The sequence below is a fragment of the Pomacea canaliculata genome, linkage group LG3 (genome assembly GCF_003073045.1).
Source record: "Pomacea canaliculata isolate SZHN2017 linkage group LG3, ASM307304v1, whole genome shotgun sequence".
Taxonomy (NCBI): domain Eukaryota; kingdom Metazoa; phylum Mollusca; class Gastropoda; order Architaenioglossa; family Ampullariidae; genus Pomacea; species Pomacea canaliculata.
In genome coordinates, this window is record NC_037592.1 from 5,173,699 (window position 1) to 5,414,908 (window position 241,210).

The 241,210-nt window shown below is 40.7% G+C and overlaps 8 protein-coding genes across 25 annotated transcripts; 4 read left to right on the forward strand and 4 right to left on the reverse strand.

The window, feature by feature from the left end:
• The first annotated feature begins 8,724 nt into the window (after nt 1-8,724).
• On the forward strand, nt 8,725-32,747 carry LOC112560636 (sodium- and chloride-dependent glycine transporter 1-like). Of its 2 annotated transcripts, XM_025232592.1 has the most exons (16): nt 8,725-8,856; nt 12,216-12,311; nt 16,659-16,863; nt 18,599-18,733; nt 19,240-19,383; nt 19,738-19,897; nt 20,214-20,346; nt 20,752-20,886; nt 21,282-21,385; nt 21,902-22,026; nt 22,176-22,288; nt 22,506-22,634; nt 23,126-23,225; nt 23,740-23,849; nt 24,735-24,908; nt 25,156-32,747. In XM_025232592.1, the coding sequence occupies exons 1-16, from the start codon at nt 8,749-8,751 to the stop codon at nt 25,300-25,302; spliced, it is 2,118 nt and encodes a 705-aa protein (XP_025088377.1). In that variant the 5' UTR covers nt 8,725-8,748; the 3' UTR covers nt 25,303-32,747. The 2 variants fall into 2 exon arrangements, with proteins under 2 accessions (XP_025088377.1, XP_025088378.1); XM_025232593.1 differs by lacking the exon at nt 12,216-12,311.
• Nucleotides 32,748-37,481: 4,734 nt separating this feature from the next.
• Nucleotides 37,482-104,528, reverse strand: LOC112560634 (liprin-beta-1-like). Of its 8 annotated transcripts, none has more exons than XM_025232586.1 (22): nt 104,066-104,528; nt 91,319-91,509; nt 60,507-60,638; nt 59,856-59,964; nt 56,617-56,679; nt 53,876-53,937; nt 52,973-53,057; nt 52,464-52,561; nt 51,952-52,012; nt 51,261-51,397; nt 50,653-50,875; nt 47,130-47,241; nt 46,874-46,996; nt 46,484-46,637; nt 46,031-46,142; nt 45,597-45,685; nt 44,998-45,123; nt 44,661-44,798; nt 44,221-44,409; nt 43,824-43,940; nt 43,631-43,690; nt 37,482-43,115 (listed from the first exon to the last, which is right to left on the reverse strand). In XM_025232586.1, exons 2-22 carry the CDS (start codon nt 91,343-91,345, stop codon nt 43,062-43,064), a joined length of 2,271 nt encoding a protein of 756 aa, XP_025088371.1. In that variant the 5' UTR covers nt 91,346-91,509; nt 104,066-104,528; the 3' UTR covers nt 37,482-43,061. The 8 variants fall into 8 exon arrangements, with proteins under 8 accessions (XP_025088371.1, XP_025088372.1, XP_025088370.1 ...); XM_025232587.1 differs by lacking the exon at nt 104,066-104,528 and adding an exon at nt 92,757-93,087; XM_025232585.1 differs by lacking the exons at nt 91,319-91,509; nt 104,066-104,528 and adding exons at nt 87,121-87,364; nt 91,015-91,083.
• A 4,659-nt stretch (nt 104,529-109,187) lies between these two features.
• On the reverse strand, nt 109,188-117,442 carry LOC112560637. Its single transcript, XM_025232594.1, has 4 exons — nt 116,927-117,442; nt 113,417-113,770; nt 112,891-113,120; nt 109,188-109,239 (listed from the first exon to the last, which is right to left on the reverse strand). The coding sequence occupies exons 1-4, from the start codon at nt 116,937-116,939 to the stop codon at nt 109,201-109,203; spliced, it is 636 nt and encodes a 211-aa protein (XP_025088379.1). The 5' UTR covers nt 116,940-117,442; the 3' UTR covers nt 109,188-109,200.
• Nucleotides 117,443-119,593: 2,151 nt separating this feature from the next.
• On the reverse strand, nt 119,594-178,170 carry LOC112558837 (oxysterol-binding protein-related protein 8-like). 6 transcript variants are annotated; one of them, XM_025229531.1, is made up of 24 exons: nt 178,016-178,170; nt 175,976-176,073; nt 159,289-159,341; nt 157,813-157,881; nt 156,982-157,170; nt 154,443-154,565; nt 153,186-153,270; nt 152,753-152,877; nt 152,413-152,587; nt 148,666-148,965; nt 143,672-143,737; nt 142,393-142,532; nt 140,416-140,487; nt 138,943-139,055; nt 137,217-137,298; nt 136,722-136,820; nt 136,040-136,136; nt 135,839-135,937; nt 135,035-135,132; nt 134,712-134,837; nt 133,542-133,642; nt 130,404-130,592; nt 129,736-129,956; nt 119,594-127,653 (listed from the first exon to the last, which is right to left on the reverse strand). In XM_025229531.1, the coding sequence occupies exons 2-24, from the start codon at nt 176,043-176,045 to the stop codon at nt 127,403-127,405; spliced, it is 2,943 nt and encodes a 980-aa protein (XP_025085316.1). In that variant the 5' UTR covers nt 176,046-176,073; nt 178,016-178,170; the 3' UTR covers nt 119,594-127,402. The 6 variants fall into 6 exon arrangements, with proteins under 6 accessions (XP_025085316.1, XP_025085318.1, XP_025085319.1 ...); XM_025229533.1 differs by lacking the exon at nt 178,016-178,170 and adding an exon at nt 177,823-178,003; XM_025229534.1 differs by lacking the exon at nt 178,016-178,170 and adding an exon at nt 176,729-176,747.
• Nucleotides 178,171-183,473: 5,303 nt separating this feature from the next.
• Nucleotides 183,474-198,897, forward strand: LOC112559856. The gene is made up of 20 exons (XM_025231313.1): nt 183,474-183,643; nt 188,586-188,726; nt 188,944-189,117; nt 189,263-189,418; nt 189,902-190,075; nt 190,449-190,503; nt 190,906-191,024; nt 191,261-191,339; nt 192,180-192,301; nt 192,623-192,704; nt 193,336-193,460; nt 193,812-193,917; nt 194,056-194,168; nt 194,270-194,354; nt 194,544-194,668; nt 194,997-195,105; nt 195,443-195,564; nt 196,111-196,201; nt 196,324-196,436; nt 197,738-198,897. Exons 1-20 carry the CDS (start codon nt 183,589-183,591, stop codon nt 197,836-197,838), a joined length of 2,247 nt encoding a protein of 748 aa, XP_025087098.1. The 5' UTR covers nt 183,474-183,588; the 3' UTR covers nt 197,839-198,897.
• Nucleotides 198,898-199,527: 630 nt separating this feature from the next.
• Nucleotides 199,528-201,464, reverse strand: LOC112559857. Of its 2 annotated transcripts, none has more exons than XM_025231314.1 (3): nt 201,094-201,464; nt 200,625-200,799; nt 199,528-199,959 (listed from the first exon to the last, which is right to left on the reverse strand). In XM_025231314.1, exons 1-3 carry the CDS (start codon nt 201,107-201,109, stop codon nt 199,656-199,658), a joined length of 495 nt encoding a protein of 164 aa, XP_025087099.1. In that variant the 5' UTR covers nt 201,110-201,464; the 3' UTR covers nt 199,528-199,655. The 2 variants fall into 2 exon arrangements, with proteins under 2 accessions (XP_025087099.1, XP_025087100.1); XM_025231315.1 differs by having other exon boundaries at nt 199,528-199,929; nt 201,094-201,459.
• Nucleotides 201,465-201,514: 50 nt separating this feature from the next.
• On the forward strand, nt 201,515-217,984 carry LOC112559854. 2 transcript variants are annotated; one of them, XM_025231308.1, is made up of 29 exons: nt 201,515-201,924; nt 202,072-202,329; nt 202,942-203,063; nt 203,303-203,444; nt 203,992-204,093; nt 204,735-204,882; nt 205,108-205,221; nt 205,659-205,838; nt 206,629-206,702; nt 207,221-207,256; nt 207,921-207,990; nt 209,246-209,323; nt 209,609-209,672; nt 209,975-210,110; nt 210,666-210,862; nt 211,177-211,317; nt 211,690-211,918; nt 212,213-212,362; nt 212,664-212,819; nt 213,002-213,185; nt 213,279-213,541; nt 214,073-214,294; nt 214,668-214,871; nt 214,978-215,148; nt 215,357-215,668; nt 216,244-216,502; nt 216,951-217,110; nt 217,303-217,415; nt 217,899-217,984. In XM_025231308.1, the coding sequence occupies exons 1-26, from the start codon at nt 201,736-201,738 to the stop codon at nt 216,409-216,411; spliced, it is 4,110 nt and encodes a 1,369-aa protein (XP_025087093.1). In that variant the 5' UTR covers nt 201,515-201,735; the 3' UTR covers nt 216,412-216,502; nt 216,951-217,110; nt 217,303-217,415; nt 217,899-217,984. The 2 variants fall into 2 exon arrangements, with proteins under 2 accessions (XP_025087093.1, XP_025087094.1); XM_025231309.1 differs by lacking the exon at nt 207,221-207,256.
• A 479-nt stretch (nt 217,985-218,463) lies between these two features.
• Nucleotides 218,464-227,812, forward strand: LOC112559855. Of its 3 annotated transcripts, none has more exons than XM_025231310.1 (13): nt 218,464-219,700; nt 219,884-220,157; nt 220,766-220,891; nt 221,501-221,806; nt 222,046-222,204; nt 222,445-222,567; nt 222,857-223,045; nt 223,232-223,309; nt 223,849-223,956; nt 224,387-224,582; nt 224,868-225,084; nt 225,557-226,768; nt 227,527-227,812. In XM_025231310.1, exons 1-12 carry the CDS (start codon nt 219,020-219,022, stop codon nt 226,751-226,753), a joined length of 3,654 nt encoding a protein of 1,217 aa, XP_025087095.1. In that variant the 5' UTR covers nt 218,464-219,019; the 3' UTR covers nt 226,754-226,768; nt 227,527-227,812. The 3 variants fall into 3 exon arrangements, with proteins under 3 accessions (XP_025087095.1, XP_025087096.1, XP_025087097.1); XM_025231311.1 differs by having other exon boundaries at nt 223,247-223,309; XM_025231312.1 differs by having other exon boundaries at nt 221,501-221,599.
• Nucleotides 227,813-241,210: the final 13,398 nt, after the last annotated feature.

The following is a 241,210-nucleotide window of genomic DNA, read 5'->3' on the forward strand; positions in this document are numbered from 1 at the left end:
ACTACTCTCATGAAACTCCTTTTTACCGTTTTTTTTTTTAAAATTGGGCGATGATGTTTAAATGATAGGCGGTGGACTGGAAGAGCAGTCACCTGACGATGATAATATCGAGACGCCGATAGCATTGCACCTGCTCAGGGTCGGTTGCTATGAATCGGTTGCTATGCCTGCAACGGATAGTTACGTTAAATCATTATCCACGGTGCCAGGTAATTACCTGCAAAACTCGAAAACCAATGTGAACAGGTGTTGTAGGAAAAAAAAAAAACTAACGTGGCTAAAACTAAAAACGTTCCTAAGCATGAGGTAAAAGATCCTCCTTCTTTCTTTCTCCCCTCGACGTTCCCTGACTCTTGCTTACATAACCTTTCTGGTGAATAGTTTCGGGTGGCATGGTGAGTCAGGAGGGTAGCTAAATTGGGAGTCTTGTTGAAGCTATGAATGGATTTAGAGGCGAAAATAGAATCCCATTTATAAGTGAATTACATTTACCCACTTCTTACGTTTCTCTCTCTAGACAAGAGGAAGAGAGGAGGGTGGGGTGGGAGTCAGACCGACAGATAGATGATAGATTCTCTCTCTTCCGATAGCACGCTCTGCTTTGGTCTTATTCTGGAGTGAATTACATAGACAGTGGTATCTTCTCTTCCGCTCAACAAAGGAAGAGCGAAGAGGCTGTTTGAAAACAAAGTGTTTTTTACACGGATGGGATAAGACAGGACCATTGTCATGCAAAGTTTTAAAAAAAGGTCAATCCCTAACCTTTTGGTCTTCAAAATGTGAGGTGTTATAGATCATGCTTTTCTTGCACATTGTAAGGGTGCCACCCGTCTCTATGATCTCTATCTGTTACTGTCTACCATGTCTTCTCCATCCTTTTAGAGTCAGGTATTTATTCAACAGGTGGCCATTGTGTGCTGACCACTCGGTTATCCATTTCTAAGACCTGCACATGGCCTCTAAACTTCAAAAGCAGCTAGTGTTCCTTGTGAGGCACAAACATCCACGCCCACATCCAGAAAACGAGAGGGGAAGTGGGAAATTTCCGCTGGACGTCCATGGTCCTGAAAAGAAGCGTCTTCAGCCAGCTACTGGCGTCATCAAGTGTGGCGGTTGTCGTGACCGTAGTGCTACTTCCGGCTTCGCTCCCCATGCAGTCTTCGCTGATAGCAAACAAGATGGCGGTGAGGAAGTGAAATCTTTCCGCGTGTGACGTGCATACCACTCACCGACTCGCGAGTTTGTTGAGCTCAGCCAACCGCTAAAAGCTGCGCGCTCTCCGTGATGATAAGTTGGCGATGTCAGTACCTGGCGCAAGACACAACTGCTGTCTCTGGATTTTGACTCCCTGACCTTTGACTTCCTTTTCACTCTCTGCTGAAAAGAAAATTACTTCTACAGAGAGGTCTGTATAAGATGCAGACACATTCATCAACAAATAAAAAAGACAACAACCCCAAAACAAGCTAAACCCGACAATCAATAATATAAAAAAAATCAATATTAATGAGATTGATCAGGAACACAACTATTTTTACTGGTTTGATTATTGACACAAAAATAACAACTTGGGGTTTTTTTTTTCTTTTTTGAGTGAATGAATGAAAGTTTTCTGCGTCCAGATTGGACAGTTCTCAGATTTCGAGTGGCGACCTCTGAATGGGCCATCTGTTTCCTGAGAAGTTTATAAATATCTTAAATGGAAAAGAAATGGAAATACTAAGTTGGGCTTAAACGATAGATGCTGGCGTTCTGAATTAACGATATCTGATCAAAATGTCGGGTAGCAAATGAATCGTTTCCTTACAATCGCGAGTAAAACACAGCTCCGGACTGGTTCACAAGGACCGCCATGTCTGCGTCTTCTTTGATTGGAAAAAAAGGACGTTCACGTGAGATGTACGTGGACCAATTAGACAAGAAAAGTGTCGAGAGATGCTGCGATACTCTACCGTGCTGCCTACTGGCCAATGGTACATCTATTTATAGCTTGCAATCTGCCAGAAAACGGTAATGGTGCAATCTGCGAGAAGACATAACTTACAAGGATAATGTAAACAGACTTGTCTTGGCTGGAATTTAGCATTGCGCTTAGTTCTTCTGACCTTTTTTTTCTTTGGAAACTTTGGTGGCAAAAATAGCACAAACACGATTTTTTTTTGGTAATTCATAATTTCCGTTCTTTGGTAGACTAGCTGGCTCTCCAGTCAGCATTTATCAAACAATAAACTGAAATAAAAATTATAAAAATGACAGGAAAAACGTGGACTGCTAAAACTCTGCAGTGGACCGCCATGACAATCTTAGTAACCATCTCCCATCGCCTGCTGCGAAAATTTACATGTCACAGAATTTTCGTTTGTTATTTTTAAGAAATTCACGACAAGCAATGTTAGGAGCTGGAAAATGAAACTAAATGTTGTTTGCTAATAATGTTTCGACAATTTTCTTTCGTTATAAGCACAGAGGTTGAACATATAGGATGAGCCGACAAGAAGACCGGAAGAGGTCAATCCGACAACTGGGGTTAAGGTCACATTCAACATTCATGTATACTGCTTTTATGCCGCCATCCAGCTTGTGTCTAGGGAATGTGGTCTGTACCCGACCCTCTACCCTCTCCCCACCACCTTGCCTCCCCAGTGCCCGCCTCTCGATTACTGAGGGCGGCAGATGGCGCACCACGTTACAACATATACATTCTTCATATTAATCTCAATGATGCCCACGCACGCACCAGCCATCTCTCGTCCATTCACGCAAGCACGTGTGTTCACCCCACTTCCGCCAGAGGTCGCCATCAGCATCAGCCCATGACGTCATTCCACTCTGGGAGCGGCGTTCAGCGGTGAAAACATCAACAAACGAAGAAGTGTGTATATGGGTCAGACAACAGGAACCTGGCTAAAGTCTGGACGCCTCTCTTGCGGTTTTAAATCTTTGTTCCAATATCTCAGGCCAACGTCAAAGTTTTTTTTCCCTTCTTAAGCAGGTGCGGCATTCCATACCTGGCTGCAGCCCCTTCCCCCTCCTTGCACCTTTCGCTAAAGGACGTGGCGGCTACAAGTGATTAAATGCTACACATGCAGCTGCTTTGCTGGTAGCTAGCTTTTCTACTTTTTTCCCTGCTGTGTTCTACTTTTCCTGTAAACATCTGTCCTTTCTGTTTCTTACGGTTGTTTGCTGGAGCGAGTGGCATCATTTCTTTGAATTTATCTGTTGTTTGCTGTGTCTTGAATATCCTTGCTGTACCATGCCTTGTGTCTATACATCTTAACCTCAAATGGGAATTAGTTGAACGACAAAAAGAAAAAAAAAAAGAAAAAAAAAAGAAGCATGATCCTGTTTCCAGTTGATGCTGATGGATGCTTGTTTAGGATGCATTTTTAAGCAAATTTAGGAGGAGGAGTTGTGTTTTCGTTCACTTGTGTTAAATATTATTTGTTTTGTCGCTGCTTGAGTTCCGTGTCAAGCACCAACAGAAGTCCCACGGATATGAACAAGCGAGCAAATGGTTGGAAGTGACCTCTGACCCGCGGCACCAGTGTCTGCCATGGCTCTGCAAACAGCGAGAGATGTCGCCCTCATCTTCGCACTTTCGTAACGTCCGCCAAAATGGAGGCAGTCACTTCTGCAGTCTTGACTCGATAAAAACCCAAATGTTAGATATAGTTAGTGATGGCTGATCCATCCACTCGAGCAGCCCGTCAACCAGGTCCACTTTTACAACCTGCTGAATTCGACACAAAATAACAGTTAGAGTTTTTACAAGTAAAAGACACTTGAAGAACTAGTAAATACAATCCAGACATGATCAAATGAGTGTTAACACCTTGCAACATGTACACTCCCAGTTTGCCTGGGAGTGACTGTCAACGCAATACAGACAGGTGGACCGCGAGCACCCGACGAGCAGCATACCTGTCTGTCCCGTTGTGTTCTGTCTACCCGGTAATGGACGTTCTTTGTTTGTTTGCCCCTCAAAGTTTTATTATGATTTGCTTAATAAAAATGTATAATTGTTGCTATGAAAAATAGCTCCTAGATTTATTGAAGTTCGAGTTCCGCCGGAGGTTGCCTTGGCCTGACCAAATGATTTGGCGGGCTGGACGCTCCCCACCCATGGCCGAACCCTAAATCTGACATATAAACATGTCAACGCATAAATAAAGTTTAACGGTTAATGAATAAACAACATCCCTAGATCCTGCCAACGTGCTAATTGTTGTTCTTGTTGTTGTTGTTTTTAATAGGGCGGGTTGGCGTTTTTACAGCTCCGTGTGTACGCAGCGCGTGACAACCCGAGAAATATCGATAGTTGCTTGTCCGCCGCATCTGCTGCATCTGCAGCTGCTCCATTGTTTGTCTGGCCGGCCACCGGATCCCGCTATCTGTGACGTAACACCTCGCGCCTGTACGATTACGTTAGCGCCGTTAGACCACGCGGGGGATGACGCATGTCGGGTGGTGCATGCGCCGACCACGTGGTGACAGCGTGCATTTGTTTACTGCCTGTATCAGACACGATCTTACATGTTGCAACGACCAGACTATCGGCAACATTTGCTGGGAATTCCTGAAGTAAATATAAAAAATGTTACTTTATATCCACGAGTGCAAATCGAATTTTTGTAACTCGAGTCAAAATAAAGTATGTGTACTGTTTTTTTAAACAGGCAGATAAGGAAAATATTTTATTTTAAGGGAACTGTCCAGGACAGATGTCTGGCCTCCCTCACTTGTCAGGGCAAAGGCACATTAACTCCGTCTCTATGTCTTCTTGTACGACTCGGTGGCTTGAGTGTTAGGGAAACACGTAGACAGAGAAAAAGAGTAAATATACTCGACCCACGCACTAAACCCTGGCCCTCAAGCCGGTAAAAATTTCTCCCCTCTTTGAAAAGTATGGGGCTTATAATCAGCCTTTCTTTACACTGTAGATGGGTGTGTATTAGTGTGTGCATGTGCGTGCGTGCGTGGGTGTTTCTGGGGGTACAAACCAGTGGAAGAAGGAGCCTAGACTGGGCCAATCACTCTCAGAGGTCTTTGCTGCTCTCCCGGTATCTGCCACCTGACCGAGATCTTTTAGAAAGTTGAAAGGTTGATTGTCTAGTCATGCTTGACTCATGTTGTACAGGTTGTTCGCAGATCGCTGAGTTGTTCTCAACCTACTCAAGCAACAGAATTGGGGTTAGTTATCTCTATGTCTGTCTGGGATTTTGAGGTGGGGCGGGTGGGCGATGACAGCGAAACAAACCGGTATTAGTTTTAATCTTTCTCTATCACTCATAGACTCTAAAGAGGCGACGAAAGCTGATAAAGGTCGAGGTGAACCCCACATCACATGTTCCACGCATGCTCTGTCAGTGCGACATTTCATTGACCAACGTATGGACAGGTCATTTCTTGAACTTACGACCTTTAACCCTCTCCCCACAGCACCATGCTTTTCCCCCCCCCTGACAAGTTAATGTCACGACTGCGAACCTCATCCACCTACACGTGAGGGCGCGAAACATGTGCAAGTCACGGGCACATCCTCCTTCCACACCAGCGCCCTCCCCCGCCAAACAATATTGCATCAGCCGAGCACGGCGAGTCGGGAGTCTAATCCGGGTCACTAGGCGTTTGTTTTGTCGCGATAAGCATCTCGCCCTCGTCTGGGGTCGGTTTGTTGTGGGAGTGTGTAACAGGGACCTTTGTGATGTAAACTTTGAGAACCGACGGTCTTTAGAAAATGCTAATTCCCACCTTTCAAGATTCCCGTACGTACATTGGATACTCTTGCCTCGCAGTCGGCCATAAATCTTGCACGTGATGTCTGCATCTCACGAACGTCAGTGTTGGATCAATGGCGACTCTTTCTCGCGAGATTTCGAGGCAGGAAAAGGTCTGCGTAGCGGTCTCGGCTGGGTAGGAAGGGTTGGCATGTAGAACCATGCAGGCCTAACGAGAGGCGGGATAGTGGTGAAGAATGTAAATTTGTTACATACGTGATGCAAAGTGTGATGAATGGAGAGAGCTCAATGGATTTTTTTTTATGAATAGGCCGTTAATTGATATGTGGATTGTTTGTGTGGGAGGGAAGGGAGGAGAAGGTAGGGCAATATCTACGCTCGGTAAGAATGCTCAACCCACCAAGAAAGACTAGCTCGCCGACACACCTTTTACATAAAAGCCATTGCTAGTACACTGCCTACACACGTCCTTTTGTCAAAGTCTTGAGTCTTTAGAGATAACTTCGAGTCGTTAACATACCCTTGTTATTTCTGATGTTTTAACGACCATTTTAATGACTTCTAGAAGAATTTATCTTTTTGATGTCGCTGGAATGAAACATATTTCTCTCCTGACGTGAAATGAATAATTTTGACCTGACCTTATCACCATACATTTTTGAGCGACAACCTTTTTTTTTCTATGAATGAAGACTCGGTCGCGAACTTTAACCTTGTCGTGCGTCGCGAGAATGCGTGAATGAGTAGCAACGCAGGCGAGACTATCAAGCAACCAGCCACGTCTACAGTGTAGAGCGACAAGCACTGCGCAGGTGTGACACGTACTCCCCTGACGTCACTGTACCTGTGAGGGCGTGCACACTGCCACTACCTATTTCATTCTACGTTACTAACGCTCATCACGGTTACAAACGTCACCGGTGTTACGCAATGCGTTGACATAGAGTTCTTAGAAGGCTTAAACCTAGATGATGCAATTTATAGTATAATCCACAATTGTTATCTTTGTATCTGCGTATATATCTCGATCTTGTCTATATATCTCTCATTGACTTACCCAGCGAACATATACAGTGTATATATATATACGTACACGTGTTTTAATAATTATATTCTATTCGCTTGTTATTTGCTGTCACAGACACTGGCTGTTGATAACCCGATAAGAGATTCATCGAGAATTAATTACTAATTAGTTGGCGTTACTGTACGCTTGCGTCATCAACACGGTCATCACTCGCGTACGTGCTTATCATTACTCTCTCAGGTAAAGGGTCAGTCGTTACACAATACCTATATAGTCTATAGATTCAAAATCGGTGCAAACATGAGAGTAGAACTCACAACTCGACAACTGTGTGTGACAGTTTAAGCTATTTGCACATTTGTCTGTTATTTGTGAAAGGGATGAATCACCGTGAATGTATCTGCAACAGAGAAATCTGGCATCATGACCGTTTAATTCTGACTTCCTGAGAGCTAAAAAGCGACACGTTTAAAAATGCAAGGCTTTCTCATGTTTCAAAGCGAGCGAATCAAATAGGCAGCCTCACCAGGAATGTTTTCACACCCATGACGAGCTCGATCATGATCCTGTTTGGGTAGCTATAGCGCACCTCAAGTAAATACCATCAGTGGAAGCAAGAATATATAAAATTGTCACTCTTTGGCATTAATTGTGATTTCTGGTGTCAGATATGAGAATATCTTGGAGAGAGGGAAGAACTTTCAACAGAGAGTTAATGAATTAATTAAGGGCATTATGTATAAGGAGAAATCGACGACCATATGGTGAAAAAAGAGTGACGCGCATCGGCAAGTTGCCGGTGCAAGTGGGCATACTGCAAAAAAAAAACAAAAACAAAAAAAAACAAAACTATAATAACGGAACTGAGAGTATAAATTTGGGTCAATCCACCTGTGCTTTAGTATAATAAGCAAAAGTTCAAAAACTCAGTATATATTTGTAACAAACGTATTAACACTTGTAGCGTCCCCAATAGCTATAACAGCTTTGAGTATATTTCATGTTTAACGGTAAATCTTGAGCATTTTATAATTACTTTTAAATTTTTTTTAGTCTCTAGGTCTAGATTAACATATCAAGTTAAATAATAAAAAAATTCGTCAATCGTGACGATTGCAAAACATACCGAAAAATGTAATATTGTACCGTATCTACAATATAGTATCAATTTGCATAATTGTAAATTAATACAGTTTGCAGTGACCGAAAAAAGTGTGACTGCATGGTACATAGAAGCATTTCATATAAACAGTCACAACATGTCCACTTATACTACATTTACAATTAATGCACAAATTAAATCGATCTGTGCTTATATAATCGTAACTGCTGATCTGGGTTTAATATTTTTTTAGTTGCTTAAAATTCTCATATCTTAAGATATCAAGATGACTTAAATGCTAAGAATACACTGTAAGATTATGGCAGGAAGTTAAACTTACAGCATGCGAAACGCATTTTCCTTGTCTGAGACAAACATATATATATACAGTATATATACTTTTTTTTCATCAAAGACCATGCAATAATTAAATTACTTTTTTAAAATATGGAAAATGATAAGTAGAAGCAAATGCAATGAAAATGACAGCGGAAAATTTATAAAGGTTTTAAAATTTAGAAACTCTCTAAAAGAAACAAAGTAATGCTGTTTAGCTGCATTGAAAGTATAATGATTATAGAAGCAAAGTGAGCGCCATATTGCCTTGCACCATAACAGACAACAAAGCGTTGTCAATGGCTGGGCAAGGCACGTGATGAAGCTCGAAAGGAGAAACATTACAATAGCAAAACCTTCAAGCCTGTATAATATTGGAAATAAAATTTTGTATTTAAGAATATTAAGTTAAGGTAATTTTTTCTTTTGTACAGGAATAGTAAAGGCTACCAGAAACAAGACTGTAGGAAAGTAGGTCGTAATTCTCCTTACGAGCCCCCTCGCCTTTACTCCTGCTTCATTTCAGCGTGAGACCAGCCTGTGCTATGGCGGCATCCGGAACCAGGTCGAACTTATACCCAGTTGTTGTGAGGAACGGCCAAGATGTACATCATACTAGTGTTTCTCATAACGAAGCTCAAATAGATCTTTTGGTATGTATTCGTACGGAAGCAACTATTTAAATTATTTGTCCTGGGATACTGCAAACATACCGCATGGTAACGTTGACTCTGTCGTAAGTGTGATGATGAAATCTCGGTAAAGCATGCTCATGTTTGACAACAATCTAGCTTGTAACGATCTGTATCGATGTCGACAGCGCTGTCATATTTGGGAAATTTCCATCTTTATGTCAGATGTTCATTGGAATAATGTGCGATACTTGTTGCCCGAATAAAATTTGACAACCTAGTTACGAGCAGACGACAAACGAATTAGACACGCGAGCCACTCGTAGCGCGGGAGAAAATATCGTGTAGTCTGGAAATGTTATTCTCTACATTTATGTTGTTAAAAAACATTAATATATTGATTATTTTTTAAATTGTTTGGGATAATAGCATAAAGGACAACGTGTTGTACATTTGAGAATGTTTTAGTAGGATTTGCCATCGCAACCTCGCAACTCCAAAACTGTTTATATGGCGAGGTCGCGAACGCCCCAACACGGCAAAAGGCTCGTAGTCTGACGAGCACGTGCACGTGGCGTGCTAGAAATTTTTTCGTCGCCGTTCTGTTTACCGAGTATACATATCTGGACAGTTTATTTCAACACGTCATCATTTGGTCACCAATTTGCTTGTTAGTCGCGCTGTAGAATTTACTAAGAATCGAAGTGACCTTAGTAACTGAAAGTTTTTTTTTTGTTTTTTTTTAATCGTTTTATAAATTACATGAAGTAGGTGACAGTATGGGAAAGTTAGTTCTAGAAGAACAGGCATAGTGCTGAAGTAAACAGTTATTCAGTGATTGGTAACTGAAGAAGAACAACAATAACAACAACAAAAACCAAAACAAAACGACATCCCGTCGATTCTTTTAAATTTTGATGATTTTTAGACTATGTGCTAGTGCGCACCTTGAATGATTTTTTTAAAAAAAGGAACAAATCGCTGTGTATATAAGAGAGAAAAGAAGTATGGAGAAAAACATTTTTCACATCCTTTATACATTTTACACTCCAGACTTGTGATTCATGTATAAAATTTGCAACATTCGCTGATGCAAATAACAGCCAAAAGATGCATTGCAACCCAAAAAAGGACATCAGAATTAACCAGAATACAATTTAACACTTCTCTGTGTCCATGAAAAGAAGACGTGAGAGAACAAGTGGTTAGAGCTTCGTGGATTTGCAGAAAGATCAGCTAGAGCAGTTGCTGTAAAGGGTTTTACTTATCCATTCAGTAAACAGTCTGCTGTTTCCTTACCTGGTGACTTTTCTTTAAGCAGTATTGCAGACAAACAATATTTAAAATAAAAAAAATCTGGTAACACTTAAGACTACATTATTGCTGAACGTTTAGCAGCTTTAACTAATTACAGCTTGCTGTTAACAGTATAATAATGTCTTTATGAAGAGCTAAGGAACTACTGGATTTATCTTTTTTTATGTGTTCGAACTATTTCATAAAATGGTTTTCACAGAATATTTTGCAAGCTAGGCTTTAGCAATATGTTCAAAATATGACAAGCATAGGTAAGTTCCCTGGATAATGAATTGTAACATGCCTTCTCAGAGCCCAAAAAAGTGGATATATTGATGTGGCCTCATCCTATTCAAGTGACATAGATGAGTTACAGGTAAAACTGTTGCTTGTTGGTACTGACCATTATTAGGCCAACAATTTTCAAAGGTCTGCTGTGAACACAGTAAAGAGGTCACAAAGTTGCATGAACAGGTTTGTCTTCAGCAGTCATGATGAAAATAAACAAGTCATATTGGACTTTGCAGTCGGGATCTGATCATTCTGTAAACATTACTGGAAGTGTTTTTGTATTCCAGTTGTTTACTACATATTGCAGGTTTTTTTTGGCTGTTGGAAATAACAGCTCAATTAGATATTTATAAATATCATTAGGTTATTTAAAGAGCTAATACAAGTGCATGTTGCCATACATATTTCACAAATGTCATCAGCTGTGCTTAAAACAATTTTATTTAAATTGGTATTCCAGCATGGAATTACATTTACATTTTTATATTTCATCATAAATTTAAAGTTTCTTTTTTTTGGATGTAATTAGAGTAATAATGAAGTTCACTCAGATTTGCTATAACACGACTGCTGTGCTGTGGTCACAACCAATTTACATGAAACATTTTTCTCAAGATTGCATAAAACCACTGTCAGTATATTAAGAACATCAGAATTTAGATTTTAGAACATAACTTTTTCTTTCTTTATTCTTACAACATCTAACTTTATTGCTTTGGTTTTTTTTTTTTTGTAAATTGTCTTGAGCCTGTCCATTCACTGTATTATTATTATTTAGTATTGTGTAGTAATAATGTTCTCGGGGAGAAAAAATTTGTACTTACTAAATACATGCGATACATAGCAATAAAAAGATTAGATGACACCACTCTACTCTGCAAATACTACTGACATTCTAAATGTATGTAAAAGTCTGACTAAGCATGTTCTTGTAGATTCTTGAATTAATGAAGATCTTATTTTTAAAAAGGCATATTGACCTGAATGTTAAGTTCACTAGGACACTCGTAACAAAATTTAATGTTATGGTAGGTAGGAAACATGTTCTAGGCCTGTAAATAGTACTTAATGAAGTGTCTGCATCATATAAGTGGATAGAATTTTTTTTATCAACTTTCTGGGCAAAAAATGACTTACAATGCTAGATGATATTGACAGAAAATGGTGTATAAGCAGCTTACCAGAACTTGAGGAATAATGTTTTGCAAGGGATTATAATCCATCTTTTTTCACATCTAGTTCCAAATGTCCTAGCTTTCATTATGTGCTGATACAAATCTAAAGGCATGGGCAGATGAAGAAGCATGTTTTTTGCACCAAGAACTAGAGATGTGCATGTGCAGGCATGAAAGGAGAATTCAGGACACCTGACTGCTAGAATCTGAGTAAACTTTTGTGGCCAAAACAAACAACAGCAACAACAAAAAATGGATACTTATTAAGGGAAACAACCACAAAAGACATTGTTGGACAATTTTGTTTAGTACAATAGTTCAAAAATAGTGTAAGTAGTTATGTATTTTTAGTTCACTGTGTAGTGTTTCCAATATAGCTTGTTTCTGAAGCCAGCCTGCTTATGAAGTTTTTTGCTGCTTTCAGTTGCAGTTCTAGGTTTTATACAAAGTTTTTACTAAAGTGTGTGATGTTTATAATGTTTTTGTGGTTTGTGGTGTTTAGCATGTTACGCTGTGGACATCCTGTCATGCATGGTGGCTTCATCAGCCTGGGTGTGATTTCTAGAGTTGCTCGTATTCAGGCTTTGGTCCTGGAATGCTGCCTGTTTTCCATTTCAGAGAGGAACTGAAAAATATGGCACTGCACAGCCTAGCCGGGGGCAGTCGGGCGTGGCTTGGTACAAACAAGATCATGCTGAAGCCACATTGGAAGATGTAAATAGTAGTTTTTGGCTTATATGCTCCTGCTCTCAGCATTTCTATTTTTTTTTTAATCTGTGGGGGAATAGTACATGGCCACTGGTGTTAAATGGCTTGAGAAATTCAAAAGCTATTCACTGAACCCTGGAGGCATGCGTTGCTGGTGCATAGTGGTAGATCTAGTCATATTGCTTGCATGCTGTAATATTGCATCAGACAAATGCTGATCGTGTACTGCTTTATAGACATACTAACAAAAACTGTTTTAGCATTTCTTTATCTTTATGCTTATGTAACTTGGCAAAATAATTTTCTGGGAGGAAACTGTAAGATATTCATCATTAGTTGTTCATTTTTTTTGGTATGCATATAATAAGTTATATTTACTAGCTGAGTGGAAATAATGTCATAGTTAAATTGGTGTACGTAAAACATGTGGGGTGAGTACAAGATACATGATAGAGACATTGTTAACTATATCAAAAAGAGGAAATTGAAATTGATTATTGTTCAGGTATGCTGACTACGGTATAAAAGCACACATGGTTGACAAAGGTATTAGATACAAGGTCTTTGCTACAAAGCTATGGTAAACACAGGTGTGGTGATTACAAGGTTAGGTTAAGGAACAGTGGAAATCTTGTTCTTCATTTCAGACAGCAAGAAGTAAAAAAAAAAGAGAGAGACATTTGTTTTATGTAAGAAGGATAGAAGAGGAGGCAGCTTATTAATGCAGAACAGCAGGACTGACTGGTGGCTTTTGATGCTAGTAAATGTCCAATTAATATTAGGCAGAAGCTGCTGATGATGATAAGTGTACTGTGAAAGTGGGAAGCTGCTGTCACTGTGGAAGTAGGTATTAAAGTAAGCTCCAGCTCAGTCAGTCATTCGTCCCATGGCTAGTACATGTCGTTCGGGGGAGCACATGGATAGATAGATGTGGCCTGCCACTCCCACTTATTTGGGGCAATAGCAGGTCCTGCACAGGAGGACCAGTCCAGTCTTTGACATTCATAATCCAGTTTTTCCTGGCATCAACTACTCTTCAAGGCACTTTGAAGGATAGCCTTTGACAAGGTTTCATGCCGGGTCATATGGCCAATGAAGAAAAACTTTTGTGACTAGATCGTTGCAAGTAGGTGTTGGTTCAGCTGTGAATATAGGAACCATAAGCGGAAGGTGAGGCAGCCTTATCAATACAATACAACTTTATTAATCCACAAGGGCATTTCCAGATAGTGTTCGTACTAGTAATATATGGAGATAATACATATACATGTCGAAATAATTTCTCTTTCTCACACATGCATATGCATTGCTAGCAACAGTAGATACAGTTGGTGACCTTAGGTTACCTCAGTCTTGTACAAGATCATGACCGGTAGAGTTGATCAAATGAATGGCACATGGAATGAATTGGTTTTGCATAACAGGCATTGCGTACCTACAGCCAGACCACAAGAATGAGAACTCACATGCCAACACATGATCAGAAATATAGAGGATGCCCTATGCCTTCCTAAGGATTTGCTGATGACAAAAGGCTGCCAAGTCCCTCTTTCTGATTCATGTGAAACCATGAAGTAGAAGGACTGGCATATTTGTTTTTTTACATATATGTATGCAGAAATACCTTGAAATGTGAATTGCAAACTGAGTAGCTCATTGAAGAAAGGTCTAATATTCCTTTATCTCTGAGTATACTATCCTGCATTTTATACTGTACAAGATCATATTATGAACATTTTCACCCTGCTAGGCATTAGGTGGAGTCTTTAAGTGTAATTCAGTGTTGGGCAGACTGAACGTGTAGCTGTTGGTGTATTATTTGATTAAGTAGCTTGGAGGTCTGAAGGGTCATGAGAAATGTCAATCATGTACCTGTAGAATTCTCTATCCATTGTTTTTACTTTGCATCTTTTGTCAAAGAGTCAAGTATGACAAAAGTTCCAAAAATGGGGTGCACCCAGAAGCTGTTTTACTTCTTGAAACAGTAGTTTTCTGTTCTGAATTATGCACACTAACCACACTGTACAACCTTTTAGGACTTGATATGTAAGATGGTTGATTACAGAGTAAGAAAATCATCTGACAACAAAATATATATAGACACTAAGTCATCTGTATTAGGATATATTGTTTACAAGAGACTTGATCACATGATAAGAGATCTCTTGTGCATATCTGACTACTGTCATCTACTTTTGCATTAGTTTATTGACTGTAGCAACCAGATTTGTATGTTTCTTACCTGTTTCAGTTTAAAAAAGAAAGTTTTCACAGGATAAAATTTGAATGGATGTTTGAGTTGTTAATTTGTAGTCACCCACAAAATATATATTAGGGAGAAAGTGTAGCTGAAGCGCATAGAGAATTTGTTTAAAACATTTTAGTTGTTCCAGCATTAACTGGAAATTAAATTTGGCTATATATCTGGATGTCCTTTCTTGCAGATGCCATAGTAATCGACATCCGGTCGGATAAACAGCTTGTGCTTTGCTGGCATGATCTGCATTAAATTTGTAACTTTATTTGTTCACAAAGCTTGCATGTTTTGCTTGAAGTCAGTTTATTTTTTGCTTTATGTGAAGCCTTTTTTGTACATAAACATTTTAAATCCCCCAAACACCCTCATATGAAAAGTGCTAAAGTGTGACTAAAGTTTTAAAAGTGTCACAAATTTTGTCTGCATTTTCCATACCATTGATTCCTTAATTAAGATGGTGTTTTGTGCTACAAACATTAGTACACAGAATACCTACCTTCTTGCTGATGTCAAATTTAAAGCTCTTAAGTGTATACAGCATCTTGTTACGTAGTGTCTTGTAGGGTTAATGTCATATTCTCATAGTTAAAATGAGAATACACGAAAGACAATATTTATTGCCTTGGTTAATTAAAAGGCTTATGTTAAAATCAGCGTGCAAAAGATGGTCAAATTTTGAAATAAGAACAGAACAGAAAATGTCTGCATATTCTCAGCTACAGGGATGGTTTGGGCACTGTACAAAATGTTGCGAAGACAGTCCTGTGTTTGGCAGGAGAATCTGTGATAGACAAAGATAATCATTGGAATTTTCATCTGTAGCATGGTATTTCAGTTGGCTTTTTCCAGTTCGAAGCTACATATATTCATATACATAAAGAAATCTGAGAATGATTTTTAACAGCTCTCCATTATATTCTTTTATGGGATCTTGTTGATGGCATATTATGGCATACAAAGAATACATTGTAATATTTAACAGACTGACACCTTTTCATGTCCATTTGTGTGTATGTGCTTAATTAGTAGCTTCTAGCTAGAACCAGGTACAATGTATATAATATATAGAAATAATAATGGAGGAATAATAATGGATTGGAAGACACAGGAAAGTGACAATTTTGCACAATCCATCATCTCGATGATGTTTGCCCTCATATTTCTTTCAGCAAGAGTAAGAACACAGAAGCAAATCTCAGGCAGTTTCAATTATCAAATGATTGTGTTTTTGGGGGGAAGGGTTGTAAATAACCACTGGTACCAAAGCAGACTGACAAATTAAAAATGGAAGGGAAAACTTCTTGTTATTTAGTGTTGTAGTCTGGGAAATTTTTAAAGGAAAGGTAAAATTAGATTTTGATGAATGCCATCCATACCCCTTTTTTGTTTTTATTTCTACTTCATTTCTGTTTTTTTTTTTTTTGGCATGTCTGCACCAGCATGCATAGTTGAAAGCAGTGTCATCTAGCTGTTGTTTTTCCATAGTGAGCATGCTTTAAACAAACCCCATTTTGAAGTGTACAAAGTGTTTTAGTATGGAATCTACATACAGTGTAAAGCAGAGAAGAGGGTTGTGATGGGAAATTTCTACAGTTCATTTCAGTCATTTTCTTTATGGTCAAATGGAATCATGCATATATATTTGATAGATGATAGAGACTATAAAATTTATTTGGATGTAGAGATAAAATATATGGAGTAAATTATATCGGTCTTAGTGGTTGTTTGTGATAATCCTTTTGTTCTAAAGTCAGGCCCAAAAGATACGAGCTCAACTGGATGCTAGAGTTAATTTTTTTACACATTCATTTTCATTCTTAGCTTTTAGGTTTCTGAAATTGAAGTCAGAGAAAACTTATTAATGTTCAAAAGCTGGTCTTATTGTTAGTAAGCAGTATCCTATAGATTGTTGGTCAAGGTTGGCAATTATTTTTGCTGCACTGTTAAGTACCTGTGGTTTGTGTATGTTTTCAGTTAAAGTGTTGATTTTCTTTCCTTATATTACGAATGGCTTACTTTTCAATGTGTTGTTTCTTTAGTTAAATGGTGTGACCTATTTTAGGTGTTCTCAGTTACTATTTTTGCTTTATTAACAGGGTCCTTCAGATACATTGGCACAAGATGTCTCAAGTACAGCCGTCCTCACACCACTGGATGATGATCTGGTGGGAAATCCACAAGAACCGGATAACCGTGGCAGCTGGTCAGGGCGATTCGACTTTCTCATGTCTCTTTTGGGTTACTCAGTTGGCCTTGGCAATGTGTGGCGCTTTCCTTACCTGTGTTACAGCAATGGGGGTGGTGAGTTTTTATTTTTACATTAATTTTTTTTTTTTTTTCAAACAGATATTGACAATGAAACAGATTTTTGAAGTCTGTGCAGAAGAATTTGATGATTACTTAAGGCTGGTTGAAGTAAAAGAAAAGTATGGGGGTGTGTGTGGGGGGGAAGTGGGGGGTGAGAATAAGGAAGTTCCTGAACATGTCCATTGTATTAGACAGCCATTGATGAATACCACTCTGTTAGTGCCTGCTACAACTCTTTTTATCCTTGACTCATTCGCAGTGCAGGGATGAGATGGAGCTAGTTACCCTGGAATGCTCTTTAAAAAAAAAAAGAGGTAGGACAAAAGAGAATGCTAAGAAAAATTCAGTGGAACTTTTTATTTAAAACCATCCCCAAAGTTCACTTTTTTCCATAAATCCCAAAGAAATATGTCTAGTGAGGTTTTGAAAAGAAATCTATGTAAAGTTTTACATACAGTGTAAAGCAGAGAAGAAGGTTGTGATGGCAAATTTCTAAACTTCCTTTCAGTCATTTCTCGAGTATTGTGGCCTACTGCAAAATATTGCCATGACATAGACTATAAAAAGTAAACTGTGAAGGACAGAAAATTAGTAAGCCATAGATGCATAAATTATATAATTTGTTTTATTACTATAAATATGTACATAAATTTATGATACAAAATTAAAGTAACTTAATTAAAATATTCAAAACATTCAGTTTAAATATACATGGTACACTGTATATTTTTTTTTTGTGTTTGTGTAATATGGTCAACAGATATTTTATCCAATGTTTTTAAAATATAATTCAAAGATAAAACTAGTTTTCCTGTATTTAATTAATGCATCAATTCTTGTATGTGACCTACAGATATTCAAGGAACAAGAATTTGAAGAGAAAGAAAAATTATTTTGTTCCAATAATGGAATGTGAGTCATAAATGGGATAAATCTTTCTAGTTAAAAATAGTTTTCATGAAACCTAAATACGGCACAATAAAGTTTTGGGATTTTCTAACTTAAGTCATTTAAAATAAAACTGTTAAAGTCAAACTTCCACAACATGCTATGATACAAACTTTTCGTACAGAGTAGAAGCAGAAGTACTGATTGTTTATTCATTGGATTTATGATTAGCATAACAACCAAAGTTGAATGCATGGCCAACATGGGAAGCTCAGTGAGTATGGTGGGATATAAATGCAGAGTGTAAAAAGGTTGCAATACAACTTGTCAGGCCACCTTGACCACTACCAAAAGACAACCACTATATGAGATGACTCAGCCACTTCTTAGATAGAAATTCTTTTTGCAAAAATGCCTCAGTAATGTTCACAAGTACATCATGTGTTAAAATATAGTCTGCAAATAAAAAAAAAATAACAAAACTGTCATTATATACTTTTTTCGGTATTCATTATGATCTAAAGGATTCTAGTGATATTGGTTGAAACCCAAACTGCTGAAACAATATATTTTATTTTTATTATAGGTCCTGCCTATAAACACCAGGTTTTTACCCAGAGTGATTTTTATTCATCAGTTGCCTCTTAGAAGATAAAACCCATTTGAAAATGCTGCAGAAATATTGTGCAACACATCAGTATGATTTAGGAGCGATTCCATATGAACATTTTTTTCTTTAGAGCAGTGCATTTTTAGAAACATTTTGTGCAACTGGCGTCCGACAACAGAATAAAAAAGCTGTTTTTGATAACCTATACATACAGATGTAATGTTTTGACAGGTGCTTTCTTATTTCCCTTCATCTTGATGCTGATTTTGCTTGGCTTCCCCCTCATGTTCATGGAGCTGGCTTTTGGGCAGTTTGCAGCTCTTGGTCCAGCCGCCATCTTTGACAGAATATGTCCTCTCTTCTATGGTAAGCTTAGAGTAGACAGACATCAGTGATATACTGTTTTGTTGAAGCAGGGTGCATGTAGTTTCAGGAAAAGTGAAGTAAAATCCTCCTAATATATTTGTAAATTTCTTTCATGTTACATTAGATTTTACTGTAGTGATTTAAATTATAAGAGCAATCTTATTTGCAAAAACATAGAAAAGGTTTCCTGAGAATGTGTTAATATGGTTCTTAGGAGCTTACTAGCTCTTGCAATCACCTGCATTTACATTGCCCTGAGATTAGTAAAATAATAGAAGACCTATGGCATGGCCTTTGGATAACTATTAACACATTGCCTAGATGGCTACTAGTCAAGCTACCTTTGGTCAGTACTGATCATTGTCCAGTGAATTAAACAGTAAAACAACAAACATATATTTTCTAATTAGCACCAGATTGAGAAAACTTTCTTGAAGGTTCTTTGGTCACTGAATGGCAATGCTATTTTCTGAAGTGTTAGTGTTTCATTTATATTGTTTGGGCAGGTATTGGTTATGGCATGACTGCTGTGACTTTAATGGTTGCATTGTACTACACTGTCATTATTGGCTGGGCCTTTTTATACCTGTTCCGTTCCTTTACTTCGGAGTTGCCTTGGGAGCGATGCCACAAGGAGTGGGCTACAGAAAGTAAGAAAACAATAATAAAAGTAATACAAAAAACAAACATTGAATAAATAATGATTAAATAGTAAATAATTAAAGTAGTAAATGTTCACTTGTAAATTCACTTTCATCTATGCCATGTTGTGCAATTTTTTTAATGAAAAATGGTGATTGTTCATATTTGTCAGAAACTACAAGTAGAATAGAAAGATATACTTTGTAAATTTTTTTCCTTACTGGGAATTATTTGGAATGAAAATCAGCAGGAGAGTTTATTTTTTATGTGTATGTACTTCTATCGATTAGTGTATAGCACCTTAGTTTATAGCTAGAGTAGTTTTAGGACACTATTGTATAATTAGATTTTGCAATTTGCAGAGTGCTATTCACACAGAGATGCACAAGAGTGCACCAGTATCAATGGATCTGTGTACTACAAGAATACTTGTTACAATGCTACTGAAGTTCTTGAGCTTAATATCACAGATCTTGCACACAATAAGAGTGCTCGATCCCCGCCAGCTCAAGATTTCTTTGAGTGAGTTTTATTTCTTGCTTATATCATTATTTCATAGGCAGAGTCTGCATGCAGAGAGAATGCCATTATGGATCTTTTAATATTTTAAAATCTTTTAATAAACACTATTTCTTTTATTGCAGGAAAAAAAGGTAGTGGTAGTTAAATTCTGGTATATTTTCAATTCGTTACAGAGTTATTAAGCATAAATGTGATCTCTGTTGTGGTAGAACTGTACATTCATCTTGCTTTAGTATGGAGCTAGATAATCAAACTGTACTCATGGCCTCTTGTACTGTATCCTGTGCTGCATTTTCAAAAGGAAATATACTTGCAGGGTGGAGATTCTCAAAATTAGCAATGGAATTGATGAGATTGGGGCTGTACGCTGGCAGATAGCATTGTGCTTGCTACTTGCCTGGACACTTACTTTTCTAGCGCTTAGCAAAGGGGTCAAGTCTGTTGGAAAGGTAACTTGCTGCATGTATTTTGTCAAGAAAGATATATATGACTTGCATTTGTTTTTTGGTTTTTTTTTAAGTTAAAGATGAGTAATGATACTGAAATTCTTTCTGTGAAAACTTGTGACATGTTCAGTTCATATTGGTCTAATCAAGTTATAGTTTGTGTGCCTGTTGCAATATAAATGTTACAGTAACTGCTGGAAACATTTGTTCCTTGTGGCTTTGCTGCATGCACTGTCCTACTAGACCAGACTATGCCTTTTGCCCTATGTTCAGGCTAAATGATAGCCTTTTATGTGCTGTTTGTAGGAATAGAAAGCTAGTTCGTATTTTCTGGTATAATATTAATGAAATATTATATTTATCAATAAACATTTTAAAATTAAAGGATCTATGTTTACTTGTGTGCAGGTTGTGTACTTTACAGCTTTGTTCCCTTATGTTGTCCTGACCATACTCTTCTTTCGTGGCATTACTCTTGATGGTGCCAAAGAGGGCATTGCGTTCTACCTCACTCCTAACTTTAGTCAGCTCTTTATTGCAAAGGTGTGTCTTGGTAACTTTTCCAAATTTGAAATTTATTGGATAGGTGGTGCTTTGGTTGGTTCTGTGATGTGTAAGTGTGAATATGCTTTATGTTGGGCAATAACACAGAAATGCATGTGTTTAATTAAATTTCTTATAAATTGTGTTTGAAACTATGTCATTGAGTATTTTCCACTTTTCAGTTTGATCATGGTTGTTCTGTATAATGTCATCCTCAAAGAAAATATGAATACTTTCCAGTAGGGTCGGCTTGTGTGGACAGTTTTTTAATTTTTTATTTTTGCAATGGGTAATAAAGGTACTTCATATTTATATTCAGCTTAAAAATGTGGTAGTTTGTTCTTATAAGGTTATGCAGAAGTGCCAGCAGTCATGTACCTTTTTTTTTATTTCAGACATGGGTAGATGCTGCAGTCCAAATCTTTTTTGCTCTCAGTCCTGCATGGGGTGGGCTTATCACTCTATCCAGCTACAACAAGTTCCACAACAACTGTTTTAAGTGAGTGCTCGGTCCCATCGTTTTAAGTAGAACTTCATACAGGGTAGGTAGAGTTGGGTTTGTTGAGATCTTAGTAATGTTGGTGCGTAGGAAAATGTTAAATGCAGGTCTCTAAGAATTGAGGATTATCATAAAATACAATTTCCTTTTCACCAGACTTTTCCAGTCATTCCTTTAAGCATAGGTTAACTTGCAAGAATTATTCTCTTTGTTAAATTGTAAGATGCCTGTGGGAAATTTCATCTGGTATTTGAATACACTACTAGGAAATCATTTAGGTAATAAAATGGATAAAACTTTTAGTTTTATTGGCCCTCTACAGAAAAATATCTTCAGAGCCATTATATAACCTAATTATAGCTGGATTACATCTATATTTATGAGTATGAATATGCAAAGATTTCTTAGTAGTGAACTTAAGTATAGTACTATTATACGTAGAATTTATTGATTTTAGGTCATGTGTGCGTGAATTCACCTGTGAAGTAAATTTGGATTTTGTATGATGTGCCGCAGGGATGCATTGATAGTTGGGGTTGGAAATGTGGCCACAAGTATATTTGCTGGATTTGTCATCTTTGGTATTGTTGGTTACTTGGCCAAAGAATTGGATATGCCTGTTGACCAGGTGGTTGATCAAGGTAAGTTTTAAATGTTGCATCTCACTAGTGCACTTTCTTTTGAATGAAATGTAAAACAGCATATTATTAGAACACATCTACTTGATTTGGCAGTTTTACATCTAGATATTAGAAAGGTGCTTAAATGTAATGACTCACCTTTGTTCCAGGCCCTGGACTGGCGTTTATTGTATTCCCTGATGTGGTGACACGTCTTCCAGTCTCACCATTGTGGTCCATTCTGTTCTTTGTCATGTTGATAACTCTTGGCATGGGTAGTGAGGTGAGCAGTGCTGGCTGAGGTGCTTGTTTGTTTTGTCAGTACTTTATGTGGAAAAGGGATTATGAAGAAATAGTATGCAAATCAAACATTTTTAAGGGCCAAGCAAATTTGATAATTGTGCCAATAAGTGTGTTGTAGGAGTAGGCTGAGTTCTCAGTCTCATGCTTATAGAGTTCTTCACAAATAAAAATGGAATCCATCTGTCATTTGTGTGCAGTTTGCCTTGTTGGAAACTGTGATGACAGCAGTACAAGATACATTCCCACATCTTCGTGAGAAGAAGACTTGGGTTGTACTAACTGTCTGCATCACGGGGTTTTTAGGTGGCCTTGTCATCTGCACTGAGGTGAGGATAGTTGTTATTCTGATCTTATTATTTTTTATTTAATGAAACAGCATGGTGAGAAGGGAATATGATGGTAACAAACACGTGTGAAAATTAAGAAAAGTCTGGTAACCATTTTAATACGTAAAATGCAAGCATGTTGTGGGTGGTAATTTGAATAAAATATTTGTCTGAAGTTTACATAGATGATTACTTCATATAACTCATTGCTGATGCAATAAAGGTTTGTAACTAGAGAATTATTTCCACTTTTAAATGCAGTAGTTTCTTGTTGAGAACAATAGATAATTTTTGTTTAGGAAATTTTTAAGATAATTACAAACCCAGCAGTTTAATCTGTCAGGATTGAGTTAAACAGTCACTGAGAAGATGATTGTTAGCAGAAATAAAGGAAATGGAATATCGTCTAATAGTACCAATATAGTCAGAAACTAAACTTAGCATGGTACTGGTGCTGCTTTGTGCTTTACTGATTTAAATGGTGTGTGCAGGGAGGCATGTACATATTGCAGCTGATGGACACCTATGCTGCCAGTTGGTCCGTGTTCTTGATGGCTATCATAGAGTGCGTCATCCTTGCCTGGATTTATGGTAAAGAAAATTTAAAGAAATGATTTCTGGAAAGACAATTGGCACTTCTGCCTATAGATACATAGCATGGTCTTAAAAAACATAGACTTTTGTAGAACTTATAAACAGGCCTAGGGTGTAGTCTCTAGGTATTGAGAGAAGAAAGCACTTTAACTCGATCATGATGTCATTCAAGAAGTAAATTTCAAGATTTGTAACTGTATGATATTTATTCTACTTCTAAATGCAGCAGATTTTCTCTGAAATAAACAGTTTTTGGATAGGTAATTGCTAAAACATTTGCAAGTCCAGCAAAGACTCAACTGCTATAGCATTTCATTATGTTTTTATAGACTTCCTCAAAACCCCTGTGATGCAGTTGTATGCATAGTAAGCATTTATTGGAAAAAAAATTGAATCGACCTTTAAAATGGTATGATTGCTATCCCTTCAGATTTATGTATGCATTAAGAAATCGATTTTTGTTTTCAGTCATCATGCTGGGTGCTAGTCCACATTTCTTTTTGATGTACAGGTGCTGATAATTTCATACAGGACATAGAGATGATGATAGGGCATAGGAATATCCATTGGCACAGATTCTTCAAACTTTTTTGGAAGTTTCTAACTCCAGCTACTCTTCTGGTGAGAAAATTCTTGTAATTTATTTCTTTAAGTCCCAAAATTGAGCTCTATGTTATGAATATTTAATTTTTTTTATTTTACAGTAATAAAATACCATTTAAATAGTATGTGACACTAGTTTAAGTAACTACAATAAAAAAAATGAACTTTAATCAATGTTTTCATTCAAAAATGTACAACTGACTGCATATTTTCTATTATAAAATACCTGATTTGTTGACTTTAAAAAAAAAATCTCCCTAAGGGAAGTAATTTATAGTAAAAAAATTCCTAAAGGTGCCAGCAGTTTTGTTCCTGATTCATTTATGCACAGCATGATGTATTTTGTGACTTTACCCTGTTTGCATTACAATGTGCAAAACAGGCACTGGTTGTGAAATTTCAGGTCTGCAGATGTGAAATTCTAGGAAAGAATGAACCCTTTGTACACTCCTTTAAATATAGTCTTTCCCATCTTGTTTAGAACAGCATATAACATGTTCTGTTTGGGTCTAACGTGGACTAGTCTGTCGCATGTAGTATGATGACGTAAAATTTTAATAATGCAGTCACCCTGTTAAAAAAAAAGGGGGGGGGGTTTATTGCAATGTGTTCTGGATGTAGTAGCTGTAACACTGTCATTGGTATGATAAATGTGGTTGTGATATGCCTTAAACCTCATTTTAAATTTACATCAGCTCTGTTTGAATATTTACATTTATATATGTTTTGGTGGACTTTTTTGGTTTCATGTCCCTTGCATTTTTTTTTTTTTCTGGAGAGGGGTGTACATATATATGGAAATGCACTCTAATATTTGTGAAAGGTTGCATTGCACAAGAAGTATGCATAGAAATGGAGTGACTCACTGGCAGCCTTAATAAAAAGACTTTATTTTCTGTTTAGTTTCTACTATTCTTCAACTGGATTCAGTACTCAAGGATGAAATATGCTGGAAAACAGTATCCACTGTGGGCTGATATGATTGGCTGGTTTATGGCTTTTATTCCCATCATTGCTATCCTTTCCATGAGTGTCTTCAAGTTTATACGAACCCCAGCTGAAAAATCTTTTGTATCAGTGAGTATATAGATGTTTATAAAGGTGTCTTCTTGTAGATGTAGTTGTGAACTGCTTCAAGAACAGCTTGTTCAAAAAATAGTTTAAACATAATTTTTGTTGTGATTTGTGGATTGGACTGTGTTGCTTCTCTATTTACAGTGCTGTATTGGTTTGCTGGCAGGACCACACTTCTTTATATTTTAGGTAATACAGAAAGTGAAATATCTAATTAACATAATGATGAATGTATTTTTCTGTTTTTCAGAAATTGCGAGTTTTAATGAAAGCCACTCCAAAATGGGGTCCTGCCCACAAAGTGCCACGGTGTGAAGATGAGGAAAATTCTGGAAAAATTGTCACCAACCCTGGCTTCACAATCTCTTCCCAAAATCCCTTTGAAACCAAAATGTGAATATAGTCATGCAGGAGCATATTACATGCCAGATATTTTAAATTGTCATAAAATGGGAGAGGCCTCATGATCTTTCTGCCCTCGGTGGCACACACAGCAGGTCTCTCCTATCATCATGAAAAAAATTGAGGATTTTACACCCATAGGTACTGTGTTGGGGTGTTACTACATCCTTGGAAAGAACCCTGCTGGCATTTGCAGCTAATTGTTTTGAAGTTTCCTATGACAGCAGTACTTGGGATAATTAGAACACCTTTTGACAACATCAACACAGTGCATGGCTACAACTGCCACAACAATTGAAGAATATTGCAGATTCTTGCTTGGATCTTCACAGGGTTTTGCAGAGCAGTTTTTGCACAGGTGCATTATCTTTAATTTTCCAAACTGGGCACGAACATATCCTGGATCAACAGTGCCATGACCCAGGATTATTTCTTTCTGCTGTTCTGCAAAGCGTGCAGTTTATTTGGGATGGTTGAAATGGCAAATTCATAACCTAGCAAGAAAGTAGAGTATTATTCATAGTCCTCTAGCCTGAGAACATCAATCATGTCCACAGGATAAATATGGCCTGGGATAATGTGGAACTTTTTCAAACGTGCTTGTGATTTGCGCAGCATATCAATTTGAGATCTCATAGCAGCATTCACTGCTTACTGAAGCTCTTCAGCCAGCTCCATGGAGCGTGACCTGCTACATTGAGCATAACCTGCTACAGGTCATTGTACCTCAGAATCAAGTGCGCCGCTACATTTTTTTTTTCTCCACGTGGACTGGAAATGTGGTACAGGTTACCTGCAAAGAAATGACAGCTTCCTCATGATAAACAACCACTGCTTCCTGTGGAAAGTTGTGGCAGTAGGAGCATATGACTGATTTCTCATTGTTAAACTTGAATGTAGATTGCAGTAGCAGATGTATCATTAAAGTTTCCTGTGAAGAGACCCTCACATCCCTCCATTTTTTTTTTTAATAGGTGTAGTTAGATTTAGGTGGGCTGATGGGTTATTTCCCCTCCTCCATTGTAATAGTTATGCATCGCAACAGATGCAGGAAGTGGAGCACAGCTTGGTTTAGAAGTGAGCATGCATAAGGTTGACAACAGCTTTATACATTTGCTAATAGTATTGAGTTGATGTGCCTTAAGAATGGGTCATGGGCTCGTCGTGTGTGGGTGGGAAAAGACTTATGCCTTTACAATGCACAATGAATTGTATATTTGGTTTGGGGTTTTACTGTGATGGCATTTTATCAACTTGATCACATTTTAGCAGGTATAAGAGAATGATTGCTGTCATGCTGTGTTAGATGTATGGAACTCCTTGTATTAGTCTAGTTGTCAGTTGGATGTTTGTGATATGTACTTAATGATTGCTTTCGCTACTGCTTTTCTCAGTAATGCTGGGTAGATGGAAAGCTTTTTCTAAGTGCATTCAAAAGTGACAAAGTTGTGGGCCAGATTTTATACCCCCCTTACTTCAGCTTTCCCCATGGGAAAAAAGTTCTAGATCTAACAAATTGGCATAATCTTAAAATCTCATAGACATTTTCAGTATAATTGCATTTAAATGCTTAGAACATTTCTGAAGGCTTTATTATCTCTTCCCTTTACCCCTCTGGTATGAACGGAAGTGATTACTTCTGAGCTGGGTTTTAATTTTCAGAGCACCAGTCATTTTTAGCTACCCTATGTCTTCAGCAAAGAGAAACTAGTAGTTAATTGGCAGCTGAGGGTTTTGGTATGGGAAAAGGCTTTTAAAATTGAAATCTGAGAAGTAGTTTAATGGGCACTTATTTACTTTTGCATTGTTAGAAATTTCAAACAGTACACTTTTCCCAACTGGACTGTGTAAAATTAGATTTAAGGCTTGTCTGTGATGACTTTTCCCTCTTTCTTACTCTCACCAAAAAGCAGAGAAAATTAAAAGTGTGTTCAGATTCTTGCATTTTTCTACCCTATTTAATGCTCCTAAATCAAAACAGGTCACGATAAAATGCTGCCAGTTAACATAGATCTCTCTTCTAATGCAGTTAATGCATTTCATGATTTCTGTTTTTTCCCCCTTTAAAATATGATCATGGTTAGAATCTTAAAGTTTTTCCTGCTAATAATGTTGTATGTCACTTTCACCATTGGTCTTTTCCCACATCCTGTTATTGCATTTCTTTGGGTTAGGTTTTGCTGTGAATTTCAAGTTTGTACAGCTCGAAGATTGAAAGTTCCTTCAAATAGAATATTGTACAGCTAGTCATGGCAGTTCTGTTTTACACATGCAGGGTATTCAGTATTATTGTGAGAATTATGATTTTCATCTGCTTCTCAAAGGCCACATTGAGAATGTTAGCTTCTGCACACTTACATCCAGTCACCATCCCCTCGCCTCCCAACTCCCCATTAAGGTTGGGAGAATGCATCAAATATTTTAATGTTTTGAATATTTCTAAGGGTTTTTAAAAACCATAGAGGGATAAAATAATGTACAAATAGTTCTTACAATGAGAATTATGATTTGATCATTATTTTGAAACTTGCAAGCGTTTTAAATAACAAACTTGCACAGTATAATAGTTCATGTACCAAAATCCTTGGGGTATTTGTAGAGAGCAATCTAGAGGATAATGTAAGAACTTTTTGATGTACCCCTGTGAACTCTTCAACTTTACAGAAACATCTTTTTCTTTTAAAATATTATCTTCACCCAAATTAATATATCAGAATATCCTTTCGTCGTCATTATATAAATAAAAGTGCAAGATTTTAATGTTGTAGCAGAAGCCTATCTTGAGATTTTTGTTTTGCAATCATTTGACTGGTGGTCATAAACGGCAATTGGAGAAATTGGTAGTATTTATAAGCTACACTGATCATCATTTCATGTAATTTAAACCAAATCTTATATGCCAGTGTCATAGATTTCACTCCCACAGTTTTCTTGCTTGGGAACCATTAGCATTTTCGTCTTCTTTTCTTTTTCTGCTTCTTGGCTTCAGGTATAGCATCTTGATCTGCTTGCCTTCATTCAATTAATCACTGTTTCACTTAGATTTCATGCAAGCTTATTTATCTTGAGGATTTGTTCTTAATCATCACAATTTTCTCATTCTTTCACTATCAAAATAAGCCAATAACCATGAACAAAAAGGTGACCAAGGAATTTTGAAACTTCTTATAGTTTAGGCCTTTTGCTCATTGCAGGGCTTATGGGAGAATGCCAATTTTTAACTGATTCGACTTCTTGTGATGATGAAAGTTAAGGTAACTTGATTTTAGAGAAATCTAAGTATTGGGTGATAGTGACTGGGGGGTGGCCTTACAGCAATTTGATAATGTTGTGATGGTTAAAAACATTTGCTTACAAACCCCTTTTAAGGATTAACACCAACTTATTCAATATGGGTGTATTGACACTATTGAGCTTTAATTTATAAAGGCATTCATGAGTGTAAACTGTAATAATAGGAGTTTAAAAAATCTGAACTCGCTAAGAAGCATTCAGATGTGTTTTATTATCTTCTAGTTTCCAAATGTGTGCTGCATAAATTTTCAGGAGTTTCTAAATGGATAAAACATGCTTTCATGCAGGTGCACAGAGCAGTACAGGCTTAAGTAGAGAATAACTATAGCTGAAATATTGTCTATTCCATAAATGTATAATGTGCACATTGATAGGAATGAATAAACCTCCAAACAGAAGTATTTAAAAAAAAGTGGCTATTTTATCCATGATAAACATTTACATGATTTTCCTACATCAAAACTAGAACACATTGAAAGCCATTTGTTAGTTATTTAACAAATAGGATTCCTTGTCACTGTTCTGTTTTTTTTTTTTCATTCCTTGTTGAAGATTCCATGGCTCAGTTATATGTACTATGGATTAGCTATGTTGATACAGTTTATTATGCTGTGTTCTGTATGAATAGTGCCATAGGTTTATTCAATAGTTTTCCATGGAAGAAGCAAGTGAAAATCTTGTTACTTGTGACCATTTACATAAGTTCCTGTAAACCTTTTAGCAAGATTGAAAGTGAAACATTTCATCTTATATGGTATCTTATCTCGTATTTACACACTAGTTGAAATTGAATCTATGCAAATGGGGCATTCATAGCAATGCATAACTTTAAAAAAAAGAGAGAATTTCTGCTCTTATATTGTGTCTTATATCTGGTTGAGTTTTGTTTTTTTTAACTGGAACACTACTTTTTTGGGGTGGATGGGAGGTGTTTGGTTGAGATCTCTGACTGAAAAAGATGCAAAGTTGATGCGCTTAATCTGCGTCAGACTTGTGCATTTGGTGTGGTTATTTACAGCACAGGGTGCAGATGTATTTATGGAAGAATGCAGTGAGAGAAAAATGACAGTTTTATGGTCAGTTGATTTCAAGGCTGAAGGCTGAAAAAAAAAACAAACAAAAAAACTAGTGGTTTCTTTGAATTTTTCCATTATGGGTAGCCTAGTTAAAGTGGCTTGGATTTTGTTTGGGATTTAGTTCTTGAGAATTGTTAAATAATTTTTATTTAGGAATAGCAAATGATTGTTTTAAAAGTAAAGGAGACATGTTGAAATGTGCCTTTTTTTCTCTTTGAAAACAAAAATTATTGCATAAATGTGATGCAAAAACAGTCCTGTGGAAACAAAAATTCAGATTTTATGTGCTAGTGTTTATTGCTTGTATGACTATCATGCACAGAACAAATGTTTGTTGAATGCATACCTGGTTGTGTTAAGGTTGAGGTTCTGTGATGATCACCATAAGCTGTTGCTGCAGTAAAGGCGATTTTGTCTCATTGGAGATTGAGGTGTACTCAGTTCTTGAAGTCTGGTCTTGTGCAGCCTTAATTATGGAGTCCTTCTGCAGGTGGGACACAACCACAACCTGTTTGTACATCCATTCACCTGGTCACCTGGCTGTGACACTGGCTTGTGTAGCTCAAAACTGATTTGAGCCCATAAACACTGGAAAACCTGGTTGGATTTAACAGTAGCAAAGATTTTTTAAGATTTTTATCTGCAATGATGTCTAACAATAGATATGCCCTGGGTTTTTACTTTTCATTCAGAATTGTATATTTCTTTTAATTAGGTCAAGTTAAATGTATTTATTCACTGCAAATTCTGCTTTAGCTACTATTGTTGTTTGTTCTTTTGTGGTTATCGTGATGTTAGGATTTTCAAAGAATTTTGACAGTCTGATAGTATTTTTTTTGCTTCATATTTCATCATTGATGTCACTTGAAGCTTGCTTTTGTGTGACATTCACATCCACTCTTTTATTTTATCTAAAGAGCAGAGTATGTACAGAAGTTAAATTACAATTGTAAGCTGTTTGTACAGTATTTGTGCATTGGTAGATCATGTAAATATTTGCATTCTCACGAATGGGGTCATGGTTTTGTATGCTAACAAAAAAATGCCCTATGTGCTTGTTTGAGTGTTGGATACATTTTTTGGCTGGGTATGTTCCCAGGCAACCGGGAAAAACTATCAATGATCTGAAGTTAAAATGTCAGTCACTGTTTGCCAGTTGTCATCAAAGTCCTAGAGATGTTCTATCACAAAAAGTTGAACTCCTGTAAGTGATATTAGAACTGTTTTGTTTCCACAATTACTTTTGCCCTGGATTTTGGTGCCATTTTACCTGATGTCCATATTTGTATTACAGAAGAGGCTCAGGTAATAGATCTACTTACAGCTTTCTCTAAAAACAAAATTATTCCTTCCTCCATCCTCAATTTTAAAACAGCTTTCTTGACAAATCATACTTTTGTTGTTTTTGGTATTTTTTTTTTAATAGTCCACTTTTTGGGTTCTGAGGCTAAGTGCAGTTGATATAACATGGCAGCTTTTGACTCACATTTATGTGCTGATACTGTTCCCTTCTTCCCTCCTTTCAAGACATCTTTATACAAACATGTTGTAAAGAATTGTTGAAAACTGTTTTAACCATCTGTATAACAGTGGAGTCTCACATTAATGTTACTGCCTGCAGATCAAAGTGTAGATTGTTCTATTTCTTGGGGTGGATGAGTAGGGGGCCCCTGAATGAGAAGGGTGCAGTAGAAGGTTTACTAAAGAATTTGCTTTTGTAGATTAGCTGTGAGGTGACAGGCTTGGTTGAACTGGTTCACAGCACAGATATGAGATGGAGCTAGCTACCCTGGAATAATTAAAAAACTGATAAAAGGATAAACTCGAATGTTTTAAAAACCCAACAGAAATCAACTGTTTCTACCTCAGTACTGTGTTGTAAATCCAAATTGAATAAGGTATGTCAATGGAATTTTGAAAAAGCTTTTTCACACCATTAACCATTTTTGATGAATGTTTAATTTTCATCCATTAAATTTTCTGAAAAAGACTCCTTAATGCTGCTGTCATTTTCCCTTTCAGTTTCATTGGACAAATCTCATGTCTGTGTTAAAGAGGTCATAAGCTTTTTTTAGCACTTAGCATGGAGCATGGTATGATCCTGTTCAACACCACCTTTTGCGGTGAAAGATCTATTTCATAGTTGTCTGTAACTTAAAAAAAAAATTGTTTAAAGAATTTCTTCTTTCAATTTTACTGACGGAGGTCATGGCTTATATTTCTAGAGATCATTTATGCACACACAAGGTTGCTCTCTTGATGCTGTGACTCAATTTTGTCACTGAAGCTCTCCCCCTTCTCCCCATGATTGGATGATTGGTTGGCTTTGCTGTCCAGAGTGTCTGATATTGCCTTGAGAAATGTTCGTGTTTGCGTAGCCTGATAATTACAGTCCATTGTCTCATTATTGTATATAAATAGGTTGGGTAAGTGAACTAGTAAGAGTTACGGTGAATAAAAAAACTCATTACTGCCTCTGTTGTCCATCATTTAATAAACATTGCATTGTGTCCACCATCTTTTAACTTGGTCAACTTTGCTATATAAATTGTATGTTAGATGTTTTTATGGAAGTGGTTATAATTTTAGTTTAACGATCTTCTATTTTAAATTATTATGCTGCTGAAAAAAAATGTTGATTTCATTGTTATGTATACAATGCTGCATTTACTGGTTTTACAGACTTATTAGTTTCAATCAAGAAAATGTATTGCAACACTTAGTGGGGAAAGGGTGCTACTTTGCATGTTCTGCGTGTCAAATTATTCCGAGATATATTGACGTCATGAAATAAAACTGACCAAACTGATTTGTAAATATATGCACATTGCAGCACTCCTGAATGTCATCATAAATATTGATTTAACCAGTTTGAATCTCGAGTTAAAAGTTTCAGGTACAGAAAATATCCACAAAGAGGGAAAAAATCTACTTTGAACTGCTTCCTTTATCAGCTACATTTACAAATTAGATGTGTGGTTTTTGGAACTGTATAGTTTGCTTTCCCTTTCAAATTGTAGGTTGTTCAGGTTTGTAAGAATATCAGGAATAAAGGGCTACATTTGTCTTAGAGCCGTCTATGTTTTATATGAATGATGTGTAAGATTATACTGTAAAGAAATCGACCAGAATAGTACGGTTATATGGAGATGAAATCAGGTACACCATTCAAGGAAAAAGCAGAGGAGTTTAAATGAATCACAATGACAATATGATCTGCCATAACTTCTAATGATAAAACCAGGGTTCCCAGGTCCTTGCAAGGTCCTTTTAAGTCCTTTTATATTGAATTTTCGCCAAAAGGCCTTTTAAGTCCTTTTATTTGCCATGCGGTCCTTTCAAATTCTCACACAGGTCCTTACATTTTCTCTGTGACCCTTTTAAGTCCTTTTATCGATAAAATATTACAACAAATTTATTTCCGGAGTAGACTTTGGCGCAAAATACCGACGATTTTTCGCTGCATTGCTATTTTAATCACATGACTACCCAGTCTCGCTCGCGGCGGGAACGTCCGTTTCGGCCTTTCGCGAGTTCACTCTCGTCGTGTCGACCACATTTCTTTGTCTGCTTAACAATTTGAAAGATGCCGGGGAAGTGCTCTTTTCAGGAGAAGTGGCTAAAGGAAGACAAGTATAAAGATTGGTTAATAAAAGACTCGAGCAATAAACATTTGGCACGATGTGCTGCCTGCAAAATATCTCTGAATCTTTCATCAATGGGCGAAAGTGTTCTGAAACAGCACATGGTTACCGAAAGACACCAAAGGCAAATAAAAGTATTTCTGAAAGATGCGCGCTTTTGTGTAACTGATTACTTTCGTCATCGAGAACATCCACAGCCCGCTCAAAATCAGACGGCACCGACCAGCTCTGCAAGTGTGTCCAGTAAGTTGACAATTATTTATCTTTAGCGATTCATTTAGTTAACGATGTGGGTACTTAGAAAAACACATTAAATTAAAGCGTGCATAACATTTTGCGGTTTTTTCCACTCTTTATTAAGCCTATCGTCTAATTTACGGTGAAGCCAATAGCTTAAAGATCAGTAAATAGCAAAGAATTATTTAAATTAAAAAGTTGAGATTTTCATTTTCTCATGATTCGAACTACAAATAGAGTTTTATACAATCACGAATCTTACTACAGCTTTGCTGCAGAAAATTGATCTGAATTTTTGGCATCTGATCAGGAAAGATTAAAAAGAAAGTATAATTAATAATGTATGCTTATTATCCTATTTTACCAGCAAATACATTATTTTTTGGATTTTTAAAATCAAACAATTTAACATTAAAGCTAAATCAGTTAGCTGAAAATAACTTTCATTTTCAACTATGCTGCCATCTTTATACTTTAACTTAGTTTAGTATTATTTATATTATCATGTCATTAATTATTGCTTTTTGAAACCTGTCTTTTATTCAGACAGAACATAATGTTTACAGACATAATGGTAACTTAAATGTTTTCTTTGAATAGGTTTCGTGATGAGCAATGAACGATTGAAGGCAGAGATCCTGTGGACTCTCAAGATTGTGGAATCACACTACAGTTTCAGATCTGCTGAAAAGTCTGCTGAACTGTTTCGACTTATGTTCCCAGACAGCCAAGTAGCTGCAGAATTTAAGTGGCGGTCAAACAAAAGCCAGTTATCTAACTTCATTTGGGCTTGCTCCTCACTTTTTCGAAATTGCTTCTGGACTGTGTAAATTCGTCGCCTGAGTATGTTCTTTTGTTTGATGAATCTTCTAACCATAAGACTCAAACTAAACAGCTGGATTTCCATGTTCGTTACTGGAGTGACAATGCTGTAAGGACTCATTACCTGACCTCGGAATTTTTGGGTCATTCCGCGGCCATAGACCTTCAACAAAAGTTCAGTAAGGTAATTAGCGAATCAAACTTCAAGCAAGCTAATTTACTTCAAATTTCTATGGATGGACCTTCTGTAAACCTAAACCTTCTTGAGAAAATTAATAACGACATGATTACCAATCACAATGTTGTTTGTTAAATGTGGGCAGCTGTGGACTCCATGTTATGCACAATGCATTTAGGCGTGGGTGCGAGGCTTCTCAATGGGAGCTTGAGTCATTTCTTACATCTGCTTATATCTTGTTCAGAGACAGCCCAGCCAGAAGAGAAGATTATATAAAAGTAACTGGTTCCACATCTTTTCCAGCCAAGTTCTGTGCTCACCGATGGCTTGAAAACAATTCTGTTGCTGAAAAAGCAATTGTTATGCTTCCATACTTGGAAAAATTTGTCAAAGCTGCAATGGAGAAAAAAATAACATTGCCAAAGAACAAATCTTTTGATATTGTAAAAGCTGGAGTCTTATCTACCCCTTTGCTTTCATGTCATCTGGCTTTCTTTAGTTTAATTGCCAGTATACTTGAACCTTTTTTGAGAAAATACCAAGCTGATCAGCCTCTTCTTCCTTTCCTTTGTTTAGACTTACATGACATTATGAAAAATCTGATGCACAAATTTATCAAGTCAAATGTACTTAATAAATGTGAAACTGCCCTCCAACTTGTGCAGGTTGATATATGCAACAGTTCTAACCATGTCAATCTGAGCATGATCGAACTTGGCTTCAGGGTTGATAGACTACTGGCTGTAGCTAAGAAACAGTCATCAGTAAACGATGGAACTCTCATGGCCTTCAGAGCTGAATGCAGAGATTTTTTGAAAGCAGTTGTTCTAAAATTGCAGGATAAATCTCCACTGAAGTACACCCTAGTGAGAAACATAACTTTCTTAAACCCAAAGACCATGGGGGAAAAAGACAAATCAATACAAAAAATGAAAAAGGTTTGTTGTATTGCCAAGGTGTGAAAAGGTTTGATGATGTGACTTGTGACAAGGTATTGTCAGAGTTCCGTAATTTTCTTGACAGTTCTGCAGGTGAGTGTGGTAGTAAGGCTTTTGACCCTATGACACAAAGACTGGATAGTTGGTTTTATGATGCCCTTGCTGGAAAAGCAGAGTTTCAGGTGTTGTGGTCTGTTGTCAGACAGTTACTCCTACTCTCTCATGGTCAAGCTACAGTGGAAAGAGGATTTTCATTCAACAAAGAAACAGTAGCTGACAATCTTAGTCAGACTGCACTAAAAGCACGCAGAGTAATTCTTGATCATATTCACAGTGTGGGAGGGGTGGAAAATGTTGAGATCTCCAAACCACTGATGATATCCGCTTCTAGTGCCTATGGCAGGTATGAACGTTACCTCTCTGAGCAGAAGCAGCAGAAGGAAACAGAAGAAAAGCAGGTCCACAGAAAGAGATTAGGAGATGAGCTGGTAATACTCACAAAAAGGCTAAAGACCACCAGTGCCGAAGAACGACACCTGCTGGAACTGGCTGACAGACATAGTTTCCAGGCTGAAGAGCAAAAAAGTTTTCACTTATTGAAAGATCTAACAACATGCGTTTGTTAGCCAAAGACAAGAAGAAGGAGATAACAAAGATTCAGTCAGACATTGATAGATTACAGGAAGAAATTAAAAGGTGTTGAATTGTGACATTCAGAATTAATGTTTATTTCAGTTTAAATAAGCCTGCACAATTCTGTACATGTATGCTATGGAACATGTTAAAAAACCAGAACTATTTAGAGGAAATTAGGTTGTGTAAAGAAATTGTATTGTTTAGTATTGGTAAAGCTGTAGGGGTGACAAAGAATTGAATTTCATCAATGAAACTTTTGCTTATAGTAGATGGATTGCTTTGTCATTTTGTAATCTTAATCTTATGTGTATTAGTATATCATGCTGTTTATGTATATGTTTGCATGTGTTACATGTATGTGTAATAAGAATGCTTAAATAATATCTCAAGGTTAAAAATAAATGGGCTGTAATGCTTGACAGTTTCGACTCATTCCATCTTTGGTTTAGCATTAGGATCACACTCTTTTCATTCCTCATCTGATCCTCCAATCCTTGGCATTCCTTGTAGTCACAAGAAAATGTTTGGTCTACACATCTGTACAACACTAGTTGCCCTTCCGTATTCGCAAAAAACGCTCTTTTTTTTCAAAAGTTCTTTAGAAACTTACTCTTTCTTGAACTTTGATCTTCTAGTACTACTGTGCATAGCTCTATTTCTATCTCTCTCTTCCCATTAGAGTGTGTGTGCGAGAGAGAGACACGTGAACTGACTTTTGTATTACACCAAAGAATGGCTTTCAGGTTTGCAATTATTATTACTTAGATTTCTAGAAAACTTGGAACATTAACGGTGTATGTTATCAGCGCGCTAAGGACACTTTTTAAGTTATCTAATCTAAATATGGCAGACAGGCATCAAAATTAACTCTTTGATTATTTATTACTAGAAATACATGTATTTGAGAACATAGAGAAGACCACAGATTCATAAATAATACATCTTTCCGACCACACAAGAGAAAAACTTAAGCATTGATGACTGTCACTTAGGTCCTTTCGAATGCATGAAAGGTCCTTTTAAGGTCCTTTTTTGGCACCATCCCTGATCCCTGGGAACCCTGTAAAACAAGCATCAAGTTTGAATCCATCAAAAGAAGAGAAACTTTCATCACTATCATGAGTATATGCTATTAACAAATGACTTTAATAAAAGGAAATCAATTGAGAAATCCAGCATTTGCATAATCTTCCTTCACATCTTTTCATCATCAAACAGCCAAATGTGAATACAGGTCTAGCGCAGTAAATTAAACACTAGCCACTTTCACCACCAGCCACTGACGGGTTCACCAAAGCTTATTTAATCACCATCAGCACTTTCACATAAAAAAGATTTAAAAAAAAAAATTCATTTCAGCACCAAGAAGGTGTTCTTTATTGGTCTGTTAAAGTAACTGGCTGAATTATGAACTACACACACATACAGTGTAAACATGACAAAAAACAATAAATCATTGGTTACATTTTGCAATCCTAGTATTTTTCATCCCTCATTTTATTTAAAGTATAAAAAAGCCACGAGATTAAGTTTTTACCAGTTTAAACTCTAAACATTTAAACCCGTAAAATGCTTAAGTGTGAACACTTAAATCATTAAAGGGAGGGGGATGGGGCGATATCTGACAGAACTAAACAGAATGGTTTGTACACAAGTTAGCACCCACTTTACCAGTAGAAACATGCAGACCTCATTGTTAAATGAGTTAAAACAAAATTAAAGCCTACAAAAACACCAAAAGAAGTTGAATTTTCTAATGTTAATTTCTAACTGTTTTGAATTGGCATGCTCAGTCTAGCTGCATTTAATTCTTTCAATTTAATTGATTTCTCAGATGCAAACAGCTGATCTTCATTAAGATGCTATGCTACAACAAAATTAAATTCTTTTGGGGCATAAGCATATTATGACTGAAACAATTTTGCAAAAGGTGTGCACAAGACAACAAAATAGTGGTGACAATGCAGCAACTGCAGCTTTTTAACATAATGAGGTGAGGTGAAAAAAAGACCCATGGTACAATCAATAATACAACCTACTAACTAAGTACAATACTCGGGAGGCGTGGAAAGCAAGTGTGAATTGTGCATCACAAATTTAGGCCACAATTGGCAGCGGTCGACAACTGCAAGCATTACTTTTTTTTTTTTTAAAGAATCTGTACTAAAACAAAAAAAATTATCTGTGAAGATAAATTTTGATCAGGTCTCAGAAATAATCTTCACACCAACAGCTACAGCCTAGTATTCTTCATAAAGTTTTGTATTCTGTGAAATGTCTTAAAAAGTTGACATCAGTTTTTCATGTCCAAATTCCTCTGCACACCTTCTGCATTTGATAAAACTCTTTATCAAAATCTTTCCCAATTTCTAAATCTTGAATGAAAAATTACACTAAAACTTAGAAAATGATGCTACGTGTATAATCTATTTAATAATTAACTCTTTTAGGACCATAAGGACTGTAGGCGAATAATTGTAGATTTCATGGCATTTTAGTGAAAAAATTACATAGGGATTAATCTTTAAAGTGCTGTTCTGCATAGTTCTTGAGATATACCACAGGGGGTATCCCATGCTGTAACATCAAAATTATCAAGGAAATATGCTAACAAAAATTTTAGTACATTACATTAGGGACATCCAAGAGCAAGACCATCAACAATCTGTCCTGTTGACACATCGTAGGATTTATATAAAAAAATTTCTGTATGGTTTTCAAATGGAAAATTTCCATTAATCTGATAAATGATTTTACAGATATTTTTTAATGTTACTGTTCTATCAAGGGGTTTCTGGGAATAAAAATACACTTTGTGAACATCAGGAGATTTAAGAACTCCATATACAGCTGTAGTGAAAATGTCTGTAGACCAAAATAAATGTAGATAACTTATGTAGATAAAGCTACATTTTCGATGCTGCTGTCACCAAAATTTTCATTTTTTTCAAGCTCAAAAAGTTGATTACCTTAGCCACCAGTTTAGAAAGTAGGGGTATAGGTGACTGAGAGCAAGGTTAAAGAGACTGGAAGCCAAGGATGGGTGGGGTGGAAGCATGCCAAGGCACAATAGGGTTAAAATAAAATAGGAAGCTATGAAGAACACAAAAACACTTGACCTCACCCCATCCATGTCCATACCAATTACCACAGCTTCTTTTCACATAATAAGAGAGCAGCATTACTTTAAGGGAAACACACCCTAAAAGTTAACCAAAAAACTGACACTTCACGCAACCTTGTCCCAAAGATTTTACTTAGTAAGGCTCACACAAGTCACTAACCTTTGAATGGTACATTGTTTTATGTAGCTCAGTTTGCAGCTACCAACTTCCTGACATCAACATAATGATGGCAGCAGAAGGTGGTAAAATGACTACAATGCAGAGATGTAGAGAGTGATGACTGAAATGATGATGGGGTCGCTAATAATAGCAATAATAATAGTTATGATCAAGGGATTAAAGAGTTAAGAGAGTAATAAACTGAATCTGGGCCATTGTACTCCCGCTTTAGCTCCAGCTGTCCACACTGATACAGACAGACAACTTGAAGGTTTGGCATGCTAGCTTCATCTGAGTGGCACATGAACGCTGCTTACTGGTTGAGAACGTCAGAAGCAAGGCACAAGTGGCAAATAACACAACGACCAGGTCAATCACATATACCAGTGACCATGACAAATATTGAAGCACAAAAATACAAATTGCTCCACAATGAGCAACAGTTGTTTCATCCAATATTCAGTTATATATGGTAGACAAGGTTACAAAAATAAATTTTTGCAAGTCTGGTTGACAGCTTCATCTGCCTACCTACACATCCATCGTCAGTATTTACAACTTGTCCCAAACATGCAAACAAAATTTAAATACTTAAAAAATATGCACAAACTGCAACTCTTACAATATAAAATGATGAACTGCCAATATCTTTATAAGTCAAAACTTTGCTGATCCCAACACCAAGTGCCAACATCTATAAATGCCACGATAAAATTTACATTATGCCAGTGTTGAGGCAGCAGGTTTTCTTGACTGCCTGTCTTCAGGTGTTGATCTCTTTACTTGGGTCCTTACCCTAACCCCTACCCTCCCCTGAAGTCTTGGCAATTTTTCTTAAACTTTTCTTTCAGCAGTTTCAGATCGCCATGAGGCTTTACCAGGCCAACATCAAGTTGGTCACCATGACCAGCAAGTCAATTCTGCTGAAAAATTCCTGCAACACCAAGTGACCTAAGAAATCTGCAGTCTCTTGGTAGCAAGCTAGGAAGATTGTCCCAATCCCTGAAAGCATATAGTAGGCTTGCCTAACCAGGTTTTTAATATTTGTCAGAATAAAATCCTAATTATGCAGAAACTTTTTTGCAAAATTTGAAAACCATTTGGCCAACCCAAGTGCAACCTTTACAAAGGAGTTGGCAGCAGCAACACAAGTATACCATATGTAATAGGATTTTATCAAGAGTAGATGATCAGGATAGATCATATGGTCTGGAAAACAGTGCAGGTAAGATTGAGGAAGACATCAACGGTTTTGGTGATACCAGACCAGATATTTTTGTGAACAGTTATTATTTAAAAAGTCAGCAGTTTTAGGTGCATGTCAGTCACTTCGCAATAGGTAGGGGTTGGGGGAGATAGTACTTTATGCTTGAAGCCAGCAACTACAGTTCTGTCATGGCTAAGCCGATGCCAGCTGCAGAGAAAGAACAGTGTGACCAAGATAAAACCCAGGGCACGACACAGAGTATCCTCATGAAGCAGCCTGCTAATGCATTCACAAGAAAGAAAATCTTTGGACTGTGAGGTTCCTATACCATGTGTCATTGTCCATCTTGGCATCTTTGAGTTCCTGCTTGAGCAAAGGGAGGAGGAAAACTTCAACAATAATCACTTCACCAAGGCAAGAATGGGCTCAGATATAAATGTTTTGTTGTTTCAGCAAGCTCAGAGGGTAAATCTGCTAATGGCTCCACACTTCTTGGGGTAGCAGCATCAGAACAGGCATGTTAGAACACGCAAAAGAGAACTTTTGAGAACAAGTGCCTGAGAAAGCTTTGATCAAAAATGTCATATGAAAAGTAATAAAATGTTTAAAAAAAAAGAAAGATTAAAAAAGACTTTGTTTGGATGTATCACGAATTATGATAACCAGGTCATTATTTATCAGGGTTAGTTGTAGTGTGATGGTACCCTGAAAATAGTGGGCGCAAAACTGTGGCAATTGTGAATGATTATTATGCTAGGACTGGCACTCTTTTGAGATAAAAAATATTTTAGCTGGCAAAGTTATCCCTGCAATAGCCATAGTGGTCGTGGGAATGGCATGGAACGCTAGGAATAATCATAATGCAGGTTGTCTCTTTAAGTATTATGCACACGTGCATGTACATACACAAGATGCATGAGCACACGCATGCTTTTAACCACTTCAAATTTTACAGCTGTAACTACAAGACAGTGAGTTGATGATGATTTTTGAAAGCTCCTATAAAAAAACTTTATCTTCGTAAAACACTAAACAGGAAATCCAAATGGGTTTATGAAGGTATTATCTCCCTTAAATTGTGGAACACTAATCCTCTTCCACCCCTTTATACTCCATCCAAAGCATGCTTTGGAGCTGAGGATAAAGTACCCAGAATTTACCTGTCTAAGCCACAGCATCTTCAATGATGATCACACTTCAAATAAAGAAAAAGTTATTGGTGTAAATTTTGCAGTTCACTTGCAGACTACTACTCTTTCCCTCACGCAGTAAGCCGCCTGTAAATGTGGATGCTACACAGCTGTTCTCTTCTGTATCCTGATGCTGTACAACCTGGGCCCACTATCTCTGGTCATGGTAGCTACTGCTGCAGATGCACATTTTAGCACCCTGCACACAGGGGCATTTATTGTATTCAGACCAGGCAGTGAAAAAAAATCACACAAGAATCAAAGTCCACAGCCAGAGTCAGCGAGTTTAAACACTTCTTTCAGCACCATTCCTTATGGCACTAAATGGTGTGATGGTATACAATACACGAATCCTTTCTAACTTTGGATTCCAGAGATTTTAGGATTTTTCACAAATCTTTCAGACAAAGTGAGGTTGAAGTCCACATTTCCAGAAAGACATCAGTGTTGACAGAAAATAATTCCTTTCTAACATGGTGTCGGATGTTGTTTCCAGTGTCACGAGTCATTTTCTTTCACGAAGTCTTTATTTCAGTATTTATGCACAACCACATACTGTCTGAAATTTTTATACATTGTCATCCATCTCCGTACAGATGAAGAACCGATCTTCAACATCACACTATGCACTCTGAATTCTCAATTAACACAAACTTCAACTGTCTTCAGATTACTTTATCTCCACAGATAAGAAATACCAGTAAGAAAACATAGCCATTGCGAACATCTTCATCACAACATGATAAGTCATCCATGAATTAAGGCCAGCCTTTTCTTGGATGCTCAGCCAGATCCAGTTCTGACCAAAATGATCATGACCACAAATTGATTTTTGGTCATGCTCTTTGAAAGTCAGTGTTTAGTTTAAAAAAATGGTAGACAGACAACACAACCTGTCTTGCATATTTTCTTTTTGTTCTTTTTGTCTAAAGTCTCTTGATAAGATCCTGGTTTTAGCAAACTGTCAACGGCAGCAGTATGATTCTTCTCAAACAAGTTTGCTCTTTCACACATTTATGACAAGTTTTCAGTAAGTAATGTGATGAGGATAATCAAACTCCTCTGAAGGCATGTGCTCCATCCACTCTTCCAGCTGTCGGAAAGCAGTTACTGTTTCCAGTAAATGAATGCTTCAATCATCTTGAAAAGTTATCCACCCTGATGCCATAGCCAAGAGACAAGAGAAAAGTAAGGTTCCATTTCTGCAAACAGCGGAAACTTGGAGGGAGGAGCAGCCACTTCCTTGCATCAGACGTTCGATGTTTTGGCCGAGTCAAGAAACCTCTCCTGAGACAGCATGGTCTAGTTAAAAAAAAAAAAAAAACCACATCAGTTATCAAAAATAAACTATAAAACTTAGCATAGTCATGATTCTAGATGAAAACAATTTGAAAATGGTACCAGCAAGCAATGTGATGTGATGTTATTGCAACATTTCACTGGCATATTTGTGATTTATATATCACCTTCTCACAGAATCATGTCAAATAAGGCAAAATCTGTAATAGCTCTTGTATTTATGTTTTTCCTTTATAAAGTGTAAAGAAGCTAATTCATTTAAGTAACACTTCATTAGCTGAGTGTGGCAGCTGCTCCTATCAACTATTACCAAGGGTCACAGTTCATTTACTCAGGATGAATTATGCTTTCCTATCAACCATGGCTTTGAGTTTAAGGCTGATGAGCAAAGGGAGTTAGCATTAAAAACACTATTGTTACAGAAAGCAAGATTAGTTCTAAACAAGAGTGCTCACTGTAAGGCTGATAATGACCAACATAGTTACAGTCAAAAACTGTTTTACAGAAAGACTGCTTACTGTAAGGGAGTTTATTTCTTTCGACATAGCACCAATCTCCTGGGCTGCCCTGGCATCACCCTGCAATACAATAGCATCGGTCGTGTGAAAGATAGATACTGACATGATTGTAATAACAGAAAATGTTAAAAGGAAGAATAGAAGTATTCAAGTATATGTCAGAGAAAAAGAGCAGATTATTTGTTGTACTAACCTGAGTTCCATTTTTCAGCGTGCCTTGTGAGTTTTGACCATCCATTGGGCAAATAAATCCATCAGCCTCTGTCTCTGACTTGCTACGTTTGTGGCCAAAAAGACCAAACTTTCCTTTCTGTACCAAAAACAGAAACATTTTTCTCTGCACACTTTTAAGATTTCTTGCCACTGTAGCTTTATTCAAAACATTCATATTCAACGGCAGTGATGCTAAACTTCCATTTTCAAATAAGTTAAAACCCAACATGGCAGCTGACTTGCCAAAGCTTTCCTAAAATATTTCAAAACTCTTTTAGTTAACAACAACAACAACAACAACAAAATGTTCAGCATCCTGCAGAGTAGAATATTTATTTCACTTGAGCTTTAAAATATGCATTATGTGAAATGCTGACCTTAACTTTTGCGTTTACAAGAAGAGGCTGGTAGCCAGGCAACGACTCAAACTCTCGCTTGCGTGTCTGGGTCTCGGGGCCAATGATACCCACAAAGTGGGTAGATAAGTGTCGCCTCAGCAGTGTCTTGTTGGTAGGAATGGATAACAACTGGGCAAATAACTCCGCATTGAATCTTGGTTCCAGCACCTATGCGAAATCAACACACTAAAAATTCTGACATCGACACAAGAGAAAAAAAAACAAAACAAAAAGATTAAAAAAACTGCAGTTAATTTGTGTCAAATGTAGCTTTCCTCGATTTTTAACCAATAAAATTATTAAGCCCATGAAAATCTCAGACTACAGATTGTTTCTAAGGGATTTCATTATTTATTTAATATTTAAAAAAATTAAAACGACGAAGGCATCACACAACAGATCATATACTACAGACTAACCATCAATGCCCCATGAACACCGCTTCCACGTAGGTTTGGTGCATACTCAGACAAATCGATTGTACGTAGCCACTCCATAACTCTGTGATTGGTCCACAGCATAACCTCCCCTGGCTGATTTTGAATCGGCTGATTGAGCTGAAATGAGGACAAAAATTAGACAGTCTAGTTAGCAACCATATAAACATGAACAGGTAGACTTATGTATGCAGTGGATGCCACTTGTTGTCTTGTAGTTCGAGAGTGATTGATATCCTTGTTTCTCAAAGACAGAACTAAATGCACTAATACTACTGACATTGATACACAAAACATTTAAGTTTTAACAGTTCACTACCTCCTCTGGGAATGGCCGCCGCCGAAGGCAGGATGGATTAAAGGCATTGAGACGCAATATTTGGATGCCTCGCTTGATGCTGATATGATGGAGTTCATTAGTGACCTTGAGTGCCAAAAGATCATCCTGGGAACAAGACAACCCCACAGCAGTTAATCTTTGAGATATTTTTTTTTTTTTAGAGTATTAATCATGTCTTGATGGATGCTGACAGAGAGAGAATGTACTCTAAAGCAGCTTGGAAATGTATTCATTAAGTTCATGAATGTTCTGTAACTAACACTGCATTAAACTAAAATGTTAATGCGTTGCTGTTTTACATTAGTTCATTACGAGAGATGCAGGAGATATACTGTATTAATCATTTTGTTATATATGGTGAAGTATTAATATGTTAACATTATGATGATATTAAGCAGTTCAATATGTCAATGTCAAGAATGGATGCTTACCAATCTAAGCATGTCTACTTTCAGTATTTCAATTTTGTTTCTGTTTTTCTTTTACAACCGAGCAATTTCTACTGCAGTCAAATGCTTTATTAGTTTAAATAGGTGAAAGGAAAAGATTTGTATATACAATAGGCATTACAGACTTACCACAGTCAAGTAGTGAAGCATACGGCCATCAACACGCGCATCATAGAACAAGTCCTTGTACTGGGGCAAACCAATATCATCCAACCAGCCTGACAAAAGTACAAAAGTCAATATCATCTAGCCAGCCTGTGACAAATATGTATTACAGTCATCTATGGTGCTCACCTATCTTTAGGGTAATGAGTTTAAGAAACACTTTGGTTTCTTTATGCTTAAAAAAAACCAACCCAACAAACACTTATGTTGCAACTTTTAAGTTTTGAAGGCTCTTGCATTTTCAGTCACAAGACAGATCATGTGAACACACAAACTCTCTCTGCCTGAATCACTGTAACACAGAGAAACTCACTGAAGAATGGCTGAATGACTCTACAACTGATTCCCAAAGAGTTGTGATCACAGACACATGTGAAAGACACAACACAACTACTCACGAGCAATAAAATTGTGGTCTAAAAGGCTGAGATGGTCTCCCTTTTCTGATCCAATAGCTTGCAGGGCCAGCTGCAGCTTTTTCCGATGCAGGGGATTTTTCATTCCCAGGTCCTGGAGAAAGCGATATGCATGCATTTCATTATTTTCTTTGTTCATTTAGTGTTTACTTGAATGTGTCCACATTTTTATACACATAGCTCTAGTATGTGCAATAAAAAGTGGACACACTAGGGAAAGAAAAAAAGGGACTGCAGAAGACTGATCCTACAATGAGCTTATGATGTCTAGATGGTCTTCCTTAAATGAAATCTTTAAATTAGCAGGAATGGAAATCCCTCATCTGAGCAGTAGATGGGGTCCTAGTAAGGGTTCATGGTGATCCTTTGTCACAAACCAGGACGAACAGTGCAGTAAAGCAGTCTCAAGAATACAAGACTGGTGCAGCCACCTACCTTCTCTAAGTCGTGTGCAGATGCCCTCAGCAACTGTTCCCCATTGCGTACCCAGCGCTTGCACTCGCCCAGGTACATATTCAGGCCAATTTCATTCAACCATGCCATCACACGGTCCCCGTCCCAGCGTGCAAATGGTGTATCCGTGTCAAACCTGCGCGACAGACAACGAAAACTGCTGTGTGGGTCAGTTGCAGGAAACCATACAGACCCATGTTCAAGTCAAGCAGAAGACAGACTGCCAGAACCGGCAACCCGAAAAGACTTGTATAATGAATCAAACCAGGGTAATGACAGGAAAAGTGTGTGTGTAAGATAGAGTAGATGGCAAGCTAACACTTTACTTTCATTCTTGTACAAATGATGTCACAGCAGATAAACACTACTCACAATTTACTTCGCTGGGACCAGCCCAGACGTGCTGTGGCTGTGGCACGCACCCCTCCTCGTCTGAACTCCCCATCATGGCGATCTCTTCCTCCTTCAAAGTCTTGTGAACTGCTGCGCTTCAATCTGCCAGACATTTGTTTACCACAGATAGATTCTATGCACAAGATTAGTGGCAGAGCTTACACTGCAGTGTGCATCAATTTGAGGAAATAAGGAAAAATTCAATGAAAATAATGATAATGAAAAAACATCTCACCTGCCAAACAAACGCCTCAGCCCTCTCCTCTTCTTGTGGTCAACGCCAATTGGTCCTGCTACTCCCATGTGCTGCAGCCCATCCTCGTCATCTGTCACAACTTCTGTGTGAGCTACACAGCAACACACATGCATGCATGCACACATAAGAACTAATGAGCAAATCATGCTTATGAATATTCAAGAACACACAAAATGATAACCAACAACAGAACAATCAGGTACAAAATTCCTAAATGGAATAAAAATGAAGCAGACTTCTCAGAAAAAAATCTAAGCAGAAGAAATGAGTCTACAGATGCATCAACTGCTGACAAAGACTGATGTCAGATTAATTTTTAAAGCCAAGCTAGTAAGGATATGGTGTCTCATGTGTTTTAGCCATTCTCGGCGAAGGACTCTTTGACATACTTTGTAGACTTCTAAGCTTACCTTCCATTTTTTAATTGTCACTAATTCAATCCCACTGAAGACACTACACTGATATCAAACTCAGCATTAATTCCCGACTTCTGAAGTGCTTGTAGAGTTTCACCACCTTTCATCTAGAGCATTGCTAGCATGTTCAACCTTGACTACTCATCAAATGAAAGCTACAGAGATTTAGATGCAATGAGAAATAGGGCTACAGGAAGTCATTACTCATTGCACTAGGAGCCGCCACACAAAGAACAGACTGATGCCTTCATTACTGCACATTCCTGTTCGGCTTATTCACAGACACAAATATGTCAAACTGCTGTCCTTCCCAGGTCAGTCAAGTACAGCATTTCTTACAGATTCATGTCCTATTTGATCACCTCAGAATAAAGAAATTTTAATGAATTAAATGGAAGAAGTGGGAATGAAATATAAAGAAGGAAGTACATGCTGTCATCTATCTCTCACACACCTCCCACATACAGAGCTAAACTTGTTGCCCTTGTTTTATTACTAAACAACAGACGGTTGGCAAGTGAATTGAGGTGTTGATGTTTCATGTCCGTTACTGCAGAGGTTGTGTAAAGTACTACAGGGAAATAATAACCCTTTCCCAGTCTGGACCTTGAAGATTGACATGGGTGGGGGTAGGGGAAGGGTGGACAGAGTGATAAAGGATAAGAAGGCCAGGATATGCCTGTCATCACAAAACAGTCGCCACTTAGTGACTTGTTGTTGCTTGTTTAACTGCTTACACAAACACAATTTTTCCCTGCTCAGTAACAATAAGGGAAATGGCCTAGGAAATGAATGTGATACAAAGGAAATCATATATATAGTTGCACCCTTACAATGGCAGCTTAAAAAAAAATTACAATGATCAGAGTCCATCAAGATGTTTTAAAAAATATGAGACAAATGAGAAAAACAGGAAAGTTATCGACTTAACTGTGCTGTCAAAAGATATTTAATATTCTTTGAAGGGTACTGTAGCTTTATGCAGTAAGCAGAGATCTTCTATGCTAAATGTTCTTGCTCTTTAGAGCTGAGACTAATGGTAACATTCAAAAAGTTTAAATGACAATGCTTTATCCATGTAAGTCACTTAACACAAACAAAACAAAACAAAACAAAAATGCAAAAAACATTCTGTTAGATATAGATATACATGTTAAAATAGTCAGCAAAATGTGAATGGGATAAAAAAACAAAAAAACTGTATTATCCAAAGCAACACTGTTTCCTGTGGGGAACACAAAATTCAAGTATTGTTTATTTTTTGGAGCAGCACTTTTGCAATACATGTCCAGGGGGAGTAATTGCAGAAAGGAAGGAAAAGTAAAACATGGAGAGCATGTGAAAAATAAGTGTTACAGGCTTTGTCAACTACTATCAAAACCTCAACAAGCCTGGCTATCAAAGACAAAAGGTTTCAAGCTCTGCCAGAGGTCTTGCCATCTAATGCTTCAATTATTTACAATTTCCAAGGGATTAATATGCTAAAAACGAAAAATGATAAGGAAAAACAAACTGCAGCGCTACCAAAATAGTTCTGATTAAAAGATCCTCTGCTGCAGTTAGCCATCTTGCTTGCTGTCATGATGCTCACCAGAACTTTAGACAGGTAGCTGGCAAGCAGCAGCTCAAGACTACACTGAATCATGCTCGGCTGGTCGATCTCAAGCTAACATACTCCAACGCATCTTTCTCCATCTAGTTTTTTTCCTCCCCATTTGACTTTCTATACATAATGCATGCAAGTTTTCTGATCAAGCTGTTAAGTACAATCCATGCACATGCTGTTGCTGTCCCATAAAACTTTCTACAACAAACGCTCAGGTATATTTAGCATGCTGAAAGCAAGATACAATATGAGGTTAAAAATAACATTCGTGAGTAAATGGATAGCAAAACAAAAGATGTACATCTGAATATATTCCAGTCTATGTCCAGACTGACTTTAGATACCTGATAATAAAGTCATCATGAGGGAAAACTTGGGTGGCAAATGTGGTGTCGAAGATAATTACTGAATCAAAAATGAAAGACCCAAACCTTATCATCTAATCCACATTAATGCAAACTAGCTCTGGACCAGAGACAGGAAATTGATTTGCCTGTTATTATTTATCCGTTTAGGATCTGCCTTGGACCAAAGAATCCCTTCACCTCCACAGCACTGATCAATGCTGTATTACACCACCAGGTGACCAAAAATAATTTTAGAATAATAATAATGTAATATTTTTGGATCAGTTTTTTTTTCACAAGATCTCCGACTTGTACACTACAGAAGTTGAGTCCACAACTAGTAGACATCATACAACAAAGTGGCCTGCGTTTGTTCCAACCAATTTGGTTTCTAGTACTTTTAGTGGAAATTCATATTCAATGGACTTATGAAACATGAAGTAAACCCCGAACACATGGAACATCACTGAATGAGAGATGAAAGAAACATGTGAAATGTGGCCCAACCTCTCCGTACTCATCCTCACCTCATGACAAGAAAAAATGTTAGCGAAAAGAAGAAAGAGAAAAAAAAAAAATTTAAAGATATCAAAGTACTCACATGAAATTGTGTATTCTTGCACATGTCATTATTGAAGAACAAAGAAAGTGCAAAGTGAGCGGGAATAAAATAAATGGGAGAAAACTAGTGGTGTAGGAAGATGCTCGTCTTCTGGAATGGGGGACTTCATGCTGACAGAGAACATTCACATTCTTGCCTTCTATTTATTTTGAAGGGCGGCTGCCCACCCGCACATTCCTATGCCACTGAAAACCCTGAGACAGCACACAGTCCTTTATGAGGGAAAACTGCATACTTTAGATATTCACATGTCTGGTATTTTTTACTGACAGAAAGTTAGGAGATGCAAACACATGGCTAGTGTTTAATTACTCAATAGCCTACACTGGCAGTTCATCCAGCCAATCAATAAATTCATGCAAGGTCACATGACTTGTCTGCTGCTATTGGTCCAAGCTGCAGGAAAGAGTAAATGCAAGCAGTGACTGGCAAGGGATTAGTCTGGTTTACAGAAGACTCAAGGCAGCTTGCATGATGGACTCGGCATGCAAATGAGGAGGCGTGGCTTCACCTAAGTTGGGTGCTGACGAGCTCCGCTTGCCTGACCTTATGCGCAACAGCGTTTTACTCAGGGTGGGGAAGCCGCGATTGCGCTTAGCTGACCCGGAAATGTCCCGCTCAATAGAAGCACCTTCCCTATTGCTGGCACCGTAACTGCTACTGTGCTTGGGCAACGTACCGTAACTACCCCCGATTCCAGAGTTACTCTCCTTCTTTTTGCCTTCTTGTGGTCCCTGGAAAGAAATACCAGTAAACATCAGTTACATTTGCACACACTTAAAACATATCTTTTAGCCTTAAATTTTATTACACCATCTGATGGAAATTAGATAATGAATTATTCTTTTCTTCTCACGTTATTCTTTGTCGAAAGAAATATATTGCTATCAGTGGCAATTTACTTAAAACATTTGAGATCTTAGCATAGAAAATGACTGCTATGGAAGCCAGACCACAGCATTCACAAACAAACAAGTTAAGATTTAAAAAAGGTGGTTTCAATGTTGAAACATTAGAAAAACAAAATACAACAACAAAGTAGCTCTGAATATGAAGGTAGACCAGTTAAATACTGAATGAAAGGAAAAAAGTTATGAGAGAGTAAGCAGCAGCAAAGACCTTGTCTCCAGAAGCCGCAATGTTCTCACAACTGTTGGAGCGAGTCATGCCCAGGGCTTGTCTGGCACTGGCTGGCAGGGAGTGGACTGGCACTACACTGGCATTTCCATTGAAGCGACTGGCATCCGTATTGTGAACTGAAAAGAGAGGACAAGAAAACAACTGAAAGATCTAAAAGGTATTACAACAAACAATGGATGAAAATAGAAAGACAGCAAACTTAATTTTTACTCTTCCTACTTTGTATTCTAAGCACGAACAAAACACTGTTTAAAGTACACATTAAAAAAAAAAAATCCAGTGGAAGATGATGAAGGTGATGATGATACGACTATTTATCCCAGAGGGCAATTGTAGACAACTCTATATGGACAAACACCACCACCACGACATATTCATATCCGCTGCACCAAACAGACTCTCAAACAATCATGGTTCAGGCTCACATATGATCTACATTCATTTGCACATACAGCAACGTTCAGAAGTCGCACAGCCAATGATGTGTGCGCAGGCATGCATGCAGTGTCTGTCTACTCCCCAGTGGGAGTTTTCATGACACTCCTCTTCTATAAATACACCACTTCTGAAACATTATTTCCATCAGAGCCAATCAAAGTTAATACAGCAATGCTCCTCTGTATTCTTGAGAATTATCTCCCTTTTCCACCACCCGATGAGGTGTACGTACCTGGAGTACTGGTGGCACTTGGGGATGACATTCCATGTCTGTTTTCTCTGTACTCATCGTTCTGCACACACACACACACACAGAACGTGCTAAGCTGCAATGCCAAGTTTAGTTTATGTCCCTAAGGAGTTAATTTTTTATTTTCTTTTTCAAAGTTTTTAGTTGGTTTGTCCCAAGTCTATTGTCCAGATATAAACAAATCACCTCATTTCCTTCTTTACTCTCCTAGGTTGTGACCACATTCATCAAATACAAATTCAGGGAAAATTCTCTTATCTGTAAGATCTCTGTACACATCCACCCCCCAAAAAAGGCTGGGCATCTGAAATTTCTCATTGTAGTGTCTGCTCCAAGACTATGTGTGTTTTATATATATATTTAAAAATGGTAAATGACATGCGCATACACAAGTGTGCAATATTTCCACCCTAAGCTTGTTTGCATAGATATACACACAAACTCACACACATGTAGCCTGCCACTGACATGACAAACATGCTTGCACTACTCACCATGCCGCTGTCCCTCAAAGAGGTGTCATGGATGGACGGTGTGGTGGAGGAGTTGGAGCTAGTGTCATCCTCAATATTCTGCAGGAGCTCCTCTACAGCTAGATACAGCAACGGCAAAATGATTTTAAAGGCGAATTGTCACTAATCTCCCCAGTGCTAACTCCGAACATTATTTTGTAATATTATGTAAAAATTATTCACCCTTAATATTACACAGGGTAACACAAGATCTTATACAGCTCACCACTTCCTTCTCTTGCATGTAAACATTAGCTTTCTAAAATAAACCATGAAATGTCGGAAGTTTCTGCCTGAATCTTTCTAAGACAAACTGGGTTGGTAAAGTGTGTGGGGTCTTCTTTTTTATTATGTTTTAAATTTATTTATTATTTTTTTTTTACTTGATAATTTTACAAGCAGATGATGTCATCTGACCTGGAAATTCTCACAATGAGGCTATGGTTAATTCTTTGATCTCTCCTGTGTACCAAATAGTGTAGCCAACATACCTTTCCTCCCCTGTGCTTGGACAAGAATCTCTTCTACTCGTCTGTAGCGCTTCAGCAGTCGCCTCATGTCGTCCAGTCTCCGATCCTGAAATAAAATCCATCAAGAAATTCTTTCTTAAAAACCCCTGCCTCTGGTGTGCAGGTAATTATTTTTTAGGGATACCTCTTGGGTGCAAGTATTTATATCTGAGGGATGCAGATGAATGAAAAGTCTAAAGTTCATCACATACTGCAGTTGGAAAAAATTATAACGTTTTATTTACATTAATAACAATATTTATCTTATTAAGGTTTCTTTGATGTCAATATTGTCTAATTGTTGTCAGTGGAACTGAATGCTGTATCACGGCTTCAAGATTTGGTCCTAATGTCTACAGCATTTTTCAGATGAGTAATTGTCATGATCACCTTGTAAGATCTGTGAAAGAAAATGTGGGAGAAAAATGAATCCTGAACAATGACAAGATGTCTAAACAGCTGTCACGACACAGCCAATTAAACCTTAATTATCTGCAAGCCACAAACACCTAAAAAAAAAAAAGTGAAAGAAGTTTTGTGCTTAGAAGAGATGGTGAAGAGCTCTCTGCTAAACTGCTTGTTCAAGTTTGTGCATCCATCTCTTCTAAGCACAAACAGGACTAACAAAAAATAAACACTAGAGTTCAGCAACAGAAAAAAAAAGCAAGTGGAGGGGGAAGGAAGAGAAATATGAGCTAGAGGGAAGAGTTATGAGGGATAGAAAGGCTGAAGCTGTTTCTTGCGTTATTTCACATCATTTGCTTTGCGCTGGAAGATGGGTTAGCAGAAAAAGAAGAAACAAGGATGATTTTATGAGTGATCATAATGTGCTTTGGACCAACATCTATCACAGCCTTCAGATTAGAATTCATTTATCATTACTACCTTGTCTTCATTGGACAGCATCAGTGCATCTACTGCTTTCTTTAGCTTTTCCACCTCCGTCTCTGAAAAGAAAAAGCAACTCATAAAAAAAGAGATATTTTTGTATGAATTCTTTTTATTAATTCAACACTGATGCAAAGTCATCTCTGGTTTTATATATTTATTAAATATGCTGCTGTCAAGCAAAATGTAAAATCCAACCTTGATTCTGTAATGAGTGTAAATCATATTCAACATCACAAAATATCTTACTTAGCAGTACATCTGCATCTTGTACTACAATATACACTTAGAGGTTAATTAAACCCTTACTGACCACACTGTTTTTGCAGTCTTCATTGTAAACGTTAACGTCTATTTGAAGAAAAGAAGAATGTGAAGATGTGTTGCTATTTTCACACTACAAAATTTGCTAGCGTGAACAGGATAAATGTATGATGGAAAAAATGGTTTATATAAGGTCAAAACTGTAGTGGTTGGCGGTGTTGCTGGGTGGAAGGAGATTACAAATTGCTCAAGCTTGCCAGAAAAGGGAGGCCACCCATCACCACAGAACCATAAAGAAGTGCATCACACTACCATCAACCAGTCAAGCGACTTACCGGTGGAGGCAGTTGTTTACTATGTAAACACTTCTAGACTAGTATGGTTGATGCCAGGGTCTCTGACAGACCATGGTTTCCCAGGCGCACTACAAGCTGTGCATTTTCGTTTAGTGCCCCATCAGGAATCAAAATTAAACTCAAGCACTTACAAGGCGACTACTGCTGGTAAACGTGTATGTGCAGAGTAATCACACGGCGCATACTAAAGCACTCAGTTTTGAAACAGATGCAAGATGTAATAATAATGTATACCATGCCCAATGTCACACAACACTTAAAGACCTTGGGTGACCACATCCTCTGCTTTATTCTTAGAGAGAGACACACACACAAGATCATGTGTCTAAATACATGATCAACATGCTTTTCTGATGTAGCAATCCAGCCAATATCCAACTGGTATTAAAGCACAGTTTGTTGAGAACTAAGCAAATTCAAAACAAGACTCAACAAGCATGATTTTCACAGACCAAGGGTAAACAGAGTCCTCACTGCTCTCTGTTCATTGGTAGAAATGTCATAACCAGAATTATAGAGATTAGGCATAAATATACAGGAATGTAGAAAACTATTCTGAACATTTTATTGTCATACTAAAAGACAACAGGTGTGATAATTATTTCCTTGTCTATCAATGGCAATGTGGTAGGTGTATTCTGTGTGAGGAGAGAAACAGAATTGGTGTTTTAAGACAAGCCAGCAACTAAGGCCACATCACCACAAAGCAGCCAGGCCTGTAAACAGATACCACAGTGTGCTTAAGATGAGAGCTGAACCCAGGACAGCCAACCCACACTGTATCAGTGACAGGCGCTAGCCATTGCACCCCTTGACTGCCCCATGGGGAGAAAGCAAGTGTGTGTGCCTGTACATGCATATGTATGTACAAAAATGACTATTTTATCTGTGATAATGATACAAAAGCAGAATATTTATACTCAGTATGCTTCTATCAAAAGAGTACTATTGCTGTCAGATCATTGTCCCAATAACTCGTGTGTGTGTGTGTGCTCCCCTCTAACCTCCCCTCCCATCCAGTGAGAGAAAAGAGAATGTGAAAACACTAGTTAGAAGTAGCCAGAGAAGCAACTGAGTTGATGAGGATCACTAGATGACACTTCTGTGTCACAATCAGTCAACTCAGTAATTTCTTAAAATTTTCTCAGTGTAAATAAACTGCACTGGTAAACACACAACAAAAATTATAAATGTAAACCGAGTGCCAATTAAAACAAAATTACTCCCCTCCAAAAGGATAAAACCCTTTGAGTATTTTATTTTCAATTATGAAACAAGAAAGTGCAATCAAGTTCATTAAAACAATTCTGCAACTCTGCTAGTCACAAGGATTAAGCATCATACAATTTGCTCTTAAAAATCAGAAAATAGAAGTTCCTTCCACCTACACACAAGATTCATCCCTCCACCCAAACAAATGTTCCATTAACTCAAAAACTGAACGTCAACACCAGAAACAAAAACTGAAGACTTTCCTGACAACTGGGGGAATTCATAAAATCAATGATTACACACACAAGCATAAATTTCTTCACAAAAAAGCTGCGGGAAAAACAAAACAAAAAGCAGAAAACAGAAGCAGAAGCATCTACCATGCCAGGAAGGAAAACTGGAAGCTAAAATCATCGCAGAACATATTCCCAGACACTTGCACCAGCATGTTAATGGTCTTTTGCCTACTTTGAGCTGTTAGTTCCTGCCTTTTGTGATCTCATGTTCCTCTATGCTAGTAATTGTACATCTATATACATTTCACTTTTCTCTTCAAATTCACTTTTTATCATACAAAATTACATTAAAATTTCCAGTTGTTTACTTTTTCTGGTTTCCTCCCCCCCACACCTGCCTCATACTTAACAATGGTCACTATTTAATTATTACCAAGCCCCTTTTTTTTCCAAAGTACATGTATTCTGTTAAGTAGCTCGTCAAAACTAGACTTAAACTACGAGACGATGCCTGGGAAGCAAATTCTGTTAAAATTATCTCTACCACAAACGCATTTAGTACATGAGTAGGGAAGAAAGAAAGGGAAGGGCAAAACCAAACTCAGAAATATCCCCAACTAAAAATTAGTAAGACTTCTGTCGCTACTGTGAACCAAAATTGTAAGCTTACGTTTCCGCTTAAGCCTATCTAAAGTTTTCTCGCGTTCTAAAGTGCGGTCACATGAAGCCTCTCCTGAAACAAAATCAGACTTGGGACATTGGCATACAGAAATGAAACATGGCATTTGTGTATCTAAGCAACAGAAGTGACTGAATAGCAAAGCAAGCATCTAGTAACAAAAATTATTCTTAGTAATTCTTTAATATATGCTTTTAAACAGTAATAAGCAAAAACCACAGCTTCACCACAGTCACAAGGACATGATGCCAGAAAATGTTTTGAGAATATTTTGGTTATTCGGGAAAAAAAAACCCCAGCTAGCTTGAACACGTTTAAATAATGCAATGATACAACACAGGTTAAAAATATCCAGGCTTTAATAGAAAATAGATGTTGCTAAGCACCCTTGGTCAGTAGATGAAGTCAGGCCTAAATCCACATCTCACCTCCACACTAGACTCGTAAAACTTGGCATCACACTCAATTCCACTGGGTCCCATTATACATTTCTTTTCAACATAAAGTATATTTTAAACACCTTAATTTGACTTTGGATTAAAATGATCTCCTGTGTTGTATGCATCTGTAGGTTTGTACTGCTACACGTACAAAAACTGATCAAACAAAAGGATGACAGAGGAAGTACCAAAAGAGAACCAAAAATCTCATGCAACTGTTAAGGACTGCAGTTGTTAACTGTGTTAGTGCTAAAAATAATCTCACCATACTGTCCCAAAGTCTGTTAGCCTAGATTCTTAAATATTACCCAAGCAACACCTGAACAAAAGTTTCAGGAAAACCTATTTTCCCAGTAAAATTAAATGTCATCAAGGAATGACTCTGTAGTATAGTCTCATCCACCTGTATAGGTACAAGGAACAAAGATAATAATACTCTGACATCATGCAGCAAATTTACATCTGTCTATATGGCTTGAAACTCTACCATATACCTTTCTCTTTTATTCCCATTTAAGACTTTATTCATTCTCTTCTGACTCAACAGCAGCTGAGGCAGAATCCCAAGTGGCAAACTGCCATCACAGCAAAAAGCACTCAAGCAGAACCACTTTCCTGCATGTGGATTTCCACAGGACTTGCTGACATGACAGCATTTGCATGTAAACCTTTCAGGACGAGTGAGATAAATCTTGTTCATGGAGAGGTTCATGAGCTTGCACTGTGGTACCATGAAGTGGAAACACCAGTTCCCTACCTTATTATAGGAACCAGTTGTTCCCATTTGTTATAAAGGACCAAGCCAATCAGACAGCAAGATACTTAGAACAGGGGTGGGCAAAGTTTTGTTTTTGCGGGCCGGTCTTAAAACTTTAAGTTATGCCAGGTGACTACACAACAAACCTAGTGATTATGGAATGGACAGCAAATGAGACCGTACTTTGCCCACCCCTGATGTAGAAGGTACTACAGCCATGCAAAAATATACTGAGCTGAAAGAAGGGAATACAGAGCTAGAGAACTGATGGGGTGGGATGAGGAGGTAACCATATCTACAGCAGGAAACTTGAGAGTATGCTTACAGAAAGATAAGTGCTACCATAAAGACATCAACAAGCAAATAACATACGTGCAGCCATGCATGCCAACAAATATATAGGTACAGTCAGCATTTGTGGGTTTAACGTCCATGGTTTGATTATTCATGAGTTTACCACAAATAATTAAAAAATGCAAGTTTTTTGGAGCTGTTTGGTCTACTGTGGAAAATCACAGCTAAGGCTTTGTAGACTAGAAAATGCGAACTAAAATGAGTTACAAGATTGAAAATGCATAAATGCATGCAACACCCCTGTTGCTACAAGGGGTTAATTTTTGTTGCCAGATCATTTTTTGTTTTTCTTTATGTTGCAGTCAGTAAGGCACAAGATGTGGGCAGCTTGTTTTGTCTCCTTTCTCTTTTTTCTTTTGTATTGCTGCTGAGGAAGGACCACGTTTGAATGACCCTGAATCTCCTACCCTCCACGCCCCCGTTGTCCCCTTGGTGGCCCAATTTTAATTTTGGGTTCTCCTAAGTCAGGCAGGTAACGGGCAAAGGGGACGGGCATGCTTGCATACACACACTGGAATGAAAGGTGCCCCCAATGAAATATCTCTTTTTCTCTGCACATGTGTGCAACATTTGTTTCACCTATCATTGAAGTTGTTTTGATTGTTGCTAATGGCCAGTCAATTATCAGGCAGTGACAAACAGGGCATGGTCGGTCACCGACAGCACCTGACGGGTGAGGAATTTCAAAACAATACCATCTGGTGCCAGAAAAATAGAGCCATACAGAAAAGCTTCTGACCCAAAATAAAAATAAAACAATCAAAGAATAATGTCCACTCCATAAAACCAGCTCCCAAAACCACCGCTTACCATTCATCCTGCTGCTCTCACGCAGTCAATACAATAGAGGAGTTCCAAAATAGTATGCAATTACAGCTATGTTACAAGTCTGCACAAAGGTTATACAGGAAACACTGGCTGACCAAGAGTAAATAGTCCTAAAGTTCATTGTGGCCATTCCTTTTCTTCTGCTGCCATCATTAAACCAACCAAGTACCAGCTGTACCCGATGTCTTAGTTCGTTCTCTGTGGCAATGGCTCAAGGGACAGCACTCCTTTACGAGTCACTTTCATAGCCTACAGAAATTCCCAAGAGATGCTGCTGTGAATACATCCACCCCGGTGCTAAGGCAATAGCTCAGGAAGGAAACGGCAATAATCCTGTCAGATCTGGTTTTATATGCACACCATCCTCTCTTCAGAGCAGAAGATTTTTTTTTTTGAGCTGACAGGTAAGATGCTAAAGCTGCAGTGATACTAAAATAATACATTATATTGTCGCAATAACAATGCCAAGGTGAAGTGTAAAGAGAATGCACTATTTTAATTAAATATTTCTCTCAATCATCAAATCACTTTATGCATAAAATGGATCATCCCAGGATGCTGTTTTGTAGAACAAAAAGGGCTGCAGATGACGGAAAAACTTCTTTCCTCGATGACCCCCCCAAAAAAAATCCCCGTTCTTGCCGATGCTGATGATTCTACTGCCTGTCATGTTTTTTTTCCTTGTTCTACACAATCTGTATTTTAATACATTAATGATGAGCATAAAACAACTGCTCAGACTAGAAGCTCCTGCCAGAATTATGATGAGAGATGAGAAAGTCATAAGACTCACATGCATTCAAGGAGCCAATACAGTTAAAGGTCAGCACATGCACAAAGTTGGTACTTGCCTCCAGGTTCAGGAAGAAGCAAGGTCCCATTGCGTATGAGTCTCTGTCGCAGTTCGGCCATTTCAGCATCCTTTATTAGTAGCTTGGCTTCTAGTTCTGTTATTTGTCTCTGCCAAAACAGAATAATTTTGTGAATGACATGGTAGACATGGTGATTTTTATGAGTATGAGACAAGTGCTGTATAATCATGTAAGTTAAAGGTTTGAGAAAAAAAAATTCCTTAAGTTTTTTATCTGTTTTTTTATCCTTGCAAAAGTAAATAAGTGATTAATTCAAGTTTTCTGAACTAAACTAAGTGAATCCATCAGAATAGTGTCAAGGATTATATTTGTTACGACGAAGAAAAAAAAATCTTAACACATAAAACTATCATCATCAAAACTATCCTCCACTCTACTACTGGCATACTATCAATCATCATCATCAGAACTATCCCTCCCACCCACTCTACCACTTACTCCACTGCACTCCCCTCCCCTACCTGCATCTCTCTGTCACAAAAAGGGAATACCAAAAACAAGAAGCACACAAGTATATTGTAAGAAGTAGACTGTAACCTGCTGCCATGCAGCCTGACGACTGCCAGAGGAAATATACAAGTACACTCTTCTTCTCTAATCACCAACATTACATCAGTTATCACAAATTACCTGTGCCATACGACATCTTTCGTCCAATTCTCGTCTGTCTTTCTCTGATGATGCAAGTCGTAGTTTAAGATTGGAGATTTCGGCCATCAGATCCAGTTTGTGTGTCTCGAGTGTTGTGTGGGTCAACAGCTCCTGCAACATAACGACTCAAGGGTCAGTCCTGCTTGCTAAGCTACTCTGTCCTCTCAGGCAAAGACAAGATATATATATATCTTAAAAATTAATATTGTGTTCTAAGAAATCATGGTCGGTTTTCAACATTTATTCAAAATGCTTAGCTTTGTAAGTTTCCAAGACACAGCTCTAAGATCCAGCTGTTTGTAACAAACACAGCAACCTGTGGATTCCCAATGCTCACTTTGAAGGGTGGCCTGGATCCAGGCAGACCCAGTCAGTGTTGTTGTGGAAGTAATCAATAACTTAAGTTCTCATCTTTGCTACCTAAGACTACTTTGATCAATGACACAGCCAGCCTGAAAACATCTGAAGCTGACAAGACTGGACAAAAGCAGCAAAGTAGACAACAGTGTTTTATGTCCGCCCTATAATAAACGACCAACGATCCATTCAAGAAGCAATACCATTAGTGAAACAAACCCAACAATATTACTGTTCTGGCATTTGAGAACTGAAACAAACCCTGGCTACTCAACTGTTGAACTGTACATCAAACAACCCTGTTCACCCATCTTGGCTATCAATCACTGCTTCATGATTGGGCTGTCACACAAAGTCATCAGACCTACAGCCCCCTACTCTCAGGCTGTCCTCTTAACTACTTCCCAGAAGGTATTGATTGCTTCACTATTCCCTATTTTCTGAGGTGTTTTGTCTTCCTGACCCAGACTGGTTGATTCTGTCCTATACCATCCCAATCAATCATCTTATTCTGTACACACTCATCAGACTTCTCACTAGGTGTGCCTACCCTTCTTTCAGACTCTCTCATTGTTTCCTGAAAGCAGCCAAGATTTTGTAAAGCATTCCGAATGATAAGCACTTTGCTGGTGGGCTATTAATATATTAACTTGTACGCTACATCTGAAAGTACTGTGCTGTGGTTGACATGGTGTGCACCATTTAAATGACTAACGATCTCTACATTTGCACGGTAAAAAATGGACCTTTCTCCTCTATCCCGCTAAGCAAAAGTGGAGTCAGAAACGCCACACTAAAGATCCATGAGACTGGGTTTTCTTTGTTGCTGTGACAGCCTCCTGCATGTCTGGAAAGAGTGGGATGGGGGGAAAAAATGGATGAACACAGCTGGAGTTGTTGGCTACCTGAATGCATAATAAAAAAGTCAATACTGCAGTATCATGTCCATTCTAAGGTGTGCTTATTATGCAAAGACTTGGGAAATGCATCCTAAACTATATCGATCAGCTGTGTTGCCTGACGATCTTTTTCTGCTGGCACCTGTCTTTTGTCTCAGGCCACCTTATTTGACCCTCTAATGGGTTTCACAACTTGTTGCTACCTTCACACAGCCCTGAAGCTGAACAACCTGTGAATCTGCAGCACACCTCTTACATCTATTTCTGGCAGAATGAAAATGAAGCTTGTGCAACACATCATCGCCAGTCTACCTCAAACTGGAACCAGTCACCCACGAACACCTCCTGCCCGACACACACACACCTCCCCTCAACCATCAGCACTACCCGGGTGGTATCTTCCACAAACAGCTTAACCACACTCTCAGTTCAGTACCTACCCCTCTGTCACGGTTTCTGAGCACTGGCAATCCAAAGCACTGATCCAGAGAATTACACTGGCTCCGACAGGTGCTAGACGCCAGTACCAACCACCCCTCCCCTTGGCCGGAGACTTGTTTTTCAGAGAACGCCGAGCGTCGACATGTAAGTCTCAAAAGCCATTAATAATCCACTTTTAACGCCTCAGCCTCGATTATCCTCCAGCCTGAAGTTGGCGCTGATGACGCAGAGAGATAATCCAGTTTAACACCAGAACACTGACTGCAAATCGACAAGACCTTGGGCGTGGGAGATAATATTCACAAGTCAGGCGATGAAGACAAGGTGGTGGTGCGGATGGGATCGCGGGGTGAGGGTGGTGGCGGTGCTGATGGTGGCAGGTGAAGGCAAACAACTTGGTTCTTCGCCATCAACAACCTGCTGGAAACCCCATCCCCGCTCCCAACCCCGACCGGTAACCGCCAAAGGTCGAACTCTTTTCCTTGCCCTTCCCTCCCCCACCCTGCCACCCTCGCCAGTCACCTCAAAACCTTTTCAGCTGGCAGCACCTACCTGCTGCCATGGAGATGCATCTTGGCTAGGCGAGGGGCTGTCTCAAACTGCAAGTCTCGCCACTGCCATCCTCCAAAACCACGGGGTCAGCGGTCACCGCTGCAGCTTTTGTAACCGCACAAAATAATGGAGGAGTTTATCTAAAGGCAGATACACAAGTCCCGACTCTATGGTGAGGAAGAAAACCATGAGGTCATATAAAACGACTAGAATAACCCCAAAGCACTGCAGAAAAGTGCAAGTTGCAGATTGAAACCTGCCGCACCTCTCCTTTGTTACATCGCAACCTGCGAGAGAGAGAGAAAGAGTGATTTCTCATTTTACAAGGAAATAAAGATCACGTTGACATTTCTGATTTCCAGTCTTCTAAAAGAAAGGCACTTTCGATCCCTGCTAGATTTTTATATCTAATTTCCCAGCCGACAGCGGGCACCGATGTAGTTTTCACAAGTTCTGTTTCAGAACAAAAAGTCTCTCGCAGAATCTGATCATTTTGGGTAATTTCTGTTTTTTTTTTTTTTTTTTAAATATAAAATGGGGGACATAGGGGAAGGTGTGTGTGAGAGAGAGACAGGAACGCGAGAAAAAAGGCGAAACATGGAAAGAGAGAGGTGGGAAAGCAGGAAAAAAAAAAGATTACCACACATACAGAAAAGAAGAAAATGGAGGGGCGGGGGAGTTGGTGCTTTATGTCCAGCCAGCAACTAAGTTTATATCACGGCAAGGTAGTCAGCCATGTAAACAGATGCCACATGCAGAGAAAGAACAGCGTGCCCGAGACGAGAACTGAACACAGGGCAGCCAACCTTCACTGTACTACTGACAGGCGCTCTCGGTGAAGGGTGGTCGGTTACCAAATCTTTAGTTTTGTTTGATTCTCATAATATTCACGTACTATTGGCACAGGAAGCTGGGTGGGTGAGTACTTTTACTGTACTTTTTTCAAACAAAAGGCTGCGGCAAACAAGATCTGGTCATCTGGTCACCCAGCAAGTTTACAGCTCTTGCTTGTGAGACCATCCCTTAGAGGTACACAGGTAGACAGCTGCACCTGCTCGATCCAGGGAGATGCGGACTGATAAGCACAAGCATCAAGTACACCCTGCATGTCTCCCCCTTCCCCCCCCGTACAGGACCCACAACTGCTCCCACCCCGCCCCAATGTTATCAAGAGTGATGCAACCTTCAACACTCTCTCCCCACTCGCTCGGTAAAACTGGAGCCTGCTGCTAGGCTCTGGAAAAGTGATAGTAAAATTGTAGGTGAGGCTCTGTGAATGATGACTAGTCCCAGACACATCCTGTAACACGAACCCTCCCCTACCACCACATCGCCTTTTACCCCAACTCACAATCAGCACCAGTTGAAAAAAAAAAGTTTCCCTTCTCCTTCACCCAGAAGGCTTCAAAAGTTTCAGATAAATGTTGCCACGCACGAGCAGTTGTTCTGCTGAGACTGCCAGCCACGTGACTGATGAAGCTGCCTCACGGCCAACATTTTAACCAGACACAACATGGCCGAGACATTTCAGATCATGTCCAGTGCGGCCCTCTGGCGAGAAGAGGTTGGACATCCCTGCTGTAGTCTATACACAAGTTACTGACTCCAGGGAGGCCGTGGTTGTGAAGCGAGAAGTCGTTCCCCATGGCAACATGGAAAACTCAATGAGAAGAATATTGTTTCGAAATCATCAAGCAGCATCCAGACCTCACAAACACTACTTCAAGTTTCTGTACCCCAAGACACCTTTGCCATCTTTATAGCTAGGACTCCAGGAGTACAACAACACCCTGGACACCACCTCGTTATTTCGGAAACAAGATGCTTTTCCTCCAGTTCCCCACCTTGTTCCAGAGCAAAGACCTCCCTCACATGATAACTACACCCCTAGGGGTCTCTCCTTGGGGGCAACCCTGCAGGCGACTATGTGCCGCCAGTTCAAAGTTCTGGAAGGTTCCAGAAACATGAATTACGTCTGAGCAAGCGAACCAAATCCGGCAACCGGCCATGCTCGTGAAGTAGATTCCCGGGAAGCCAAACATCAATCATTTCATGGGACTGACGGTATAGCACGGCCAACCATCTATTAAACAACGAAAGAAATGGAGAAAGAAGAAGGAAGGACGAAATTCTCACTGACTGAAAAGCAACTGTTGGGCAAATGTTGATGGCGTCGTTTGCTGGCAGCGTAAAGACCCATCTGCTAACACGAGGGGCAATAATTTACCTCGGTGGCACGTTCACCTGAGAACTCCTAGCGAGTCGTGCGCACTGAGGCCAGGTGCACAGCAAGCCACCAAGTGCTAGCTGCTTACTCAGGTTTAGCTGACTGCTTCCCCGTTAGCTGTTAGCCAGGTCCTAGTGGAGTGCCGTGAGTCCGGCCCCTCGTCACCAACCTCCCCATCGCTCCACGTGACGGCATCGAACCTCGTACAAGGCTCCACTTGAAAGCTTTTAACGATCGAAGACACACACACACACAAAAAAGCAGCTGCTAAAGAACCCATAAATTCATTTAATCTAACCCTGACAGCTGCAGGGTCTCTACACAAAGATTCTAATTGTGTATTACAGACCATCGCCATGGTCTGTGCTCCACACACTCTCTTTCTTCCCTTCCGGCTGCTCTACCTCATAGCCCACCCACGACCCACTACCTCCTCCCTCCAATGGAATAGGTGTGTTGTTAAAAATACTGTTAATGTTTACCAGAGAGATAAATGTCTAGCGACAGTTTGTTTTTTCCTGCTCTCTCTCTCCTTCCCCACACACCGTTGCCAGCACTGACTACTACTCAGCCAGGCATCCCTTTCAGCACGAGACTGTCTACACCACTTTAGAACATTCGCACTTCTCACAAACCATTCATTTCTTTTTTTTCTTCTTTTTTTTCTTCCACTATCCAATACCGTTTTTTTTTAAAATTTTGCCCGGCATTGTTTAGAGAAGATGTTTCCTGGGGAGAAATAAAAAATAGGAAGACATTAAGTCCGTACAAAAGGGAAGAAGCCAAGCAGCACCCGAGGTAGAAACATTAGCTGCTGATGGGTGTCTCTCACTGTTACAGTGTTAAAGGACCAATTGTAGAAGATGTTTAGTCACAACTATGTCTTCTGGGAAACAGAAATTATCTGCAGCAGACACTGGTGTAATGGTGGAATACAGAGTGGAAATTGTCACTTCCACGCACACGACATCCTGCTGCTTCTCAGAGACTATCCTCAGCAGCTCAAGGATGGGGTGGGCGGGTGTTTTGGGGAACAACCTATGAGTGGCGAGGGTTTCTTGCAGAGACAAGTCATCTGTTCTAATGATGCACTCCACTACTCCCAGGCTGACCTCTGACCACCACTCCCCTGGTTAGCGGGATGCTCAGTCTGCACGCAGCTGGAAACTTCTTTCAGGTTTTCTCACGACGGCCACAACTTGTTTACATTTGGCGGAATCCAGAAACCTTCATTTTCGTGGCGGACTCTCTCACACACACCAGCAAGACCGAGGTCACACCATGTCATGTCCCAGGGTCACTACATCCGACACAAGAAAGACACAGACTTCCACAAAGGCAGACACATCCAATGATCGTCAGAAAAAAAAAAAGAAGAAAGAAATGAACGAAGGAAAGATCGAATAAGCGGAAGACATGGTTTCCGTTCCTTTGATGTTACAATCGTCGATGGCTTTCGTTGGAACCGAATTTCTGGGGAATTAATTCTTTCTCTAAGGGGTGGGCGTGTGGATGTGTGTGTGTGTGCGCACGCGCGCGTTTTTAATACTTCTCGCCACGTGGGAATGCTTCTTATCTCTTACAGCTATAAACCTACTATTTTCTTTCACTTCCAGTAGCAGGGGTGGAGGTGGGTGGGTGGACATGAAAAGAAAACTGCGCCGTTACAATCTGCTCAGGTGAACCAGCATTTTTTCTTTATTTAATCAGTCCAGATGCGCAGCGGTGTGCAAGATAAAGCACACAAGACCCCAGGTTCCGGCGAAGGTAATCATGGGAAGATAAAGTACACAGGACCCCAGGTTCCGGAAAAAGTAATCACGAGAAAAAGTTCCACGGACAAGAAAGTGCCGAGCCCCACCGGCCCGCCGCTTGACTTTTCAACAGGTATGGCAGCACTTAAACATCAACGACGTTCTTGTCATGACGAGGGGGAGGCGGGGATGTGTGGGGAAAGGGGGATTTTCCTGCACCCTTCAAACACTCGTCATGAAGCTGGTGCTGGGAGATGCTAGTGTTAGCAATCTTTTTACATCGGGCGCCACATCGCTCATCCTTTTATCAGCCCATCATTCGCTCGTGTGTTTGATTTGCGCGTGCGTGCACCCGGTAACAAAACACCCGCACACCTGTACTCTGTTCCGCCTCGTCTACTTTCTCTCTCTCTCAGTCCTTCCCTCAAGTCTCACACAAAAATAAATAAAAACTAGAAGCTCCTTGCGTGAAACTCGCGCTCTACCGGCCCTAAGTTTGTACCCGTGCAACTGTTACATCTTCGTCAGTTGTGCTGCTGTGGGTAATGAAGCCTGCATCCCCCATTACTGTTCTACAAGATCCTCAGCCCCGACATTATTAATACCTGTTACGAGGATGAAGCCATGAGGCTTGGCTCCCTTTCGATAAACCGCTGGAACAATGGCGACACACTCCCTTCAAAAATTTATCGTCTTCTGTTAATAGGTTTGATTACACCCGTACACACCATACACCAGTATCATCCACAACATGGGGGGAAACAGAAAAAAGAGAAATTGAATGTGATAAAAAAAAAATAGAGAAATTGAATGTGATAAAAAAATAGAACTTCAATACAGAAAGACACGCATGTTGTGGTTAAATGTCCTTTAAAAAAACAATTAAATGACTAAAAAAAAATTCCACTCTTTTAAGTTTGTGGGGAACTTGATAAACCCACATTTCTCGTCTGCCACTGAGATTTTGAAGTCAGATCGTGGGACAGTTCATCTGATACGGCGAACGTATTTTCTGCTGAGAATACCCACATGTGCCTACAGGGAGGGATGGGAAGGAAGGTGAGGGAGAGAGAGAGACAGACTCATTTTCCCTCCCTTCGTCTCCCAGCTCAGCGGCAAGAGTACATTTTGTTGATGACCGATCGTCCTAGTTCTCCGTGCTAAACAGGTCAGCCCAGTGTGTCGGCCATGCCCACTCCTTACATCCCACTTTCACGGGTGAACAAACATCGACATCAACACCCGATAAAAGCATTTTCTGCACGCAGAATATTTTCATCAGAAGCCTGGAAGCTCAAAGTTGACTCCAGGCTCGCAGACTCTGGGAGGAAGGAAAGAGCGCAGATTGCTTGGTGGTGCGGTGTCTTATTACTGTCATGTGATCGCAGCTACAGTGTGGCAGATGACTCGTCAATCAACGCAGGACTGAAATAGCTACGACCCAAAAACAAAAACAAAAAGGTTTTAAACCTCAAAAGGAAAAAGCTGCACGTGTGAAAACACTAAAAGAAAGAGTGCAGTGTGTCAACACAGTAAACCCTGTAAACATGCAGGATGAATCACTAAACACAAGGATGCGAGTACACCCGGCTAACCCGCTCCCTCTGGCCACAGGCTATTTGCTTACCCACCTGTGTTCCACCTGAAACGGTAGCGACACTAATGAGTCAGCCTGGCTAGTTAGGTGACATGCGAGCCACTCTCTGACCCTCAACCTTTAACCCCGATACTAACCCCTCCCCAGGTTACTTGCACAAAACGCCGTACATACTCGCGAACAACAAACCGATCTTACTAATACATATATAGGCTTCTGAACAACAAACCTACCCTACTAGTGCATCCAGGTATCTGTACAAAAACCTACCCTACTAGTGTACAACAAACGTTTTTACAAACCTGACGAAAATCTGTTTTCCTACCATTCCTAAACACTAAACACAATAATCATGTCTTAGGAGTGTTTCCCATTCATAATCTTCTCAGGGGAAAAAGAAAAAGAAAACAACGATGTCTGGATGCTTTGTAAACAACGAAAGACTGTCGAGGAAACATAAGCTGCGGTAGAGTGCGAGACAACATCAAAGGTGACATCACGTGACGGTCACTAACGGCTGTCAATACACACGCACTATTCGCTGTACACTTGACCGCAGTGTTTCTCGAGCGCGAAGGCGGGGTCACGAGGTCATGTCACTCGTGAACACAAGACATCAGCTATTAATTGTTATTAATTCCCAGCAAAAGACAACAGATGCCGCAATAACAATTCTCGCTAGACATTGCAATGCTTTCATCGAGAAGAAGAAAGAAAAAATAAAGAAGGCGAAGAAGGAATTTTTTGTTCAAACTGGAGCGAACCCCAAAACAATGTTGAATGAAACCATTCTCTCTCTTCCTCACATAAGAGAGAGGGACTGGAAAAGTCGTTAGAACATTCCACGCGTAACGATGTGGCCGAGGAGTGGGGCGTGGTGGGAGTAGAGAAGTGAGAGCAGTGGCGACAGACGGAGGGACAGACAGTGAGCGGTGCTCACGCTCTTACCAGCAGCTCCTGCACCTTGGACTCCCACAGAGACAGGTAGAGGCCCGTGCTGGCGGGCCGGCACCCTCCGTTCAAGCGAGACATGGCGACGGTCACACAGCTTACTGTTGTCAACGGAACACTTCCCCTCAGTTCCTCGTGTTCAAGTCAGAATGAGCAGCATCCAGTCATCGTTCACACGTCGCATCCAATGTTCACAGCTGGCAGACGACATCCCATGTTAGTCTTCACATGAAGACTAGGCAGTACACCAATCAAACCACTTGTTTATTTTAAAGGCTGATTGTCGCGGTACGTGGAGTTTTCCTCCTGTCGCCGTCTCCTGTAACGACACCTGACGTTACGTCACAGCTGTGCGAGTAGCCGCCACGCGATGTCGCTGTCTCCTAGATGACCACTCTGTCTCTCCCCCACCTCGTGCAACACGCTGACCCCCCTCTCGTCAATACGCTCCTTGACGAGGATGTCAAGTGCTTAAACAGGTGAGAGAGTCCTTGAGATTGGCCACAAAACAAAAATCGAAAAAAAAATAATCCCCAACGTCCATTCTGCTGCTTAGTTCACACATTCCTTCCTTCCTGTGGATGCTGAAACAAGTTTTGGGTTCACACGATGTGAGGTTCCGTTCGGTCACACACTGTGCTCACTGCGGCGAACCACGAAGACTTAGAGACGCCGTACGCACGCGCACGCACACACAACTCTCTTCACGTAAACGTCTGCACGAGACTGTACTTGAATAAAGAAAACCCTCGTGAGGCGCCGCTGGCACTCGTCCCTCGTGCTGCAGTCCGCTGTACGCAGCAGCGCTTGAATGCTGCAACGCCGCAGCTGCCGGAAGATGGGGAGAGCTCACGCTTTCGATAACCACGATGCAGCAAGTCGGCACAGCAGCAGCAGCAGCAGCAGCACCTCTCGAGATCACGGGGTGCGTGAGATGGTCGCTGGTTGCCAGACTCCCGCCCCTCCGAGCGGTACCAAGGGCGCTGCGTGAATGAAGGCAACGCTCGCTATCGCAGAGAAAAGCCAACACTTGAGAGAGAGTGAGAGATAAAAAAAAATGCGCTGGGGAAGACGACTGGAGGGTGAATAAGAGGAGGAGGAGTTCCGGGTGAAAAGTAGGATGATGGTGGTGTTGATGGTGTGTATGGGGGAGGAGTTTTGAGCAGGTTCTATTGACATGCTTCCCCTTTATACAGAGAGAGAGAGACAGCGATACCCACTGTTATCCCCCCACAACTCCCCCACACTCTCCAACTACGTCTTCAATTCTACTACAATGTCTACAATTCTTCATTTCAGTTTCCCACGACTTGCCCGCCGTCAAACAGCAACACTTCATATTTTGTTGCAGAAACCGACAAAAACGTCTAAACATGCCCTCCACGTGTGTTTTGTTTTAATACTTTCTTTTTTCTGGAACTATTTTTAGTATGATCGCGCATCCTACTTTCCCCGTGACGACACCGACTTGTCGAGCTCCAGCGAGGGATGCGCTCTTGTAGACAAGACACGTGACAAGACAGGTGACATGGCCGCTGGATGCTTGTCCACCGCCTTCTCCGTGTTGACGACGATCACAGCTCCCGCATCGCTGGAATGTCGGAGCACCTGACAACAAACATGAAGCTTCTACACCTGCCAGGCCGGCCGTTAGTTTACCCCTGCCCCCAGCTCGCCAACCCCTCCACCATCCCAAGTCTCAGAGAGAGGTGTCGAGAAGAACGTGACCTGTGTGACCCTCACCTTTACACAGGTGACAAGCTCTGATCTTCAAGTGCATCGCTCACTTCAAAGAAAGTTTAATTTCCTACAAAGCGAAGTCCGAGCTCCCGAAAAAAGAAATATCTGTCCCCCAGTGACCAAATGCCTTCATCTTATGATGAACTTTTGACCTTTCATGAAAGTAGCTAATTCATCTGCAAAGTAGTGTGGTGCACTCGGGGGTTTGGCTGCTTGACATGGAGCGTCCTTTTCTCTTTCTTTTTTACTTTTTTTGGTTAAGCTCCTGAAGATCGAAACCAAATTCGAACGACCCTCGACTTCTGGCAAGTCTGTCAAGTCTGGCAGGCAGATCCGCTCTCCCCTACATCCGCCGTCTGACCTGCGACCTTTTCATGGGTTTATCAGATGAAAATGCTGTTGTTAAAGTATTTAGGAAATGACACGAAATGTGAGGTCGTCAACTCTGACTTTGCACAATATTGTAACCTTCAGTAAAATGTCACCCTATTTTTTATTTCAGTTGCGCAAGAACGTGTGTTTAGGAGGCACTCGTCTACCAAGTGATGCTCAGCACGGAGGGCCGGGGCTCCTCAGCTGTTTCCTACTTTGACAAGAATGGGAAAGTAAGGGGGGCGGGAAGCAAAAACAATAACATCGAAGTCTGTATAAAGAACTCTCAGAAAGAGGCAGTAGCAGTAGCAGCAGCAGCCACACTTAAATCTATGCATCACTAGCGAGTGTTCTTACACGAGGGAGCCTGGCACGAGGGGCTGTGGCACGTGACGTGAAAATCTAACATTGAACAGTCACTCGCTGACGTCACTGAAACGCTGAAAATAACTTAAATAACCGCCGCACGACTGAATAAACAGTCGGGAGACTTCTTTCAGACAAAAGTGGGTGTCGGTCAAAGGTGTACCTTGTCATATGTTCTGTTCAACATGTTTTTGGAGATCATGGCCAAAAAAAAAAAAACTTTCACTTTCATCGGCAAAGCACACAGACAGATGGCGGGCCGGTGGTCTGGACATGCCACCGAGGTGTTCATTGTCACGAGTTCTCTACACCACACGCTCTCTCTCTCTTTAACCCTCTTCCTCCCACGCCTCAGCACTAAAGTGGGAGGCACTGGAAGATAAAACTGCACCCTCCATATTTTAACCTCCCCCTACCTAGAAGCACTTACAAAGCAAACGCATTATTATGCCAAGAAAACCATCAAGAGGCTTAATCTGAAAGATTAGATATGCGACAGAAAGTGTGTGCCCATCTCTGACCCGAGAACCCTGGTCATTAGATTAACATTCCTTGCACGCAGCTCTTCATTACTTTGTTCTGATGGGAAACAGTCCTGGTGCCAATGAGGGCTTTAGGTCACCACCACCACCCTTCTCCATCTTCTAATATTAGCACTTTGGGTAGACAGCTTTCTACTGTTTGTACCAGTTCTTGCACGAATCATGACCGCGAATAGTGACCCTCTGTAGGTGTGTATCAGTCTTACTCCTGTCACACATAAGTGATGAACATTGTTGCTGGAAGATGGAGGCCGACAAACGACTCGGGTGTTCAGGTGTTCAGGACCACGAATGGCAGTTAACCAGGATGGCAGATCATCAAGGTGCGGACAAGGACGGTCTTTCAAGACCACTGGACAAAGAGGTTCCTTGAGTGGCATCAGGTCGTACAGAGGAAACTGTATAGCGCCTGTCTTTGTCAGCAGACATCACACCTTTACCTGGATTGTGGATATGTGGATTCAGGATCCACACTCCAGCCAGTCGCCGCACTTTTATTTCTAGCCCTATCGTAAAGAACTGAGTTGATAAAGCTAACTGTTATTTTATTAAAATATTATAATCTGTAAACATATGTGTATAATATGGTGATGGGAAGAAGAAGAAAAAAAAAGGACGACAAAAGCAGACAAACACATTTGTATCTTGAGATACGTGAGGCGTACATTTTCTTCTCTTCTCTTTGAAGCTGATGGGCCCGTTAGTTCTGGTCAATACCCTGGGGGGTTGGCCTTATCCGCACCCTTTGACCTATGGCTGTAGCGCACGTCGCGCTCTGATAACGACAGCATGGCGGCAGCAAGTTTACACTTCGCCTAAGTGTTTAGTCTCGCTCGCATGGATACACACGTGTGGAGGTCAAGCTGCGAGGTCGGACGAACAAATGAGAAAAAGCTCGGGTGGGGGTGGGAAAGGGTAGAGCAGGGTGGGCACCACAGCCGCTGCACCGACGCAGGCAGCACATGAAAGCACCTCTCGTGTTCTAATAGAAAAATGACGGGAAAAGCAGTTACAGGATAAAAAATGGCGTCCTAGATTGGGGGGAAAAAAAAGGTCATCTGTCAATCTCCTCCTCTCCCCAAACTCCTGGTCAAAAGTACGATCGCCAAAAAACCCACACTTGATTTTCCCCATGATTTTCTTTAAGAAACTATGTCCCGAAAGCGTGAAATGTTCCGAATATTAAGACGAAGGAAAGAGAGAGAGAAAAAAAACAAAGTCTAAAAAAGTTGAAGACCTTCTTTACACAGCCCAAAGAAAACAGGAGATGGATAGAACTGGGAGTGGCGGAGAGTAAAAGAAATGGAAAGGGGTGGGTAGGTCTGTAAAAGACGAAGAGGACGTTAGCAGGAGGCGGGGATGAGATGAAGACTCGAGAGGAACTGCAACCTCCCGCTGCTGACATCCCCGATATAAGATGCTCTGCAGTCGCCCTTGACCTCAAGCCAAGACCAGGGTTTGAACTACTGGAACTCTGACAGCCCGCGACAGAGTTCATTGACGCATAACCTTTGTTTCTCTTGTTAAGCCCTCTTCACAAGCCTTATCAGCAGGACTTGTTATTGATGCGAGGCTGTAAGTTGTACAAATGAATGTCTCCCTGACATACAACGGGCCACAAAATCTGGTTTTAAGAGAAATTTATGTAAAACAAACTTAACTCAAAGAAAAGATCAGTATTTATTGCTACCATTCGACCAACGCTGCATTACAGCAGCACCCACCCCAACCCGCAATCAGTCACAGCGCATGCGCCGGGACTTGCTGAATCACGTGATTTGAGTCAGCAGTCCACTAGAAAAAAAAGTATGAGGTATGAAGACCGTTGGATTAGTATCTTTGGTGTCTAGGATAAGCCTAGGAAATGAATAACAACGCATTACTGCGGAGAAGAGAGCTCAGACTCTACTTGTGTTACATCCAGTCAAGCGCACGGATTGTCGGGACCAACCCTCAGACATGTAGCGGATTGATGCGGATTGCTGGGCTCAATCACACGGGGATCCCAGCGAACTGGAATGTCCCAGCAGCCTGGACATGTGTCACAACAACCACAAGCCGTGTGCTCTACAGACGGCAGAAGCTTTTCTAAAGGAAGATTACTAGAGAGCCCACCAACGAAGTAGTGCTGCTCGCTACCCGCACAAAGACCATCTCCCTTTACGGCGGAGGGTGGGTCCAGGGAGGGTAGGGTAGGGGCGCCAGAAGGCAGCGAAGATATCACCGCATGATAACACGCCACCCGTTCAGCATCTCTTGATTCCGGTGGGTGCACGTGCCGTGTAAACCTAATTCTACTCCACTCCCCGCCTTCACCTCCCTCCACAAATTAAGATGGCGGCCAAGGTGACTAGCAATTCGCGAGATTGTATCAACCATCAGGTTCATCACGAGGCGAGGCGAATGGAACCTAACCATTTCTGGGGTGTGTACGCTACATGAAATGCTGGGAAAAAAAAACAACAACAAAAAACCCACCAGCGCAGGCGCGCGCGCGCACACACACAAATTCACGAGCCATTACATGATGTTGATCCATTAGCGTAAAGAAAAGCAAGCAGCTCTCATTATACACAACAGTTTGACGTGGGTGTTGACGGCCGGCCTGAGGTCTTGCCTCTCGCATCCTGCTGTCCGCACGAGATCCTCCCCCGCGCGCACCTTCTCACCTGTGCGCACCCCTCAGTCTCATCACGCGCCAGCAAACTGCTCGTCCGATGCTAGCATCCCATTGTTAACTGTCCTTGTAAACGCAGCCTAACCTTTAAAAAAATAATATAAAAACTCAACGTTGGCGGCATCTCCTTATTTGGACCTGCTGCTGATGAACCCTGGGCCGGAACTGAGCGACTTTGTTCTTGGTGATAGACCACACTATATCTCCTTTTCTCCCTCTCTCTCTCACCAGCGAGGATCATCATCGTCCCACATGGCGGTCCGGTAGCGCAACGGCTAGTGCCTGTCACTGATACAGTGAAGGCTGGATGTCCTGGGTTCAGTTCTCGTCTCGGGCACGCTGTGGCATGTGTTTACAGGGCTGGGTGCCTTGCCATCATACGCCCTTAGTTGCTGCTCGGTGTAAAACATCAAATGCCCACCCCACCCCCTCACCTCTCTCTCACAAACACTCACGACTAGGCTGTCAGCCCCTTTCCTGTTGCTAAGGTCCTATACAATGGAGATCTGCAAGTTACACCATCCTACATTCACTACATTATTTTCTCGTTAGCATTTACCGTTCGACGTTTAAAAAAGTAACAGATTTATTTTTATTTCGGGGAAAAAGTGTAGATGATGTTCTTACTAGGTGAAACACATATAACATCCATAAAATCCGCACTCCCGTGTCATTTCGTCGTTAAACAGTCAGAGGTGACGACGACGACTTGATAACGATGCGCACCTGCTCATCGTCGTCACAAAGCTGACACCAGATTGACGATAGGCAGCGACGCCATCAGCGTCCCCCGCAACCCTTGCGTAAAGCCGTCACTCCTCACACTGATAACACCAACCAGCACCTGCACCAGCACCAGCAGCACCACCACCACTACCACGCATGCAAGACTAAACACATGCGGCAACAAGTAAACTCTCGGCCGCTGAAACTCTTACCATGAGCCCGATATGCACAGAGGTGGAAGGTCAGGGGTCGTAGATACGGCAAACCCTGGGACAGATGACCAGAGCTGGGGGAAAGGAAGGGGCTATCACCTTCAAAGAGGAGGAAGCGACGGGAGAACACACAAGGCAAACAAAAGCCACGTGGGAGCCTCCACAGCACGAACCACGATGGCAGGAACATGACCGACGCCGCTTGAGGTTTTTTTTTTCACGGTACATCTCTGCAAAGCTCATTGTGGTAGGAAGAAGGAAGAATTTTTATCAACAGAATAAAAGAGGGGATGAAAGAGCAGTTAAAACACACACAGAGAGAAAGAAACCAAACTCCCGGTACGTGTTTGTTTGATGTGCACAGTGAGTGGGTGAAAAATGGAGGGGAATGGAAGGAAGAGAAGGCGAGACTGAGACAACTGATTAATCAAGGGAGTTGTCTTCTCTCAGTGGGTGTGCACTCCAGCGGGTGGGCGGGTGCCTACTCTTGCTGCGCACGCATGCAAACCCCGGGTAACTCGCTTTGTTTCCTTTCAGCCTCGCGTGCCTGACACGATCTGGAAGACAAGCGGCTCCACCTGAACCGGAAGAGACCCGGTCTTTGCGGACACTCACCTGTGGAAAGCGTTTACTACAAACAAGATGTCAAGGTCCTTCGGCGACTTGTTTACCTGCACTTCAATGGTCCACTCACTGATACTTAACGGGAAAAAACTTTGTCATCATTCTACTTTCCTCCACTCACCACCCCACCGACCCCTTCCTAGACTCCTCTGGCATGGTCTTCGTCCATTTCATTAAACCTTCTGCTGTATAGTCTCCCCTCCCCCAAAACCAAGAAGCAATGAGCTTTTCACTCGATGCAAAACTTGTGAAACCCCCGAAGTAACGAACAGTACACGGGTGGACGCCCCACCCCACACCATCGATGAGAAAGAGGTCGATGAAATCGATGGCCTGGGCCTGTTTGCTAAAGGGTTCTAGTTGAGTGAACAGGACAATGAATGCACACTTCTCCCGCCTCAGGCCGAGGTGACTGCCAAAGTCCACAGCCACCAAATCACACTTGAAAGCCAAAACGCGAAACGAGTTTACACGTGTCTTGCATTTGGACTTCAAAGCTCGGCCAGAGCTCGTGCTGAAAGTTTTGTCTTATCATCTGAATAATATTTTAATAGTTTTCATGATGCACAGACTAGAGCTCCCTCAACAACGAATTTATTTTATTTTATTTATTCGGCCACTGAATGCCAGTAGTCCAGTTCACCATCGCTTCATCCTCAACTTCAAGGCAAAACTGAGTGAAGCTGCTTGATGCAGCACCACAGTGGCCGGCATGTCAAGAGTGTGGTTGTTGCCAGATCCGGCATTAAGTCCGAGAGTGAGAGACGGGCGGGTGAAGGTTGAGTGAGAATTCTCGCCGGCTCTCGCGATGCCCCTCCCCTGATCCAGTCCCCTCCACTCCCAGATCCTGGTGCACGTGCCCGCATGTAGGAAAAATGTAAAACGTCATACACGAACAGGTGATGCGCTTCACCTTCAGATGTTTGACGGGTACTATTGCAAAAGTATTAAAAGCCAACAATATACGCTTCATCGGAAACAAGAGAAAACAAGCCACTGGATATCTTGACTCCCACACGTCCTCCTACTTTTACCAGTTTTCTGGATTGTAAGGAACTACCCCTCCTCCTCCCCTACCCCCACACCACAAAAATCTTCATGATGACACGGTATTTGGTCAGAACCCAGAGAGTGGACAATGCTGATCACGTGACAAAGATGCCGCCACCCTTCTCCCTAGACACCCTGTACAGCCCTGCCTCTCAGCAGCCTGGCCGCCATCACGAGCTGGCCACCAATGGCGCCTGATGAGGTCAGCACAGACGCCCAAAGCTGGATTAGTCTCCACCTCTCACAACCACCGATCCCTCTCAAGACCCCAAAGCCTGAGGGATCAGCCAATGGCCAAATGTGTGTTTAGGGGGCAGCCACTTTCTCCTTCTCTCCTTCCCACAGTCTCCTAACTCCTGGCAAGAAGATTGGTGTGCTGGGGGACTTGCTAGCAAAGTGGCGGCATCAGCGAAAACGGAAGTCGATTATTCTTCAGCTTGGAAGTCTTTTTTTTTCTTGTCGAAAACACTGGGGTCCCTTTGCGCCTTTAAACAGGGTGGGTGTGGGACCCAGTCAGGAAAAGGAAAATTTTACGATGTTTATCCAGAAGAGACAAGCGTGTACGCACTACTAATAAATGGAGTTCTTAGAAAGAACACAGCGGACCTTGTCACCGGGGATACATTTCTGGGAGAAGCAACTCACCAGATGTCACGTGGGACGGGCGGGTGACAAATGTACACATGTACTGGCTATCATCGTCTTTGTTGTTTGCTGCCGTCAGAAGGAAGAAGGGAACCATCACACATATCGTCTCTGTAACTCGCTAACATTTCGTGAATTTCATCCACTTTCTAAAGCCACCGGAACTCGACTTTCTAAACGATGTGTGTCATGGATCGGCAATGGAGATCATGTTCCTCAAATCATTTTCTTCACTTCAATTGTGTCGATGCCACTGGCGTGACAGAGAAGTGTGCGCCGAAAATGGACAATTATATATACATAGATGTTGTTGCTCCCGCCACTAGTATTACCACTGATACTACCACAACTACTAATCACAAATGCAAATCAAAACACTGTTGTAGAAGAAGAGAAGGTGAACTGTGAATACAATGAACTATTTGTTTCGAGACCATGCGTTTATTTTATTTTGATTTTTGTTTTGTAAAGCGATTTTGAAATGTAGTTCGGTTTTGACAGCAAAGAACACCGAGACAGTACAAGAGCATTTCATCAACAACATGCAATGTGTTTGCAGTGCGGACCCCTCTAGGTCGTGACTACCATCAGCTTGTGGATCCCCAGCTGCTAACGACATGCGAGCACGTCAACGACAGACACAGCGAGGACTTGACACATCTTTGAAGCCGTTAAAGGTCACATGCCTGCCCTTTCACCTCGCCCCTCGTTGTTTGTATTGTTTCTCGTCTCAGCAACTTCGTCGTTTGTATTTAGCGGTAGCGAGGTTAGGCCCTCCCTCAACAAACCCACCTTGTCGGAACCACAGCAGAAAGATGGTCGCACGGGCAATTCCAACACAAAGCTGAAAAACAGTCTCCATGACAACACCTTATGGTCGAAATCTGCATGTTTGAAACGAAACACAATTGTTAACCTCTGCCTTGCTTCTTTGTTTTATTCTTAATGGGACGAGAGGACGGGAAGACAGAGGAAGGTAGTAGAGGGGGAAAGGGGGAGAGAGGTAAGGGCAGATTCCACCATCACAGGACAAAGAGGAAGAAACACCAGAGACTGACAAAGGACGTGTCTGCAAGATGCAAACAAGACAACAAATAGTTTAACTTCCCTGGTACCAAGGGACAACAGTTCGACACTTATCTCCTGTCGGATGCTGCACGGTACCTGTCGACAACTTCTAGCAGAACAACGGCAGCAGACCTACCACGACATGCCTCAGACCAATGTCACAGAGTGCAGGAGGCAGGAATCAAACGCACGTGCAGCCTGACGCATGCGCCTCGGCCAGCCCACAGCATGCACGCACGGCATGTCGGGTAACCCGCTTCAGGTGGTCGCACTGGAAACGGGTACGACAGGAAAATCTCATTCTGCCTTCTGACAACCCAAACAATTCGGAGGATGCTCTGCGCTTCATTTCCTCTTGTTCTCTGTGGAGGCTGGGACTTGGTGGAGGGTTTGGAGCTAATCTCAGCCATTGTTTGCTGGGAGAGGCGATGGCGTGTCTAGTCGGGTGCCAACAAGCCACAAACATTCCTGGTGGTTAACAAGTGGCAGTGAATCGCAATTCCTACAAACAGGTTATTATCCCATCGTCTTCACATTTCTCTTCTCCAAATAACTGTTAGCAATTTCACGATCTCTGCACTGCGAGCCCCCATTAGGCAACCCTGGTGAACTCTTTTTTTCTTCTCTCTCTCTGAAACACAATCTGTCTATCGCTACATGCACTTTGTTGACATGATCGCCTGTTTCACACACTAATAGCGGTCGTTAATCTACCCCCGCCTGTGACAAACTGTGATGTCGAGAGACTTTGCACCTAATGTCAAATGAATTGTTTGACTCTCGTAGTTCGATGCCGAGCAAGCAACGATGTGCAGCACTCATCAACACAACCACCTCACCACCACCACGCCCCGACCACCAGCGGCATTAAAAACAGCGACTGATACTTTAGAAAACAACTATCGGCAATCCGTGCCAAAAAAAAAAAAAAAAGAAATCCCTAACTACTATCAGCTCTCAAATGGCCATAACGCCGGCGTTGCCGTCTGGACGTTCATTAAAGCATCATTAGCGACCCTCCAACGGTCCCCCGCGACGAACTCTCTACTTGACATCAACGTCTACCACGCGGCTGCCACCTCGCTCATAATTTAATCAAGATTTACAACAATGAGAGCTTTTTTAAATAGAATTTTGTAAGTGGGCTCGCCGTCGACTTCTCCGATAAACATGTCTTGCTGCTGACTGGCGGCTGTGAAGTGGTTCCAGACACGCTCCTTGACTCTGTGACTTGGTCTTTATCTTGGCACTGGAGATAGACGGGGTAGACTGGAGGACTGGAGGGTAGGGGGAAACCTTTAATAATGGGTCGTTAGTCCGCTTCACCCCAACCCTACCCCCGGATTCAACCCTGCCCTCGCCCCGACTGCACATCATCGTCTCCTTTCTTGGCTGCTTGCTTGACTGACTCGATAAAAGAGTTTTCACCTTGAGCTGATTTCGCATCGTGAAAGAGGGAATGAAAACCGAAGTATCTGGTGAGCCCGTACCCACACCATTCACTCACCCCTCATCCTCAGGGTATCTGGAGACTCCACCTACCAACCCAGGGGGAGTTGGGAGAGAAGACCAGGGTACAGGTGTAACAAAGCTTCCCCGAGGTGAGATCTGAACTAGAGACCTTTGGATTCTCACTATATTAGTAAGAAGCAAATGTTTTTCCCAGTGGACTTTCTGGTTCTTGTTTCACCACACTCTCCCATTGCAGCCAAGCCTCTATGTCGCATCAGCCTCCCCCCACGCCTTCTTGGGGGAATAGGCGAAAAGATGAGAGGAAGGGGGTTCAAAGTAACAAACGCGCGAAAAGGGAGGAGACAAAAGTTTTAAAATCCCTCCGTGGCTCTCTTCCAGACAACAAAAATAAAGAAAAAAACCTTCTAAAAATGAAGAGATTGCCACATCAGAAAACATGCAACATTTCCACCTTTTGTCTCGCGCCGCATGCGTCATGCTGTGCACGTGCTGGCACACCTGTGGCCAGTTATGTTTGTGATCTTGATGAGGAACTGGAGGGGCTGGGAGGAAGATTGGTTAGATAACTGGGCACGAAAAAAAAAAACAACAACCCACGCATCTTCGGGGCCACCGTGTTTTACAATCTTGCTTGTTAGTGGCGCAACAAATGAGTTTAATAAATGATTAATTAAAGTTTGTTTCAGTTTTTTTTTTCTCTCTCTCTCTCACCCGCATGACTTCTACAATGCAACGTGAGTGGTACAGAATGACCGCCAGATTGTCATCCTTTGGAAATGCTCCCGTACTACCTACCATCCTATGTAACTCATTCAGAAGGACCGTCACGCAATATCAAAACAGCCATCCGCGAAATAAGAAAACTCAATGGTCTGTAACTGATGTATTTCCGCGGTTACTGATCGTCAAAAACTCACACATCAACTATTAATGCTGGGAAAAACCTATTTGACAATCAAACAAATACTAAATCTTGATTGCTATTTTCATGATAAAAAAACCAACACTACCGCGGGTGTCGGAGGCGTCCAACCGCTCTAATGTTCACCCAGACAATCAAGTGGTGCGGCGAACATCGTGCTCCCTTATCGCCAGCCCCGACCACGGTTCACTGACCTCCCTGGCAAGGTGCGCTAACGACTTCGCAAGTCAGTGATTAGGGACTCGGGTGGTGGGGGCCACCAGGTGAGGACAGCGGTTGTCTGCGAGTTACAAAGATGCAGGAGGCAGCGCGAGAGATGCACGAGACCTGATCCATAAAACACGCGCGCGCACGTGTTGAGTGACGTGTCCCTCTCGCGCGATCATCAAGGGGCGTCCCCCTTCATCCCAAACACTTTCGATAACATCGTCATGCTCCTCGCTGGCTTTCATCTCCTGCCTGCTGGGCCGTGGTGAGCAGTTTACACGGACGTTAGGCCTCGTGATCGCTTCTCGCGGCACATGACAAGCGCGATAAAGTTGACGATGATGGAGATGACGAGCAGGAAGACGAATAATACATCTGGCTTCGCTCCGCTTTAAACTCTTATTTCAACTTTAAAAATAGAGGACCACTATTCCTCCTTCGCATTCCTTCCTTTCGCCCCCTTCACGCACAAAAAAAAAAGCTTCGGTATGAGTGGGACCTGTCGACAGCTACACCATACCCGCAATCATTGGAAGCATTTATTTTGATGACACGTGACATACCCGATACTATCTACAAAAAATGCCAGACATCGCAAGAGGGGAAAGTAGAAAGCATCTGCATAATGAAGATTTGAAGCTTCCCGTCAAAGGTAGGACTGATCAATGTGGGGTATGAACTGACATAAGAAATTTTATCCGATAGACAGAGGAAAGAGGCTGGTGTACATATTTTCTTCCTCTTCCTCACACAACGGATAGTCGATGTGTAAATGCGACCTCGTGACCTACCACGAGTTGCCGATAATGTGCAATTATACGGTTTAACTGTCGTATTTTCCGTGATATCAGTGTAGTACAAGCGATTCACGCGTATTAGAGATTTCTTTCTTGTTTTCTTTGTTCTGTACATTTGTTTTATTTTGACAAGTTTATATATATATAAGCTCATTAGATCATGAAAAGTGCCTGTAAGATAAGTGCGAAAGAGAGTTTAGGGCAAGAACAAGGCGTGAGTAGTGGTTAGTTGAGGAGGTTTGACTGAGGCTGATCACACACAATACATGATGACATGTCAACGAGTCGCCCACCTCAGCAGGAACATTCAAGCCTCCCAGGTGTGTGAGCCATGTGACTGACACGTGACTGTGGCTGCGGCGCATGAGCTGAACTCATCGGTCATCGTCACATCTTGTTTTCTGGGAATGTGTAACACGTCAGCACAAAGCGACCTCTTTCAGACAGCCGGATGTTTACACAGAGTTCTCTCCCGCCACTCTACTTATTAGCGCATGTATCCCGAGATACAGTCTGTACTTTGGTCAGTCTTACGAATAAGACCGCGTGAACTGTGTTGTAACTTCCGATACGCTCGTCAGACGACAGTAACTTTAATCATCCCCCTCCACCTCAGGACCATCTTTAGTTACAAGCGGCTTCGTTCCTCGTGCGGTTCAGTTTCAGGGGCAAGCACGGGGTGGATTACCCATGCGATAACCGTTAACCCTGCCTCCTGGCGTCTGGTCCTCAAACGCAGAGCTGTCAGACTCAATTCTACATCGGCGGCAGCCAAGCACACATCCTGAAATTAAACAAAGACAGACAGAAAGAGAGGCACCTACCTACCTACCTTTTACCTCGTGAGTCATTCGTTCATGAGTCAGTGGATCTGCCGCTGCACGTTATCTTCAACACGCGCACGCGCTCTCGATCCCTTGGCCCCGGCGGAAGCAGGGGAGGGGTGGGATGAGAAGGGGGGGAGGCAAGATCGCAAAAAGCCAGGTGAGAGAGCGTAGTGGGAAGGGGAGAAAGAAGGGAGGGGGAGAAGTCATAACGCGTGCGACTACCCGAAGTTCGCCCTTTCTAAACACGCCTGTCCCGCTAGACCAAGACTGGCACTGGCACCTACCCGAGGTCAAAACATGAAGATGTCAGCTTTTATACATCCAGGTAGAGAGAAAGAGCGAGGTTGCGAGAGGTGGAGACAGGGTGAGTTCGTGTTAGGGGTGGGGGCCGTCAGCTCCATGCGAAATTCAAGAAGACACTAAAAGCAATTTACTTGGAGACCGGCAATTCTACATCGACGATGTCTTGCGCAGATGTATGAATGATGAGAACTACCTAACATTGGACAGTCTCTCGTCTATCCTCCTCCTTCCCCTTTACATCGCAGGGGGTGCCATAGTCATAGGAGTGCCAAACACATCTCTAAAGGATATCCGGAAAGTCTGGAACCAATGCCGTTTTTCTCAGATAAAAACGCCGTAAATCATACCATGATCTCCTTTGATCGGTACAGAGACGTGGGGCGTGTATTGTAAACAAGAATAAGTAACGGTATCAAATAGTGTACAAGTGGGTATGAAGTGTAGCTTAAGGCACCATGAATATCAACCACAAACACCGCCAAGTTGCCGTAGTCGCCAGTCCCAGCCACGGGAGTGGATCCACCGGAGGAGGCCGGTGATGCGGAAGACTCGGCGAGCCGTGACAGAACATCCAGTGCTCTAACTCAACACGCCTACCTGAACAGGTGAAGATGGCAGACGGCGTGTGTGTGTAAGAGAAAGTCGGGGCTGGGCAAGACGGGAGGGTAGAGTGGGAAGGAGTTGAGGAAGCAACAGTCCAAGCAACAGTGGTGAAAAGAGAAGACTTGTGGATGTCTGCAATCTTCCTGCTGCGTCGGCTGAAGGAGAGAGGGGTGGTGGGGAGGGGCTCGGGCCCGTTTTCCAAGTTCTTTGCAGCAGGTATCGCAGCATCTGCTACGCCTACACCTTGCAAATGTTAACTCCCTGGGCGCCCTGGTGGGTGATGGGAAAACGGTACGACCCCCTAGCAGTTCGTGCAAAGTCCGATCACACACTGAGCACGCCGATGGGGAGACTTCAATAGTATTCACAGTAACTTTCAACTGTTCATAGGAGACAGGTGTGATAGTCGGGTGTGCACAAAGACAAGCACATAATAAAGAACAAGGTAGCGGCGCCACGCGGCAAATGTAAGCGCATCACCTGTGGGAGGACAGCAGCATGAGGCGACAAACGCTGCAGCGGCCACCCGCCACAAATCCAAACTCCCGGGTGCTGCACTTCTTCGTGCCACTAGAAGTGCAAGTGATGATCGTGGGGTAATGTTTATTCTAGCACTTCGCAAAAACTGTATGTGCCATCTGTCACCGACCATGTCCATCGCATCAACCTCTGACCCCACTCCGACCTTTACTCCTCTACTCTGTCCTTTTATCGGCGATTACGAAAATAGGGGTTGAGGGGAAGGGGGTAACTAACCCCTGGATGCGTAGAAGGCAGGGATTCATTATATATCTTGCCATTCCTATGCTCTCCTCTGACCACGAGTTTAGCCTCGCTGATAAGTCCCCATTGTTTAGCTGCCTACAGTGACACTAGCTATAGAACAGGGAGGAACACACCTCCAGCCACGCTTAGCATAGTGTCTTCTAGGTCAGACACGGAGAAACTGAAGGAACAAAATTAAACAATGCATCCGCTCATTATACACTTGAACCTGAACAAAATAGCTCACTTAGAACAATTAACAGTTATTTATATAGACCAGGCTGATCCGTACCGGGGGTTCAATACAGAACAGTCCGGTGACTTCAAAAGGGAGGATTACGGTCAACCTTACAGCCACGAAAGGAAACTATCTGACACTGAAAATACATCGAATGTGTTAAAAATACAGTATCGTGTCACTGAATCCAGCAACACCTGGTGAATGACAGCGGTAACCAAAGATGGAAGCTGGGGGAGTGAAGCGAAAGACTTGAGGGGTAAAGCGGGTGGAGGGGGCGCAATCTCGCGAACACGTGCTCCGGCAGTCTTTACTCAGGTTATTTATTTTCCTCCGCAGCTTCACTTCAGAACACGTGATTTGACTGAAAAAGAAATAATACCGGTTCCTCAGGCTAGATACGAAATGCAGCCCGGGGGGGAAAGAGGTAAACAGGCCCCACGAAGCTGGCAAAAACAGCAGACAGGTACACGGATCCCAGGTAATCTGTCTGCCAGAAATAACATCACCTGTGACCTACGGAGATTTTCTTCTTAACGGGGAAAGTAAAAATCGTAACCAGCGACTGCAGGTCTCCAAAATAATCTGCATCGACGATGTTATCGCGTCATTTCCCACACATCCCCTCCCCATCTCTGGAGGTGGAAGGAGGGGAAGGTGTGAGTGTGGGGTAACGGGTACGTGCGATAAGACTGCTGTTTACCACTGGCGTAGGAAACTTCTCGACTCTGGGGTTGTGAAGAGGGGGGGGGGGTCAAACTTCATGCTGACAGTGAACGACTTTAACATTCTCGCCCTCAACATCTCTTCTGAGGGGGCGACAGCTCCCCGTTGCATCCCGGGTTCCGCTGTTTACAAGCAATACAGCATCGTGTGACTGCAACCCTTTCTCCAGATATACTGGAATCAACATTTTATTCATCGTGCTTTACATTAAGCTGACAGATCATTTAAACGATCTTCAAATGACCGTCTGCTGTCTCACCTTTCATACACTCGCCACGAAAACGTCGACCAGGGGACTTGTTACCTGCGCAATAAAACTTAGCGACTTTTTACTGTAACGGGGGCACAAAAGAGCAAATGACATGCTCAAGAGTTCTGGAGAAGCTGGAGGGCGTAAACTGTTCAATTAGTTGATATTTTAATTTCGATGTGCCGGTCGAGCGAGCGCGTGCAAGAGGGAAAGAGAAACACTACTGGAGAAAGGGAGATAAACCCTTACAATATCTATTTCGAAGCTGCTTTCGGATTCAACATTTCCTGCTGTGAAATACGCTCGTACTTATAAAGACGCACATTCAAATGCAAACACGTTCAGTTCGTAATCTTCAGAACCAACCACCATTCTTTACAAACCAGTTAAAAACACGTCATTCTTCGTCTTCACATGGTCACATGACTGATGTGCAGGGTTAGGCAGGGGTAGGTCATGAATGATCGCGGAACTCAGTCATTGTCAGCCCCCAATCCCTCTGCCCGAGCACAATGGTCGTCCTACAGGTAAACATCAAGCACACGTCTGTCCTACAGAGATCAACAAGTCGGCGGTCTTACAGACATCACGTAAACATCGGCCCAACACGTGGTTTGGGTAAATAAACATTATGTATCAACCGTCTGCTCAGAACTTAACCAAGTTCAAACGTACATCTCACCTGGGAATGTTTGAAGGTTTTCCCCTCAGTAGGTACATCCAAAGCTCCTGCACTTTTTGCCTCCATCGTGAAATCCAGTGAGACCACGTGTATGAAATGTCGAATCCCTCCAAGCCACCACGGTCAACTTGCAAAACGAAACCGCCTTCCGCCGGTTTATCGCCACTGTCGTCGGTAACGTCGGCTACCCGCCAGGTGGTTCTCTACCGCATGGCCTGCACGTCACTGTTCGTCACACAGGCGTCTTTGTTAACAGAAACCACACACGGTGAGGAAAAATCCTGTCATTACACACGCATGAGTCAGTATTATTCAGAACTCTTTTTAAATAAATTGACCAAGCCTTATCATCTGGGGCGAGAATTGTTCGGTTCCTGCTTGGTTTCCCGTGCGACCCGCCGTCTCTATCTTCCGGCTGCCGCCTACCTCAACAGGACGTGACATTTAAACTTCTCCCCACTACCACCACTACCACCACCACCACACACAAAAAAGCGTGACCGCCAACCACTGTCGTTGGCCAGGCTGCCGATGTGATGACACAGTCACCATCCCACCTACCCGGGTTATTCATAGACCAACATATAGGAAGGGCGACGCAACACGGGGAGTAACATCGGTCATATGTGAAACCGTAAAACAATACTTTGCCAGCAGTTCGAAACTAAACGCGGAACCACTGCCCTGTCACTCTTCAGCCTTTTCACTGATGTTGGAAGGATTTCCACTGTCGGCATTTGAGCAACACAGAAGGCCAATGGGAGATTAGTCTTCTGCGTCCCCAGGGACACGCAGTCCCGCTTAGTGTCACCTGCGCACGACCCCGTGACGTCTGCCCCAGGTGGGAGGCTGCTAAAGGGCAGCAAGCTGTACGCACGCACGCAAGTTCTCCGAAGCGCGTACATGTGTCGTCATCGCGGCGCCAAAACGGGTTGAATGCTGAAATAGGTCGGTATGTCACTCCTAACCGTATTGACCGCCAGACGAACGATGCTGTACGTGTATCGTGTTGACAAAAGACTGACTCCCCCCGCCCCTTGATGACTCGCCGAGCAGGTACCGAGAGAAGAGGGGTGAGGGGAGAAAACAATGGGGCAGAAATTTCGCACGTATGAATGAGCACAGTACTTTTCCAACAAACAATAGTCGCCGTGAACCGTTTCCCTCCTGCGTCCATATATTGGGCTAGAAAATTAACAGTTAATTAAAATAAGCCGCCATCTAGTTGCCTGCTCTGATTCATTCATTCAAATCAGTGAAGTGGGTCGTCAGCAGGTGGTTGGGCTCATGACAATCGATCTTGTTCTCTCGACCAGCAAAACCTCTAAAAGTTTCAGTCTATTTTGACATTCCATCGCCGCGCCCTATCATTTCCAGCAACTGTTTCATTTCTAGCCACAACTGAAAGTCTACATTGCAAATGTAGTTCTATCTCATTAAGTGTGCCTTGCTGACAGAAGTGGCTATATCCCCGACCTGCTGACGCCCCTACTAATCATACTGTACAAATATTGTTTGGTCATGTGATGTAAACCTGCTCTCGACTACAGAACTCAACACTATCACGATGGCATTCTGTTAGTTCAGCAAGCAGCAAAGCTCAGGGGGCATAACCACTATTATCCATTTCTGGTTCGTAGCTAAGAGTTTCTCCCCTTTATTTCTCCTGCCATTCAGTCAGATCGCATAGGTTTCTAAAATGTAAAAGGCGACTTTAAATTATTACATTAGCTATTCATGCAATGAAGATAACTGAAAACTGTGACATAAAAGTAACTTGATAAACTCACAAACGAAGAAATTAATAAACGTTTAGGAGCCATAGCTGGGTCGTTGCATGGGCAGTGGATTGTCACTGTCTACTACAAAGCATTCAGAAGGCAGAGGCTGATCATATCAGGTGGTACCTGCTGCTAGGTGGGCAGGGGACAGGGGTGTTCAGTCAAACACCTGACCAAGTATCTTGCCCCATTCACCTTCTGTTCTAAGTTGTGTACAATAGACAGCTAGGAAGTTTTCCATGACAAAATGTCAGCAGCTTATTTTCCAGCATAATGATCTGGCTTTTTCCAAGATTCTTGCATTAACTATGTATGTTCTTGCAGAGTGCATAAGACTTAATTTTACAACAGGAACATGGACAAAAGTAGAGCAGTATTAAAGCAGATAGCATTGGCCACAACAAATACTCTTGATGATATGCACCATTAAAACGTATTTACAAGGTTAAGAAAATGACTTAAAACCAAGGCAGCCCTGTGTTGCACTCTTCTTCCCACTGCAAAAATAGCTTTCACATGCTGAAAGACTGAGTTTGAAGTTTACTTATTACTTTTGCCAATCACATCCTAATTTATTTTTCCATCTTTGTACAGAATTAAAGCCCCAGTGTATGACCACAATATGACACTTAAAATCATTTGCTTCCCTATTTTGAAGACCTGTATTAATACAAAGACCTGGAGTCCCAACTGTACTTAACATTTATGTGTTGCAGACACGTTAGATTTATAAAGTAATGACATAAAGACTAGAAAATTATCACCATACCTCATAAGATAAAGCTATTTTTAAATGATATTTCTTTAAATCTTTAGTAACAAGTAATCTGGAGTTGGTACTGGAAGCCTCAGTGTAAACTCCCACTATGAGAAACTGAGTGGTTTTGATATCCTACCCCACTACTGGAATCAATAGGTCTTGCTATAACAAAATAGGTCCAAAAAATAGATCTGAAAAATCAAAATCAGAGGTGTCAAATCTAAAAACACTAAAACCCAGCCTAAGTTCTGGAAAATAGTTTGACTTGACTAAACAAGAGCAGAACATTTTCTTGAATAACCTAAATTTTTATTTCAGTGTCTAATTATAAAATAACTGCTAATTATATATTTTATATTATGCTGACCTATTTCAGATATATATATTTTGGAGTTATAAAAATGTGAATGATGATTAGGTAGGCAGGATTCAGGTGTTCCAAAACAAGATAGGAATTATTCAATAAGAATGATGGAAATGGCTCCCATCATGGAAATGATTTTGTGATGATATGCATTCAAATACTGAGTTACTTTGAGTGTACTTCTAATAGTTACCATCTCTTAAATATACACCAAGAAACTCTTACTCACATATAACATATTACTTTTGTTTTTCTTCTACTATTACAGCAACAATAAATTACTCTTATTTTTCTATTATTCTAGCAACATGCAATACAGCAGTTTAAAAATGAGAAACACTACAAAAAATAAGAAAAAAGCAGCAAAGATATGCATAGTTGGTAAATTAGCACACGATAAATGCTTCCGGAAGGTTTAATTCACATATGATGTGATCTGAAGTACAATATTTTGCCAAAGGCAAAATTCGAGACGAGAGAGAAGGGAATAGCTCTACTAATATTATTAGTAAGAATGTTCTTTACCACCGATTCCTCACTGAACCTTTCAGTGTTAAATTCTAATTGAAAATAATGATAATGGAAACACGTGGATTGATTTTATTTCATGTTGTGCAAAGGTTGTCGAGAAACTTTTGCAATTTGTTTTCACTTCAGAATGGTAAAGTAAACTTTTTTAAAAAATGCTCTTTCGACATCTAAAAACAGAAAAAGCAAAATTCAAACATGTTTGTGAAAAATTTTCCTCTGACGCTTTTTCTTTTGGGCATGAAATAGTAAAACAAACACAACCTCAGAGGTGCTTTAAAAGAAAAAAAAAAGTGTAGCGGGAGAGAAGCTGTCTGATCCGACGCAAGCAGTGCAGACTGTCCAACAAATCGCGCGGATTATGGCTTAAAAAGTCGCTCGTGTTATCGAAAATTGCACATTTATCACTTACCGTAAAAGAAACGAGTTCCTAAATTCAAAACTGATGAAAGTCAACTTACAATTTGAGAAGCACGAAGTTAAATAACGTCGACAATAAGTTTTGGAAGACTTGGCAAGTTTTCCTGTATTAGAGTGCTCGCACGGAGGTCAAGGTCGGATAGCAGGGGAGATAACGCTTAAAGCCTCAGTAAGATTGTTATAATGGTAGTTTCCCCTGTGTATATATATATATTTCGTCGAATGGTTATAGCATTTAATAATTAAATAAATGAGTTAAAAAAAATTAAATAGAACATCTACAGTAGATCTGAAATCAAGCACATCACAGAAAAGGAGAGTACCAACATCTTTACATGTACTTACATTTTGTATCGTGTCTTGCGCCTCCATAAGACGCTGGTCTCTGTCATCTATTTGGAATTCCAGCTCCGCAATTTTCTCACTTTGGGCTTCTACCTGCTCTGAGAGCACGCTCACCTGCAGGCCCAGGGATTGTTTCTCCCCTCCAACCGCCGCAACCGCTCTTCCACACTGTCAGGAAGGTACCCACTTGCCTGAATGGAAAATATCGTAGTACCCTTGTTAATTTGTGAGAGTTTTGAAAATTATGTTGTTAAAATGTGACTGAGCAGTATACATTTGAAAATACCGATGGGATGGGATTTGTTCCCATAAAAATAACTTACATTTATGCACCTATGCTTTCGCTGATTGACACAATAATATAGGTATGCAGGTGTTTTATTAAAATATGATAATATTTCCCTTATTATATAGGTTAAAAGCCAAAAGATATTAAATCCAATTATTGCTAAGGGAATTAGACAAGAAAATTACTAAGGCTTGTGGATACATGGCCTTTAAAATTAAGAATACGAGATAAATGCACTATAAAAATTGGATTCAATTGTCTGTTGTTTGTTTCCTATTTTCATTGCTTGTTTGTTTTCTTGCTTCGTTCTCGTTTCTCGATTTTCTGAAAATATCTCTCTCTCCCTCACACACACACACACGCGCGCGCGCTCAAATGCTGCTATACATGCACGTGCACCGAACGAGCTGCCAACGTTGGGTCCATCTTTCTCCACAACGGAATATAAGAAGAAAAGAAACCTTGATAGTGATCGGCATTTAATGACTATGACTTCTCTATTCCCCTCTTACCTTCCCAGGCCTCCCAATAAAAATTGAACGGTTCGGGAACGAGCAGCTCAACATCAGTAGCGCAACGGTCATCTTTGGTATTGACCTCAGCCCGACCCTTACCAAGCCCCAGTCCGAGGCATACCGATCACACGAGTTATAAAAATCTGAGGTGAATGCAACAACAACAACAACAACAACAACAACAACAACAACAACAACAACAACAACACACTTTTTTTTCAAAGCACTTTCTTGCTGAATAAAATTCTCCCCGCACTTTGAAAGAGTTCATCTTTAAGATTTTTCTAATGTGTGCTCGGTTTCAGTCACGTTACCTAGAGCCTACTTTTGAACCAGTTGCCATGGTTAAGCAATTCGATCGCAGGGTCAGAAACCAGATTACTGCTAACATCCCCATCCCGTCCTCTTCTACGTCTGGAGGTGTTATTGACAGTACAGTCTTCCTCGTCTAGAATTACAAGTAACGAGTTGAGCGGTCCATCATCGGAAGCAACGCACACAGACGCCAATGAACTGGCTGCAAAAGCTTCTCCGCCTACATCACCGCTGATTTTTCAAGATACTGTCAGTCTTGTTCGGAGACCTGCACTTGTAAAGTTTAATCGCATTAAAAGCTACTCTCATAAAAAATTACCTGTCGGTGCAGGCACCTGCCTGGCTGGACAGGTGCGACCGAAGCAGCTCTCGTTTCCATATCCATCTGCACGCTGTACACAAAGGTGAGCGACACCTCACCTGCCCACACCTGTCGGTTCATTACTGCACGCAGTTCGCCTTCTGCTCTACCTGTTGATGTCCCTGGCGGCCTGTCTAGCTGCTGGCTGGCATTGATCAAGACTTTATTTTCGCTGCGTGCATTTCTTGCCAGTAGTAGAGATTTCAGCTAAATGGCCCATTTTGATTTTTATTTTTCGTTTGGCATTTCTCTATCTCACGTGATCAAAGGGTTGTAAACAGCAGGAAGACTTTTTTCACATTTGTCGAGCTTTTACAGTCCATTCTAGCTCATTCAATCTTTTTCAAATCGTAATGGAAGTGGATGTAAAATTTTTTACCATGTAGGATCATTCATAGAACTTTTCTTGTTTGACTGGTCCGAGCTTTCTTTTAAGTCTTGAATTGAGGATTAAACATTAAACTTTTACGACTAGGAATAATTACACGTTTTATTTGTTGGTAAAGAAAGCTTATGACGGGATGTTCAAGGTTTCTCTGTAGTCACAGTGTTTATTGACTGAGATAATGTTGACAGTGCCAAGCCCTCTGTCTCTGCAAATGTTTATAGTTTTATGTCTTCACTTAGGTCCAGGTAACAAACATTGGTGCAGATATTGTAATGAGGTCTGACCTTTCTGTCAAGTCACTATGGGGATAGTAACTTGCACAAGACCTATAACTTGTCTACCATGCCACAATGATCACAGATGCTGCATGGTTTCCATGACAAGCCTTGTATGAATTCTTTGTTTCACTGAACAGCAAACAATCCAGTTCTAAGATTATGAACGGCAGTTACTTTGAACTGTAAGAATTGGAGGTTTAGCTTGATTGTCGTGTGTAAGCTCGCCTATAGTGTACACACCACGTACACGAGGTTAGAAAGAGTTGGGAGGTGGGAGAGAAAACCTAAAGTGCTTCTTGCCAGCAAGCAAAGTTATTCAATCAAGCATTAGCACTATCACAGAGGCCCCATGCCAGTGATGGAGAGAGGAATTAGGACGTAGTCTGATCACGTGACGGCGTAGTGTCGATTTGTAACCTAATCGCAGAACAAAGTGCAGAAGACAAGTCTATCAGTTTCAGTGCTTTCCGTTCTTGAAATGCCAGCCTCAATGGTCCTGTAAATAGCGCCACCACGCCAATGACATCCACGAAAAGGAACAAGGGGAGGCAATCAGACAGGAAGTGCAACAAATCCGAGTTAAGCCACGCAAGAACCGCGCAGCATCCCACACTTGGAATTCTCGTGAGAAAAAAAAAAAAAAAAAAAAAGCCGCAAAGAAGCTAGTGAACTTGAGCGTGAAAGACAAAAACCTTGTGCCTCTTCCTGCTCCACCAAGAGTCCCTGACACGTCAGGCAGCCGTCATCCTTTGATGAATGTCGAAACGAGGCCACGAGTTGTTCACCCCGAACGACTGAAAGTGTTCACAGTTTGCTTACAATCTGTTTCGATCACGCTGTGCACAATCCATTGTGTCAGGCCCGTTCAGTCGTTATGAACAGGCTTGAACAGTTCAATGTTCGCATTCTGTTCAAAAATTTGGGTCACACCACAAACATCGCACAGTTCACTTGTCGGCTCGGGTGTACACAGTTCACACAGCTGACCACAGTCGGAGTGAAAGTGTAGAATTAGTCTACAAACGACAGACAAGGGTAGACTGCACCACCGAGACAACACCACCACAACCACCCCTACAGTGCACAGTTCACTCCCAAACTCCTGAAATCCTGTCTGCTGAACGACCTGCAGCATCAGCGCTCGCGCGTCAGCTGGTTACGCGAGACGACCCCGGATGAGGAGGGTGCAGCAACACCCGCTTCACGCAGCTGTCCATTGAGCCCCTCTCCTCCCACACACCCCCGGCACCCACGACGAACACCATGCACTTCACACACCCTTGTACTGGCACCGCACGGCAGACGGCGTCTTGAAACCATTCCAAAGTCAGCCGCACCGTGTCGCCACCAGACACACACTCACGTGCACGGTGCCAGGCACAGCGGCACCAGACGAGCAGAACAGAAACCAACGGGAGGGTGTGTTGTCATTTTGTTCCTGCCTCTTCTTTCATTTGTTGTTGTCGTCGTCGAAGTATTTTTCCCAAACGCCGAATACGTTGTCTGTGATGTGTGTGTGAGAGTCGTTTGATGTCACTGGAAACGGTTTCTCAACACCGTCTGCACGTGCAGGCGCTGGCTGGCGCAATAGGCATGCACGCGCACATCACCCTCCGATGCCTCCCCTAGGACCATCTGCTTGTCTCGAGAGATGCACGTGCAGGGGACTTCTTATCAAGGTTAGGACAAAGGATGGGGTGAAGGAAGTAGCACTAAAGTGATGCTAAACCAGCACAAAATTTATGCTGAAACCGTGCTAAAACAATGCTAAGCAAGAACTAAAGCAGCGCTAAAATACTTAGTGCTAAAGTAGTGCTAATCCGCATTATTTGAATAAATACTGACGATAAGAAAAGTCAAAATTACTGTGAAATCACTGGACCTTTCATCAAAAAACTTATCTACAGTCGCGACCATCGCTTTACCTTTAACCTTAAGGTCATATGTGAGTCGGCAAGTTATATTTAACTTTCCACTCATGTCACGGTGTCTCTTTGTTCTTTGTCTTTCTTAAGAAACACCTTCACGTTTGTTTGTTTTTTTGTTTTTTCTTTCCCCAAAAAGCCTTGCACTGCTTCTTTGTCAATCAAAGATCATGAAAAGACAAGGAAAGATAAACATTTTTAAGTGCTTTCAACAAGAACTCGCTAATGCTGTGTACAACAACAATAATAAACATGGCAAAATGCTTTAAATGCGAAGCAAAAGCACTCTGTCGGCAGATGGGAATTAAAAGGAAGTAAAAATCCATCCGGTGTAGACTAGAGCAACATAGGGTTCTTCTTGTCTCTTTTACTATGCTCCCCACCTCTTATCGTCTTGAACTTCCTGCTGTCGTTCTCCTCCTCTCAATAATCTTTATTATGCGATACACCACTGACTGCAACCGTCCGGGCGGCGATCCGACTCGCGTCTGTTCGATAGGTTAGAGCCAAGAATTTCCTCCTCTACTATCACACTCTCTCTATCTCTCTCGTCAGCAAAAACATCAGAACATTTCCACCAGGGCGATCTAAAGATATTATATTTTAATTTCACGAGTTTACGATAAATGTTCGCTAGAAAACGTGTAAACATTTTTGAATCATGCAACTGACTGCACAAACTCAACATGGCGGTGGTAATTAGTGTAAAAAGTAAGAACAAAATATGAAGCGTATAATTTCTCAATAATTAACTTAAAATGATTGATTAAAGACTCGTTCGAATAAATCGTGTAAAAAATTAAAGATAAAGTAATAAAGAATGAAAGAAAGATAGAGAAATATATAGAAATCTAGTAATGCACATTGCTACAATTACACACATGCAAAGATGCATCACATGCTCGCACGCACGCGCACACACAAGTATAACAGTGAGGGTGAGGAAGATGAACTTTCGTATACACGAAGCCGGGTATTTTGGTGATTCGCCCTATCATCTGGTTCTTGTCACCTTCGCCTATATACAGCACACCCCGCTAAAGCTCCCCCACCCATGGCAGTTAGCTGGTGCCAGGAGATTTCTGACACTGGGTGCTTGGTAGGAGCAAGAACACACCCTGACATGTACAGTAAGCTTGTACAAGATGCACACACTCATACACAGCCCCCACCTCACGCACACCCACCCGTTGTACTTTGATGAAAGGACAGAGGATTGGTCTGAGGTACCGGACACAGTTTGTGACTGTACAATGGTGGACAGTGCACTGTCACAGTCACCCGAGTAGTAGAGGTCTGATGACAATGGTGCACTGATGGTGCACGAGCGTACGGGTGCGCGTGCACTTGGAGACTGAGCGAGGAGGGTGTGCACTGTGTGCCTCGCGGCATCGCGACATCGCGCTGTGAACACCATTCACAGTACTGGAGGTCACCGCTCCACTGTTCATATCTACATTGCCTGATGGCTGGGCGATGTGAGCGTCCACAATGCACTCTGTAGGCAAGGAAACGTTCACAAGATCTCCTTGCTCTCTGACATTAAGGACGGGACACAGGAGATCTCATGCAAGCCGCCCCCAGTGTCCTCAGGATGGACAGAAATAGTTATCCGTCGACTCTGTGTCCTAAGCATGGGGGAGAAGGAATCGTTGAAACCTGGGATAAAACAGAAATTACCGCAGACAATAAGCGTGGGTGGGGTGAGGAGGGAACATTGGTTCGATGAAGTATGTTAGTTGATTGACAAAAACTCTCTCCATGGGGCTTGAGTGCTTACACCTGGTTACTCTTACCTCACGGAGGGCAACGAAATGACCTGAGGGTACACCTACACTCTGACGATTTCAAAAATGCCACCTTAGACATTTAAGAAAAGCATACTTCGGCGTTTTACTTATACTGAGGTATTTATTTTAGGGATAAAGATAACAGAAGATTCTCCGAAAGTATACAAACATGACTAATTCGATGATAAACATAAGTGGTTTTTAGTGAATTAATGATTTATACAAAGTAGGCGTGCAGCTTATTTTTTCTAATGCAAAATTCAAATGTAAAGGATCAGCAGACAAGCTAAATCATGTCGCGGAAAGATGAATAAAGCGGTGTGTGTGTGTGTGAAAGAAAATAAATCAAGACCAAAGGAAAGAAAATTTAATTCATAATTTTGTAGGCATCACATGAGGCTGTTGGCAAGAAGCAGACGCAGTCATTTAACAACAAACAAAATGAATTTAGAGATCGTCCACCAAGGGACGCAACGCTACGTGAGAAAGAGAGAAGGGGAGGGGGGAGAAAAATACAGAGAAAGGAAAGAATCCGAGAGATGGAGAGAAAGCGAGAGATGTAAATGAATATATACTAAAAGAGAAAAGAAAAAAGTGAAAGATATAAAGAAGAGAGAGAGATAATAAAAGAGAGAAAGTGTGTGTGTGTGTGTGTGTAAAAAGTATAAATGAGAGAGAGAATTGTGAAGTGTTTTTTTTTTATTAAGTTAGATTTAGTCAGAACTGATTTTTTAAAAAAAAGCCCTGTCGTCCCTAATCCCCCCTCCCCACCATCACCACGGTTATCATGATCGTCGTCATCATCATCTGTTGAAAGGTCAGCACAAAGACAACATCTGGATTGTCAGTCAGTCCAGGAGGAGTTCAGGAGGTCATGGTGTACACGTTCTCTTCACTGTCGGAACCAAAGCCCAATCAGCGCGTGCAGTTCACGTTCCCAGACAAGATTTGGCAACGAGTCAGCTGTCTGCAGACTCACTTAAAAAAATTGTTGACTTCGGGCGAAAAAAATCATCATGAACAACGACCACTCAGCTGCTGAGAGAGTGTATATATATTATCTAGAGACAAATATCCGGAAGTGACGTCAATTGTATCGTAGCATAAAGCTCTTCTCTGTATGTGTGGCTCCATTAACCCATTCTTCAACATTTCTTTCCCTCCAGCAAAACTATGTTCATTCTTTTTTTTCTGTCTACGCTCTGTATTTGGCATGTCCATAGCTGAGATCTGGTGCCGGCGAAAATGTCTGTGTGACAGCGCATGCGTACATGTGTGCGGATGTGTAACGAGTGTAGCCTGTGTGTGAAAGCATTTCTGTGCAATGTGCAAAGGTACATGCTTTGGTATATGTGTGTCTGTAGATCCATGATTCCATGCTTTTGTCTGTAAATACATGCGACGGAGAAGCGGTTAGCCGAGTGGTGTCCGAACTGAGAGGCGAACAGTTCGATACCCGCGTAGCACAGCTCACCTCCCCAAGTCGACCTGGGTGGTGGAGATGGGTACCTGACTCCACAGAGGGTTGGGAAGGCAAGGCTGCGCGAGAAAAGTTCAGTCTCTAACATCTCCTCTCTCCTCCCAACAAAAGGTTAAAGGACAAACTTCACCTTTTTGCACCTAACACATGTCTGCAAGTAAACCGCCCAGCACAATGTGACTGTAGGTACATGTGTACGGTCACATGTTTGTGTAGGTACATTGCTGCGTACACGTGTGTCTGTGTACAAACACACAAGTGCCTACATGTCTATATTAACAGCCTGACTGGCAGAAGCGGCGTTGCTTACAAGTTTCAAGATGCTCGGGCCAATTTAAATGTATACATGTACCTTCCAAACCACAAGACATGTGGAGAAAGCACAGCTGGGCTTATTGACGACCTGCCAACATGAAGAGAGTCATGGCCACCTCACTCACATGGTCCTCTCATTAACAGATAGACCCTGGCTGGCTCTGCGTGAAGCCAACTAACCGCCATATTGCTACCCCGCCAGATGACACTGCATGCCTCAACCCTGCCATTGTATTTTCATATTTGTCAAGTACCAATGTTGCATGCTTGGTTTTTTTTTTTAATTTTCAAAAACTGGTTCTTAATTTTTCGCATGATTTCAAAACTAATGATGTAGGTTTGACTTCATCTTTTGAAATTTAAATTTAATTTTTTAAAGTCGGTCCAGCAGTAAAAAAAGGTCAGCGGAAAACTGAGGTTGAAGGTAGTTTGCTACATGTGTTTCGACGGCAGTTTATTTCATAGTAAGCAAAGGAGTTGTTGTTCAGATACAGCACACCAAAACCAGAAGAGGTCAAACTCATAATGTCGGGTGGAAGGTCACATGAATACATAATTCTTCGAACGCTCCCAGACGCAATAGCAAAAGCACTACAATCGTATCAAAAATAGAGAAATCTGAAACCAAGTTTGACATTCTTGACATAAATTTTAAAAATGTCTCCCCCCACAACAAAATGAATTAAAGAAGGTCAAATGGAATCGCTAGGAATAAAAGCAGACGAGTGCGTCAGAGACGGGTGGAAATGGTAATTGCTTTTTGGTGTCTGTATATACACCACCTGGGTGTACCGGCTTACCTCAGCAGGTTAGACCGACAGGCAGATAAAGCCAGACACTCGGCCAGACAGTTTGTTTCACACAGTTCTGGTTTTGCCTTCATGGTGTAAGTCTGCGCCATTGAGGATAAAGGTAAAATAAATTGGCAGCGAGGAGGCTGTTAACTCGGGAAGCATCATGTGTGTCTGATGATTGAGCGCAGAGAGAGAGAGCGTGAGAAAAAGGTATACACAGGAATGGACAGAAATGCTCTGTAGACTCGTGATGATTTCAATAGAAAACTGAAGCGACAAAAAAAAAAAAAAATAAATTGTGTGTGTGTGAATAAATGAGTATCAGTCTGCGAGTACATGGGTGTGTGAGGGTGCGCGTACGTGCACTATACCCGCATAATGATTACACTTGTCAAGACTCATCAAGTCCATTAGTTTGCTGATCTGTTTGTCCTACACTTGTCCATTACACTCCCTCCCCAACTCTTTCTGTCCTTTTACTCCTCACTTCTCTATTTTCTTCCGCGCATGCACATCCACGCGTGCGAAATGCCGCCCTACATCTGAGATATATAGGTCAGTGTGTAAGTACAAACATTACAAGACAGGCGCGTGAGCTTGCGTGTGTATCTGTGTGTGTGTGTAGGAGTGGGAGGAGCGAGGGAACATGACAGGTTACGAAACAACACACAGGTATAACCTCAGCGTAAAGAGGTAAGTCGGTAAGTATAGTTCTTATGCTCGCCGCCAGACAATGTATTACAGGAAAGAACGGCGAGATGTTTGTGTAATAATACACACGAAGCTATTTTGATTGTTGTTTACTGCTGGCAAAGTAAGAAGAGCGAGGTATGAACTCTGACCCCGAGACACAGCAGTTAGTTCAGAGAACAGCATCTCGAAGCCACTAGTAGAAAAGGAAGAGAGCTTTTTTTTCCTTTAATAACTGGGTATTTGTGTGTATGTTTATGTGTACGTGTAAAATAATCCGCCGGTTACATTTCTTGTCGACAGATGTCGCTCTCATCACTTCTTTTCCGCCCGACTTGTGCAGACATTTTGTTACCACAGCAACGGCACAAGAGACTCACCCAACCAAACAACAACGTTTGGCTTCCCGGCGATTCCTTGAGGGCCAGGTGGTTAAAATCATTGGTACACCATGATACAGAATCTCTGTAGCTGCGGAGAGGTGCACACCCCCTCCCGCACACAATTTCCCTCTCAATTAGTTTTCTAATTCTGTCGGTAAGTGAAACCTGTACGAAAGCCAAAGCAATGTGGTGATGGAAACCCCGGGCCTTGCACGGTGTTGGTAGTTGACCCCATCCACTCCTGTAGCAAAGCCCATGGTTCATAACCTCCCGACATGGTCAAGACATTCTCCTTCCCACCTACGTTCTGTCGAGCTGGAGATGGAAGGAAGGAGAAATGAAAAGAAAGAAAGAGACAGGCGGTGAAAAAGACGGAAAGGTTAACAGACTTTGAGTCGCCTCCAGCCAGACCCTGTGGTGAAGACTCCCATATGTCTCTCGTCTAACTCCGGAGTGGCCTCACCTTGCTCCCGTTTCGGATTCTTGACCGAATGACCAATGCTGAATGCGCTAATATTTCAGTTTATATCATAGGCGACTAATTTTCCTCATAACCTTAATGAGCAGAGTAATGAAGCAGCCGTGAACTCTCCCCATCGCCCAGTCCTGCAGGGTCTGACGGCACCAATGTGAAAATGGTCAACGAGAGATCTGGAAACACGTCATCTTCCTCCAGCTTCGCCAAACGACAATCGTTTTCCTAGGTGAACGAAGGTGTACCGATTTCTGCATGACTGACAGGCAGCATGTGTAAATCAGGCATGTCAAACACGCAGCCCGCGGGCCGCATCCGGGCCTTTGCAAGCATACCTGCGGCCCCATACGAGGATATTATACGTGACGCGGAACATTACAGACAGGCGTAACGTTAAGAGCAGGTGAAAAAGTAAAGTCTTTACTGTCATCTCCAGAGATGAATAAAATATGAATAAAATATAAATGAGATAAATGAATAAAATAACAAGCTACCACCTCTTTCCTACTACAGCAAGCTGGAAATACATTTCATAGTGCTTTAGCTTACCCACTGTTGTAGTTCTTTCTTTGCGAGTTTTCCAAAGTCAGGGCATGCTTTCATCGGAAGCAATCCTTCGCAAAAGAAGATCAAAGCTTTCACAGAATACACATGCTTTGCAAGGCCCGGAAAACTGCTTTCCGAGTAGCGCCCTCACTTCTTGGTTTGATGCTTCCTCGCCAAACAGTATTGCAAGGACCATTCTCCACAGCACGGAGGGAGGAAGCTGGCATAAAAGGTTGGTTGGGGGAGGGGATAGGAAACGAAAACAAAATTGGTCGGAAAACATCAAAGAGTGGACTCATGTATGCTCCAAGAGGTCCATCTACAATCTAGATGCTCCAGCCTCTGTCAAATGTTTGACCTCTCGTGTCGACTCCTGATGACTACCTCGGTACACACAGACACACACGTGTACATACACATCTACAAAGATATGATAACTACAGGAGAATATGCATGAGATGAACTAGTTAATGGGAAAGGTTGATTAAAGAAACAAAAACAAGAACAAGGACAACAATAAACAAGTGGAAACTCCCCAAGAAGTTGTAAATCACACACAGGGTTGCATTTTTTTGGTTTTCTAAATTTTGTTACAAGATTTTCTAAAAATAGAACTTGATCTTCATCCTGAGTCCATTTCAAGCCTCCTGTAGCCTGTCGTGCAGGATGTAAACAAATGTCACGCCATCTACACCTGAATCGTGCCGGGGAGGGCATCAACAAGCAGACCTGCATACCTCAGTCAAGGGGGCCAAAGGCCTGAAAAACTCGTTCTGCGACAGAGGGAGGGACGAACCTGTTTAGTGTTGTTATATTGGCTTGCCCTGATTTCTACCTTCTTTAAAGACGAAGGCACTAAACATGATTCCCCATTCCACGCCCTCCCCAGTCTCCCAGACCCCTTCACTGGCGAGCATACATCTATCACTACTCACTTATAAGATTTAAAAAAAACCTTACTTTTGTATCACGTTTTATGACGATTTGTAAAAAAGAGTTTTTTTAAGGTCTAGATGTTTCTGAGTTTATGTCATGACGAGTTAGTCCATACTGTACAATAAGGACATACCTTCCAGTAAGCCCATACTTCGTGTGAAATATTTCCTATATATATATTATCTATCATGGCCACACTTTATGTGTAGTAAGCATGTACTACCTGTAGTGTAAGGCTCTGCTTGTGATGATGAGTTGGGGTTATGGAGTCGAGAGTACACTGGGTAGACCAAATACCCGGCATCCAACGCTCTGTGACGCCGGTAATGGCAACTTCAAAGGACCGCATGAACCCTCCTTGCAACCCCCACGCCTCTCGTTAACGTTCACTCAACAACCTGAGCAACCAGCCGCGCACGTGCGACATGATCTACGTGTATCCGCGGGCACGACGATGACACCACCAGTGGCATCACAACGACCGGAAGTTCTGTCTTCGCAGTCTTGGCTGTTGGATATTTGGTTACCTCAGTCTCTCTCTATCGCACACGCACAGGAGGAGAGAAGAGGAAAGAAACAGATGGAGACAAGCAAGTAGACAGGCAGAATTACACACACACAAACACAAACACACCCGCATCCACACTTGCCAGGCGGTACCCAGGCCCACAAGACTTGGCGGGTGTCTGTCGGAAAATTGCTGACTCATCAAGCTAATGAATCTTGAGAGTAAGCATGTCTGGCGCATCCTTTAGCTTTACAGGTGGACAAACGGAGACATCCTGCAAGCGAGTCTACAACAAAAGCTCGCCTGGAAATAAACTCGAATGTTTAGACATCGGAGGTAAAGAAAGCAAACGATTGATGAAGTGAAGAAACAACCAAACGACTGGCAAGGAGTTTACAAAGGGAGCTGGGAAAAAAAGAAACCGAAAGAGGGAAACAGGATCAGAGGAATAAAAAAAGAGTGTGTACATCAAGAAAGAAGATGTGCAATAAAACAACGGTAGAATCTTGCACTACCATCAGGGTCGGATGTACATTCCTGGGACGAATTGCCAGTCACGCCCACTGGCGGACTCTTGTGGAAAGAAGGAGAGAAGAAGAAAAGTCTACACACAGTCTGAGACTGACTCGTCCTTGACAACAGCATCGTGGCTGCAGTGGGAGAAACACAAAAGTTACACACAGCCACACTCTCATCTTTCGACGTGTACACCGCCAGACACACACACAGACAGACGCAGGTACGCACACCTGTACTTACCCTAGTTCGCGGTAAGGTCTGGTAGTAGAAGAAGCGATAATCCTCGAAACTTCGGAAATTCATGACTTGGCCTCCGTCAACCACAAACCTCTTCTGAATGCACTTCACAAGACGATGCCACTTCCGCGTTTGGCAGGCTGAACCACTCGTCCACACACACAAATGCACGCGCGCGTGCACGAACTAACACTTGTGCAGGCTTCCCACATCGGCGAGGCGCGTGCAAAAGGCCGGAGGGCAGGCGGAGGGAAGTGGAATTTTCAACGTTTGAAAAAATATATCACAGGCTTGCGAGGAAGTCTTGAGCGTTATGGGCACATGGCAAGCGAGCCAGATATACAGCAGACGAGGGCTGGCAGCAGGGAGGAGGGGAACACAGAACCTCTGTGTGCCTCGTGAAATCTGTCATCTCCCCCATCGCTAGTTTCACGGCAAGCCTTCTCCTGGGAGGGAGGAAGAGAGGGAGGGAGTTGGGAGGGTGGGAGAGGAGGAGTCACCCTCTGCCTTCCAGCTGGTGGGTGTAGCACGTGCACCGTTTAGGTGCAGAGATGTTTTACGGCGAAAGGTAGCGTCGAGTGTTAGCTAACTCGTGATGATGGCAGCAATGGTGTCGTCGATGAGAGTGGCTGGCGGGAAGTGTAAGGTGGGTTGATGAAAGGAAAACAAACCGACCTACTGACACCAGGCAGTTTTTGAACTTAGCAAGCAGTCGTTGTAACACAACCTGACGGATAACCAACCTCGTCATGTCTCTCATCTGACGTCACATGTAAAGGTTAATTACCGAGACTGCTGGAGCGCAATCAACGCTAATTAACCTCCGTTGGTCACTAGGGATGACGGATTGAAAACAAAAAACTGGTTTAGTCGGAGGAAGTCACAAACTCGCGTACTGCAGTTGAGGACTAATAATTATGTCACCAGCATCTCGGTGTTAGGTGGCAACAGTCTCTGATGTCATGGTATGTCAGGGAGGTCACAGGTCACACGACTGTACGATAGACTGTACTGTGTGGTGTAAGTCGTGGAACCACCAGCTGCCAGCCCAGGGATGACGCCGTGACGATTACAGCTGTGTGTGAGTGGAACACCACAAACTGTCGCGAACTTTGAACTTCACGTAGTCGCTACAGCTCCTTACATCATTCGTGACATCACTTTGCGCATGTCAGGTTCAGAAGTTTCACAGAAAGTCGCCGAATAAGTTGTTGGTTACATCAGAATCATCCAGTCTTGCGAGCATCTCCCCCCCACTTCACTCCCCACCCCAACCTGTTTCCCTCGCAGTTTTATCTCGGGTAGCCAATATTATCTATCTAGGTGCACTCACCGTCCCATCTCCCCTCGACCTTGCATGTTTTTGTGATATACACCCACGGTAACAGACACAAAAAAGCAAGCAGGCTCTCAACAATGTCCACGATAAATAACCACGAGTTTAGTCTCAAGTCTTGGAAGTTAAGAAACATATACCAAAAATTCCCTTGAAGACAAGAGATCAGAAAATGAAAACATCTACAAGGAATGGCAACTGAATTACACGCGAAATATTTTGCTCAACACATCAGCTGTGAATGCAGCGGCACTACAAAATAATTACCTTTAGTGTAATTAACTAATAGTCTGATCCAGAACTCTTTGATTCTCAAAGTGTGGTTTAAATACACGCAGTTGAACAGGAGAATCAGGCAACCTGCCGGTCCCCAGGAGAAAGTCGACACAGGGATCCGCTAAAGAGACAGCAAATGGCATAATGTCAACAAATGGATTCATTACAGAGAGCCGATGACAACGTCGACAAAGGAATCCATAAAAGGGAGCAGATGACAAGTCGACACAGGGATCCACTAAACAGAAAGCCAGTCACAATGTAAGCCGCATACACTCAGGTCATATAGGTCAATGATAAGAATCCTGAATGAGCATTAATAAATATTACTTATTACCTTAAGCTTCCAAATCTGACCCTACCTGTAATCCCAGCGTGCAAGGGCTTTGGGCATTTGAACGGCCCCGATAGGGAAGTGAGACTTTGGGATGGGAAGCGTGTAATTCGATCCTAAACGGACGCGTCCATCGCGCTTTTTTTCTTCAGCCGCTCTCGATTTGGTAGCCACGTGATCGTGTCGCATCCTTCCACCCGCTGTTTTCCAAACCCCTCGCCGCGTGTACGGGTCATAGGAAGGTCACATCGTCCGGTTTTACTTTGACCTGCACGCGGACATTTGAACTGTACGTCCATCTTCAAGTGAAACACCGCCGATTTCTGAAGTAAGTCTTAATAAAGTTAAGTGAAAGATGCCATTAAAACAAATATACTTTATAACAGTGGATAGTCATGAATAATTTATGATCATATATAAGTATTGTAGTGCTTTTTGTGAAATGTTTCACGTGTTGTACCCGGCAGGTCTCACACATACATCCACTGGCAACTCGCTTTTACATGACGCTGTCTTCTATATGTGCTGTAAATAATTTAAATGGTTTAACCATATCCTTCTTGTTGTAAATAATCAAATTGTTTAATCGTATCTCTTGCCTACTAATTGCACGTATTTACTAATTACAGAAATGAAATGTTGAGCGCGAATACGATTGGCGGAAGCAAGATGACAGTGCATGATGGGTTCAAATCAACTAGTCAAGAGGTAAAGCACACTACACACACACAATCTCTCGTATCATTGATGATTAACTTCGAAGTTGAAATCTATGACATGAACTCATTGAGTCATGCTTGAAATTCGTCGTCTGCTTTCTCAATAACAGTGGTGCTGCGATTACCAAACGTCTTGGTGCATTCTAGGGGAAAGCAACAAGACAATCACATTGCTTTCTGAACAACTAAAATTTTGGAAAATTATTGCAAAGCAAAAGAAAGAATTTTATTTTTGTACTTATACACTTTGAAATTAAAACAAAATGTATGAAATCCAAAGCTATGCAATGAACTTTGTCAAAGTCTGTCATTTTTCTAACAATCACTTATCTGATCACATATATTTTCTATTCTCTTAAAATGCTGCATGCCATTTTTTCATTTTATTTTACATGATTTACAAAAGAAACTAATTATAACAATCTTTAATTGCAGATCACACTGACTGTAGGTCTGGCTCAGTGAATTTTACCAGTAAGTTTATTTTGTCTCCCTCTATGATTTCATGAGGATCACTATACAAGCACAGGTTTTGTGTTTTTAGTGGTCTACATGCACATCCTTATTATATCCATCTAAACATTTTCTGTTAATTAAAAAAATTGTCAATAGACCTGCATCCATAGTTTTGCTTTGTCATTACTTTTAAGACTAAAAGTAATATTTTGATTTCAAATACATTTTTGAACAGAGTTCTCAGCAAAGTTGATGAGCAGAGCAAAACACTACAGAATGTAGTTCACAAACTGAATCAGGTCACCCTGCTTCTTCAAATATGGGGAAAGAGGAGCTGATGAAGAAAGGAATTAGAACAAAAGTGGTATGTCATTTAAGTATAATGTGTTAGTACTAGACACCTTTTTTAAATGTTACCTTTAACTTTAGCTAATATATCAGTTAATATGTATGTTATGCTTTACAGTCTTGATAAACCATTTAACAAACAGGCAGGCATAGCATCGGCTTACAGGTTAACTCTCCTGACAAGAATGTGTGGTCAGTGTAATATTTGTATTAACAAATAATACACATTTTATGAAAGTACAAATAATGTAGTATTTTATATGCATAGATTTTATTTATAAAATAATTCTGTCACTTGCTTTTCATGGTGTCAAAATGAGCAGTCTGTGTGTCTATTAACTATGACCACTAAAATTGTTTTACTTTCATAAAGATAGCTTTGATTAAACTCTTAATTAACTTGGTGATTTGAGTCACTTAATGCCATTATTTTCTCTGAAGTCCCACTAGGGTTTATTTAAGAGACTGGGTCTGGTTTGTAGCTATATTCATCATGCAACCATTGATCCTCATCAGTGGAGTAGGGTTCAGCATTATATCTTAACTTACCCAATCAGTGAATTAATTTATTTTGCATTTGTATTGTAGTATTTACATGGTGGAAACAACTACAGATTTTTTTAACAGGTTCAGCACCTCTCGTGCACGGAGAATTTTAAAAACGGCTGCTTTCTTCAGAGTTGGCTCAGTGGAACCAAAGGGGAAAAAGTTTCCAGTCATTTCAGCTGAGAAGTATATTAATTGGTGCGTAGTTTTTGTTTGGTTTTGATTTCTTTGAGGTGTACGTCAATATGAACTTAAAAGGACAAAGTTTCCGAACAATTTTAAAAAATAGTGAATCTAAGTATTATTTTCTCTACATTTACAAATTTATTATTGTGTACAATAGCATTTAAGTCTACCTTACAATTTCTATTTGTGCACAGCTGCAGTCCAAGAGACATGGATTGAGGAATGATTCGAAGGGTGATGCCATCTAATGGTGAGTGGAATTACAAAATGAGTTTGTCAAGTTAAAATTATTAATGTGAGCTTGTTTTATTCTTCGTGGATTTATTCAGTAGGCCTATTTACTTTACTTTTTGTACTAAAGATTAATTGGTTACTTTCAGATATTATCCAAAACTTCTTATACACACAAATGGCCATCAAGACATTACCGTTTAAAAATCTTTTTATTCCACTCTTGTTCAAGTTCTTGTAATCTCACTAGTAATTAGTAGATTTATGAAAGCTTTAACTCTTTCTTTACACAAGGCTAAAGGCGGTCAAACCCCCCTGTACGCATGAATTTACCCTTTTTCAAAAAAATTATTAAAAAATAACTAAACAAGATAGAACAGCAATTTAAATTGATTATGACAGATCAAAATGTGTAGAAGTGGAACAATTTTACCGTAATCTTGCTTGTGAACTCACTTTTATGATAATCCAACCAAAATTAGGTATATTATGTGAAGTTTGGAAAATGTTTTTTTTTTACACATTTCAAACAAAAAATTCGGGAGCAGATGAAAACCATTTTTGCACCATTCGTGGCCAAATTCTCCTTCATCTGAAAGCAGGAATATCCTCTGGGATGTTCTTTCTTTTGTTATTCGACGTTTCAGATGCATGATGTTCACAATGTGTACCATCGAAAAGGACAGGTAGTGTAGAAGGTTCCCAGTCACTTAATCCCCAGACACTTCATCCTCAACGCTTCATCCTTAAATGAAATTTTAACTATAAAAATTATGAAGCCGGCGAAAAATTTAATTGAAATTCAAATAATTATCTTCATATAAACATCACAATAAGTTTTACAATTAAAATAAATATTGAAATACATTAATAATATTTAAATCATGCTATTAACTTCAACGTCATTTGAACATCTACAACATTAGTTAAAGTATTTTAATTGTAAAACTTGTTGTGATGTTTATATGAAAATAATTATTTGAATTGCAATTAAATTTTTCGCTGGCTTCATAATTTTTATAGTTAAAATTTCATTTTAAGGTTGAAGCGTTGGGGATTAAGTGTCTGGGGATTAAGTGTCTGGACACCAGTATAGAATATCGGCGAGACTTTCGTTCAAACATACGTCCTTCATCATGTAAGGGAGATAATTGTATTCATAAAGGCCTAAACTATCTTATTTATTAAGTTTTTCTTTTAAACCACGAGCTGTATAGGCCTAAACAAAATTACAACAATGCATCAGCCCAATGTGAATACTGCATAACAAGTGAGCGGCCACCTGTGTTGAGTGCATAAAGAAAGAGTTAAGCTTTCATCTATGTGAGAGGTTAGTTCTACTTACACAGCAAAAATCAAAATGTGTAAATACATTGTAACTTTTTTCTTTTCTTCTACAGGGATTCCACCACTCATGGATCGATTTTTGGTGTCATATTTTTCTATCTTTTATGTAAATTGTTTGACTTTATGTTATAAATAATTATTTCAAAAATAACTTTCATGGGGTAAAAAATTATTGACTGTAATTTTTATGTAAATAATTGGATGAATGCTTATGTTCAAAAACAATTTTAATGCTTTAAATAATGTAAACTGTTAAAATAGTTTTTTGTTGTAAATAATAAATTGTTTAATGATATCTCTTGCCTACTATTTATGGGTTGTGAGGAAACGAGATTTTGAAAAGCTGTTGAATGTTTTCTTCATGGTGTGCAAGCCTGTGTACCAGTGTAAGTAAAAGTGAGAAAGGGTGAGGGATGCAGCAAGAGGGGAGTGGGAGTTGGAGTTTGATGGGAAAACACGACTTCTCATGGGTGATCGGTGGGAAGGTGGTGGGTCTTTCGTGGGAAAACATGGGAACCCGTGGGAATTCCCTAAGAGGTCCCCTTAGGGTCCCGCCTCCAAAACCCGAGAGGGACCCAACTTTCTTCCCGAAGAGGTCCCATGAGGGACCCAAGAGTTCTTGCAGGCTGGGATGATCTAAAAATAGACGGTTACCTAACCTAAGGATTTAAGGAAGAAGAAAGAAGGAAAAGACGATCAGACAAAACACTCATCGAAGGGACAGAGCAATATCCTGCCTCGGTTGGTAAACTGATAGATTGGTTATGACTGCTAAATTGCCAGCATTAGTTTAATTTGTAGTTCCTGTCGACACGTGCAGGCTAGTGTTTCCGGTTGCTATGGACACCGTGCTCCACGTCATCGTCAGGCAGGTGCGCTGTAGAGACAAGATGGCGCGGGGCTGACATGATACTCACTCACACAACTCGTGACCATTGCCAGACTTGAGATCGTAGAGAGAATTCATTTCTCTACGACTGTGGTGGAGGCTCGCAGGCTGTCGACATGTTGCTGTGCCGCTGATGGCTGGCTGGTGCCAGAAATAGAACCACTGCGACGAAAATAGAAGTGTACTTGGCATCTACAAGTACACGAAATGCAAACTGGAAAGACGACACCTTTCCCTTTCCTCCCCGTACCTCCTTCCCCTCCTTACCTCCTTTTATCTCTTTCCCCATATTTTGTAGGTTTTAACCCCTACTATACCGCCTTCCCTTACAGCCTTGAGTTGCAAACACTTCTTGCACACAACAACAACAAGCGCGTTAAAACAAACAAGCCTCGCTCCCACTTTAACAGCTCTCTCCACCGACCTAGGTGGAACAAGAACAACCAGCACACCTGATCCTCCAAGGTGTGTCTCCCTTAGTGCCTGGGGGCAGTTAAACTGCTTCATCTGAGCTGGTAATGAATTTTGAGAGCTGCCTGAAGGTACATATTGAGCAGTATCGCCACACACGTGACAAAGAAACTTGTTTACACTTATTCACTCCCCCCTCCATCTACGTCACGAGACCGTTCTTGGCACGTGGGTGGGAGGGACGGTGTGAACAATGCAAGCTCCTGTTTCTCACTTCGATACATGCAGGTATAGGGTTCCAGAGCTGATCACTCACCAGTAAGGTGATAACAGGCAGACAACAGGCAATGTGTAGGTACACAACAGGTGCAAACCAGGTAGATAGCAAGTCTGGAACAGGTAGACTACACTAGTGTGTTGACAAGACATGGAAAGGGCAGACAGCAGACGAGAAACTAGTTAGTACACAAAAAGTAAAACAGGTCGTCAGCAAGGCCTTAAAAGGTAGGTATAAGGTTAGGAATAAGCAATTAAATGCTTCAGACATATTCTGGTCTTTCTGGTCGTTGGCAACTCCCACCAGATAGTGCCCACTTCTTTCTGAGTAACATCAAATGTAATCAGGGGAGGTGGTAGAGGGTCTCATTTCCTCAGTTGTTAATTTTTTTATCGATTCACAATTAGCTTCATCAAAGAAGATCTAATTGAAATGACTGGGCCACCCATCCTGAAGGTGAGAAGTTCAAAGACACCCCCTCCCCTAGAAGAAACACGCAGAGAGGAGGTCCCCCACCATGCACCTTCACACAACAAGGATGTCTGGCTGCTGCAGGAGGCAGCTACATTGTCTTGTCACCTTTAGTCGCACTCCCTCCCTGGTCACAGTAAACATCATCGTAGGATCGGATTGCATGAAGGTCTAAAAAAAAAAAAAAATAAAATAAATCTTCACTTCCTGGTCTCCAGTTTGCTGACTTTGGTGGCATGAATGGTGGACTTGCCACCTGAGACTGCAGGCGACTTCAAACTGATGTCCACGACCTCAGCAGGGCCCAGAAACTTAAACGTTTGAAATATGATGATTGTTTCGGGTAATATAGAAAATTCTTCCCTTTTTCTTTCTAGCACAGTCACTTCGGTTCTCTTGTACTTTCAGTTTTCTCTCTCTCACACACACACCTCCCCATCTCACTCACAATTCTCACATACTCAATCTCTTGCTCTTTTCTGTTGTCTCTTTCTCTGTGTATGTACGAGCGTGTGTGAGAGAGAAAGAGGGAACAGATTGAATGAGGACTTCAATGGCTGTTGTGATGTTCACTTAGGTTCAAGTTTCATTACTTGACCTCCGGGGCAAGAAGGGTTGCAGGAAATGGTGCATTAGCAACAAGAAACGATAGTAATGATTTGTTGTCGAGGAACAACCGGCTCCGTAATAAAAACACACACAGACGCGCGGGTCTCGAGCTGTCATTAAGCTGTCACGTGACCACGTACACCCGAACCTTACACAAAGTTCACTTCTTTTCCAGGGTGGTTGCTTGGCTCCACCTCTTCCCCTCACATGCTTTTTAGGCGCGTTTATTGTTTCCAGACAAGTGTAGGGTATCAGAGACCACCACAGTTTGACTCTAACACACACAGACACGTATTCTGTTGTGTTTTAAACTGTTCACCTGCGCGCGCTTCTGTGTTTGTGTGTGTGTCGGCGTGAGTGTTTGTGCGTGTGTACGTGCGTGTCTAACTCACCAACAGATAGTAGTCCTCAGCAAACAGCCAGTCCCGGAGAAAGTCCAGCTGGTCCCTGGGCAGTAGATGCCGCAACCTGTCCTTGTCGCTGACCCTGTCCACCGCCACCTGCAGGTCAGCCAGCAAGCGCGCGACGGGGGCGGTGCCAGACATGCTGCATGTGCTGCCTGAGCGAGACCTCCAGCCACTCGTGTAGTCGCTAGGGTCCACGTGCAGGTCCAGCTGCGAATCTGGGCGGAAAATGTCAATTAATTAAAGATCGTACAGACTTGACCCCGCGTGTTATCTCTGTACAGTATATGTATGTGTGTGTGCTAGCCTCGGTTAGGGCAAAAAACGAGATGGAAAAAAAAGAAAAAAAAATTGTGAGAGAGAGAGTGAATGAGAACGAGGATGAGGAGACGGAAGGACCAAGTAGGTGGGGGAGAGAGAAAGTATAGAAAGGGGTAAATGAGGAAGAAAAAAAAAAAAGGAGAGAGAGAGAGGAAGGGATGCTCCCTGGACGCAGACGACACGCTGCACTCACTGGCCATCAGTCCATCCACCTCCTGCAAGGCGACTGCCAGGGCATCACTGGCCCCGAGCATGGATCCAGTGCTGGACATCCGGATCCTCCGGAGGCTCTTGCCTTCGCCACTGACCTCGGCGCTGACCTGACCCGGCGCGTCGCGCCACTGGCGGAGGTCACGGCCGTCTCCGCGGCGGAGGCTGCCGGTCTGCGGCACCTGATGCAGCACCTTGCGGTCGTCGCGTCGTAGCGAGCTGCTGTCGGAGTACAGCCATTGGCGGAAGCCTCGGTCCTTCGCCTCCTTGCGGCTGAGGCTGTTCTCGGCGTTCTCCCACTGCTGGATGCGAGCCTTCACCCCCGGGCTGTCCCACCCTAGTACAGATTAAAATACTGGGTTTTTTTTTTCTCTCTCTGATCATTCGTAATTGGTGACGTGGCATTAAGTACAACGTTATGTAATTATATATCAAACAAATACCGCAGCAAAAACTGTTGTCAGTGTGCAGAACCCTATGGTAAAGTGATTGTCACCAAGACAGGGTTGTGGGTTCAGATCTTGCTTCCGGCAGATACTATTATTTATTGAGTTTGTTAGTGGATGTGGTATGTTCGCAGGGCTGGACTAGCATGTCGTGATGTAGTCTCAACTAGACTGTAAGGAAAAGACTGTTGCCGGTGACATTCCATCGAACATTCTGTAATTGTTGTGGGAACATTTGGGCAAGAAGACAATTTTTTTTACAGATGATAAAAAGAACTGGTTTTATTGCAGCAGTCGGCCTCTGTCGAATTTTAGTAAAAAAAAAAAATAAATAAAAATAGAATAAAGATACTTTGAGACCGTCTAGATGTCGCTAGTCGGTGTGAAAGCTTTGGCTTCTCTTTGGTGTCACTCCTGTAGAGAAAGGTCGTGCCTTAGAAGTCACTCGATGAGGCGAAAGAGTCTGTTAGCTCTCATTAAGCACCTCTTAAACAAGATTTAAAAAAAAAACAGCTGAGCATCTAGTGACCCCGCTGTGATCTACGAGACAGCAAGAAACGTGTGTCTTTTTCTTGGGGGTAAAGTGTATGTAGGTAGCTATATAGCTGCCAGGACCTCGGCACCTTAGCCACGCCTTCAAGTGTCGGCTAGTTTCAGACTGTTTCCAGCTGTCGTCGAATTCGCGTTTCCGTGACCTGAGAGTAGTGAATGTGTTCTGACCCACAGCAGCGACACAAGGGCGAGAAGTCCTAGCGAGGTCTTAAAGGTACAGTACAGGCTGTGACGGCGGTGATAAGGCTGTGACGTGCTGTGTGACGTCAGCGAGGGACAGGAAGTGTCGGTCATTGTTAGGATTTGAACTCAAGTCATCGGTGGTGTGTCGTTAGTTGGATTAGTGATAGCAATCAAGATGGCTGTGAGCAATGTCCAATTATACCATGTCATCAGCTGACACTGGGGTCGAGTTGACGTCATCGGAGGACGAGAGAGACGAAAGAGTCTGGTGTAATTTTTCTTATTGAACACAACATCCTATAAAACATTCAACTTCTTCCACATGAACAGACACGAAAATAAACGAGATTCAAACTGACCCTACTCTTTACGAGATTCTAAGCAGTTTTATTTTGCCTTTACAATCCCTTTAAGTCTCAGCGACATCAGTCCCCCAGTCCCCCTCCCACACAGCGACTTGCAGGAACTAGGGCACGTGTCGTCCAATGCCTTTCGTCTGTTGATTCGGCGAGAAGGGAAGTACCAGAAAGAGGGGATGAAAGTTCTTGGGGCATTTCTTCAAGCTCCCTCCACCACCTCCGAATATTCTGTGGGAGGTAAAGGGATCGGGGTGCGGGTGTCTCGATACGGTTAGCGCGCATTTACGCCGTAATTGAGAATAGAAGCGAAGTCTGGTCAGTCATGGTGTGCTGTCCGAGCTGACTTTTCGCGTTTTGAGTGGGAAGGGGTTCTCTGTGTTGCTGAGGACAAGCACATAATATTATTAATGCTTCTGGTAATACTCAATCTAGCGAGCGAACGTTAACGAGTGCTAATAATTGCCTAGAACGCTCATGGTAATGCGAAATCTTAGGTAAAGGACAATGCCTAGAATGCTAATGATAACGTCAGCACAGATGGTGCTAATAGCAATGACAACATGCGAAGCCTAATGATCATCTAGCAACAGTGTTCTGAATGCGTGTAAAAAATAAATAAATAAATAAAAGATATGACGCGAAGTCTCAACAGGAAAAGAGAAGGACTTTATAGTTTGATTTAAAAAAAAAAACTAAAAAAAAACCCCAAAAGCAAGAGACTTTAAAGAATTCACAAAAGAAATATTGAAGTAACAGATAACAAGAAAGTTAAAGGTTTACACAATCTCGATCCTTGTCAGTAAGTGAATGAGTGTCAGCCCACGTGTACCTACTTGCCTGCTTACAAGCATTGTATAATGTATGTAGGTGCCTGTGAGAAAGGTCAAAGCGGGTCATGTTGTTGCTGCAAGTTTGACTACCCCAAGAACAATAAGAATTGGCCCAGGGTCACCTAAGTACTGCAGTCCAGGAAAGGTTGCTGCCTGTCCGACATGTCTGTGCTCTGTCGGAATGGCACAGAAGGTCGCAGTTGTGAACATAGAGAGGTTCTGCTCTCTCTCTCTCTCTCAAACCAAGATTACTGAAATATTTAATCTAAACCTAAACTGACGTTCTAGTGCCTCTTATCAACTATTCACGAAGATAGCATTTAACTTTCTTAAGAAATAAATGTTTGGTAGCTGATGGTTCAACGTACATGGCTTCCAATAAATCGGCCCAAAGAATGATACCGTTGTACAATTATTTTACTTCTTTTTTTATGGTTTGCCTTTTCATCATTTTAGTAGTCTGGTAGGTTAGCATAAATTCCTGTTTTGCTTATTTTGACACTCGTCACACACAAACACGGAGGGTCAGCACGTGCGTGCATGTTTTTGATGAACATTTTGGGTGCAGTCCTGTCGCTTTTAGTAGCTTTAAATAAGATGAAAGCTCGCATTACTTTTCTCTGGCCTCTCAGGACAGTGTAAGTTCACCTTTCATCCAGCAGTCTCATCCCAGCACACTGAAACTTCATCTTGCGGTGAAATGTTCTCTCAAGCCTCCAAGCAGGTGGCGGGGGGCATAATTAACTGCAAGCAGTGGGCGGCAAGGAAGATGGAGGGAAATCCCCATCCTTCTCATCCAGAAACTTTCCCGAAATCGTGAAACATCAAGAATCTATTCAAAAATCTTTGTCATTTGCAACATTAACGCAGAGACTAATGTTTCCGGTGTACACCTTATAACCAAGATGCAGGTAGACAAACAAAAGGTACATGACGTAGGCTTCCGCAAGGGAGGCAGCTCGTCATTAGTTACACTTGTTTATTGTTGCACACAAAACAACTCAAAAAATCAAAATATTTTTGTAGTCTCAAGAATCACTACTCTAGCTATGCGGATGTGATTCTTGGGTGTTATGAGAAAAACTAAGCGAACAAAAAAAGGGATAAAAATCGTTCCTCTTACCTCTTGGGTCCATTCTTAGATTAGTTTCTCCAGCAGAGCTTTAAAAAATTTTTTTTTCAAATGTTGTAGCCGTAGATCGCCTGCCAGGTTGGATGTGCCTGCGCCGAGCAAGACCCACAATCAAAATAGTGCCAACCGCTGTAGACGCCAGCACTGCACGTGGTAGTCGGTCTCAGCATCGTGGCTGGCCGAGGAAGAGAGTTTCCTCAAATTACGGAAACGAATTCTTACCAGAAATCTTGAAGTCTTCCGGCACGAGGACGGGGTAAGGGGAGTGGAGAAGGGTGGGGAACACTCTCCTTATTAAAATAAGCATCGAGTCGCCCTTCAAGCCATCTGAACAGCTCGTGCTTGCTTTTTTTTTTCTTTCTGGGCCACAGATGGAAAGTAGGCAACTCATTGACAAGTACTAAGCATGCTCGTGGGCGCACTGGCAATGCTACTGTTGTTAAATGGAAGTCAGTTCTGTTTACTGCCAGTGTGAGTTCAAAGAAGCCGGAAGTGGGGAATGGGGGAGGGGAACGACTTTGTGAGGGATGTGAGTGAGCACGGCTTACGGTTACTGAACGTCGGATTCCAAGAATGCATCATCATCATCAATCATCGTCATACATAAAGAGAGAGAGAGAGAAAAAAAGAATGTCGGTATGTTGCACTGTTGACGACTATACTTTTTTTCTTACTTTTAAAAGAAGGAAAAAAAATCCTACACAAGACCGATGTCGCCTTCAGCGACACGAGTGCACCATTAGTGCACAAGACAAGAGGAGTGCAGATGCCGACGGAGACAAACGCAGTAGTAGTGATCATTGAACCGCCTCGTTACCCCACCCCTACCTCCGAGTGGCACGCGCGAGCATGAGAGAAAGATACATCAAAGGCTGAATAATATGTACGTCCGCCTTTCTGAAGAATTCCTCTGCCAACCATTTCTCATCTAAGGTCGTTACTCCACGGGGCTTCCGCGTTTTTTTCGTGCTATGATCCACGATATATGAGTTCACCAGGTCATGGCTACTACTAAAGTCTTCCTCTTCCCGGTCCACGTCATCGGAACGTGCGGATAATTACTCTGTTGTATGCAAGTCCAAACAGTCCTCTAGCCAGTATATTGTAACATCCGCACTGGTGCATGGAACTCCACGTAGCATTGTACCTCTACTACATCTTGTCATCGCCCTCACCTCTAAGTAATAAGATAATCATTTTACTGAATGTAGCTCAGAGTTGCTGTGGGACTTGCTGCAGGTCCCCTGACAGAACATCAAGTCCCGCGCATGACTTTACAAATGTTTTCATTCACGACTTGTGGCGAACAAGATGATGGCACAACCGCTGCTTCTGAACACCTTGGGCGAGGGAAACAAAAGTTTGAGTGGCCGGGAGAGGTTTTCTGTCCAAAATTCGCATCGGATGGCACATCCTCCAACTCCACCGTAACTCACTCCACGAAGGTAAGCCATCTCCTCCACTCCCCTCTAACTGGTTTAGTGACAAGATGACAGCCTTTGCAGCTATGGGAAGAAAATAAGGCGGAACACAATGCAAAACAACAAAATACAAGTAAATGCCGAATGTATGTGAAAGCTAAGGCACACAAACTGTTCTGAAAGACAAACCCAGCTCTGGTTAGGGCCACGTGACCCGGCACCACACCTTGTGGAAGACTTGGAGGGTGCATGGTCGACGACCGTCAAAGTCTGGACTATCGTCCTAAACAGGTGTAAGTGGCGGGCTCCGCGTCTTCCCCTCCTCCCCCAACGACATGTACCGGTCAAGTGAACGATGTCATAGAATTTCATGTCTGAAATCTTCTCACAAGAAAACGCGTATTACAATAACGACCGATTGCAAAGTCGAGCACAACCGACACAACTGTTTGTGTGGGAGTTTTCACTATTTTATACATTCCCACCAGAAAGTGAACCACGAAGTTTGTGTGGTAGCGGCTTACTGTCCACTAAGGCACTTGCTAGACACGACGACCATCTAGGACTTCTTGAACGACATCCTACACTTGTCCTGACTGCCACAGCGCCGGTCGTGCGATACCATCGCCGTCAACCGCTAGGGAAATCACTTCGCAGGAACTGATGTTTAAAAACAAGTTCTCTCGCCTCTCCACCATTTCTCGTCCAAAAATAAAAAAGTCAGGCGTTCACAAAAATGTGTTACAACTTAATAAAAGTAAAAGGAACTAACAGTTCAGGTCAACACCATGATTTCAGCAGCGGTAGAAGAAGCGGTATAAAAGAGTCCTACCAAAACATAAAAACCAACCAGCCAAAGAACAACAAACAGAATTGGTTTGTGAGAGTAAGCACATATAGTGTAGCACAACAAACAACACCGAGATTAAAGTAACACAACAAACAGTACTACATGAGGTCTGTGACCTGACTGATGTGTAAGTAAACATCAACAACGAGATATGTGACCTGACTGACCTGTGAGTAAACATATATAGGGTGTAACACAACTAACAACATGGAGGTATGTGACCTGACTCATATATGAGAACATATACATTAGAGGGGAAAGCAAGGGTAGCAAAAGAGTGGCATTGTGTGTGTGCATGCGCTTGCATGCATGTGACTGTAAGATGAGAAAGCAGTGGGACTGGAGGAGTGAAACAGTAATTTCTGACAAATACACAATGAAGCTCAGTTCTTGAACCAAAGCATCTCTTTATTAGATATAATTGATTCATGCTTCAAAACAGTCTCTGGTGTCAAGTTGTGATCATCAGATCACCACTATCATATCAGGTTATAAATTGCACCCAGAGAAGCCCATTACACCAATATGCGCACAAATTCTCTCTCACATACAGAGGCAGAACCAAGAGCACAAGGGTAGAAATACATAAACAAAGAACATTTGCTTTAATTACTCTTGAAAACCCCTGCACCTAGAAGAGAAGGAAGCACTATAGGTCGACAACAGCAATGAAATCAACTTAATGCTGTGTACACAAACAACAGGTCTCTCACCTCTGACGTGACCAGCTATCAAAGCATGATACGCCAACAACAGATACATAAACTGTAACTATTTCACTTCATGAGTAATGAGTTAGTGCTATATAAAATATATTACATTACAAAATGTACAGAGCAAATGTCCCCACATATTCTAAATTTAAAATCACAAACATAAATGTACAGAAAAAAATAGACCTCCCCCCCACCCCCCAAAAAAAATAGGTTGAGTGAAGAAATATAATACCATTGCACTGACCTTCAGCACCGCTGGAAGTACCATATTAAGGAGAGTTCAAATGCACATGAAACTTGAAAATGGCATGAATGCACATTAATTCACATTATGTAAGGCAGAGACAGGTGTGAACAGTGGCAGTCACCTACTGTGCTTCATCTACTGCCTATGCATTTTCTGCTGATATGTACACAATGTACACAATTCTTTACTGTCTGCTTGTACTTTCTGTTTATTCTCACATAACCTTCACGACACTGCTGTTCAGATTACATATGACAGTATCCTTCATAATTTCAATTAGCAAGCATGCAATGTGATATATAACAAATACTTCTACAAAGCACAAGGCATCTCCAGATTTTCACACCTGATTCCACATTTTCACAACTACAAAATTTCTCAAGGCCTGATGTGACATGCTTATAGCAAAGGCAAAGAAAAACAAACAAACAAAAAAAAAAAACAACAAAACTTGTCATTTAGATTCTGACATCTCACAGAACATGAATTAAGAAATCTACAAATTTCATTCAGAACTAGTGACCCAGATATATACTGAAAGACAGGTAATATATCCAAGATCAAACAAAAAAATGATCTTTCAAACTGCAATATAATTCAGCTCTGCTGTAGTCCTGATTGTTCAGCAAAATAATATAAAATGTTACAGGCAAAAATCAAACTTAACAATGTTAGACTAGAATGTTACTTTAAGATTTCTCTGAAGAATCTTCAGAATGAAAGGTGTTGAAGGCACTTAACTATTAGTTGGAGAACAGTTAAAATTAAAAAAAGAGAAGTTACACAATGATTAAAAAATCTTTTCTCCTATATTGAATGTGCAACAAATTAATGTTAAAGGTTTAAATAATCAAAACAAAAGGTTTGAAAAATATATACTGTGACCATCTTTCTACCAGAAAAGCAAAATGAATTCTGCCATACAAAAGAATTACATCCTTTTCAACACGTTCATATTCTTCTTATGGCAACAACCATCTTTGTCATTTCTGACTGTGCGTTTAGTCATGCTGCATCAAGGAAATTACAAGTGAAACCTATCAGACAAGAATGTTTTGAACAATGAGAACCTAAAAGATAGTTTGTGCATTGCACATCTGCTGCAGAAGAAGTGGCAAGAAATATGTCATGGCCCAAGATCAAGTCCACTCAGAAATCGCCCAGCCAAATAAATAGAATTGGATGGTTTGTTTGAATGTCTTACCTGCTCTTCATAGCATTAAGTTCTTATAGGCATAATGTATATTAGACTTAATTCAGCACTAGTCACCCATATCTGATACAGAGACAATAAACCTAAGGTTAAAGCACTTTTAAGGCTGCTTCTAAACTGGCCTTAGGCCTGGCCAGATCTTCTGTGTCAAGCACTGTTGGTTTAGTAAAGCACAATGAACATGCAGCACAGCACCACAAACTGACTGGTGCTTCAAAACACTAATTGGTCCATCATGACAAACTCAGCCCATAAACTTCAGCTAATGAAGCTAACATTTGCCTAAACTGGTTATCAAATATGATAGGAAAGCCAAAACAGGTAAATTACCGAAGTTACTTTTAAAAAAAAAAATGTTCTTTTTAGGGAAAATACCTTTGCATTCACAACTAGTCCACCAAAAGCAAACCCACCTAGTTTAAACTTCTGAACCTAGAAGGCTCGTTTTGATACATTAAAAAGTTTTTTAAATACCATATTCTGCTTTCTTTTTAGTTCCTCAAATTAGATATAAATTTCTAGAATAGTCAAAATTTTTCAGAAATTGGTTTATGGTCATGATAAGCATGCAAGCCAAACTTCAAAATGTTAATAATAGTTTTTATATAGATTTAAGGCTATCGCAAGAGTTTTGTATGACACCTTCGACCTTTGACTATTTTTGCAACTCATTTGTATTCAAAGCATGCTCCTCACAGTTAAGTCAGAATAAAAAATGCTGAAAATTTTATGTACAACACTACCAAACTTCTGCAGGTCAGAAATGATGACCAAAAAGTAGCACTGATCAAAATATAATCAGAATACAATAGAGAATTTTAAATATTACTCTCGAACAAGCACCTTTATGCATATGCTACACCTTGAAATATTGCACTCACAGAGCTGAAGAATTTCTGGAGACTAGAGTACTATGGTAAGATCTAAGGTCTAATATTTTTGTCCTTTCTTAAACAGGTTAATGCACCATTTCTCTGAACACATCTAACATGCACCATGGATTACCACTTGGTAAGGTGGGAGGGGAGAGGAGGGGGACATTGGTGCAATGTCATGGCAAGGCAGATGCCACACGCAGAGAAAGAACAGCCAGCCTGAGACAAGAGCTGAACCCAGGACAGCCAACCCTCACTGTATTGGTGACAGGCGCTCACCCTTGCACCACCTAAGAAGGGAGAGAAGATGCTAAGAAGCATGTCATATCTATGTTGCCATTGTAAAAAAATCCACTGCTTGACAATCCGATAAATAAACAAGTAAAAATGAATAATACCTGCCATGAACAGAAAGAAAACCAACAACCAGCTGTGATATGTATCACATATTGTAGCACTGTGTTAAATAAGGTCTCTGTCGTGTGTAATCATCTCTATGAAACATCAGAAATTAGTCTGCATTCAACATATGCACAAACTGTGCAGGACCAAACAGTCTTATGAGACAATGACGACGACCAAAAACTGATCCTTCAAAATAATGGGGTATGGTTCTACACTGCCCAAGTTGTCTTGCACTTTGCTTTATTTTCCTTCACACTGACATTGCACAGTCTTAGAGCTCTTCAATCTCTGCACTGATGAACACAACTGGCTCATCTCTTTCTACTGGCACATTTGTAACATGTAATAGATACTCAGCAAAGGGAAAACAAGAAACAGGACTAGGGTTTGTCAACTATCCCCTGAAATTCTAATACTAAAGACATATTCCATTAATGTGTGCACACCACTCAACTACATCCATGTCAATGCAGATAATCTATACATTTCAATATTGTTAACTGTATTTTTCTAGGCAGCCTGTTACATTTTCCAAAACACAGTGCTTAAATAGTTTTAGTATAAATCCCTCACAACAAATAACATTGGGTTGAAGGGGATTTTTGAGTAATGGGGTGCACCGAACCAAGACAATAAAGAAGATGGAAAAAAGCTGGCATTATATTTTGTCAGTAGCATCCATTAACACATCTGGACTCTAAATACATGAGAATCAGAAGTTTTGTTGAAGGGTCAGCAGTGACAAGCAACACAAAAATTGTGGAGCTTTCACATCAACAGGTAATTAAAACCAAAAACTGCAGTCTCATCAAATACAATAGACAAACAGAAAATGTAAGAAGCAACTCCTGACCCTCCTATTAAAACAAAAGAGCATGTGCTGCCACTGAGCTTAACAGAAAATTGTTCAAATGTTAAACAAATGATTCAAAAACAAAAGCTATGAATTTTCTTTTCAATGAGGTCACACCAGCTAAAACAACAGTGCAATTTAATAAAAGAGGACAAGGTGGTCTGGCCTCATATTGGTACTCAACTTTAGATCATTTGCAGGTATATCAATGTATCAAGCTTGCAATGGTCCCATATATTGTGGAAGAAAACAAGTCACAAATGAATTTATGTTACAAAGGTTACAGTTGCACCATCTTCACTTGTCTGCATAACAGTGACACATATTTAGCAACTGATCTTTGAAGAAGAAACTCTTACACATTTAAAAAATGTTGTCTTCTGCATGATTGTAAAGAAGAAAAGATGCATCTACATGTGTCAGTTTGAAGAATTCAACAGCCTTCACTAAATAAAGTTTTTACAATCTTATCCTCATAATGATAAAAAAAAAACTACATCTTAGACTATTAGAACACTTGTAAATGATGCCAAAAATACTCTTTATAATAAAAGAAACATAATTTGATTTTAAAAAATGAAGTGGGATTTGAGTAAGTTTACACAAGTTTTATGTGAAGAACTAAGCAAGATTTCTGTTGAAAAAAATAATGTACATAATGAGGAATTAAATCAATGCATAAGTCCAACAGAAGAGTTAAAGGTTGACAGGAGTGTTTTTGATTCTCCTGATTCTAAGATTTCTTTGGAAATTCATGACACACAACAATTTCAAATATCACAAAAACTATATAATGTGGAAGACATGCAAAGAAGCAAACTGGTTATTGAAAACCTGCAATGACCAGCTTCATTCCATGCAATTGCAATAAGCATTTTTAATGCACCCCACATGTTAGGCAATAATCTTATTATTATGAATAATGGCATGAAAACATTCACTATCGACATTTAAACAATCTTCAGGAAAATGTCGGTAACATTTTCCAATTTCTCTATGCATGATTAAACTGTTTAAGTTATTTGCATAATGGCCTTTCTCACCTCGGTCGACACTAGGGCTAAGATTCAAAATGACATACAAACTAAACTGTAATGAAAATAAAGCAAAATACAATAAAAGAAAAGAAAAAAAAAGTCAACAAAACTTACAACTCAATGCACCTGGATTAGCAGAACAGACATACTCAAAGCAAAGCGTATGCCTGGAAGCAAAGTATTCTAGTATTATATGCTTGCTTCATCTGTCAATTATTCTATTCCTATAAGGTGACCAGCACTTTCTGCATAAAGACTACATCATTCTTGCTGTTGAGACAGAAAATATTAGTGATCAAAACTAAGTTGATTCTAAGCATATGTAAACTCTGCCCAAAAGCATAATTACTTTTAAATGAAGTTTAAACGACTTTTTGGAAAAATGACATACCACAGTTGGCGCTAAACTCAGATGAATCCTGTCCATACACATAACGAATTTTAAACAGTCTCAAATATCCAGTCCTGTCTATAACTAGAATACATATGAGTAAGACAGAAATTCAAATTACACTTGGTGCTAATTAGATTCTGTTGACATACAGTGTACAGCCATTAAGTTTTGGTGACTGGGGCCCAATAATGCATAAATTACAATAAATAATGAAACAATAAATGTTTTTTATCATAATCCTTTATCTTAACTTTGTAGCATTGTAAGGTGTGAATCAGTTACAATGGCAGCCTCCATAAAGCTAACACTCAGCGTGGATAAAACAGATTAATATTTGAATTTCATTGTAAGTTATTTTACTGTTTATTGATAAATAAAAGACTAATCTTCTATAAGTACCTCTTTGACAAAACATAAGCCAGCATTCAAATATTTAATCCGAGATAGTGCATAGCATGTCAATCACGGACATTCGAAATGGCAAAATGTCACCTGTCAACACCTGTCTCAAGTGGTTGAGAGGCCATGTCCAGGTCCCTATGATCCCTAGTGTGAAAAAATTGGGATCCATTTTGCGTAGCTTAAGCAAATTCACGGATTACTGGACCGTAGCTTAATGGCTCTACACAGTATTATTGTGCACACAGTGCATTTGTGCAGCCTTTATATAGTTTTATGTCCAATGTGCTCAGGCAAAATACCATGCTCTCATGAAAAGTGTGTTGGACTATGCAGATCCAATGCTGCACATTTCCCTCTGTCGACGGATGCAGGGAAATTTAACAAGCCATCAAGTTTGAGGAATTAGCCATTTAATGCTGAGAGATGTGAAAAATATACAACTATATACAGTCACCTGTATGTAGTCTTATTCTTAGAAATTAACAGCTAAAAGATGCTACTGGTGGGGCATGATACATCTGATAGGAACTTTCTTACATGATTTGTTATTCATTGTGTATTTATAGTCATTGATAATGAGAGAATTAAACAAAATTTGTGTGACCTCCTTTTGTCTTAATGCTCCCCAAACTTTCGAATCAGTTCTCTTAACCACTTATAAATAGATTAATGACATTATAACAAAGTAACCCCTTCATGCACATAGAAATGTGTTACAATGGAACAAATTACTCTTTCAAACTAGGGTACACTCTGTATGTCTCATTATAATTACCCAGATCTTAGGTTTTGAAAACACAATTCCCCCCTCCCCAAAAGAAAAAGGCAAGGAATGCATCTAGCTATGATCAACAGTATGGGGAGAAAATTAGAAGTTCCACTGAGATAAAAAGTATTGCCTTTTGCCATCAAAATTATGCTTATACCCATAATATTGCAAAAATCTATAATCGCATTGGTTTTTTTCCTCATTCTGCTGTCAATACCAGCTCAACATTTCGAGGAGAGCATCATCATCCTCTTTCATTAGCACCTTGCTTTCATCACAGAGTTAGATCCAAACACTCTAATTAAGACGAAAATGCATATTACATACTTTTGAAAAACTTGAAGAGCGCTGTATGCTCAATAAACTGAAATGCATCATTGCACGTGACACCCAAGTAAATAATTTCAAGCATAGGCGAGAAAGTCATGAAATTTTGCACTGCTTTTGTACACACCTTTTTTTTTTAAAATTGTGCAGTCCATGCAAGTAGCCTTATCCACACTTAAATAACTGCATTTCTATTTCTAAAACAACTTAAAAACACTCCACATAATTTTCATCATTTTGAGAGGACATAATTTATGAGAGGAATATTTATACTTCCCCTTACGTCACTTTCTCCTTCTGGGCCACAAAATCTGTACTAATCACACATTTGCAGTCATTCTTCACAATTTAAAAACAAAAATAACATTTTAAAACTGAGAGAGTTAAAAAAAAAGTTCTGGGTAGGGGAGGGAGATTAAAACAGGATCAGTCAGTTTACCATCAAAAAGTGTTTAAGTATTTTTTAAAAGTCTAATTAGTCTCTTCCCGAATTCCATCAAAACCTTAGGAGTCTACCATGTCTATTTTATAATAACCACACATAATTATCACATTAGTTCACCTATTTTAAATTTCTGATGCAGATTATCAGACACAAAAAAGTTAGTCTTTTTCTTTCAGTGACTAAAATTAGAACATTCTTTTCCAGAAAAATACTGGCCATTGCCTCTAGGTTCTAGGGATTTTAAACCATGACAATGACCATGACAATGACAACCCAGTGACCATGACAAAGTAACCAGAGCCTCTGTTCATCCTAGAACAGACTCTAATTAACGGCTACCTTAAAACAATCTCTTAAAAAAAACAAAAAACAAAAAAACCCAACAAAACAGCAAAAAAAGACATTTCCTCCAATCTCAGATTTGTCTGACAGACTTATCCATCAAATCATCTGCACCAAAAGTATTTAGCATTCCCCTTCTCTCAGGGAAGACACCACAGATCTACATTGCTGTCAACGAAAGATCCACTGCAGGATGATCTGGAAAATAAAAATGATGGCCAAGGTGACCCACTCCTTACCCACTCCCATACCTCCATTGCCACCCACTTGCTGGGCTTGCAGTCTTGTTATCTGCTGCTGAAGATTGCGCAAGGCAACAGCATTCTCTTTTTGCATTTGAAGCAGGGGATCCAGGAGATTTTTGAGGGCTTGGTCAGACACCTTTCCTTTTCCAACAGTTATGTTGCTACGTGATGCTGGTGCTGCACATAAAAAATGTCACATGTGTACATCAGCAGCTAAGAAAAAATCCCCCATATTCAAGTTTCTTAATAAATCTTTGTATCAAGGATGCATTTAAAAATAAAACCAGTTGCCTCACTAACAAGCTAAGAGTCTTATCAAAGATTATGTTTTGCTTTTATAATTATTTCTTTTTTCTCGTTTATTTCATTTTACTGGTCCGGGTATGAATTCGGTAAGATGTAGATAATGTCCCCTTGTGGCCTATGGAAATGAATCAAGATTGATAGATTGGCAACTAGAAGATCAGGTTTAAAAAAAATTTCGCTTTATACTTTCTCTTTTCCTAAGCTAATAGTTTAGAATTACATTCATAAACTACTCACATATAAGAAACATGAAACACTTTATAATTTTAAATGTAATGGTCATAATCAATACATTATCTTGATATACTGTTCTTTTCTGTATTTTCATTCATATTTCACTATTTTGCACAATTAACCTCTATGCCCACAAAATGCCTAATTCTGCTTACTAATGGAAAGAAAAAATATAGTCAAGAATTAACATATAAGCAACTAAACATTTTAGTTTTAAGAAGTACAATGAAATATGTGAAAACATAGTCATAAATAAAAATCACAATGCAGACCTTGAAATAGGAAAATAAGAAAAACGAAGTCTAAATTTAAGCAAATACAAATGACATGAACCAATAACTGAATATAAACTTTTTACAAAGGTCAGTCAAACATAAAAAGTAAGGAGATAAAAGCTTGTGTAACCACAGCTGTCTGACAGCATGCCAGAAATAACATGTATCTGTCACCCAAAGTTCACACTATAAACTGTCAAAACAATTTACAAATAGGCTTGGGGCCCAGAGAGGGAGTGCTGAAGGACTGTACCAGCTGCATTAGTAACAATGAAACAGCTTCTGGTCTTCCTCTTTTCTCCCCTCAAATATTCAATGCTTCAAATTGAAAATTGTAACCCACCTCAGGAGGATCATTCCTGACCCTCTTTATTGCAATCTTTCAGGCCTGCTTAAAAGCAATGCATCACTCATTTATTGACAGCCTTTATGAAATTCCTCCATCACCCATTTCTTCATGGCCTTAATGAAGAAATCTATCCACTGATTACAAATGAAAATTCTCCTTATGGTCTAAAGGTGATCTTTCATCATCTATTTACTCTTATATTGTTATATGGTGTGGCTGGCTTTACCCCCAGACAAGCATGTCTGACTGCTTGCTGTTTATCAAAAGTTAGAGAAAAAAAAAAGAAAGACAGATGAAGTGAGAAAAAGGGTGGCAAGAAGGGAAAAAAAGACAGTAGTAATGAAAACAGCCTTCAACTCTTTGCCCTTAAATACTTCGTCACATTAAATAATCATCTTGCAATTTTTCACACGCCTTTTTAATATGTTCACCAAATGCAAAAGTATAAAAACATCATGCCAGATTGTTTTAATTAAAAAGCTGGAAATGTGCATGGGGCATATTATGATCTACATAGGTTTGCAAGATTAATAATGCAGTAAATTATTGTTTAAAAATACTTTTTTCATTCATCTGAAAATGCACCATAAGTAAACATCTCTAAGGAATTGTTACTAAGGTAACTAAAAATCCTATTTATTTTATAAATGTCACACTATTGCAACAAAGATCTTAGGCTGAAAATTGCTATTTGTACGAGTTCCACATATGATCAGAACAGTGGAATTGATGACTAACACCAGTGCTCAATTATTGTGAAATAAATGTCATTTTCCCCATGTTATCATTAGCTCATATAATTGGAACAGCAATGTCTTATTACCATGAACTCTGTAGATGATCTTAGCAGAGGATCTGATGATTAATACTAATGTTTGGATTCAACAGAAAACTTCACAGCTACTGAGTCCGGTGGGCACGAACACTTTCGAGGCTTTGTGAAGTCTGATGGTAGTGGCTCAAAGCGCCCTACATAGAAGTTGTGGAGGCGAAGGAGATAGAGATAATCAAGATAAAGCTTGGTGCCTTTTCTGGAAGGATGTAGAGGGCAGCACATGCAGTGCACAGTATCTTTCATTGGTTGTCTAAACTTACCCTTGTAGTCTGAAGAATCACTCTCCCTGCGCCTCCCCTGGCATGAGCTATCACTCTCTTCCACTGTGCATGGGATTAACAGTTTTTTCTTCTCTGCATTTTTGTTGAGACTGCTTAGACTGTTGACTCGCAGCTTTGGTGTCTTGTGCCTTTTCTGTGTGTGGATCACATACTCGTGCTCAAACTGGTATACATCATTGACTGGGTCCCAGGGGCGGTCACTGCACAAATCAAGAGTTATCAATAAGAAATCGCTTATTTTCAAACTTAAAGATCCAAGATATGCAAAGTAAGGTAGTAGAATGCAGAAAAATCACAGGTCATAAAGTCTGCAGCACCACACTCTTATTTGAGTGCACTCACAACTGTTAATATACAGTTTTTATAGTGAAAGTAATGAGATTTACACAAAATTCCCAAATAATGTAAATATTTGGCACAAACATTTATGATCTCACATAAGCAGCAAAAATCTACCATAATACCAAAATTTTAAGGAAAAAAAATAGCAAACATAGACATCCAGTTATCAATGAGGTAAAATGTTCTAACTCCATATCCCCTTGCACACAACATTCAATGAGGCAGTCACACACACACACAACTTCCCTCAACAGTTTCTCTCAAGCTTAAAAAGTTAAAACTCATTCCTGTATAAAATAACTTACTCAGCATGTCTGTAGATCCAGTCTCCACCAGTGATGTAATCTCTCTCAAAGAAGCGGGGTACCCACTCTTCATTTTTCTGTTTGCGTTCTCTTGCTTCCAGTCGCTGCTCTTCCTCTATTCTGTATTTCTCAGCAGTGGCTGTCTGCATATCTGCTGCAAGAATTGCCTTGCTGACTGGTTCCCACAGCCTGCAGGACAATATTTAAAATTCTTTACTATCTCTTTTTCAATCTACTTCTGGATAGTGATAGCTACCACTTATGCTGAGAGTTTCAGATTAGAGGGCAACAACTGATGAGACAACTGGCCGGATATTCCACTAGACTTGGGGGTCTGCTTTCAAAAAGCTCATTTTTAAGTACAATCATTGTACAACAGAAAGGGAATATTTGTGCAGAGTTACAAAATTGGCTTGAACAATCTTTCACTTAAGATGGCAGATTTGTGTTTCAATGGCTCTGTAACAAAGCTTTCACATTTTTTTATGATCGCTAGACAGTAACAACACTATTTTCCCTGATTTCACTTTTTGCTATGTGCCGCAAAAGTGCTAGTGGGGTCTGGACACCATCTTATCACAAGATGACATGTTTGTTCTAGATTGGCCCAATTTGCCATGGAGCAACATCATACCCTCACTTTTTAAAATGAGTGTCAACAGAACATCAGGACTGCCAGCTGTCTTTATGGAAACTCCAAGGACTACATGACCAGAACTTTGACTATCTGTGAGAAGCAGAAATCTGATCCCAAGACCAGCAAGGAAAGTCACTGTTCTGGGACAACAGGATTTAAGCATATTCACCTGTGCTCCAGAGCATCAGAGTTTGGAGGATTACATCACATCAGGGTGGTGTTATATTGTTGTTCAGCTGCGTTACATCCTGGTGTGTGCTGTTGTGCACTGTATAACATTGTAGTTGGGAGTGGAAGATGTCATTGGAGAAGCCATGTGCCATCTCTGGACTGAGATGTTGCTCAGTACCCCTGTTGCTGGGAAAACAGCCAATACTCTATGAGGTGGTTGGGGTCCAAGCAGGGAACTGACAACAGACAGCTGGGCGGGACACTTTAAGAAGTATCATCGACATGCCACAACTGTCAACTTCAGACCTGCTACTCACCTCATCACAAACATGGACTGGCAACATGAAGAGACTGACAGGTAGAAAGAAACTGACAAGTAGGCAGAGTTTGCAGCAGGAAAACAGCAGTAAATACCTATGTGAGATTGGATGGTGGTTTTAATAGGAGTTAACAGCATTGCAGCACTGAAGTACGAATAGAGGAAAAAGAATTGGGATCCTTTCGAAATTATTCTATGTATTTCACACAATTTCTATGCTAATAAATCCGTTTTTGTTATACTGTGATTCACTCATGATTAAGTCTTTAGGGAGCACAGAAGTTGGGCGGGGGGGGGGGGGGAGGAGGATCCTGAGCCATGTGATAAGATTTTAAGTGATTGACATGTGAACATTCCCCTGTAGGATTATGTTAATGTGAGTGGCAAGAATTTCATCGTGCCACCCACATGCCTAGTTCCCTAGGGCCAATGTTCAGGTTTTGACAACAAAATGCAGGAACATTGTAACAGCCCTTATTTACTGTCATTAGCTTTTTTCTATATACCTCTTTATTGTCTACTTCTGTCAACAACAGATAAATTTTCCTTTGTTGGAAGCTCTCATAAGTAATAAATATTTGGTTCCTCTTTGTGTTTCCTGTATTTGATTTCATTCTTTGTTTAGAATGGTTATTTATTCTTTTATAGCTCATATGTTATTTGTTTGTTTTACTGTCCCTTGTATGCTGCCCATGTTTCATTCTTGTTCTTAAGCACTAAGAGCATGCTCCTTAGGAGTGTGAGTATGTGCTTTACAAATATTTGATTGATTATTATTAATCAACTACAACAAAATAAGGTCACTCTCAAACATCCACATAGTCACACACACTCAAAGACCCCGTGACAATTGTCAAGGTCACACTATAATTAGTGTTACGTGCTACTGATAAGAAAACTGGGGTTCATTTGCAGGCCATGGTCAAGACTGCTATCACACTTTGTAGATGAACTTGACAAAAAAAAAATTCATCTTGGCAACCAGTTGTTTCTATCCTCTGCAGCCAGAGGGCAACGATTGGAAATGGCAATGTAGCAGGCAAGAGAGGTCTCTGATAATGCTGACAGCTTTTAGCCTCAGAGTCCTGATCACTTAATGGTCTTTATGAAAAGCCAATGACTTTGCTAGAAGTCTTGACCACCCTCATTAAACTTTATCCTTGAGAGAACACTGAACCAAACTGATTGAATGTTAAAGGCTAACCCAAAAACAAAATGTTTTCCTTACAATTGGGTCGTTCATTTTAAATTAATAAATCCCAAAATATGAGCAATTAATTATGCTTAATTTTCAGGATATAAAGATCTGCATTCTCACATGCCACTAAAGAAAGCAGATGAAAATTACTCTCCTACACTGGTGAACTCTGTTGCGAGTATATAACATGTTTTCGCAACAGCAAATGCCATAATTACGCTTTTCTGAAATCTGTAATGAAAAAAGTATTTCAAATATTGATTGCTTTAGCTGCAGCCATTTACATTGCATTTCTACATGACTTAACATCTGTCACATCAATGAAGACACCAGTCCTAACAGTAATCATTTGGTCATAAAAATATTATTGAAATATTAATAATATTGAAATACTATTTTCCCTCCACCTACATACCTCTTACCATGTACTCAAGTCTTCTTAAGTTTTACAAGAATGCATTTATGCCATAGCAACTAATCCCTGCAGTATTCTACCTGAGAACTTCCAGTCCCCTAATCCTCAGAAAGTGTTGGTACATAACAAGAAATTCAATGACTAGACGATTATTATGTATGGAGAGTATGGAGTGTTTGATTACATGAGCAAGTGTATAGATAGATATAATTACCAAAAAAGCCTAAAGACTGAACCTTCAGTTCCTTTCTATATGACTGCACTGTATACAGTCATGTATCAGGCATTTAGTTTCTTAAGATTGTAGCTGCATGAAGCGCCTATTGTGAAATAAATTCTATAAATGAATTATCTGGATTAATATTATTATTCAGAAAAATGAAAAAAAAATGGTATACCTTTCAGACTCAAACTCGTACTGCTCTGGAACAGGCACAGTAAACCGCTTCAGTCTGGTAGCTCTCACTTCTTGAGTAGGGTTCCAAAATACATCTCGTCTCTACAACATAAGGAGATGTGAATCAGATCGCAGCAGCAACAAAGTCTCAACATTTATGGTGGAGGCCCAAAGAGAAAATAATAATTCATTTCTTTAATTGGAGAGACAGAAGATGTCTAGCTTGAAGTCTTATTTTTTAATTATAATTATTTTACTTCATAGTACTCAAAATGTAGACTGGGAAACATATAAATTAAGATGAACAGTCTGTGCAACAAGTCTCCAATTAGTTAAGAAAGACAGGATATTTACTTCTATCTGAATATGGTTCAATAACTTAGAATTATGAATAAGTCCTTTCTCATAAAAAAAGAAAAATCTGGAACTGCTGGCTTAGGACAGATGAACTAACCCTTTGTAATAGCTGTAACTTTCTTTTTGCAGTTTTGTTGCTGTATTCTGGACTATCACTTTGTCTAGAAATTCTCTTCATGTTTAGTTCTATCTAGAAATTATTGAACGCTACAAACTTCAAATGCAAAATGCAGCTGCAATAATGTAAAATAATGATCATGAGAATATCCTTTTTTTGTTGAGATGTTAATGTTACAAGTATGGCATGTGCTGATGAATGGAAACACACTGCAGCTAAATTGGTCATCACGTTTTGTGAACAGTATATTCGCACTTCAAACTCTGATCATCAAAGCAGCTAGACATTTGTACTGTGTGTAAAAGAGGATATTATTTTAATAAACCTTGCCCAGACAAGATAATTTTTCATTTACTTTGTGTCTATTTTTATGTTCCGATCTGTTTTGATTACTTAATGCTGTAAGCACTTTTGTATGTTTTTCTATACTTTAGTAAAGTAAAACGTTAAGGTAATGCCTAAGTTTATGTTTATGTTCATCTCACTATCGAAGACAGAATCCTGGGACCTTTGACCTCCCTTGTTCATGGATAAGATCTAGACACTTGGCTGCAAAAAACTTTTGTTTGACTAGTAAAAAAGATCCAGATCTCTCAGTAACAGTAAGCTTGAAAGAATTGAGATTTAGAGACTGTCTATAGCACTGAGTGTTAGTGACACTTACCCATTCCCTAATAACTCATTGTCCCTACTTACCCTCACAGTACGATCCTTGATGTAAATCTCTTGGTCCCAGTGACCATCTAAAAGGGCCAGTGTATCTGCACCCATAGTTATTTTCCCATGAATCTTGTTAGATGCCTGGCCGCTGCCTAGAAAAGGCTGCAACATAATATAGTTGTAGAGTTGTAGCTGTAGAAAGCAGCAACTAGTGGGGTGAACGATAAACTACTGTACTTTAAACCTTTTTTAATCTAGAATTTAACTGTACCTAAAACATGCAGATCCATACAACTGAAGTCTATTTTAGACTCCTCACACTTGATAAAACAGCATAAAGTGTTCAATTGTGACTTTACCTTTAGTTTGAACTCAAGTTCACACTTGTAGCCACTCTTGGGACAGTCTATGGTCACCTTTCCTCCAAGCTCCATTGTCAGCGTGCCAATCAAGATACCTGCAAGTCAAATTCAGTCTCACTTGTAAGATGCTTACAGGAACTTAAAACTGGTGATAACAACACAATCATCGCTAACCAAAGTGGCATAAGAGAAGTTCAAAACTGAAAAACATATTTTTTGCTGTTGACATGTGCCCAAACAATCAAAGAGGAATGTTTATAAATTTATAAAGAAATGAAATAGCTGGCCACAAGAAAAACAGCATATAAATTATAAATAATAATAATGTGTGATTTATATAGCGCATGATCATGCTCATGAAGGAGCATGATCACAGTGCTTGAGACAAGAATGAGACATGGAAAGTATAAGAAGGCTAAACAACCATGTAGACAAATAATAAAGACAAACATAGAAGATGCAAAGAGCAATTGGGGAATAACAGTAAAGATCAAGAACCTGGAAAATATTAAGAGAAAGTCCAATAGGTGGACTAGTCAATAGACACAAAAAAATAAAAGAAAGGGTTAGAAGGTGGATTAATAGTATATGGATTGTTACTAAGAATAATGCTCAAGGAACACATGTTTTCAGAGCAAATTTAAAGGATTCGATGGTCGGTAGGTAGCAGATATAGAAGGGGAGAGTTTTATCATTTAGCTCATGAGCAGAATTTATCTGGTGTTCAAGCTTGCTGCTTGTCATAACTAGGGTGAGACAAAAAGATCCAGAATGTCCAAAGATCAAAGCCAGGACACCAACCTTTACAGTGGGCAAAGGGCATGGTAATGAAATAATCCTCCCCTCTTTCAAGAAACGTCAGTGTTGCTACTCCATCCAATATAGCTGACAAGGAGTTTCCTGTAAAGAATATGTTTGGTGAGCCAATTAGTGGACCTTTTCTAGAGATGCAAACGCTTGACAATCCGTTGCCTATTCATGTAAAAAGAATTTCAGACATACCATAAAATTTCGACCGCGCTAGAATGCTGCCGCTGATATTGAAGCCATCTCTGCGGTTAGTAACATGAAATACAGAGATTGGTGGATGATGTGATACCTGCAACATAAATAGCTGTATCATGAGGGAAGCCTGTAAAAAAAATTTTTCAAATGTCAAAGAAGGATCTGAAATTACCTTGTAGCAAGAAGTGTTAAAAATTGGACCAGTTGTGCATGTGGTCCCAGACTTTTTAGTAAAATTAATTGGATCAAAATTTTCAATGAATAGTATTAATAAAATAATTATATAAAGAGAAGATCCACTTGCTATTATGCCACTGCATCTACAAATAGTGATGTGTAATGATGAACACATAATTTACTTAAAAGATTAAAAAATAAAAAGATAAAGGTAAGGTGTTCCACACTCTACGTGCAGTGAATGTAAGTGATCTACACTGACTAGGACATGACACATGGAACTAATGCAGAACCCAACTCTCTCCTTTCACCACCTTCCCCATATCCAATACATTCAGCAACCCATTTACTCTATAGGTGGGCAGGAGGAGTTTTTCAGCCACATATCTTAACAGGTCTTAAACCAGCACGTTACTGCTTCACAGATGAATGCACTAACCAACAGGCTGTGAAGCCTCTCCAATTTATTTAAAACCATTTTGAAAAGTAAAAATGTATTCACCTGTTCTGCAATATAAAATGTGCGACTTCCAGTCTGAGGATGGTACCAATAGCACCGAAAACATTCACCTATCACTGGGTTGTAAGGCTTTTTCAAACCCTGAAGATTGAAGGAGCATGAATAAATAAGTATCTGAATTACAGTGAGGTACAGGAAAAAAAACAATTAGACGATACCACCACGCAGTATATCTCCAACTATTTGTGACTGTAATGTTAAAGGAGTAGATAAATAAATTATAAAGCAATTACTTCATAGAAACATTTCAAATGACACTTTCTAAATTATAATTAGTTCCTTCCTTTCATCTCATTAGACTTCAGAAACGCTGCATTTATCTAACAGGTAAATGGTTATGCATCAATCCCACTTGTGAAGAAAGATTTCCACATTTGAGTGTTAAACTACATATTATTCAACGGATAGGTTCTTACTTCATATACTTCAAAACAAAGCTTCCATTTAATAGCTACCTTCTGTGCAGTATCAACTCACTTTTGGTTTTTTGTAGAATCCAGATAAGTACCATCGGATGACATACTTCATGCGCATGTAGGGACTTTCCTGTAAAACTGCTCTACAACAATTGAAAGGGGAGTTTTAACCTATGTTGCAGACTGTGAAGCTAAAATAATGGTAAAAATTCTGAAGCATGTTCATTAACATTCTTTGCAACAGTTATACGATAAATGCTGCAAACGCATTGCAAATACACAAACATAGGTAAGGGTTTTTAATGTGGAGTTATTTTCAAACATTACATATGAACATATGCCTTAGAGCAGGGATGGCGAACCTATGGCATGCGTGCCCAAGGTGGCACGCAAAACGATTTTGTGCGGCACACGACGACGCTGATGGATTTTTTAAAATTTCAAATTATCATAAGTAATAGCCTTCAATTTTTTCAGAAAACTGTAAATAATATTAAAGAAGTGATGTTGGATCATATTCCACATAATTTTTTCATATTACTTTTATTAACTTCGGTATCATATGACATAGCGTCATAGCGCATAATAAATTTTGAACAAGACAAATCATTATTTTATAATTTATAATTTTATACTAAGCAGCTTTATTTTTTCCGCGCAGCAAACTTACTGGTTACTGGCTGTAGCACTTCGTTTCTATAGCGGCATCATTAAGTAGACCGACTTGGCACGCAGCAATTTTTATTGCTTTGAAACTGAAATAATTGGCACTCGGACTGAAAAAGGTTCGCCATCCCTGCCTTAGAGTATAATAGCAGAAACACAATATTTAATTTGATGTAGCTGGGTCAACTTGTCACAGGTTTTTCTTTTGATCCAACAAAAGTTAATATGATTGTTAGAGAACAACATGGTTAGTCACTGGTTAGCCATATGTCCTTGTTTGTGAGAGGGATAATGGCTAGTCATAGATCCTTGTTTTTATAAGTAGGTAAAGACACCTACAAACTAAAGAATACTCAAAATGCATTCTGGTCAGAAAATTAAACTTTTTTATCACAAAAAAGATTTAGATATCATCAGACTATATAGATCAATTACCAGCAAGGCTTGTGGTGGAGGTTTCTGGTTTTGCATAAAAAAAAATTACAGTAATATGGCGATTTTTGTTTAGAAGGGATGTGTACTCAAAATCTTGAACTGCTCATGACTTCTCTACGCCCATTTTATCTACCCAGAAACTCGGGTACTTTTCCCACTTGTATCTATTCATCCCAGGGCAAATGCTACCATGGCAAATATAACCCAGAACTTGACTCAGTTTGCCTTATTTTAGATTGGTAACCTGAGATCAATTCTTAAGACCTATGGCCAATATGTCACGTCATACTACTAAGAGTAAGACCTCACTTGACCTCTTCTATATCATATCATCTGAGTGTATATCTTGTACCACTTTTAAAACTCTCAAACCATCTCTTCGAGGGTTAGGAGATTTTCTCAGGGCTTAGTTTAGAATTAGAGATCATTAATAAGTAATAATAATATATTTTAGATAGTAGTAAGGATTAATTAATGTTTGTTTATTATGGAATTATTAAAAAATTTTTTTAATATATTTTTGTTAGTTTAAATCATTAAATATATACAGGCCTACAAAAGAGGTTGAGTTGTTTTGAGTAGAAAAGAACCCGCAAATGTCCAGGCGTTTGTGGGAGCACGAGTGACTGTGACAATCCTATCTCACAGAGTTCTTGAACATACACTTGTAACATATGCTGACTTACTCTGACAGAATGTCTGCATGGTAGTAATAATCAGAAAGTTTGTCCAAGAAAGATCGAGGTTCCAGAATAAATGTTGGAAGAACAACTTTGGACAGATCCATTCCTGGACGCACCTGGAAACAGCGTAACAGTTTATATTAATGTCTTTATTTCTTAAAATAAATAGTTCCCAAAATTTTTAATTACTAATTTGTTTTAAGTATTTGGAGTAAGTACCATGAGGGAGGGATAGCAGAATTGGTGTTTTACGCCAAGCCATCAGTAAAGGGTATATCACAGCAAGGCAACTAGCCCTGTAAACAAATGCCACATGGAGAGAAAGAATAGTGTGCCCAAGATGAGAGCTGAACCCAGGACAGCCAACCCTCACTGTATTGGCGACAGGTGCTAACCATTGTGCCACTGGACCATCCGGGGTATCATGAAGACAATAAGAAAAAGCAAATCATAATCTATGTATAATTGGGAAGAAACAACTGAAGATCCATACATATGACAAAGAAAGTGGAAGTGCAAAAAAAAAATTAAAAAAAAAAAAATCCCTAGAGAATTTGGTTACAGAACTAAGATTTGAAAGCAGTTTGAAAAAAATATTTAAAGGACAACATGAGCGCTCAGCAAAAATCGCTGGAAATAGAGCATAAAGTAACATAAAAACATATTCCGGTGGTATTTTATGACAAAGAGGCACAAGAAATATTTTGCTAATGTTTTTCTCTTAATCACAACTGGAATTGTGGAGAAAATAGGAAGTGATAAAAGGGTAGTATTTCTAAAATAGCATCGTCTGCATGAGCTGAATTTGAAGAGAAAAGATGCAATCCTCGGTAAAAGAAAACAGACAAGGACACAATGTGCTGTTGCTGAATGTTCTCTTCTACACTCAGATGGAGTTTGTACTCGTTTACTAAAGATAATTGGAACAAAAGCCAGTGGATTAACTTTGTTCAGAGGACTGTATTGATCAAAGGTACTATGTGAACTTCATCCCCACACTGTACTCAAGAATTTGCTCAAAAATTTCAGGATTGCTATCAAGTCACTTATACAGTAAAAGCACGTCTTTGACTTTCTGTAAAGGGAGGGATCTTTCCACAGCAGTGCCAATTTTACAAAAGCACGAGCTGCTAAAACCAATAATTGCTAGTTCAAAGCTTCAACAAAAATCAAGCACCAGATATGCAACATCGACACTTTTTACACCGTTCTGGTCTACAAGTAACACTCACTTTCACAAATACTACTTGCTTACAACAGAACTCTCCAGCATAAGAGTAACTTTCATCTGCTTTCCTAGTGGCAGGTGAGAATGTAATGTTTAAAGGCTTGTATCTAGAAAATTAAGCATAATTATATGCTCATACTTTGGGAATTATTACTTTAAAACAAAATAACCGGATCATAAAGAAAAAAAATCTTTCACTTGTGTTGTCCTTTAAAGAAAAATATAAATATGTGAAAAAGACTTCAAACCTGCTTGACAAGTGTCCATATTAAACTTTTGTTCTCATCAGCTACTTCTTCAGTTTGGGTTGTATCCCCACTCTGTAAAACACGAACAAAGCATTATTTACTGCAAGATATAATAAATAACATAAAATTTTTTTAAATCAGTTTAAATCTTGTTTAATTCACTGGTCCCAGATGGCAGCTACAGTAAGCATTTTGTAGCCTTCGGTTGCTGTGTGTTAAAGCAATAGCAATAAGAAATAAGAAGTAAATAGCTTGGGTAAGTGAGTTAACGAATAATAAAATGCTGCATAAATCACTGTTGCACAACTTTCTGAGAAAAAATCTGTTGCAAAAAGCTAAATGAAAACACTACAAAATTAACACATATCAAAACTGAAAAGAATTTTCAAAAGGAATTTCAGACAAACATTATCGCTAAGCAATGCCTTCTAATAAGAGAAAACACTATACATGATGACAGTATTTTGTCACTAAACCAATAACAAACTAACGCAGAGGGAAATATTTACTTTAGTAAAATAGGAAATGCTAATAGGAAAATAAAAACACTACCCACAATTAAAACAAAAGAAAATCAACAGAAGCTAGCATGTACTGTTGAGAGCCTAATTGGCTTGAAGGTGACACCTCTCCCCTCAGTTTTCATATCTGTCAGTTGATCTGCATGAAGTTTTGTGTCTAATGTTCCTCAGTACATCTGTTATGATATTTGCTACGTTCCTGAATGGATTCTGTCTCTGTGCTACTTTTGACCTTTTCCTGTGCCGCTTTATTTTTACTGTCACATCCGTGTGCGGACGTTTTGCCGACGGACGTTTCTCCGCCGGACGTTTCGGAGCCGGACGTTTTGTCGACTGGACGTTTCGCCGCTGGACGTTTCGGAGTCGGACGTTTTGCCGACTGGCTTTTCGCCGCCGGACGTTTCGCCGCATTATGTCAGAGAGAGAGAGAGAGAGAGCTTACTTACTTCTCAAAGAATGAAAGTAACTACTAGATAACACAATAATTCTTTATTTCAAACAAATTTTACACACACTTCACAGACAGTTCACTTTGATTGTCACAGATTATGCGCAACAGCTTTGAGAAAAAACATTGATACAATGGCGAGAGAAATGTGTGAGCTAACGGTTCACATGAGGAGGGATAGTGAGAGAGAGTTCACTGATACATTGATACAATGGCGAGAGAAATGTGTGAGCTAAGGGGCGTCCCACACTTGACTTCGGCTAAAGGTCCCGCGTGAAATGCCGAAATGAAGTGCCCCGCGCCGAAACGTCCGGCGGCGAAAAGCCAGTCGGCAAAACGTCCGACTCCGAAACGTCCAGCGGCGAAACGTCCAGTCGACAAAACGTCCGGCTCCGAAACGTCCGGCGGCGAAACGTCCTTCGGCGAAAAGTCCGTGTACCGTCACATCTGCGCCATCTTGTCATTACTTAGATTTGAGATCTGTGTACGGGCAGTGTCAAGTTCCAACTCTGATTACCTTCCTCCAGCTGCTTCACAATGTCAAACTATCACAGTAAGCATGGAGTACAGACCAGTCTGCAATAATCAACATCATGTATCTCCAGGAAACTCAGTGCAATATGCCACTCAGACTAATCTGACTGATGCTGATGCTGAAAAAGGCCAACTTGTTTTTGAGGCCTTTGAGCTGGCTACTGTACTTACTTCTTTGCTAAAACTAGTAGCTGGTAAAATTCATAGATTCAAGAGACACAAGAGACTAAAGAGAGACAAAAGTTATGTCAGACAAATCATTAACAAAGCATTGTGCTTGCTCCAAATTTCAGCTGATTCTCCACCAGCAAGTCAGCCTTATGACATCACCTTCCCACCATTGGCAGAAAACAAGCACTTTAAGCCTATTTTTAATGGGGTGAAAAAGCACTATACAAATAAACACATTATTATAATCTGTCAGCATGCAGGATGACTGAATACTACACAGGTAGCTCATGCACACATACTAACCGCTCCTAGCTCTTCTGTGCGATTCTCCTCATAGTGTGTTTCAACTGGTGGGTTTAAGTTGTGATTTGGAAGCGGCTCGACATCAAACTCTGACTGTGTGGTATCACTGTCATCTCTCTCAGACTTATCTTCTTCAAGACCTGTGCACAAGTTAAAAAAATACATCACAAACAGGGTCACTAGGTCTGCTTCTTATACCTATGTGTTCATTATTAGTGTGCTTGTAACACTAACAACCATTGTTCTGTAATAAGGCTCAGTTTAAAACTATTTAAAAAATATTCCAAAATAAGCGAGTTTCAGTCTTAACATTAATGTTTACACTGATGATGTGAATAAAATGCACAGAACAAAGTATGTCATTTGACACCATGTAATGCAGAAAGCTAATAGTTTTAATCTCTTATACACTATCTGTCATACTGCATGTAATATTTGAAGCATGAAATCTACACAAGACAAGAGCATATGTCGTAATCCAAAGAAATCAAGCAACATGTTTGTTTTATCATTTTCATGAGATATAACTTTTACCATCTCTACTGCAAGGATTTCACTTCATTTACCCCACTCACATTGTAGTGTGTGCATACAATATTCTCTGTTAGGCTGAACATTTTAAGCATCAGAACCAAATGTTTCTTCCCAATGCTGACACAAATAAAATGTCAAAATGCATATTTTGTATTTGGAAAAAAATAAAAAATCACCTCCAATCCTCAAACAATAAAACAAGTGAAAATCTGAACAGGAACAATAAACAAAAAAGTTTGGTAATTTCCAAATAGTTGATTTATCCATTCATCAGACTAGCTATTTATTTTGTGAGAAATTTTAAATAAAAATAAGAACACAAAACCATATTTAATATCACATATTTAAACATGCTGTTGATTTAAGTGAAACCATTACTATGAGTTGTCAATGGTTCACACAGGAATGAAGGTGTACTCGTTCACAGTTCTATGACCTAAGATTATTACACATCAGTATTTTTATTTATACATGTCTTACTTGTAAGTAATATTTGAAATTTGTCATGCAAGTCCTTTTTACTTTAATGTGAAATCTCTGGTGGCAACTTTATTGACCCTTCATGCTAAGGGAAACTAGCAAATGCATAAAAATTTCAGTATAAACAGCAGTTTTGTCTCGTAAGAAAAACTGCAACCTTTCATGCATTGTGAATTGTTATTAAAAAAAGTTCGAAATAAGTATTTTTGACTGGCTGCATGAAGAATAATGCACATAAACTGAGAATTCATGCTGAATCAATTACCATTGTTGTTGTAACCCAGACAGCTATTTGCATTGGTCCCAAGTAGTTCTGATATCCAGTAAAAGGCTGAAAACAATGGTACATACTCCTGCACCTCATGCTAGCCTGTCAGCAATGCTAACATCAACAATTGCCAGTGCAATCCTTAGCACATTCTTTTCTAACTCTATTGCTACTATGAGCGATTTTGATCATGCTCTAACATGAATGCATTAAGATTTTATTCATTGTGATCAATGCATGAAAGTGGCTTACAACTGTAATCAGCATTTAGGAGTCAAGAGGTATGTACATATACTGTATGTAATAAACACGTGATTTGTATAGAACATACATGTACTCACACTCATAAGGAGCATACTTGTAATACTTAAGAACAAGAACAAGCACTACAAACAAGGGACAGAAGAACAAACAACATATCAATGACAGAAGGACAAACAACAGAACTGATGATGAATAAAACACATAATGAAAACACAATAAGGAACCAAGTAACAAGGACTGAGAGTAACATGATTTTGCAAAAGGAAGACAAGCAGGGAAGTAGCAACAGGCAGAAAAAGGGAGAAAGGTGTGAAAAAGGACTACCAAATATGTGGACTGTTAGGAGTAATGCTTAAAGAGGTGTGTTTTCAATGCCCATTTGAAGGATTCAACTGTATGTAGGTGGCAGATATAGAAAGGGAGAGAGTTCCATTGTTTTGCTGCACAGTAACTAAAAATCCTGTGACCATTGTTGTTCTGGTGACAGGAACAAGGAGAACTTCACATGCATAGACTTGCCTTTTCAGAAACAAGATCCCAGTGATAACAAGAAATGGAAGACTTCTGAACACACACGAACAATAAAGATGCTCTTCTAACCTATTTAGAGCATGAAAACTTCAATTTGAATCCAACTTTATAAACTCATGTATGACTATAAAATTCACATCTGAATCAAGAGCAAAATCTTAACAATATTCTTATTCTTAACAATATTTAACCTTTAACAAGCCCAGAACACAAAAAACTACATGACAGATTAAAGGAAAAACCTAGCTGGTTAAAACCAAAGATCCCTTAAAGAGAAAAATTTGAAATTTATCAAAAATTACATAAATGGCACACTTTCTGACTTAAAACAAAATGTTTTTCCTTTTTAACAATGGTTATTAATTAGGACAGCTTATCATCATGACTAGGTGAAAGGCACATAAAACAAAGACCCTGCAAAATATTAAACTGTATACAAACCTACAAGGATACTGCTTGTAATCAACTGAATCGGAATACTTTCAATCTGAATACTTAGTACTAAGTTTCAGCATGAACACACAAGTAAAAAGCATAAAACAGAAACCAGCATGGAAAAAGATAGCTATAATCATAATGAGACAGCAACTAAAAAGACTACATGAAGCAGTATTTATTCCCATTAACTGGAGCAGTCAATGGGCTCTTGAGTGCCATGATAACGATTATACATGATTCTGTCCAAAGCTCTCTCTGAGTGATATGTTTCCACTGACAAGCAAATGTTCTGGTATATGGACTAAAAGCTCCAGCTATGCAATCTACGCCCACATGGTCATCGAGGCAGCAAGCCCAAAACAGCAGTGAGGGAAGAGCAAGCTAAGTTGCATGAACCACAGCTTTATGATGCTTATCTGACTGATTCTTCCATCTGATCACATCTCACTTTCTCCTGCTCTACTCCACCAATGATCAATTCTGACAGGCATTTTATTGCACTTTCCACATTGTTTTACAGGCCTCAATCAGTTATTTACAGCTAATAAACTGAATATCACTTCCTTAATGCATTACTAATTCTAATTATGGAGGAAAATCTCTTACTTCATAAGAAGAGTCTTTGTATGGTTTCATACTATTTCATATTAGCAAGAATTACAGCTAGTTTACTAAAAGTGAAATCTGGAATTATTGCAACTTCCCTCCATTATCAGTTTAATATGCTCCAAGTCATTCTTACATGGATGTGAAACTTGGACCCTGACAATGGACTGGAAAATGAGAACAGAGACCTTAAAGATAAAATGTTAGGAGAAGACCAATGATGAATTGCATAACAGACAAATCACTGGGTCCTAACCAAAAATCTCTAGCCATACTGAAATTATTGAAATGTCAGTGGCAAACAGTTACTTAACTTTGATCCTTTACCCTACGTAACACCTCATGTGTTTCTACACGTCTTCCTCAGTTTTCAGATTTTATTCTTCAATTATTTTTTTTGCTTGCCTTAAAGCAATATCACTTCCAGTTTCACTTCTCTTTGTCAGGGCTTTCTACTGAGGTTCTTAATCCCTGAGATGCTTTATCTGCCACAGTTTGGCAAGCAGGTGGTGAAGGATTCTCAGTTTATTTCTTGCTCCTACACTGCCTTGAGACTTTTTGTTTTCTTGCACAGCATTGTCTGAAGATGCTGCTTTGGCCTCTTGCTCTCAGCTTTCTGTATGGTTGTGTGTCTAACGACTTCTCTGTCTTGAATCAGTGAGAAGCAGCATCACAGCAAAAGAAAAGTGAGGAGGGAGAGCAGATAATGCAACATTTTATACTGATGAAGTATCAAAGCTCAAGCATCTTTGCCTGTTGTTTTTTTCCCATGGAGCCATGGTTCTAAGGAACTCAAGATCAACAACTTTTGTCAGGCAAAAAAAGAAATTAGAAAAAAATTGCACATATACTGTCTGGATTAAAAAAAAATTAAGCATAGTTCCAAATATTGGTCAAACAAGCCTACAACTTCACAAAAGGTTAAGCCTTGGTCTTGGCAAACCACCAGCAGTTCAGAAATATGTATATCTGTAGTACATGTATGACGAAACCTGCTGATGATAGTAAACTTAAAATTAAACTAAAAAACTAGTGAAAAGGTAAAGAGTTCCATGGCCTAATTGATATTAGAAAGGGGAATGCAAGTAGTTTACGGTGTTCAGGGTATGGCATATGGAAGATAGAGCCCAATTCTCTTTCCACTACCTTTGACCTTCCCTGATAAATCAGATATTATTTTTTGACTGACAGCTGTGGGAGGATGGGGTATCTTCCAGCACCAGCCCAGGCAGTAAGTGAAATCCCTATCCAGCAAGCAACAGAACCTCCTAAATAAGAGTGCTTAAAACAATAATTTACTTACTCATTAAAATGATAGCAATATTTTGACAAAGGTGTGTGCATTCATCTTCATTTCTGGGACTTGGACAAAACAAATGATCTGTATGCATTCTCATTCTCCATCTCTCTCTTCTTTCATAGTCTCTCATGTATGCGTACACATGCAAACTAAAGTACAAACACATACACAAATGTATGTATGCACGTCCACACACACAAATAAAACATGAACAATCATTATTGTTTACAAAAATCAGTATTAATATTTCTACAGTTTTAAAGTATTCCAAACGAAATGCCTATCTCAGACACTCAAAGTTTAAGATTCTGTCAACTGTATTCTCACAGGCTTTTAACATAACAATCAGCTACAGTCCAGTTCAAAGGTGTTTAAATATATTCTTTCTTTTTCATTTACAGAATTTTTTGTTCTGGTCATGCAGCCTGCTTGCTTGCCTTGACATAGAAGATGAAGTTTTAACTGCCGAGAGTATTCGATGCCCTGGTTCTCCTCAGTCCTGTGATGCATTACTAATATTTGTATACCACACGTGCCGCAGGTTCCACGCTTTCACCTTGTTTTGCAAGCTCATTCTGCAGCCGTTCAATTTCCAGCTCAAATTTTAATGTTTCAGTCCGAACATTTTTTATTTTTAATGTCAAGAGTGCATAGTATAGTTCGTCAGATGTGGGCCTCTGGAAGAAAGGATCTGACTTATTTTTCCCTCTCAATCCATCTGAAATGGCCTCCCAGATAGAAGCCCTCTTAGAAGATAGGTGAGGCTCTTGCTGATCAGATCCGTCTACAATGCAAAAGCACAGACATGATGGTCTGAGATACTTAAGCATCAACAACCAGCAACATGTGAGCAGAGAAATATGGAGATAAATTGAGCATATTAATTCCCTCCAGATTTCGGGTGCATATTATGCTGCTTACTGGATGGAGAAGACCTAGTAGTCAGGAGCTAAAATGCTTACAGCTCTTTCTATACAGTTTGCACCCACAAATCCAAACGTCTTCACAGCTACAGCTCAATTGCATCAATACATCCCTAATGAATGAGTTAAAAAGTTACCAACTGAACCGACTACTAGGTTTTAGCCATCCAGCTACCAGTGGTGTACTGTACACACTTTCCCTGGTCCTTAAGGTTAATCTTATTTGAAACAATCCAGAATTAGAAAATGTACAAATGTCAACATTTTATAAAAGCACAACAAAAATACAAATGTTAGCCCATGTTTGAAGTTGTGTAAATTAGGACAGTGCACTCAGACTCTAATATCCATCATAGCAATGAAAATTATTTGACTAAAGTACAGTCATGTAAGACAAAGGCAGCTAAAAATCTCATTTTATGTAAATACAACTTAATGTTGGACTCAGCTTAATGTTGCATTTCACTGACTGAATTTTGCAGTGATTTAGTTAAGAATGTAAAGAAAGCCAGTAATTAAAAAAAAAAAATCAGAGAAGGGCAATGCAATGAAGCAGAAAGAAAGCAAAAAGTATGCCTCAGAAATTATGATGTGGTCTGCCCTTGATGAACTGCTCAGTCTACAGATATCCTCTGAAATCTCAGCATAGGTACAAGCATACAAAATGGAGAAAAATCTTTCACTGTGACTGCCTACATACAAGTGGCTTGTAGATATTCCTTCATCCAACATAGGGAATCTATTGAAAGCATTCAGTTACAAATAACAGATGTAGGTTAGCTTTTCAATGGCAGTGGGCTTATAAAACTTTATTAAAACTGGTAGCCCAAGTGTTTGTCCTATGGAAGGATATTCATGCTGTCATATGATAATGAATTCCAAACAAGCAACAGAAAAGGAAAAGAGCATCTTTATGCAGATGTACATACTGCTGTCACCAAAGTCCTTTGAAATGGCAGCACCAAAATCCTGCTCTTCCTCCTTTGCTTGTTTTAAAACCGTCGTGTTGTTATTGTTACGTTTATTTGTGTCTGACACACTTGAAGTCACCACTGAGGGGGTTACGCACAAGGAAGCCCTGTGTTTGCGCACCTGAATTGTGGGCTCTTTGGGAGGACTCACAACTCGGTAAAGGCTTTCTGATGCAGACCTCTGTGCATGAGAAGCATTAGTTGCTTGTATAAGAGATGCCTTCTGCTGAGGAGGAGGTGTGTCCTTCAGAGATGCTCCTGGAAACAACATCCTGTACTGGTTGGGCCTAACAGCTACTTGTTAGAAACTCATTATACCCAACTTTCAAACTTTTTAATGCTGTATGATTCCTTTAAAGAACTATCAGCTCTAAGTCAACCTGGTACAAAAATAATTTAATATTTTAAAGTACCAACACTAATTGATGTTTGCATGTAAGTACATGCAAACATAAGCTGCAATAAAACACAAATCTTGTTTTATGTCAAATACATGAACACATACATTTGTAGAGTTTAAAAATAACATATCTTTTTGTTAAAGTGTCCCTTGGGAAAGCTACATGACTGCCTTTATTTTTCTCTTTTTTCTTTGTTCAGTTTAAGAGTGCCATAGAGATTATGTGTACCTGTGTTTGTTATAAAGGCATACACTGAATTTCAACACATATTTCATATTTGCATGTTTCTTTCTAACTATGAATATATGTAATTTCCTTATTCTCATATTGTGTTACTAGATTTTAGCGACCAGGCTTTATTCACCACTTGGAAAAACACAGCATCTCTGTTGGCCTATAAACAAGCCATATCTTCACCTGCCACCGCACTCCAGCCTGGTTACCAATGAAAGTCTATGTTCAGTACCATGCAGTGACAGTTATGAAATAAGCAACCACATTTAGCAATATGGTAATTTTAACTTCATATACTTCAGGTTGTGAATAAGATGTTTCAAGTATTTTTTCACCAAATGTATCATAAAAAGCATTTTAGTTAATTAATTGTCTTTATTTCTTTTATTACTTTTAAGCCTGGTAGTTGGCAACCCATTTCAAGGACTAAACCATGACAGTTTTCAGAGAATTTCCTGTCAGTTATATCAAAGATTGAGGCCTTATGTGCAAACTGATGCATGAAGAGAAATAGATAGATATCAAAGATTAAAAACTGTGGTACAGATCAATTAATGTGTCTAGTATGAGCAAAAGCAGGTTCATTAAAAAAAAAAGTTTTAAATATTCACAACCTAGTACACTGAAATGGTATGACTGTTGAGATCATCAGAACTTATTTCCACAACTCAATAATATTACTGTGGATATCATGGGAACTATACCAATCTGTGCATATTTATGAGCACATGGAACTCACTGAACACAAAAACATATTTATAATTTTAAAAATGTATAGCACCGACAACAACCCTACAGTAAACTATTATTATGGTATGAACATTCTATTCATCCATTCAACTGTGTTTTTTCTTGCTCTCTCTCACAGAATGTATTGCAGTTGAATCATTAAATGTGAGGGGTTTTCTGAGGTTCAAAGTATCCCAATGCATTAAATGTTTTATTTCAAATCTGCAAAAAACTATAGCATGTGACTGTACGCTTAACTCTTACTAATATGGTGCTTAGAGTGTTCTGCTACTTTATTCTAGGATGTGTTACAAAAAACTCGCTCTGCAAATGTATTGCAAAAATAAACTTGTATTCCAAACCAAAAGAAAATGAATAGACATTTACGATACTATAAAAGTAAAAAAAAAAAAGAAAAAAAATCACTGAAATTGAAATATCTTTGACTTAATTATGAATAATAATTTATAATGTGGTCTTTTTTATATTATAAAATATAAATATCTCTACAAGGAAAAATTGTTACGCCTTTAAAAAATACATTTTAAGAGAAAAAGGATTAAGTGCATTCAATTGTCTATAGAATACCAACAGTTTTTTTTCATTCAATTCCTGTTTATTAAAAATATTGTCATCTAAAGATGCTATGTGGGTTTATCGTTTTTGCTACTTTGATTTGGGTATAACAACAATTTGTGAATGAAAAGTGATGATAAATATAGTCTTGCTGATAGCAAACTAAAGTGTCTAAACTTTCAACCATTGAAAAGTTTAAAAAAAAGACAGAAAATGAAAGATGGAGGACTGAATTTTTATTAATATGCTTTGGTAGATTTGGTATAATTACCAAAGTATATTATCAATGGATAAAACAATTCTAATATTTGAAATAATATTTAATTTTTACAGGATATTGAAAGTTTGCTCCTTTACTGATTCAAACAAAAATGTACCATGTGTGATACTACATTAAGAAATACTTTAAAAAAATTCTGATGAGGCACTAAGCATTTGAAATTTGATAAGAATTCGATAAAATGCAACCACAAAGCAGATTAGAGTGTATTCTTTGTATAATTTCTTTTTAAATACTCTGAAATGTTATAATAACTAGCGAACATAAGAAATAAACAAAACTTCAGCTTATATTTCAAGTGGTCACATGGCTTAGACAAATAATTTTATTATTTTATCTTCCTTGTTATTATTTTTATCCACAATGACAAAGGACTTATCCTATGAATAGAAACTTTTAGTTTCAGACTCAAAATCATGCAGATACTGTTTAATTTAATAGTGAAAACACACAGCCACTCACAGCTCATAGTGACAGCATAGTGACAGCAAAACAAAAAAAACCATGTGATCATTTGTCTTTTCTTTCTCTTTGTTTTACTCAAATATTTTGAAAACCTTTTGTACTTGAGTATAATTATATAAACTTTTGATCCCTTTAAAGCAATAAAATAAATTTTATTTTCAAAATAATCTGAGTGGCATTTTCTAGTAAGCAAAGTCTGAGGTTATAATTTTTGAAATTTAGTGGGCCGTATTGTAAGAGTTGATATCATAGCAATAATAATGCAAACATCTATAACTTACACTGCACACATCTTCCTATGGAAGCTAAAGTACGAGTATTATGGTGCATGCAGTATTAGATCTTTGGAATTTAGATGGCAACCCTACATGCTGATCAAAACATGCAAGCTCTCATTACCATTGAAAGCGTCACCACAAACTCATCTGTCTTAAAATGACATGCAATTATTAGACTAGGAAATGAATAGGTAGGCGATTCAAGGGCAGGTATCTGATGTCAGAGGTGTGCACAATAGCCCTGATTTGCATATTTACAACCCAGCTCCTAAATGGATACCTGATCCCTTGAAAAAGAAAAGAGTTGGGGAGGAAAAGGCAGCAAGGGAGATTAGACAGCAACTGTCCTCACAAAAAATGGTCCTGCAATAACTGTAGTTTCTAAAATCTCATTCCTCAACAACTGAAAAGTCACTGGATGATCTTTTTCTTTTTTCAATAGCTAGGCAGAATTAACTCATGTCTTACGAGTGTATGATGCAATGGAGCTATAGAATAGCTTGTTCATCGCAATTAAGCTCTATAGCTATGAAGACGTTTGCATTCCTTGGTGGGAATTGTAGAAGAAGTGTTAATTTTATGTTGTCTCCAGCTACCTCAAATACACAATGCAATAATGCTTAAGTTCTTGAAAACTTATTGACATGCGAGCTATATATTTCAATTCAGTAGGCCAGCTACTAAATGTTTTAACTGCATGCAGGCACCAATGAAACAAAAAGAAAAAAATCATTTTGCCTACCTTGGTTGGCAAAATGCCTCTCTAAGTCACTCTCATTCATCTGGTTTTCTTGCTGGTGCAAAGAATCGTACTGATGGCCTGTCTGCTCTGTGTCAACGTCATCATTTCCATTGGCACCAACATTATAGTCATCACTTCCAGCTGCTGCTGCACTCTTGCTTTCATGATATTCTATCTGTCAAGGAAACATAAAGTGGTTGCAAGCAGGTAATCTATGCAGCAGCACCTTGCACATATTTGCCCTTAATAAAACAAGCAGTCTTAATCAATTTTTGTAAGCTTTAACAAAGTCTTTTATACGGGAAGTATCAAGCGATTATTTAAAATTTTAAAAAAGTACCTGTTTTCTGGTAAGCTCTGTGTCCATGTCAGGTACTTCTGTACTAGTATCAAGGCGAGTCATAGAACGCTTCAGAAGACTAGTACACTTTAATGCCAGTTCTAGTGCATCCATCCAGCATTTGCCTGCAAAGAGGGAATAAATCATTTCTAAAGGCCATTTACATTTATAAAGCTTAACAGAATTTATCATCAGAGATTATATGCAATAGCACCTGACTAGGTGACATTAAAAATGCCTTGTTTGATCACCAAAAACAAACCTGTTTTGTTTTCATCTAATCTTTAAATATTTTAGTAATGTTTTTCATGACTTTTTCTCAAGAGTGGAGAAAGCTTATGTTTAACATCAAAAACAGTTGAAAACTATACAGAAACTTATTTGGTCACCTAGTACTTTATAACATAATGTTTAATTGAAAATTCCAATATACCAGCTGCTTCTGATGGAGCTCTGAAGATGCAGTAAGAATAAGGCAGTGGTTGCACAAATGCACCAATCGTCTCCCCTTTTGGTCCCTGAAAGCAGATATTGAATAACTTTTAAAATCTATTTATATTTATATGACTTTACCTACTACCATTAAACGTCAACTCAAAGTGCATTAACAACCCCCACTCCCCACACACAAAAGTGATGACCACACACATTAAGCAGACATCAAATGTACCTTACAAACAAACATTCACACTGCTGCGCACACACACACAACAGAGGTGGAGAAAAACTGAGTGCCTGAAAAAAAAAAAACACCTATCATCGGCCCTGCAAACAGGTGGCGCATCCAGAGAGAAAAGTTCTGGAGCCATGATCCAAACCCACAATACTCAATTGTCACTGTTGTGATGGCAAGTTCTTTGAGCCACCAATTCACCAATGTTAAACATTATTTATCAAAACTTTTGGTAGACCCTACATGCACATTGTAATAGAATAGCCACACAGCTACTTTCTTACTCATATAAAACATATCAACATATATGCATCATATTAAAACAAAGAAACAAACAACTTGATACCTACCTCTAGTCTATCATCTAAATAATAATAATAAAGTGAATTTCTACAGCGCTTTATCCCACCATCAAATGCTAGCTCAAAGGGCTTTACAGAGAAAAAATGTAAACACAAAGACATAAAAATACTAATAATCTCAAAGAGTTCATTGCGCTTTCAAGGTGAATGCCATCAGCATAGATGCAGTCACTATAGCTCAATTATACTACTAGTTGCAGCTGTGATTTGTAGTTGTAGTATGAGTGGAATAGTGGAGGTGGTGGCACCAATAACATAAAGTTATTCATTGTTGGTGCACATATGACGGTCATAGAGGTCACATCAACACAGTGGCAGTGAAGAAAATAGATGAAGCAGGAGACAAGATTGTTGCCAAGAGATCACAGAATCAAATCTGTGCTTGTTGACTCATGTACATCCACAATCTAAAAGCAGCAGGAAGAATGTTACGAAGAAAATGGATCGTACAGCAGAAAACGTTGAAAACCTGATGTGCTGTGATGATTTAAATCAGCAAACAAAAATCCAGGAGTTGAGATGGTGTAGATATGGTATGAGACAATTTGGCAATGAAGAGGACAATATATTTTTTTTTAACAACACGTTAGAATATCTTCTAATACAGAACTCTTCTAAGCATGCTCACCTTTCATAAACAAACTTCACTGCATACCTTTGTAGCCCAGATAGACTGATCCAGAGGATGGAAAAGTTTGAAGCAGAAGCCATCTTTTTTGGAGGGCCTTTCAAGTAGCTCACAGGTGTTTAGGAGTATGGTGCCCACCCACTGGCTCTTCTAAGATAGGGAAATATTAAAACTTTTATATTATATTTATATTATATATTATATTTTCTGCAAAAATGACATTTAAAAAAACACATTTTGAAAGAGACTGATTGTTCCATGGGTCACCTGTCATTTCGACCCGAATCATATAGTCATGGCTACTGTATCATCCCAACACCATAACTTGAATCAATTCTGGCCTGACAGACAAGTTCATCGCCGATGACAGGAGTAGATACTAATGTCAAATATTATAAAATCTACCAAGCATTCTTTGGACAAGTGCACCCACCATTTAGTTTGACTCAACAAAAATGACTGCTTGACAAAACACATTCAAAAAATAAATCACAATGCCGCATAATATAATTTTCTTAAAATTATTATTATTCTTTAGTTTGGTGATTCATATTAAGTGTATCTGAAGATCTTCAGTTAAAATCTCACAATGAATTTTTTTTTAAAAAAACCTTTATCATTATTCTTTTTGTTATTAAATGCATATGCAGTTGTTCTGTTAATATGAAACATGTTATTTCTTGGGAATTCCTTTAGCCTGGACCCGGTAAATTCAACTTTTGGTTTGGGACAATGTTGTCTTATGTAGAATGTGTGGTCATGGTGGGGTGGATTAAAATCAGGCAACAGGTCAATATAGCCAGTGCGATATGGTTTTTGGTTGAAATGACTGACCACATTCTTGTTGTCTCTTTACTAGTGCTCATCGATCGATTGTGCTTTATTAACAACCTTTTGCAGACGTCATAAAAATAAAACTGTTGTAACTGGCTGTACTTTATTGAACTTTTTTTAAAAGATCATGTTCAAAAATATAAATAGTGTATTTTAAGAGAGGGTCTTGGTCTACAATGGTTCATGTGTATTGATTGACTGCTCTTACCTGGAGTTAGTTCCCCAATAAATCTTTAGTCAAGCGTAACAATGCATACTAAGCATGACCAAGTGACAGTGAAAACAACACCCCAACAAAGGCATTATGATATGATTTTTAATAGCTTTATTTCAACATTTAAATAAATGAATTTGAATTTATAGGTGTTCAAAGTTTGGTTTAATGGAAGGAAAGCAGATTGGTTGATCTTCATACTATGGCCCCTCTCACTTATGGTAGATTTTGGAAGATTTTAGAGAGTCTTAACAGGCAGGTTTTACTGTATAACACTGTAGTTACTTTGATCTAAAAAGTCTGCATTTGACAACACTGAAAGCTGACCTTCCTATACCATTCTTTGAAATATCTTACAGCTCTCCAACTCCAAGAAAAGTACAAATTATAACAATTATTAAATGGCTTAATTTTCACACAGATTTGTGAACATCATGCTTGACTAGCTTGGTTTTGTTTGTTGTGATTAAACTTTGAAGTCATTATAGGGGTGTGATGCCTGGTGTCTATAATGGGTATTTGACACCCTCCAGCACATGACCTGCAGGTATCCACTGCCTCCTTGCTGCTTTGACCCATTCCATCTAGACCTTTTCAGTGTGTGAGCATGTGGCTGATGTAAGCCTTGCTACCAGAAAGTTCAGGAGAGAGAGAGAGTGCACATACATCCCTAGTAGATACTAGATGTTCTTTGTACATTGTATATAAAAACCCTGAGAGTGTGTGAGATGTTCATCTTTTGAACATCAACTGGTACAGTGGGCTTTGTGTCTAACCCTCCCTCCCCTGTCAAGAGCAACAACAAAACCTCCCTAAAGACTTTTCTGCTCATGTACCAAGCAATATAGTGACTTCTTAAACAGAAAAACATGACCGCTGCTAATTTTCATTTAGCAAAATTTTATGACACTCTACTTTATAGCATGATGAATTTTTGGTCTTAGTCACAACATCTAGGTTGCACTCTAAAATGTATAGTCATAAATGTTTGCAATTAAAAAAAAGCAATAGAAAACAAGAGACAACATGAGAAAGTAAATGGCAAGAATAAAATCAAAAACAGTGTAAGAATGAGACAGAAATATTGAGAGAGTGATACATAACTTTTGCCATTCTGGATATAGAGACATTAGTCTCATGATCTATCTAATCTGATCTGTCTTATCTTCAATGCAATATCCTAAAGAACATCCTGCAGCCAAAGAAAGGGAGGAAGGGTCATGAGGTTAGAAAAATATGATGAAACGTGTGAAAGACAAAGCAAATAAGAAAAATAGTTGTTTAAATAAAAAAGATAGGCAAAGATAGGGACAGTACTCTAGCCTTTAAAAAAAACCTCGTTAGCCACTTTTCTATTCAAATTGTACTAAAACTTTGCTTGGCCCAAAATGTGGCATAGCAAGTTATAACAAAATTTGTCTTTAAATGTGCCTCGCTGTTTGTGTTGAATTTGGTGAAAATGCTGGGAAAGACTTGTAAAGAAGAACACAAATGCTGCTAGAAGGCAGACCCACTCACCTTTTGTTTGTCACTTTTATAGAGTATAAGAACCCCCGGCTTCAGAACACACCACAACTTGGTCCATGACTTTAGGGTGCCGCGTACCTTTAGCCAATCACCTAGCAACACCACTGAGGGATCAGTAATGGTGCTGAGAAGTTCTTTGGCAGCTTCCTTCTTCTGACTTCGGTAAGTCTTCTTCTGGGCCTACTCCAATACAAACTCCATTGTCATAATTTTAAAGGCAGTTACAGATCTACAGCATAAACTACTAGCTTTGCTATCTGAATTGCTTTCACAGTGAGGTCCTAGATTAACTAGACAGTGATTTACATCAATGATTTCACTGGTTATAAAAGAACATTTTATTCTGATAAACAGATAAATCAAGATATATATATCTCTCTTGTACACATATAAACAAATATAAATATATAAACTCTGTCACTTTGCACATCACGTTTCAGGCATGAAAATGCAAAAGTGACAGTGAAAAATATATTTTAAAGCACAAAACTAGGTTATGTCAGCTTATGGACAATAGATTAATAGATTTTAATAAACAAAACTAATAACTAAAAGATTAACAAATTTTCTTTTACTTGCGATGCCCCCATATGAGAGTAGAGAAACTTTAAAAAAATGACCACCTTCACACCGCCCCTTGTCAGCATGTTGTGCCCCCAGAGAGACACACCCCACAGGCTGAGAACTGCAGGACTAGTGCATCAGTTTGGACCATTGAGGACCAATCAATTGCAGACACAACTAATTGTTACTAATTATTAACAATGATTTATTTCAACTGCCTAGAGTGCAGATAAAAGTAGAAATTCTTATATAACTTACCTTATATGACTCCCTCTTAGAATTTTTTGTTTGAGAAAATGATTGTGACATAGTCCTCTCAGGTGAATTCTGCACAGACAAACATAAGACTCCTGTATGATAATGAAATGGACTCACATGCATTCTCATACACTAGCAAACTATGCATATTATATATTGCATATGCATATTATAAAAAGATCACTACATGAGAAAAGGCTAAAAAGCTTATCCACATATGATTTTCCCCTAATCAGTTTACAGCTTAAAGCTCTCACACTTTAAATGGACACTTTCACTGCAGTGCAGCAACATCAACATGGTTGTAGTCCAGTTCAGCCTTCAGTGAAACTAACAGTGTATAAAAGGGATTTAACTTATGCTGGACAGCTTGTTAGTGTAGTATCTCTTTGAAATCTGAACTCAGTCATGTAAAATGATAGGAACTGTACTTTTTAAAAAAAAATTTAATGTGGTTTGATGATCCCGTTTCAAAGATTATTTTCCTTCAAATGGAACAAATGCCTTTTAACTGATTTTTGTGTTTTACATGACAGCAGATGGAATTTTATGGGTAAGGGGATGATAACTAGTTTATTTATATGTCTGTATTTAGGTAAAATGGATCAGTATGTCTCAATGGCAAACTCTTGAACAACATCTCTTGCAAATTAGTGTACTGTGAGAACACTTCAGCAAATATATTACATGTAAGCCAACAATCTGTACGACGTTTTTGGGTGAGCGGTAATATGTGGAAATACAGCCTGCTGTGTCTTTACACACCAGTGAGCTTGATCTCTTTCAAAACCACAAGGGTATCTGACAGCCAGTATTAATTTACTGGCTTCGTACGCGCTGCCTCTCGACGCTGGACGCCCGTCTGTTCGCAGGTATAGTAACGTGTGAACGCAGTGCTGTGCGACAGGCCGTTCGAGGACGCCACAGCTACACGGCCGTTAGCTCACAGCTAGCACACGCTGGCGACATGAAATGGCCAAAATTGGCCAAGCTTGGCTAAGTGGGCGGGGATAGAAAAGTCCCCCCTCCTCCATCGGAATTGTAATCCAAAATCGGAGGCGGACGCTTTTAGACATTGAAGTGACAGTGGTCATATAGTAGGATACCGAAACCTCCACGTCACAGTTGTCCATTCAAATCACCTTGTAGAGGTATAGTTGAGGATGCATTTCGTTTGTGATGACTGAGTACAGCTGTGTGCAAGGTATTATTTCCCCAAATCTGAGCGAATACGCATTCCTGTGCTTGAGATTTAAACCTACAAACATCACAGTGCAAGAAAGTGGAAAAACTATATATCCCACTTTTTCACAGATACGCCTATAATTAACATAAAGTCTCAGCCCTTCCATTAAATGTATGGATTTTGGCAATACAGATGCATGTGTACTTCACAACGCCACTTACACCTACCGTCACGTTTTCATTTCAACTACTTTGTGGTGCCTAAAATATGTAACTAATGAAAAAACTTACTGTAAAACCTGACGCCGATCCCCCTTTAATGGAGGAGGAGTCATCCATGGAACCTGCAAATTAAAAATAACAAAACATGTTGATATTATAAAATATTACATTATTAAAGTATTAAAAATATTTGTTCGAAATTATAAAAAAGTACTTTTGAGTGAACCCTATAGCATTTATAGAAAGGAAATAAACGTTTGCGACTGCGATGTGCTTAAAGCCCTTCTTAATCGAGAAGATGTCGATCGTTTGACTAAGTTTGGCAACGCAGTGCATAAAGGCTTTTTCTCCATTTAACGATCTTAATGAGAAGATTTTATGTAGGAAGCTACCAAAAACCAACATCGTGACCGCTTCAGTTTACAGTAAGGGATTTTTTTTTTTTTTTTTTTTGGTCTCTCGTTTTCCTTCGTTTCGCGAGCTTTCAGTCTTAAGGTGAAATTACATTAACGGACATGATTGTATGAAGGAAAAGTCTGTCTCGATACATACATGCTGTTGGACCAGACTGTCTAGTAAATGTGTATATAAATTTCTGATGTTCTACGAAAACACGAGTCACTAACAGACTTCTTTTATGCGTACCACGTGACCAAATGTAAGTTTACTCTTAACTCTACATCCATCATACTCTCTTTAACACATTTTGCACAAACACATTAACATATAAATAGAGAGAAACAGAGATAAAGAGAACGAGTAAGAATGCCAGGCTAGGACAAATTTTTGCGAAAATTTCCGTTTTATATACGATGAATAATTAAAAGACAGTATAATGATAAGCTGGTATGCAGTGCCTAAAGTCAGGAAGAAAAATCTCCCTTTGCTCCAGGCGTGCACCTCTCACACTCCGTGCGCGCGTGTAGGTATGTCAGAACGTGTACGCGTTGCAGGAAGTTTTGGGTTAGTCCTTCTGACAGGCTCATTGTACTGTAATGTCCACCCGTCCTGGGCTTCGCATGTTTCAAAACAAACTGCGATGCTTCTGTCTCGACACGCACTCTCTCTCTCTCAAACACACAGGTGCTCCCTTTTATCAGCCCTTAAGAAACAGACTTACGACCAGCAGGCTTCTTGTCCAGCATGTCCTGCCAGGAGAATGCGTGAAGCAGTTTTAGTCGACGGTGGTCTACCACCCGCTCGCTGTCGTCGCTCGCTACAGGTCGGCCGAGCAAGGGTCGGGCACTGCGACTTCGCTTACGTTTGTGTCCAGTTAAGACGCACAACAATTTCTCGCTGCCACTGAAGGTACTTATCTCTACGCCGTTACACAGCATGTTTACTCCGCAAGCTCCCTGATCAGCTACTGTTCACTCTTAATATTTCTCCACTGTGCTCATGCTCCTGGGTTCTCTGGACTGGGGAAGCCAGGAGTGTCGCAACCTTCGACCCACGCACGTTTCCTTCCACGTAAGACTCCTCCCATCCGCAACCTGCTTTTTTTTTTTTTTTAAATATACTGGATTTGAAGAAGTGGACGAATGATGGAACTGAGGATGAGGGAAGAGTAACAAGAGATTCCACTGTTTCCAGAGCTGCCTGTTTTTCAGACAACTTCGCCGGTTTGCTCTCTCCTCCTCTCACTGCAGTCAACACTGTGCACGCGCACGCAGCATCCTCCGATAAAAATGCGCCTTCGGTACCGACGAGATGACACTTCGATTTCCTGGCGCAGATAAACCACCTCGGTATGGAGGAGCCCCCCTCCGCCGCTGAGACACCTGCACGAAAATGATCGCTGTCTCACAGACCTCGCGTGCGCGTTGCACAGACCCGCCGTGCCTGACCACGCTGCGACGCAACGGTGCACGCGGGGATGGGGAGGTCGGCGGCTAACTTTCATCGCAGACCGACCGACACTCCTAAAACAACGAGAGAGAGAAAAACACAAAGTATCTGCGTGGCGGGGAGGTTGTGACAAAAGGCCCTTCGGAGAGAACTGACCGACAGATTTGTCATAAAATACCACAGCGGCAACAAAATACTGCCATTATCGAGACATCTCCCCGACTGCACAGATAGGAGTGGAGTGGGGCGGAGGGCATGAATGGCCTGACGAAAGCTGGCACTGATGTAAGACGGCCTCCACTGAAATGTCTCTTCCCCTTTCCTTCATTCCAAAGATGGTGACGAAGAAAAACGTAACTGAACACCTTAATCTATATTGGCAGTTCTTTATGCTAACGAAAGGAGTGACGCAATGACGGTCAGACGAACGAACAAACGCGCATATTGACAGTAAGAAAATTACACAGAGAATGAGCATAAAAAAAGTAAACTGCAGAGACGAAGTGCTGGCTACATCTTATACTCTATCCCCCTTGAGCTAATCCTTTTCAAATCCATCTTTCAAAACGAAGTGTCCTAACGTGTTAGGCCTGTGATGGTCTTGATTCCTTTTCTGATAAAAGATTCAATGAAAAAAATCATGTGCGCATTGTCAACTAATTGTTTCTTAAACAGGACACCCTGCCGAGCATCGCATTTTAGACAATGCCTAAATCAATGTGACTCGTGGAACACACTAAAAGCAATTTCCTGCTGGTAATAAATCACTACAGAACTTCAGAAAGCCCGCTATCCCTATAAAAATGATCGTCGTCTTACAAAAATCCTGTCGTGTCATTTCTAAAAATACACGCAAAGGTAAAGCTAAGGACAGAGAGAGATTTTTTTTCTTCTTGTTCCTAATCACCTCCAGTGGAGCATAGGGCTGAGAGAGAGATAAAGAAAGTGAAATATTCTTTATTGATAATAAGAGCATAGCTGAAGGAGGGTGTAAACATCTGGTCAAATTCATTCTACATCATATCAGAACCGTTGTAGTCACAATCTAATTATAAACCAACTTAAATATGCATATGTACTCATAGATACAGATAAATATACACATACCACATGTTGAAACAGTATGTAGTAGTATACCCATTCAAACACAAGATCCCTACTCATACACCATCACCACCTATCTCACACATATATGAAAAGTCATTAGAACGCAAAAGAGAGAAATACGTAGAGAAAGGGCGAGAGGTAACTGGAGGCTAAACATGACAGTCCAGCCATCACTGGATCTGATGCCATTAGGTGAAAGGGCAAAGGACAAACCGTCACTATGTAACGGTGGTTCAATCCTCAATCCCAAAACAGCGTAGGCGTTATTTTCCTCCCTTCACTTCTCAGCAAGTCCAGCACCCCCTGGCGCCTGTTGTCCCACCGTTTCCCTTGCCCCCCGCTCCCCCCTGTGATCAAGAGCGAGGAAATGAACAAGAGCACGATTTAGGAAAGCAGTAGCCGGATAATGGAGTTTGCAGCAAATTACAAAGCACGCATAGTGGCAGTGAAAAAAGAATGACCGCGAGCACAAACAACGTTATCGCCAGCAGCCAGACACAACATTTGCCCCACAGCCAGCCCTGCTCTATGGTCCGGCAAAAGGTAGAGGTCACGTCAGCTGCTGACAGGCGCACGCGTGACGAGATCAGTAAACACGCCTTCAGTCCCTCGTGAACTCAGCTGTCGTCTTCATTTGCTGCTGCCAGCCTCCTCTGTGGTATTTGTCCCTAAAGAGCATCTCCATGTTTTCTCGACTCTGCTAATGTTCCAGTGATATTAACATGCTATTTGTGGCTCTCATTCCCCCTTCCTTCTTCCACGACCAGCACCACCTAAGCGTCATTTAATTCGTCTCTGTTCAATTCAGCATTCTCACAGCTCCATTGCCCCCTCCTTTCCCGGTTACACACACACAAACTCTCCTGATTCTTGTGGAAGCAAGTCTTGGAAACCATTTCTGTACCCCAGGGAATGAGGGCAGGATATCTTATTGAACAGATATTGTGAGCAGGCATATTACCAATACAACGACGGAACGTTTCCGTCTTGACAATGAGAGGTGTCAAAAGGTAATTTTAATTCAGTTGGTTGATTTGATAGGACTGTGCTTCTATGCAGCGGCGATTTCGCTCTTATAGAAGCAGGGGAAGGAGCAATGAGGGAAGGGATGAAAGGGGAGAAAGAGTACCCAAATCCCTTCAATCTTGACAGCCGGGGAAAGGTGTCACATCCACAGAGAGCCTCTGAGACGAAATCTGAACCAACCACCTCCCTTTAGCGGCGACAAGCTACCGTGGTACCCGACCATCCCATGGTAAATAACTCTTTGCAGGAACGGTTTAAACACATTTTAATCGCATCATATCCCCCCAAAAAACAAAGCACAAACAAACCAACCCCGCTCCTATCGATCAGGAAAAAAAAATATCCTAATTCCCCACAAAAAACCTTGCTGTTAAGCACGCACTTCAGTTTCTAGTGCTACCGAATCTGTGGCTACCATCCCAGTTCTCACATTCAGCACGTGAACATGGGGCTTCTCCGACTACTTTTTAACAGTCAACAACTTTGTGTATGCCCCTTCCACGTCATAGAAAGTTTTTAATTTGTAACATACGCTTAAATAAGCGGGGTTTGCTGCTAAATATAGGTAGTTTAATTAATAACTTCTGCTTAGTCAACTGCAATCTGTTATATCTGAAAATGATGAAAACCGACTATGACGGTTTGAAAATATCACTTATATAGAGAAATTATTACAATAGGTAAAACGGCTTGCAAATGCATTTATTAAAATGATAACTTTTTACACTGATTTTATCCCAACCCCCTTCTTTAGTTTCTTGTCACTTCCCATCAACAAGAAAAGGCATTAGCTAAGCTTCCTCTTTTTCAGACATCAGAAGCATGTTTCCGCTGCACTCAGGCAGATTATCCCAAGGTATCGGGCCAAAAAAGACAGCATAACAGGGATGCATCTCTGTCCGCCAACATCTATCCTAGCAGCGTGTTCACAAGGGACGGGTACACGCAAGCTGTGAAGAGAGCGCCCCGCTGCTAAATAAGTCCGTTCCTGATAGAAATGACAACACCACCACAAGCGGAGGGAGCGATGTCGGCATATGTGGTGCTGCGACTGAGAATGGTGACGCGGCTGAGAATGGTTGGATGAAGCTGTACAGTCAGAAATGATTTTCTACGAGGGCGGGGTAAACTTTAAGTAGGCATCTGATGCGGCTCTGCCACAATGTGAGGAAGTAATAATCATAGCGCTTTACAAATGACACTAATTATAAAAATAGTAAATCAGTCCTCGTTTTACATGCAGCAAGGCCTTGGTCATTGTTCACGGAGTGAAAGTAGGAGTGCGAAAGACACACCCGACTTGCAGTCCATACTTCACGCAGTCCACCTGCAGTTTACTAGCTAGTAACGAGGTTAAAACGCATGAAGAATCCAATGGTACACCCGACTTTGTTTTCCTGTCTGTCTAAAGAACATTTCTGCTCAGCAGCTCTTCGCTGGCGCTGAGGCCAGTGGAAGGTGAACGCTTCACTATGGCATGTTTGTGCTGGTAATCAATCAATGACAGCAGCAAACCTGGGACCTGATCAACAACACATTCGCTAGAATCAAAGGTCGTCCATCGCATAGGTGAGTGCAGCTCGGTCTTCCACTTACAAAAAAAAACAACAACAACAAACAAAACAAAAAACAAAATGCAAGTATACGACTTCGACTGCAGTGTCTTGTCCGAAGGTTAAAGGTCAACTTTCTAATCAACTCCCCGCTGGGAATGACGTTTGCCGTCACCTTCTGCCCCCTGATGACAACGCCAGCACTAACGATACACCGTAACTGAAAGCTCTGTAGCATTCATTCAGGAAACGGCTGCCTTCACTTAATCTGACCTGCGAAGCGGCACTCGAACTCCGTAATGAACTGTATTTTCTTGTATTTTACGACAGCCAGACGATCGATATGACGTCATGGGCACATTCGCCCGCGCCTGATGCTGACACGAGGGACTTGGGGGTGTTTATCCTATATTTGATTGTATCTCTATATTTAATAACCAGTAATGACGAGATATCAGTGCTCATGCCCGATTGATTACGCATACATTAATGTAATAAGACCTTCGACCTAAACTTACGTTTTCAGACCACCACCACCAGCCACCCCTCACCCCGGGCAAATTCTCTTTAGGTAAATTGGAGCCCTCTTCATTGATTTACACGATGATAAACTCTGAACATGCTAACTGTGCCGTCCCCTGTAAAGAGGAACTAGTGGTCGGAAAGCGCACCCACACATACTCCACACGTGTGCATCCATTTACCACACACTGTTCAATGTTCACTAGCAAAACTGCTGAGACGAAAGCCTAACGAGTTAGTAGCTGATCGAAAATGACCATGGTGATGAAAATAAGGGCAGTTTCGAACTCATCGCGAGCGAAGGGCACGCTCTCATCTCTTTATATATGAACAGAGCGATAAACCACGATCGGAGCAAGATCAACAACCTCAACTGCAAGTGACGGCTCACAAAATTATAAGGAATAAAATCCCCGCAGAATGAACGTAGTCAAACAATAACAGCAAAAAACATCAGTAAAGTTCAAGCAATATCTTATGCTCAAAAGTAGATTGCACCATCCGTTTTGTGATGACACGCTTGTTTGCATTAAGTTTTGTTACTATGTTAACATATGATGGTATCGTGATATCGCTAGCTAGCCACTTACCACCGAAGCTCTGCTTCGTGTCCAGCTTCATGCTTGTCTGGATTAATGACCAATGGTGTGCGATGGCTGGGAGTGAGTGGGAGCATAATGACATCATGGCAGCTACAAATTATTTCTCGGTGTTGCCATTCAGGGATTAAGGACGCTAAATACAGCAATTCGTGCTGTGGACATGGGGGGCTCTATGGGACATTGGACAGACGAAGCTCATCGATTCCTCAACAGTCTTCTGATGATGAGGTGGATCAAGGGACAGAGAGGGGGTGGTCAGCGTAACACTGCAACACTGATTTCTCGGCTGGATCGTTAAGCCAGATAAACTTGCGTGCAACTTTAAAGATCAGACTGCTTACAGCTGTCTACAGTGTCGTCTGCGACAAAAGATCGAGGACCTAAATTTGTTTCGCGCTGGAGATGAGCTGTCTGAACTATTTCGATCTCGTACAATGACGAAATCGATATTTTTAGTGGTCATCTTGCAGTGCTCATAGCGTAGTTCTCTCGTATATTTGGCTTCATTCTGGTTGTCATTAATCCACCCCGGAAGACATGTATGCATCCCACCCATCGAGTTCCTAAACGGAATAGCTCACTGGGGTATCTTCTCATGAGATGGTATGTTTAACAAAGAAGTGTCTGCTATCTGGTCTTCGATATCATAATTATATAAAGGCATTCAAAGGGATATAAAACCGAATCAGGTTTCTTAGAAAGGTGTATTTCTCTTGCTTTAAGTTTGGCAAATCGGTTCGCTCCTTCATTTCCATGGACGCCCCTGTGTACTAGAACCCATGCCGATGGCTTGCTTTCTTCCACTGTTCCTAAAGTATTTTATTCTGTGATACCGACCATCTCTACAAAAATATTTTGTACGGAATCATTTGTGAATTAGTATCATGAAAAGATTTGTGAAAAGATTTTATTTCTCGAGGCTCCAACTTTGTACAGATGCCTGAAAGTGCCAACATCAAAGTATGCTGCATGTATAAGGGTGCAAGAAGACGATACCGGTTAGCTTCAGTCTAAGTGAACTAATGTCTGAGATCACAAAAGATGGCATTTACCATCTATAAGGTACCATCTACCATTTATAAGGAGATGCATTAGGACTATACGACTGAGAAAAGTGGGCTAAACGTGCTAAAATAATCTCTACCGAGCGGCTCGTATCATTGTGACCAAAGCATAAGTAGTGGATATGTGTGGCAAAAAACAAGAGAACCAAGAATAATGTATTAAGACCAGCACACCTTATCTAACAAAATTAATATCACCCCAAAACTTTCCACCAGCTTTAAAGCTAAAATGAATTGTACGTCGCGCCAAAAGAGAAAACGGCAAACGTGACTTCACCGTGCGCCAGTGAGAAGACCGAGACTTGCTCTTACCTGGCAATAGCCGACTGAACTGTCAACAGAGGCAAAGAGAACATTTTAAGAATTCTGTCGAAAACCCACCAGTTCCATACTTGTCATTTCACCCCTCCCCTTTGTCTATCAAGTACCCAAGTGATATCCAGCCCCGTAGAGAGAACCATACTCGTACAGGTAGCGACTTCCTAAGTAAAAGTTTGAAGGCAGTGCAGACGGTGTCTTTTTCCTCCTAATCGATGCTCATGTCATGCAGACGGCATTTCTTTGCACAACTCGGCAGGTGTTTCACAGCGGCAAAGCTGGAGCCAGTCACGAATTCGCGAATCAGTTAACTTGCTTTTTGTTCTTTCACCTTGCATAAAAACTTACTTTCGAGATGCCAGCTCATAAGTCACAGTTTTGATCATTCGGGGATAGTAAAAATGTTTGTGCAACTCACATTTTACACACATTGACCAACAACTGGTCAATACGTTCAAGGCTGCTTCCTCTCTCTCATTAGTTTAGGTTGGGGATAAATGATTTCCATCAACTCCGTTACTGTACTTTGACGAATAGTGACGAATCCGAACTACGTTTTGTATTTATCTGTTCCATTTATTAAGATTTAAGCGAACAAAAAGATTCATTGATACCCATTCTGTTATAGGTTGATTATTTTATGTAGACTAACTCCAATTTGACATGGCAGTTTGCATTTTTTCGCAATAAAGTATTAATAAGAGAAATAATGATATGTTGCACACTAGAGGGGTTGTGTGTACATGTACGGGTGTAATTTTTATATGCACGCGTGCATGAGAATCTGGCTATTTGTTTTTAACAGGGATACCGTATATTCTTCCGATTTTACATCTTATTTAACTATATGAGTCATGTTAATATTGTTATACGAACGATAGTTCTCGACTGTATACACTTTATTTCCTGACAGCCAAAACAAATTGCGTTAAGGTTGTAACCTAATTCATGATGATTACTATTATTATTGATGCAATTGCTTTCTTGCTGTAAATCTTGTACAATGCACTAGTAATAAAAATTAATTTTAATCTTAATTTTATATTTTCACTTGCCCTTTTGAAAGGGGCTCAAAGCGAATATAATCCAACTGAGACTGATCAATAAGAGTTCGAGCTCTCTCTTATTTGATACTGAATAGGTATACTGCTGTAACCCAGAACCTTACTTGTTACATATCAATTTGCTCTAAGATAGTTTTTCAGCTTCAGTTTTATACTATAGAACAAGTCTCTCAGCTACTGTTGATACTTTAATCTGTTAATTTTATTTTTCGCATTCGACACTCCAGTCTATGAAAATGATAATGATGAAGATATAAATGATGATGGTTGTTATTGTTCACTTCGCCCTAGAAAATGGCTTGGGCCTATTCAGCAATAGTTTTGTGGGTGGGAGAAACAACGTGTAAGAATTTTACAAGTTTTAAATTGGTCCTTTTAAGTTTCTACCATTCTGCTGGGGTTTTTTTTTTTCCATTCATTCTCACTTGTTTTAAAGATAAACCCTCGACCCGTCAAAACATGTTTTGCTAAAGCGATTCACTGGTTTGCGTATGTCAAGACAATCAGCGAGGTACACTGGAAGTAGACTTATTTTTACCCGCTCTCCTCCCAACTATCTTTGCAGTTTTCTTGAAGATTCCGCCCACTCCTACTCTTGACTTCCTCCAACCAAAGAGGGTATCCTCTTCTAAAAGCATGTTATCCTCCTGATAGGTAAGCGCCCACCACTGGTACTCGGGCTGCCCGTGTCCGCGGGAGGACTGCAGGCGCGTCCTTCACCAGATACTGCAGACAGCAGCTTTGATGTAAACACCACGCAAGGAGACTGTGGAAGGGTGAGCGCTACCTCACCCTCCGTCTAAGCGGAAAACACCAGGCGCACTGGGGCATGCTGGCACCTCCGCCGGAGCTTGTTTTGGTCCCGTTTAAAGAGCATTTTGAGCGCGTAATCGATAGCTTCCATTAGATGCTCGTGAGTAATGACTACTGTCGGGACCTGTTATGGTGCTGGGATCTTAGAAGAACAGTTTTTAGGGAGCTGCATTTCTTATGACATCACATTACTTTTGATATGAGAGTAAAATAAGAATCTTTCCTTGAATGTTGCAGACCGATTCTAAAACAGAGGGACTTTAGCCATTTTTTCCAAGTTTTAAAAAGGTCTGAAATAAAAGAATCTTCAACACAAATCAACACACATCAAGTGGCGATAAATGCTCGAATAGAAGAAAACTAATCTTCATAAAAAATAAAAAAAAAAAAACAACGCACTGGCTGCTTCATTTTCTCTTTAGAACGGTATCATAGAATGGATGCAGCAGAAAGAAAGGGCTCAATGCTGTTTTGTTTTTTTAAAAAGCTTTCAACCAATTATGTGCATCACACAGTAAGGAACACTTGTCTGTAATACCTGCTTTTGGGCCGAGAAAAGTGTGTGCGTTCGTTTTGAGGGCAAACTTAATAAGTGAACCACTAAGGTATATTCAATCTTATCGTCACTCAATCTTGTTGGGACTACAGTAAACATGTCAAAAATGCAAAAGTAAATATACGGACCAGGTCGCAGCAATGGTCTTGTGGTCTTCACACCGCATTAAATGAGAACTCTTTGAGCCTGAGGTCAGTTAACAAAATAACATATTCAAAACAGGAAGCAGTAATCGTGTCCAGATAACAGGCCACTAAGCTGCTGAGACATCCTAGTCTAATAATCGCACTGTACCAGTTCAGATTTTCCTTTATCTTCTTCCGCTTCTCTTCTCGCTATAAGCTAGTGCAAAGATTACATCTTCCACCCACTTCCCCCCAGATGTTGCTGCAGAACACGGAATAATGATCCGCCTTTTCTCTCACTAGACTTCAAAACGAGGTGGAACTAATTTTTGCCTTAAACGGCAGCGATAATAGCCGACTGGTGTAAACATCCAGTTTAAAATATTGTTCTTTCGCCCAAGTTTGTTCCTCCGCCCTCTAGCACTTCCAAGCGTCTAGGCTATAGGGACATAACTATGAGACTGCCCATAGCAAAGGAAAAAAAAAAGTAAAAATGAAAGATGTTACAAAAAGTTATAAAGGCCGATATAAACAAATCAGAAGTTGCCATTGCATATTCTAAACCAACTCTCAGCCACACACGCGTATCTCTGTGCCTACAACGGCGTAGAAAGAGTAACGATTACAGCAAACATATTGTAGCAGCGAGACTCAAGATGTTGTCATACGACATCAGGTGCAAAAACTGGCAAGCATGCTACGCTGACCTACTCATTGTTCGACTGAACTCCAGTATCCACCGATCCTCATCATCAGGTACACAAAATGACGCCGGGCGCTACCTGGATAGTTAGCGAGTAGTTGTCAGCTAAACTGAATATTGAAATTGTAAGCTTCGCATTACCTACATTTCGTACTCAACAAAGTGCTGTGCAACCTGGTCCCCAGAAGCTTGCAGCACTGCTTCAACAATCAGATTATGTGTGTGGCCATGCAAAAAACATTTCACTTGCTCACTCACTCCAGCATACATACACACGCGTAATGAAGTGTTGCGGGGCGACTAGTTCTGTAATAAACATCGGAGAAAGAAAGATCAAACAACAACAACAACAACAACAACAACAACAACAACAACAACAACAACAACAACAACCCCAAAGACAAACGCGAGCTTCACAACCGCTGTCTCTCACCTGAAGCGCAGCAGTACCCGCCTATTGCTCTCGAGATGGTGGATTTAACATTCAGTCACACACCTTCAGCCTACCGGGAGGAAAATCGATGATGATTCTATTCCAAAGTCGGACGTCCGCACGCACTAGCCATTCACCAGAGTACAGCACCCCAATGTTTTCTCTACAGTCATGTCCGAGATCACCACGGTGGCGTGCGGACTATCCTTGATATCTTTCCATCGGGCAGTCAAGGCAATCCCAGCTGATGAACGTGGTGGTACTAACACCCCTCAAACACCATCCCATCTCCACACATCCAGATATCTCACCTCTTTGACATGATCGCAGGTGCATGGTATGTTTCTTTACATTGTTGGCAGTGCGCAGACATATGCTTTCCCTTATCTCCCCTCACTGTATGTACTTACCATAGTCACACTTCAGAGCCGAACGAAAAATGTGAAGATGACAACGAGCTCCAGTCATCTGGTTCACTGCACTAGGGTCAAATGCTTCATAATGTATGTTACAGACAGTGTACAGAATGACAACTGACACCGTGGTCAGGTCTACTTTTGTCTCCTCACCTAGAATTTCCTGACGCGCGGCGCTAAAACCTTGATCACAACAGGATCATTAATCCTTTTCATCTCACTGTGTGTTCCACTTCGGCCAGACACATAGTACAAGGCTTAGATGGGGTCTGGGGAGCGTTACTGATCGCAACCTTACCTCTGAGCACTTTGTTGCCAACATGTCCTACGATGTCCTGACCAATCCCTCCCTCAGAATAACCCCTGCTCTCTCCATAAACACACAAACGACAGTCTTAAAAATCGAAATTGTGAGCGAACATAGAAAACTAGTTCGGCCTGCACGCGATGACTCGTCCCGCTATACTTAGTATTCAGGAAGTATCACAATAAGAGTCCAGCCAGCGCTCAGAAACGAGTCTGCTTACACGCTGCTCATCTTGGTTTTGTTGTTGTTGTTATTTTTTAGTTCCTAAAGGTAAAAGTAACGGTACTAAACGGACCTGGTCCATCATATTAACATACCTCAGAGTTACCGCAAGCAGACAAACTCACTGGTACTCAAGTCACTGATCATTGTTCTGTAAGCCGACTACTGTGTTAGGATTCTGTTGATTGTCACGATGTCAAGTTCTAAACAAACACCGGTCTGGGCGAAAATACTCCCAGGTCTTTGATTAAGAATCGTGACTAATATACACACAGCTCTGGTCAATAAAATTTACTTCAAGATTGAGCCACGGAACTATCAGCAAAGCATTGGTTTTGAGAGAGTATATTGACCCCTGACTTTCCACATGTCAATGGTTATCCTGCTCGCAAGTCTGGTGTGCCTTCTTTTTGGCTGGGTTACTCCTACCACTGCTATATTCTTAGAACGACACACATTTCATGGGCACATTTAACACTCTTGTTTTTTCAGAAAGTGTTTCAGTGCATGACTAAGTTTAATAAAAAGTGGTCCTGGGTGTGGTTACTTTTAAAACTGCTGTGTTGTACTGTCAAGGAAACTGCCATGCATATCAAAAAATCTGTAACGATTATTTGAAACCTCTCAAGCCTTTTCAAACCTCAGACCTTAGACCTTTTTGACATTCAGCCCTCTGTGCCAAGATAAAATAAATCATAACTAAAGTTTAAGGTTGAAAGGTGTTGCAAATGTACTCACACACTGCTGCCGAAAATACTCATCTCCATCAGCAAAGACCTCTATAATGATTATATCTAGCTTTTCCCATCAAACAATTCATCTACTAAAGCTTCTTTTGTTATGATGTTGTTTCAGACTGTTGAAACTAAACACTTTTGCTTCCTTAACAGCTTCCCCGCCAAACTGAGGTGTCTTTATCACTTGCCCTAAATTTAACATCTGCACATGTCACATTTATGTTTCAATGACACATTACAAAGTAATTCAATGTCCATGCATTAGAAATAGTTATGATCTCATTAGGCTGTTGTTTCATACTGTTAAAACTAAACACTTTAGTTTCCTTAACAGTTCCCCCTCCCCCCTAACAAACAGGTGTTTCAATCACTTGTCATAAATGTAACATCTGCACATGTTGCATTTATGTTCCAAAAAGTAATCCAATGTACATACATTTGGAATATATATGATCTTTGACTACTTACTTGAGTACATGCTCATATACATTGCTGAAACTTCTTATGATTATGGACATATAAGTCAGGGCTAAAATCAACAAACTCTTTTCTTCCTCTCTCTTTTGACACCCCCATATATATGTGTGTGTGCACTTCCAAGAATGGGGGGGCATTTAACAACTCTTAAAACACCTGTTGCTAAAATCTGTAATTAATACAAACAGGGCGACTGTTTCTCTTTTTCTTTCATCTCATGTGCACCTATTCTCTGTTTACTTACAGCAGTTAGAGACCAGATACACAGAAGGTGACTAGGCCATCCCAAGAGGTCTAAGTAAAGCAGTCACCTAAAATGTTAACTCCATCAACCCAGCTAATACCAAGCAAAGTGCCATGCTCCTGGCCCCTTGTCACCTTTCACTGCCACCATTTTTCTGAAGACCAGACTGAGCTGTTTCCTATCAGTTCACTATAGCCAATACTTGAGCACTGTTTCCCAGTGTGGACTGTTTTTAATAGCATATTTAGATTTTCATGAGTTCAGCCAAAACTAGCATCAAGGCATATTTTTGGGCACCAGTCGTTAGATTTTTATTAACAGACTTGTTAAATCGTAAAGATAAACTCCTCAGTCTAAAAGTCTAAAAGATAAACTCAGAAAAACTAAATTAACAAACTTTGGCTCACTCAGAAAAACTAAATTAACAAACTTTGGCTCATTTGTATAACTCTAACCATTTTCCAGTCTACTCTCAAAGGACAAGATACTAATTCTAAAGTAGGCACAACAATTCTGAAGATGTAAGCAATGACTTAATATAATTAAGCAGATGCAGTGCTCAGCCTATAAAGCTTTTATAATATTTTTATCATGCAGGTAATATTTCTGTTTAACTAATCTGTACAGATAACTTGACATTAAGAACTTTTTTACCCTAGTGGACTTTCCAATGCACAGAAAAATTGACAAAAAAAAAAAATTTAAACAAATGATAAGCACAGAAGTGTTGCATCAACCCATCAACAGTAAAAGCAAAGTCCATCGTGCTAAATGGCCCTATTATAATAAATGATATAAATAAATCAGTCAATAAAGCAAATAAGATAAAAGACAACTGAATGATAATTCTCCATTTACAGCTTTAACTATGGCTGCAGATATTCTTTGAACACCAGCTGCCCACCCCCTATCCTGTATTCTGGTCCTATGCTGGTGTAAGCTAAGGAACTTCAGGAAAAAAAAAACCGAAACCAAACAAAACACATTTTCATAAAAAAAAAACTCTCTTAATATTTAAGACAAATAAGGTTCCATCTTATGATTAAGGTATGAAAAAAACAAATGATTCACATATTCAAATATGAGAAATAGAATACTGAACAATAATCTCCAGTTAAGCAGCATTGCAGATAACCTAATATTTTCCACCTAGTTCACATTTTTGTAACACTGATATAGACAGCAAAGACACTATTTTCTTTGACTGAAAGAATAAGAATAGAATTAATGAAGTGGCAAGCCTAAGCAACATCATACATGATGCAGAGTGGTGGGCATGACAAAGCAGGGTATTGAAACATGAGCAGAAGGTTTAGCTACCTACTCAAAGTATTTATGAAAAAGCTTCAAATGTAATCACAATTCAAAGAAATATTTCAAAAGTTTCATATTTTTGGCTGTTCTACCAAATCTGTGGGGACTGGATGTCTCAAGATCTTAAAAACTCAGTCACTACACACTTAAAAAGTCATAAAATAGAAAAAGCTTGATACAGGTCAATAATTCCCCACAGGAAACACAAACAAGCCTGGTAAAACGTAGCTGTGCTAAAGATTTGTAGAAAGAAGATAAATATGTGATTGTAAAGATTAACACCACGAACAATTAAAAAAAATAAATATTATTCCCATGCTAATAGTGCGAAGTTGCAAACAATAAAAGATGTATTTTAGTGTACTGCTGTAAGTCTAACCATCTTGTGAATTTAACCAACATGTGGCATTACCCTCTTCTACAATGTTTTCTTTTAACACCAGATAATACCATAGAGCTGAAACATTTTTCTGAAGGTATATTAAGTATATAGGGTGTGTCAATGAGGCCCTGAGTGGCATACTGGGCCTAATGTCATCATGAGACCTTTAGTCACTTCGAGGTTAACATAATAGTGGTCAGAAATGTTCAGCAATCGATGAGAGATAAACAAACAGTTTTCATGTGCAAAAAATCACAACGTAGTTTTACAAATATTACTTGAACTTTCAGATTAATAATGTTCACTATGATAAAGCTTTTAACTTATAGATAATCTGACAGTAAATTTAATGACTGCAATAAACTCCATAACACCTTTCCTCTAAATTAAGATTATGACAGTGAAATGCAGAACATCACTGACTTATCCAAGATTCAGTACAATGTTAAGGCTCCAGACCATATCTATGCTGATGGCATTCACTTTCTCAACACAAGTAGTCACATCACAGGGGCATGTAGTATTGTGCTTTCTATATTATAATAAAAATAGAGATTTATTGAAACAGACATATTCCTGCAAAGTTCAACCAAGAATTTTCCCTTTTTGTATAAGTCCTAAGTAGTAAAATTGGATTAATTACGAAAACTTTAGCTAGCATCCAGCACAGCATGTAAGTCATGAGCAAATAATAGAAAATATGAAAAAAATTAAGTTTCAGAATTATCATTATCTTAAGTGTTATTAATAATGACTACTCATAGAAGGGTTAGAAAATATAAATATTGCAAAGCTGAAAAGAAAATGGAAAAGTTCAAAGTCTTTCATCATGAGTAGCCAATATACATTTGCAACCCAAACTTGAAAAGTACTCCTCATTAAAAAATATTACCACTACCCCACCAACTAAAACATTTATTTACCTTGATCCATGGTTGAGCCTCTGTGAAAAAGGGAGTTTATAACAGAAGAAGCACCCTCTCCTCTCGACATGCTACTTCAGTCAGGGCATTTTGGTCACCTGAAACAAGGAGCAAAATTGCTGAGAATATACTGAAAAATAAGATCTAGAATAGGGCAACCCATATCAGTGTTATTATCTGTATACACAAATAGTGAATATTAACATTCCAAAAAGAGTACAGCAATAAAAATAATCTAAAAAAAATCTCAGTCTAATGATGAGTGAACTTTACCAACACCCACAATGTTAGCAATTCTGCTGATAATTTTCACAAGCACTCACAGTTACTGCCATAAATATTGCTAGAATAGGAATCAAGCCTAGTAGCTAAGAGTGATCTTAACATATTCAAGAATTCATTGTTGCAGCTATCTATGCAAAGTATGGTGTACAGATGTAAGCGCCAAAGTGATAGTTTCTTTCAACACCACTGATTATTCTACAATAAATAAATTATGGAGACAAGTTAATTACTTCTTAAATTAATTACTTTAAGTTAATAGTCATTCCTTGCTACCAAATTAGTGTACTGTGAATTATAGACTGATTATGAAATAATTATATAGTATATATAAAATAATAAATAGAACATTAAAATGATTACCTTAATTGTAAGTAATATACTGTACTTCCATTGTAATTAATTTTGGGGGCAAATAAAAATGAATTTTTAACTAAAAGCCTTTCAACTAGTGATAATAATGTCTCAAACCATTAGACAAAACTTTTCCTTTTCAAAACGTCTCCCTCAAAGATTCTGGAAATATATTCAAGAAAGGATGAAGGTGAGCACTGGAATAGCTAGTTCACTGAGAAAGGATGGTTTATTAACAGTAAAAGATGAGAAAAAGGCAGAGACACTAAATTAATTATTTTTTGCCCGCGTGTTTACACAGGAAGATAGGAATACTATACCCACTATGCTCAAAGGCTTGTATTCAAGAGGATCATTCTTTGGGGATATAAGAGTAACTCCTATAGCTGTTCAAGAAAAACTGAAGAATCTAAATCCATACAAATCTCAAGGCCCTGACCTAATACCATGTACAGAGGATCCTGAAAGAAGTAAGTGTTGTTAGCCGTGTATTGTGTTCATTATTAAATAAGTCATTAGAAAGGTTTGAAATATGATCCTTGCAATTACAGACCACTTAGTTTAACTTGTACTGTGTGCAAAGTTAGAGGTGCTCTAGTTAAACATTTTGTAAAGTAGAGAATGTATACAAAAATGTTACCATGGATATGACACAGTTATTAGAAAACATGGAGGATATAACCTCATGAGGGTGAGGATGTAGACTTTTATATTTTAATTTTAAACAGGCATTTGATTCAATGTTTAAAATAGTTCATGGTTATGTTGACATTGATATTAAGGTATTCTTCTCCTCCCCACAAGCTAACATCACCAGAAATTCAGAAAGAAAACTCTTCATTAAAACTTGTAAGACTAATAAACATAAATTCATTTCTCCATAAAACGTTGCAACTAATTAGAACTCATGCACTTCCAACTAACATTAAATATGCACCGAATTTAAATAGCTTTAAGAGCTCTCTAGGAATCATTCAAAAATTAACAGATTTTTTTATAGTTCTGACGAAAAATAAAGTAAGGCTCAGACCTAAAATGCATTAATCACAGTTATAACGAGGGAACATTAAAAGGCAATGAGGCCTAAGCAGTCATGCAGAAAGTAACAATTTAAAAATAAACGTATTAATTCTATAATGATAATGGAACATTTCTAAAAAACTTTAAAAGTCGTACAGTAAGCAATCATCACAACTTAATAGCTTCTTTACACTGTGATCCTTTGTTTACTGATTGTTTTCCCAAGATTTCTTGAAACTGACGTAACTAAGAAAGCGATGCCATGCAACCGCAACTACCGAGCATCATCATCTCAACCGATTCAATAACGATTTTAAATTGCTAAAGATTGCTGGTTCCTTTTTGTCACTCTATGTAAGGCACAAAAAGATGAAATAAACTGACTTTCTCAAACTGTGGGCGACGTACTGCATCCTGCTTTAAACAACCGAAGGTACTTTACTGGCAGACGATAGATGCTCGGCGTTACAACTCCCCGGAAGTAGGCTGCATAGCGCCATCTACGCAAATATCAGTGCAAGTAGGTCGACTTCTCTCGGCTTGATGTTAATAATTTATAGCCATTTGTTTTTCTTTTTAATAATAGCAGTGGTTTCTACATCCGAACTGATAATCTGTAAAATTAATTTTTTTTTTCGAAATAAAAACAGAGACTGGAAATTAAAGGTTTAATGAATGATGGACGAAATGTGACGCACTACCGTATACTGCGATGTTAATTGTACTTTTATTTACTTTTGTTTACATTGTTCTTATAATAGCTTTAGACGTCAGTTTTGTTGTCAGTCTATAAATTGACAGTGATCAAAGCAAAGTTTCGATCTTTCTTTATTTTTAGGGGAGAAAGTAAGTAATTTTGTGGATTTAAAAAGGTCCAGGTCAACCTTCAATTACGGATATGTACGAATAGGTGGTTCATTCTTCAATATTTTATGCATTTCGTAGACACAGAATTCAAGAATATTTGGTAGCACAAAGTGTATACTGAAAACCTTAAATGATTTTTGCTGCCAAACATATATTTTTAATGCTCTTTTTTGGAGCTTTTCTAATTATTATTATTGTTATTATTATTTTTTTTTATACATTTTATGGATATTGTAGAATCGATTAATTAAGATCGAGAGAAAACTTAAAACAATAAAAGTGTTAAAATGAAACGGTAGACATGCATGGAAAAAAATAAGGGACAAGAAAAGAACATGAAAGTTAAAAACCAAGACTAAATCATTACACTGTCCTATAGCCGCGCGAGACTAAGACATACCTATCTATCATATCGTCTCCATTAAAATAAAATGAAATAATAATAAAGAAATTACGGGGATATCATTGGTAGGTAAATAATCCATATCGTTAAATTCCCCGAAAATGGGTTTCAAGTAAGGCAGTGTCATTCATCTTATTTATTTGTCAAAACCCAACGAATTAATTGTAAGGGAGGTGACAGGACATGAAGATGTCTTGCTAGTACAGTTTGCTCCCTTGATTCCCTTGTGTGCTACAATAACTAGCTCATATTGCTAGAGGGGAATGAGAGAGAAAGAGTGATCGAAATAAGAAACTCGATAAATGACACTCACCTTAACTCCTCTCCCCCACCAACTTAGTTCAGATTGCTAGAGGGGGGATGTGAGAGAGGGAAAGAGTGATCGAAGTAAGAAACTTGATAAATGACACCCGCCTCAACTCCTCTCACCCACCCTCAAAGGCGTATGGGTTTTGCTGGGTCTGTTAGTTTCAGATTGTGAATTGTCGAGACTTAAATTATCAGTCAATTCTCTGTCATCACACTTGCATGCTTACTATCTCGAAAAACTTGGAATATGCGAAGTGTTCACTTCAGCAGAAGAAGCAAGTAGAATCTCTTTCTTATTTACCCTGTCTAGGAAAAAGTCAACATTTCGTTGCCTGCTCGATGAAATAATTTTATATATGGGTAGGCATACCCAAGTCATTTGAGCTGCGAGTAGCCCAGCCTTGTCTACACCGCTGGAAAAAAAGTACTTCATGAGTGCGAGCCCTGAACAAGTCCCACTTTGTAGTCTTCTTGGAGATGATATATTCAAATATGAGACTCTAAAATATCTTCGACATGCGATCCTCGTCGTAAATGTTTTGTATACCTGGGTAGTAATATTTGGCAACGTAAATGTTTAAAGGAAAATGCAAGTAACAGCACAAGATAGCTTTATTGTCTCATGAGAACAGTTCATGTACGTATTTTGCTGCAAAAAAAAAAACAAAACAAAACAAAAAACACGAAAAACGAAGAATGCACAGTGTAAAAAAGGTAGTGTTCCTGTTCATTAAATAAATAACACATTTAACACTGACCAGTTCACAGAAGTAAGTCTGGGTTTAAACAATAGATACTGACACTCTGAATCATTTCTACTTAAAATTTCGGGTTGTAAAACAATGCAGTCGCAGGACACAGCCCCGTGGTGGCATGTTTTGCTGTCGAGTGACATAACCTTGCTACCGTTTCGACGACATAGTTCACGTTCAGTCTCGTACATGCGGTCGTCGAAATGCCGGCATTATGGTTTTGGACGATCGTGCCGTGAAATTTCAAACCCCTTCTCAATGATTACAAAGCAAATGTAACAAAAAAAGCATCATCTATAGAATACATAAGATATGCTGTTACAAACAAAATACAGAGGTTCCGATGAGGTTGCTGATCGAGCTACTTATGTGTGTGAAATAAAGAATGTCATTAAAAAATAACATCTTCCTGTCACTGCATTGAATCTGAATTTGTTCATATCCTCGAATGCAAGTACACAGTGTACCATGCACGTACCCGGTTTCTCAAAGGTAGGACGCATCCAAGACAAGTCTGTTCGCTTCCTTCCATAAACTATATGCAATCTATTTCTGCTTTCTCTCATATTGCAAACTATATATAAATCAGGGTCCCGCTGTTCACTTTGTCAGACTGCTAACCCTCAGCATCGCTCGACACTTTTTTAAATAGTTGCCGCTTACATCACGAATTAGGACGAGCTTTCATTCGAGTGGGAGTAGGAAAAAATTGCAGCTTTTGTGCTAACTGCTGACCAATGATAATAAAGACATGACATTAAAAATATTGGCTAACAATAGCATTTTATAACAAAAACTCTTTCAGCCTATAAGAGTAATCTAAAAATCGATTACTGTGCGCTATAAATTTGGGATTTTAAACATAAAAAATAATAGTAAATGTGATTAATTAATAATTTTCGTGTTCAGGTAGCGTCGTGGAAAAGGGAGACAATTTCTCTTACCTTGTCAGTAATGCTTTGTGATGAGTTGTCGAACATTAGTAGTTCTCTCACCTCTCACTTCAGGCGTGTACACGCACACAGACACAATAGCCATTTAATTTTCATTTACTTTTTTTATTGTTAACTGACGTCTTCGTTTTTTGTTAGTTAATAGTGTTATACGCCAAAGTTTTTTCAATACACGAAAAATCATTATCATTATCGTTGACAAACAAGACGAGCTGTATGCGCTCAATCTAAATAATGAATGAATGAAGGAGTCTTATAACGCGCAAAATCCGAATCCTTGAGAAACGCTCAATGCGCCGAAATGTTACAGAAAAGTACACCAATATAATCCACAATATCAGCTGCAGAAAACCAAAAGGAAAGTTAGAATCAAACGATCGGACGGCTAAAAAAGGACCACAGTTGTGAGCGAACGATCTGCTGCTGCAAAGCGCATGACCACTACTCACAAACACAGGTCCACAAACAGAAGAAGGAAAAACAGATGATCACATGGGCATTGTAGGAAAATGAAGGGTTAGATCATCAGGTGCTGGGCCCTGCAGTACTGTGGTCATATCTCTGTGACCTGTATATAGCTGATCAATACAGGCCACACTATCAAACTATTAATGAAATGCAGGGACTTGTCACAGGCCAATAGCTGACATAGATGACAATTTGTAATGTTGTTTGCCTGCGGGTGATGAACAGATAGTAGTTATTATGTGTGCGTTAGATGTCTGTATGAGTATGTATGCCTGGCCTTGTGAGCAAAAGAAAAAATTCTGTCTTGGGTCTCCTCAACAGACAATAAAGTCTGATTTGATTTGATTTGATTTGATTTGTTGACAAATAAATACTTTGTTAGCAAATAATAAACCTGTTTGTTGGCTATTTTCTATATCATCTTTTTCTTTCTCTTCGTCATCGTTGTCGTCATCTTATCAACAGCATTCTCTCATTCTCCTGCTTGCAATCTCACACAAACACCCAAACACCCACACACGAACACGGACAGATGCTCATATGCCGGCCCGTACATGTATGCACAAAAACTCTATTAACATGGTAGACATAACTTAAAGACTGATACAAAAGTTTCCTAACAAACGGCATTGAGATAAACTGCTTTACGCTGTGATGGCTAGTAAGTATTTTTATGGATAATGCTATTAAATGGCAAAGTTTGTTTAATTTCACTTCTTCTTTGACAATATGCCTTCCACATCCCACTCCAAGTCATCTTACTTCAAAGGCAGAAAAAAGCATTTTCTTGTATTGTCTTGTATGTCTATTTGTGTGCGTGTATATGTAACGACAAACATGCACGTACAGATGGCAGGAAGCAAAAAAGGAAGGGAACCATTCAGTGACACTAAAAGAAGGATTATAATCGGAACTTAAGACAACGCATTGGAATTTTAATACAGGAAAAGAGAATACCCCATAAAGTAAGTTAAATACCTAGATCACATTGCTCGTTAGATCCTAAAATAAAAAGCTGTTATGTAGTTTTCCAACACCAATAATTAATGTTTGCCGCACTCCAGATAAAAATCACGATTTTTTTCATATTATGTGTGTAACAGCTGAAAGAAAAACCGTGGGCTCATGGCTCACTTCCTGTGGGATGATAAGAGATTAAGTCTGAAGGTTCTGCATCGACCACATTGATTAGTTTTCATGAAGATTTTCAACAGAAATGAGGTTAGAAGATGCAGATGCACTCAGTTTGACCTCTGTAGGTATCCCAGGCTTAGAGGCTGTTTGTCACACTGGAAATGCTTATCTATAAGCTGTGTATATTTACAAACAAGTATACCTAGAGTCAGACGGAGAACTTAAAACAAAACAAAACAAAACAAAAAAAAAATCAGAAATATACAGTCACGCATATATAGGGATATAAACATTATAAACAAACATGGAATCAGGACGCATGAATACTAAATTAAAACTTTATTCTACGAACTCGCAGTAGCCGTTTGAAATTGATAATAAATTTAGAACTTGTGTTTTGTTATTTCTAACTAGTTTGCGTCACAAAAATTTCTACACACACACACCCTCCTCTTTTTTTCTCCTTTCATGTTCATGGCAGCAGAAAATACATGTACGTCTTTTTGTTGTTCCCCCAGCAACTTTTAATAAACGACTCACATCAAAATGACTTAAAACTTTGCACGAGAGTGACAACCTAGGACTTCCACCGCCATGGTTCGATCAGACTGTTTACGAGGCGGACGTCAAGGGCCATCTTGTTTATACACGCCTCGGTTATATAGCAGGTTAGTCATGGTGATGGCAGACCACTCCTTGCCTCGGCGTCATGTAGAACATCGATCAGGTAGATGTGTATTTAGACTGGCGCCATCTGTTTCCCCCCAACTCCCAACACACTCCCCGCGCGCTAATATTTCGCTTGGATGCACGTGCACGCACACGCTCATTCGCATATGCGCTCGTACATTCTACTTTTATGCATGACCTTGCACATCGCAGTAACCTCAGGTACGGCGCTGGTCCAATAGCTGGAGCCAGTTTAATCACGTGATATTACGTCATTGTTTATGAGCTGCCGCCCGCGGCTTTAACAAGGTCTTGGGGCGAACAAACAGTTGGCGATTTTAACCGTGAAAACTCTTGCATCAGTTAACCCCAGGTGCATATAGTGACCAATACGGCTACAAGATGAGGCTTGTGACCACCCCAACCACCATTTTACTTGTCATTTATTTTGCCAGCTGTGAGTAGCAATGTTTGCGTATCTTCTTTTTGTTCTGCAATATATAGATTAATCTAAACTATGTTTTGCAAATCTTTAAATATGGAACACTTTGTAGAGATTTATTTACGTTGTCAGTTAATAATTTATTTGTTAACAGACAACAGATTTAGTGTAGAAATTTAAGTCTTAGCCTGGATACGGCCTCATTTTGGTCTTGCTGATGCTGGATTTGAAACATCTCAGAAATAGGATGAAACCGATATGGCTATGAAGAACTCCAGGTAGCCGTCTTCGGTATTTTTTTTTGTTTTGTTTTTTGGGTTGTTTTTTTTTTTGTGTGAGAATGCAGGGTATTGGCTAGGGTGAGTCTGTGTCTTTGTGACTGATCTAAGAGTCTCTGCTGTTCGTTTCTTCCATGACAAAGTCGCTCACCGTTCCTACCCACTTTGTAGGCTCGCGTCTATGCCGACCTTAGCGCTTCAGTAGCAGAGCACGAAAAGAATATCTCTTTTCGGCAGTTTTCTGGACTTTGTACAGCAGTTCACAGAACTCCTGTACTTTGTGGTCGTCATGTGAGGAGGTGGGAGCATAAACTTGGATAATGGTGCTATTGCAGATGATGGAGTCTTCCAGGGATGCTAAGGTCCAGCTCTTTTATTCAACTTAGAAAGTGTATTGTCAATGTCAACATCAACAGCATTTAAAGCTTCTTTAAAATGGGCTTGAATAAAATATGACAATACTGTAAAGTCCTTGAATAAAAATTGATCTTTCAGGTAACCACACTTACTTCAATCATTTCAAACATTTGACAGTTAACAGCCGTTTCCTACTCACTCTCTAGAACTCACCTGCAAGACACAGGTCCATAGGAGTGTACATGTATATAATCCGTGATGCCATGCATATAGATTGACACAAGATAGCTAGAAATAAAATATAGTCATTGGCATTTGATCCACTCGAATAAATATTAGTCACCTTTGGAATTTTCTAATAGTAAAGTGATCAAGACCTACAAGTCAGATTCTTCAAACACATTTAAGGATGTGCTGAAGTCACTAACTCAATCGTCCTTAGACTTAAGCTTTTTCTCGGGTGACAACGGGCATCAATGCAAAGATCAACCTCATCAAAGGGAGGCTATTGCCACAAAGCATGCAAGTAGCGGTTCTTGCGTTGAAGTTCCCACATAACAAACGCTTGTTTATATGGTATAGTTGTGCTCTTCTTTTGTGTCAATATGCGGCGAAGTGAAGCTAGAATCCAATCAGTTTGAGTGATTTCAGGGGACTCCATGTACAACCGTGAGACTGTCGTAGCAGAAATGGATCTCGGCGTTAGATCTTCATGAAATGTTTGACATGCAAGAGGTTCAGTATGAAATCCAGTCTTGATGCATGCATGAGAGACCTTTTTTTATTTAAAGTTAAATGAAAGGTTCTTAGAGGTGTTTACTCTCATGAAAATTGTAAACAGCTATTCATATGCACTCGGAAAGAAGCGTAAGAGATTTGATGACACGAAGAATACCGTAAATACGAGACTTGATAAAAGCTAGAGAGCTACTCAGGGGCAGACAAGCTGTGTTTCTCCGGCATTTCTGACAGATACGAAGCATTCACTATGTGATCGATCTCTTGAACTGAAACTTTATACCTGGCACAAATATGTGGCACAAACACGGCATCACTCAGGCGCCCAGGTTAGGCAAACATGCTGCTAAAAGTTTTTCACAGACTTTGCATAATATAAATCCCAGAATTATAATCATTTAAATTCTTTCATTGAAAGAGGGAGAGAGCAAATGGAGTTACTGTGGAAGTAGACCTAAAAGACAGCTAGAAATTTTGAAGAACCATAGAGAAAGAAGAGCTAATTATTATTAGGAAGATAAAGTTATTATTGGTACTCTCTTGTCAGAGGCCTTTGGAGAATATCAATAGAGGGCTATTAGGATAGATGAGTATATGAGTAGTAAAGGAGATTCATTTCCTATGCTATAATGTTTCACACTAATATCCAATATCAGAACCTCAAAAACATTTTTAACCTAGAAATCCTCGAAAGAATTTGCAGCCGTGAATATGTGATAAACACTATATAACTTGCAGCCCCCCCACCCACTTTTTAAAAAAATTTGAAAATCTGCACAGCTGGCGGATGGAACGGAACGCAAGAATGAAAAAATATGATAGGGACTTGTTATGGGGAATATGGTAATATAACCAGAATATCCAAGACATCTATGAAAGTAATTTCAATATCGAACAATGAATGCCCTCTTTTTTTTCCTTATTCTCGAATTTGTTTGTGTAAACAGATTTAGAAAAAAAAACCCAACTATAGTGCCTTTCGTAATTACTTCAAAAGTAACAGAAATACCTGAAGCCTTTTTTTCAGGGTGCTATAATGGTTCCTGGCAAAGTTTCAAACGAGAGGACTTAGCATAACTCGTTAATTTATAACCACTGTTGTCTCGCTGACAGCTGACAGCTCTTTCAACCCGATAATGATTTGCCCGGAGGGCATTACCCTTGACAATAAACACATTTGTGCGTTCCTTTCCCTTGTTAACGAGGTCTGAGGCAACAACTTCCGCTTTGACAGGTGAGAGTCGCAGGAGCGTTTCCACCTGTCATCATGGTCAGGTGCACACCATGGTGTTAGTCGTTAGCCTGATGAATCAGGTTCGCTGCACGTTAGCCATTCCGCCGGCGCCTAGCAGCCTTCTGTTCCCAAGGCCTCTTGAGACCTTTGCTTGGTGGAGACAACATCCCACAGCATAGGCCGAGCGTATGACATAAAAGCGTAATGGCCGTCGCCAGGAAACGAACCTCTCAACACTGTTGACCTTTCCCGGTAAAGTTAAGCAGAACAGTCCCTTATGTACAACGATGACGTGTGTTGTGAATATCTTATTTTCGCGTGTGTGTGTGTGTGTGTGTGGTGCATTTGCATTTTGAATTTTCATGCTTTGTAAAGTATATTTCTTGTAATCGTTTTAATTACTCTTTTACTGTCTTCTATTAATCCCCCAAAAGCTGTTGTTTCTTTTTCTGAGGCCGCAGTTATGATGCGAGGACAAATCGTTGTCACGGGAAAAACACGGGGAAATCAAGGTCAAGGGTCTTGTTGATGTAGTTCAAAAGCCTCATAGGTGCTGAGTTACCCCTAGGGCAATAGTTATTAGCAGTGGCAAAGATACCCTGGGCAAAGACACCACACAGAGTGATAACCCGCTTCGTACCTACTCTCCTCCAGGAGCTGTAGCCAAATCGTTGCTGCAGGGTCACGTGGACAAATGAAGGGTCGGCGTCTGGTGTTTGTGCCCGGACCCCGCGGATATTGCTTTCATAACAACGGCTCTCAGTCGATAAATTTCATTTCACTCCACTCCAAACTAAAATAAACATCCAAACATGTCACCAACCTCCCTCCCGTACAGCTGACGTTACCTCCATGGATGTGAAGGAGATAAGCTCGGTGGAGATGCTGAGGTATGCCTTTCTTGTATAACACTGCCAAGACGTGAAGGATATGGGTTTTCATTTTCTGAAAAAAAAGAGAAAATTTTGGCAAAGCAGTGACTATATCGCTGTCTGTGCCTCTGGGTGTCTTGGAAATCGTAGATTGGACAGTTTGGAAATATCCTAAGTATTGACCGATAATAAATGTTTTATTTACCTTTTACTGTTGCTATGTCATCCCCTTTCATGTGACATAACACCTATTTTAAACCTACAATTAAAAAAATATATTTGTCTACATCTGGCTTCGAGTGGGCTCGCTACAGGTAACAGCTTTTTTCCTGAGGTCAGAAGTCACCGTTATCGACGTACGGTATCAAATCCTTATGTTCACATGCAACAGATGTAAGCAAAAGGTCTTTACACAACACCAAACGTTTGGTACCTTGTTTAGTCTTCTCGCCACTTCAAGCCCATGTTATCTGAAAGATATAATAATAATTGGGGGAATGGGGACGGGGTGCCAAAAGGGTCGTATTCTGCCCTAATTGGCTGCACACACCCCAATCATTGATGAATTAGGATATATTGCATCCTTCGGTCCGCCTGCTGTGATGAGTGGAGCCTGGTGACAGGCTTGGCCAAGATGTTGGAGTACACCAACTAGGAATACACTAGAAGCACAGCACTGAAAGTCATCTAATCTTGACATGATGGCTTGCTAACATAGTAAACACAAAAATGTCTTGCTGGTCTTTCTGTTTACGGGTCTACTTTTTCCGTTGGGTGGATTTCCTTTCCATATTTAATCGTTTTTGTCAATCTATATGATCTTTCAGATATTTCAGACAATTTTTTTATATAATTGCACTGCACTAACTCTATCCAAAACACTGGGGCTTTGTTAGGATATTCTTCTCTTATGTTTCAGAAAGTTTTTTAAAATTCTTTTTTAAAAGAGATTTTGTCCTTGTACTTGCTCTTTTATTTAACTCTAACAGTCCGTGTTGACTTTTTAGTTTAGTTTATTTCCATTTTTAAAAGGTTACAGTAAAGAATCCTTTGGCTCATTGGCAGCAGGGCAGAGAAAAAAAGGTGATTCGCCTTGTCTGTACTTGTGGTATCTAGCTCAATACTCATTCGCTTGTCTTTACCTCCTCTGAAAAATCAGGTACCTAATTGTACCTGTTGGGGTGTTTAAAAGCTGGTTATGCGGGTAGATTTGTGGACTGGTTACCTCCCTCCGTAGAGAGGTTGGAGAAGGTAAACCACGAAATGTCTCTCCCCGAAAAGATTGTGGTCTCTAACACCACGCTCTCCAAAGATGACAAGACCATGGAGCTAACTTTACCTTTCTAAATCAATTCACAAGCAATTAGCAATTTCCTGTATTTCAACTGGAGACTGTATTTTAACCCTTCCCATTGAGCTGCCTCCATTACCAGCATTTACTATCATTGTTGTTATCCTTGTATTACTTCCCTCGACAGGTGCGTCTGAGAGTCTGCCCGCCTGCAAGTCAGACTCCGGGTGTGGTGATATAAGCAATTCTCACTGCGTCACCCTCGAGCAACCATGCGTATGCAACGACGGTTACCACGAAACTGCTGACTTCACAAGCTGCTCAGAAGGTGCGACTGGCTCTCGACCTGTTTGTTTACCACTGAACTCGGGAGAGATTGATAGCCGTAAACAGCTGTAACAGATTTGTATACGTACTGAAATGTTATTGATGAAAAACATCTTAGTCAGGGATCAGTAAGCAGGGGTAAGGGCATACAATGATGTAATCCACACTTGATTGTTTGTTGCTATGTTTGCGACCCACTCCCCACCCAATCCTTGCAGATATTGAGCCTGGGAAAGAGTGTCTTAAACCCGGAGAAGAAACGGAATGTGTTGACAACGCCACCTGTACACAGACGACGACAGCTGGCACATCGGACAACGTCTCAACATGCGTGTGCAACGAAGGATACCATCGTGCACAGATAGTCAACGACAGTATCGGCTGTGAAAAAGGTCAGGCACCTACGCACGCATGCATACGCCCACACACGCACACACATATCGTGTGTTGAAAATGGTGGGTTGTCTCCTCTGGATTCCTGTACATCATTGTTGTTGTTATCTACAGTACAGTGTCTGCACGTTTATTCTCGTTCAGATCTCGCTCCAGGCGCGACCTGCACTCATGCAGACAATAACCTCGAGTGCGTCAGCAACGCAACCTGTCGCAATTCGTCTGATGAAGCTGTTAACTCGACTATGAAATGCACGTGCGACAATGGTTTCCATGAGGACCACAGCGCATGTATACCAGGTAACGGCCGGAGTGAAAGCACGGCTTGCTGAGGGAGGAAAACGAGAGTGGAGAAGGTGTGTGGGTGGGTGGGTGGAAATAAAGGTATAGTAGAATTATTGATTGAAAAAAAAAATAACCGTGGAAACACATTGCGGTTCAAACGTGAATGTACGAGGACTGAAGGAAGACCAGGTGCAAACAAACTCTTTTCAGTCTATCATGCAGAATAAAAACAAAACTTGTAGACGACAGCTTGATAACAGGAGAGGTCAGTGCTAGAGTTGAGTGTTATTTACACCTTGGAGATCGCAAGTCCAAATACAATATTTTGGCCGAGTCGGGAAGTGGGTGGGGGAGCAGTAAAAGGACGTACACATTAATGGACTTAACAAATAAATGAGGACTGAGATCTTTGATGACAGAGAATCAAGGACAGCGAGTCAAATTTAAAAAAAAACACCTAAATGTTTTGAAGTTTTCATTACCAAAGTTGCGTTTCAGACTTATTAAAGCCAGGCGAAAACTGCACTAAGGAGGGCAGTTCCGACGAATGCTCGGACAACGCTGTTTGTGTGAAAACTGTGGAGGATGGAGGCGCCGAGCAGCTGCAGTGTCAGTGCAACAACGACTATCATAACACCACCGACTCCTCGGGGAACGCCGTTTGTGAAATGGGTACGTCAGCATGACACACTCACAAGCACGTGTGTGTTTACCAGTGACCATCATACGTGTGTGTGTGTAACACCTTTCTTCTAATGTTTACTACCCGCTCGCTCGCTCGTCTCTATTCTCCACCACTTCTCTCCCTAGTCTCACCATCTCTTTCTCTCTCTCGTCTGTACCGTCTCAGATTACCTGAAGTTTTCCCTGCTGAGTAGAAATGCATCAGAACTGGCTGTCTAATAGATTTTTTCCATTTATTTGGAAAGAGAGAACGAACAAACGAGAGAAAACAGAGTGAGACACATTCCACCTTCTTAGAAAGCTTTTGACTACCGAGTGCTTGAATGTGTGTCTAAAGCTGACGCATATTCTCTCTTTACAGACACCTGTGATGACAGTCTAATGAAATGCAATGCTACAGGTTTCAGCACCTGCACGTGAGTAATGTACAGTTTAAATGACAATAGATGGACTTAGTACGAACCCTGTAGACTGTGTGGCATGCGAACCCAGGAGCGCCCTCAGTCTTATCTTTGGATGCTTTCTAGACTCATCAATAACGGTCTTTGATGCTGACGTGACTAGTCTTGTCCATACTTCTTGTTTTTTTTACTTCTGTTAAGCAACGTACGGGACCACCACTACCACCACCATCATCACGATTGGGAACGTCAGCATCTATCATTTAAGACCATCGTACCATTTTTCTTTCTTTTTCTATTAATTTTAAGATAGAGTGATTGGCAAGGTGTAATTATTAGTTTGACAGCTGTCTGCTGTTAAAAAAAAGGCTTTAGTCAGTCTTTGCTCAAATGTCATTCGAAGTTCAATCGTTTCAGAGAAGTCAACACCCAGGTTACCTGCATCCTGTCAAGTCGATGCAACAGTTCCATCACACTGGACGTTGAAAAATACTGGTTGGCCCTCAGTGCCGCTAGGGGTCACATGACTAACTGCAGTATGTATTACGTCATTGTCTACCTCGCATGCTGCCTTTACTACCTAAGAGTGACGTCACATTATCTTACATCTACAGCAGGCTGCAAAAAAAAAAAAAGAAAAAAAAAAGAAAAAAAAGCACGCACACCAAGAATAAATCAGCTCATCTCTCGTCGAATATTGGCGATTGATAACAAAAATGCAATAAGCGAGCAGGTGTTCTGATTAATTTGACCAACGGATGTGTGCCTACAGATTACACGGCAGGGAACTCGTGCAAGGAGGAGATAACTGCATGTTTCAACGTATTCCTTAAGACAGAGACATCGTGCAGGTATGGAGAAGTGATATTCCACTGTGTTAAACTAGATACCCCTGTGGTTATACGCTGTATTCACTGATTTTTAGACCGGTAGTAAGGTTTCATTATCCCGGGACTTTCACGAACAAATCAGATTTCTACTGAGGTACGGGATAGGTGCCCTAAACTTTTATACCGATTTTTGGGTCTCGGTTTCCTTTATCGTATTGCTGACTTGCCTTGAAGCTGGATTAGAATACTTTCTTTAAATATTGGCGAGTGAGCTTCAGGACAATCCGAATTGAATTTCTAGTAGTATCAATGTATTCAGCAAAAGCATATTTATTCTACGTGGAATTTCAAAACAACCTCAGATTGTAAGCTCTTTATAGTTTTTCAATTCTGGCCCTTTCTCCGAGTCTCTGCATGTTTTGGAGTTAGCTGCATGTTTGCTGTACATAGTCGTTTCATTGTGACATGCCGACATGTGTACATCAGACCTGTGGAGGACGTAGAGAGTTAAGGCACATGTTGTGGAGGACGTAGTGAGTTCCGTCTAAGACATGTTGAGGACGTAGAGAGTTCTGTCTGTAACATGTTGTGGAGGACGTAGAGAGTTCTGACTGTGACATGCTGTGGAGGACGTTGAGAGTTCTGACTGTGACATGCTGTGGAGGACGTAGAGAGTTCTGTCTGTGACATGCTGTGGAGAACGTAGAGAGTTCTATCTGTGACATGTTGTGGAGAACGTAGAGAGTTCTGTCTGTGACATGTTGTGGAGGACGTAGTGAGTTCTGTGACATGCTGTGGAGGACGTAGTGAGTTCTGACTGTGACATGCTGTGGAGGACGTTGAGAGTTCTTTCTGTTGCAGCTCGCTGGATATACTCACGACATGTCTGAACCAGACCACGTGCAATGCAAGCAAGCAGGAAGAAGCGATGCTCTCCCTCGCCTTTACCGCCTCCTCAAACGCAGCCGAGGAAATATCGTGTAGTAAGTCGTCTTCCTTTTCCCACAATGCATTTTGTGCACTTAAGGACACTCCGTTTCTTTCATCGAAACTATTCTCGCTGCCATCTTAATTAACACCCCCATCAAGATAAAAACCCAAACACACCCACTTCACCCCCCGCCCTTAAAAAAAATTATTTTTGCTGCCTCTGTTGGTCTGCTAGTAGCTTTAATAGTAACGACATGAAACGACAATCACTATTATTAACTGATGACGTAGTAGGTGCGTGGGGAATGATGACTGAGACATTACTGCTTGACATGTTTTCAATAACGTTGTGTCATGTGACATGTGGTATTCAGAGTGTGTCAGCGGTGTGGACCGATGCCTGACAGAATACAACAGCAGCACGGAGAACATCATGGAGCAGGCGCAGCTATGCACGTGAGTTGGCTTGAGAAGTTGTCTGAGATCACTCAAGATCCGGATACAACGTGCAAAGACTGCAATCCCCTCTTAAGTCTTACATTTAAAAAAATATGTATTGCAATACTAGAGAGATATTGACTTCAACATGCTCATTTAATGACATTAGAAACGTTGGTTTAGCCTCTCATTTAAAAACAGCAACGTCGATACATCACCAACAATCCCCAAACAAATAAAAGCAAAAAAAGCTCAGTCAATATAAAGGTTTTAATTTCCGCTTGGAAGAAGACAGAGATTTAAAGGGTCGATTGTTTTCACAACTACGTACCGGAAGTGTGAAGCAGGAGGAAATCAGTCCAACGACGATGTTAGTGGGAAGTTTGTAAATCCTTTGGTAGTTCACATGTGTACGCTGATGAGAAAGGACACCATTGATCACAAGTATGAACGTGTGCATGTTGTTTCACACGTGTACTATGCATCCACACACACATACATATAAGTATGCGCGTTGCCTTTCATCCGTTAAAGTTTTAGACCATAGAAAATGAAACAAAAATTTCAGCTAAAGTAGACTGAAGTAGCGTTTATATCTAATGCCATGTTTACCAGAATAGAATGGTCAAATCCATTTTTCGCCACACAGGTCAGTCAAAGCTCTCTTAGACTGCGTATTTGAGGCTGACTGCCACCCAGAGAGGTCTGTTGACCACCAGAAGCTGTCCCAGGCTTGGAGTTTGGCACTGGACAGGGCAAAGACTAACCATTGCTGTAAGTTGTTTTCTGTTCATGTCACCACAGTCACTAGATGTTATGTTTTTTAATGAGCGTCAAATGAGCCAGACAATGCCATATTTTCTATAATTTGAGACCATATTTTAGGTGACACCCACAGATTCCCTTATTATCACCACCCACTTTTAACAGCAAATTAAACCTCTTGCCGGTTTCCCGACAGTCCTTGGCTCTCATTTAGTTTTTGGTTTATTGACAACATTAATTGCCTTGTGTAGGTTTATGATGGGGATGGGTGGGTTATCTCCCTACTTTTATAATGCAAACCGACCACTAGGACGCAAATTTCAACAAAATGTATTAATCATCAGCATTGTTTTTCATCAGCTCTGACTGCAGAAGAAGCAAAATCTTGCGCTCTGCAGGCGACCAGGTGTTCGCTCCTCTATGCTTCTGGGATTCAGAACGCCACATCAAAGGACCAGCAGTGCAGGTAAGTCGATCTGGACGTCACAAAAAGTATTTATATTGCTGATCTTGACATGAAGAAAAGAAGACAGGTAGACACAAAGACAGAGGAAGGAATATCTGGAACTAACTGAGAACACTTGGTCTTGAACTCCATTGACAGAAGTGTGGCGGAGCTAAAGCAGTGTCTGGACCTGAACACGACTGCGTGTCGACAAGAGGACCTTGTGGTGTTCCGAGACCAGCAGAAGGCCGCCGTCGACTCCTTTAACTGCGGTAACTTTCTTTTTTCTATCTTTCTTCTCTAAGGTAGTCTATTTTTATGTCTCTCTTTGTCCAATCTTCTTTCTTGATGGCAATCATGTTTCCCTGTCTAGGATGTCTGATGACACTGGACACGTGTGACACCAAATATTCGCAGCAAATTCAGAATAGCTCCCAGGACGCCACCAGAAAGTGCTTGTGAGCAGTTTGTCTTGGGTTTGATTACTAGATTAAAGTATTAGCGTCAATGATCAAGAATTATTGTTTTAAAAGAAGTAATTCGTATTATTCTTGCAGCCTTATCGGCAGGCTGATAACGAGTCCCGATCATCAAAGATCTCACATATAACTTGTCTTCGTGTTGATGTCACTTTTAACGGTTTTCAGAGCAGTGTCAACATACCTCAGCTGCATTCTTCAAGGTAGCTGTAGCCTGTCTGACCCAGTGGACAGCACCAGACTGTCCCTCGCCCAGACCATGGCCAACGGGCAAAGAGACTCCAACAACTGTAGTGAGTGCGAACTGCAGCTCACAGTTCTGTCTAACTCATTAAGTGATAATTTCTCATCCATAACATTCACAGGTTTTTTTCAGATGTCCAGCTGAAATCGTGAGTTTTTAGACCATCAGTTAAAACTGTTGGAGGTTTTATCCCTCCCCTCCCATATTGGAAGTCTTACGACAAGTGGCAAGGTTAGAGAAATAAACGATTCGGAGTAGGAAGGAATTCCAGCATAAAGAAAGGAGAGTTTTGAGTGAATGTTATCATGAACTGTAGTACTACTTCTCTTCGAGCTCGTGATGTATGAGTATTCAAGTGTCACGAAATTTTTTGGCAGAGATTTCTCAAACGGCAGACGGCAGCTGTGATGGAGACATAGTGTTCTGTTCCAACGAGTACAACTCAGCCCTCAACGCACAGTCGACCGAGGCTTCAAAGAAATGCGAGTAAGGGACGATGGATGCTGTAGTTGTAGACCATAAAAAGCACTAGTCAGCTTTTCACAAGTTTTAGACATGAGAAAAACTGCAATTTCTGACTTTTTTTTTAATTTATAATTTTGCTGGTGATAGGAGTGTACTAAGGTTGACGTACTCAGCGGGTGAAAGAAAAGTGGTGGGAGCGGTATTTTGTCTGCAAATAACTGGTAAAGATTACATAGGAAATAGGATACATAGAACAGCAGTTTCCCATTTTCGAAGCAGTTCTTGTGTCGTTTTCACCTCTGGTACCTCTCGCACTAGTTATGTCGAGATGCTGTATGAATGTTTTGTTTCCATGCAGTGCATCCCGCAACCTGGTGCTGTGTCTGAACGCCGCCAGGTGCCCCGTGAACGAGGGGAGTCTACTCGACACCTCCAGTCAGGCTGCCGACTTCAGGCTGCAGTCCCTTGACGGATGCTTAAGTTAGTTGTGTTCTCACAGTTACGGGTGGATAGTGATGATGACGAAGAAGAAGAAAAAATGGAGATGAAAACATTCGTTGGTTGGTTTATTTAGTAGGAAAATGCTTCCACCTTGAAGTGATCTTGTACTATGGGTGGAGAGGGGAGGGGAGAAATCTGAGTACCCGTAGAAAACCCCTGAAGCCAATCTCTGTGAAGAGGTGTCACATACAGAGAGTTTCCCGAGACAAAATCTGAACCCTGAGCCCCTCACTGCAGTGGTGACAAGTCAGTGTTTTAATCACTACCCTACCTGGCTCCCCGATGATGGAAACACAAACCGTGGACGATGATAAATATCACTTAATATGGCATTGCTTATGATAAACTTAAAGAAGAGAACAAAGTAAATAAATGGTAATCGTAGGTATATTGGGGAGTAGGATGATAAAGGAAATCAGGATAACTAACATTTTATTATTAATTAATAGATAAATTAATTTTTTGGTGCGCAGCACATCATCGCCATGTCAGTGTGCTCAGTGTGGTTCTTTCCCTTATTTCCAGGTCCGAGCTGCTTTGCATCGTATTCGATGGTGCTGATGTGTAACGACACCTACACGCACACGCCGAAAAACACTTCACAGGAAATCTGCAGGTGCCTATGGGAATATTTTAAGTGAAGATTTGAGATGGCAATAAGTTACGAGAATTTGTTGAGGTGTTCGTTTTGTCAGTGATACCCTGACATTTGAAGTGTGTGTGGTGTGTGTGTCTCAGCGCCATGAACGACATGGTGAGATGCCTGACTCAGAAGATGTGCAACACCTATCTGACAGGCAGCATTCAAGCCCAGTACCAGACACTTGTGGACACAAAGGCCGCCAGCTGCCGTGCGTACCATCCTTTCATTCATTCTGTCTGTCTTTCATTGAACATTTTGTCTGTCTGTGATGCTGTCAATCACCATAATCCCACCCTGTCATTCTCGTTGTCAGTCATTCTCTCCCTCGTACACCTTTACAGATACTTTTGGACGAGAAAGATATAACATCAGAAAAATTCTTTAACAAACAACTGTCGTTGCCTTCATTATGTCACAGACTGACAGACTGTGTACCTTGGTCAGTCTTTAGGAACGCTCAGTCTTGACCACATTTCCCAATAGCTTCAACACCTGGCAAAATCACAGCTTTTGAGTAGTGTGCTGCATAACTTACCATCGCTAGTATGTAACGATTCTTGCGTTCTAACATGGGTATGATGGGCTCCACAAGGTCTGCAGTAACTCTTCGAAATGGTTTATCAGTCAAGGAGGACATGGTAGTCCTTTTGGAAATATTCTTTGACAAATTTCACAGGAGGAAGCATAACAGCAAACTTCTGAGAACATTTCTGGCTAATAAAATTCGGCCAGGGTTAGTAAAACTGACTCTCCATCACACTTACGCAGCTGGACACGTGCGATGTTCGTCTATTTGGCCATTGTTAGACGACGGTGTACGGACAGCACATCACTCGGAGCTACAAGAGCTGCATCCACCCCAGTGTCAGACATAACTTTTACTGTTACCAGGGTAACGAGACAATAAAGGGCGAATGAATCTGTCTCTGGAGATTTTTCCTGACTGACAGCGCAACAGTTACTTTTGGAGCATGATTGAATTTTTAATTCGTGAAGTCTTTTTTTTTTCGTGTGACCTGGCTTTCAGCAATTTTAAAATGTCTTTTTCTGAGGTCCAGATTGCTCTCCTGGCTTTGTTCATATCTTTCGGCGAGTTGCTTTTTTAATTCTTTTAAAATTTGTTTTTTTTTTCTGCTCGGTCACTTCTTGCGTAACCTTCTGTTCTTCTGCAGCAAAGTTCCCGAAACTTTGCTCGTCATGATTTCCTATAATTATTTATCTCCCTCTCCTTCTTCCGCTCCACCACCTTGTGCACATGCGTTGTTAATGTCATGTACATATTACATGAAAATATGTTTGTATATTAAGTAGGAGTATCTTTCGATTTTTTAAAATTCTTGTTTTTAGGCAAAGCATCATTATGATTAACAAATATGGATGTATAGTGAAGTGTGTGTGTAATTTATTGTGTTATTATGACTGCACATTTGTTAGTACACTTAACGTGCGCGGCAAAGTAGTATTTTTAAAGATAACTCACACCAACCATCCTCTCTGTTTCCTGTATAGAGTTGTCCTCCCTAACCACTGCCACCGGCTCGGCTAATGGAGCGTCTTTCATCGCCGTGGTCCTCGCTGTCTTCATCTCCAGTGTCATTGTAAGCAACTAGAAACTGCGTTCTGTACGTCGCTATGACAATTGTGATTTTCACTGTTACTTTTGTGAATTTTTCTGAGCCTGAATGCGAGCCTTATTATCTGCATGGATTCAATGACGTTCGTGAACACAGATTCATCGTTCTGAGGGCTCAGGCTGTTAACATTTCGTCCTTTCGTCCTTTTCAACGGCGTAGTTTGACATGACTGACATCATGAATCTTAATTATTTGCCGTGATTTGTATATTTGTAAATTTCTTACGTCCAAAATTTCTTCGATGACTTTTAGTTAAATCAAAATTGTTGTCTTTTGAATGATCTTCTGCAAGGAAGTTTAAATAAATTATGTCGATGTTAGTCTGTTTATTTAAAACGTGAGTAAATTCAAGAAAATGCTTTTGATTTACAGAAATAAATTAACGTGAAAAAAATCAGGAAAAAATACAAGCATGACTGTAGGTATTGTAAACTTAAAACAAACCAAAGGTAAAAGAAAATAAGAGGGGAAATTTTGTTTCATATGGGTATCATACTAGTCGCGTAAGAATATCCGAATGCTTGTTATTCACTTATCGTCTGCCTCAAGAGACTGATTGCAGATTTTGGTTTGAGTTCTCAGCCAGCTATTTTAAGCCTTAGTTAAGAGATTTAGAGGATAGGATACTACTTCCACCTCTGACTGAAGGCAACTCAGTGTTTTAGTATTGTTAGGTGATATGACTCGCGGCACACTTGAACCAAATCTGCTTCTTCTTTAAATCCTCCGTCTTCTACAGCAAGAACCCTCTATCGCTCCCCTCTCCCACTTCTCTTTCTCTCTCTTTACTTATACGTAGATATTTTGTTGATGTAGAACTTCAGACTCAACGTCATAATGCGCAAAATAATGTATTACTAATACTTGGAGGAACACACACACGTATGCACGCACCCCTTCATCACACTCACACACACAAACGCATGCAGAGGATGTGACATCAACAATTTTTAATGTCTATTCAGTATGTATTACATTGTTGAACAGTTGTCGTTTCTCTTAAATAAAGAGTAATAAATGCGGGAAGAAAAAACCCGGATGTTTTAGAATTTTCTTGGGTGAGTTGGGTGCTTGCAAAGATTTAAACCATAGTACGTTAAATCAAGCCAAGAGAGAAAAGAACCTTAATCAACCCTGCATGTCTCGTGAATTCTCAAACAGGATAAGGACAGACTGTTTGCGTTTTAAAATTCAACCAAGGCAAAGCGTGTGTGCAGGTTGCTTTTGGCGCATGACCGGAAACCTCTGTAATATGTAAAAATTAAGCTGAAACCAAAACTACAGTATGCCATCCCAAAGTTTTAGGTTGTTTTCAGTGTTCTCAGACGCATGGCACGTGAATCAGCTCGTGCAGCAAGTCAGAGTCAATTCGTCAAAAGCGGGAGGAGGGATTCGATCCCTGTGACTGATGAAGCCCGCGATCTGAAGCAAAGTCAGTGACGAAGCGTCCGTTCGTTTACTAATGAAGTGCATCGACTGAGCTTGTGAATCCAGTCAGAGCACCGCCCGTTGTTTGAAGATATTATCAAAGCATAAATCATATAAGGATTTGTAAGTCAGATCGTCATTCTGCTCATCCAAAACCTCTTATATTTAGTAGTATTGAGTGAGTTTTAGTCAGCAAATCCATTCGGAAGTAGCTTTCTGAACACCATCAGGGAAGGCTTTCATTACACTGGCATATTATTTTTTTAATTAAAAAAATAATTATAATATTGTAGAAGATATGATGCGTGTGAAATAGGAGAAAGGGGAAAGAAGACAGAGGCACGAACAATGCCCCCCTACACACCCTAATTTGGACATCTTTCAGAATACAGGCAATCTAAAGTTCCAGAATAGGTTGTGTGACACTGGCCTCTGATGACGGTGTCGCCTTCTAGGTGACGTAACACAATCTTGTCTCCCTTGTGGAGAATCACATCGACGTCGTCGCTTCCTTGACTATCGACGAACATCGACTCCTTGGTTTTGAGGATCATGTGGGCCAGGGGCAGTCTGGGAACGCGGTTGATGTTCTCCAACACCAGGTCTGAGTATCCTATGTCATCAGACTTGCACATGCCGCTTTGAACAGAAAACTGCACTAGAGTCTGGCTGTCCATAAAATAAAATAAATAAATAAAAATAAAATAAAGCGTGACGTGTTCATATTTAAAGTTATAGATATACAGAGAACAGCTCCATAACGAGAACGTCCCTTGTTTGGGCAATGACTGAAGCTGGTAACTAACACTAAATATATTTTAAAATCCACCGAAATGTCAAAACCAAACTGTAAGTGATTGTGACACCCAGCTCTTTACACATATGTAATGTATAGAATGATTGTAAATATGCAAAAGGCATAGGTGACGTGTTTAATTTTTTTTCTTTTTCAATTTACAGTAGTGAGTAATTTTACAGGAATGGATAATTTCTGTTATAACACTAAATCTTCACAAAGTACTGCATGATCAAAATTTTTTTATCTCAACCTGATGGCATAATAAATTTTATGAAATGTAAATGTAAACTCTCTGTGACCAAGAGATATCTGGTCGATTGGTAAATTCAGGGATTTTTTTTTTTCTTCCCTTTCTTTCCACAGGATTTTTACTTACTTTCGCTCCAAATATCAATTAGAAAGATTTCTTGAAATCTGCAAACTTATTTTGATTTGGTCAAGCAATACTCTATGTGTGTGTAAGAGAGAAAGAGAACGATAAACAAAGTGTTTGTGCTTGTGTTTGCACGACTGTTTATGAGTAAAGTTACAGTACCTGACAATGAAATGATAGACACCCGTCAGGGGAACTGTGAACACTCCAGTGGCAACGTCGTAGAGTTTGTGAGTGTTGGACAAACACTTGTCAAACCTCAGCACTTCACCTTGCTTTTCTAGGGGCCAAGGGTCCTTGCTGAACTGAACAGTAAACCCTATCATGCCTCTCTCTTCTGAAAACAAAGAGGTATTGCTAATGATGCACTTAGCCTCCGACAAGCCGAAAAGCTTTGGATTAGATATTTTAAAAAAATAATGATATATTATTCCCCACGTCAATATAACAAAGAATTTAAATTAATTATTTTTGGGGATGTGCATGAAAGAATAACAGAACTATCAAATGGACTAACAGTCTTAGTAACAGTAAAGCAACCAGGCAACGGAGGACGTGTAAGCAATGATTAAAGACTTACGTCTCAACAGGATTTTAAATCACAACGTATAAAACAGGTTTTAAGACATACCTCTTTCTTTGTCCATATTTATTGACAATTACTCCTGGGTAGGTTATCTTCAGAATGCTCGTGTACTTTTAGCCTCTGCAGAATTTCAAGAGCTTTTTGTTCCGCTAAGAACTGTCTTCTTACAGGAAATGACGTAAAAATAACACTTACGTAATTCTTTCAAAACTTTCTTATCTCCTTCACTTTTTTTATCTTTATATCTTTTCTATCTCTCTCTCTTTCTCTGCTATTGTGTGCATACGTGCGTGCGCACATACATAGGCGCGTGCGCGTATGTGTAAGTGCGCGCGCACGTATACATCGCAGGTAGGAGATAGAGAAGAGGGCGAAGACGACGAAGACGATGAGACGATGACGTAAGGAAGCGTGACTCGTGATGATGCGTGCATCATACAGCCTACGTCATAATAAAAATTGCGTCACTACAAAATGTCAAGCGCCATAGCAACCGACAGCAAAAAGGAACGGAGGGCGACGTGGAGCAGACGGACGTTCTTCAGAGGAAGAACTTTTCAGTCTATGTTAGCAGACAATACGATTCTCTCTCATTCTGTTTTTCAGTTGTCGATGCTGTAGTGGCGCTGTCTGCAACGAAACCATAGAAGCAAAGTGTAACTGCAGAGCTAATCTTGAGCAATCAAAATGTCGGCCTGCAACATCCTCACCAGGGTTCTCCTCCCGAAAAAGGATCCGAACATCGCTGAAGTAAGGTTCGTGCCTGGGGGAAACCCTGTACCTGCTCAGTACCATATACCCCTCATGAAAAAAGTTCCCATGTTCCCTGCACCCACCGGATGTTTGGAGCTGTATACGTCAAAGATTGGACACCAGGTGAGTCCAGGTGTTTCGGTGTTATTGAATTCGCTTTCTTCTACATTTGTTTTACGTTTCCATGGTAGCATATGAGAGAGAAAAAGAAAGTGTTTGTGCGTGTGATGTATACTGATTCACATCAACTGGTTTTATGTTTCCAAACAGGCGTACATCAACAAGAAACGTCACGGCTTCGACCTTACTGATCCGTACAACTACAACATCGACTGGAGCTACAACATCACGCAGGATCCACACATGCTGCACGTCATCCGGACGCCGGCGATGATGAAGAGGTTGAAGGAGTTAGGACAAATAACAAACGACGAACGAGTTCGCTGCACCCTCAAACAATTTAATAACTTTAGGGCTTACCTTAAGTGCAAATCTCTGATCGACTTTCGAAATCAGCTACAGGAGGAGGTTCGTTGGCACTGATTTTTTTTATTATTATTGTTGATGTTTTCGTATTCTTTATATCGTCATCATTTCATTAGGTTTTGCTAACGCTATTAAAATATATATGTGTGTGTTTTTGTGTTGAATGTTTGTATCAGTCTGTATGCATTAAGTATGTATGTGTATGGGTTCGTGCGTGCGTGTGTTCAAGCGTTTATGTGTTGTTTTGTTGTATTATTCTTAGGCCGTTTCTACCAGTCGTTTATTGAAAATCCTTCATCTTTTTCATTTGTTTGCTGATTTCTCAATCTCTCTGTCCATGATAGGAATAGTCTGAACAGTATTGTCCACATCTGTTCTAAGATATTTGGTGTCGGACAGAGGGATTTAGCTTCTCTCTGTGACCAACATATAGTAAGGAAAGGTTCACTCATTAAGTCAATACCTGAACATGTACTATTGAGAGAATTTGTGTTATTAAGCTCTGTAAAAACTGTACAATTGTGTTGCATACTAGTCAGCCACGTAGCAATAATGAACAAACTGTTGGCATACCTCAAGCACCTTACGTGACTAACGCCAGGTCATAGGTCATAAACGCCACATTCTTCGTCTTTCCCTCTCTCTCTCTTGCAGAAAGCAAGAATCCCGAAGATTGACGTCGGTGAAAGTCTGGAAGTGGTTGCCATAGAACATCGCGTCCACGAACAGGAGGTTCGCTTTCGCCGCCTAAAATCCGAGGACGAAACCTTCGCAAAGTGAGTCTCGGCGCCATCTTTACCTTCCTCACCGGGTTAGGTAGCAACTTCTCATAGATTATCCTTCCATTTTCTGTTGTCTCTACTTTTTGACTTTTATTTTACAAAAACAATGTCAATGCACATTTCATCTGAATGAGAATTGTAAACACTACAGAGAATTTTGTTCTCCTTATTTTATTATATTAATTTTTAGCCAGCTAGACTGAATACATGTCTGCCGGTTTTTTTTTCCACAGATACCAAAGTCATCTGACTCAATCGGAGACAAAATTTAATATCAGGAAGAGGAAGCGTCAAGAAGTAAATGGCGTCCTGGCTCGAAAGAGGGCTTCTATCGAGAAGCACAGACAGGACGTGTACCGGCGATCTTTAAGGATTGTAAGCCACCCCGGGTGCATGCTCGGCTTTTGACGTTATTTCTAGGCATTGAACTCAACCGACTGGAACTGTAGTCATGAAGCGAGGGTAAGTCGTTTGCACTAAGGGTGGAGGAAGTTTAAAGAAAAGGACCTTCTTCCCGAAGTTATAAAGCGGCGTGAAGACCTTGCAAAATATTTTACCTGAGAGATTCTTGAATCCGGCGATTGGTACATATGGGATACAGAAATACGAACGTGTCCGATGTGTCTGGACACCTCTTTAAACATTTTCTCCTTAGCTCTGGGGAACGACTTACTATCGCTTCATAACTATGGCCCCAGGATAGACTCTCTGACCTCACACGTAACGAAATCCACTTAGATAAATAAATGAAAATAATTTGAAATGTCCAGTACATCCAACGGGTTTCATCGTGTTTTAAAAGATTAATTTTTGGAGCTCTCGTTGCAGAACCTTTCTTGTGTTTTGTCACTCGGAAGATACAACATCTCATCTTCTCTCACTCATCTCGCTGGCATTCTGTCTTTCTGTGTCTAACATCCAGGCTCACCAGCGTCACCGCAATTTGCTGCAAACCTGGAAACAACATGCACAGAGACAAATCAGTCACCTGCAGGAAGTGGATTCATCCCGTTTGGAGGAGAAGGTGGGCAACAGCTGGAATGTTTTCTCTCCCTAAAGTCACGTTGGGCGCGTCTTGGCTTGCCCGGATGGCAGCTGAGCCGAGAACACATTCTGATACAACCACCAAAAAAAATCCCTTTAAATCTGAAAACAAATTTGTAAACAGATTCCAGTTTTCTTTTTTACGATCTTACTGAACTTTCGAATCGCTAGCATCTAAAGCTAACAAAATATTTATTATTTGTGCTGAGCAAGTTTCTTTTTCTCTCTCTTGTTTGTTTTAATTTTCCCCTCTCTTTCCCTCATCCAGTTCCCTTCTTCTCTGCTTCTCTCTCTTAGTATCTGCGTGAGACCTTTACGTTATCGTGTATTCCGTTGTTTGGGATGGCAAGTCTTATCTCCATACCAATATGAAACTATTAGCTCAGTTTCATGCAGTCAAGAACAAAGATAGCAATAATAAACACGTGTGCATTGATGGGTACTACTTTCTATGTGACCGATAGAAACATATTTTTTCTGGGGGTCTTAACATTCCAACAATTTTTGCTGGAAGTCTGAAAAATCGGGGCGGCAATTAAGAAAACTCCTGCATGAGAAACACATATTTTTAAGGTTATGTTGTACTAAATGGCCTTGCTGGGGACTGGGTCACGTGAGCAGCTGCAAGTAAAATGGAATGCACGGCGTGAGACTCAGCTGGCGTACGAGGAGCTGGTGGAGGTGTCTCGGGCCGCGGAAAATGACCGGCGGGAGAGGTCCAAAGTCGTTCTAGACCTGGAGATGAACCGCCGCTGGCAGCTGCAAGCCCGTAAGTTTGTCGGCCGAGAAACACACAAACACACAAACAAACACAAACACACACACACACATAAAGAAAATTAGATTTGCACAACACACGTCATCGCTGTACAACGAGTGATGTGTGATTCAAAAGTTTAAGCAGTATCATTAAGGTGTTTCTTGGTAACCTCCTTCGCCTGTGTGGAAGGGGACATCTGAGTTTACGACACTGGTTTCTCTATCTGGTCCCCAGACAAGTTGCAGATGTTGAAGGATGTATCTCGAAAAATTCAGGCGCAGCGGGAGGAGGCGTATGCCCGCAACCTTATCAAAGCCTTCGCCAATTCTTCAATCCTGAACCCTCAGAGTAAGCAATCTTACTTACACTTTAATAGAGAGTCTGAAAACTTCCACGATATATTTTAGGAAAATATAGTTTGATTGCTGGTCTCTACTAGGGAAACCTCTGGTAGTAGGAGTTTTCCAGGCTTTAAGTGTTTCTTAACTGGACTCGCATCGTAATTTGGTTACACATTCGACAATGTAAGCACCCTCGTTTACAGTGAAGGTGATGTCATAACAGCGAGGGCAGAGTAGCGGGTGTTTAACAAATCACTTTATCTTTAAAGAGACCCAAAATGTCGGAAATTTGGGCTACGAATGACTCAATCGCCAGGTGTAAAAGAAGCCGATAGGCAAGAGGTACCAGGTGCTATGTAGCTGGGTAACTAGCTCCTAGAAACGTATTAAGCGTCAGACCTCCCCACCCCGGGTTACGTCTGTAGATTTTTCGTCACGTTGCAGAGAAACCCAAGCCGACACCAACCGAAGACAAATCCACAAAGACACCGGATGCTGTTGACATGTCCTCGATACCGAAGTTCAAGACCATATTTTGTAAACCTGTGAAGAAAAGCTTGTGGGTCCTGGAGAAGGAGTTGAAGAAGATGGGGGTGACCACCCGCATTCTGGCTACTGTAGCGTGTAAGTGCTGGAGACAACCTTTGGGTGTAACAGTTACGAGTGACGTATAAAGGGACGACTGGAGCTGTACCGAAGACGAATGAAGTATACATTCTCAGTTTGGGATTGTATCAGTGGTATAAAAGTTCAAGGGATGACAATAACTGTACTAGTGACAAATGACGAATGCGGACAATTTTGGCAACACCAGTCATGCGTGTCCTGTTAGTTCTAGAGAACAGCATGGAGTGACGTATATGTTATTGGGATTTCTGTGGTGTTAACGGTGACCTGCACACAGAGACACAGAGAAACGAAGCGACAAAATGACAGAGAAGGGAATGGTAGGAGTGAAAAAAAGAGGTAGACAAGAATTTATTCAGTAAACATTATGAGCAAGAATTTTAAAAACTGAGAACGTGGATCCAGTACAACACGCATGACAAACTCAGTGACAGGTGGGTCTCTTTGAATAATTATTGAAACCGCTTGGTTTCATAGACTTTCACTGATCAATTTAAACGAAGAAATCCTTTTGATACACGCTCAAGATATTCAATATACAGCATTCGACAAAAAGTAAGAAAACGAAACAGATTGCAAATCATCATGTTTAAAAAAAAAAGACTTCAATGCAGATGAGACAGAGAGTGCAATATATAAACAATATACAGATATCAGAGATCGTGAAGGAATCTGTAAAGTGAAAAGAAAGCCTCATTAGAATACACAAGTTGTTTTTTCATAAATCATGTACGTTTTTAGGCTGTTGGAGGTAGACGTTGCAAAAACGTTGTCCTTATTTCTACAGCAAAGGAGAAGGAGGTTTCGGTAAGAAAAATGGAGGTGGACTCAGCTTTGGCCATTGCGTCTCGCACCACAATAGTACGTATCTTAACGTCCTCTGGCACCACAGTAGTACGTATATTAACGTCCTCTGGCACCACAATAGTAAGTATATTAACGTCCTCTGGCACCACAATAGTAAGTATATTAACGTCCTCTGGCACCACAGTAGTACGTATCTTAATGTCCTTTCGAAACACAATTGTAAGTATTCTAAAGCCTCTGGAACAACAATTGCACGTATCTAAAGGCCCTGTGGAACAGTCTGACACCGTGTTTTGGTACCACCACCTCATGTAAAACACCAACCCGAACCACTAAAATAGTTGCTGGTTAGCTAACAAAACACAGAACATTTCTAATTTTGTTTTAAAAACTGCAAGTAATTTTCGATTAATTTCTTTTTCTAGAAAATCATTCACAGATTAACTTTACTTTCTGATAAGACCACAGCCAACAAGAGAACCTCAAGTCTATGGTCATGTTGGTCTTGCTGTGAAAAAATAAAGTCTTGTCCAGTTTATTTTGTTTTTAATCGATCTTTTCTTTTGTTGTAGGATTCTTTACCTAGAAAGAAAAAAGGAAGATCGAAGGCAAGTTGTAGGACTGTTTAATTTCTGTTTAAAAGATTATTTTTATGGGTGACAGTGTCTCGCATCATCTTGTGTCACATTGAAGCACCGCGTACAGACTTCCACGCTGTGGTTTCACAGACTTTATTTTCTGTATTCAGCGTGTTTTGTTCCCATGACTACCTTTTGTGAATATAGAATTATAAACCTTGTCGCTGAAATTATTTCGAGTTAGAACAGTTAGTTTCCGACAGAAATTTGATAACAGACACATAGACAGAAGTAAGTTTACAGTTCCCCGAGCCAGAACCACACGATATCTGCATTCTTTTATTCCTGCGGCAATCCGCGTATGCAGCCTAATCGTGGTTAGGACACGTCTGTAAGTGAAGGTTCTCACACCTCTGACTCCTGTTTCCACAGCGCCTGGTCTTTTTTAAATGTATGTTTATATTTAATATCATACTTGAGGTACGTAACGTCTGGTGTAATAGTAACATGGCAGAAACAATTCCTGAAAAGGATTAACAGAGATGTATTGTATTTGTATCTGTATCTGTATTTGTGTTTGTATTTGTATTTGACCCCAGTCGTGTCCTTTATTCACTCCAGGAAGGGAATGCCTAGCCTCCAGCAATGTGTTTAAGTCATTACAACAATGAGAGCCAACGTGAATTTGTTTCAGTCAAAAAGAGCGTATCCGACGTCTGTTGAACTCATGGGAGGAGAGAATGCCCACATGAAAGCTGGAGAAGGTTTGTGAGGATCTTGTATTCTTAGTAAATATCTTATTGTACCAAGCCTTCCTTTAGTTTAATTTTCCGTTCTTCAATTTTTTTTTCTTGTATATTATTTTACAGACTACAGCACAATATCTCCAGCAAATCTCTAATCCCCTTCACTCCCTCGCTATTTCCTTTTCGGTTTGAATAATTTAAATGTCTGCTGACTAAACGTTTTTCATAACCACTACAAATAAATGTAGCAGAGCATGCTTGGTGATTAATTACTAAGGTTATTCTAGTCATTATGCTTAGCTGAAAAGAATTTGAATGAACAAGACTGGGTTCAGTGTCCACAGGCCAGTTGCACATTTCACGTTTTAACATATTCACATAAATAATTTAGGTCTTAAATATTTAATAAAAGAAGTTTTAAAAGAGGTGCACAACAGAACAGTTTTAACTAAAAATATTTTAAATAAGATAAAAGGAGGTGATAGAGTAAAAAAAAATGGCTGTTGTCATGGAAAATCAGCTCAAGGATAATTTTTCATGCTCGCAGTAGGAGCGCAGTTACTTAATGGATTGTTCGCTCATCAAATTCAACAATAGTCGAAGAAAAAAAAAGTTGCATGGTGAGCACAGTGAGTACGATGGGATATGAACGCCGACGAGTGTACAGAGATCACCATGCTAGTAATTAAGACTGTATCGCGGCAAGGTAAATAGATGCCACATGCAGGAAAAAAAAAAAAAAAAAAAAAAAAACCAGCGTCCCGACACGAGAGCTGAACCCAGGACATCCAATCCTCACGTATTGGTGACAAGCTAACCGTTGCGCCATCACTACTCAGAGACGACTTGACCACTGCTTAGACGGTAGTAATTCGTCGGTAAAATACTACAATAAAGTAGACAGTACAATACTTGTTAAAATTTTGCAAATTAAATATTTAATATATGTTGATCGATGAATATTCAAGGTGTCTAATACCAAAGCACTCTGTATCCGTGTTTTTGTCAACAGTCGTTGCGATCTCTACAATAATTCTGGTAATTCTGCTAAAGCAATTCGTCGTCGTTCAATTTCTTCATCGGATCGCTCGTTTGTCAACACATCGAGTTCCGAAAGTCTTAGAGGGAATGTCCTAAAAATGATTACAAATTTCATTCTATAAAATAATTTTAATGTTTAGACACGTGTTGTGCAACTGAGCCCAGGGCAGTGACCAGCAGCAATCTCGCACGTGAGCTTACATCTCTGACTCTGAGCAATGTCGTGCTTCAGAAATCTGGGTTCTCAAGAAACGGGAGGACATCGTCAACGACACAGTAGACGAGGTTACTGATGCGCCGGAGTCGGAGGGTAAGTATGAAGGGCGTGTGAGTTCTCGATAACATATATGTTTCTCTGTGTGTGTTTGTGTGTGTGTGTGTGTGTGAGAGAGAGAGAGAATCTTTAGACACCGAGGGTGACATGCGCTTGGGTCAATTATGAAAATGCCAGTGGAGGTCCTACTATACCCGAACACCTAACAACAGATTTATCTCTAGCAAGTGTTCTCACTGCCATGCCATACTCAGGGTGTACGTGCCGCGTATGTCATCACCTTTGTCAACCTACACATGCCTTCCTTTACTCGTTCTTCAGAATCCGATTCTGACATAGTGAAAGAGGAGAATATTGCATCCAGAGATGTGTCTGCAATGGGAGGGTGAGAGCTCTTTACTACCTTTATTCTGTAGTCCTCTCACACTCACCCCTTTCCAATCACGGTTAGTGTGTTTAATAAGAAGTACGATCAGATTTCTAAGTTCACGCTTGTCTGTTCTTCCGTCAATCGCATGAAAAGAATGACACATAGAGGGAAGAAAAAAGCAAAATTTTTGCACAAAGCTGATGACTTATCCACCAACATGACAAGGGGTTTAATTTGTAAAGTGTAGGTGAGACTTGTAGGGAGCGTTGGGGATTTTTTCCCAGAGATGTAATGCAAATGTCTCATTGGCTGGTCAGATTCATTGGACTACTTCCGGAGGACTTGGAGCTGATGGAGGGGCTGCTGACAAGGCTGCTGGACAATGTGCAGGAAGGAAGGCTCAACCAGGCAGACCTGGTGCAGATGATCATGTTCTGCAGCACCCTGCAGTCGGTTGGTACTCACTCACTGTATACAAACTGTAAGGAAGGCAGTAACCGTTGATCTTTTATCTTTAGTTTTATTGACAATCAGAGCAAGAAGCTGGTGCGTGAAAATGATTATAACGATGACTTTCTATGTCTCTGATGTTCTCCCTCTCTATTTGATAATACAGGATATTGCAGTCAGTCCACCGATCATCTCTTTTGGGAATATAATCTCAGAAGATGGTGTGCATGACTCAGAAAATAATTAATTTTAACCTCCGCGTTGATCCTTGGCTCGGAACGAGATGGTAAAAACGGTTAACCCAGAGGGCTTCTTGGGTTCAAAACTGCATCTAGGTTCTAATCAAGTTATCCACTTTTTAATGGCGAGCATCAGTAGTCAGAAAGAACAAACTAACGTTTTTACATAAGATTCTGGCTGATGCTTGGGTTAAAGATAGACACTAGGATACAGAGCAGCTAGGATCTGTCCAACGAAATGTTTGTGTCTTGTGGGGTGGGACTACAATCCTCCTTGCATTTCATCTCTTGTTTCCTCACCGAGCTGAATCCGCTTCAGGCGCAGTTGACCCACATTGAGCAAACCACGTCGACGACGTCGCTGATGGCGCAGGAGATCGTGGCGCACTCCATGGCGTTGCTGCGGGATGACATCATCATGCGACGCATGTCGCCAACCGACCTGCTGGCAACCGCCGCCAACATCAGGGCCTGCCAGTCGGAAATCTCCTCCGTCAGCTCCGATCGTCTGGAGATGTGAGCGAAGTCATCACCTGTGATCACACACACACACACTCTGAGTAGTGTAGGAAGATGCTCGGCTTTTTGGGGGCAAACTTCACACTGACAGTGAACGTTCACTTTTTTCCTCCTCACATTCCTTCCACCTCCCATGGTTCCTATTCCACTGACGCATGCGTGTTGCCTCTGTCTGTGTAAATAACGGTGTGAGAGCTCAGATTTTTCTCAGGGAAACAGAGGAAGGATTGCTGTATAGATAACAGTAAGCGTAATGTCTTAGTGTTATCCTTTCTTCTCTTTGCGCTGCCGTGGCTGTGTCACGTGACCAGACTATTGAAGGACACCATGGAAAAAATGGCGGACGACATCGACATCGATGAAGATGATTACAACGAATATTTCTTGGAGCAGATGCTGAGATCGACTGTCGCCAATCTCACCGTCGATATCGAGCGAGGAACTCTTTCCAGGTGAATCCACATTTTCGTAGTTTTCTTAATTTGACTATTATAATCACTAATGATATAGGTTACTGAGCACAATATCCCAGCCTGAGAGTAAACTGCTTTTTAGGAGAAGAGATTCAAAAATAAATTACGATTGAGAATCAAAACAAAAATTAGAGAGAAGACCTTCACATGGTTGACGTTGAGAGTTTCCTCTGGACTACCCCTCCCACTAGCCTTCCATCATCTCCCATCATGCAAAATCCCTGCTGACAGCATTTTTCTTTCAAAGAAATCAACCTGTCATTGATATTATTTGGACCACCTTTGCTTGAGAGTCCGCTGGGTGAAGGACAGGTAGTATCAAGGTGAGACGTTGTGGTTGCATTGTCTCAGGACCAACGTGCACGAGATCGGCTCGGCGCTGGCGCAGGCCGTGATGGATGATATGGATTCGGACGACTCGCTGATGGCCGAGGACACACTGATGACAATATTGCAGCAGCTGCAGCAGGACATCGACACGGGCCAGATCGACGAGAAACTGCTGGACAAGGCTTTAGCCTCTCTCGTGTCTTCCTATGGTCAGGTTCTCCGCGGCCGCTCCAACATCGACGTCATCAAGGTGAACCCTCGCTGTCCTTGTGACAAACATTCATGCTACATTCACTTCTCTCTCACGCTGTGCTGACCTTTCCTTTGCCCTAATATCTGATTAATAAACTAGTCCTGTCGTTGTGGATTCTGGTTAATTATTGCGAGAACGATAGCGAAGTCTAGAGGTTAGCGCACACGTTGCGGTGCACAAGAGGACTTTGGTACAAGATATCATTTTGCAGTCAGTTTAGCTCCGATAACGTCTACATTCATTTTTCAAAACAGAAGGACGTGTGTGTTTGTGTGCGTGCACATTCTCCAGGAACTTGTCTTGTACGTGCTGCTGAGGACCAGACATGACCTCGAAGGAGACCTCCTAGACAAAGAGGACTTCCTGAAACAGCTGCAGCTTGCGAAAGTCGAAGCCGGCATCTACGGGATGGAGTTACCAGAACTGCCAGAATTAGTGGAGGTGGGGAATGTAATCAGTATTCCCCTTTTGCACCCCAATTTCCCTACTTGCCAGTGAGAAAATCCGCATAATGCAGCCCGCACTGTTAATGAGAGTCTTTTGATCTTTGTTTCATTTCACCTTATTTATGTTTTTTAGTGGATTGTTACTGAATCGGGGCAAATACTGACAACTTGACTACAAAGGACTGAAAATACTAGAGGAAGACCAGTGAAGGCAATAATTATGAGGAAGAAAAGAGAGTGAGAAGAAGGACGAGAGAGAAAGAAAGTGAATCTGTGCGTGCATTGTGTGTCCCCAGGAAACGTCTAAAGCTATCGGCAAGTTTAAGGGCATTGGCAGGCCTGACGAGGCCGTTGTGGCACTTATCAAGATGATCCTAGGTCCAGGAAGAAGGATCATGCCAGCGATCGCCAAAAGTCGTGTGCACTGGATCTCAGAATCCATGATAGAACAGGTCAGTCGCTAGCTTCATCCTTCTTGGTCAAGACTTACAACCGGGTCACCATACTTCCAACAATCCTTGGCTTTATCGGTCTGTTGTCAGGCCGTGTGGATGACAACGCGACTATAAGGCTAGACAGTGTCAGGACAAAAAAGAGAGATGGCGATTGATTCATTTTTTCTTATGGTCGCCAGGCGGAAGGGTCTGAGGTTCAGCTGCAGATCGTCCTGGACCTGGCGGCGAGCGTCTGTGCTAGCTTCACCCAACAGATGAACGAGGACATGGACTTCGCCAGGGACGCCGAGCGCGTTCTTGGGCCTCGCTTTCTCGTCATGCTCTTCAGTTACTGGGACCAGCTTGATTTAGAAAAGGGAAGAGGTCAGCTAGCGTCCATAGGAGCTTAAAAGTTATTAACAATATTTTATCTGTGTGTGTGTGTGTGTGACACGAAGCTCTGACTTTGTCGCCCAGAGACGGTGGCCGTGCAGACCCGGGCGGACGAGCTGGCGAACTTGGCGGGCGTGAAGGCGACGTTGGCGGAGAATGTGGTGCTGGTGTGCTTCAACTGGCTGTGGCAGGATGCCCTCAACAACCGTCTGCCCGTCTGCATCATGCCGCACGTGGCGCTAGACACCGCCGAGTTCCCATCTACCCGCCCACTGCTGGACCGCATCCGTAACTTCGGGAACTACATGGACAAGATGAATCTGGTCGACGATATGGTCCTGAAGAAGGTACAGCGGACACGTTCAGGATGGTTGCGATACTTCTTTGGATGGACGAAAGGAGAAGGGTTGGGAGAAACACACACAAACAAACAACATGAAAATGGGAGATTGTATGAATGTTATCTACCAAGAAGCTGTACCACCGTGCGCAAATCATTTGAAAAACTGTGATCCAGGCTTCAAATGACCCTGTCCACACCGCAAGAGGGATATGTTTGTTTTTTTAAATTATTTGGCTGCTCATTGGGTTGCCTGAAGAATGTCTACTTAAAAACCCTAATGAGTTCACAAGCCATCAGAAGCGAAGCAATACAAATCCATTGGCTCCATTCGCCATACTTTGTCCATCTCAATCACTAAAATTCTCATCTGCTCATTTGTTCAGTATAAACTAGATCACTGTAACTCTCTTCGTGCTGGCTGTCCCAAATTCCTCATTGATAAGCTTCAGAAAGTCCAGAACTCAGCTGCTTGTGTCGTTTTGAGTTATTATACTCAGCTTTTAAAATAGTCCGCCTCTATCGTACATCCTACCAGGTTCGGAAGGTGGGTCAGGAGCTGCAGGAGGGAGGGCTTGGCCACGAGGAGGCCCAAGCGCTTCTGACCATCTGCGTACACTCCTACCTGCGAGAGGTAGTCTTCTGCGACCGCAGCGACGACATCGTGGAGAATGGCTCCGAACCACCCGGGATGGTCAGCAACGTACAGTTTTTGATCACCACCTGCGCGCGCTCGGTCCTCGAGTACATTCAGAACAAGGTAAGGCACCCAAACTTACTTGACGAACATATTAACGACTCGGGTAACGTCATGCGGTGTCCGGCGTGGGCACACGATTGTTATCTCAGATCATATCAATAGGCTTTAAAACAACCAACAGACTTTAGAGGAAGAAGTGGAGGGTTAAAAATAGGAAGAGGATGAAGAAGTCTCAAAGAAATCATGAGCTAAGGAAAAGAAATGTATTTGGCAGGTGGAGAAGGTGATGTTGCGCATTTCCCCCTCTTCCATATGTGAAATATATTCAGGTTTGGGTAATGTAAAGGAGAGAGGTCATCTCCCACATACGATGACTGGCTCAAGAAAAGTGCGACCTAATGCCTCATTTTGACGACCAAGTGTCTTGTGGCAGGTGGCGCGACGACTAAGCGCACTAGGACACACGGCCTTGGAATTGTCCATGGTGACGGACATCCTGATGGAAGCAGCTTCCGACTCGATTGGGGCCCTCAACACCTTCGTCACCAACAACAGCGAGGCGGCGGAGGACGAGCTGCTTCAGCTGGATCCGCTCATCAAGACTAGTCAGTGGAACGCGCTGCGCAAGGACCCCATTGTGAGAGCAGGGTGTTAGTCTAGTTGTAGAAGGAAAGCCCTAGTTGACGAAAGCGCAAGCTGGAGTTAGCAGCCGCTCATCTTGTACTTCTTGCCTTTGATTTCAGTGCAAGCCACAGGAAATCCCCCCCTTTTTGAAGAAACTAATTGGAACGGCGAAAAGAGCACGTGAGTTAGCCCCGAAACAAACCCCAGACAACAAATCAGTCATAAATCAACCCAGCTTCAAGGTTGTCAAGGATCTGATTCGCAGAGAACTTTGGCAAATAGCCAAGGAGGTATGTGGTGTCACAAAAACCATTCGAATAAGTCCCGTATGCGAGCGGAGTCTGTTCAGATAACATTTTCCAGCGTACAATGACAATTACAATGACAATTACAATGACAATGACAACGACAATGAGAATGACAATGATCAACTTTATTGGTCCCAGTGGGCAATTTAAACTTAAAATTTTAAAATTACAACTGCCTTATTGGTCCCAGGTGGCCTCTCTCTTCAATGGTTTGGTGTCATTGCACAACCTCTTGCCGCCCAAGCCATCGGTAACCACCGAAGCCCTCCTCCACTTCGCCAAGTCGCTCTTGCTGGAGCTTCGTCACGCTGTCATCGAGCAGACTCTGCCCCTCGAGTTTGCTTACGACTTCGTCAAGCAAATCGCTGAGAAGAAATGTCCCATCGAAGCCAAAGAGTCCGCAGACAGACTGGTACACGTCATCATGAAGATGGTGAAGGACATCGAATTGAGGAATGACCGTTCCAACTACTACGTGCGGATTGTGATGGGTCTGTCTAAGGTGACTATACAAAACTGTTATGCCAAGCGTGTAAGTGTGCGTGCGTGTAATGTCCTATCTTTCTGCTGGAGGGTGGGTAGGAATGGATGAGGAAATGTGGGAGGAGAGATTTCATAATGAACCGAAAATTCCGACAAGTCTTTTCTTTGGATTAAAATTCTGGTATTTTTTAAACCTGACAGAGCTGAGCTCACTGCGTAATAATATGTCTCCAAAACTCAGCTAATAGTTTAAGCCCCATCTGGTGTCAAGATGAAGTAAGTATGATCGCTGACATGTTTACGTTGTCAAGGCTACAGCCAATGAGAAAGCTGGAACGATAGATTATGTGGTGCATCCTCAGACATTCGAAAGGTCTAGGTTTCGACATCTCGTGATGACATATGTGCTCTTGTATCACAAAGCGTACTTAACATAAATTTATGGAAAGGACATTTTATACTGACAACAATCGAGTGAATAAAAAAATGTTAATGAAGATTGTACATTTCTGTAGACTGACATCACACGTTTCTTATTTTGATTCCCCTTTTTTCTCTCTCACTCTCTTTGCTTGGAACGGCTGTGGAAGGCAGATGTCTTTACCGAAGAAAGAAGACGAGGACGTGGCGGCAGGCATGGCCGCTATTGCCCACCTGCTGTCCACCGTGGACAAGTCAGGTGCTGACTACCTTTCTGCAAAGCACACTGATGTCCATGCTGCGCAACATCCGCGCCCTTCGCCAAGGAGACGACGAATTTGAAAGCCTTTTCCCAATCAGTTCCAGAGTGCGCCGTGCCCAGCAGAGTCTTACCGACGAAGAGATGCCCACAGAAGGCTCATGGGACGAGGAGGTTGTCACGATGATGAGCCAGACGCATAGAACGGCGCTAGGACGCTAGCTGGATGCTCTGAACAGCATCTGAGGTCCCTGCTTGTCTTTGAAAGCATCTACCTCCTAGCGACGCGCTATGCAGCTGGGCTCAGCCTCGTGTTTAATAACTGTCTTGACTATTTTGGTACTGCATGTTTAATCTGGTCTAGAGATAAAAATGTGTGTGTTGCGGGCGTGCGAGGGTGGCTGGAAATGGTAAGAAGCTAAACTAAAAGGGTGAATATACGGAGGAAAAAGAAATCCACTTTCCTTACGATCGAGACTTGCGCACTGCTGCTCCTGCCCATAAAACAACGGTTTTCAAGCAGACTGGACAAAGACTTCCTCCCCACGATTGTGACGTGACGCTTCACCTCCATCATCTACCCTGTCGTAGTCGTGATCTTGATTGTGTGTCTGGCCACCAGACCATTCCGCCAGAATGCGACATCATCCCGGAGACGAAGATCGTCGTGCACGTGGCGCTGCAGAAGACGATGGAGCGGATGGGCGCCGCCGTCATGCCTCCCGAGTTCCCTGTGCAGTCCTCACAGACCATCGTCCAGGACTTGGTCTCCAACATTCAAGGTAAGAGGGCTAGGCTTCACTCTGCTGCTAAAGAAGCAAATTAGTCGATCATCATCGTCGTCGTCGTCGCCGTCATCCTCCTCCTCATCATCATCATGTATTTTGTGCGTGTTATCTTAATGACAATTATCGACAAGTGAAATCCGGCAGTAGGTGGACGAGACTTGACAGGTTTGTGTCCTGCCCTTTCAGAGTCACCTGACAAAGACCTGACGTTGACAGGTGCGCCACTGGAAACCTCGCTGGTCGCCTACGCGCAGGGACTAGCCACTGAAATCTCCAGGAACCTGCAGGATGAAGCCACCGTAAGCCTGGCAGCATCCTCGGCCTTCCCTCTTCCCACGAAAACCCTGTTGTAAGATAGTAGTGGGTTTTTTACGGTAGAAATATGAACTGTAAGCTGTGATGTAACAACTGCTGTAATTTTATTCCTGCGATTGCCGACATTGGCGACCCAATTATGGAAATGCAACCTCTTCCTAATTTTAACACTGGTTATCGAAATGATTATTTATAGATGTTAACAGTATCCATTTATTTATATTTGTCTGTCTTATTTTTTTATATCTGCATACGTGCATACCTCTCCTGTTCCATTGTTATCTTCTCTTCCTTTTCGTTGCGTCTGTCCCGGTCCACCCTTGTTATTTACACCATCGTGACAACGTCCGTTGCACATCATTGGAGTTCCTTTGACTTGCATCGTAAGGTCAGAGGTCACTTGTCTTGAGCACACCTCATCAGCTTTAGCTTAGACTATAATGACAGTTTCCACTCGGTCCCTGCAGGCTGGTTCTCCTCTTAGTAACAAGAGCATCGCCAACGTCATTATCGGCAACACCCTCAAGTCCATCAACAGTGGCATCAAGTCGGGCAAAAATTCATCTGTCTGTCGCCCAGCCTGAGGAAGAGGAAAGTCGAGTTTTTTCTTCTTATTCTCATCATCATCATCATCATCATCATCATCATCATCATCATCATCAATCATCATCATCATCATCATCATCATCATCATCATCCATCATCATCATCATCATCATCATCATCATCATCATCATCATCATCATCATCATCATCATCATCATCATCATTTGATGCTGCTGCTGCTTCGGCGTGTGTGGATGTGTTTGCAAATTCGCTTACATGAGTATGCAAGCATTGGGGCTGACGTATGATTCAATCCCAAGTCTATGACGTCACCATGCGACCAGGGACTTGTTGCACTCGACAGATTCTCCGCCAAGAGTGTGTGTTGTTTGCCATCTGACCCCGTGTTGTGCGCTGTCTTTCATTTGACACTTTGTAACGGGACATGTATGTCACCTGACACCTTGTTACGTGCTGTTTAGGAATCCCCCACGCCAGGGTCATTAAGCCAGAGGTTGTCGTTCTGCGTGAGCGCCACCCTCAAAGCCGTCAAGTCTGAGCTGAACCTCGTCAACCTCACGGAAAAGCCGTGGGCGATGACAAGGGGCTGTCGGAAGAGGAGAGCAAAGAAGCCATCGAAAAGGCGAGGCGCATCGTTGACTACCTCATCAAGCGCGTGGGGAGCGACATCGAGGAGGCACGGGTCGAGTTCCATTTGACTCAGGACAACGAGCTGTCCGTCGTCCAACTCTCACCCTCCTCAGCGGAGGTTAGCAAGAGGCGCTCAGACAGCAGCAACAACTTCTGGAAAGGCCCGTCCAGTGTCATAGCCGACTGTGTGGTCAACACATTCCAAGACGTGCTTCTGGAGTTGCAGAAGCACAACCAGTTCTTCGACCCCAAGGTGGCGCAGGACCCCGAAAGTCACCGTGATTCGTCCGTCAGGCCAGGTCTGCCCTACCTGGTCGAGAAATTCATTCTCTCACACTTGCTGGACATCTCCGGATCCCTACACTCGGCATCCAGTAAGGCTCCCAGAAAGATGAAGAAGGAGGATCTGCTGGTGGCTCGCGCTTTATACGACGTCCTACAGGACATGCTTCGTGAGGAAGAATGCTCGCCGGAGACCTCTGCCAAAGCCGACTTGGAGTCGCAAGAGATGATGCGGCGGCGGAAATTTATCCTCGGAGTTCTGAAAAAATTCTTACCCAATGCCGTTCCTTCCAAATATCTCACCTCGTCTCTCTCCGCCATAGAGGTCGCGGAAAAACTGGAGGGCGATAAAACAGTCGGCACACTCGAGGAGGTCATGAAAGTCATGCACGAGATCGTCACCTCCGTGAAGCAGAGCCAGGAAGAGGAGCAGCCGATGTCGACTCCCCAGCCTTACCCTGCCCCCGGGGACGCCCCCAGCCTAGCGGATGTCGTCGTACAGACCACACAGCAGACGGCCCTCTACGTCCGTGAAGGCCAAGTGCAGGACCACGACCTCCGGCGTCTCAGCGCGGCCTTTGACCTCGATGTCAGCGAGGAGGAGCCCACGGAGGTCGTGCAGACTAAGGCGCTGGAGTGTCTGGAGCAGTTGGTCGTCGACGTTCGACAAGGCAAGATTCCGCGCAACAAGCTGCAGCAAGCCGCCCAGCATCTGAACAAGGAGGCAGTAACCAGATCTCATTCCCAGGCCACCTCGCTCAGTATTTCCACGCAGGAACTACTCAAACAGGTAGGCGCCGAAATCGCCATCACCTGACTAGACTACCTCCTCTTTATTGTTCAAAAAGTTTCCCGTACCCCTTCTTTTACATTACTAGCAGGAATATTTTATAAACGCGTGTTACTATATTGCTTAATAATTGCCATTTTCATTCTTAATTCCACGTCATTCCCCGTTTCCTCCCTTTCACAGGCGGTAACCGGTCTGATGGAGGAGCTTACAGACAGATCGCAATTACAGGACAATGAGGAGGGAGATAAGGAAACGGTCGTAAAAAGCCGAAAGGAATCGCTGGACGAACGGACCGTTAGCAAGACTGACGTGCGTCACCCCTCCGACAACCGGATGGAGCTGTCCTCCTCCCGCATCTACTCGACAACACAACCCCCTACCCCAGCCCCTCATATCCCCCCGCTGAATGAGGAAGCGGAAGTCACTGGGGATGACGATGAGGGGAAAAGAAAGGGTATGACGATCATCAGCATCATCATCATCATCAGCAGCAGCAGCAGCAGCAGCAACAACAACAACTTAAGCTTGCATCCTCTTACACTGAAGACTTTACACCAAGCTCTTGCACACGGCACCTCAATAGTTTAAACCATTCTCTTCAACTCTATTTCCCTAGTATTTAAGACATTCATCATTCATTCCATGCCCCGATATTTGACATCATCGTCTTGCACAATCGTCACCATTCTCTACAAATAAAGAATAACATGTCTTCAAGTTTCTACTTCACACGATAGACAAAAGGACAAGTGGATGAGACCACAACTGCATCCACTTAAGAGTTTAGGAACAACATAAACATCGTGGGATTCCTACCCAACCATCTGACATTTTGTGCCCATTGATCACTGACTGTGTCCTCATTTGACAACTGATGTCGGCAGATGAAGAACAGTGTCTCTCAGTAAAGACAGAAGAGAAGGGGTTGTTGTCAAAGATTTATACGAAAAACAAAACGCTTCAATTTTCCATCACCTCTTATTTTCAAAATCTTCAGTTATGACATGCTGGCATCATTTCCATGCTTAAGAAACTTTACATTTTCTTTTGATTTCTTTTCAGCGACTGCCTCTGTCAGTGAAACGTCAGAGTCCAGAAGAAAAAAAGCTGGTAAAAAACTCTATTCCTTCTCTCGCTGGACTTACAGTGGTACTCCCGTGGACGTTCCGATGTTCTTATATCGCACAGGTGAGATGTCATTCATCTTTGCTCATTTTTTTTCTTTGTTTCAACATATTTACAGACCCGCAGTTACGAAGGAAGATGAAACACGATAATAACATTTTCATCTTTCTTTAGATGTTGAAAGAAAACCATCACATTCGTTGTCGATGGAAGAATAAAGTCCTTTACGAGTTCAACCAGTTCTTTCAGTTCTATCTTTTAGTAACAATCAACTTGAGCAGGGGTGGGCAATTCATTTTCCCAAGGGGCCGCATGAGAAATTGGGATGGTTTTAGAGGGCCGGACTAATATAGTTAACTCAGTTTTACCCAATCCTGTATATATATATACAGGCGGGCGGGCCGGCCAGAGACAGGAGGCGGGCCGGATGTGGCCCGCGGGCCGCCCCTTGCCCAGGTCTGACCTAGAGTATTGCTGTACCTTCTTTCGCGATTACTTTCCATGAATTGGTTCAGCGAAGCTGTTTGTTAGTGGAGGTAGTGAACTGACTTCCCTAACCAACAATCTTTTTGGGCATCTGAACACTCTTCTAGCAAACAACGGTGTGAGGGATGCTGTCTTACCTTAACTGGCAAAATAACCGAGTTTACCTTCCATCCTCATGTCGTGCAGATTCCGACAGCAGCTCGAGGGATTTGCTTGACAGTGAAATCGTCCTCGCACAGTCAGACTCGGCAACAGCCCACGGGAGAGAGGACATCGCGGAGACAGGCGAGAAACAAATCAGAAGCAGTTGCAGTCCAACTCCCCTTCAGAAGACTGCTGTAGACGAGAGTCGGAGGCTCGATGGGCCTCTGGAGGCAGAGGAACAAACTGATGAAGATGGTCAAAAGGTAGCTTCCATCTCTGGCTTATCGGATACTGCCAGTTCTACGAAGGACAGTGAGCACCACCAAACATCAGAACTGACAGCCCCAGGTAAGATCTGATTCATTCTTTCTTTACATTTTTCTTTGTTTTGACATACATACAGATTTTCAAATATAGAGAACAGATAAAACACAATACCAACATTGTTTTCTTGATTTAGATGTTGAAGGCCAACCATTATAAATTGTACTGACTTGTGTTTTTATATACTGCATCACTGTGATTGTCTTGTGTTTGCTACCAATAAAAACACGTGATTCAACATTTAACTGTTTTAATCACCTCAGACTCCCAGTGCCCGAGAGTTGAAAGTGCCACGAAGACAAGTGAAAAGACAGGTGAAGAGAAAAGTAAAGGTCATCTGAAAGAAGGTTCAGTCTCTCCCTTATTGGAAACTGCCAGTTCTCCTTTGGACAGTGAACACTACATACCTTCAAAATCGACAGGTAAGACCTACTTCATCCTTTTTTTACAGTTTTCTTTGTTTCGACATATTTACACATAGTCCAATATAAAGAACAGATAAAACACGATACGAACATTGTCTTCATACTGAAGGTATTAAAAGCAAACCATTATAATTTGTACTAACTAGTGTTCTTATATACTGCATCACTGTAATTATCTTGTGTATGTTGACAATAAAAACATGTGATTCAACGTTTTAACTGTTTTGATCACCTCAGAGAAGATAGGTGAACAAACAGGTGAAGGTGGTCTGCAAGCAGCTCCAGTCCAAGTCTTGTTGGACACTGTCAGTTCTCCGTTGGACAGTGATCACTACATGCATTCAAAAATGATAGGAACAGGTCAGATCTAATTCATCCTTTCTTTACATTTTTCTTTGTTTCCAAATATTTACAGAGCGTCGTTTTACCTTCTAGAAAAAGAGAATCGGTATCTGTAACTTGATTGAACAAAGCCATCTTCTAGTAGAGGTAGACTAGTGTTCTGCTTCTTTATTTCAGTCTTATTATTTTATTATATTATTTTGACAAAGATTTACTTTCGCATTGTCAAAATCTTTCGTGACGACATCTTGGGATCGTTTACATGCAAAAAAAAAATCCTTAGAGTTTTCATGTTCTCTTTTGTCAGCATCCGAGCCCACATTGCGCGATACCAAAATGTCCCTGCCAGACACAGGATTCATATCGGATGGCCATTTGCCCAAAGAAATGGACGATTCAGGAGAAATTGTAATGCGAAAAGAGTCAATCCTTGACATGTTGGACACTGTCGGTTCTCCTATGGACAGTGGGCAGCCCTGTCAACCGACAGACACAAGTGAGAACTTTCTGTTGTTGTTGTTGTTGTTGTTGTTGTTGTTGTTGTTGTTGTTGTTGTTGTTTCAACAATTCAAAATTCACACCCTTTGGGTTTTTTTCGTGTTCTATTTTGTTCTTAATCGTCTTTTAGTTAAAAAGAAATTGTTTCGCCTTAACTCAAAAGATAAACGGCTTTACGTTTCAGCTTCATTTCTTGAAGCATCAGAGTCCGGCTCGAATGATTCAGTCAAAGTCAAAGAGACCGAGGACATCCCGGAGACAGGTGAGAAACGAATCAGAAGCAGTTGCAGTCCAACTCACCTTCGGGAGGCTGCTGTAGACGGGACGCGCCAGACACCATCGGGAGGGCATTGTTCTTTTTCCCCCCTTTCATTTTTTTTTACATATTTACAGACAAGGACATTTAAAAGCAATGACAGATTTTAACATTCAAACTCAGTGTAGGAAGGAGATTATTAGTCTCATTGCATTGACTTTTTACCGTGTTTGTACATAATCATCTTAAATGCCCCTTAATCCGTTACTGCAATCCAGTTCTCTACAAATAAAGAGCAACATGCCATAAGTTTGTATTTCACCTGATCAACAAAGGGAGAAGTGGATGAAATAATTTCACCTTCACAACTGCAACTAATTTAGGAACAACAGAAAGAGTCTGGGATTCCCACTCACCCATCAGGTGCTTGGTGCCCAATGGTTATTGACTGTGCCGTCATGTGACACTCGATGTCAGCAGACCGAGACCATGTTGGTATTTTTGCAAAAAGCTCCCTTTGAGTTTTCATTTTCTTCTCTTCTCAGCATCGGAGGCTGGTTCGCACGATGTCAGCTCGAGACAAACTACCACTGAACCACAAGACACGGGGTTCCAGACAGACAGCCAATATGCCGAGGCCCCCGTGGAGACAGGTGATAATACAGTTGAGGGAGATATCGAAAACGGTTTTGTTCCCTTACATAAGGCTTACTGTGTTTACACGATGATTTTATGTACTTTCCACCTCCTTCTCAGCTTAGTTTGCGAATAATATAAGGAGGTCCACACCTAGCCCCCAGTGTGACCATTTGATTTCTAAGTCAGGATCTCATCATGTAACAGTAGATATCTGCATGCAGAGCACATTAATTATCTTGAAGTCTGCGGATTGGGGAGAGAGCACACCATCAACTCTGTCCGATTTTGAATATTAAGTGACGTATCCTAGGGTACTTTTGTCCCTATGTGCGTGAAAAAATACTTTCAGCAATTATAACTTTTTTTCTGGTACCTTTTTTTTATATACTTTTTGGTTAGGTTGAAAAATAAAAACCTTCATATTCCGTCTTCCGTTTTTGTCAGTATCTGAAGACGATACTCGTAACAGCGTCTCCCCCAACCTTCCCGATGACGAGAAGCAGGACTGTAACCGCAGCGCCGTGACGTCCTCGCGCACCAACCACTTGGCGCGTGTGGAGACCTGGTCCAGGTCTCCTTCTCTTGTGCCACAAAAGGTCAAGACCACAGGCTCGCTCGAACTCCAGAAAAGCCCAGCAAAGTTGGTATCTTTGGTTGATTCCGTGCGTAACGATCCGTGTTTTTGTTTAGAGGGGAAGCTAAGGCAGTGAGAAAGAAGAGATGGGTACTGCTGTTACAAGCTAATTCTGGCTTGTGGAACTGTCAAGGTTCTTTCCATCTGTTTTGGTTTTTTATTTCTTTTTTCTACAAAAATGTGACGTTGTAGTTACATCGCGAGAAGACAAGCACAATAATTCATCAAAACTGTAGCATCGATTAAATTAATAGACTGGTTTTTTTTCCTTCTGAAATTAAAAAAACCCAGGAAGTACAAGAAGTTAAAGAGAAGATCCTCAAGAAGAGACAACCTAAATAAGCGATGTGAAGAGCTCTTGTTGCCCATCAACAAGTGGAAGACGCTGCTTGACGGCATCCTCCCGGCCAATGAGGAGAGTACCCCCACTCTCTGGTCTTCGGGTTCTCGCCGGAGTCGAAGGACCAATAATCCAAATACGAAACATCGAAAACGCTCTGCTTCCCAGGTAATGATTCACTGATGTAAACTTCACGCCTCAGTACAGCTAGGTGAGTGGGGCAGGCGAGATAGAAACAAAAAACAAATGGACAAATATATTCAGACCAGCTGAGAGTATCGTCTGCCCCAAAATTAATTGAAATAGTTCATCGTGTGACATTAAATTGCCAACGTTTGAGTGTTTAGTTGATTGACGAGATATATCACAAGTTTTTTGTAAAAATAAATCCAGTTAAAAAGCAGATATTTTATCGATGAAATAGTTACTATATAAAAGATAAGATAGGTTGTAAAGAAAACTTTAACGCTGCAGGCACTGAAAACGAGGGGATGCCAACCTACTGTTTGCGTGCAGTAAACTGGAAGCCAGAATTTACATTTTACATAAAGAGGTGTGCTATTCCAATGAGCATTGTTTTAATGTCTTAACAAATGAAGACTTGTCAAACAAATAATCATTTTTTTTAAATCTTTATCAGAATGCGGCGTCTTCATTGTCGACCAAGACCACTCTCGATACCTCTGACAAACAGCCACGTCCCCCCTTCCATCTGGACGATACTACGGAGGCTTCGAGTGGTCCTTCTCCGCCGAAGGGCATGGTGGGGGCTCAAAAGAAGAGGACGTCCCTCAGGACCTACAACCCATCCTCAGGCAAACTGCCCAAAGTCACAGAAAGCAATTCCGCGCCACGTGAGGATCGCTTCCCACATGGGGATGAGAGCGGTGCGCATGTAAGTCGCTCTCGGTTGACCAAGGCACTTGATGCCTCCACCAACAGAAGCTTGCCTCTCGACCCTTGCCCTAGCTCGTCCCATCAGTTTAAAACGGATAACATTACGATACCTCAGGTCAAAAAGAACCCCAGTCACATGTCCAAGTCCAGAAATGACGCTCGCAGCGATTCGACATCCTCTAATATCTTGACGACCGTCACTTCTTTGCCCTGTCCGCCTGGGCAGCAGCCCAAGGACCCTCACCTTCAAAGTCTCACATCGTCGTGCCCATCGTCTGCCCATAAACTGCAGAAGACCGCCCACAAACAGCCGGTCCGTGAAATGACTGCCGTGTCGCAATCCAATTCTGAAAAGAAGGGAACCGGACTACCTTACTGTTCCAAGAGGATGAGCACAGCGGACATTGAGGCCTGGTTGCTGGAAGAACAAAATAAACAAGAATGGAAGGGGAGGAGGGTGCAAAAGGAGACCCACCCAACTCGCGAGAAGCTTCGACGACCTGCCTCTTCCAGCGATGGGCCGCGGCTTCAGACCTGTGCCCCAGCAGCGCGCATAGACGATGGAACCTCTCGCTGCAAGGTCAGCAGCCAACAGCAGCAACAACGACAACAACATCAGCAAGAACAACACCTTCAGCAGAAGACCACCCCTCTGGCCAAAGAACTAGCTCCGCGAAACACTGATCAGTATGGCCGTCCTCTTAACTTGACCTTCGCTCGCCAACTGGGTATCGGCGCGTCCACCTTCAAACCGCATCCACCACCCCCTCGAAAGTTTTACTCACCTCCAGTTGAGATTCTGGAAGACGGTGTTCACCATAAGCCAACCTCGAAGGTACGGCTTTTGGGCGTGGTCCGGGGCAAGCGCCGGCAGACTGGGTTGTGCCCCATGGTGAGGACAAAGGTCGCGAGTCACCTTACAGTGGCAGCAGCTTCCTAAAGTGATGCAACACAGGTAAAGCTTTTCCTGTTACCTATCTGGCTTTCAGACATCTGCTGAAGCCGAGTAAAATGAATGCTAGTGGGGCATGACACTTCCAAAGTAAAATTATATGAAAGCTTGAAAGATGGGGTTAATAAGGATGTCTATCTTTTTTTATCCTTTCGCAATTAATTAGTTATAAGATTTTTCAATAGCTGAATACCTCTGGAGATTAGCATTAATGTTTATGATGTTCATGTTCGCATTAAGATGCCTGGCTACGAATAATTTCGGAATAGTGAATTAATAAATATTTATGTATATTGCACTTTTCTCCACCCTTGAAGGAGGACTACACGCGCTTTATATAAACAAACATCTATGGAAACGAACTGGCTCACACCTTTTGTAGACTTCAAAGGAGTCGTGCAAAGTCTCTCTCTCTCACTCACACACACACATGGAGAAAACTGGAATAACTGGAGAAAACCATCCAGAGAGGAGTGTCAAAATTGAGATCCGACCCTGCGACTCCCGATTCTCATTGCAGTGGTGAATGTGCATTAGCCTATGAGCTTACAACATCCCACCATCAAAAAACAACAGTACAAAACACAAAAAGCAACAAACACGAGTTAAAAATGATAAAAAAAAAAAATACGAGGACACTGGTTTCTAGACCAGATATACCGGGCCATCAGAGTAGTTGGGTTTCTAGAGTGTTGATGGAAGACCTGGGTTTGCTTGAAGTTGTGGTCTCCCTAACCCACTGTCTGTTCATCTGTTTTCAGAGTACTCATTACAGTCACATCGGCACCCAGGGTGGCTCCTGTCAGGCCCAAAGACACATGGCTGTGCGCTGGTGAAAGAACTTTGTGAATGGGTGTCAGAAACCGCCGGAATACAAAGAAGCTAAAGCAGAAAAAATTAGAAAAAGAAACGTCCTTCAGGTTTGAGGAGAAAGAATTTCCTGTTATAGAAACGCTTTCAAATTTGTATATCAGACTGGCCTTTACTTCATACTTTCATACTTTATGCCGCACATGTAAAAATAAATTAAAAAACCCTGAAAATCTTGGTCACAGTCTTGGGAGTCAAAGATCTCCCTCTTCCCTCCACAGCAGTTTTCTCTTTAGAATACACACAAGCATTCAAACAAGGACACATCCTTGTATTCATGATCGCATGCAAATAAATGCAATGAACAGTTGAAAACCAAACTATATATATAAGAGAGAGAGAGAGGGAGAAAGAAAAAAAAAACAATATCAACAAGCACTGTGCCTTCAATCATTGACATTTTGTATCAGGTTTTGCTGCAGACAAAGTTTGAGGAAAGGGAGACCTTCAAGATTTTTCTCAAAAAATGCAATAAATCTTTCGAGCAGTAAATCAACTAGGCAATAATTTATTAGAAAATTAGGATTTCTCCAAGAATGTGCCAAAGTTCATCACATAGTTGACAATCCTTACGCCGTTAAGAAGGCCCTCAACAGGTGTAGACGGGATGGTGAGACTGTAAGGGATCACTACAGTCGGGGAGGATGGAGGAGTAAAATTACTGGGTATGGTGCCACGTGATCGGGGGAGACAGGGGGAGAGGTAATGAGATCGCACGTGGCATGTAATTTTTATAATCAGCTTTGATCTACAAAACAACTGGACCTGCACCTTTACCATCCACATGGCCAGCGCCGAGACAGCTGCGCCACTGCAGCTGGCCAGCCTTAACAGGAGGTAATAAAAAATCCTCTTACTTGTGAAAGAAGTATCGAGCTTGTTGAGCTTTCCTCCAGTAAGGGAGCCGCTAGAATCAACTGAGTTTGCGGTTTCAGAACTATTATTCAGGGGGCGTGGAGAGAAAAATAAACGCAGACAATCAAGACGATAAGCAAGCAAACAGATAGACATTGGCTGGTTCGTGAATATATACAACACATATCCATGCAGCTTTATTTATAAACTAACGTTTCACATATTCAAACGTAAAAGAAAGAAAGAAGAGAAATTAATATTTTATTAAAAGTAGTTATCTGTCAATTTTGTCAGAAGCCCAAAGCTAACTCTAACCCTACATTAGCTAGAGAGCTGAAAACACATAAATAGTGTACACTCAAAAACACACAAGTTAACACACATTATAATATCTTCATCGAAACTCCGCAAAAAATAGAAAAAGTACAAAAAATTCTTCATCTTACTTACCTGCATGTGGTAAACGAATTAAACTAGTAGAGATATTTTTGTTCCCTACTCACCCTGGAAAAAATACCAAATTCCCTTTTTCCCACGCCCACTAGTTCTGCTAGTCACCTGCTCAATCTCAAGCATCTCTGTCCCTTCATTGTAAAGGTCAAAGTTCGCTGTAACGCTCTCAGCCCGAAATAGCCAAATATACTTTCGTTACGCTGCTTACGTGATCCACCCTGAGGAATGAACCCTGGGGAACGATCACAGGACCTTCTGGATGCACTGTGGTGACGTCACTAGCTACTCAGCCTGTCGTTCACAAAGGGTCAATCGTCGGTCTCTAAATAAAAAGGTCGTAATGTGTATACTGAAACCGATCTTCCATTTGTTTTGTCCCAGTCTGATGTCCTCTTATCATCATTAACCTTTCTTTGTCTGTCCACTGACTGGCTGATACCAATTTCCGTTCCTAATTTTCTTTCGTGACGTCTGCGGCTACTCTACACGACCACCCACTCTCCCGACAAGTTTTATTCATACGCACATCTGACTCACCGAATTCACTTATATTAGTCTATATTTTAATCGTTAAAATCATTTTTGGTTTTTTGGGGTTTTTTTTTTTTTTGGTTTTGTTTTGGTTCCAGCAACGTTTTCTCTGGAAAGCAGCTATCTCCAGTTTCCCCTCCCACTTCACCTCTCTTTCTCTTATTTTCCTTTCATTCGTCACCTTTTTTCCTCTTTAAAAAAATTCTTTTTCTCCATACGTGAGATCTCGTTTTAGCCTGCTTGCTACATTTTTTGATACTTCCATTTCGGAAACAATAGGTCTAGATCGTTGCGCTTTCGCAGACGAGTTAAGATTTTGTCTGATGAACCACGCTTGACCCCTGACCTCACTAGCCACGGTCACGGATGGACAGCGAGCTATATACTCTCTCCTTTCTTCAATTGTGTGATCAAAATACTTTCAAGCATCGTGCACTGTAGAGAAAGTTTCAACATAACTGGCAATTATATTGCTGACATGATTTCGTCATGCTAATAGTGAACGAGAAGTCGATCTGATTGGTTCTGATCCGTAACGACGGGGAGATTATTTGCTGGTGGGGATGGGCGTGACGAGACAAGGGATCATCATCGTCGTATTCGTCGTCGTCGTCGTAATCATAATTATAAAATGTCACTGAAATAATAAACACTGAATAAACAAAACAGTGTCATTTCCTTAGTTGTGAAACCTGAGCTCTGATGACGTGGTTTCAGCGCCTGAAGGAAGCTTCCTCCTGCTCATGCGCGCGCGCACACACACACTCACACACACACACTCACACACACACTCACACACTCACACACACACACACTCACACATTTCGTTGCTTAACAGTAAGCTCAGACTACTTGAAAAAAGGGCAACAAATGTAGACAAGCGGTTTGCAAACTAAAAATAAACAAAATAGATGAGAGAAGACTGTGAACAACTGAAGGTACTGGAGGTATACAAAAGTCGGAGGAACTGGAGGTATATACCAAAGAGGTACATCTTAGCTTCCAAGGTGGTCTTCGTAAGAAGTTATAGAGGCAATGACATCACAGGAACAAAACACTGGGGCCAGAGAAGGAGGAGGACCAGTGCCCACATCTGTCTAGCAGACCAGTTGGACTCCGACGGCGTCAGAGCAGCTTTTTCAGACTACTCACTATCGTAGGTCTTAATTATAAATTATTTGAGGTTTCCATGCTTCAGTTAATTCGTCTTCCACATTGTAGTGACCGCGTTCATAGCGGGGAGGGGGAGCTGACGGTCCTGTCGTCGCCGCCGCTTGAGGTCACTGACCTCTCTAGGCTACGAGCTGCTTTCTGTGGACATTCCGCCAACTGGAAGCTTTACTGTCTTCTGGATTCTGAGAAGGAAATATAAATAGCATACTGGTCTTATTCTAAAGTCATGAATCCGTAAGTGGTCCGACAGGCAGGCGGCAGAACTAAATTTGGAGAGAGAAACAATGCAGAAACACCCACGCACGCACGCACACACTCTCTCTCTCTCTCTGTGACACACACTTATACACAGAGAGAAGAGAGAGAGAAGGATAAAGAAGCAGGCGCACACATAAAAATCGTTGATTAAACTGTTTGAAAGTTTGCCGTGTCTCTGCAGGGATTCGTAACTACGCCATCCGTCAATGACGTCACGTGACGTCATTAGCACGTGGTAAAGGCGTTTGGAGCAAGCAGCTAAGCTCAGTAAACAGGGTCGCAAGTGCATCATTCCAGCCGACACACAGGGCCAGGAGCTTATTAGAGTTTAAATTGAAATGCATCCTCAAAATAGACTGTAATTGAGGGGCAGGCAACTGCGGTCTGCCATCGGCCCGCCAGCATATGAGTCCTTGCGGCAGCAGCCGACAGCCAGGAGACAGGCGACCGCACTTTGTGCACCAACGCAAACTGAGTATAATATAGTATTAGGATAGATGTGTGTGTGTCTCTCTGTGTTGAGTCTGCTTTTCTAGCTTTTACTCTTTCTGTTCTTCTTTTCTCCTTTCCTTCTGTCACTCTTCATTCACCCATTCGAAGCTTTCTTCACTCCTTCTCTCTTTGCTTCTTTCCATCATTACCTCACGCACTTGCTCTCCCACTCACCCTCTCTAAATGTTTGCAGACGACAGCACAATACAAGCACACCAGCAACTGATTGAGCCACTTGCTTCCTTCCTACAGCTAACTCCATCGAACTTCAGGCTTGCAAGGAATCAAACCCATGTCACTCCATCCTCAGAAAACGGAAGACATGCTTTTAACAACCAGACAGCAAAGACAAACCCTAGCAACTCCATTTGCAAGTATCCATATCTGCACTCAACCAATAATGGAAGTGCAGGTCCACAAACTCATGGGTGTTACCATTGACAGGAACTTATGGTGGTCCCAACACATCTCTGCCACAAACAAAAGCATCTCCAAGAAAGTCTACCAGCTGTCAAGATTAAACATTCCTAGACCCTCACACAAGAAAACTCTTCTATACTACTCACAGTCAACCATTGACTACGCCTCCACCCTCTGGAGTTCCGCTAGTGGAGCTCCATGAAACCTCCAGCAAGTGTTCGCAGGCGAGCAATCAAAGCCGTTCTGCTAAAATCGAAAATACTTTGTCTCTCTGGGAGTCCTTCCTCTGACAAACAGGATAAAATTCAACAAATGCATCTTCGTTTATAAAATACTGACTGGTAAACTATCCCCCAAACTCTCTTTGCTATTTTCCTCAAATAACAATCATGGGAATTCGTGAGGTCAAAGTGAGAATGGCGTGGTGTTTCGAACGAACGAAAGAACCAACCAACCAACCGAACCAACCAACCAACCAACCAACCAACCAACCAACCAACCAACCAACCAACCAACCAACCAACCAACCAACCAACCAACCAACCAACCAACCAACATTTGTATTGATAACCCATCAGCCCATATCAAGAGGGTCATGTCACATGACTTTGTAATAAGTTATGATATAAATAAAAACATTGCATAAGTGGGTTATACAAATGCTGTTTATTTGTTCTTCTATCCCTCTTATGTTGTCCACGTCCCTCTCTTGTTCTTAAGTGCTAAGAACATGCTACCCTGCAGATAAAAAATATAAAACAGACTTCAAGAAGTAACACTCCCTTCAATAAAAGTTTTATTACCAAGAGAAATTCAGGTATCATCTGCTTTTTGCATACTACATTAAAACGCCTGTAAGCGAAAAAGATAAAAAGTTTTGAAATTGAAAATGTCACAGATGAAGAAACTAAGAAATCCCGATGGTAACTGTCACTCACTTGAGAGAAAAAATACTGGCCTTGTCACCGTTTTAGTCTGGCCTCGTACAGAAGCTTCCAGAGAAATGGACGAAAGTTGAAGGAACTTGAATAAGTAGTAAGATAAAAATTATATATATAATTCTTTTAAAGATCTACTGGAACGGGATGAGATAACTGGAAGATGAGATAACACGTCTCCTCAGAAAATTCTACAAGATAAAAGATTTAGCAGGAAATATGTAATAATAATACTTGAAGAAAAGAAAAATAGAAATAATATGTAAAACATTTAAATAATCGTATTCCTTTTGGAATAACTGTGCGTATGTGAAATAAATATGTAAATATGTAAACTACGCAAGTGATAGCACTTTCGGCGAGTTTGTTTAAGTTTTGATAAGAAGACTGGGTTTCCTTCCATTAACTAATTATCGATGAAATTATTGATTGTATTTTTCTTACTGTCCAATACCTGCAAATGGTCAAAAAAAGACTTGACAGTTGGGGGCGAGGAAGGAGAACGAGAGAGATTCGAATACAGAGGCAGCAAGGGTGGGGTAGAACAAGCCTAAAGAGCTTGGTCACGTTTGGGATTTCCTAATTCTGTTCTCAAAATTGAATAGAATGATAATTTGTGCTGGAAGCTTCCACAAACACGTGCTTAGGTGTGTGCATGCGAATGCATCCTGCGCGCTGCTTGAAATCCCGCCGCTCGTTGAAACGAAACCTTTGTCATCCAGCTCAGCCCGATGGAAAAGCAGATAATATCAGTTGAAGGAAATGGTCTGGAACACGAACGTGCGGATTCTGTAACCAGGATGTGGAATTCTGACCACAGTCTACGAACGGGAGCAACACCGGTGGGAAGGAGAGACAGGTGGCAAGAGAGAAAGAGAGAAATGTGGGAAAAGGTTAGGCGGGTATAAAGATACCTTGTCTTATTTGCCGTCTAGAGTATAAGTACTAGCTAGTAAGTAGAAATATCTTCTAGTTGCATACAAATACTCTTTAACAAATGGTGGTGGTGTACAATCGTGCTGGATAGTTCTGGGGATATCTGTCTACCTAAAAGATCACTGTAAATCCCTCAAACAGAACCCCCGTGATGTTTTTACACCTACAAAGGACGAACTCTGTGTGACGAGCTTCCTACCTGCTCCCAAATACTCCATCAAGTATGTTAACTGGTGGCAAGACCTTTGGAATAAACATTTTAATAGAGATTTGCGGTAATTGTAAAATTCCCCGCCAGGCGCGGGATTCCATTAGACACGCGTGTGCTTCCATTGTTTGCACGCGCTTTCTGTCTGAGGACCGCGGGGTCTACACATTAGGGTCGCTCCTCGGGGGCTGCAGGCAACATCCATGTGCACACCCATGGGCACAGCAAGATTTTCGGATTGTTTTCATTTACAGAAACATTAATGAACGAAGGGTTGGTGTGAGCGGAGACATCTGGGAAATAATTCCCTTAGTGTGGAAATGTGCCATTCCAGAACATTTACAGGCAACTCATGCTGTACTTTTGAAAAATAATTACGACGTGTTTGTTAGTGTGGACATTAGTATTAGTGTTACACTTTGTGACTCGCATAAACAGACAGATTCATGGGGATAATCCTTCAAAATAAACTGAAAGAATGCAAAGAAAAACACACACTCTAAAACACGGCATGTATTCATTTATATATTACGTTTGTCGCTCATAAGTTTGTCCGTTCGCGCTTTAGTTGGTTTGTTTGTGTTTTGGTTGATCTACTGATTGTTTGGATGGCTGGTGGCTGGCTGGCTATCATCGATCTTGTCAATGGCCGAGAAGAAGTTCTTGAACCCTCGATCTGGTAACATGAGTGATCTGTTCTTGAAGCTGGCCCTCTGCTCAGATATTACTACAATCATCTTCATATACCCAGTTCTTTATAACTGAAGACCGCTATCTTTCTTTTCCTGATTATTTATTAGTAATTTCTGCTGGTTTTATGAATAGGAAAGGTGTATACTTCAGTTGGTTTACAGTTTCTTTTGTGATCAGTTAAGGAGGGTAGAAACGGGGTACAACAAAAGGACAGACGTGTATACATACATGTACTTCAAATGTTATTGTTGACTAATTCATGATTACTGTTTCTGCAGATGTTGATGCTGTAACAGTTCTAAGGAATAGTTCTGGAATTCTGTAGTTGTAAAACTTTGACATGGAGAAACTTTACAAAGATCTGTCGAAAACGATTTTCAATTTAATTAGAAGAACTTCAGTTTTTTTAACTATAACTTCTTTGGAAAAAATCCCTGTTTTGTTCTAGTTTTTTAATCAAATAGGTAACAGTGATACCACTTGCAATACTGGATGGTAATATGTGAGGAATGTAGCACAACTATTGTTGGACCAAGAAAATCTGAATGTTTTGTGAAGCTATATTTAAATGTTACTGTTCCACACATTTTTTCTACCTTTACACAATACAACAAAAGCAACTTGTATTTTTTTTAAACGTTATTCTTTCAGAGGTATATTAATTCGATAATTTGCTTAGAGCTCCATTTCCTCGTAAACATGTCGAGAAGGTTTCTGCACCTGCTTGTCAGCTTCCAAACTCTCATCTCTGTTTAGAGCCATTGTATTTCCTGTCTGTAAACAGGTGAAAATTGTTATTTATTTGTTGTTTGTTTTGTTCCTCATTTATAAGCGCTGGTCCATTTTGTTGTTCTTTTTGCCAAAGTGTTGGTAGGCAGGGGGTGGGAGGACATCATTTCATTCATATTCTTGGAGCACTCCTGTGGATGACATTGTTGTGTCTCTAAAGTCTAGTGTGGGCAAGGTGAAAGTGAGGGTGGGACCAGACTACAAATATAAGCAAGACACGAATGTTTAGTAAACATTATTCTATCCTATAACTTTCCTTTGGTAATGATTGCTTGAGTATTTTATAGTTTTATTGTCGTTCATCATCATCATTTTTTCGTACATAGCGCATTAATCTTTCCTAAGCACATGGAAATGATTTTTTTTTATTCTATGACTGTTACTATTAGTAGTTATAGTAGTCAATACATATATTAACAGTTTAACTGTATAGAAATTTCAGCATTGTTCTTTTGCTGAAAACACTTCGAACTGATGCAGCTCTGTGACCGAGGAGTAATTTTGTGTAACGGACATCAAATATTCGTTGCCATCCCACCGTGTTTACAACAGTCAACGGTCAGGACACAGATGGACTCACAGGTAAATAAAAAAGTCATTAGGGCGGCAGCGGAGGATGGGAGAGGTGAAAATTGTTCTGCGCTCAAGTTCAAGTGGTGTCCGCTTGATGGATTGGTTAATGATAATGGTGAACTAGTCCATTACCGTGTTTAGCAAAGCAACAAAAGCGCGAGAATGAGAGTTACATTTAGTAGGCAAGCAAACAGGAAGCTGTGATGGTGTTCAGTCTTCTTGTTTATAGTCCTGTGACATTCTGCCCGCTTTGTTTACTTCACCTCAAAGCTAAGTTTTACCTCCACTACATCTCTTATTATTTTTTGCACCACATCATCAGTGATTGAGTACGTGAGTGAATGAGCAAGTGAGTGAATGAGCAAGTGAGTAAGCAAGCGAGCAAGAAATTCAGTGATTGACAGAGAATTGTAGTAAAAATAGAAGAGAGAGGCAGAAAGTATAAAATTATTTACACACTACTGAAAATATTTTCGCTAAACAAAAATATTTACATATAAATCTGGAGGTGAGGTGGATGAGTGTGGTTGGGTGTAAGATTTTTTTTAAAAGGGTGAAAGTATATTGCACCTTCTTTCAGGTCCATATTTCTCTGAGAAGAGCATTTATTCTTCCTATAAGACTTTTTATTTCTTTATCACGGACGCACAACTTTCAAAATGAGACTGGGGTACAAAGCTGTTTTGACCATTATTCTTACCAGCCCCCAATGGCCGATAGAGTTTGAGGACTTCCAAACTTTAACTAATTTTGAAAAAATTCAACAACAAAAAATTGTGTGAAATCCTTTCAATTTTTGGTCTCAAAGCCTTGGTTACCCTCTGGGATGGCAGTGTCACATTGTGACAGAGATTCTCTCGAAAACGACGCTAAAAGCATCCTGGGAAATTAAGGTGCACTGGAAGTCTCTTAGTAAGAAGGGTGAGCTGTGGGGATGTGTACTCGGCTGTTTTGCTTTATTGTTCTTGCTCATAAGGAGAAAGACCTCGCTGACTGACACATGATGGGACACATCCGGTGTCTCTTCACTTCTACGATGGGCCATCCTTGACTGTGGTGAGGACTGATACATTTATTATGTAATATAAGTCTGTGGTGAGGACTGATACATTTACTGTGTGATATATGTCTGTGGTGCCGACTGATACATTTATTGTGTGATGTATGTCTGTGGTGAGGACTGATACATTTATTGTGTGATATATGTCTGTGGTGTAGGCTTACCATCTTGGCAATATGCTCACCCATTCATTAATTTATTTCTGGAAGCTGCTTCAGCTTTTTGTTCTTAATTACCTTTGAGTGTCCAGAAGCTGCTCGCTGAACTTAGGATCACTCTGTCTCTGTCTCTGTCTCTAATTGACCTGGAAATGACGTCATTGACATGCGTACTTGCGTCTACGGACGTCGTGCTAAGGCTTCACAAGGTGTAAACAAGGATACACACTAAGAGTGCAGCAGATGGTTTACATGACAAACGTGTTCTTCCTATGCCGGTCCTTTTTTATCCGCCTAATGAGCTAACAGAAATCTGCAAGTGCCAGAGGAAGAATGGAAAGATGCTGTTTTATTTATTGAATGATTGTTGACACTTGTTAATAAAGCTGTTGTTTCAACCACTTTTCTTTCATTTAAAGAATTTGCTGTATATAGCGCTGGCTACTTTGTGTTGTTAGAGAGTAATTAAATTTTCAACCCCCTTCTCGCACTTTTTTAAATTGGGGGCGAGATTTTTTTAGTTTAAATCACATGTTTATTGACAGTTCCAGCCAACATGAGTTTTCTTGTTTAAATTAGCATACGAACCACTTTGAAAGTCTTACTTTAAATCATCGTTTTAGTGAAGTTTGTTGCGGCTCCTACATCTGTGAAATATTCTTCTTTAGATAATTGCTTCTTTATTTCCACGTTTAAGCAATGTTTGGTTCTAATTTTCCCAGCTACAATGCATGCTGGGACGGTCTCCCCCATCATAATACTCCCTCCCCTCTCTTTCCTAGCACCCAACGACCCGTAGACATTAACCCACGGAGATGAGGTGTTTGCTGATATGGCCGACGTGGACTGCAGACAGGCAGGATGTCACACACACCGGAGATGACGTTTTATGACCGGAAAATGCGCTGTTAACATCCATCGACAAGGGCCGTCACTCACAGCAAGGTGGTGCAGTTAATGAAGTAACCCTGTGTAGTCCATCAAACACTCATGCTTTTATTTATTTAGCTTTATTCTCCGTATTTTTTTTTTAAATGAGAGACTGGGTGGAAAGGTGAAGTAGTTGAGGGAAGTAGCGCTGACCTACCTCATAGGTGTTTGTATTTCATGTCTAGCAGTTGCCATAAAGCTGGAGGATGAGACACTTTGTATGCATGAGAACGATGTACTTAGCGAGGTGCAAGAGCAGAGAAACAGAGAAACACTTGTATTCTTGCATTTACTGTGATGTTGATAACCCCTCCGTAACTGTGTGAGGTTGACAGCTCGCTTTTTTTTTCTTTTGCGTTCACTCTCTATACCTCCATCTCTAGCGGTCTCACACACACACACGTACGTAAGCACATACATCCATCGCCATATTCTGCTTTTTTTAAAATTCTGTCCCAAACTGTATCTACTTTCTAAATTTTCATATCCAGGCCTCAAAATCCACCTCTTTAAGAAATATTATTTATAAGTATATTTAAGAAGTATCTTTCATACTTATCGTTTATAAGTATCTTTAATCAAACGTATTAGTCCCTCCCCTCTTCTGTTTGAGCAAAAGATAAAGCATGCTTTGCTTATTCTCCCACCCGCTTTATTTTCATTGCCATCGTCATTGGTGTTCATCTTCACCCATGCACTTGGCTTATGTTCACCAACGTGTGATCCATTTGCTTGAGTATTGTGTATGATTGTTAACTGTCGATTTGTTTGTAGTCTTTCTTGCGCTCGCCTCCAAACTTAGAAACGCATTTTACAAATTCTATTATCGTTATTATCGGATGTTGAGGGGGCGATAGAGTGTAAATGTAGATCCTGGGTAGGAAGGTGGATTAAAAAGCTATTACCTGTCGGTTTAGGTTATTATAGAGCCTTTGGTAGAAGACTATTGCAAGATTACAAGCCTTTGTAAACTCACCCACACGCTTGCACTCACCCGCTCACTCTTTCTCTCTCACACATGCACGCACACGCATGTTCACACATGCACATCCAACCTTCTGCGCTCATGCTCTGACCCCAACCACACACACACACTCATATCCACACACAACGTCCTTACTTTGTGTGAAGCAAAATTGTTTCCAGCCTCCCAGTGTGAAGAGCGCACCGCTTAGTGTCCACTCTACCACAGTCTCATGCTCACCCCGCCTGTCACCTTTGTTTGCCCTCACTCTCCGCGCCACCCATCGGCCGAATGGAAGCGTGGAGTAATTATTTGCTCATCACGCTTGGATCTTCCGCTCATTGATCCCAGCCCGCTCCGCTTAATAATATTTGAGCTCAGAATGCACGTGCGATGACTGAGCGCATGCATGCATGCTTACTTCAATGCGCGCGCGTATGTACGTGCGCTCATGCGTGTAGGCGTGCACACGTGCATGATCAGGAGGACTTTCCCTGTCATGGTGCTGAAAACAAATTTCATCAGTGTGGTCTAGAAGAGATATGAACACAGGCCACCCGGTCCTCGCTGTATTGATGACAAACGGTTAAACCACGGACGTGTAGAGGTGGATTGCTGTCTGTCTGCCGAGAACAACGCTTGCGAAGTGATCCGCTGTCAGTCTCGGCGAGCCTAAATAAAGAATGTGAATAAACTGGAAGCTTTGTCGTCTAATGCCTCGTTTTAGTATTTAACTGGGAAAAAAACTCGTCTGCCAGACGTCCAGTAATACAAGTTCGTGGTTAAACAATCCCCGCCGGACACTAAAAACAAAAGCTGCTTGAATATGAAAACCAACTGTCGTACATAAGCAAGCACATCACGTGATCTTCCATCTCTCATCTTTTGGTTTATGTACAGAGCGCGATGGCTTTCCTAGCAGAGACTGTCGTACTCAGCCTTCCTCCGTTTCTCTCTCGTCGCCGCTGGTGCTTGTCGCCAGTGTCCTCCCTCACCTCCACTTCCGCTCTGTTCGCAGCAAAAGACAATTGATGTCCCAGAGGCAGGGAGAGACAGCAATGACGGGCAGCTGCTGTTTGACCATCAATTACCTTTCTTTCTTACATGGCGACGGATAGCCAACAGACCGCAGGACACGAGTCAGGCAGCTGAGCACGTGGGCGAGTGTGTTGCTATGGTGACCTCTGGGACAAATACTTCAAAAGGAAAGAAAAAACGGCACGTGTTGTTACTTCCGCTCTAAATCATTTTCATCGTCGCCGTCATCATCGTCTTCTTCTTCTTTGGTTCGCAGCTTCAAAAGCTATTTGTCTGTCAGTCTAGAGTCTAGACTTATATTTGTGATATTTCTTTTATCTCCTAAAAAGTTCGCAAAACAGGGAGCAAAATCTTAAATTAACTGTTTTTGACTTGGCTTCGTTGAGATGAACTTTTTTTTCAATGGTGACTTTCTAATTGCCTTTCGGTAGGTGGTGTAAATTGTCAAACCCATTAATCTCACCATGAAAATGAGTGTCTGGAATGGTCAGACACATGAAAGAAACATTGCATTAATGTAGTAATAATAATCAGCAGTCATGCGTCCAGGATCATCCGCCATATGTATTCAGCGTGCTACCACAATACCAGTAATGACACAAAACGAAAAGCCCTTTGTTCTTGCATCTGAAAACCTACACAGAATCCTCGCTAGTTAATCTACAAAGTCAAAAACCTCTCAAGGGAAAAGAAATTATTGTCGCTAATCCGAATGCCAAGGGGGGAGACTAGCCAATCTCTCACCCACCTCCAGCCACTGTTGATATTATATTTCCTTCCTCCCGCCCCACTCCTTGATGTTGACCGTCCTCTTCCCCTTCCTTCAACCGCAACATGCTAATGATGTCAACATCCTTTTATACCACTTTTGGTTAAATCTTCTTTTTACTTGCTCTCTCGCTCTACACCCACTCTTTATTCTTTCTTAACAGCCCTCCTTTTTCTTTTTTTTTTTTAGCTTAAGTGTCTTCTGAGGTTCAATCAAATTTTTTTTTGTTTTGTTTTGGGCTAACACCTTCAAATTGCTGTAATTTTTATCGTGAGGGGGAAAACAAAGTTGATTGTGGACATAATGATTCAGCAGAGGTTGTTAACGAACACTTAAG

Excerpts from the sequence above, each read along its gene's own strand:
- LOC112560636 (XM_025232592.1), top strand. The coding sequence starts at position 8,749 with ATGGCGGCATCCGGAACCAGGTCGAACTTATACCCAGTTGTTGTGAGG. Across the intron at positions 19,384-19,737 it reads CAAGGAGTGGGCTACAGAAA|AGTGCTATTCACACAGAGAT; the intron begins GTAAGAAAACAA and ends TGCAATTTGCAG. Across the intron at positions 20,347-20,751 it reads GGGTCAAGTCTGTTGGAAAG|GTTGTGTACTTTACAGCTTT; the intron begins GTAACTTGCTGC and ends ACTTGTGTGCAG.
- LOC112560634 (XM_025232583.1), bottom strand. The coding sequence starts at position 69,386 with ATGTCTCGCTTGAACGGAGGGTGCCGGCCCGCCAGCACGGGCCTCTAC. Across the intron at positions 52,562-52,972 it reads CCAAGCACAGGGGAGGAAAG|CTGTAGAGGAGCTCCTGCAG; the intron begins GTATGTTGGCTA and ends TGCTGTATCTAG. Across the intron at positions 43,116-43,630 it reads AAGAAATAAACTCCCTTACA|ACCATGCTGTCTCAGGAGAG; the intron begins GTAAGCAGTCTT and ends TTTTTTAACTAG.
- LOC112560637 (XM_025232594.1), bottom strand. Across the intron at positions 113,121-113,416 it reads GGTGGATGGACTGATGGCCA|ATTCGCAGCTGGACCTGCAC; the intron begins GTGAGTGCAGCG and ends TTTTCCGCCCAG. Across the intron at positions 109,240-112,890 it reads CTGAGGACTACTATCTGTTG|GATGAAGCGTTGAGGATGAA; the intron begins GTGAGTTAGACA and ends ATTTCATTTAAG.
- LOC112558837 (XM_025229531.1), bottom strand. The coding sequence starts at position 176,045 with ATGTCGAGAGGAGAGGGTGCTTCTTCTGTTATAAACTCCCTTTTTCAC. Across the intron at positions 159,342-175,975 it reads AGGCTCAACCATGGATCAAG|GTTCCATGGATGACTCCTCC; the intron begins GTAAATAAATGT and ends TTTAATTTGCAG. Across the intron at positions 133,643-134,711 it reads TCAAGGATCGTACTGTGAGG|AGACGAGATGTATTTTGGAA; the intron begins GTAAGTAGGGAC and ends CTTATGTTGTAG.
- LOC112559856 (XM_025231313.1), top strand. The coding sequence starts at position 183,589 with ATGAGGCTTGTGACCACCCCAACCACCATTTTACTTGTCATTTATTTT. Across the intron at positions 189,419-189,901 it reads CCACAGCGCATGTATACCAG|ACTTATTAAAGCCAGGCGAA; the intron begins GTAACGGCCGGA and ends GTTGCGTTTCAG. Across the intron at positions 190,076-190,448 it reads GAACGCCGTTTGTGAAATGG|ACACCTGTGATGACAGTCTA; the intron begins GTACGTCAGCAT and ends CTCTCTTTACAG.
- LOC112559857 (XM_025231314.1), bottom strand. Across the intron at positions 199,960-200,624 it reads GTCTATCATTTCATTGTCAG|CCAGACTCTAGTGCAGTTTT; the intron begins GTACTGTAACTT and ends TTTTATGGACAG.
- LOC112559854 (XM_025231308.1), top strand. The coding sequence starts at position 201,736 with ATGTCGGCCTGCAACATCCTCACCAGGGTTCTCCTCCCGAAAAAGGAT. Across the intron at positions 212,363-212,663 it reads AACTGCCAGAATTAGTGGAG|GAAACGTCTAAAGCTATCGG; the intron begins GTGGGGAATGTA and ends GTGTGTCCCCAG. Across the intron at positions 215,669-216,243 it reads TTGTGATGGGTCTGTCTAAG|ATGTCTTTACCGAAGAAAGA; the intron begins GTGACTATACAA and ends TGTGGAAGGCAG.
- LOC112559855 (XM_025231310.1), top strand. The coding sequence starts at position 219,020 with ATGAAGAAGGAGGATCTGCTGGTGGCTCGCGCTTTATACGACGTCCTA. Across the intron at positions 223,957-224,386 it reads CGAGGCCCCCGTGGAGACAG|TATCTGAAGACGATACTCGT; the intron begins GTGATAATACAG and ends CGTTTTTGTCAG. Across the intron at positions 224,583-224,867 it reads CTCCAGAAAAGCCCAGCAAA|GAAGTACAAGAAGTTAAAGA; the intron begins GTTGGTATCTTT and ends AAAAAAACCCAG.